General features: G+C 39.8%; 5 protein-coding genes across 7 annotated transcripts in view; 2 read left to right on the top strand and 3 right to left on the bottom strand.

Annotated features, from left to right (window-relative positions):
• The window catches only part of LOC115788608 (DEP domain-containing mTOR-interacting protein-like), a 6,755-nt gene extending 2,731 nt beyond the window's left edge, over positions 1–4,024 (top strand). The window contains exons 3-7 of one of the 2 annotated variants that reach the window (XR_004020604.1): positions 1–57; positions 2,005–2,109; positions 2,256–2,427; positions 3,500–3,552; positions 3,707–4,023. The exon at positions 1–57 is cut by the window's left edge and continues 14 nt beyond it. Coding sequence is in view for 1 of the 2 variants with exons in the window: in XM_030741713.1 (XP_030597573.1) it covers positions 1–57; positions 2,005–2,109; positions 2,256–2,384 (291 nt within the window). In the remaining variant the exon portion in view is untranslated. Of the gene's footprint in view, positions 58–2,004; positions 2,110–2,255; positions 2,428–3,499 lie in introns of both variants that reach the window. The other variant, XM_030741713.1, reaches the window with a different exon arrangement.
• Positions 4,025–12,263: 8,239 nt separating this feature from the next.
• col14a1b (collagen, type XIV, alpha 1b) lies at positions 12,264–235,264 on the top strand. Its single transcript, XM_030741811.1, is given in 49 exon segments — positions 12,264–12,331; positions 13,941–14,047; positions 22,659–22,775; positions 38,406–38,549; positions 42,173–42,256; positions 87,334–87,492; positions 87,622–87,741; positions 92,685–92,849; positions 94,205–94,366; positions 95,162–95,331; positions 96,613–96,739; positions 104,168–104,313; positions 110,192–110,321; positions 116,680–116,819; positions 117,014–117,140; positions 117,239–117,378; positions 118,471–118,603; positions 118,811–118,855; positions 119,499–119,644; positions 126,752–126,881; positions 138,328–138,450; positions 139,436–139,585; positions 147,209–147,325; positions 153,908–154,057; positions 157,639–157,713; positions 180,087–180,226; positions 183,121–183,244; positions 185,512–185,655; positions 185,861–186,025; positions 186,207–186,245; positions 187,228–187,366; positions 187,623–187,765; positions 188,021–188,130; positions 196,011–196,169; positions 200,609–200,686; positions 201,129–201,215; positions 201,718–201,771; positions 223,010–223,105; positions 223,195–223,248; positions 224,456–224,509; positions 226,022–226,037; positions 226,040–226,074; positions 226,644–226,715; positions 228,483–228,518; positions 229,224–229,290; positions 229,823–230,011; positions 230,724–230,801; positions 231,318–231,471; positions 235,135–235,264. Coding segments are annotated over 47 exon segments (5,283 nt in total). The 5' UTR covers positions 12,264–12,331; positions 13,941–13,965; the 3' UTR covers positions 231,440–231,471; positions 235,135–235,264.
• LOC115788682 (C-type lectin domain family 4 member A-like) lies at positions 202,328–205,758 on the bottom strand. Of its 2 annotated transcripts, XM_030741813.1 has the most exons (7): positions 205,603–205,758; positions 205,211–205,321; positions 204,775–204,885; positions 204,501–204,563; positions 204,324–204,389; positions 203,985–204,127; positions 202,328–203,150 (listed from the first exon to the last, which is right to left on the bottom strand). In XM_030741813.1, the coding sequence occupies exons 1-7, from the start codon at positions 205,739–205,741 to the stop codon at positions 203,103–203,105; spliced, it is 681 nt and encodes a 226-aa protein (XP_030597673.1). In that variant the 5' UTR covers positions 205,742–205,758; the 3' UTR covers positions 202,328–203,102. The 2 variants fall into 2 exon arrangements, with proteins under 2 accessions (XP_030597673.1, XP_030597674.1); XM_030741814.1 differs by lacking the exon at positions 204,501–204,563.
• Positions 217,895–221,294, bottom strand: LOC115788681 (natural killer cells antigen CD94-like). Its single transcript, XM_030741812.1, has 6 exons — positions 221,047–221,294; positions 220,447–220,566; positions 220,222–220,341; positions 219,997–220,121; positions 219,090–219,208; positions 217,895–218,218 (listed from the first exon to the last, which is right to left on the bottom strand). Exons 1-6 carry the CDS (start codon positions 221,201–221,203, stop codon positions 218,092–218,094), a joined length of 768 nt encoding a protein of 255 aa, XP_030597672.1. The 5' UTR covers positions 221,204–221,294; the 3' UTR covers positions 217,895–218,091.
• Positions 235,265–274,928: 39,664 nt separating the features above from the next.
• On the bottom strand, positions 274,929–283,276 carry LOC115788665 (CD209 antigen-like protein C). The gene is made up of 7 exons (XM_030741795.1): positions 283,114–283,276; positions 278,577–278,693; positions 276,953–277,042; positions 276,747–276,848; positions 276,353–276,492; positions 275,912–276,036; positions 274,929–275,055 (listed from the first exon to the last, which is right to left on the bottom strand). The coding sequence occupies exons 1-7, from the start codon at positions 283,274–283,276 to the stop codon at positions 274,929–274,931; spliced, it is 864 nt and encodes a 287-aa protein (XP_030597655.1).
• Positions 283,277–288,358: the final 5,082 nt, after the last annotated feature.

The raw sequence follows: 288,358 nt of genomic DNA on the forward strand, positions 1-288,358 counted from the left end.
GTGAGCACAGAGGAGCTCCAAGAACCAGGAGGACCCTACATCAAGAAAACCTTTACAGTAAATTAACAGCTTTACATATTATGTGCTGGAAAGACTTTTCCATTAAGCTTTGGAGGATATTTTGCATTGATAATTTGTGTAATAACTTTTTTCACAATACAAGAAGAAAATATAAATCATTCAGATCTGGTTTAATGCAACCTAAAAGCAATTCTACAACTTCGTACATTTGAGGATGTTTCTTTTTGACAAAACAATATTCTATTATTTTACTGTGCACATATTTCAAAAATAACAGTTTTGGGTTTTACATTATAGTTTAGTTTTATTTCATTTTAACTTTTTCTCTCTCTAATTCAGATTAGTTTTAATTAGTTTTCAGAGTTTTTATTAGTGTTCATGTTTTGTCTAATGCTTAGGTTCAGATACATTTTCATTACTATTAGTTTTTTCATACTTTATCATGTGCAAGATTCAAAGTGCAGGAGTAATTATTGTGTAATAAGAATGCAACAAAAGATACCATCCATCCGTCCATCCATCATCCATCCATCCATCCATCCATCCATCCATCCATCCATCCACTTTCAACAAACGATACCATTTAAAAAATTTTTATTCAACAACCAACTCTTATCATGATAACAGCATTATGTGCTAAATGTGTGTATTACGAAGGAGACACATGAATATCATGAGACCTTAACAGGGAAAAAAATGCTCCAAAACTCAATAAACGTTACAATTAACTCCCAATAAACGTCAGTGTCACCTCGCTGCTGGTTCTCTGTCAGAGCTGCTCAGATAGTTTGCTTGGTTAGATACTCAGTAACTTCTGCGTTGGTGCAGGGATAGGTACACAACCTACATAAGTGACCAACATTGTTGCTGCATTTATGCTTGTGTGAGCCTCATCATGTGTGTTAATTACCCTGTGGTCATGTACCAAAATATGTTGGGACTTTTTCCCCTCCTTGGTGCTCATTTTTTTATTCTTTTTTTTTTTTTTTTGGGCTGCAAACATAATTGTCCCTCTATTTTTTTTCATTCCCTCATGTCCATTCCAATAGTTTCAGCAGTCTCCTTACATAAATTTGCTGACATTTATGAGTCCTTAAATTGATGATTTGATTATTGTTTCTTATTGTTATTCTCTCAATGATAAATTCAAAAACTGCAGCAAAAAGAAGCTGGAAATACACGAGAGGACTCGGCAGTGCTGAACAGGCCAATCACAATCGCTGTGGACTGCATAGACCAAAGGCGTAATTACATTTCTCGAGAGGTGCACTTTAGGTTACGTTGTAGGTTACTGCATAGATTCAGAGGGATTTCAGTAGCCACCTTGTGTGCGCTTCTCAGGTGGACTTTGAGGCTCCTGGGTTTTTCTGCTTGAGAAGTGTTCCGCACATTTTGCCATCATCCACAACAAGACACTCGCTTTTATCTATCTCGCCATTGTACTCAAAGAAATCCCATGTGGGAGGCCGCTTTCTCCCAACTTTTTCTGTTGCCATTATTTTGCAGACTGGCACGGTGAGCACAAACGCAAACACACGCGGTGAGCTGCGGTATGGCGCTTCCAGCTAAAACAGCTATAGTGGAAAAACATGATTTCATATTAATCCACAAGGCTTTAAAAAAATTGGCAAACATGAAAACGAAGGTCATTTTATCATTTCAGTACATTTTAGTTAGTTCTGTAAACACACAAAACAGTTTTAGTTAGTTTTTTTCCTTTTATTTACAGTTTTTATTTATTTCAGTTACTGAAAATGCTTTTATCAATTTCAGTTTTCGTTATTTTGTTTGTTTTTGTTAACAATAATAAACTTGGTTCATGCTATAGAAACTGTAACAGATGTCAGGAAAGAGAAGATTCATAGGCTTCATGAATAAACACTAAATGAGAAAGATGATCCTTTTTCTCATTTTCTGTGTAATGCACTTTTTTCCATAAGACATCCACTCCATATAAATATGTAATTATCTCTGTGCCCATAGATTGTTGGTGATGCAGTGGGCTGGGGGTTTGTGGTCAGAGGAAACAAGCCATGTCATATCCAGGCGGTGGAGCCTCAGGGTCCAGCTGCTCTTGCAGGGATGAAGGTAAATAATATAAGAACATACAAAAGAAATTATATATATATATACAGTACCAGTCAAAAGCTACTCTCCCTGAGTGTGTCTAAACTTTTGACTGGTACAGGTCATGAAATACATTTGTCTTTAACTCCATCTCTTCTTACTTACAGGTGCGTCAGTTTGTGGTTTCAGTCAACGGCCTCAACGTTCTCGATCTGGACTACCGGACAGTCAGCTATCTGATCCTAACAGGACCCAGAACTGTGGTGATGGAAGTTATGGAGGAGACTGAGAAGTGAGAGAGGAATCTGAAGATGCAAAAATAAAACAGGAGAACACTTTGTAAGCGGTTCATTGGAAAATCATTTTAAATTGTTGTTGAACTGATGGTGGACATTAGTATTCAGATGTGGCTCAAAGTTTTACTTTTTGCCAAATCTGAGAAGATTCATTGGTATAATTTGTACAATCAGTTAAACTAGTAAAACATTTTTTTTCTTTTTTAATTGAAACAAATGTAGCGTTACCAAAAACATGTTCATACATCCATTCTGGACAATTTACGGAAAGTCAGGAGAGGAAATGTTCCACAGTTATTCCTCGTGTTTAGCACACGTGGCTGGAAATAGTTCAGTTCAGACAGTTTTCACTATTGAAAATAATAATGATGTTGCTTGAATGCAGTGTGTAGGAAGCAGCACACATGATGCCATCTTGCTAGTGGTAAATGTAGTATTAGCTGTACTATTTACACATCAGCACAATCCAGCATTACACAGACTTTGTACTAGGGAGTGAACAAGTTACTAGCAAGAATGCACTGGCTCTGCATTCTTACCTAGAAAGTCTAACAGAATACAAAGTTACAGCATATGTGAAAACAGCTCATGAGTGAGAAAGGCTGAGTAATTATTATTAGCAATTATTATATTTTCTTTCTCTGGAGCTATTAAGCCCTTTTATTGTGTAGCTCACTGCCGTTTCTTTGAAGCAGGATTTTTAAATAAACATATTTTGTCACAATGAGTTCTACAACCTCCTAAATTCTCAATGGACAGGAGAAAAATGTTCATGTATTTATATCAAAATGCTGAAAGTGTTTGTTTTCAGGTGTTTTGAGACACACGGTTGTTGCTGACACAACACACCAACAACTGTTTTCTTCTTACTGTGACAGTTTGGACTTTTAATGCCACGTGGCACCTCACTGCCTCATCCACACACAAACACATTACTTACATCCATCACAGGAGTGTTTACACACACCTGAACCCCCCCCCCCCCCCCCCCCCCCCCCCCTCCCCCCTCCCCACACACACACACAGAAAAAAAGCATGCCTGGAAACTCACGCCCTTCCTGCTCTTTACCCCCTGAATGTGTTTACCTTTCCATCTGCTCACGTCTGATTCCCAGAACAGAAGTGAGGAGTATGAAGAAGACGTGTGAGATGGATCAACTTGAACGTAGTGAGTGCTTAGTTGTGAAGTCTCGTTTCAGTGTCTCTTATTTTATCTTTTTTTATACCAGTTTTTATAATGTGCTTTTGCGTGAGAGAGTTTGTGGGATATTTCGCTATTAATATGTATAGTCTCTCAGCAGGCAACATTTTGCTCTCTGCAGGAGGATTCTGGAGACTCACGGGCCTCTTGCATCATTAATGCTGGTTTTCAAAAAGGCAACTGCCTGTTAGAAGAATTACTGTTGGATAGTGTTTTAAAATACCAGCAATGATTTTACTGAGAAGCTGAATTTTAAAAATGTGTTTTACTTTACTTAAAGTGCGATACACATTTTCCAGCAGAGAGATAACAATCAATATTTAAAGTACAATTTAAATTACTATTTTGTATGTATTACCCTTTGCTTAATTTTTAAAAAATTTCCTTTGAGGTAAAATAAGATGGTTTATCTCTTTTATTTCTGTATGTTTGTATTTCTGCCTGCATTTCAGTTGCTGCTGTATGTAAAGCTTCATTTTTATATGTTGGATGCAAATGAAACATTAAAAAAAATGATCATTTGTTGCATGGCTTAAAGTAATTAAAAGGTTACTAGTAAGTGTGTCAAATGAAAGCTAATATGTTGATTTTAACATCATATTGTTGTGTAACACATATTTAAAAATAAATTACAACTAATTAGTTGTAAAAATAATAATAAAAATCACACAAATCAAACAGAGTGCCTTGGTATGATTCTCAATAAACACTTAAATAACAATAGTTGTGCTATACTGGGCCTTGATTTAGCCCCTCAGTTCATCCACCCTTTAAGCCGACTATAACCTGATTGAGTGCTGCTCACTAACAGAAGGTCTGAAGAGGGGAGGTCTGATCACATTAGGGATGTCCCCATCACTGACATAATACAGAGCCAAGAGTATTAAAATTTGATGCCTGAGCATTTAGTTCACAGGGATTACTTGTACATGCACTGACTTCATTATTGTCACAGTAGATGTATGACAGAAAGAATAGAAAAATAGGTTAAATTTAAATTCATCGACACAGGAGGTCTTGTGTAAGGTGACCCTAACTGTACTCTGAACTTTGTGGAGCATTCTGGTGTTTTTATTTCTTGATCTTTAATGCAAAATCACAGACTTGGCTTTTGTGTGTTTATGAACTGCTGCTTATTTTGTTCTCCTTGACCCCTCCTTTCTTCATTAAACTTTGGCTTTTAAACTGCTATTTTATAGTGCCGTGAAAAGTAATTACCCCCATCCTGATTTCTTAGTTGTGTATTTGTCACACTTACAGATCATCCAACAAATTTTAATATTAGACAAAGACAATCCAAGTAAATACAACATGCCGTTTTAAATGGTGATTTCATTTATTACCTGACTGTTCCTCTGTGAAACAGTAACTGTCTTTTGTAACTTTTTGGAAAAGAAATTACAATCATTACAGATATTCTTATCCTCCCACTGATCAGTGGTTATTGGCCATCACACAGAGCCATTCTGTTTTAGGTCTGCATGTCCCTCCTGTGCTTGCACTTTCTTTGTCAGCTCTGCTTTCTCGTGCCATTAAAAAACACGCAGGGTTAATGCTGCCTAACAATTAACACCTAATCTCTAGAATTTCTGGGAAAGAAAAAAACAGCCAGTACATTAAAAAAAAATGGCCTTAATTGTCTCAAAGTTCAAGAATGTGCACTGCTATACCAAGAAGAAGAGAAAATAGAGTAGACCAAAAGGTGCAAAGTTTACTGCGTTTTATTTGACATTGCGGTTATGAAAAATCACCCCTTATTTTTAGCCCTTTATCCCTACATCAGCTGACGGGTGAATTTGAAAGCTTTGTTTTTCTCAGAAAGAGTTTTGCCCTTTCAGCTTCACTTTTATTCACTCCTTTGCTGTGCACGTCACTTCCACAGCCTTTACTTCAAATGCTTAGCCAGGGGAGGGTTCACACCTCACCAATGACAGATCTTTCTCTTCTGTCATAATCATATTCTTTCCCCTTGTCTCAAGAATGGCATTCCTAAAATTTTGCAGGGGTTTTTAGAAAATTCTGGGTGATTGGTTTCCAATCTATGGCTCTTGGGACACATTCAACGCAAACAAGTCTCCCAGCAGTGGAAAAAAAAAATACTGGAGGATTTATTTGCTATGTTGATTTACCAGCAACATATATTGTGACAGGGCACAGTCATGTAAAATGTCTAATATGCTATAAAAACATAATCAACTGGGCACTGAGGAAAAATCTTTGACAAACAAATCTTTGTCAAACAAACAGCTGCTGAGACTGAATCCATCGATTTAATTTAGTTTAACCTAATATACCTGTCTTCATTTTCTGTCATAGAGTTGCTGATGGATGGTGGATAGTGGCTATGCATATTAAAGATATAATACAGCTTTGGCTGTGAGCACAGAAGCCCCACCCAGTTCCCCTTTTAAACCTTCTATCTATATATATATATATATATATATATATATATATATATATATATATATATATATATATATATATATATATATATATATATATATATATATATATTAGTATCATTGTTATTAAATCCTTTATTTAAACAGGTTGTTTCTTTGACATCAAAATTTGTTTTTCAAGAGAGACCTGTGCTCAACATGTAAAGTTTAAGAGTAGACAAATTGGTAGATAAGCATACAAGAAAAACATGTTATACATGTTCACAAATGAAGAGAACCATGTACAACAGTAGCTGCAGGAACAGAAATATAATATTTTAAATTTTACAGTGAAAGATAACCTAGCTTCATAATGTTACTTGTCAAATGCTGACTAGCAGCGAGTAGATCCGAGCACCAGCGCCTTGAACAGCATTGGTCTTCGGCAGTTGCAGCTTCAAAACTCTGGGACATAGAAACAAATTAGTAACTGGATTTGTTTCTTGATTGGATGTTTCCCTTGAGTCTTAAAGCTGAGTGTAGTATCCAACATCCAATCAACAGCTTCAATTTTAAGACCAAGAATGTGGATTGTAAGAATAAGAATAACTATGATCCCAGACATAAATTCATGTCTGACAAAGTTCATCTGCTATTTGACTGAGCCTGATGGCTGTGGATTTGAATGATTTTCTGTATCTTTTGGTTGTACAGTGGGGAGAGAGGAGTCTTCCAGTATTGATGTTGCTTTGTTCCATAAAATGGAATGATGTAAGACGTGTTCTTGTCTTTTAAGCTACTGTTAACTGGTGAATCAAGCTCCCTCTGAACCAGGACTGAGATGACAGAAATGTCCAAGGAAATGTTTGGTTACTAATTTAAATAGTGATAAACTTGCATATTAGCCCTTTGTTAAAATACAGAGTCTGCAAATATGCAGCTATTTCCCATTTCAAAGGTTTAATAATTGCAGGATGCAAGGGGTTGCAGATCTCAGTTTATGTCCAGTGCAGTTTTACAATTGTATATCCTGTCTGTTGGGCCGTGACTGGCCTATAAAGTAGTTGCAATATCATAAACAACACTTGCAGTTAAAATCCTTAAATTTAAGGAGAGCTCAGCAACCACTTCCAGCAGGAAGGCTTTAATGAAAACTCAGAAGACAAGCTAGAATAGGTAAGACTTTAAGACAACAATTTAAATGTTACAACTCCACCTTTAAGTCAAATAAATGGATAAACTGTAAATATGTCATATTTTATTTACTTTTTGTTTAAGGAAGACAAAAGACGTGTTGCTTCTGCCTTTGAAGCTGTGCAGGCAGTCCTGCAGATTGTTGATCATTTTTCTTGCACTGCCTCCTACTGGAAAACCAAGGAACATAAGAAAAGGCTCTTTCGCCAATATAATTGATGTCAGTTTACCATGACTGAATATTAACTTAAAAGCTGTATGAGGAGTCTTTAAAGGCAACATAAAAAAGTGATATGTTTCAAAACCGTTTAGTTCATGACCTTAATTTTGGAAGAAGAATAAACTTTTACAATGGACTTAAGTTGCAAATCACATTTTTTATTATTATTATTATTATTATTATTATTATTATTATTATTATTATTATTATTATTATTATTATTATTATTATTATTATTATTATTATTATTCACAGGGCAATATTATCTGTCTGACTTTGTGTGGCACAGAATTTTACTGCTTTCATTCGAGTGGTTTCTTCCATTAAGTGAGAGAGAAAATTCTGCAATATGTGTAATTAGGAAAATAAATATACAGCCTAACAATACTCCATGTGTTTTATTCACTAATAAAGAATTTGCACCAGAAAATGTATTCATTTTGATAATGTGAGAAGATTTCGTGGCTAAAAAAAGACGAAAACTTCTGAAGAAACCTATAACAAATACTCTATGAGGCAACGTTTAGATGATCCTCTTTAAGGATTTGTAGAATGGAACATACAGTATAACTTAATATGCTTCACTGTCACATTGTGATAGATGGATGTCTCCCTGTCATCTTTTTAGAGCTTTGTTGTGCTGCTTCATGTAGCCCTCTGTTGCCTCAGTGTGGGAAACACACCATCATTATTTTCCTTTCAGTCACAATCAAGGCATGTTGTGAGACTGTATGTGTGACACTGCATGTGAGCAGGGTCATATTTTCAGTTTCAGCTTGAGCAGAAATATAATTTGAGTTCATTTGAATCTTGTGGCTCAGACATTTATGGCTACCCACAGGCTCCCATCCGCTGAACAGTATCCCATCACATAATGAAGCCTCGGCTGGCTAGTTCATTGGTACAGTTTATCTAACCAAGAAAAAGTTTGCTTGCACAACAGAAATGTTGGTATGAGAAATTAGTCATAATGCAACCAGATAGTCTGAGGTGAGTTATGACTTTGACAGCAAATATCTTCTTTTTCTACTCTTTAAAAAACAAAACAAACAAAAAAAAACAACAACCAGATGTTACAACAGTAAGGTGTCTAACATGTTTAGTGCCAAGGGCTAAATTATGATGGTTTTTGCTGTTATTACATGTGCCTTATTGTCTGAAAATCATGAATTAATATATAAAAGCCATATAACGTCAAAAACTGTATTTGCACTTATGTCCATTCAATCAAATTAACCTCTATTTAGATCTGTCAGTGTGAATTTAATTTGCACTGACTTGCTTTGCATCCTAAAAATACAGTTTGGACATAAACTCCTGTTGAAGAAAACTCAAGTCATCTGGGTTTTCAAGTCACTGTTTATTCAAGCTGCTGTTTGAGAGCTGTGAAACTCAACATCTGAAGGGAACAAACATTTTTCTGTTAAATATTTATGATTATGATAATACAAGAGACTTGAGAGACATCAATTTCTACTGTTAAAAGCTACATACTCACTAAACAAACCCACACACAAAAGAAAGTTAACCCTTGTCTTCAGCACACAGAAGCCCATTCAAGGCTCTGTGCTGTCTCAGAGTTAAGGAGACCTGCTCGTTCACAGCTGCAGCTTTTACATAGTTGTTACTGTTTTGTTGTAAAATCCCAAAGATGACATGTTTATTGTTGAAGCAAAGAATCACATGTTGTTTGTTTTATATTTGAGGCCATTTTAAAAACAGCTGTGACTGTCACAGTCTCTGGGTTTTGGTTCCTGGGCAATTTTGCTGTTTCTTCTGTCATATCTGAGTCTTAGTTTATGGTTGGTGTTTTACTGTTTTTGTCTCTGGGGTTTCAAATATTTGTTTGTTGAATTTTTTTACTTTAATGGACGTGTAGGTGAAGAGAACAGAGGTGTTGGGTAGTTGTGTGTTAAGGAGAGAAATGCAGAAGAATGGATTTTGCAGATCAAAATAGCTGTGGTGAGTGTGTACTTTAAAAAGAGGGAGGGACACAGGGTAACATAAGAGCAGAGAAAGGTGCACATAGGTGGGCTACATCTTATGCAGAAGGTGAAAGAGATAGAGGTGGTGTTGGATAGATGTGTTTAGGATGGCTTTGGACATCAAGAGGAGGAAGCGAGTGAAGACAGGCAAGGATTAAATGGCCAAAGTTAAAGAAGGAAGACTGTTGCTCAGAGTTTATGAAGGAGTTGAGACAGCATCTGGGTGGTAGGGAAGACCAATCAGATGACTGGAAAGGTACAGCTGAAGTGCTGAAGGAAACTGTCAACAACGTGTTTGGCGTATACTCTGGACAGATGAAAGGGGATATAGAGGTAGGTTGCAGAGAATATACAGTATAGAGAAGGTCAAGAAGAACTTCACTGTGTCTCTGTGAATCTTGAGAAAACAGATGATAGCATGCTGAGAGAGGAACTGTAGTACTGCACAAGTAAGTCAGGTGTGGCAGAGAAGTACATGAGGGTGGTGTGGGACATGTGTGAGGACAGCGAGACAGATGTAAGGTGTGCAGTAGGAGCTGACAGATGGGTGTAATGTGGGTGAAGATGTTAAGATTTTCAATGGGAGTGACCAGGATGGTCAGGATTAGAAATGAGTACAGCTCAGGTTGAGCGATTTGGACACAAAGTTAGAGAGGCAAGGCTGAGATGGTTTGGACATGTCCAGAGGAGGATATACTGGACAAAGGATGCTGAAGATGGAGCTGCCAGTCAGGAGGAAAAGAGGGAGACCACAGAAGAAGTTCATGGGTGTAGTGAAGGAGGACATGCAGAGGGTTGGTGTGACAGAGGAGGATGCCAGCGACAGGGTGAGCTGGAGTCTGATGATCTATGTGGCGACCCCTAAAATGAGCAGCCAAAAGAAGAATTGTTGTGGCTTCCCTAGTGTTCCTGTGTCTCCTTCTGTCTCTTTTTCATGTCCGTGCTTTGGTCCCTTTGTGTTTGTGTTCATGTATGTGCCATTCTCTCTCTGTCTCCTTCTTTATTTAAATTTTTACTTTGAAGCTCAGTTTTGTGTCCTGTGCTAGTTTTGCTTCCAGTCTTTCCTCCCCTGATTCTGATTGTTTTTACCTGTTGTTGTCACACCTGTGCCTCATTTTTCTAACCCCTTATCAGCCCTCAGTGTGTATATGAAGTCCTGTCTTCTCTGTGTCCTTTGTTGTATTATCTATGTTTTTCTGGGTATGTTCCTGCTGTTGCCTCGCTGTTAGTTCTTGATTCCTTACTTCTTGTGTTTTTGGATTTTCCTCACTGGACTGTACATTTTTGGATTTTGAAAACTGGCTATTAAAGGGCCTGTTTTTTTCCTTGCATGCAGGTCCACGTAGCTAAATTGTGACAGACAGGGGCAAAAACAGATGAGGAAAGTTGTCAAAAGGCTCCTTTCCCAACCTTTAAAAAAAATGAACATAATTTTCAAAACAATGATACAATTTCTCAGTTTCAACATTTGATATATTTTCTTTGCACTATATTCAGTTACGCAGGCTATAAATCATTTCATTATGTGTTCCTGTTTCTCAGCTAAAGGGGAGAAGCCCCAAAATGGAGATAATTTAATTTTTGATTTGGTAGTTAAAGCTCACTGGTGGTGTTTCTACTCACCATGCCTTCACCACCGTCTGCACTTCAGCAAAAAATGCTTCACAAAGAATGTTTCCTTTCATCTTCATTTGTCATTAATTTTAGCTTTACAGCGAGCCACCTGCCCAGAACTGAGGGAGGCATATTAAGTGGAGCATATTGGGACTATGAGAGCATTTACCCAGGGGTCACAGAAACACATATTTTGTTCCTGTCGGTGCTCAATCTGCCTGCTGCTCAAACACATTTTTCTGCTGCCTGGCCTCGCTTTAAATGAGGTAAAAGGAATGAATAGCTGCAGGCGTGGATGGTGAATGAGGCGGGAAACACCCATCAATCCACTGCAAGTCTCAACTGAAGGGAGACCTTCTACCAGAGTTAAGTTGAGTACAGAGTCCCACAGTGAGATAGGAAGTGAGGCACTTTTGCCTTCAAATTAAAACAGAAAATATGACACATAGAGCCAAGTTTCAAATATATAAACAGCTTATCTGTATAATGCTTGAGAACATTAGAGGACACTAAGTACCTGTTTAAGATATGACTTAAATTGCCAAATTTGTTAATCTTCCGCAAAATAAAAGGCAGTAAATACAGACTGAATGTGAAAAATGTGGAAAACAGTTATTAAATCAGTAGATTTATTTTTGCAATTAATCTCTTTAGATGGTAATAAACATTTTAGCTGCAACTTGATATAAAACAGTAAAACTAAAACACACAAATCCCTCAAGAGTTTTGGAAGTATACTAGAGTGTTTCTGTGAGGACTTTGTTTTAATCTTCTTTTTCATAGTTTATGGACTGTAGCACATGGTTATGGCTTGCAAAGCTTTACATCAGTTTCATGATTGAAAATATTAATGTGATTATGGATGCATTTGGGAATAGGCTCAGCAGCAGCTTGTTGGGAGTCTGGAGATGGTTTTGGTTCCTTCAGATTCTATTGAATGTAATATAAACCCATAGCCTTTGTTTGCATTATTATTTGATTGAATATTGTAAACGTGGACGTAGCAAAAACCAATTTAAGATTATATTGGAATGATTGACCAGCAGGGTATCATTTGAGGCTAAGCTGAATTTGCTGATGCGTATTGGCTACTGATATAATTCCTTTCTGTATAATGAGCAAAAGGGCAGGAAGGCTGAAATTTATTACAGCAATGTGAGCGACTATGGTTCATATGTAACTTTATTTTGAAATTTTTAGTCGGTAGTCCCGAGCAGAGTGTGTGTGGCTTGTCTCGAGGTCGAGAGTGGAGAGTTGGTGAAGAGAAGCAGAGTCGCTGTGGGGAGTGGTGAGCTTGCAACACAGCTGTCAGGAGGAGAGCTGCGGAGCCTGCAAACTTATGATCTGAGAAGGTAAAGCTGCTCTTTATTCACACACTGCACAGTTCTTGAGAAATTGAGCTTTGAAAATCTGCGATCGTTTTCTCTCCACTTCAGCGCACTGCGCGCTGTGGTGTTGCTGGTGGCGCAACGTGCGGACCTCACCTGTGCTCATTTCAATTAAGAAAAAACTTCCGCTGCTTTTATTTACTGTAAGCAAGAAGTACAAGAAAAGGACGGCAATAGTTTAGTGTCTGTTACGGTATTTGTTAGTGCTGGATGGCTGTGCACGAGCGCGCAAAAGCCGATGCCACTGTACGCACAGTACCTGACCTCCCTCGTGAGAGGTTGGTTTAACCATCACTGTATTCAAACCCCTAAACCCTTTAGCGGTGCCTTAACACGTGTTAGAAGCGGTACCACATCAGCGCTCTTACAGTACAAGTCCTTACTCTGCCATTGTTCATTACAGAAACTGGTCATTAAATGTTCGCTTTCTTTCTTTCTTTCTTTCTTTCTTTCTTTCTTTCTTTCTTTAAATTTCAAGTTTGATTTCTTTTGGCGCAATGAAGCAGGGTTGTTGTCGGTAGCTCTATAACTGTAAATTTGTTTTATGACCACAGGAACAGCTCGTCTTAATACTGATAAGGTGAAAATACCAATTTGTGATATCACTAATATTAATAAGTATCTGAAAATTGGCTGAACAGCTAGTTATTTGGCTGCAGAAATAGTTAGAAACAGACACAGCCCACAAATGTGTAGGTGCTGTAACGAACACGTAGCTACCGCCAGTTATTTCAGATGTTCTTTGATCACTATTTCATATCATTTCTTTTAATGTTTTAAATAAAAAAATGAATAAAAAAAGGACTTATGAGAGCAATTAATACAGCCACCCTCAACTATTTGCAGGAAGCCTAAAGCACCTTTGAATTCTTACAGGACTAATGTGTGTGTGACCATGACAACACAGTTTTATGAATGTTTTGAAAACAGATTATTTCTTTTAGCTCGATCCATAAGTTGTTTGCTGATGTCCCACTAGACATCAAGAAAATCGTGTATATATATATATATATATATATATATATATATATACACACGATTTTCTTGACATATCTTCACCATAGAGATTATATTTTAACTGTCATTGGATTAATAAACATGGACCAAAATTATATAATTTCAGGTACTAAGTGTCTTAATTATGATAACAGGATTAGTAGATGCCATAAAAGAGTTTTAAGCCTTATCACTGTTTAAAGCCATTCTTCTCTATCCCACTATGTCTTCATTTTTCTTTTTTTCTGTTATGGGTCCTTTTCTGACTGCCCCTTCTTTCCTCCTCTACCCCCTTTTGCTACTTTTCCTGATCATTACTTTACTCATCCTCTCTCACATCTTGGTGTCCTTTCTTCTTCCTTTCTCCTCCTTCTTTCACTATTCTCTGACCTACCTCATACCCCCACTCTCTACTCCATATTTTTCACCTTCTTCTTTGCCATCCTCGCTGGTTTGTCTCGCTTCTTTTTTCTGTTGCCCCTTACCGGTCCTTGTGTGCTCCTTCATTTCTATTTTTTCTCTTCCTTTCTTCCACTCTGTTGTCCTCCTTCTCCTCTTGTACTTCTTTGCCAATCAGGTGTATCGTGTCTGCTGATATCAGGATGCGGTTCACAGTCAGACTGAGTCTCTGCCTGCTGGGCTTCTTTCTCGTCTCTGTGTTCCCTCAATCAGCACAAGGCCAAGGTAAGTATATCCTCCTGCTGTCTACTCAAGTCAACAATCCCAGTGGGGGGTTTAACCACACTGGGCCCAAGCTGAGCTTTTTGTACACAGACTGGCAGGACTAACCATGGCATCCCCTAATGATGCCCCACAAGGAAAGTCAGAGCTTGCAAAACCAATGCTAAATTGTCAGGATTTGTATATATATAGATTTTCTTTTCTTCTATGTAGAAGAGAGAGAAATTAGGCTACCTGACGATGTTCTTAAGTGAGGACCAGTGTGGCTTTTCATTTCAAGGTTTTACAGAGCTGTATACATCCATTCTCCAGCCTGTTTCTTTATGAAAGCCATGGCCTAATGGGTATTGAACACAGTTTCATTCAAGGTCTGCCATCTTATTTGAAATCTTATCAGTCTAGTGATTGGATATTATCAGTCCCATACATATTGCCTCCTGTATGACATTACTTAATGCAGGTTGTGAGAACCCCAATAAAACTTTTCATTTAGGTGTTGGAGGAATTTTATTTGTATAGCATCCTACAAAACCAAGTTACAAAGTGCTTCACAAGACAAAATAGACATCATCAAACAGATAGTAACAAATGATTGAGAAAAGTTTAAAATTTATACAGACTCGGGGGGGGGGGGGGGGGGGGGGGCTAGCATGCAGTGAAGAAAGTGGAAAAGAGGCCAATTCAAAATATAAATAAATAAATGGATGAATAAATAAATACAAACAGATGCACCCTCTCGCATATTTAAGGCAATGTTACAAAGCCAGTTTACGGCATTTACCTTTGGAGATTGGTCTCACTCTCTGTTAACAAACTCGTAATCCAGCCAGAAGGTAGACTATTGCACTATTGCAAAGACATGCATGATAGGCTCATTGGTGATTCTGAATTGGCCATAGATCAGTGGCAGATCAAATGCCTAAATGTATAGAATAAAGCACTGTTTGAATAGTAAAATGTGGCATATAGTCTATGTCAGAACCAAGCTAAGCTATAAAAGACTAGTTTGTTGTCATGATGGTACCAAATAAAAAAGGGGTTCTGAAGGCAAGAAAGCCTTCAGAACCCTTTGTGCTTTTAGCATTCTGGTTAAGTTAATTGCTGGTGGCATAACCCTTAGTGTGGTCCTGTTCTGTAAATGTAAAGCCATTATACTTTGTATTTACAGTTTTACTCAGCAGGCTACATTTTGAATTTACATTTTGACTGTTTTGATGTGCAGCTTTGTTCTGGAAAAAAGGTTGTTTTTATTTAATTGATCCTTTTGTTTTATTTATCTATGTGTCTGTCAAACGGAAAAGCCTCTGTCAAAATCATAATGAGAAAATGTGTTTTCCTGTCACCTAGCCAGATTGGTTTGCTGTGGCAAGTTTTGTCACCTCTGTTCATCCACACACGGGTTAATCTTATTTATTACTTGCAGGAGACTGAAATTATAATGACACATGTCTGTGTAACCCTTGTTAAAAATGTGAAGCCTTCAGTAGTAATCTAAATTACATTTGCTTATGAAGTAGCTATTCATTAACTTCATAATATCAGCTGTCTTAAGACAGGAGCTGTTTGTGTGATTGTGTTTTTCTTCTTTTTTTTATGGTGCCGATCTATGTGCTGACATTGTCTTTCACCTTATTTAACTTATTTAGCAATTTACCTCATTAGTGAGAGATGACTCTCAGTTTTAACACAATTATTAACCATAAACACGATATTTTTTGAGACCCTTTGTCCAGGAATGCAAATAACTGATTGATATTCATGATCTGTCTTAAATTAGTTAAGTTGAATGAGTTTGATCTAACCACATGGATCTCAGGCAAAGTTTTGAATCTGTTTTCAGTCTTAATGTGTCAAGTGTCACATTTGGTGTGAGTGGGGAAAAACACCCTCTAACATCCTCTAACATACTAAAATTGTGATTTGCTTTGAGCACAGTCAGATACCTACACTCCATCCAAACACTTTCTGCATTGGCTAACTCTCAAAAGTTGCTGGCAATGCTGAGTATGAAGCATTACTAAACCTACTCAAAACCAAAGCTTGCTGTTCGATCAGCGCACAGAGGACTTGGGCTGATGCTGTGCTATACCATAATAGCATTTTAAGAATGTGAAAGTTCATCATGTAACTTACCAAGACTAGCTGTAATAGGCCTACCACAAGCTGTCAGACAGTGAGGGCTTACCTCTATGTGTGCTGCCCAGTGACACAGGCTTACCTTATCATGAATGGCTGAAAGAAAGCCACAGCACTGCTGCGGAGACAGTACATGAGTGTATGTATATTATATGAATCTAGCTCTAATGTCATTCTGTCATATTTTAATTAGGCTGGAAGCTTGAGAGAATTTTATTATCCAGATAATATAGTTAATCTGTTTAGCCCCCCTAACCCTAACCCTAACCCTAGCCCCCCCCGTTCTCAATTCCTATCCCTATTCACCACTCAGTCTGCAAAGAGAGTGAGCCTAGTAAACAACAGAATAACTGTTACAATAACAACAGTTGCTAGGTTCTGGCTAAAATACAAGTAAAGTGAAAGAAACCGCAGCATTCCTTAGCGAAGAGGCCATAGTGTGCTAGCCTCGGCTACAGCAGTGACCTGGGAAGAGCTAAGGTTTAACGAGCAGCTTGGACAGCTGCCACATGTGAAACTCCTCACCTCTGTGGACTGTTTCATTCCAAAGAAAACACATAAGCTGGGAGGAAACTTTAACATGAAAAGCTGAGGGATTACTGTAATATATAATAAACAGAATTCTGGTCCATTGAAATGAAAGAAAGAAGCCCTCTTCCTTTTGTTGGTTGTTTTATAGCTTTCTTTGTGCTCTAAATGGCTTTTATTAAGCAATTACTCTGTGCTAGTCTTAAATTACTCTTCAGCTCAGCACCTGTAAAAAAAGGTAAAAGGTCAAAGAATGATGTCAGAGTCCCAGTGCCAACTTTGCAGAGTCTTCTTGTGTTTTTGCTGCCTGCAGAAATAAGGAAGCGGGTGTCTAAAGCTGGAGTGAGGAATGTGGTCGAATGTCAACATTTTTCTGATGTATTTTTCAGGGTTTAATCTTTCTTTCTTTCTTTCTTTCTTTCTTTCTTTCTTTCTTTCTTTCTTTCTTTCTTTCTTTCTTTCTTTCTTTCTTTCTTTCTTTCTTTCTTTCTTTCTTTCAGTACTGAGCAAAAGTCTTGAGTCACCTGTCATTCTTTATATTTTTCATATCAAGGGATGAACAACTGAGCAAAGAACTAGTTTTAAATTGTATTTTTAGGCACTTTGTTACTAGCAGCCTGTCACACAGTCACATGATGTGTTCCCATTTCTTTAGCTGAATCTACAAAAAAAAAATGCCAAACATAACACTGTTTGACAGCCATAAAATAATATTTTTGCACCAACAAGGTGCAACCATACCAAGGAGGCACCAAGGAGCTATTAGCTGAAAACGTGGCATATCTCCACATAAATAGAGGAAACTGTAGCAGTGGAGGACAAAGGAAGAAGTAGCAGACAGCAAATGAACAGTATCTCAAATACCTGACACAGAACCTGAGAGATATATCTGGACCTTCACTGGATCTATTTACTTCATCAGAAGCTGCATCAGAAATTGTCTCAGTGCATGGGTGGCTGTCAAGGGTAAGGAAGGGAAGCAAGGAGTCCAGTTCTTGTGTTACCACAAGTAACACCAGTGGCAACAACTAAAATCAGTGGCAACAGTTCTGATGGAGTGATGAATCAAAATGTGAAATTTGTGGGTCAAATCTTTATTTGGATGTATGAAGGAGGTCAGGAGAGAGGCGATTGTCTGCAGGTATCTTTAAAACACTGTGGAGGTGTCATGGTTTGGGGTTACATTAACCCAGTGGTGTTTTGGATCTTGGGTCAAAATTAATGGATTTCTGAATGCAGAGTGCAGTAAAAGCATACCTGGAACACTATCAGTCATGGATTGGCCTCCCCAGAGCTCAGACCTTAACATTACTGAAGCAGTGTGTTATCGTCTTGAAAAAGAAAGGCATAAAAGGCAGCCAAGGTTCAAAGAAGAGCTTTCAATATCCTCCATGAAGCTTGGTGAATGATTCCTGAAGACCACTTAAAGAAATTACCAGAAAGCTTGTCCTCAGAGAGTTCAGCCAGTGTGGAAGAACAAAGGTGGTCATACCAAAGACTGACTTTCAAGCTTGTTAGAATTGTACAAACTCTGTTTTTGCTTTATACACTGTATTTCCCTGTATGATTGTGCATGTTTCAACAAATTGCTGCACCTATTTCCCATTTCCTATGGTAAAGGAATGAAAGGTGACTCAAGACTTTTGCACAGTACTGTACTCCAATATTTACTTTCCTGTACTGACCGCATACTTTGTCCTCACTGCTGCCTTCCTGTTTTGTGGTGTAAAACAACCCTATTTTCCACCTGATGCTGTGGTATCAGGTATGGAAGGGAAAAATACAGAGTGCCGTGTTTTAATTATCCTGATCTGTACAAATGATTCACTGGTGTTGAAATGTCCTGTGCACCATATTTAAGAGACTTTGCATTTGGCAGCCTTGGAGCAATTTTAAAAGTGACTTGGATTTGTGGAATAGTTCTTGTTAATGCTTCTCCCTCACAGATGAGTGAGAAGTTTTTCTCATTTTCTCTTCTCTGCTCGCTGCTGCCTCTTTGCCTAATATTGCTCCTTCAGTCTACTCTGACTGATTTAAAATGCACTCAAAACCTTGCACTTCTAACTTGCCACACAACTCATGGAGGGTGTGGTGGACCCCTTCTCAACCCTCAGCAGCAGTTGGCTCTACTGTTTGCACAAGATCGTCCATGAAAAATAAATGAGAATTAAGTTTCCATCTCTCCTGTTGAGGACTTTTGTCTTCACCAGGCTGTTGGATTGCCATCTAATATTTGTCTCTGTGTGATAATATGATCTTGCAGAGAGGATCCATGGCTTTCTGTGTGTGTGTGTGTGTGTGTGTGTGTGTGTGTGTGTGTGTGTGTGTGTGTGTGTGTGTGTGTGTGTGTGTGTGTGTGTATAAAAAGCATGTATGCACAGCGCTGCAAAGGAACCGGCAGGTTTCAAAACAGCCACCTGAGCTCCACAGAACAAAGTACTTTTTTTTTTTTTTTTTTTTTTTTTTTTTTTATGTGTAAACATCAGAAAACACTTGCTTCCAGCTGTGGACACACATAAATAATTAATGCACACATATGCAGATGTGGGCACACGGGAACACGCGACAGAGTTCAACTACACTACAAACAGATGTGTGAAATCTGCTTCTCAAATCATTTGGGATTTGAGCAGCTCTCTTCAGACGAGAGAGAGTGTCCTTTATTTTCAAGACAGAGAGCTATAAACCCAGAGCTGAAATCCCATGCAGCCCTCATTCTCATCCCCAGGTTGGTGCAATAACTGGTACCGTATTCCTTATGTGTGTTTCTATACACTATATCTGTCTGCTGTGGAATGCACCAGCCTTTTATTTTCTCCACTAAAATCTGGATTATCCTTCCTGTGCTGAACCCAAGTTTCTTTGTGTACCTACATGAGTAGTTTTCTGCAGATAATCGCATGCATAAAGAGGCAGTTCACTCAAAATGCTGCAGAGATTTGGGTGATGAGGCTTATCAGCTTGACTAAGTCCTGCATTATGTGAAAATGATATAGGAAATGGGGTAAACCATCTAAAAATCTAAAGGAAACAATTACGTTCCCTTCAAATGTGTCAGTTTCAGCACAGCTAGCTGTTTACTTTAAGCAAAAAAAAAAAAATGTTAAAATGAATATATATCAATATGTTACATCTGGAGAAAGCAAAATACATTTACTCCCAAACAGATATATAGCAGTAAAAAAAATGTCTAAAGGATGCATTTATCCAGAGTTTGTTTTTTTTGGTGAACCATTCTTATAAGCTTCTGGTTTACTCCGCTCTTGAGCTTTTGAGTTACAGCAGGCGTCAGTCTCCGTGTAGGTATTTAAAGAAGTTGGCAGCAGCAGATGGCTCACCTCATAATGAGTACACAAACACAGAGACGAGTTTGTGGGTTTCATATCTTATTTTCCACCCCCTGGCTTTTTCTTTTTTTCACAGTTAACCAAAGTAAACTGGGGAATGATACATATTTATTATCTGGGATTTGGCTCTGCTGGTGTGGAAATGATAGGGTGTTTTGGTTGTTGACTCTGGAAATGTGGTTTCTGCTGTTGCAGTGCTTTACAATACCCTTATTCCTGTGTTTTAAATTGGTGTCTATGTGAAAACACTGCGTACATGCTTAGTGAACTATGAAAACAAAGTTCCACTAATGCAGTGTTGGTGACCTTTTAGATGTTTTATGCACAGGTTGAGGCCATTGTAAAGTGTGTTTGGACATTGTGCAGCTCAGTGGATCTAAGTGCCCCTGCTGAAGCTAGGAGGAGGAATAGTACAGAGATGCTATTCTAGTACCTTTCCCTTTGATTCCCTTTGTTATTTTTCTCTTAACAGTTAAACGGAAGTCACATTCCCTCCTTTTTGTTATCCTCCTTGCACACAGACACATTTCAAAGCGCAGATGAAGAAAAAAATATAAAAAGGAAAGGAAATGAGCTCAGGACAAGCAGGAATATTTTGTACACGGCTCTGGGACAGATGAGGCGACAGTGAGAGAGTAAGTTGGAGAAAATGAATATAGGCGAAGAATGAGCAAGGGAAAAAAGAGGTGAGGTAGACCTCTAGGCGGCGGACAGGGACAACAGCTAATCAGGATGAGAGGCAGAGGTGTCGCTTTGATGCAGACAGGAGACAAGCACAATGCAGGCTCGTCAATAGAGGAGGAAGATGAGGATGAGGAAAAGGAGGAGAATGGGACTTTGTGGGCTTTATAATGTGACATCTGTGCAAGCTAATCTCTCTGATGTGTATCCTCTACTTGGATGAGATACAATTTATCCTTCAGTTTTTTTCCTCTCTTTCCTTACAGTTTAAAAACACAGACGGAACGATTGCCTGAACACCATCATAACTCTGGAGGGAGTTCAATCTAACGCAACTCAGTCACAGTTGTGTTTTGCGCTCAGCGGATGAACGGGCATGTTGAAGTAAAACAGAAGGAGAGCAGATTCTGTGAAACATGCAGACTGTAAAACTTCCTGAGTGGCGATGCTCTATGTGACTAATTAAGGGTAAACAGAATGTTTTGTTAGAAACAGTTGCATAGAAAAGCTTTTGAGATTTTCTATATTTTTGCATAAATATGAACTAAAAGAAAATCATATTTTCACAGTAATCAGTGTTTACCATGTATATGTTGACATTACTTCAGTGTACTATGCAGATAAATTAATGGCTGCCAAAGTATATTTGTCCATTCATTTGAATTTTTTTAATGATCCAAAAGAACACCAGCTTTGCTCAGTTTAAAAGTGGACAGTGTCCTTGCTCTTATTTTGAAATGTCTGCTGGCCCCAGCTTATCCTGTTTCTGGTTTTCCTATCTTGCTGTTGTGGCAATCCTCAATATCTTTCAGCTGCTTCTTCAGTGAGTCTGTCGTGTAAAGGTTGTTCAGACTCCAGCTCCACCATCTCAGAGCTGAACCAGAAAGTGCAGCAGGTGGAGAACTGCTTCATGTGCCACTACACTGAGCTGACTGTAGCAGTGGAGCAAAATAAGGATTACCAGTAGCATTGAAGGACCACGAGAGTCTACTGGAGATGAAAGGCTCATAGAGAGGCAGCTGATTATATTACTCCATCCTTTCTTGTCACAAACTGCTTGACAAATTAAAAAAAGGGAAGGGAGCACTTTGTGAACTGTATAATTTAACAATTCATTTGTAATAGCATGTCTGCACATGTTCGTTCAGATAAGAGCATGTACACTACCTCAGACAGAATCTGTATCGGTGGGAAACACTAGAAGTCTTAAAAGTGTGAGATGATCAACATTTAACTTAGTAATTTATTTGGTGATGAAATGACCTAATATTACATATTTGTGAGGGGAAAAGAGAATGAACTTAAAGGTTTAGTAGTTAAGATTAAGGTAAAATTACAAAGGTGATCTGATATTGGTTCAGGAGTTTAGGAGTCTCCATGTTCAGGAGTCTACCATCAGGAGAACAGTAATGGTGTGCAAGTCAGGGCTGCAAGAGCAAAGAAGTGCTCTCTAGATTCCTTTAATGGATTACTAAAGATCCATGTCAACAAGTCAGAAGGCATTTGGAACAGTATTTTGTGGTTGGACGATATCAAAACTGAACTTTGTGCATAAATGAGAAGCATTTTATATGATGGAACTGATGCCAATCCGATGATGTTTTAGGTCATCTTTATTTGGATATATGGAAATCTCAGAGGGCTCACAGACCTTTTCCTGCAGCTGTATAATAACATTAGCTTGACATCATGTCATGCCTTCGGACAACTGTGGCAACATTGAACTCCCTCCATTGTTATGTATTTAATCCACTAATATAAATTAATGATGACGCACTTTTTTTTCCCAATATTACAAAAAGTATCGATTTTGATGGTGCATGATTTGGAGTGTTATAACCACTCAGTCTGCATATACATACACTAAGTTTCAAAGTGACAGTTATTGTGTAAAGCTGTATTTTTTTTTTTTCTATGTCTAGTTTCATCACCAAGAAAATTTCGTACCAAAGTCCTGAGCCCCACCAAGCTCCACGTGTCTTGGAAAGAACCAAAAGGACAGTTTGAAAGCTACAAGGTCATTTACACCACACGACCAGGTAAGATCCAGTACTGATCAGGATTATGGGTCCAGACTTTCTGCATTTTAGAAATGTTGCTTTACTAGATCTTTTATTGCAACACTTTTCACCTTTTAAATAAAAGAAAATTTGTTTAGGTCTGACAGTGATAATCATATTTAGTTGTATTTAGTTTGGTGATTTGTTAAACTCCATCAGGAGACAGTATTTTGCAGGAGTGTGTGATGGAACCTAATACAGCAGGGAAATAATAATTTGATTCCCAGCTGAATTTGTAATTTTGCTCATTTACAAAGAAATGAATTTTTCACTGCTCGTGAGCCGACAACTAAAAGGACCCAAAATGCAGAACCCGAAACAGTTTTATAGTTTAAAGTTTTTATTCAATACAAGAAGGGGCAAACAGGTACTGGGTTGTGTTGGGGAGAGAGCAAGTGGAGAGTCCAGGGAACGGGAAGCCACTAGGAGGGGAGAGAGAAGGAGGTTGAAGTCCATTTCACTGTTTCCTTTTAGCACTGTAGATGGTATGAACAGAATTGTCTCTAGCTTACTTTATGTCTGGGAGGTGGTTGCTGGGAGAGGTGGAAACCAAGGTGCTGCGAGGATCATAGGGCGGGCAGGCAGGCAGGAAGGTGATGACCAGATTGTGTCCAGGTGTTGAGTAATCTGAGCTGATGAGAAAGGTTTTCCTGTAACCAGGGAAAACAACAGGTGAGCATGGGAAATTAGGCTACAGAGAGTGAGTACAGGTAGGCCTGATTATCACTGCATTAAGTAGACAATCTGGTGGAGACTGGGTGGCACTACTGGTCCTTATGTACTGGAACTGGACTGAAGTGGATTGAAAACAGTGTGCAGCTGAAGAGTGGGACCAAAACTCCACCCTGCTGGGAAGAGCCTCCCTGTGGAAAAAGGCCTTAGCCAAAAAGGACATAGAAGCATCCCATACCATTATGGGCAATTTCAACATTTTATGGCAGTTTCATTTTAATGAAGAGTGGCGGGATATCAACCAAAAAAAAAAGACATTACATAAAAGTTATAAATTGATTTGCATGTCATTGAGTGAAATAAGTATTTGATTCCCAAGCAAAACATGACTTACTACTTGGTGGAGAAACCCTTGTTGCCAAGCACAGGAGTAAGATATTTTTGTAGTTGGTCACCAGGTTTGGACACATCTCAAGAGTGATTTTTATCCCACTCCTCTTTACAGAAACTCTCTAAATCATTTAGGTTTCTTGGGTGCTGCCTGGCAACTTGAAGCTTCAGCTCCCTCTCTCCTTTGCCTTGGCAGTATGTTTTGAGTTATTGTCATGCTGGCAGACCCACCCATGGCCCATGTTCAGTGTTCTGGCTGACAGAAGGAGGTTCTCATCCAAGATTTTACTTTACATGGCCCCACCTTTTGGCCCCTCAATTCAGTGAAGTCATTCTGTACTCTTAGAAAAACAGTCCCCAAGCATAGTATTTCCACCTCTGTTCTGTTCTTGACTGTGTCATACTCAGCAATCTTCCTCCAAACTTTAATTTTAGAAACATCCTGTCTCAAAGTGGTGCTGAAGAGCTAATACATACATTTATTACTTCTAGGCTGGACTAATGTAATTATCAGGCTGTACTAAAAGCTCCCTGAAAAGCCTTCAGCTGATCCAAAATGCTGCAGCTAGAGTACTGACAGGGACTAGAAAGAGAGAGCAGATTTCTCCCATATTGGCTTCTCTTCATTGGCTTCCTGTTAAATCCAGAATTGAATTTAAAATCCTTCTTCTTACATATAAGTTCTTGAATAATCAGGCCCCACCTTATCTTAAAGACCTTATAGTATCATATCACCCCAGTAAAGCACTTTGCTCTCAGACTGCTGGCTTACTTGTGGTTCTAGGATACTTAAGAGTAGAATGGGAGGCAGAGCCTTCAGCTTTCAGGCGCCTCTTTGTGGAACCAGCTCCCAGTTTGGATTCGGGAGACAGACACCCTCTCTATTTTTAAGATTAGGCTTAAAACTTTCATTTTTGATAAAGCTTATAGTTAGGGCTGGATCAGGTGACCCTGAACCACCCCTTATTTATGCTGCCGTAGGCCTAGACTGCTGGGGTGGGTTCCCATGATGCACTGAGTGTTTCCTCTTCACTCCTCTCCTCTTTTCACTCTGTTTATACACCACTCTGCATTTAATCATTAGTTATTATTAATCTCTGGCTCTCTTCCACAGCATTTCTTTTTGTCCTGTCTCTCTCCCCTCACCCACAACCTGTCGTGACAGATGACTGCTTGCTCATAGGGTGTCGTTTTGATTGTTAGGTTTTCTCTGTAATTATTGTGTGGTCTTTATCTTACAATATAAAGTTGTCCCTTTAGAATTATAAGGTTCTATCTAACATTTTTGATAAAATTGACTTATTGTCATATTCTTATTCGTTGACTGCTAAATCAACAATATGTAAGAGATTTTTTTTTTTGGGCATTTTATTCACAAAGAAAAAAGGTTCTATCTGCAAAATCAAGCTTTAACTTGGTATTATAAGGTTCTATTTTTTAATATCATAAAACTGCGGATACAAACTTATAATTCTAAGGGGACGAAGTGCCTTGAGGCTACTGTTTGTTGTGATTTGGCACTACAGTGATCCCTCCCCTATCATGGGGGTTACGTTCCAAAGATCTCCGCGTTAGGTGAAAATCCGTGAAGTAGCGACGTTATATTTATTATATATTTATTTTATTTTTTTATATATATTTTGAGGCTTTATAAACCTTTCCCACACTCCCACACTATAAACCTTTACTACTTTCTTATTACAACTTCAGTGATGAAGATGGTGAATTATGCAGCTGTGCAGTACTGATGGCGATGAAGGTGCAGTATGTTCACCCTTGGCCAGCACTTCTATAGATATAGGCGTAACTTATTTCTTCGTCCGAGTGATGAACATAGTTATGGGGTGTTACAGAAATACCTATATACCGCAAAATCCTGCAATATATTGAAAACTCTGTGAAACAGAATTAGTAATATTTTTTTAAAAAAATCTGCCATACAGTGAAGCCGATTAGTGAACCGTGAAATAGCGAAGGATGACTGTATTTAAATAAATTGAATTGAATTGTTCCACAAAAAAATTAACGTTGGCCATAACTCGAGAACGATGTGACCTAGTATGTACAAATTCACACCATAAATGCATCGACAAAAAACTCTTGATGAGTTCCAACCTCAGCGACCTTGACCTCAAGCTAAAGGTCAGAGCTCAAGTTTTCTGAAAATCTTGTGAATGTGATAACTCAGAATGATCTCATCTACTGTAGGATGTTCAAATTCACACCATAGGTGCATAATGTTCAAGCGAGACGCATCAAACTTCACACACTTGTTCACTGACTTTACTGTCACAGCACTTTGACACAGTCCTCCCCCTTCCCTTTGTTATGAATCTAAAACAACTGAGTGTTGGCAGCCACTCAGCGGTGCTCTTGTTTTATATTTCTTCCACTTCTGAAAAATTGCACCAACAGTTGTCACCTTTTTACCAGGCTTCTTGCTGATGGTATTGTAGCCTATTCCAGACTTGTGCAGGTTTACAGTTTCATCCCTGATGTCCTTTGACAGCTCTTTGGTCTTACCCATGGTGTTGGAGAGGTTGGAATGGAAGATATTGATTTTGTGGACAGGCGTGCTTTATACACATAAGTTGAGATCAGGAGTATCTTTAATTGAGTGATTGATTATAATCTGTGTGCCATATGGGCACAAGACCAGTCTGTGGGAGCTAGAATTCTGATTGGGTTGTAGGGGATCAAATACTTATTTCACTAAATGACATGCAAATCAACTTTTTTTGACATTTTGTCTTTCACCATTTAAATTGAAACTACCATAAAAATCAGAGACTATTCATTTTTGTAAGTGAGCAACTGTACAAATTCAGCAGGGTATCAAATAATTATTTCCCTCACTGTGTAACAGCTAGGTCTGCCAAAAAGCAGTGTTTTGGCTAGCAATCTATAGCAAAGATTTGAAGCTTTGGCCACTGAGAGGGTGCTTATAAAATCACACTCAATTAATTTTACTACCATAATTTCGTCAGACAAGTTCACCATAAATGTTCTTTTAAGATAATGGCTGTGCTGTGATTTTGGTGGTATTCACTTATGAAGCAACAGAATGTGTCTTACTTTTGTGTCTCAGCTCTCATCTGTGATCTACTTGCTGAGAGAATGCTTTCCCTTTGTTGATCTCCATTGTGATGCAGTGCAGCCCATAAACTTTCCACTACACTTTTTCTGACAGAAAAGTTGCTAAGTTGGCAGGGATGAACTGAACTGACGTGTGATGATTACTGCTGTGAGAGAGCAAGATATCAGACACCCAAACTGAAATGATAGATTCTTTTTTCTACAGTTACATCTATATTTGTGCATCATCAGTTACTCATTTGTAATAATAAAGCTACAAAGTATTAGAAAATGAAAATTCTAAACCAAAACAACAAACAGAGCATTTTCTAGCTTCACTTTTGTTCAGGGCTGCTTGAGCTTTGCTATCTGCAGAAAGCTTCTAGTTTAGACTTGATTTGTCCAGGAAAATCTGACAAGGAATTCATACTCTTTTCTGTACAGTCCTGCCTGGTGTTCACACAGTGGCCCTCATTTACACCTGAAAGCTGAGCAGTACAAGCTCTGTGATGGATTGGTTGTCTCCTACTTTGCTCAAGGGTGCCTCAGCAGTGATTACTGCAAGAAAGTGTGCCGCTAAAGAACAGTCCCCATCAGTAGCTGCAGTAAAAAGCATCACCAATTTTGTTCCCATATGACACACAAAAAAAAGATTTCTTCTGAAATGAAAAACAGATGCAGATTAATGCATCTGCAGATTAATATGGTTAATGTCTTTTCATAAATCATGTTTTAACAATGTGGTGTTTGTCTTTTGCTTGTGGGACAAAAAAAATTCCAGTTATGCACAAGGGAGCACAGCAGCTGAACTTCTTCCCCTCGGGGAAAACAAACCGACCTTTTCACGCAGTTTTCACTTGCATGCCAGTTCATAATTCACTCTGCAGAGAGAGAGACACATAACCGCACTGATACTGAAGCTGTTCATGTTCCCACTGTGGAAGCCTTTGGTTGATTGCAACAGACATTTTATTGATTTATCGATTAAGGCCTCAACAAGTTTGGTTTTTATGGTCTGTAAAATCACATCCCGCTGAACACCGGTAAGGCTTAGGTCAAATGTGAAGTGTCACTGATGAGCTGGGATTTCTTTTTTGAACACACAGTATCCAGTTCATGTGGAACTGGGTGCGCATGACTGAGGACTTCTTTTCCTTGACAGCAACAATTTAACATTATAAACCTCTCAACCTCAACAGTGGCCATCTTGGCCATGTGGTGAAAGAGGGATGATTTATTTATTTATTTATTTGCAGCTAGAAGTGACAGTATTTAGTGGAGAAAGAAGAGTGCTAAGATGAAACCTCGGCAGATGCATCCATAGGTGTAGATACCTCTAATTACTACTCAGTTACAAAGAAATTCCCAGAATTTCACTCACCAAAAGCACAGACTTCTTGCACGGTCTGTTAGTACAATTAACACAGCAAGTCATGGTACAAGGAACAGCTCAAAGAGTTGAGTAACTCTGATTAGCTTAGGTGAACCCTAGCAAATAGCTCTTGGCTATAGCTGCTCGTGTTGGATAATTGACTGCATGAAAAAATGTCTTTTGAATCAGACTGTAAACATGCTGGTTTCTGCTCAGAATATAGGCATTATACAGCATTTTTGACTGCAAAAATGAAAAATATAGCTTGTCTTCTTCACAGAGAGACCAACCTTTTGCATGTACTCCAAAGAGTTCAGGAACAGCAGCTGATTTAATTTGGGTATGCTTTTTCAGGTATTTTTGTTGATTTTGGAGCAGCCAGTTAACAGGTTAACATGAGAATCTGTGGGGATAGACTCAGTTTTGGAACCAGCTTAAAGTGGCATGTCCATGTTGGTTTCAGTTTTAGTTTTGGAGGTTGATAAGTCACAGTGGTCAACCAGTAGAAGTACTGCGTAATTGTCACAATCAATATAATGCTTGCTAGCTATCTAATAGCTGCAGCTTCTTGTCAGGCATTGACATTATATGTGCTGAGGCATTGTTTGGGGTTTCTTCTTGTTAAAGACTGTTAAATCTGACAGTTAGTGTGACAGTCATGGTGAAATCCTACTTGTCTTTCCAAGTTCACCATAGTACCCTGCTGAACTCCAAACACTTTGCAGGTGAGTACATGGTGTACAACATGTGAATATACTTGGAAGTAAGAATAGAGATAGTTTGAAAGTATATACATAAATGAATTATAGTCAGTATATACAAATGGAGTTGGCAAAATTTCAGTTTGACTGAGGTTGAATCAGTGCTTCTTTGACTTTCAGTTAAGACTACAGTCATGGTAGAGGAGAGGATTTATTTAAAGGGCAAGCCTGCATACGTTTTATCCAGGTGCACCAAAATTAACTGGTAGCTGACTGTTAACTGGCACTATACTTACTCATAGGCTTGCATAAACACTGTCATCATTAAGGCAGCTACTGGTTTTAAAATGAATAGCTCTGCAGTTCTTTTGATCTGAATTCCTTACTTTGGATGCTGTTTTTATTGCTGTTACACTTTAATGGAATGAATTCTTTGTCATAGATTGACTATAATTTCAGTTATAAAGTGATGATGGTATATATAGTTGTTGTAAATAGTTCCCAAGTTACTTTGTGATTATATGCACAAGGGGTGTAGTGCAGACAACTGACAATATAATGATGCAAAGCTATGAGCCTTGAATTTGAGTCATACTATAGTTATCAAGTGTTGGAAATTCTTCAAAAGACATAAAAGTTTAGATCCCAGTAGGATAAAAGATGCTATGAATGCAGGGCTTATTTTTAGAGTTGTTCCAGGTTGTTCTATCAACAAGTGTTAAATATAAAACTGCTCGGTGGGCATTCATCTGTCTGAATGAAAAAAGTTGTTTTATTTTTATCAATATAAAAATCACTTTGATTCAAAGCTTGTACAGTCTAATTTAACACTGCTCAGTTTTCTTCAGAGTGCTGCCAAATAAATGCCAACACTTCCTTTGATTCAGGTTAATTTTAGGTGTGTCTCCTTTGGTGAGGAGGATAAAAATGGATTAAAAAATGGAGAACAGAAAGCCCTAATTAATATAGAGACACAGTGTGTTTGTGTGTGCTGAACACGGAGAACAACAGTGTTGTTTTGATACTCTTAGTATTCCCAGTTGAATTGCAAAGTTGCTGTAAAAATTGGAACAGATTAACAAACTCTTCTGTTATTTCATTGTTATGATGAAAGTGGGTGGTTGTTACAGCCAGTTTGGAATCAGCTGCTACCAAATCAGTCTGCTTGAGGAATATTTAATTGATGTACAGAGCTTAGAGACAATTTTCTTTCTTAGAATTTCTTTACTTTCATTATTTCTTATCTGTCCTCTCAATGGTTATTTTTTTCCTCTGAAGGAGATGTCAGTATAAAAAGAGGTATTCTATTACAGGGGGGGAAATGTGCAGCTGCAGGTGTTATGCTGCTTTTTAAACTGCCAATCTGTCCCATAGTCTGGTTACCATTATGATGGAAAGTTTTGGTTGGGGCTATCTCTCAAAAGCTGTAGTAAAATCCTACAAAGTTATTTTTTTCCCAAAAGAACAAACTGTCTACTGCAGTGATTCCAAAGTCAAGAGTGCTGCAGCCCCCTTAAAAACCAGAAAATCTCATATCCCAATATCTGACCCACTTGCCACTGAGACAAAAACTTCAATATAAGAGCAATAAATTTAGGTCCAAGTAATGAGTAATATCACAAACTAAACACCTTCTATTACCCATTTGAATTCAAGGTGTCTGTTAGACCCTATTCCTACTAGACTGCTCAAAGAAGTCCTTCCATTAATTAATGCTTCAATATTAAATATGATCAATCTGTCTTTATTAGTTGGCTATGTACCACAGAATTTTAAGTTGGCAGTAATTAAACCATTACTTAAAAAGCCATCACTTGACCCAGCTGTCTTTGCTAATTATAGGCCAATCTCCAACCTTCCTTTTCTCTCAAAGATTCTTGAAAGAGTAGTTGTAAAACAGCTAACTGATCATCTGCAGAGGAACGGTTTATTTGAAGAGTTTCAGTCAGGTTTCAGAATTCATCACAGTACAGAAACAGCATTAGTGAAGGTTACAAATGATCTTCTTACAGCCTCTGACAGTGGACTCATCTCTGTTCTTGTCCTGTTGGACCTCAGTGCAGCTTTGATACTGTTGACCATAACATTTTATTACAGAGATTAGAGCATGCCATAGGTATTAAAGGTACTGCACTACAGTGGTTTGAATCATATTTACTTAATAGACTCCAATTTGTTCATGTAAATGGGGAGTCTTCTTCAGACACTAAGGTTAATTATGGAGTTCCCCAGCGTTCTGTGCTAGGACCAATTCTATTTACATTATACATGCTTCTCTTAAGCAGTATTATTAGAAAGCATTGCATAAATTTTCATTGTTATGCAGATGATACTCAGCTTTATATATCCGTGAAGCCAGATGACGCACATTAATTAGTTAAACTGCAGGAATGTCTTAAAGACATAAACACCTGGATAACCTCTATTTTCCTGCTTCTAAATTCAGATAAAACTGAGTTTATTGTACTCAGCCCAGCAGGTCTTAGAGGCATGGTGTCTAGCCACATACTTACTCTGGATGGCATTGCATTGGAATCCAGTGACACTGTGAGAAATCTTGGAGTCGTTTTTGTCCAGGATATGTCTGTCAATGCAAATATGCAAATATGTAGGACTGCTTCTTTACATTTGCACAATATTTCTAAAATTAGAAACATTCTGTCTCAGAGTGATGCTGAAAAGCTAATTCACGCATTTGTTGCGTCTAGGCTGGACTATAGTAATTCATTATTATCAGGCTGTCCTTAAAGCTCCCTGAAAAGCCTTCAGCTGATCCACAATGCTGCAGCTAGAGTACTGACAGGGACTAGAAAGAGAGAGCAGATTTCTCCCATATTGGCTTCTCTTCATTGTCTCCCTTTTAGATCTTCAATTTAATTTTAAATGCTTCTTCTCACATAGAAGGTCTTGAATAATCAGGCCCCATCTTATCTTAAAGCCCTCATAGTACCATACTACCCCAATAGAACACTTCGCTCTCAGACTGCTGGCTTACATACTTGTTGAGTTTTCTTAGGACTTATTGTAGGGTCTTACAATATGAAGTGCCTTCAGGTGACTGGTGGTGTGATTTGGCACTGTATGCCTCACTGCAATCAAATCCACCATCTGGATTTTTATGTGGAGTTTCCATGTTTTCCCAAAAATCAGTTATTTAGAATCAACATCGCCTAAGTTGGATTCAAATAGCCCATGGAATTTAGCCCATGGAATTTTCATCCATCTTGTGTAAGACGGATAAAATCTTATTCTATAAAATAATAAAATAAATATCAGACAGTTTGGGGTCTAATATTGAATTTTGCGGCAATGGCTTAATGCTTCATCCCTGGATTTACTTAGGCAAATTTTATCATCTGGTATTTCTACTCGATTGCGAGTTTTTAGCTTACGCTTGCCTCCTGCGCTTGCCATGATTGTCTCCTTTGAAATGAACTGATTTGCCCAGTCCAGATGTCACATAACTGTCTAGACACTCAAGCGATCTCCAGGCGTCGTTAGTGTGTGTAGTTGTGATGAATGAGCCGATGCATGGAGTTTGCGTAGATTGTACATATTGGAAGCGGGTGTGATGATCCGACTTAGGAGATTTTTTTTTTAATGGAATTAATCTTAGCAACAATCAGGACCTGCATCTTACTAGAGCTGAAATCCAATTTGTGTGACTTCGACTTAGGTGACCTTTACTGTATTTTTGTCCATTTTTTCACCTTGAGACTTTTTCAAGTAGTAACTTTAACATTTTACCATAGATAAAAGCTTCACTGTGCTTTACCCTGTTTTCTCCATTTATCTCACTGCCAGATGCACATGTCCACTGTAGTCTGGATTTTGAAGGTTAAGTCAACCTCCACTACTTGTGTTGCTGTCAGCCACTAGCAGAGTAAACCTGTAGCTTCAGGTGTGGCTTGACTGTCTATTTGATCATAGTAATAGAGAAAAAGTCAGATAAGGTGCAGTAAGCCCAGGCAGCTATCCCCTGACACTGCAAGGTAGAATAGGATGGATGGAGGGAATGACACTGGAATACAAATGGAGCAAGATACTAGAAGGCAGGATGGAGGGTAGAGCAGGAGAGGTATGAAGAGAGAACAAATGGAAAGAGGGATGTTTGATATAAAACAAAAAGCAACCCCCCCAAAAAACCAAAAACAAAACAGAAAAATCTCTATCTGTAGCTCCTGTCAAAGAAAGAAAAAAACATGCTCATTTTGTGTTTTTCCATATTGTTTTATTGGTATTTTCAGAGAACAGCTCTGTTTTCATTTTGTGCCTAAACTCAAGGCTTGCTTAAGTGTTGGGCGTCATTTTGTTCTGAAAAACAATCCAAAATCACCTAATTGGAATACGTTTTAAGCTGTGAAAATTGGCAAGTCATAAGTCCAAAATGAAGGAGTCACCTAGCAGACTCTAAATGAACCAAACAGACAGGGGAATAATGAATGCTGTTACATGATCAGGGTGCATAACCTGTGGTGTGGTGGTGTGGATGAAAAAAAAAAATGGCAGTTGGCTGCTAAATGGCTAGCAGTCCCAGAGTGGGAGCTCTAGAATTGCTTGGTAACTCAGAAATTTGTTGTACACAGGAATAGAGACTTTGCCTTGATGTCTTAAATTAATAATAAATAACACCATATAAGCCCCATGATATGCCCTGTGACTGGCAAAAATAAATAAATAAATATAAAATAATAAGTACAATCATCAGTGAGATGAAGATAGTAGACAGAACTGGAAGCATGCAGTAAAGAGAGAGGTGGCAATGGAAAGGACTGATAGTGTGTTGTATGTCATGCTAGACAGTAAAGGTGGAGCAAAGGACTTGCACTGATTGGCTAGACAGAGATGGAAGAGAGCAGTAAGGAGGTGGAGGTGTGCTCTGGAGAGAAGAGGAATGAAAGTCAGTGGAAGCAAGAGTGAATGAGAGGGAGACGAGTGGAAAGGTGAACATGCACAGAGTAGAGATGCTAAGTATAAATACCTGAGGTCAGCCATTCAGATCAACAGACAGTGCTCAAGAGAGGTGAAGAAGAGAGTGCAGGCAGGGTGAAGTGGGTGGAGATGAGTGTCAGGGTGATTTGTGACAGAAGGAGAGCAGTAGTGAAAGGGAAGGTTTACAAGATGGTAGTGAGACCTGCTCTGATGCATGGCTTAGAAATGGTGGCACTGACAAAAAAAGGAGCCTGAGCTGGAGGTGGCAGAGTTGAAGATGTTAAGATTCTCATGAGGAGTGAGCAGGATGGACAGGATTAGAAATGAGTACATCAGAGGGACAGCTCAGATTGAGCGGTTTGGAGACAAAGTTAGAGAGGCAAAGCTGAGATGGTTTGGACATGTGCAAAGGAGCGATAGTATACTGGACAAAGGATGCTCCAAAGACGGAGCTGCCAGGCAGGAGGAGAAGAGGTATTTTTTCAAAAGGAGATTTATTTATGCAGTGAAGGAGGAGATGAAGAGCTTTGGTGTGACAGAGGAGGTTGCTAGGGATAGGGTGAGATGGTGGTGACCCCTGAAAGAAGCTGGTTCAAGGAGGCAGAACACTAAATGACAAAATGATCATCCCAAAACAGCCAACCAGTGATGGCCAACAACTGATCGTCCTCTCCACTCTTATGTACAATAACACGAAGTCTCTTTTAAATGTGGAGAGGCCTTTATATTTTTCACACATAGGACTGTAAACCTAGAATGCTTTTCAGCTGAGCAGTAATGAATATGGCAGCCTCACGTGTGATACCAAGCTTCACAGCTTTTTTCACAGTCTTCCAAATAGGTTTGACATTTTACCAGAGCATGATGCCCTTATTTCTGACATGTGCCCACACAGGCTTGCTTTGCAACATGTTGCCTCAAGAAGTGCTTAGTTTTGAATAAAAGGAGAAAAAAATTATTTTAAAATGTAACTGAAAGTGCAGGGATGACTGAGTGCCTCCTGGGCTAAGTGCAGGAAGTACAGTAAATGACGGGAACGATCATCTTCACACTGTACTGTTGGCTGCTGGTATCACTGTGAGGGTAATGAAGGTGGAAAAGCATTGACTGAGGAGCAATTCATTTTCTTAATCAGCAGGAATGTTTTTGTAGAGCTCCGCTGAATGGTTTTCACCAAGTTTATCGTTTCCTGGTTGATCTCAAGACATTTTCTGCCATAGTTTAAATAAGAAACACACGCTGTATAGATACATCCATTAAGGTGTTACTTCCAGAAAGTGAAACAAACAGTTCTTATTTCATTTAATTAAAATGTCTTCAAGGTTGAAAATGCAGTTTTTGTCAGTCAGAAGTTCAAGGAAGCAGTTGCTGTTGAAAAAGTGCCACAGCATGTTGGTTTTTGCTGTCAGTCAGTTTGCAGCAGCTGCTGCAGAAGAAATTAGATTTGGTAACTGACAGTTACAGATTTATGAATCCCAACAGGACCATTTCTTCTGCAGCAGCAGGAAAAGTACAAGAGCTGAGCAGAAGGAAAAGTGGCTAATTTTAATTAAGCCTCGTAAAAAAGGCAAAGAAAGAATAAGCACTTTTCTTACATCACAAATTCTTAAACTAATTAGCATGTGCTACTCTGATGATCTTGGACTGCTCAGTAAATATCTGATAAACTCTCTCTCAAGCCAGAAAGCAAAAACCTACACTCCACAGACAATTTGCAAACTGCTGACTTCTGCCAAAACTTTCTGCTGCTACTGCAGCAAAGGACATTTGGCAAGATCAGATGCTAAATACATATTCTTTATTTGATTTTTATTTACAGTTTATTAGATTTTTTCACATCCTTGGTTTATGCCTCTTTCCTTTTTTCAGTCTTTTTTATGTCAGTGGATTCTCAATATTCATTTTTCCTTATGAGATAGTTTTAACATATTTTGATAATGCAGCACGGTGTGTGTCAGGTGTGTAAGCTTAACACATATAATGATGATCGGGTATGGTGGTTTGAGAGATCCTGAAAGAGTTCTCTGCAGGGTCAACAGCAGTCTCCATCACACCAAGCATCTTCATCAAAAGTCGTTCGCTTGTGTGCAGCATCCTCAAACAACAGGCCCAATTCGCTCAAACATATTAAATACCCAAGATTTAAAACTGCTATCACTGAAAGGAAAACACACACAAAATGAAACAAATCAAGGTATACTTAGTGTGGTAGCATTGTTGGCCATTTGAACATTAGTGTCTTAACACGTTTAAGTGCCCTAGAGCAAGACTCTCATTGGGTGTACATGAATAAATTAAATCTATTTTATATTTTCACTAAGTAATATACCTACCTTGGTTTAAAAGCACTGGTAAGGATAAAAACATAAATCCACTTGTGTCCAATTAATATAAAGATTGTCATCAGAGGGTAAATGCAAAGCTTCCTTTATTATTTATCATTTGAAAAAAAAATTACAAATTAATAGAATTCTTGATGTTTTTAGAATATGCCAGCAGTAACTTAATTCTGCATTATAGGGACACAAGCATTAACATAGGAGTCCAAATGAACCAAAAATAGAAAAAGTGCCTTTGACCCCACAGATGCAGTTCAGAGTTCTGAACTGTCAAAGAGTTTGCTGAAGGCTCTTTTCCTGGTTAGTTGCAGTACAGCTGAAAGGAGGATTATTCATGTAGCTGCAGATATTTGTCTGCCCTATGTGTGAGTCACAGGTTAAACTCTCTTCATGGCCAAAAGGAGTACAAAAATTCTAGCACTGCGATGGTGTTGGGTGCCTAGTGCACTCACTGGTTTGTGCACTTTGGAAGTAGCCAAAAACTGGACAGCAGGAAATAATTTTGGAGTCATAATCAGAAATGTGTCAGAGCAGAAATTCATATTTATTTCTTCTGTTAACTCTCTTCTGTTCTTTCTACAAACTACATATGTTAAACAAAATTAAATTTACCTTTGAGCTTACCTTCTCATTTCATTCTTTTATCATTCAGTCATTCATATCCTCTCAGGTTCTGTATTCATGTTGGTCTTTGTGTTGTGTTACCAAGCCAGCTATGTCCACGAGCATGTCAGATGTTAGAAAGTAATTTTCTGTCAGCATAGTCAACAGCTATCTGTGTAGATGTCACTTGGAATGACATTTGCATCCTTATAACGCACATCTGGAACACACCTGCTGAAGGAAGGAAGCTCTGAAAGTTTAATTGCTCCTTCAGGGATAAAAATTTTTGATGTTCGAGACTGAAGCTCTTTGCTTGCACCGCGCAGATCTTTGTGCTCCTAAAACAGGAGATGTGAGTCCCTGTGTTGAATTTACGACATAATTACAGGGAGATTACTGAAGCTGTGTAATCCCTGCAAAGTGATTGTCACATTACGAAGGAAGCAAACGTAACCTATTCTGGCACATCTATTTTAATTGTCAGGAGAGAGTTCCAATAGGAGGAGAATGAAAGAAAATGAACCTTTTTTTTCTTTGGAGAATGAATTGTTTTGAGAATTTCAAGTTGGTAATGTGCAGACTCTGTGCAGTCCTAATAAAGACACTGAACACAACAATAAAATCCTCCTAGAATTTTTAATAATATCCTATTGTTGTGTGACCTAGACTCTCATTTAAAATAAGAAGGAAGTTTGTATTTTGACACTAAAAAGGTAAAAAAAAAAAAAAAAGTCAGATAACTCTGCAGTCTGGCTGCTGCTGTCTATCTTTGTGTGGTGATTTATTGATTTAGGCATGTTTCATCTTCACCTTTGATTTCAGCTGATTTAAACACAACCTTAAAATTCAGGTTGTGTCCTGTTTTGAAATGAGCTAAACCCTGCTTAATGAGATTGTACCCTTAGTGACTGATAACTGGACAGGCATCCTGCCCTCATGGTGTTTTTGGATGCTATCACTACTGACTACTGTTTTACTGCTCAATTTATAAACCTCTGCATACCTTTTGCTTAAATGTAATGGCAGTAATGGATTCTCCATCAAAATGATGGCCTTATACCCTGCTTTATCATCTATGCTACTCTCTATGGGACCACAAGTTTTAAAAAATGAAGGTCATGTATGAAATAAGACTTGCAACTTGCAACTGAGCTCATTAATGCATGAGTAAAATGTTTACCGATGTATTAAATTAAGTGAACCTTTGAGTCATTTTCTCATCAACCTCTATATTGTGTTGCAAACGGAGGAACTGCCCCTTTGTGGCCATTATAAAGAATGGAGTTTTAAGGTATTTAACCTGAGGCATTGGCTTCACTTGTCAGATCCAGAGACTACATCAGTGTTATTATATATCGAGTCAGTTGATTGACTGGAATACATGTGGGGAGGGTAAAATACATCACAGGAAATTAGAGAAAACAAAGCACCAGCCACACACTCAGTGAGGCTGCAGAAGGGGGTTTACGTTGCTTCCTTGTAATCATCAGTCTTAAGTGCTTGTGCTTTTCTTGCTCTGTAACAGGTGGAGAGCAGAAGGTGGTTCAGGTATCAAAACAGGAAGCAAAACTGGTCATTGAGGACTTTGAGCCTTCTAAAGGTTACAACTTTAAGATCATTGCAGTCAACGAGGGGCAGGAGAGCAAACCTCTTCAGGGCACACATGAAGGTAAGAGACATGCTCCATTGATGAGTATTACTTCAGGAATCCTTCCACTGGTTTCTGATTGGACAGTCTAATATAATCATAATTGTGAACTAAAAAGAGCTAAAATGTGCAGTCACATTGAATCACACAGAAAATTGCCTCAGAGTTGATTACTGTGTGACACCAAATTGCATTTTTGGCTCCAATCAGTGATGTCACAGCAGGTGTATCCTATCAGCTGTGACTGGCAGAATACCTGCTGTGACATCACTGATTGGGGTGTGGCCACAAGAGTGTGCTTCGGAGCAGCACAGCAGCACACTGTGTAATATTGTATTTTGAACAAAATCAAAAATTTGTGCCTCACGTCTGACCTCCTATGTTCTGCCTACCTTCTGTTTAATCTGCATTGTTGGAGGAATGAGAGAAAGCTGGGCAAAGCAGCAAAAAGAACGCAAATAGGAAAAGCAATAGTTGCCTCATGGCAGTGTTGTGGTTTTGAATACAGAACTAAGCTGAGTGTTTACTTAGTTTGAGTCATTGGCATTCAGCAACCTGCTGGTATTTACTTGTCATGCTGTGCTTTAGGAAAACAAAGCTTTTAAACATGATGCCAAATGTACATACCCACAGGTTCTGTGTTTCTATTATTCATGTCAAGCTACAAAAGCCTTTTGACTCAGCATTTAGAATATCACTCTGCTCTTTAAAGCTGAAGGAATGGCATTGTATAAGTGTGTCCTGATGTCTTGCATTTGCAGCTCTAATGTTTTGTTTTGACGCTCTGCAGAAGCACAAAAATCCAAATCTAAATGTAAACAACCAACTTTTTAATAGGCATGCACTAAGTCCTGTGTATTATTTGTCACATGTTACTTTATAAAGTAGGGCAACCAAAAACAAAAAAACAAAAACCCAAAAGATTCCCACCCTCTTCTTCCGAGTGAGGATAACAGCTTATTAATTTAACACTCATATTGGACCAGTACTCATATTAGTGGATTCCCAAAGCCAAGGTATCTGTATCTGGACTGAAAATGTTGAATAAAAAAAAATTGTCTGGCTCCACCACAGACATACAATAATGTGAAAAACAAAGGTTTCACAGGAGTCTATGCAGTCCTGTGAAAATACTATACTCCGTGATTCAGTAGCTTGTGGAAATACCTGTAGCAACAACAACTTGAAGTAATTGTTTTCTGAATTATTTTATGAGTCTTTATCAGTATTCATCACATCATTGTGGAGGAATTCTGGTCCTCTCATCTTAAAAGCGTTGTGTTAGTGAACCTTCATTTAGGCACAGCTCTCTGAAGGTCCCACCACAGCACTTCAGTCTGGACTTTGACTGGGAAGTTGCAACACCTTCATTATTTTATTTTCAGTAATTTTGTTATAGATTTGCTTCTGTGCTTGGGACCATCGTCTTGTTGTATGAACCAGTTATGGCCTTAGCTGCAGGCAGAGGTGGGATGTAACAAAGTACAAATACTTTGTTACTGTATACAAGTAGAATTTTCAGATATCTGTACTTTATTTGAATATTTATTTTTCTGACAACTTTTACTTTTTGTCCCTACATTTTTACATAAATATCTGTACTTTCTATGCCTTATATTTTCAAAACAGGCTTGATACTTTAGGTTTAGCACATTTTAGGAAAGTTTTTATTTCCCATCACTGCGCATTCAAACATCAAACTAATGTGAGCCCAAATGGAGGGAACAATAACACACAAAAGCCAGTCGTATTCACGTATCCATCCCCGGGGCTTATTGCAAAGAGACGAAAGAGGAAAAATCTTATAATTTATGCATCATTTATAGCACTGCACTCAGGGGTTACAGTGGGTCAGAACAATCTGGAACAAGGTTTTTGGTCTGTAAGTTGTGTTCACGGTACTTCAGCATCTAGTTAGCGCTACAGAAGAGGAGCGAAAATAAAGGGATTAAAGTGTTGTTGCAGGCAATTTCAGATGCAGCTTTTCTAAATGCTCAACAAACATCATTAAACAAACTGTCTGCAGTTTGTCATAGTGTGTCTGCAAGCTAAAGGTCCAGCTGCTGTATTTCCAGGGAGAGAAAAGAATGAGCGAGAAATTCAGAGATGTAAGAAAGAGGACAGGAGAGGAAGAAGAGACATTAACTGGATGTTAAGTTGTGTTTTCATCAACCATGTTGGATAAATGTATAAATGGTTCTGTCACCAATGCTCCCATGAGATTATGGAGTTTTATTTTAGTGAGTACCTTTATTTTGACTTGTGAAAATGGAATTTCCTGCAAAGCTGTTACGGTCATAGACACACATACGCTGCAGAGAACTCAACACTGGAAATTTAAAGCTTACATTTTTAAATCAGATATTGGATCTGTATATGATGTGAAGTCATGTTTTTTCATAGTGTGATGAAATGTCCTGCAGAACAGACTGAGGCACACTAACTTATTTGTTATTCAAAAGTTGCATGAAAATGCTGCAGTTTAGTGTAGGATAAACAGGTCAGCTTGCTGTACTGTAGTGAATTTACAGTGAAGCTCTGTGTTGGACTGGTGAACAGCGGCTGTGGTGTTCATGGTGAGTGGTAGGTTACATCAAGTGTACCTGAAATGAATTTGCATTTACGCTTATGATGCTAAGATTTATTCACTGAATTCCACCTTTATACCAACTGTATACTGTCTAGTATACAGACGGTATTAACAGAATGCTGTCAGTGTAGGGTATGGAAATCAGCTAAAATAGCTCGTGAAATATTAGGTTACGTCTTGTTGAATTCAGCTGTGTAAATCCACAGAGGGCAGTAAACCTCAGAACAACAGCAGCTGATCATAGCCCGCACACACAGAAAATCCCCGGGAGCTCAAATTATTGTGAGCTCTCTTTCTTTTTCTCTGCTCATGTTCTACATAACAGTGTTCAAGCTGAGGACATTTATTAGAATTTAGACTGAGATAAAGTTTGTATTCTCATAATAATATTGTATTATTATTATTATTATTACTATTATAGCATGATGTTCAGTTAGCTTTGCAGATAAATAGCTGGAAGATATATACTCCAAATAGGTACTTTTACTTTCTTACTTTGAGTACATTTCAGAGCATGTACTTTTTCACTTTTACTTGAGTAAAGAAGTTGAATCTGTACTTCAGCTTCTACCAGAGTATTTTTCAACACATGTGTCTGTACTTCTATTTAAGTACAGATTGTACTTTTGCAACCTCTGGCTGTGGAACAGATGGCCTCACATTTGACTCTAGAATACTTTGATATACAGAGGAGTTCATGGTTGACTCGGTGACTGCAGGCTGCCCAGGTCCTGTGGCTGCAAAACCAACACAAATCATCACCCTTCCACCCCCATGCTGTTGGAAGAGGCTTTCTCCTGGCACTCCTTCCACACAAGCCATACTTGTTCAGTCTTTTTATAATTGTAATCTCATGAACATTTATCATACTACCCGAGAACTGTGGAGTCTGAGATAGAGCTCTTAGGTTTTTCACAGTTTCTTTGAGCATTCCAGTCTGACCTTGGGTTGTAAAATTTTCATGTCTATACACACTTCACACTTCACTTCACGCTTCACCCATCTCCTACCGTTCATTAATGTAGGTTTTTGCATTATGTATCATTTCTTCCAGCTCAGCAATCAGCTGTCGAAATGGCTCCATCCCAAGGGAGAAAAAACAGTAGCGTCACACAGAAGAACAATGAGATCTCAGAAGGTAAGATCCTCAGCAGAGAAACAGGTGGAGATCCAGGTGAACAGACACACTGAAATGAAAAAAAATTGATACATCCATCTTTTGAAAGTCTTGGGGTGTCTGGATTCAAGACCAAATATTATGCAGAAGATGATTCACTTTGAAATGCCACCTCAGGAAGACAAGCTGCTGTTGCTGAAGGACAAGTTTGAAAGATAAAAGTTTATATATGTTTTAAATGTGTCCTGTAATGCATTCAGGATCGAGATTTTTACAAATAGTAGAAGATGGCATCCTGGACTTTTGCCTTAACAGTTCAGAGTGAAGGCACCTGCTCTTCTTCTGAGAATTTTGAATGGATTGCACACAGGAAGCTTTCAGTTTTAGTATCTGGAGATTTTAACTGAGAACAAAGAACAACAGTGACACAAAAGCAGGTGAGTGTGAAGCTGAAGAAGCCGTCTTTTTGCCACAATCTTTGTGAGCCTGATTCACCATTTAAATCTCAGACAGTTTCTCCTGATCTGGCCATCCTTTTTGAAGACTCAAGATTACTGTTCTGTGAATGCAATATCCTTGCAATTGCACAGTGATTGTCAGCAAGACTAATACTCGAGAAAATGGAGGGAAGGGAAATGAAATGGCACAAACATGGGAATTTAAGCGAGAGCCTGGAACAAACAGGAAATGAATGGAGAGATGAGTGCGGTAAAGAAGCCAATTTTTGGTGATGGTAAGTGGTACATGCTGAGTCAAACAATCAGACGCACAACCAGTTTATAAAGCAACCATCTTTAAACTTGTTTATCCTACAAAACAAAGGAAAACTGCACAATCAGTTTTGTTAGACCTGTGATTCAAATTTATAACTCAACAAAATATCTTAGGATTACTACATTGTGTTAAACTTAATTCAACTCTTTTCTCATTTTGAAGATACTCCTTGTGGTGATGTTGTATTGGGATGAAATAATGAATATTTTTCTTGATTTTTTTTCCAGTGATTGATAAACTGTGACTGTTCTTTAGAACAAGGAAGTGGACAAAATATAATAGGATTGCTAAAATGGAAAAAGTCTGCACACTAGTAGTAGCCAGTGTGACCGAAAGCTTTGATCCATGTTAATAAGGATCAAGACACTTGCTTTGTAAGAATAATTAATTTCTTTTGTTAGACACTAACAGTGTACAGACTTTTACCTTTTTTTCCCTCTACATAGTTATTGAGATCCAACACACTAAAAAAAGGTCTGGATATGTGTACACTCACACTTTTTGTAAAATAAAATAGAAGCAATAAAATCATTTTCATTTGAATTCAGTGGGCATTTTTGTTTGAATCCTGCAGGATCTTTCCCTTGCTGTGAAACCTGATATTTTGCCATGTTCCTTTGCAGCCTTTGAAAATGTGATATGAACTTCTGTGTGAATGGTTTTGTGTTTTGAAGACTTGAAGTGAAGGAAAGGTTTTAATGATGGTGCAGATGGGACTTCTGGCAGCCAGTTAGACACCAATTTAAAACCCAAATTACAGCTTTTGCTTTCAAAGTTGTAACAATGGAGAAAAATACTTCTATGTTATTTCTTTTTCTGCACAAAAAAATTGCACTTATGTATTTAATCTTTGTCATGTTTGGTTGGAGTTTAAAACATTACTGTGTACACAATAAGAAGGAAAGAAAGAAGAATACTTTTCAACAAGTAGTCACTTCATCACCTCGTCCCTTTCCATGATTCTTTGGTAGATTTTTTTTTTCTTCCCTCGGCTCTGTCAGACTGTGGCAGGAAAGGTTAGGTGAAGTGTTTTTTCTTTTTTTTCTTCCAGATAGCAGAAACTTTGCAAGCATGGTGGAATTTTTTTTCTACTTTAGCCTTAAATTTTAAAGCCAATGTTAATGCAACTCTCATTCTGAGGTCATTTTAATTTTGCCTAAGGTTTATTGCTGTTATAGGCTTTCTCACAAGGCATCTTGAACTGTAGCTAGTGTTGTTTGAATGTGAGATTACATCTTGAGAATAGATTAAACTTAATGGAGAAGTTAAATTGATGCAGCAACAAATGAAAGGATTTAAGATGTGATTTAAAAGAATGATCCTGTAGAATTATTGGGTGGCATTAACTACAAAAAAAAAAATAAAAATGAAAAAGTCATACACCTGGGGTTAGTACCACATACAGTCCCTGACAGAAGTTCTGTTGCTTCTCCATGTTGTGGAAACAAAAGCTTATAATCTGACTTTAAATTCATCCACTGGTTTTAGAAATGACTCATATGAAAGCTGAAACCCTCCCAAATGAGGTTTAATTTACGAAAATAAATTTGCTTCACTGCAGAAATATTGATCATTTAATGAACACAGAAAGGTCAGATTTTGGCAAGACAAAAGTTTTGTCGCCTTGTCATATAATGCACCCAATCCTAGTTTCCAGCCTCACCTGTGCTCACTAATTGATCAGTTAATTAGTGGGTGTGTATAAGAAGAACCCCAGCTCCCCAGACCTTCACTTGAACTGCAACTTGACTTCTGACAACATGCCGAAAATCCACCCTGCGACCAAAGCCTTGATTATCAGAGGCTGAAGACCAGATCCACTGCAGAGGTGGCTGGCACCTTTAATGTGTCTCAGCGTCAAGTACAAAGAATTAAAAAAAGATTTGAAGAGACTGGAGATGTTTTTGACAAGCCTAGGCCTGGCAGACCCCGCAAGACAACTGCTCAGGAGGAACGTTTGTTGGTTAGAAAATCCAAAGCCAGCTTCTTTTCCACTGCAGCAGAGCTCCACCAGGCCTGGTCACCTCAAGTCCCTGTGTCAACTAGAACAGTTTGTAGGATTCTGTGTCTTGAGTTTTACTGGGTCTTGAGTAAATATAGCCAGTCCTGTTATGGTTTGTTTATTGGATTTTGTTGACAAAAAGAGGAAAAGCAGACCTGATATGCCAATTTCAGTTTTATAGTTTGAGTCTTGGACTCTGCTTGCATAGCTCTGCATCATTCACAGTTCAACACAAAACTGATTTGCCTTATACAGGGCTTCCCATTTCATCTTATTTCACAAAAAAATCATTTTATAATGACACCTTCCCCTTAAACCTAACTGTCCCTTATTTTTATTTATTTATGTGTTTATTTTAATTTTTTAAGTGAGCCTGCTCTTCTCATACTGTGGGCTATGCACAGTAACTGATGTGAAAGAATGGGGGATGGCTGCTCCCTATGACATTAGACAGAGCCAAGAGTATTGTGCAGTTTAAAGGTGGCTGGGAGCAGTGACTTTACTGAATATGAGCTCTGTTTTTTCTAAATCTGTGTTGGTGTGTACATTTCATATATGTTTTATGTGTGCATATGTGTGGACTGTGAGGCGTCTTTTATAGCCATTAGATGCTGCTAATACTCCTAATATAACTGACATTTGTGTGTCGTCATGGTGAAGTGCCCTCAGTGCTGATCTTATCTAGTCTACTTTTTATCTAGCTGTATCATGAGGTGGGCAGAATCATACCATCTTATCAGCAACATATATTGCATTCTGTGATAACCACATATGTAAATTAAATGGTTTTGACCTACATGTTCAAATGGTTTCGATTTTCTGTGAATTTGAGAATAGCATTTGTTATACTATCATAGCCGGCTATAATTCAGACAGATCAGCATTTCTCAATGCCAGACAGAGTCAGCTGAGCCATCAGCTCTACATCTACCTGGCAAATCTCACTATGTTAGTTGCTTTACTCTCCTTACAATCGCTACATACTGCAAGCCCATTGGCAACCCACCTCCATGCCAGCTCCTCATTTTCATGCAATTCCTGACTTAAACAGTGTTATCAGTGACAACAGACATAATGATGCTTGGTTCTTTTTGGGTGCCTTGCTGCTGCTCGTCCTCTGACTTTGCATATATGCACGTGAACGGATGGGGGGTGGGGGGGGTGGGGGGCGGTTTCAGATGGAAGTTGAAGTCTTCTTTTGTCAACAGTGAATAAAGTATTTTATTCATTATTTGAAGTTAAAGGGCTTCAGTACACAGAGAAGAATGCAGCACTAATGGGAGAGTGAGGATGCTTTCAGAAATAATGCAGTGAATTAATTTCATTCAATGTGCACTATTTTATTTTTCAAGGTGCTTGGCAGATACGTTGTTGATCATCTTGGATTCAGTACTTCAGTGCTTCTATGGATTTAGTCTCTCAGTGTCTTCTGTATCTTGTGTAGTTCTAGACTTCTTGATGTTGCGATCAGGGCTCTGTGGGGGCCTGACCATCTGTTGCTTCTTATTCTTTTTGTCACTGCAAGTTTGCTTTCCTGCTGCAGAATAAATTAGTACCAGTCAGATGCCTCTCTGATGGTATTGTATTACAAGCAAGAATTTATATATCTAAACTGCTTAACATGTCTTGCACACCAAAGTAAAAATTCATAATTAGCCTGGTCTTATGGCATTTTGTGGAGTAGTGACAAAATGCAATGCTTGTTTGCTTACATGGACATGAATTATCCTCTTTTTGTATGTATTTGAATAATGCACAAGGTGGCCTTTACCCTTTGCCTCTTGTTGTACCTGCCACAGCGATATTTGATGCTGAGAGTTCTTTTTTAAAGAGGGGCAAGTTTTGGTGTTGGATGGGCAACAGTCTGGAGACAGCAGGGAGCTTTGTGTTTTGCATTTTGTCTGAAGTAGTTTTCACTTGCTTTGTAGTTTTGCTTTCACTCAAAACAATGATTAGTTTTAGGTATTAAATAGTACTTGGTTTAAGTTTAGGAAAAGGTGCTGTATGGGTTAAAATGTACAGCTTTCAGCATTAATGAAAAATCATGCTTACCCAATGCAGTTAAATGTGACACTAAGGGGAGCCTTTACAAAACCTGCAGTGTGTGATAAATGGACTCATTCTTATATAGTACTTTGTACAACATGTGTCATTTACTCAAGCACTTCTTTGGAGCAAATTGGGGTTCAGTATCTTGCCCAAGAATACTTTGGCACGCAGAGTGATGCAGCCAGGGATCGAACCACCAACCTTCTGATTAGTAGGTGCCCTCCTCTAACTCCTGAGCTACAGCCACCCTATCTGATAAGATGGAAGTGTTTGGAATTTCACTATTTTGAAAAGCCCGAGCCATTATGGCCCCTGGTAAGATACAAAGACTTTGACAAAACGCCAGTATTTTATGGCCTGGGAATAAGAACATGTTTACATTTAACTTCTGTACTTGGATTTATTTTGCAGAATCAATCATATGTGTTTGTGTCTCTCAGGTTTGAGTGTGTATCTAATGGGCTTTGAGCTAAACGCAACAGAAAGGGGTGTTGGGGTAGAGAAGAGCCAAGCACTGATTAAAAACACTACGCTTTTATACAACTCCAAACCACAAACAACTTCTTGACCACCTTCCTCCAAACTCTGACAAGATCCTTGAGAACTCTGCAATCATCACCTCCACCTCTCCTTTTCATTAGTGCTCCACTTTTTCTGTGCTGAGTGCTATCTCTTGTGGAGCAGTTATTTCTCTCTCATCTCTTTTTCTCATTACTCTGTTCAGTTTTTGGTCCTTTGCCATCATTTTGGCTTATTTTTTCATTCTCGTTGTCCCCTCCCTGTACTCCTTAACCACCTTGTTGTTTTCTTTATATGTGAAATGTGAGCATTACTCTTTACTGTACTTATGAAGAATGACATGAAACCAAGACCAATGCACACTTTTGCTTGTATAGGAGTATAGGTTTATTTGGAAGCAATTTCAGCAACATTCAGAAGCTCAAAATATGTAGGATTTATTTTGTGTTTCTTCATTTTTGCCCGCTGTAATCAACACCGCACAGATAGATCATATTCACTCAAAATATAAAATATTTCTCAGTGTACCTATATGGTTAATTCAATTTCTCAGACATGTCTGAAATGTGTATGAAATTTAAACCTGCTGTCCTCTTTTATTACCGTGTTTTTCTTGCTTCTTACGCTCTCTTTTCACCCATCTCGGCACCATTTTTGTTTCCTTCCACCCCTTTCCCTCTCTTTTCCTGCAGCTTCACCTCTCTCTCTTGTTGCTTTTTCATGCTCACAGCTGACGGTCTCCTCCTTGCCCACACTTGCTGAATACCTCAGCTATAGCCTCACAGGCCTGTTCTTGGGCTCCTGCCTTGCTGCTGATGAGACCTTTAACAGCTGCCTGCTTGCAAGGCTGTCAGTCTGAAGGTTTGGCTGCTTGTTCATCTGCTGGTGTTGTTTTGTAGGTCTTCTTGTCTTCACGCTTGGCTCTGCACAGGTCCCCCGGGTGGTCACAGAACATGTCTTACTTTCAAGACTGGCAGGCTCTCCATGCCTAAAGGAAATTTTAAATCTCCAGTATTACGTACTCAGCCTCGGTAGGCTTCAAAGTTTGTCTTAAAGAGTTTGTCATTTGCTCATTGACAGAAGGTGGTGTTTTTAATTAACTTCACAGCAGTTACAATTATTACAGTGGCTCTGTGGTGTAAGAAAACATTTCCTGAAGCATTACATGCTTCTCTGTTGTCCATCGAGCTTATTCAGATAATGATGATTAAAAACTAAATAAATGCTTGAGTAATACCTACATTTCTGACAGTCCCTAGGCATGATATGCAATCGAAACCTCAGCGGAAATCAAATGAATAGTTAAATGACATTCTGTGTCATAGTAATAGGATGTGTGCAATTACCTATAGAAACCCAACACTATTGCTTTATTATATTTAATTTTAGTTTTTTGGTTTTTAAACAAGACTCTAAATTTCTTTCTTTGATACTTTCTCTGTGTATCTTGCAGCTAACACAGGTTTGTATAAAAGTGGTATCTCCCTCCTGAATTTTCTTTTATGGTTGTGAGTAAAAAAAGCTGTTAACCAAATGCTGACTTTAGAGAAAGCCTCCAGCTATGCACCTTTTTAAAGACACTGAGAATCATTTACAGCGGAAAGAGGTTTTTTTTTTTTAATTTACAGTCGCTTGTCTCCAAAAAGTCTATAGGAAATAATGCACAGTGCTTTTTTTTATCTTCATGAGGTTCTACTGTAAGTAACTTCAAGCCCCATGCTAATAAAGCCTTAGAGCAGAATACAGCAGATGGTTTTCTCAAATCAGAAACAGCTATGTTGACACAGAGTCTGTTTTCATACACTTGGCCTGCTGACATTTGGCTTGCTGGGATGCAACAGAGGTGGATGTAGTTTATATCACAGCTTTTCTGTAGTGTCTGCACTTTCAGCTCATCAGAAAAACTATTTCTGTGCATTTAACTCTCCTCTCATCTGTCCTCCATCATGTGATGGATGTGGAGTGTAATCTGACACGACTGTGCTATAACTTTTCTAATCTGATGCTTTGGTGATGTTGCTCTTCTACTCTGCAATGCTGTCATATTGTTTTTCAGTCTAGTTTAACATACAATATTAAACCTTTAATGAAAAGTGATCCTGTTGCAAAAGGAAGAAGCTTGTCCACTGAGGAAATATATAATAATAATAATAATAATAATAATAATAGAAAAAATAAAATAATATTATTATTATTATTATTATTATATTTAAGGCAATTTTAGCTTTTGTCTTTATTTATTCATTGGTTTACACTGACTTATAAGCCGAGTACAACAAAAATTATTATAAATTAAAAAGTGATTAAAAATCATGCTTGTAGCATTCCACTACTGAAAATTATACCACATTTAAAACATTTTATAATAGTCTGTTTTAACTGCTGAACTTTGGGATGATATACTAGTATTCCTTGCTTGAGAACAGCCGCCTGTTCTGCTGTTGTTGCACAATATAAATAAAACGGAGTTGAATTGTTCCCAGTTATTTGACTGTAGTAATTGTGAATCAGCATCAGTGCAGCCATCCACCTTGTAGAGAAGCATTTAGGTTAATAACATTACTTAAGATATGAGTGCCACATCAGACGCTTTAAATAATTAATGAAGTCACTGTTGCTGTGTATAAATTACACATAGCCTCCGTCTGAGTTTGAAGACACATCTCCAAATGGTGTCACTGTGTGATGGCTATGTCCACTTGTTTTAGTCAGAGTGAATTTAAAGAGGAAAATAAAAAGCCAAAAATGTGATACTGTGCTGTCGCTGTATTTTTGTAAAGCTCTGCCTCTTATAATAATCCAGATGCTTTAATGAACTCAGCTCTGCTTCAGATTCTGTAATAGTTTACTTTGTGGCATCACTTACTTTTATTTTCTGTCTTTTCTTCACTTTAAAGGCTGTTTAAAAAAACAAAACAAAACAAGGAAGGTCAGTATGTGTAATTCTTTGGGAATACAGTCAAATACTATAATTTCTGATGCCTTTGAAGAAAAAAAATACTATCTGCAAGCAAATATCAATTTTTATTTAGAATATTATGCAAATGCAACAACTCAAGGAAATGCATATTTTTAAGGTTAACTTATTACTTTAGAGGTGTTATTTTGTCGTTACAGTTTGATTGTTTGCTTTCTTTGGCCATGTATGCTTGATTTTCTTTGTCACCCTTTTGTAAAGTCCACCAAACAGTGATGTGATGCTTAGGCACTTTTTTCTGAAATTCCTGTTGATAATTAAGGGTGTGTCTTAACATCTGTAATGGATGGCTCACTCTTGAAAATCGTTATGGCACGCCTCAACTTTAACTCACCTGCAACAAGTTTTTACGTTGAGGCTCGTCTGCTACAGGAGGTTAGTTACATCAGACAGTGTGACAGTGAAAACACACAGACAGTTAACCTTTAGTGTCCAAACACCATCCTGAAAATCCACAGGAACATAGAAATATGTGTACTTTTAATTCCCTTTGTTGCTCTGCATACATTTTAAAGAATCTTTGGCAAAGACGTTCAACTCCAGCACACAAGCACAAATGTCTGCAAACAGCTTTGGAGCCTGCCGTGCTTTGACATTTTATCACCAATCTAAGAATACAGTACACTTTTGAAATGCTTTGCTACCATGACTAAAGCTGAGAATTTTGGTCCAACCAAAATGTGACATTTGACAGTTACCATCATTAGTGCTGCCACTTCAGCAGCTGCCAGTAGGACACAGAACAGCAAGTTTTTTCCTTCTTTTTTTTTTTTTTTTTTATTGAACCCCACTTCACCTGAAAACGTGAAAAATGAACAGATGTCACATGCAGATAATAACATTCTATTCTGAGGCATGTCTGAGCTCTCTTTTTACTATCCAAGTTGCCAAGGCCTTTTTTATTCTCCCACAGAACAAGTAGTGGAGGCTTCACAAACACAGGTACAGACTTGACACATGCCCAGATAATTTTTATTGAAGAATGGATAAACAATATGACTCATGCCAGTTGCCAGGGCAGAATTTATTGTCTGAAGGCCCATACATTGGCTGCTGTCAGTTTTTTCTAAATCTTGACTGACACATCATTCTGGGATGGTAAAGAGCATTTGTGTTTTTATTTTAGTAAATTTCATTTCATTCACACTATGAATTCTTCAAAATGAAACAAAACTGCTTTAAATAGGGCTTTTAAATGTGCCTGTCCATTGACCTTTTTTGGTCCTTGAAGCAGCTGTCCAATGGCAGCAGGCTTGCAGATGCATGGAAGTATTTTGTACTTTGTCTTTATTATATCACCCTCATATCCTGATACACTATCTTACTCAGCTGGAATCTAAATTATTCAAAGCTATGGTTCAGTGATACAGCTGAATGAACAAACACTGCCTGGATTTGTCTCAAGACTGTCAGTCTGAGTTACATCACTTTCTTGTTGCTTTAGTCTACTCACCTGTCCACAAAATAGTGACAGGGAGGTAATTGTGTGTGTGTGTGTGTGTGTGTGTGTGTTCTTACGTTCCTTAGCCTACATACAGTTTATGAAATCTCTTCACTAGGATAGAAGTTGAACAGAAGAACAAATACTCGCTCAGTAAACCATAAATCACATCCACAATACTGTTTGCCGTTGTATAAGCAAAATAGCACCTTTGAACTTGATTTTCTTTCATGCACGCAGCCATTAGTTCAGTTTAGTTCAGTTCATTTCACTACACCAAAAATCAAAATGAACTTGCAGGGACTTGAAATGTTCTGCAGCTGGGTAATCCATCAGTCTACATTCTGTCATTTGTCAGGTTTGTATTAATGTTATGTAGAACTCTAGTTTTAAGAAGGATATTTCAGTGCATCTAAAGCTAACAGTATTCACTAGATAGCATGGTGGTGCTGTGGCTAACACGCCTCACAATAAGATGGTTCCAGGTTCAAACCTCTTGGGCATCTGTGACATTTCTATGTGGATTGTGCATGTTCTCCTTGTCCATCTTATGTTAATTGGTGATTCTAAATTAGCCACAGATGTGGAAGTACAGTAAACAAAGTGATCTATGGATGAATGTGTTAAAAGGAAAGCGTTGTTTGTAATTTAAAATATTATTGATGGATGCATTTATGAGGTACATTCAAAAGATTCAGCTAGTGCTGCTAAAAAAAGTCTAATTTATTACCTAAATTTCACTAATCTCCCCTTCAACACTGTCTCCTTGTTCTCCTCTGGACCTCTTCCAGAGCTCCAGCCTTTTTCTAGTAGCTCCCCTGAAGTAACATGCTGACCTTTTGCACTAAGTAAGTGATACAAACTGGATCTACTCCTGTGTGTTAACACGGCAGTCCTAAACCTGAGTTTTAAATCTGAGGAAAGAAGACAGGCACACAATGTATCGCAGTGCAGATTGTTTCCACTGAATTTTCTACGTAAGACTCCTCAGGCCACTAGTTTACAACAGATTTTTGACACTCTCAACCTGGGGGATGGATTCAGGATTAACATCCCCCATTTATGCAGAAAAAAAAAATAACAGCCTCCTGGTCGCACTCGTGGCCTGAGGTTTCTTTGTTTTAATACTGAAGGTCATTCGTGTAGCCAGCTACAATAGACTTTGTGCACACACCAGCAGTGCAATCTTAGTGTGCCTGTGAAGGCACTCTGCGTGCAGCTAGGGTGTCAACTATGAAATGCAAAAAAGAACACCAGACCTACTGTTCATAACTTAGTAAAAAGAAACTGTAAACTAATTTCTTGTTGAAGAAAATTCTTGGAAGTTCTTGTTTAAAGGTTAAAATAAAAGTTAACTTGAATGGTGAACCTTAAAGCAGCTCGGGATGGATGCTCAGCAGAATGTTTTGGTTCAGGACACAGAGTGGATGTTTCATGAAATGCCGTGTAATTGCTTCTGTCCTGGCTCCACATGTCAAAGTGTCCTTGAACAGGACACCCAACCTTAATGAGTCATTATGATTTGGTCAGAGCCTTGTATGGTACTGTAGCTTCTCTGAAATTGGTATGTGTGTGTGCACCAATGCAGTCGATTACATTTTAATACTGTTCATCATTTTCCCATCCAAAATGTTAATTCACTTATAATTTTCTGTCTGGCTGCATGTCACTTTTTGTAATAGCATCAGCTCTAAATGTATATTTAATGGAACCATTATATCTGTTCACCTCTACCCATATCAGTAATTTCAAATATAAGTCCAGAGTTATAAATTCACCTCTTTTCTTTTCTAACTGGACATTTAATGTTTTGATTTTGTCCCTGAGACATTACAGCAGGACAAATTTGTCCCATTTACTTAGGTGTAATTCCTGGCACATTTGTTCAGGCCTTAATAATTAAGATCCTAGTCTATACCACTACTACTACCTCCACTACTACTACTACTGATAATAATAATAATAATAATAATAATGAAAAGAGCATGTGCATAAAATCAACCATATAAAAACAGTAATGTAATTAAGTGCTCATTTATTGGATTATTTAACTTATTTACTTAAATAACTGACTGAAGTGAAGTCAGTGATGTTTTACTACAGTGCTAGTGCACTGAAGTTTCCTTTTTATGTCACTGGTTATAATCTGGATGTCATCAGTGAAATACAGAAAATATGAATGCATAACAGACATTAAACGTCTGTTTTGTAAAGATACACATAAGCAGAAGTGGGAAGTAACAAAGTACAAATCCTTCATTACTGTATACAAGTAGAATTTCCATGTATGTGTTCTAGCTTTTACATATTAACACAGATATCTGTACTTTCTACTCTTTCAGAACAAGAACGTTACTTTAAGTTTAACACATTTGAGCAAAGGTTTTAATTTCACATGACTGCTCCTTTAAACATCAAACTGATTTGAGCCTAAATGAGCAATAAATTAAAGACATTCCTATTGGTGTATCCATCACCGGGGCTTAGTGCATACAAAGAGGTGAAAGAGGGAAAAAGCATAACTTATGCATCATTTATAGCACTATAATGAGGGATTAAATTGGGCCAGAATGATCTGTAACAGCATGTTTGGTGCAGATGTCCAAAAGTTGCAGTCACACTATTTTAGCATTGCTACAGAAGAGGAGCCAGTATAGATGGAGTAATATGTTGTGGTAGGTAATTTCAAATGCAACATTTCTGACATACAAACTGCGAGCAAACTGTTTGTGTGCAGTTTGTTACACAGTGTATCTGCTTGCTAAAGGTCCAGCTGCTGCATTTCCAGGGAGAGGAAAGAGTGAGAGTGAAGAAATGGAGAAATACAGGACAGTAGAGGAAGGTTAGAGTCAAAGGTAAGGACTGCTCAGTGACATTTGATCAAATATTGGATCTGGATCTGTACATGATGTAAAGTTATGTTTTTTCATATTGTGAATCTTCCTGCAAAACTGAGGTTCACAAATTTGTGTTATTCAACACTTTAGTGCAGGATAAACAGGTCATCTTTATGGACTGTGGAGAATTTACAGTAAAGCTCTGTCTTGGACTGGTGCACAGTGGCCGTGGTGTTCATGGTCAGAGTTAGGTTATAGTACATCGAATGTAACAGAGATGAATTTGAATTTATGCTGATGATGCTTAGATTCATTCACTCAATTCAACCTTTATACCAACTGGATACTGTCTAGTATAAAGACAGTGTGAGCAGTATACTGTCAGTGAATGGAAAGAAAATACATAGTGTTGAGTTCAGATGTGTAAATTCACAAAGAAGTATACCTCAGAGCAGCAGCAGCAGGATCACAGCCTGCACACAAAGAATATCTGTGGGAGCTCACATTAGAAAATACTGTGAGTTGTGATTCTTTTCCCAACAATGAGCAACTTTTTTTTTTTTTTTTTTGAGTATAGTCCTTGGGGTTTTAGGTCTTGTACAGCACTTTGGTCAACATCATTGTTTTAAATGTGCTATAGAAATAAACTTGACTTGACCCCTGAATGTACTATTTTTTAGTGGCAAGACTGATGGGGTATTGTTGTCAACCTCCTGGGCAGGAGTGCAGCATGGACACCCAAGTTTGTAAACATAATAACTTGAGAACAAGGCAACATAGAATTTTCAAATTGATAGCATAGTTGCATCTATTAAAAATCTCAGAAATCTGAATATTGGTGGTCAAGTTTTCTGAAAATCTTGTGAATGAAAAAAAAGACACTGCTAATATACTAGTAATTTGTCTTTTAAGGTGCTAACATGTTATCGAGTTGAGTAGATTATTGTTCAAAAACCCCAATGGTCATAAATTAATGTCTAACTATAGCTCTTACCATAATGATGCCAATCACACAAAGTGACAGTATTTATTGTGATTTTAGCATTTCTTTATTCCAGGCTCCTATTTAGCCATTTGCTTTTGAATTGATAAGGTGAATAAAGTGATTGAGGCTTATATGCACCCCATTAAGAGCTACTGACAACTGTAATTATGTGCTCTAGAACTTGTACGTCCAGGGGATTTGTGCCACCTATGATTCTGCTGCCAAGAGGCTGAAGGGGAGCACTGGCAGCCAACAGTGTTTTTCTGTTTAGTTATATAGGCAAAAGGTCTGTGTGTGTGTGTGTGTGTGTGTGTGTGTGTGTGTGTGTGTGTGTGTGTGTGTGTGTGTGTGTGTGTGTGTGTGTGTATGTATGTATGTATGTGTATATATATATATATATATATATATATATATATAATTTTTTTTTATTACATGAACATAGCATTGGGTTGAGTTAACTTTGCACAAACATAGCTGTTAGAAATGTCCTTCACAGAATTAATTCTTACTTTCCTACTTCATGTCCATTTCAGAGCCTGCACATTTTCACTTTTACTTGAGTGAAGAAGTTGAATCAGTGCTTCAGCTTTTACCAGAATACGTTTTTTAACACAAGTATCTGTAATTCTACTTAAGAATGTCTGTACTTTTTTCTGTCTCTAAGTGAGTCAGAAATAAAGCTTCTAAAACAATTTAATATCAGTTTTGTTGTCCAGCCGTTTCAATGTCTAGCATGTCTTAAAGTCTCAGAATTTAGCATCCGTCTTGAATCAAAACATTTTCAATTCAATTCCATTTTATTTATGTGGCACCAAATCACAATAAACAGTAGCCTTAAGGGGTTTTTTGAGTTAAGTGAATACACTTCGGGCACTTTTTTCGCTCATGATCTAAAGTACATGAATGGAAAAATACCAAGCTTCTGCAACATTTCAGATGATACACTTGATATAATTTGTTTTTATCTGGACAAATCAATTCTCTGCATCGATGAACCATCCAAAGTGAGACAGGTGGTGTGGACGGATAGTCAAGCTTAGGTAAACAGTATGAAAAGTGAGTCATCTGTGGCATCAAACAGCTGCACATGGACTGTTTAGATATGGATTTGCACTGCTGAATATGTCAATACTTTGGCATATGTTAAAGTGGATTTGTTCATGTTTTTATTTCTTGTGGGCACAATATTATGCTACACACATTATGGAATATATTGGATGTATTTGTTTTGATGCTTTTCCAGCCATATGTTGATATGTAGAAGTGAGAGATGTGCTTATTGGTAATTTCTTTTGTATGAAGAGCTGTGTGATTAAAAAAAAAAAAAAAAAAAAAAATATATATATATATATATATATATATATATATATATATATATATATATATATATATAATCAGATTTAGAAAATGTTTCTGTGCTGTACAGTGTTTTCAGTGTTGATGAATGTGGAGCACAATCTCTGAAAGCTTATGTTGTTAGCCAAGGACCTTTGTTATCAGCAAATTGATGGGAGGGGTTAGACTGAGTTATGAAGTTGATGTGAAGGGCCCAGTGTGTTGATATTTTGAAATGGGTGGTGCTTGTTACTTTACTTGCACAATTGCTTTATTGGTTTGCCAAAAAGAAATTACAGTCAGAAATGATCAGCTTCCTGATTTAGATTAAAAAAAAAAAAAAAAAAATCAGATATAAGAATAACTAAAGCAAAACAGGTCAGAAAAAGTATGTGATGCATTTTTTTCTGCTGGCATTTATATACCCACACACTTGAAATGTGTGTGCATGAGTAGTTTTCCACATTTGCTCAAGATAATTTGTCTTTTGAAATATTGATAATAAATGTTTTAACATGATTTACCAGTTTTTACATTAGCATGCAGATGAAAGAGCTGGCTTTTTTTTGTATCGGTGTTTGTTGTAAGAAAAAAGGGAAGAAGGTCTTTAAATAAAATTATAATAATTTTGATTCATTGTTTAGCAGTAATGAGTGTTAATTGGGGTGGGCAAGCCTAAGGTCCAGTGTAGCAGTGCAGCAGGAGGAAATGACTCACTTAGAAGTGAGCTATATAATCATTTCTGTGTTTTCACTGTGCAGAGGCTGTGATGAGCTGACATGCTGCTGAGGTTTACTGATCTTTGTAGATTACTATATTCTACAATATATCAGCATGTGTTAGAATTATGGCTGCTTTGGATTATAAAGATGGAATTAGGCAAGTGAAACCAAAGAGCATCAAGTCGAATTCAAAATGATGACTGCTTCCAAAGTTCTTCTAGAAAGAAAAGAACATGGTTTTATTCCCTCTGGGAGTTATACTTCTACCACAGCCTTTAGCTGTGTCCAAATTCACGGGCTGCATCCTTCAAAGGACTGGGTCTACGTAGGCCAGGTTCTTTGAAGCCCACCTAGACCACAAAGGCCGGACGTGAGTGGCTGTGAGCTGGATGGTCTAGCCTTCATATCTGTGTGACCTGCCCTTACTGTACCTCAGTGTAGCTCCTGTCACCTTGGAACCGTAACAGTGTGAAGCATAGCAGTGGAAAAGAAGCCCTTAAGATGGAGCTCAAACTTTTGCTCCTTTTTTGCGTTTAGTTAATGTCAGCTCTTAATTCAAAATAAACTGTTACATAAGTATAACACATTTAAACATCAGAGAATAAAGGATGCATGAATGATTCATTTCCAAATATACTGACAGCTCCTAGTAAGACATTAAAGTTAGATAAAACTATCCTATTATAAAGCTTAACGTTAATCTCAGCCAAACCAATTTGCTCAGGAAATAAACCAAACCTCAACCACTGGATATCATCTGAGTGAATTATATTTGTGCTGGACTTCCATTCAGCGAGGAAAGCCAGCGGGGGTTTGAAAACGATGTGCGGGGAGTCAGGCGTTCTCTGCGGATATAGTGAGCCTCAACTGCCTGGTCAGCTGACAGCTGGCAAGGCAAGCTGCTGTTAAATCAGCAGGAATGGACATCTCGGAAAACATCAGAGCACTTTTGCAATTAAGCGATATCTTGATAAATTGTTGGTATTATTTTTAGGGGTCTCCATGTTCCTTTTGGCTGAAAATTCAAACTCAATTAAAACCAAAGTTTCCAAAAAAATCACTGGGATGAGCAGGTTTCGGTGCAGGCTGTTTATTAGACATCTTAGTTACATAAAACAGACACTAACCAAAACACAGACAGTAACATAGTTGAGACTAAGATACACACACAGAGAGAAGAAGAGAGAAACAAAGAGACAGAGAAAGATGCAGAGACACGAAGAGAAGGAGAGGACAGGCTAGGGAAGGGCAAAAGTAAGAGTGAAAGTAAAAAAGAAAGGAAGAGAAGAAGAAAAAGAAGTGTCAGACAAAGAACAAACATCTTATTTTATACCCCTAAAGATGGTAACTGCCCACTTGCCTTTGACCCCTCCTAATTTACATGAAGTGTTGTCCCCTAAAACCTGAAACAGGCCAATCACCTTTGGACTCCACTCGTTCCACTCTTCTGCGCAGGCTCAAAAACACAGTTCACTGGGGCTTCTCATAATTTACAATAGATCTAACAGTTGTCAAAATGAAGGCCTTTTCCCAGCTGAAACTACCTCCCCAAAAATACTCCCACGGACAGCTTTCTAAAACTTCCACTATGAAAAACTCCTTAGGACAGTTTCATCTAAGTATACGAATTTATTCCCACACTTTATTAGCATTGCACAGATGCAGGTGGGTCTACACAAGGGCACACATCCTAAGCAACTTGAACTTTATTACAAGGTGATACAGTGTCATGTGAAGAAAAATTTGTGCATTAGATTAAAATGAAACTCTAAATATGGGTGTGTGCTTTTTGGCAGGAGCTGAATGGGAGGCCCTGTGTTTCCATGGGAGGAAATACAACAGGCCTCAGCTTTATCCTATTTCCCAAAGCATACGGTATCCCAGTGTGTGGATATCATGATAAGTGATAAGCAATATAAAAAGTGACCATTAATCTATTGTGTGTGATTAACATAATTGGTGATATATAAAATAGTGACAGTAAAATACCAATATCAGAGTGATAAAAATCCCCAACAAAATCAAGCAGATATGTGAGGTTTACAAATCTACATTCTCACATGAAAACATCTTAAAAGTTTATTTTGTGTCACACAAACAGTTATATTTCACACTTTTTGGCCACTCTCCTCCACCATTGCCATGTTTGACTTTTGCTGCACAATGAATCATGGGATATGGTAGGCCAGGAAGGATACACTGGACCTGTCTTTCAAATCTGGGGAAAAGAAGGGCACATTCATTGGGTGCATATTGAGGTGCCTTCAACTTTGCACAGCCTTCATTGCCTCGCTGTGATGTAATTGCTCTACAAATGTGGCCTTCAAAAGATGCAGCCACTGAATTTGGACACAGCTTTTGCTGTTACAGAATACTGCCATAGATTCAAAATTCTTTCAATACCATGTCTCTCTGTCTGATAATGTCTCTGCTGCTACCCAGTACCTACCCTGGCAGTGAACATGGACACTACAGCCTGCCCTGCACCAGTCTAACATAAACATCAATACTGCAAACTACCCACTTTAGCTTGCACATTCAGTCCAGTATAACCTTTAAAAATACAATTTTTTTTAATTTCCTTTAATTTGTGACATCATAGATCAACTGTCCAATTTTTAAGAAAATCTGTAAAGAATAAAGACATTTCAAACGTCTAAAATTCCACTTTTTTAAAATGTAATTTGCTGAAAACTCCTTAACTTAATCCCCTGCCCTGTCGTCATCTTTTTCCATCTCAGAGAGTTATCATACATTAACCCTTTTTTTTCATTCGATGCCAAGACTCTTAGTGTGACAAACTGCACTGAAACATAGTAATTGCCTAAATAAATAAATAAAGGAACACAACAAATGAAAAATCATGCAGGACATCTATACTGATATGGGCTGGGTAATGTGTTAGGAATGAAAGGATGCCACATAATTTGATGGAAATGAAAATGATCAAACTACAGAGGGCTGAATTCAGTGACACCCCAAAAATCTAGTTGGGCTGGTCAATTTTACTGATAACTCATTACAGCAACTCAGAAAGGTACTCAGTAGTTTGTATGACCCCCACGTGCTTGTATGCATGCATACGACAGATGGTGTCCTGGGGATCTCCTCTCAGATTTGTACCGAGAGGACAGATGATGTCCTGGGGATCTCCTCTCAGATCTGTACTGGGGTATCACTGGCCTCCTGGACAGTCTGAGGTGCAACCTGGTGGTGTCAGATAGACAAAAACATAATATCCCAGAAGTGTTCTATTGGATTTGGGTCAGACAAGCATGGGGGCCAGTCAAAGGTATCAGTTCCTTCATCCTCAAGGAACTTGACACGTGCAACTGGACATTGTCTTTCACCAGGAGGAAACGAGGACCAATTGCACCAGTGTAGGGTCTGACAATGGGACCAAGGATTTCATCCTGATGCCTAATGGCAGTCTTGGTGCCGCTGCTTAACCTGTAGAGGTCTGTGCATCCCCTCCATAGATATGCCTCCCCAGACCATCATTGACCCACAACTAAACCAATCACGCTCAACAGTGTTACAGGCAGCATAACGTTCTCTACAGCTTCTCCAGACCCTTTCACATCTGTCACATGTGCTCAGGGTGAACCTGCTCTCATCTGTGAAAAGGACAACTTGCAAGTCTATTTGCAGGGCTCTGGCAGTGCTCAACTTGTTTTTTCTTGCACAAAGGAGCAGATACTGGTCCTGCTGATGGGTTAAGGAGCTTCTATGGCCTTGTCTAGTTCTGCTAGAGTAACTGTCTGTCTCCTGAAATCTCGTTTTTGCTCTTGAGACTGTGCTGGGAGACAGAGCAAACCTTCTGGCAATGGCATGTATTGATGTGCCATCCTGGTGGAGTTGGACTACCTGTGCAAACTCTGTAGGTTCCAGGTATCACCTCGTGCTACCAGTAGTGACACTGACCCTAGCCAAAAGCAAAACTAGGGAAAAAAACAATACTGTTTTATTTATATATATATATATATATATATATATATATATATATATATATATATATATATATACATACATATGAAGATCAAGGCAGCACAGAGGGAAGTTAGCCAGCTCTCAGAGTTGCAGAAATGTGGGATGAAGAAGAAAGCAGTGCCTAAGAAGTACAACGGGCTGTCCATACCTGAGGCCTTAGAGACTGCCAAGCAAAGACTTACAGCCTTGGCTAACCTCCTGAAGAGGTAGAAACCTCCTGAAGAGATAGAAGCCAGGAAAATAAACCAGATGTTCTCCACCGAACCATTCAAGGTATACTCTCAATGGCAGGGGAACAATATGAGAATAGCACCCCCACCAAGGCTGGAGATGGAGCAATACTGGAAGAGCATATGGGAGAAGGATGCATCACACAACACCAATGCTCAGTGGCTAGTGGATCTAAGAGCAGACCACAGCAACCTCCCAGAACAGGCCCTAGTAACCATCACAGTGGCAGACATCCAAGAAAGAGTCTCACACATGAAGAGCTGGACAGCACCAGGCCCTGATATGATTCACACCTACTGGCTAAAGAAGCTAACTGCACTCCATGAGCACTTGGCAGCATAAATGAACCAGCTGCTAGAGGCTAAGACACACCCAGAATGGCTGACTGAAGGTCGGATGGTCCTGATCCTCAAGGACCCCCAGAAGGCACCAGTCCCATCCAACTACCAGCCCGTAACCTGCCTCAGTACAACATGGAAACTCCTGTCAGGCATCATAGCAGCTAAGATGAGTAGGCATGTGGCACAATACATGAGTGAGGCCCAGAAAGGGATAGGCAGAGAGACCAGGGGAGCAAAACACCAGCTACTAGTAGATAGAGCAGTCACTCGAGACTGTAAGACCCGGCTGACCAACCTGTGCACCGCCTGGATTGACTACAAGAAAGCCTATGACTCTATGCTGCACACGTGGATCCTGGAATGCTGAGAACTGTATAAGATCAACAGGATCCTAAGAGCCTTCATCAAGAACTCAAAGGGTATGTGGAGAACAACACTAGAGGCCAACTTCAAGCCCATTGCACAAGTCAACATGAAGTGTGGGATTTACCAAGGAGATGCCCTGTCCCTACTTCTGTTCTGCATAGGCCTGAATCCCCTCGACCAGGTCATCAACAAAACTGGCTACGGATACTGACTACAGAATGGAGCAAACATCAGCCACCTCCTGTACATGGATGACATCAAGCTGTATGCTAAGAGTGAACGAGATATTGATTCGCTGATCCACACCACCAGGATCTACAGCAATGATATCGGCATGTCATTCGGACTGGAGAAGTGTAGTCAGATGGTAACTAAGAGAGGAAAAGTAGTCAGAACTGAGGGGATTACACTACCAGAAGGCAGCATTGCAGACATTGAGGACACCTTGAAATCCCACAGGCAAATGGGAACCATGACGAGGCCGCTAGGAAAGCTGCAACCTCCAAGTACCTGCAGAGAGTAAGGCAAGTCCAGAAGAGTCAGCTGAATGGAAGGAACAAGATCCAGACTATCAACACCTATGCCCTGCCAGTTGTCAGATACCCTGCTTGGATAATAAGCTGGCCAAAGGAGGAGATGGAAGCCACTGATGTTAAGACAAGAAAGCTCCTTACCATGCATGGAGGGTTTCACCCCAAATCCAGCACCCTGAGACTGTACGCTAAGCGGAAGGAAGGTGGCGGAGGACTAGTGAGTGTCAGAACCACTGTCCTAGATAAAACAATGAAGATCAATGAACACATCAGGAAGATGGCCACAAAGGATAATTTGCTTAGTGAGTACCTCAGGCAGCAGAAACCTGAGAAAGAAGAGGACGAAGAACAGGAACCATCATGGAAGAGGCTAATAGAGGCTGGGGTGTACCACACCAGGCAGGACCCCAGGTGCAGGCTATGCAGAGATGCTTCTGAGGCAATCCAGCACATAACAGCAGGGTGCAAGATGCTAGCAGGCAGGGCATACATTGAACGCCATGACCAAGTGGCCGGCATAGCATACAGGAAAATCTGTGCCGAGTATGACCTGGAAGTCTCAAGGTCAAAATGGGACACACTCCCAAGGGTGGTTGAGAACAGCAGAGCTAAGATCCTGTGGGACTTCCGGATACAGACAGATCGTAGTGGTGGACAAACAAAGGAAGAAAGTCGTGGTGATAGACGTTGCACTACCAAGTGACGGGAACATCAAGAAGAAGGAATACGAGAAGCTCGACAAATACCAAGGGCTCAGAGAGGAGCTGGAAAGGATATGGAAGATGAATGTAGCAGTGGTCCCCGTGGTAATCGGAACACTCGGGGCAGTGACCCGCACACTGGGAGAGTTTCTCCAGCAGATTCCTGGAACAACATCTGAGATCTCTGTCCAGAAGAGCGCAATAATGGGAACAGCTAAGATACTGCGCAGGACCCTCAAGCTCCCAGGCTTGAGGACCCGAGCTTGGAGGGTAAAATAGACTGCCCATAGGGGCGAGCTGGGCATAAATTATACAGTAAATCTTGAATTGTAGGCTTTAGTGACTAAAATTCATTCATTGCACATTGTTTGCCAACAGGCCCTACATGAACATGACTTCGGCATTTACCAACAGCAACTCACTGTAATGTCAATCTGCAGTGCCACAAATAAAGATGAATGATGAACCAATACATCAAATGTGGAGGACTCTGTGAAGGCCAGAGGAGAAGAAATGTTGATTTAGTGAAATTGGAAAAGGAGAGAGAGAGAGAGAGAGGAGGGTAGCAGTAATGTGGTTTCAGTGCAGATGAAGCTCCATCGCCTTCTATTTGACACTGTGACAACCTCATTTAGATCTGAAAGAGAAATGAAGGGACACAGATGGGAAGAACAGGGAGAAGGACCAGAGGACAGCTACATTATAGAGCCAGCTGCATGGAAATGCTTGGCGTCGGTTTTGACATCTGGTAGTCTGAAAGAGGAAAGGGAAAAAGGAAAAAAATCTGTGTGCACAGTATCAAAAAGCATAGATTTGCAGTAAGATGCTACAAGCTGACAAATAAACCATACAAGAAGCACTTTTTTGTTTTCCTTCACTCCATTAAAAAAAATTATTTTTAACTTTCCATTACAATTTAGGGTTGTAATGAACATTTCATTCTATTGCATAAAGGTATCACACAAAGTACTGTAATTCTTGTGCACAAACTTCCCACTTCACGAATGTGGAAGGATATCTGTCTGATGTGTTCATTTCTAATCCATCATGGTCACTCCAGATCAACATCTTAACATCACCTCTGCTGCTTCCAGCTCAGCTTCATTTTTTTCTTTTTTGTCACTGCTACCGTCACACCAGATCTCACTACCATAGTGTAAACCTTAACTTTCACTCTTGCTGATACCTGTCACCCTGACATTTGTCTCCACCCACTCCACCCTGCCTGCGCTCTCTTCATCCCCTCTCTTTTTTGCAGTGTTGCTTTGGATGGTTGACCCTAGGTACTGAAAGTCATCCACCTTCACTACCTGTAATTATTTTAGTGTTACACCTATCTCCCTCCTATTCACGTCTGTCTTACTTCTATTGACTTTCATTCCTCTTCTCTCCAGAGCATAGCTCCACCTCTTCAGGCTCTCCTCCCCCTGCTCCCTACTCTCACAACAGATCAGTGTTATCTGCAAACATCATAGTCCACAGAGACTCCTTTCTGACCTGTCAGCCTGTCCATCACCACTGCATACAAGCAGGGCCTTAGAGCTGATCTCTGATGTAATCCCACCCCCAGCTTGAACCCATCTTTCCCTCCTACTGCACACCTCACCACTTTCTTACTGTGCTCATACAGTATGTCCTGCGCCACCCTCACATACTGTTTGCCACTCCTGACTTCCTCATGCAGTACCTCAGTCCCTCTCAGTATTTCTCTGCTTTAATGTAACCCTAATCATTATCTTTTCTTCAAATTAAAGTGTTTATCATGTATTTATCGTGACTAACCCAAACCAAAACATGTGAAAACAAAATTTGGAAAACAAAACCAAACCTTTTTTAAACCTGTTAGGTCTTTTTTTGTTGTAGGCAGAACGATTCCCTCAAAATGTAACTGAAAACACAGCTAATTTGTTCAGAAATTAATTTTTGGATTGCAGGGTGGCACTTCACTTTTATTTAATTTGAGTATGAAGAATCATGAAAATCATGATGATTTGGGGTATGCTCTTGTTATACATCTAAAGAAGTCACACATCAGATTGGTGAACAATATGTAGCATAATCAGCATACAGTAAATGACAATCAGCCCAAGAACAGACAGTCTCTTAATTGTGAAAGCATACGAGGCTTGTCTTTATCACTTGTCTTGTCTTTTTTATCCATAGGCTGTATATTGATCTCTATTAATTTGTGTTTTGTATTTTTCCTAATTTAATTTCATTCAGTCTAAAATTCCCAGAAACCCCCTTTCTCCATCTTCACTTCTCCACCTTGGGAATAAGAACCGTATCTGTCGATTTCTGTAATATTTTCTCCTTTTTTTGTTTGTTTGTTTGGTTCAGTTTTTGTTTCCATGCTGTACATATCCAGTCAACATGCCTTTTTCCCTCTGGGTTTTTTGCACCAACTTTCGGTTTGTTTTTTTCCTAGATTCAAAAAGGAGAAAAGATGCTTCATCCAGTTTCTCACTTGTTTGTTCATCTTTTGTCTCGCTCTCTGACTCACTCTGTTTTTGTCTCATTAGGGTTCAAACCCTGAGGTGTAGAACCCTATTGAGTTTGTGCTGGTTTATTATTTGTTATCTTTATGGTTCATCTCAAATTTCTCTTTTCTCCTCCTTTTTCCTCTCTCATTATCACCATTTATTCACTTTTATGTCACACTGTTGCTGGCTTTAAATCTCTCTGCTCTTTTCTTTTGCCACCTATTTTCCTTCCTTCCTTCTTTTGTATCTTTCCTGAACATTTTCCTATTGTATCACCACTTCGCTTTTTATTTTTTTAATCTTTCTTGTGCTATTTTTTTCTCCAGTATTTTCTCCCTTTAGCCATCACTTTTCTTCCCATATTCTTAAATGATGAGGCTCTTCACCTTCTCTCTTTGGATCCTGTTTGTGTGGCAGACGATTCATATTCATCCTTCCATGCTTGTTTGAATAATAACGTATTTTCTCCAGTGTCTATCCACCTTTCTCAGCATCGTCTCATTGTTTTCTCCCCTTGTCTGACAAACAAGTCATCTAATTTCCCTTTTTTTTGTTGTGTTGAAAATGACATCAGTGGCCACAATTTCTCCTTAATAAAACAGGTGTAAACACATGTAAAAAAAAAAAAAAAAAAAAAAGCAAACAGCCACTGTAAGAGCTGCAAGAAGTGAGCACTCATTGAAGTTATTATTGAACTACAAACTGTGTTTGAATTTAAGTATATCTTTCCATGGGACAACACTGACAAAATGACACTTTGACACAATGAAAAGTAGTCTGTGTGCAGCTTATATAACAGTGTAAATTTATTCTTCCCTCAAAATAACTCAATATACAGCCATTAATGTCTAAACCAGCGGCAACAAAAGTGAGTACACCCCTAAGAGACTACACCCGTACATGTCCAAATTGAGCACTGCTTGTCATTTCCCCTCCAAAATGTCATGTGACTCATTAGTGTTACTAGGTCTCAGGTGTGCATAGGGAGCAGGTGTGTTCAGTTTTGTAGTACAGCTCTCACACTCTCTCATACTGGTCACTGGAAGTTCCAACATGGCAAAGAACTCTCTGAGGACCTTAAAAGACGAATTGTTGCGCTCCATGATGACTGTTATATAAGCTGCACACAGAATACTTTTCATTGTGTCAAAGTGTCATTTTGTCAGTGTTGTCCCATGAAAAGATATACTTAAATATATGCAGACATGTGAGGGGTGTACTCACTTTTGTGATGCACTATAACTAGGCCTCAGCGCCAGACCTCAGTTTGAAGCTCCCACTTTAAGGCCTTGAAATTCTGATTGGTTCCCCTTCACAAACAGAACTTTCAAACAGCTTCTGTGCTCACAGTCAGAGGTGTGAGTCTGAGGTGACCAAATAAGGACGTCCCCTATCACATAGATCTAAGGGTAGTAAAAAAAAAAAAAGCAACGGAGTTTTTGGCTCACAGAGAGTACCTGTCATACAATGACTTCTTTATTTGAAACTGTCTGTGGTCATTGTGAATATACACCAATGTCAGAATATGACAGAAAAAACACAAGAGGTCCTCTTTAACTTTACCTTAAAGGTGCTTGAGTCTGGGAGAACACATTTTTATCATGTGTGTGTGAATTCCTATGAAGACAGTTAAGGTATGAGGCTATATAATGAGCTCTTTGTTATAAAAATTGATTATCGTTTTTCTCTGAAATAATGTCTGAAATGTTTTCTATTCATAGTGTCACTGCAGGGTGTTTCCTTTTGCTCTACAAGAGGTGTGAGAAGAATTTAAATGAAAAAAAGAGGAAGAAAGAAAAGAACAAACAAAAACCACACACTGACACACATTTCTTTCTTATACATATTGGATTTAACTTGATATTGTAGCTATCAATAGAATGAATTTTGTGCAATTTTTGCTTTCTCTTTTATTTGTAGGTTAAAAAGCGGAAGTGATACTTCCGGCTTGTTGGAAAAACAGCTGCACTGAAAGCCGCAATGCTTCTCACTTTGCCTGCATGTCTCTCTCTCTGCCTGCCTGCCTGTCTCACGCTCACACACACACACACACACACACGCTCACACACACAGGCAAACTGATATGTGCAAGTGGCGCTGTACTTCTCAGTTTTGTTCTTTCTGCTGCTGCAGTCTGTGTGTGCGTCTTGATGTGTGTGTATGTGTGTAAAGCCTGTGGGACTTCCCATGGTTTCACTTTTTCTCAGTCTTGTGATGGTGCTCATTAAAGAACTTCAACTTCTTTTCTATTCTCTTCTGTCTTATTCTGTTTCTCACTTCTGTACACACAGACTGCCTTTTTTACAGCTTTGTGTGAATTCAGTCTCTGAAGGCGGCAGCATACCCGAGAAGATAATGTCAGCAATAACTCACAGCAGCACTTTGGTGACAGGTGTGTTGCCACCTGTTCAACCTGTGCACAGTGAGAAAGGTTAAATATCACCTTTTGACAAGATTAGATCACCTTTTAACAACAATGTATCTTCAGATAAAGTTGAAAATGAGCGTCCCTGCTTCTGCTGAGAAGGGTGCAAACAGCATTTGATGCATTCTTTCTCCTACTTTTCAAGTACAGTAGTTGTTTAAATGTTTCTGAAGGTTTAAACACAGATTAATGATAATTCCAGCTTTTTTTTCAGCCTGTTAATGTGGTGTTTGTAGATTTATGGGTTGTGTTTTTGGAGCTGGCCTTTTTTGTACTGCAGTTGACAAACTCTTTGTCTGAATGCTCACTTCCCTCAGTGTCTGCAGTGAACGTTGAAAGTGTGAAATTAACACAACCCACAGAGCCACAGTGCTCACACTAAGAGGATATAACACGCTGAAATAAACCAGGGTTTTCTTCTTTAACTTTGTTTGAATTTTTAATGTTTTAATTAGTGTTCATGAGGTCATAATAGGAAGACAACATGAATTTAATTTGAATAAGTGAAGCTGAGTTAATTTAATGTAGCATATGGATAAAATTGCCATTAACTGCAGCTTGGAGCTCCTGTGTCAGAATTGTAAGATAAGGAAACCCTAAGTGCAGCGGTGCAGTTTGGGTCACATAATAACTTGGTTTGTAAGCTCCAGTAAATTCTTCTTTGTGAGCAGGCTGGTATCAGCTGATCTGGGCTGCTACTCACATGTTCACTGCTCATTGTGGATTGAGCCAACTTAATTCAACAAGATATAAGTGGATGTTTCATAAACCATATGGCTGCTTTCAACCCCTGCCTACTATAAGCTAGTATAAAATGTAGAATTCAGTGAGTGAATCTAATCAGCATCAATATGAAATATGAAGTGATGTCTGCTACACATGATGTAACCTAACATGGACCACAGACACCACAGCCTGTTCAGCATTAGTCCAACATGCCCCAGCTGTGCCAAACTGTCTTATAGGACATTTTCATGCAACTTTTGAATAACTCAAATCTAGTATACTTCAATTAGTTTCGCAAGAAGTTTCACAAAAAACAGAATCAGGAACACATCATGTATAGAGCCAATATGTGATTTAAGAACTCTAAAATGAATATTCTAATTTTCCAGTTTATAAACTATCACTTGTTGAGGAGTCCTCAGCCTTGAAAAGAGTCTCTTCTCTTTCTCTCCTGTTATCTCCTTCTTGTATCCCTTTTCTCTCCCTGGGAAATACAGCAACTATACATTAGCTAGCAGACACACTGTCTGACAAACTGTGCAGAAACTGTTTGTGTGTTAGCTGATATTTTTAGACTTGTTTGAAAAGATGCACCTGAAATTACCTGCCACAAAAAAGTTACTCCATTTATGCTCGTTCCTCTTCTGTAGCGCTAGTTCGATGCTAAAGTTCTACGACTGAAACTTTATCATGTCTGCACCATGAACACATCAGAGGGATGAGAAGGAAAAAAAAGGCTATGTTGAAGGTGTAAACAGAATGTGGTATGTGATTGTTTTTTTTATTACTTAGCAAGTCTCAACATAATGTCACTGGAATGAATGCCAGACTACAGCACACAAAAAATTAATTAAAATTGACGTAATGAAGGCAATTCGAAACCAATGCACCAGTCTGAAGATGTATGAAGTTGTTGTTCATCTCCGTTTCTGTTTTAGTGCAAACTAATCTCAGCTTTTGTTAGCATTTGTTAGCATTAGGGGTGGCTGTAGCTCAGTAGGTAGAGCAGGTCACCTACTGATCGGAAGGTCAGTAGTTCAATTCCTGGCTACTGCAGGCTGCATGCCAATGTATCCTTGGGCAAGATACTTAACCCCAAGTTGCTGTGAATGTGAGTGAATGTTAAATAATTAAAGCACTTAGCTTAATTAATTGATCATGGAAGTGCTTGTATGAATGGGTGTGCATGGGTAAATGTAAAACGTGTTGTGTAAGCGCTTTGAGTGCTCATATCTGAGTAGAAAAGCGCTATATAAGAACTAGTCCATTTACCATTCCCTGAGAGTACTTGTGGAAATTGTATATTCACAATGCTTATCATTTTCGGAAATAGTAAAACCACTGCAAGAACACATTGTGCACACTAACGCTGGAGGATCTGAATCAGATTCAGATGTGTATGGTTGAACTCTAAGGTTTTGTTAGCAGCTCTGACAGGTGTGCTTCTCGATTCATCTAATCTGTGCTTCTGTAGAGAGGGCAGTGGGCAGCTGTAGGCTGTTTTAGAAGCCAGAGACACCAAAACAGGAAACAGGGTGAAACCAGGGGTATACAGTCATGGCAGAATGAATGAGGTGCTTGAGCTGAAGGCTGACAGACATTGAAATTGGGTACAATGTAAGACCTTGAACTTCTATGCTGATTTACAAAAAATAATTAAATAAATAAATAAGAAGTAATTGTTATGCACAATTTAGCTCAATCAGCCCTGACAGGTCTAATCATGGGGATTTTGTGCTTGTCTGTAGGAGGGTCTTGGTTTTAAAAAGTTCATTGATTTACTTTGATTGACTTGCTGTCAGTGTTACCTTTTCTGAAATTGGGTAGCAGCCAAGTGTTGATTCATCTTCCATTGAGCATTTAATGCTGGCCTTTTTTCACCCAAGGTGCATCAAGCTTGGAGATGTTTGAATTACAGAGAGTGAGAGTGAAAAAGAAAGAAAAGATAAAAAGGGGGATTTTATCAGACAGCAGTGCAAATGGTACTGGTCTGAGATGTTGCACCATTGAGATAATATTTATTTTGCAAGTCACAATATAACTTAATGCCCTGCAGTTTGGGATTATTTTGACCTTAAATACTCATGATTATTTTTTGATAAACAGTAAATACCAGAATATGGATTTTTACACTCTAACAAATCCATAAATTACATGTCTAATTCCTGTTGATGCATTTAAGTGCAGCCCTTTTCTTTGTTTTTTGATGGCATTTGGCCATTGTGCGTCTTGTTTACAGAGTTTGATATTTTCTGCAAAAATATTTGCTGTAAACTAAAAGGAATAATGCACTTTATGGCACAAGTTTAAAAAAAAAAGAGATGCATGATTAAAAGGCAGAAAATAGATAAGCTTCTTTTGTTTTTTAAGTGTGTCTTCAAAACACTAACACTATATTTTGGAGTTCACACTTTCAGAGTTTCTGAATTTTCTGTTGATAATAATTGATATCTTCAAAAACTAATGTATATCTTTTAACATCTTTTACCAGAAAATTTTACCAGAAAACAGGGTTTCAGATTAACTGCCATACATGCAAGCATGCTCACTGGTACATGTTAAGAAATTAATTTATCTTAATACAATTCATATGGTTTTGCTAAAAATATGAGAAAACATCCAATACCCTTTAAAACCTCATGTTTTTTTCTGAGTTATAGGGCTACTAACTGTATTTCCTCTAATGGCCTCTCGGTGCTCTAAAAGCAAGTCAGTCCCTATAGACTCCCAGTTGTTAAAAGGATTTGATTGGTTTAAAGTGGATAAAAATGTAATGTAATATTTCTAAAGGATGTTTTTTTTAGTTACAGCAACTTTAATTGAGGGCCATGAGATCACTTTATTTGGCTGTTGGATGAGGTGAGGAAGGAGCCACACCGTTTTTTGGCCTCACTTGTTAATGTGTTTTAGATATGTTGGATGCTTAATGCACAATTTTGAGAATTTTCTATACCATCATTTTTTGTTTTGCTTAAGTAAACATTTTTAAACTTTTACGAGTGGTCCTGTGGATTTCTTCTTTTATTTATCAGGATGACAATGAAGAAATTATTGAGAGTGTCAAGCCAAGCTCCATTGTGTGGAAAATGTACATTTTAGTCAAAAAAAACCTGTTCTGCATGGATTATTGGTTATTGGCACAGCCTTACTGGAAATGGGCCATGGAAGACAAAGAACTTGGGCTTCATGGTGGTTTCAGAAAGGAACAACAGCAGGCTGTAAGTTGTAACGTTCATTAAGTTAATTATGGATCATTAAATGAAGTTAGTGCTTGAGCGTACCACTGTGTCACACTAGTTGTGCTGTAAAAAATATACAGGTCACTTGGTTGCATGATGGAGTGGACAGTAACATTATGGATGAACAACAGAGTGAGAAATGAACTATAAAAATAACTGAGAAGGCTGTGGAGGAGCAGAAGACTAGACATCTGCAGGCGCGTAGGAGGAAGTTTTCCTAGCCAATGAGTTTGCAGAACCTGACTGAGCAGTTAGTGGAAGATGATGCAAATGTCGACGCTGTAAAAAATAAGTTACGTGTTGAATTTAGCGGTCTGCATCAGGAGTTATGTAACCTAAATTCTGGTCTGGAAAAATTCATGACTGAAGATAATCAGAAGAAATGGTTTGAACCTAAAAATAAATTAATACATGATTTTTTTTTTTTTTTGGAAATTTGAGGAATGGATGAAAGAGGTCATGAAATGGTCTGAACAGGCTGAAGAGTGTGATAAACAGGTAACGCCTGCAGATAGTAGATCCACAACATCCAAATCTACTGCTCAGCGCATAAGCAGACATGGATCTCAATGTGGAAAGTGTTTTGTCACCATCATCCTCAGTCAGAAGGAAGGAAGAAATGGAATGTGTAGCATTAAAGACAGGAAGTGGCTTTACAGGCAAAGCTGACAATAGAAAAGGAAGCGGCTGAGTGGAATGCTAAAAAAAAAAGATACAGGGAGGCTCAACTGCAAGCAGATGAAAAACGTTGCAAGGCAGAGTTTGAAGCACAACAAAAAAGAACAGAAGCTGCAAAAAAGGCTAGAAAGGAAATGCATGCAATGTAGACAACTCTTGCTGAATCAGATGCAAAAATGGAAGTTTTGCAAAGATATGACAACACATATGCAGACAGGAGCAGCATTGGGAGGGACAAACAGCCCATCAAAAAGGAAGGGAATATTCAATTACCACCACAGCTCATTGTTCCTTCATCTGATATTAAAACTAAGGTGCAGACAGCGCTGCTGCAAAGAGCCATGCCAGTGGTGGAATTTACTTACTTACTTTCCTTACTGCCAGATCTCACCATTCCAGTCTTCAAGGGCAACCCACTTCAATATAAATCCTTTGAACATAGCGTTGATCTGTTGAACATAGAGTTGAAGGCTGCACTAGCAACAACTATGACCGCCTACAGTTTTTGCTGCAGTACACAAGTGGACAACTGCATGAGCTGGTTAAGAGCTGAAAGTAACAGCCATTGGTCCCCCCAGAACAAAGATGGAAAATGACAAACAAGCAGCATCAAGGGCACAGCCAGCAACAGTGGGTGCCAACAACAAACCTTGTGTTTATTGCAAAGGTGAGAAACACAGCCTCACAGTATGCAGAAAACTCAAGGGCAAATCACACGAGGAAAAGATTGATTTCTTGAGAAGCAAAGGTTTGTGTTTTGCATGTTTGGAACATGGTCACATAAGTAGCAGCTGCAGACAGAAGTTTCAGACAGACTGTTCTCGATTGAATCTGGTAACAAAAGACAACATTCCCCACCAAGAGGATGTTAACTCCTGACTTCACCTAAAGGAGGTGCAACTTCCTGCTATCCAACCAGAGACTGGATTGCTTATTGGAGCGAATGTTCCCAGGGCAATGTAGTCATTACAAGTGATCAGCAGCATGCACGACAGACCATACGCCATGAGGACAATATTACGCTGGACAGTAAATGGACCACTCAGAGGGGGAAACGATATGATGGAAACCAAAAACTCAAAGGAAGTCACTGCAAAATCAAATCACAGTAGCCAGGCTAGAGGAGCTTTGGCAACAGCAGTTCAAACAAGACTTTCCTGATGCTGGACTAAATGAAGACATTGAAATGTCGAAGGATGATCACCAGTTCATTAAGATGATATCTCAATCCTCAAAACTTGTAGATGGTCATTACAATGTATGCCTTCCAGTAAAGAACAAGGCATTGTGCATGACCAACAACAGATGTTAGTCTGTTGTTGGTTATGCACAAATGCTAGTCCATATCTTTGTTGCAACATCATCACCAAGTGTAGCAACTTTTGCACTTCAGAAATGTGCAACAGATTTTGTGGAGGAGCTTGGTCCAGGACCTGCCAAGACAGTCAAAACAAATTTGTGGGTGTGGGTGACTGCCTTAAGTCAACTACGGGTGAAGACACAGCAATCACCCTTTGTGCTGATTTGAGAAACCTGTTGGCAAAAGGTGGGTTTCAGCTGACAAAATGATTAAGCAACAGCCGGAAGGTGCTCACCTCCATTCCCAAGCAGAACAGAGCCCAAGGGTTTCAGGGTCTGGATTTGGACGAACAGAGCTTGCTGACAGAAAAGGCATTGTGAATCGAATGGTATTTTGAATCAGATCAGCTCAAGTTCAAAGTCAACATCAAGGATACCCCACACCAGGAGAGGTCTACTTTATGTTTTCAGCTCCATCTTTGATCCACTGGGCTTCCTCGCTCCAGTAATACTTCCTGTTAAAAGAATGCTGAAAGATTTATGCCAGCAGAAATATAGATAGGATGAAGAGCTGCCAGACAGTGTAATTAAGAGCTGGAAAAGGTGGATATTTAGTCTAAAAAAACTTGAGAAGTTTGGAGTGAGCAGATGTGTCAAGACAAAGCAATTACATGGACCAGTCTTTGCACAGCTACATCACTTCACAGAATCTCAGCTATTCTTGGGCACTGTGAATCCTGCTGATCATGTCTCTAGAGGACAGACTGTTGAAGCTTTCTTAAAAAATGAAATATGACTTTCAGGACAAGATGTCTTGTCCTATGCACAAGACCAATGACCAAAGACTCCATATCCTGGAATGCTTGAAATCATTGACCCAGAGGTCAAAAGAGTAGCTTAAGTGCATACCGTTCAGGAGCAAGAGCCCAAAGATACAGTGGACCAGCTGATGACTCACTACTTATCCTGGATGAAGCTAAAATGTGCCGTGGCCTGCTTTCTGAGATTAAAACATTTGCTGAAGGAACTGAAAGCAAAGAGAAAGGAATCAAACTTTTTCAAGTGAAGAAAACAGAATGAATCAGTTCAAGAAGGCTTGTAAACAAGGCAGAGACAGAGATTGTGAAGTACTGTCAAAAACAAAGCTTCAAGGAAGACTTGGAAATGCTAAAGGAAGGCCAAAAAGTGAAGAAAAGTGGTTCACTCCAGAAGTTGAATCCAATGCTCCAAGACGTAGTCATAAGATCGAACAGCTCACGCTGGAAGGAGGCACATGCTGACTCAACTTCATCAATGATTCTGGATCCCTGGAGCAAATGGAGCCATCACAAATTTTTTGTCCAAGTGCATTACCTGCAAAAAACTACATGGACCTGCATGCAAGCAACTCAAGGTTGATCTACCAAGATGCAGGGTCCTGCCAGATGATCCCCCATTCACAAGAGTTGGAGTCAACTACTTTGACCAATTCCTAGTGAAGAGAGGAAGAGGACAAGTTGAGATATTGTGTCACACTTATGAGGCCATTATACACATCAGTGTAAACATCACAAAGGCTTTGTCAGACCTGAATGACTTAGAGGCCTTAACACACAACCATCTATTGTTGTCGAATTACCACAAGGGGTGTTCAACAAGGAAGACCATTATGCTGACCACAGATGGTGACAAATTCAGTACCTTGCGGACATTTTTTGGAAATGCTGGTGCAAAGAATAGCTCACACAGCTCAACAGTGGTCTACACCTAGATGAAATTTCTGTTTTGGTGACATGGTGCTGATTGTGGACGACACTTCACCCAGAAATTCATGGCAACTTGGAAGAATTGTGGACACTCTTCCTGACAAGAAGGACCTTGTTCACCAGGCGAAGGTCAAGACCAAGACCAACGAGCTTTGTCGACTAATAATAAAGCTATGTCTTCTTCGGGAATCAGAGGACAATTGATGGACTGAATCTGAAGCCGAATACCTTTTCAGGATGGACGGAAGAATAAGAACAGTTTTTTTTAAATCTAACTACCACTGTGGCATATATAGGCTTCTTTTGATGTAAGCATGTCTGGGTAATTGATTCAAAGAATTGATAACAATTGTAGTATTGTAGGAGCCTAAATGTAGTTCTGTGATATTCAGTTAAAAAAAGTTACCAATAAATAATTGAAGTTAATTTAAAAACAGTTTTAGTACACAGTAATATAAGTTAATTGATTTAGAAGGGATTGAAAGGCTTATTTGCAGGTATGTTTTAGGTTATTTGTATCTTATTGTAATAAGTTGAGCTCTTAAAAGGCATTTGGTTTAAAATGGATAAGAATATCATTTATCTAATATGGGAGCATATAAGAGTTTGATGTTTTTTTACTGCAACTTTAAATGAGGGCCATGGGGTCAGTTTATTCAGCTGTTGGGTGAGGCAAGGGTGGAGACACGGTTTTTTGACCTCTCTCGTTAATGTGTTTTAGATATGATGGATGCTTAACACAGTGTTCTGAGAATTTTCTGTACTATCTTTTTTTCTTGTTGTTGTTTAAATTTTTTAAACTTTTACGAGTGGTCCTTTGGATTTCTTCTTTTATTGATGTGAATGAAAGAGAGGGAATTATTGAGAGCGTCAAGCCAGGCTCCACTGTGTGAAAACTGACACCGTGCAAGAAAAAGTGTATTTTCATCACAGGTTTATGGAGAGAGTTTGTAGTGATGGTCTGGATGTCCTGCCACAGACTCTGTATGTCTCTGCTGTGTTGAACCAGCTTTTTGTCTCTGAAGTGTACTGGTGCTTGGCTTTTCTGATGCCCCATGACAGATTGGCCCTGGCTAGTTTCAGCAGCTCTGAAAGCAGCATTGCATGCCTTCAACAGCCCCTGGACCTCTCCAGTCAGCCATGGTTTCTGATTGGACTGAATGGTGATGGTTCTTTTTAATGTAGGCAGGGACAGTTTCTGTATATTCCTGGATGTCTATTTCATGGTTATATATGGCAGCTTGTTTAAACATGTCCCAGTCTGTGGTGTTGAAGCAATCCTGCAGTGCTGAAGTTGCACCTTCAGGCCTGAAAACTACTATACTACACACCTACTATATTGGCATGGTGTGCAGTGTCTTCTTAAAAGAAATTGAGGAAAGTGGACAAGTGGAGGACAAAAGAAGAAGTAGCCAGTCTAAAACTATCTACAGCAGATGAACAGTAGCTAAAAGTCATGTCCTTAAGAAATAGAGGAAGAAATCCAGCAAAGTCCTGACACAGGACCTGAGAGATGCATCAGCCCCTTCAGATTTAATTGCTTTTATTCTGTTCTTTATAACCTTTAAAGAAGCTTGGTTTACTGAACTGCTTGGGTTCTCTCAAGCAGAATAACACATCTTGAAAACTTTTAAGTTAATTAGAGTAATTTAATGTTGCATAGAGTTAGATGTGCAAGGTGAAAAATGCCGTCTTTGATCAAAATTGCTTCAAATTGGGGTGTCATTACCCCAACCAGTGGACCTTTCCATTCTTTTTAGACATTTACATATGAAATATGTACTGCCATGTCAGTTTCAACAACCTGAAACCTGAAAGCAAACTTTTCACTCAAGCTGAGACTCCTACTGGTACTGGTGTACTAAATGAGAATGGCAGTGAAGAAGTCATAGTAGAAGAATGGCTTGAAGCCATAGGAACTTTCAAGAAATTTTTACACTGTAATGAAGACAAATAGATTGTAGTAGCTTATTCTCAGTGCTACAATAAATTAAATTACAAATTAATATCTTTCGAGTCTTTGAGGAATATTTGATGCTGACCGGAGAATCACCTCTGAGCAGTATTTCTTCTGCACTCTACAGCCATTTGTTTTGCTCTCTAAGACATAGCTGAAATGAGCAACTTTTCATGAGCTCTCCGGTCCTTGTTTAGATTTATTGTGACAGTGATGAGGAGCATTAATCTACTGCAAGCTTGTGACTGAGGTTCATCCAGCCAGTTAATTTCTTCTCACTGCAGCTATAGACCACCCTTCCAGAGTCTCAACAGCAATAAAAATAGATCATTTATTTGGGACATAATGAGATTTCTACATCACAAATATCTGACCTAATACTGCTGAATTTATCTGAACCAGTTTTAGATTTGTAGCACTGCACCTTTTTTTTCTGGAAACTGCATACAACAGATAATTTTCCATTTATTTGTAACCTTTATTTTCCCGGGCGTCTGTTTATGCTGAGCTTGCTTGTTCCTGACACAAACCTGCTTCAAAATTATATCATCAGACATTTTAGTCTGTGAACAATATAGGAACAATCAGTAACTAAGAACCTTTGTTTGTGCAATTTGGAGATTAGTGCCTTGCTCAAGGGCTTATTAATGAAAGTAAATTGAGTGTTAAAATATCAGTTACATGAATACTGGTAATATTCAGCCACATGACATTGCCCACTAGTCAATTAAGTCTTGTTAAGCCTCAAATATTTTGACTGTGACCATCTTGGTGTTTTGAAACCAGATGGGCCATTGCAAGCTTGGGTTTGACAAGTCATTATCCAATGAGTAAAACCTGGTTTATTCTACTTTTTGACTCTAACAGTGACCATACTGTAAATTACAAAATGAACTTCATGTTTTATATAGTAAGAACTGAAACTAATGACAGTGACCATAAACTCATCAAGAAACTGTTTATTAAGGGCATAGGATGAAGGGAGCCAGAGAGTTGTTTTACCACAGTGGAGTTCCTCTTGCTGGTCATTAAAAAGAATGCAGATTTAATTTCTATATCAACTTCATATTTGAGACCTGATGGATATGTACAACTTGTCGCTTTTAAATTATTTCTGGTAAATATTAATGTTTGCTCTCCACGTGTCACATTTCCATTTAATAATTGAGAGGTGACTCTATAGAGTGAAAAAGTTCTAGATGTTTAATGTGTAAATATTTATAAATATATATAATCTCTTAAAAATCTCTTTAGTGTCATTTTGTGACAGTAATTCAAAATCAGTAATGTCATCCAGGGCTTCATCCAAACCAGCCTGCTCCCCTTTAATATTCCTGAGATAAACTTGGTATTTGTTGTTATTAGACTGAAGAGGCAATTTTCCTCTTTCTGTCTGAGAACAGGAAGACCTGGATTTGCTCTCAAGGATTCACACAAATACTGTACTTTTTTTGTTTGTGGGAAGCTATTCAAACATATATGGATCTCTCTGGAGAACGTGCAAAACAAAACATTTAAAAACTCTGTCATAAAAATCTGAAAAAATATACTTATAGATAAATATACCTGTATACTCTAACATAGTTAAACTGAAGCATTTTAATGCCTTAACAGAAAGTAAATAATGAGAAATGGTGCAAAATGATATCAAAATAGTACTTGTTTTTTGTACCTACCATTTGCTGAAGGGCATTTGTGCCATATTTAGTGAAATTAATTGATATTTTCTGCTTTGCTTTGTGCTGTATTATTAATTCAACATATTCAGATGACTTTTAACAGTCTGCAGAGCATCATGAAGACACAAACTCACCATGTGTTTAAAAAGCAGTTTTCTCTACTAGGTTGAAGTTACACAAGTCAATAGACTTTATGCATTATGCTTTCTAGATGGAAAAAATAGAAAAGTAAAATATGCAGAATATCAGAGACATTTTGTGAAAACCATGTTGACTGCTAAACTTTCCACATGGAGTTGGGAGCTGTCTTGCTTTGACAAGCTGTTGTGCATTGTGGAGCGGAGGAATCAGAGGCAGCTGACCTTTGACTTCCCGGGATGTAAATTAGCACAACTGCAGATAAACCTATCAGAGAGAGCTTTCAGGTGGGATAGATCACCTTTGACACAGCAGATATTGGCATAGCGCTGTTGCCTCAAGCGTTTTCTTTAGCACTGCTCTTGCTTTGCCACTTCCCCAGCTAAAATTACATACTGCTAAAGATACTACATTTGAAAACCAAACATATTGTACATATGTTTCAGATAAGCTCACAGATGTACTAAGCCTAATCGGAAATGGACTTAAAATTTGATAATGACTTCTTGTTATCATTAGTTACTTGTACTGTAGGTACTTCCTGAGACAGGCTGAATCCTCTGGTTTGTTGCAGCATCCTGCTTTGTTGCCAGTGTGGCTGACTTTCTGATTAAAACATGAGATTTTTTTTCTGTCAAACTTTATTCTTTCAAACCTTCATAGGATCTTCTTCTTCTTCAGTTCTGCGGATCACTGTCTTATCTAAATCCCCATTAGCAGTAGCCATACCAAGAAGCTGCAATGCCACTCAGAAGTCTTTCATCTGCATCACATACACTTCGTGGCACCTCTGGTTCCAGACAGTCTTTTTCTTTAAGCTGGAAACACCATTGAATTTGTTCACATTCACTGAAATCATAATCACATTTATTCATGCACAAAAGTGTGTGTGTGTGTGTGTGTGTGTGTGTGTACATATATATTTTTCTATATTCCAGTGATTCACAGATAAATGTAGATATTCAGTGTAAACATAGGTTTCAGAAATATTGTATTTTGGAATGATGACATTGTTGCAATAAAAGCGAGACACCACAAAAATAAAAGAACAAGTAATAATAATAGAAGCATGAACCTTGCTTGAGTCATTAGACAGTGGATGTAACTAAACCTCTAACCCCAACAATTTTATCACCTTTTTGTGGACATGGTATCCAGGCTGAGCCTGCACCCACCTGTGGGTGCTGCTTTCAGTCATGAATATGTATTACAATAAATAGAAACAGATTCATTACAATATTGTTCATACTTAGTTGACGTGGGTCACGTTCTCTGTCTGCTAGTCTCAACACTTCATGTCTCTGGGTGTCCCTCAGACCTGTGCCACCTTGACTTTCTGACCTGAGGAGAAACACTTTGCCTTCTTCCTAACGCATATCTGCTTCAAGAAACCGTCAAATAAACCTTTCTTGTTAGTTTCTATTTTTTTCTTCCCTCTTCCCAAAAGACAGTTTGCACCAATTTAGCAAAGTGAATTGGAGAACAGGCAAAGCATTTTTTTTTTCTTTTCATTGCTGAAACTCAGTTTACTCCTCTGTACTTTGATCCATGCTGGCTCACATCAGGACATCTCAGATTATAACGGGGAAGTAAACAACTACAGAAACACAGCTGCCACACAGCTGGATTGTGCCAGTGAAGGAAAATAATAATTATAGAATCAGTTTATAATCTAATCTTGAGCTTTTGATCACACAGGTGTGACATTTTGACAGTTATTACATATATTTGGATAATTTTTTGTAGTTTGGCCTACAGTGGTCTGGGACCCATCCAGAGTGTACCCCACCGCTTGCCCCATTATATTTTTTGAGGTTATTTTTCATATAGCACATAATGTATAATAATATAATAAAAATCATCATCATCATTGTTATTGTTAGCCATGCAACAGACTGGCAGTGGCTCTCATCTTAGCTTATAGCACAGCCTTCTTGACTTCCAGTCGGCAATGCTCATCTGCAAGCTGCTTTGAAACCTCCCCTCCAACCCAGCTGCCCCATCATGCTTTGGCCAACTTAATCAGTAACTGTTCTTGCTGCTCCTCTCCCTGTGTTTGGGTTCCCATGCTGTACATGCACATGGAAGGATTTAATTATTTCTCTGAAGTTTTCTGTTTCACTGTACAGTTCCTTAAATGGTGCCTCTGGTTCTTAGCAAAATTAAAACAAGTACAGTTTTTAATGTACAAATAGCACATAGGTTTATTGTTTTAGTTAACTTTTCTATACGACATTGATCTCAAATGCTGCTTTATTCATTTATAACTTTTCCTGTCACATCATTACATTCTATGCATTACATCACACACAAAACACTATCCTTAGAAAAATAATAGGTTGCCTAAACCTTTGTGATAAATTAATATTTACAGGGTTGCTTATATGATGAGGCTGTAATAAAATAAATTCACATTGTTTTCTTTTTTCAAAGACAACTATGACATGCATCCAGTCAAAGTTTTACCTCTGCAGTAAATGTTTGTAGGTCCAAGAAATGTAAGTCAGCTTTAATGAAGCTGCGATATCTTCATCTTTGGATTTTTGGTTTATTTATTTTGTTTTTTCTTCTTTTTTGTAAGCCACACTTACTTTGCAGCGTGAGCTGAGCCATCCTTTTTGCCTCTCATATAATCTCTTTGGTCCTCTTCTCTTGTTTTCCCCAAAAACAGCAAAAACAAATGCAGTCTACTTTGCAGGGTCACAAAATGTTAATCACTTGTGTAGTTACACTTATTGCTGTTGCTCAAACTTTGCTGAGCCCTGCCCTCTTTTCGCTCTCTCACGTCTCTTTTATCTTTCCATTTTTGGTTATATTTCCTCGCATTATCCAGTTTGCTTTTATCTTGTTGCTTCTTGTATGATTAGTATGTACACAGTAGTTATTAAGTGAAAATATAGATGTGTATTGCAATTACAGCATAATAAAACAGAACAGTGCTGATGATTAGCGCTGGAGGAGAATCAGTGCGGCATACTCACAGAGAATAAGAAATAAAAGAAAACAAATGCCAAGGGGCGCATTAGAAAATCAAGCAGAGAAAAACACAGCATTGGTATTCGCAGCAGACTCACTTGTGTAGTTCCATCCTTTAATATGCATCTGCCACTGCTTTTCTCAGGTCTTCCTGTTCTCTGTCTTTTGTCCTTTTTCCACCATCTGTCCAAGTGCTAGTATTTTCTCAGACGTGCTATTAAAAGAAAGGTAGTTCTTTCACCTGGTGCCCAAAACACCATTTTGCCCTTCAGTTTCACTTCCTGTGCTGACTAAGAAGAATGTGCCTTTCCCAGCCTGCTGAAATCCTTCCTCTTTAGAAGATTCATTCTTTAGTGATTGTCACCTGTTTTTCTAAGCTGATTAAAGCAAATATTTTCTAGTTTAAGCCCTTTGAAACCAATTATTTGCAGCTTTGCTCTTGTTTTCTTGAACAGGACTTTTTAAAAACTCAAACTGGCCTTGCCATTTACAGAGCCCAAGGTTTAATAAGAACTCTTGACTTGTGGAACTGTTGGTGACTGAATATCAAAAAACAAAAAAGGCTAAAAGAAATGTCAATTTTTTGCCCTTCTATCACTAATTTATATATATATATATGAAATAAAGAAGCAAACAAGAAGCTGGTGATGCAACATATGAAGCAATAGTATCATTAATTTGTTGTTTCAGTGCTTGACACGGACTGTAGACCTGTACTGGAGACCATGAGCTGATGAATTTTGAAGAATAAAAAAGTAGCTTAAAAACTGTTTAGATAGGTTATAGGCAGAGACAACAGTAACTCTGCACATTTGTGTCACATTTTTTTCTAAACTCCTAAGTTGGAAATGAAAGACCAGCCCGTCCATATCACCATACTGTAAACGTGATGGTCACACCAACATCAAAGGGCACGTTGTGCAGGTCTGAGATGACTGCAATTTGGACCAAACAGCATTTGTTGCTGTGAAAAGAAAATGAAAAAAGAACTGATGTCTGCTTTCATATGATTTATTATGTCTTCAATTTTTTCTTTGTTCCTTGTGAAATAAGTCTGTCTTCCAACTGCTTCTTTTTTCTTTTTTAAAGCTGCATCCTATAAATTATAAGTTAAAAAAAAATCAAAAGTCTTCCAACTGCTATCTCCAAAAGTGACATAGACATAGCACACAGATATACAATTACACAACAATGATAATATTCCAGAATTTTGCTTCCAAATGTTTGTGGTGCAAATGACTTTCAGTTTCTATATCGCTCACCACACTATCACCTGATAATCAACACCAAACTCGCTGCTCATTCTTTCCAGAGCAGCAGAGTAATTGTGTGTTTTATGTGTCACTGTTTTCATCTGAAGTCATGTTGAATAGCGGCTCAGAGACTCGGCTGGTAGAGTGAGGTGGAGGCTTAAATTCCGACACTGCAGAGACTTGTAAGAAGTGATACCTTAGTTAGTTCCTGTCAATGATGAATGAAATGACTGCTCAAGAATGCCCTTGCCATCCCACCAAACACATACTTACAGATACACCTCCTGAAACATGTTGCAACCTGAAAGAGATATTCTCTTATACATCTGCAGGATAAGTAATCGAGTGCCACTGGCATCAGTTATACACAGTAAATCTCATGTATAGAGACACAGCAGCACTGGGCCAAGTATGTGTCATATTTATGCTGATGCCAAAACTCAATGTTCATGTTTCTCCCTGGAAGAACAAGGTTATTCTGCTTAATCCACTGTTTAACCATTGAGGCTGTGTTTTTCTAATCATAGCTATATCATGGCTGTGTTTTTGTATGGCACTGTGTACTGATAAGCTTTATTTGTTTAAGGAAAACATGCTGGTCACGCATGCCTCTTTCTTTCTCCAGTCCCACCTTGCTGCATTTGTTTCCACATTTTAGACCTCCCAGATACCCCCTGGATAACCATTCTGGTGCTCTTAGTTTGTGATGGGTTTTGATCTGGTTAGTTGCTTAAAGGCCTATTAGTAGTAGAAAAAAATTAAATACAAAGCCACCCATTCAGCTAAAATCAATGAATATCCTTGAGCCATGTGTAACTTTTTCTGCCATTTAGTGCTTGGCAGGTGATGCATGCTGCATTCATAGAGCTTGAAACCTGCTGTTTTCAGGGGTTTTGAGTCTAAAACATTTAGTAAATGGACTACAAAATCAAGCAACTATAAAGATGCTAGGAGATTCCACAGAGCTGCACAGATGGTGGTAATTACACGTGATGAAACCACTGTGAGTGACCCCTGTCACACTGCACATTCAGCATGACACAGGGGCATGTAAGCATTTTTAATTAAGCTTTTAAAAGTGAAAGGGAGAGCCCTGGTGTCCCAGTGGGAAATGATTTTTTGTATTTAATCTTTTTGGATGGTATTCTGGGTCTCTCCTAATGATAAAGCATTGCGAAAAGAAAACAACACAAAACAGAAGTTCATTAAAGCACCATGAAACCAAACAATATTCTAAAAGGCCCATCTGTAGCCCAATTTACAGATGGGTCACAGATAAAGGGACATAAACCTGAACCTCTGACCCTTACAGTGAGGTGATCTCATGGCTCTCTTTTGATGTGGGGGTGTGGTGCACACACTTGTCCACTTACAGTAGATGAAAGGCTTACTGCTAATTAAAAAAAAGCTGTTCTGAGTTATCACTTTTATCTTACAAAGAAAACCTTCTGTCCTGATGGCAGTGGCATCCTCCATCTAAAGCACATGAGAGCTCAGTGAATAGCTTGATGAGGATGAGAATAATGTGAATTAAATTCTTGGATCTTCATATTCACCAGATTTCAGTGCAGCTGAGTACCTTTTAAGAGATCTTTCACTGATGCTGTAGACTGGGCTTTCCAGCACTATCCTCAAAACATCAGCTCAAATACTAGGCCACCTACACATTTCACCTAACGGAGCTGCTAGAAAACCATGCCATGAAGGTTCCGGTGCACAGTTTTTGTGCTGTTAGTGCCAGAAGGTTTGAAGCTCTCCTGTTATTGAGTCAGCAGAGCACTGGTATTATGTATTATGTATGATATCCTTATAATGTAATGTCAGACATAAAAGCTCCACCCACATGCTGTTCAAATCTTCTGTTTGTGATGGTCAGCCAATCCGTAAAAAGTTGACTTAAAAGGCGGGGGTGCTGAAAAGTAAACAGTTTTTTTCTGACAGAGGATGAAATGAGGGGATGCAGAAAGGAGACAGAGCTACACATGTTCCCAGTGGTGGAACTACCCAGCACAGCAGCCCTCTTCCCTTGGACCTGTTGGGAGTTTTAGCAACCTTATTCCAATGTAGTTTGGTACTATTTATTTATTTGTGTTTTTGAGGATACCTAGCAGAACAATTGTGTTTCCCGCTGAGGCCCAAACTCAGGTTTCCTTAGCTCTGAGTGAAAGATAATTGGCAGATAAAAATATGTCTGTTTCCTAATTTGCTTGGCCTTTGGCTCACTGTGTGCTGGACTGACTTTTGTAAATGAACCACTGTTTCCTCATTAGAGTCGGGTCTGTTTTATCACCCAGTAAACTGGTGAGACAAACAACAGAGGGGGCTGTTATTTTTCATCTGCTAAAACGAAGTGCCTCACTCCTCCAGGGTTTAATTATGCTGTGTTGAACTGAATTACAATTAATGAAACACTTTGTAATACTTTGGAACAGAAGCTGCACATCAAATTGTCCTACTTTTACCACTGCAGATTTATCATGTATGTGCTGTAGGCTTGTCCTTTTTTTTTAATATATGATTTATATATTAGGCAGAAAGCTAAATGTTTTGTGTTCCTGAACACAAAAACTATGCCAAAAGTACCACCATCAGTGCAGGAAACCTTCTTCTGCTATTTTAGATTTTCAAAGTTTAGAATTTTGCTTTTCAAAAAATGTTTTCACTTTTAAATTTGTGTTTACTTCCTGTCTGTCTTAGTTGCAGCGGGATTTATGTGTAAGACCCCAGCTATAGCTGACATCGTGATCCTGGTAGATGGTTCCTGGAGTATTGGACGGATCAACTTCAGACTGGTCAGGACCTTCCTGGAGAACCTGGTGAGGGCGTTCTCTGTGGAGTTTGACAAGATAAGGATAGGTAAGTAGTTTTTGGTTCCTTTTCAGGATGTTTTTTAATTTTAAATCCCTCAGCCACACTTGAATTGACTAACCCATAATTTTTTTTTTTTTTTAAGTGTAGTTTTAATTCCACTGTTTTTGCATGCAGGCCTGGCTCAGTACAGTGGAGACCCCAGGATCGAATGGCATCTAAACGCTCACACCACTAAAGAGTCTGTAATCGATGCTGTGAAAAACCTGCCATATAAAGGAGGAAACACACTGACAGGTGCGATGCCAAGTGAAACCCCAGCCTCCCACTGGTTATTATGGTCTTCTCTGCCCATCACAGTTAAGAGATAATGCTCAGAGGTGCACTTGCACCAAAGCCCGTCCTTTTGCCTGAGCATATTAAACTGAGTGGAGCTCATTTTGGATTAGTCTTCAAATGCTGGTGACCTTGCAGCCTTAAGCTGATAAGACCAGAGTGAGAATCTGAAGGTCAGCGTAGCTTTCTAAAATTTCAACAGATGGTAGACAAAAAAATAAAAAATACCAAACGTTAGCTGTTAGACAAAGACAAACTACCAAACATTCAGTAAAATTCAAGAATCACAAAAGTAGATTTATAGCAGGTGTTCACCCCAGATCAGAATTTTGTCAGAGGAATTGAACTCAGCAGTTCGCTACACTATTCCTTTTTTCCACCATATGGCTATTTATTCATATTTGATCTTACTTTAATCAATATATAATTGATATTCGCTGTATTGTTCCCCATGGCTACAGCTGCTTTTCACACATCACAGAACTGCACAGGTTCCTTAAAGAGGAAAGAGGAAGAAGGCCAGGGACAAGATTTCAGCTTCTTTCATCAGTAAACCAGGAGTTCAGCACATGTTGTTATTTGGATAAACAAAAGATAGTATCTGGGATCTTTGACTTTCAAGGTACAGGCCTAAATGGCCATCCAACCATCCATCCATCCATCCATCCATCCATCCACTTTCTTCAACTTCACCCTATCTCTAAGGGAGAGAGGCCAGCCACCCTTTGGATGAAGCTCATTTCTGCCGCTTGTATTCGCGATTTTATTCTTTAGGTCACTACCCAAAGCTCGTGACCATAGGTGAGGATAGGGATGTAGATTGACCAGTAAAATGAGAGCTTCATTTTCACGCTAGGCTCCCTCTTCACCACGACAGATCGTTGCAGCAACTACATCACTGCAGACACAGCCCCGATCCGTCTGTTGATCTCCCGTTCCTTTCTCCCGTCAATCATGAACAAGAACCTGATATACTTAAACTCCTCCACCTGGGGCAGGAACTTGTCCCTGAGCCAGAATGGGCACTCCACCCTTTTCCAGCTGAGGACCATGGCCTCAGACTTAGAGGTGCTAATTCTCAGCCAGCCGCTTCACACTCAACTGCGAACCATTCCACTGTGAGCTGGAGGCCACCACCTGATGAAGCCAACAGAACCGTATCATCCACAAAGAACAGAGACAACATTCTGAGGCCACCAAAGCAGAAGCCTTCCTCCACTTGGCTATGCCTGGAAATTCTGTCCATAAACATTATGAACAGAATCAGTGAAGAAGGGCAGCCCTGGTGAAGTCCAACACCCACAGGAAATGAGTCCGACTTATTGCCGGCTATACGGGCCAAGCTCTCATTGCAGTTGGACAGGGACTTAATGGCCCACAACAACAGGCCAGACACCCCATACTCCTGCAGGACCTCCCACAGGATACCCCGAGGGATGCGGTTGAATGCCTTCTCCAAGTCCACAAAGCACATGTAGACTGGATGGGCAAACTCCCACGCACATTCAAATATCCTCAAGAGGATAAAGAGTTGGTCCAGCTTTCCACAACCAGGATGAAAACTGCATTGTTCCTCTTGAATCCGAGGTTTGAGTAACGGATGGACCCTCCTTTCCAGCCCCCTGGCATAGACCTTACCAGGGAGGCTGAGGAGTGTGATCCCCAAAAGTTGGAGCACACCCTCCGGTCTCCCTTCTTAAAGATGGGAACCACCACCGCAGTCTGCCAGTCCAGTGGCACTGCCCCAGATCTCCATGCAATGTTGCAGAGGTGTGTCAACCAAGACAGCCCTACAACATCCAGAGCCTTCGGGAACTCAGGGTGAATCTCATCCACCCCAAGGGCCCTGCCACCAAGGAGTTGTTTAACCACCTTAGTGACCTCACCCCCAGTGATGGGCGAGTCATCCCCCTCATCCCCGGACTCTGCTTCCACTACAGAAGGCGTGTCAGTGGGATTAAGGAGGTCCTCGAAGTATTCTTTCCACTGCCTGACTATAGCTGCAGTTGAAGTCAGCAGCACTCCACCCGCACTATAGACCACGTGAGTAGAGCACCACTTTCCCCTCCTGAGTCACCTGACGGTTTGCCAGAATCGCTTCGAGGCCGTCCGAAAGTCTTCTTCCATGGCTCCACCGAGCTCCTCCCACACCCAAGTTTTTCCTTTGGTCACCGCCTGGGCCGCGTTCCGCTTGGCCTGCCTACACCACAGTAGTGCCATTTGTGCTAAAGAACTTATAATTTTATGTCCATGTTTTCAGATCCCACCAATGAATTGCACTTTATGTACATTTCCTGGACCTCTTCATCCTTGAACTCCACAGGATAAAGCTGACAGATATAAAAAAAAAAGCATTGGCATAGACAGCAGTACCCTTACAAGGAACTTTATAAGCTGTGTACCATATCTTTAAAAAATATACGACTGTGTACACTTTCTAAAGACATACAGAAAGCCGCCAACTAAAATACACGAAACAACAAAACAGACATGGCACATGGGACATATTTTCTCTATTGTAAATTGTCCTCAGTGGTGTAACACAACACAAATGTATCCAAGTTACTTATTACATATAAGGTACACATTTTTTATGTTTTTGCCATGATATAATAAGTCATTAAATTCTAATAGTTAATGCTTAGCAACAGAGTTAGGATTAATAACCATCACATTCATGCTACCTGTTCTAAATACTTTTGTCTGTTTTTCTATCATTGTAGGAAGAGGAAAAGGGAAACTGAGCTTACAGAAATTAGTTATACAAAAATGAATGCATGTGGAAAGCATCTCAAATGGAGCAGCAGGTCCTGCCTGTCCAAAAGATTAAAACACAAATGAGCAATCAGAAATATGCAGCATTTATACTAGCTATCAAATGCTGCCTGGGGTAAACTTGCAATCCCAAACTATATTTTATTGATTGATTTTATTGATTTTACTGGTTATGATTCCTGAAAATTTGGCATATTAAAACATCAACATTAATCAGACATTAGGTCATATACTGCATATTTATGAGAGAACAGCTTTCTCCTCTTCTTTTTAGAACTGGTTACCAGCAGTCAGTGTTTAATGGACTGTTACTTATATAGTGCCTTATTTTTCTTAATTTGAGCACTCAGAGAGTTTTCTACTACACACAGAAAGCCCTTTGAGTGCTTTGTACTTGTAGAAAGCATGTGCATTTTATCTGTACCCAGGCACTTTTATTTAAGATTCACACACACTTGCACTGCGACGGATACATCAAGGGCAACTTGGAGTTCAGTATCTTGCCCAAGGATACTTCGACAAATGGGCAGGAGGAGCCAGGGATTGATCAATCACCCTTCCGATTGGTAAATAACCTGCTCAGGTGGAAGTAAACATCACAAATGTTCACTAGAGGACCAAGCACTCAGTATCATCAGACGTCATTTATTTGACTTGATTAGGTGTCTTCCTTGTGCACAAACATTAGTTATGGAGTTCTACATTGTTTTGACACATTTCCATCACTATCCATATGATACCCAGTTACATTTATAAATTATGTCAGACAATGCAATTCAAACTATGTCTTAAAGATGCATAGGCCTGGATAGCCCATAATTTTGAGCTGAATTTGTCCCTAAAAATCTCAGAAACACAGTGTCTAATCAGATACTTACTCTGGATGGCATTATGCATGATTAGCCCCTCATATTACTGTGAGTAATTTTTGACTGGAACATGTCATTTAACTCTCATATTAAAAATATCTTTCATATGCACACTATTGCCAAAATTAGGAACATTCAGTCTCAGAGTGGCCCTTAAAAATCCACCCCATTGATTTGATTCTTGTAGACTGAAATTGTAATTTTGTCTTATCAAGATGTCCTGATAATTCACTGAAAAGCCTTCACTTTATCCATTATTCTGCTAACAGGGACTAAAAAGAAAATAGTTTCACTTCACTCCAACTATTTTTCACAGATGGCCACCCACCCTGAGCCTGGTTCTCTTAGTGTTTTACCAAGTCCTTGTTTGTAGGGGATCATTCTAGGGTCTTTACCTTAAAATATAAAGCACTTTGAGACAATCTGTTGCAGTTTGACCCTTATTAAATTAAATTATATTGAACGTGTTTTGTTGTTAATGATCCATTACTCAAGGGAACAGCGGGACTTAAAACAGTCTGTTCAAAGTTGAAGAAGATTGTAATGTCATTAATGGACACAGCCGAACTCAGCTGCTCAGTATGTTATCAAGCTCATTAGACCAAAACCTTGTTGAGCTAATAAGGCACTTTATAGCAATCATTTTCAAGTCTTTGATTGCGAGTCTTGAGGCTACATCTCGGCTCACAGGCATTTATCTGTCCTCTCTGCACCTTAGAGGGAAACTAAGTACAACCAAACTGTCAGCCAGGACTTAACTATTACAACAATTATTCCAGAAGTGCAAATAATAAGTGGCTCTAATTTCCTGTCACATTATCCAAAGAATGTCTGTCTATAATATGTAAGTCAACTAAATGGATTTCAGATGTGAAAATTGCATTAGTAGCAAAAGACTTATTAGAAATATTACTTTTATCTTCAAGTTCTGTGACATGTTTGTCACAGTGAATTAAAACCATTTTCTGACCGTTTAAAGGCATCAGAAATATTTTTAATATTTTATAGAAAATAATCTGCAGATTAATCGTCTGTTTTATAAAACGACGATTCTTCAGGTACAGAATGAATATTTGTGTTTTCACCGCCCACAACAAAGCATGAAACACAATGAAGGCGACACTTTCACAAGAATGCTTATTTTATTTTTAAGCAAAGGATTGCATCCACCATTCATTGTTTTGGTTTGGCTTTTCCCAGAATTGAATCAGTGTCTCCACATATTCACTGTATCTTTTTTTTTTTTTTTAATCTGTCTAGGTCTGGCTCTGACCTTCATCCTAGAGAACAGCTTCAAACCTGAGTCAGGATCCAGACCTGGTGTTCCCAAGATAGGAATCCTCATCACTGATGGGAAGTCCCAGGATGATGTGATACCCCCAGCGCAGAGCCTGAAGGATGCTGGGATAGAACTTTTTGCCATTGGTATGACCTAAGAGCACTGCATACTCCACATAACATCCACTGAGCTGTGATGCTACTCCACAGCATGTTCTGCTGATCGAGAGCATTGTGTATAGTAGAGTTGGAGTGTCATGGTCCTGGGTCTGTGACCCAGTGGTTTTGACTTTGTTGGACTATTGAAGTTTAGTTTGTATAATGTTTTTACTCTCTTCATGTGTTCCTTAGTGCATTAGTTTGTTCCTAGTTCTTTCTTGGTTTATTTCATGTTTATGTTGTTTCATGTGCTTTTTCTTTAAGTACACTTAGTGCGTTCTTAGTTCCCAGTGGCTTTAGGGTTTAGTTCTCCCTCTGCATTTCTCCCTCACTGTTCCTCCCTCTCGTGTCTCTTGTGTTAAGATTATTCATGTGTCTGTGTTTCCTTAGTGTCTGTCTTCCTGTGTGGTGTCAAGTCTGCGTTCTTGTCTCCATGTTCACTAGTTTCATGTTTTGTATTTAATATTATTTTCTTGTCTTGTTCTATGTGATTTAGTTCAGCAATGTGTTTCTCCAGCTGTCTGCTCTTCCCTTAACCACCCTTTTTTTTGTCACAGTCTCCCTTTGTCAGAGTCTCTGTTTACATTCCAGTGCTTGTACCTGTTCCTGTGCTCAAGTGTTTCCAAGGCCCAGCATTCCCAAGTGTTCCTTAGCTCCTGTGTTATTATCTTAGTATGTTCCCAGTTTAAGTTTCTAGTAGTTTAGTTTTCGGTATCCTTTGTATTTTCCCTTCACGTTTTGCATTTATGTCTCCAGCCATTAATAAAAGGTTTGCTTTTAATTTAGTTTTCTTAGTCTGTCTTAGTCCTGCATGTCTTCACTTCCTACATTCCCCACACAGTCAGCCTCCTGTGACTGTAACATGGAGCTTCTCTGCTACTGTTCTATGTTGTGGCTCTAACCCTATACTGTGTAAATATGTGATTTTTGTTTTTGACAGACTGTTTTCCTCAGCCTTGGTATCCTCATCAACACCCTAAAAAGCAAAATCCTGAACCTTGTGTTGTGCTTTGCAGTCAGTCCTTTGGAGTACCTGTTTCCACTGAGTCAGTGGATGCTACCTGAAATCTTTAGTTTGTAGTTTAAGCAATGAACACAGTCAGGAGAAAGCAATGCAAAGTTTGGAAGTTTAGAAATAAGCAAAAATTTGTTCTTCAATAAGAAATTCTATCAGAGCAAGCACATGTCAGAGTTTGTCAAATAATTTTGCTTTTATAAATTAAATCCTGTATATATATTCATGTTCTTGTTGCATCATCAAAAACCCATTTCCAACAGCTTTCATGTAACCTGTTCCTGTCAGTAGGATCACTCGATTTTTTTCTCTCCGTTTCTCTCTCCAGGTGTGAAAAATGCTGATGAGAACGAGCTGAAGGCCATTGCCTCACCTCCAGAGGAAACTCACGTCTACAACGTGGCAGACTTCAGTGTGATGAGTGACATCGTGGAAGGTCTCACCAAGACCATTTGTGACCGTGTGGAGGAGCTTGACAAGCAGATCAAAGGTCTGAACCGCAGCACGAATCAGCAGAGTCATGTGATGAGCTTGTGCCACAAAGATACTGCTGATAGTTTACACTGGGTTTGCTTTGTTCATGCCGTTGGTTATAAATATGACTATAGGAGTTCCAAAAGCAAAACCCCTTCCCCATTAAAAATAATGTAGCCTTGTTATCTATGTAATTAAATGCCCACAACTCTGTGCCACATAAACACAGATGTGGCTTTAAATAGCAGGCAAAGATTTTAGAGTTATTATTATGATTTTCAGAGTCAATTTGCACACACCATCCATCCATCCATCCATTCGCTTCCGCACATCCTGTTAAGGGTCGCGGGGGGGCTGGAGCCTATCCCAGCTGTCATAGGGCGAGAGGCAGGGTACACCCTGAACAGGTCGCCAGCCTGTTGCAGGGCCAACACAGAGTGACAGACAACCTTTCACACACTCATTCACACCTATGGGCAATTTAGATTAGCCAATTAACCTAACCCCAGTAAGTGCATGTCTTTGGAATGTGGGAGGAAACCGGAGTACCCGGAGGAAACCCACGCAAGCACGGGGAGAACATGCAAACTCCACACAGAGAGAGGGAGAGGCCTGGGCCAAGGTGGAATCGAACCCAGGCCTTCCAGATGGTATTCTAACTGTGAGGCAGCAGTGCTAACCACTGCACCACCGTGCTGCCAATTTGCACACACAATGGGATTTTTTCAGCTCTTAGAGGCTTGTTTTCCAACCATATATTTTGATACACTATGTATTAAATATGCAGTATGTGTTTATTTATTATCTGCAGGGGGAGGAGAACCTGCACCACCACCAGCTGCGGTGGCTCCACCTCGCGACCTTGTGACCTCAGAGATAACTGCTCGTAGTTTCCGGGTGACATGGACACATGCGTCAGGCCAGGTGGAGAAATACCGCGTGGTTTACTACCCCGCCAGCGGAGGGCAGCCAGAAGAAAAGGTGTTTTATAAGTTTGAATTCAGACACAATTCACACATTGCTGTAAATATAGTTTACATTTGTCACACTTCTTCCCCCTGGTTGTTACCTTTGAAACTTCCTTTATAGTGTTTCCACCACAACGAACAGTAATGCTCTTATTGTAACTGTTCAGTAAAGTGTAATTTACTTAATTACAATTGTCTGATTATTAGGTGGCTCATCTGGTTTTCTGGCTTCTTATCACTGACTGATGGGTGCGTTTCCTTCTGTCACCTTAATTAGTGGAACTTTGGTCCTGATTTGCCCGCACAGAGCAAATAAAATCCTGAGAAGCTATCTGTGATGTAATGGCAGCATTTTAATTACAGCTGCTCAGCTAATCCTTTTAAGGGTCACTTCCACAAGTTAAGCAATTTATCAAATTGATCTGCATGACAAATGCCAACAATTATGCAGAATCTGCAGTTAGGGGCTCATAAAACCAAGCACCCTCTTATGCTGTGGTAAACTATATTCTTCTGCTTTAATTTAGCAGCCTTAGCTGTAGAAGAACTACAAGATATGAAAAAATAGAAGACTGATTTCTCCTTTTAATCAGCGTCTTTAACTATGTACGTTTCATTCAGCAGTTGAAACTATGACTTATTCTATGATGTTGGTGTTTTCCCAGTTGATATAAATGCTAAACCTCTTGATAACCAGTGCAGTGAATACATTCAGACTTTGTTTCCTTACCTATATCCTCACAGACATGCAGTGCTGTAATTTTCTAAGTTTATATTTATGCTCCTGCAGTTCCTTCTTATTTTTATCCCATTTCTCTTTGATGTTTATTACAACTTGCAACTGGAACGGCCCAGTTTCCCCACAAGGAAAACTGAGGTTTCATCAAAGCTAATCTGATCTAGTTACACTCAATTTAAATCTCTTTGGAGAGAGCTGAATGCCTACAGCAACATGTGGTGCATTTTTCAACCTTGTGATATGCAGTTGCCTAATAAACAGAGGATTTTTTTTTAATATTTTAATGTCTTTTGACAAACAAAGTTCTGCTGTCTATTACAAAGAAATGAAGAGCACTAAATTAGGGCTAAATAAAATATTTTTTTTATTTCCCTGAGAACACAACTGAAATGCATGAACATGACAAACAAATGTACATTTTTTAGTATACAACTGACTTATCTCATTCCAGTATTGTAAAATCTGCGCTTAATACAGTAGCATTGGGAGATCTTTATGTTTGAGTATAAAACAGTGCTGTAATAGCCAGGCTAAAACCATGGATCTGTTTTTTAGGTTGTCCAGGGGACAGAGAACAGCGTGGAGCTGAACTACCTAAACTCTCTGACAGAGTACCAGGTGGCTGTTTTTGCCATCTACCGCAGCTCCGCAAGTGAAGCCCTGAGAGGAAGTGCTACTACATGTAAGTTTATATGTTTCCAAAGTCCCAACAGGTGCAAGCAGGTAGGACGTGTGATGGGCAGGCTGAAAAGATAGTACTAAATTTTGAAGTACAATACTGGCATCTTCATCCTAGGCTTTTTGAAGTCAAAAGTGACCATATTTGCACAAGAGGGTGGTGTTATTGCTGTTATTGCTGGCAAGCTCGGGAATTCTGCAGTCACACTAGGGAAAACAGTTGTTGGAGACCGCAGCACGACAAAATATTTGCGACTGTGTGCAATGACCATGCAGTCTCATTGCCTTTGAAATAGTCACTCTGAAGATGGGGTCCAGGTCAGTGACCACTCATGGTCCGTTGCCTTCTTCACAGCAATTTTGGTGTGTCAAGACAGTGATAAAACAGAGTCAGTCTGTCTGTAAGTTTGGTATTGACTGGGAGATTAGCACAGAAATTTACATTAAACAGAAATTCACACCACCTCACAACTAGTTACATAGTTACTGCAAGACAGTGATTTAACTGTAAAATGACATAGGTCCTAGGCATAGGAATATAACCAGAATACAACCAGTTTGGTAACCAGATGAGTCGAGTCGAGTTGCAAAGCAACGTGTCGCAGATGAGTTGCTGTCATCAGTGCAGACTGATTCAGACTGACTGCAATATGTAAGCAGTGATTATTTGCAAACATTTGTCTGCTGGTCTGAGAGTGACTGGGCTTATGTGATTCATACTGGAATTGTTTGAAGACTGATGTGTTTGATGTGATCCAAAGTAGTTGCCCAGTGGTTGAGGGTGTTGCACATTCAGTCTGTGCGTGACCAGTTGGTCACTGCAACTACTTGCAATCGATCAAATTGCTCCAAAAGCCAGCGACAACACAAACACATTAGGGAGGTCTAATTCAGTGACTATAATTAGTGGAGGACAGAGGCCTAGTGGACAGCAGTCAGCTACAGCTCTGTGGGCACCCCAGTCCTCCAGGCCCTCTTGAATTATTAAAAAAAAAAAAAAAAAAAAAATTAAAAAATATAGGCCACCTTTTTTGTAGGGTGCTGTAAACATGTTTACTTAACATGGGAGTCTGTGGGGATTGACTCAGTTTTGGAGCCAGTCTCAGGTGGGCGTTAAAGGGGCTCCTGTTTTTTGGCACTTCTTTTCCCACGTTTGAGTCCCAGGGATTTTTTTTTTATTATTATTTCTTATGTAAAGTTGGCATTTTAACATGGCAGTGGGGCTTGACTCAAAGTCCCAATGATTTTTTTATTTTTTTTCCTGTAAAACCCACCCCTTCTATTATGTATTATTGCTCTCAATCATAACTGGCAACCCCCAAAGTTAAGGTCCCCTCCAAAACCTTGTTCCTTTGGGGTCTTTCATTGTGCTGTTAACTTTCTGCATCAAAAGTGGTCCCATTTCTACTTCTGTTGAGTAGAAATTTATTTTTGCTAAGACTGTAACACACAAACAAATCTGAGTATGCCATCATACCTTCTGTGTCTTGCTAGGGATCAACAGCAGGCTAATTAATCTAACAAAATTAAACAGAAGATAAATCCAACTTTTAACCTGCAGATCTTTTATTTATTTATTAGTTTAACTTAATTTTTGCTTTGAGGAAACTGACAAGATTGAGATGAACAATCAGATGAAGCCAATTTATTACTGATGAGTTACAGCATCTGTAGTAGCGCATCAGATATATGTTGTACTACAAAGGGAAACATTGAATTTGGGCCATAAAAGCTACACAGGTGTTGCATTATTTATTTGTGCCCTGATCTTCCTCCACTGACAGAACACCTGTGGTGAGCTCTAATTCTGGTGGTATTGCCCGAGGCCTCATCCTGACATTGGTACTCTGAGCCAGACTCCGGCTCAGTTATCTGGCCTCTTTCAACCTGCCGTTTGCTGACGAATGACAGGGGCTTCCTCCCTGTTGGTTGAGGATGAATGTGAAGTCACAAGTTGGCCTTGTAGCAAAGTTAATGGGATGCGGATATTGCTATAAGCTGCCACTTCTGCCCTGCTGCACTGTCTGATTAAGACAGCAAATTAAATGTGACTACTAATACTAATTGATTTTGGGTTTGCGGAGAATGGGATGCAGAAATGGAACATTCATCAAAGCAATAAGTGAGGGCCTTGATTATACTGTTCTTTATTGTTTATTTGCTTCAAAACCAAATTTTGAAACAAAGTTGAAGAACATTATAGCTACAAAAGTTTGCAGCTTCACCTAAACCTGAAAACAACAAAGGGCTGTGTTTTAAACCTATAAATATTTTATCAAAGTGGCAAAAGCACTGAGTGTCTGAAATATATTTAGATTACATGAAACTAGACCTTTGGTTTCCCTGACATTACCGTACTTGAAATTGTTGAACTTAAACAGAAAAAACTGCATAATGTCTGAGGCTACCTGTAGACTTTGTCATCAAATGCAAAACTCAGACTTGAAAAATGTGATTGCAGCTGTCTTAAAATTACATCAAGCCTGAGCATGAACATGTTTTCCAGTTGTTACTGAAATGTGTAATGTCTGTGTATACTCTAAAATCATCTTCTCCACCAAAGCAGTCATATCAGCCTTTTTTTCCAACCATCTGAAGCAACTCTAGTCAGTGTTTCTCAAATGTCATATAGGAATACTTCTACTTCTCTGGGGCCAGCACCCTAGGCAAAGAAACACAGACCTCTTCCCAGCCACCTCCTCCAGCTTATCTGTGGGAAATGCCAAAGCGTTCTTAAGCCAGCTGATATAATCTCTCCAGTGTGTCCTGCGTGATGTGGAGGAGTAGCAGCTCTACTCTGAGCCATTCTCGAATGACTGCACTCTTCACCCTATCTCTAAGGGAGAGGCCAGTCACCCTTTGGAGAAGTCTCACTTCTATCGCTTGTATGTGCGATCGTATTCTTTCGGTCACTACCCAAAGCTCATGACCATAGGTGATTAAGATTAAGATTAAGATAGTGTTTATTTGTCACATGCACAGTTATACACAGTACAATGCACAGTGAAATGTATTTTGTACCTGCAACCATATATACACACACATATAAATAAGAAGAATAAAAATAAAAAAAAGTAATTCACACTATACACTATACTCTATATACTATACACTATACACACTTTTATAAATTATAATATTTACATTGTGCAATAATGGTCCAGTTAGGGCTCAGAGTTGAGCAGACGGATGGCTTGTGGGTAAAAACTCTTCTTCAACCTTTCAGTCTTAGTCCTCAGGCAGCGGTAACGCCGGCCTGATGGGAGCAGGGAGAAGAGAGAGTGTCCGGGGTGGCTGGGCTGTTTTAGGATCTTCATGGCCCTCAGCCTGCACTGCTTGGTGTAAATGTCCTGCAGGTGGGGGAGGGTGGTTCTGATGGTCCGTTCAGCTGAACGAACCACCCTTTTTAGAGCCATGAAGTCCTGCTTGGTGCAGTTTCCCATCCAGGTGGTGATGCTCCCACGCATGATGCTCTCGATGGTGCAGGTGTAAAAGTTCCTGAGCACCTTGAGTGGGAGCTTGAAGTCTCTCAGCCGCCTGAGGAGGTAGAGACGCTGTCTGGCCTTCTTCACAGTGATGTTTATGTGATGAGTCCAGGACAGGTCCTGTGAGATGGTCACTCCCAGGTATTTGAAAGTGTCCACTCTTTCCACCTCAGCACCACTGATGACAAGTGGATGGTAGTCCCTCTGCTGCTTCCTGCTGAAGTCCACGATCAGTTCCTTCGTTTTGCTGACATTGAGCAGGAGGTGGTTCTCCTGGCACCAGTTCTCCAGGCGGGAGACCTCTCTCCTGTAGGCTGTCTCCTCATTGTGGGAGATTAGTCCCACAACAGCAGTGTCGTCAGCAAACTTGATGATGACGTTGGACTCTGACGTGGCCTCGCAGTCATGGGTGTACAGTGAGTACAGCAGAGGGCTGAGCACACAGCCTTGGGGGGATCCAGTGTTGAGGGTGAAGGAGGATGAGGTGAGGTGACCCACTCGTACCACCTGTGGTCTGCTGGTCAGGAAGCTGTGAACCCACCTGCACAGGGATGGGCCCAGGCCCAGGTCCAGCAGCTTAGAGACCAGCCTGGAGGGAACTATGGTGTTGAATGCTGAGCTGTAATCTACAAACAGCACTCTCACATAGTTCCCCTTACCAGTGTCTATGTGTGAAAGGGTCTTGTGGAGGAGGAAGGATATGGCGTCATCTGTGCATCTGTCTGGCCGGTATGCAAACTGTAGTGGGTCGAGGGTGGTGGGCAGTGAGGAGGTGATGAATGTCTTGATGAGTCTCTCAAAACACTTCATCACCACAGAGGTGAGTGCTATGGGCCTGAAGTCATTGGGGCTGCTGGGGTGTGGTTTCTTTGGGACAGGGACTATGATGGACTTTTTAAAGCAGGTGGGAATCACACACAGTTTCAGTGAGAGGTTGAATATCAGTGTAAACACAGGTGCCAGCTGGTCAGCGCAGGTCTTAAGGACACGTCCACTAATACCGTCTGGTCCAGCCGCTTTCCTAGTGTTTACACGTCTAAACGCCCTCCTCACGTCGCGCTCCGTCACAGTGAGTGTCTCCGCCCCTCCGGCCGGGAGCGCAGCGGGCTGTCGGCTTCCCGACTCAAAGCGCGCAAAGAAGATGTTGAGTTCATCAGCCAGAGAAGCGTCGGCACTCACCTGGTGTGTGTGTGGTGCTTTGTAGTCCGTGATGGTGCGTAGTCCCTGCCACAGTCCCCTGGAGTCAGACTGTTGTAGTTGCTGTTCCAGTCTGCGGCCGTAGCGATGTTTAGCCTCTTTCACCGCTCTGCGGACGTTGTATGATGCAACCTTGTAGTCCTCCATATTCCCAGAGGCGAGGCCGGAGTTGTAGGCAACGGTGCGGGACCTCAGGGCGTCGCGGACAGATTTATCCACCCACGGCTTCTGGTTGGGAAAAGTCCTGATGGTCCTCCTAAGTGAGGTGTCATCAACAACTTTCCCAATAAATCCCACGACAGTTTCCGTAAACTCCTCGATGTCTCCGCCCGCGCTGCTGCGAAACATGTCCCAGTCGGTTGAATCCAACGCACCCTGCAGAGCGGCCTCTGTTTGATCAGACCACCGTGTCACTTCTCTCACAGCAGGGGGTTCCTGCCTGAGCCGTTTTTTGTATTTCGGCATGAGAAGGACAGCGGTGTGGTCAGACTTCCCAAAAGGCGGAAGAGGCTTTGCTTTGTAGCCATCTTTGAATGGAGAATAGCAGTGGTCTAGGGTCCTCTCTCCTCTGGTGGGGCAGTCGATGTGTTGAATCAACACCGGTATCACCTTTTTCAAGTTTGCACTGTTAAAGTCCCCGGCTACGATGAGAGCCGCATCACGCTGGTTAGCCTGATAGGTGGAAATCGCCTCATGTAGCTCGGATAGTGCAGTGTTTGTGTCCGCCTGAGGTGGAATATAGACGGCGCTGAAGATGACCAAAGTGAACTCGCGGGGCAGGTAGTGGGGACGGCATTTCAGGGTTAGGAGCTCCAGATTAGGTGAACATGATTGTTTCAGAGGGACAACATTCCTACTGTCACACCAGTTGTTATTAATCATTAGGCACACACCTCCTCCTCTTGATTTTCCAGACTCACTCGTTCTGTCCGTGCGATGAACACTGAAGAACTCCGACGGCTGTACGGCGTGGTCCGGTATGAGGGGGGTCAGCCATGTCTCCGTGAGACAGATGATGTTGCAGTCCCTTATGTCCCTCTGAAACTGTATCCTGGCCCTGAGTTCGTCCAGCTTGTTATCCAGTGACTGGACATTAGCCAACAGGATGCTCGGCAGTGGCGTTTGGTGCGCTCTGCGCCTCAGCCTCTCTCTTACGCCGGCTCTTTTCCCTCGGGGCCTTGTCCGTGACCTGGGTGCTCCGCGCCATCCTTTGTTTGAGCTGGCCCACTGGAAACGCAGTATCTCCTGGGGCCAAGCCGGGTCGGGAGCAAAAGGTGTCAGAATACAGCCAGAGTGCTGTATTCTGATATTAAAAAGAGTCTGTCTGTCATACGTGATATGACACAGAGCAGGCGGAATTATAAAGTCGAGAATTAGAGCTAAACCTAATATATACAAACAAAGCGTAGGAGCAGGTACGACGGCTGCTGACCTCACCGGCGCCATCTTGGTATGGACATAGCTCAAATGCTAAGTCAACAGTTCACTTTTACACTCAGGTCTCTCTTCACCACAACAGACTCGTACAGTGTCCACATCGTTGCAACCATGGCCCCAGTCTGTCTGTCAGTCTCCTGCTCCCCTTTTTCCTCACTTGTGAACAAGACCCTGAGATACTTAAACTCCTCCAATTGGGACAGCAATTCATCCTCGTTCTGGAATGGACACTCTATCCTTCTCCAGCTTTTTCTCATACCTGCTGCTGCACAGCCGCTTCACACTCAGGCTCCTTCCCCACCAGAGAGGTGAAGTTCCATGTCCTAGTCACTAGCCTTGGTACCAGAGGATCAACCTGCCTACCGACCACCACACAGCACTCAACCCCTACAGTGCCTCCTGCGGGTGGTGGGTCTACAGGAGGGTGGGCCCATGTCTCCTCTTTGGGTTGCACTCAGGTCCGGCCATCAGGCGCTCTCCCTCGAGCACCTTTCCCCAGCCTGACCCTACCAGGGGGCAAAAGTTCCCCAACAACATAACCCCTGGGATCTCTGGGACACACACACCTCTGCTCCATGGTAAGGTGGACAGCACTTCACACTGCAAATGGATAATGATCCAAAGCAAAGTGCAAAAGCAACCCAGAAGTTTCTCATTTAAAGAAATGGGATATTCTTCAATGACCAAGTCAGTCACGTGATCTCAACACAATAGAGCATGCTTTTTAATTACTAAAAACAAAAGTGAAGACAGAAAGACCCACAGGCAAGCAAGAATCCATCCAAGTATAAATTTCTTTTGGCTCATGGTGTTGTACCCTCTGAATAACCAGGCTGTTTGTTCTTGGTGCTGCCATTTTTTCTTTGTTTGTTTGTTTGTTTTGTCATATTTTACAATCCTGACATTACTATGCATAATAATATGTATTATTGTTTATAATACGTCAGAGAAGATTTGGATTCAATCGTGTAAAGTTGTTGCACCTGTAGATATTGTTTGAACTTACAAGGTCTAAGTTACTTCTATTGCTGCAGGAAAGCTGCAGGATAACAACCTGCTCAATTTTAGAAAAGGAAAAGTGTGCATGATTTTATTGTTTTGTTTTGTTTTGTTTTGTTTTTGGTAGCCTTGTTTATTTATTTAACCTTGTGTAGGACCTGGAATAACCAAAACAGGAGAAGGGTAGTGTCATTAATTTATAAAACTGCTAGTTTATCTTTTTACGCATGATATAATCAGCTATATTTATTTAAAAGTAAATGGGATAGAAATAAGCAAAGTCCTCATTAAAATAACTTGTTTTTGTCTGACAGTGGCCCTGCCCATGGTGAACAACCTGGAGCTGTTTGATATCACTCACAGCACTATGCGGGTCCGCTGGAAGACTGCTGCTGGGGCTTCTGGGTACATGATCTTATATGCCCCGCTGTCTGAGGGAGAAGCTTCTGATGAGAAGGAGGTAAGGACTGTGCACATGTGTGCTCATGTGTGTGGTGAGTAAATGTGAAGTGAGGCAAGAAAAGCTGCAGGATTTCAGCAGGTAAACTAATAGTCAAAATAACAACTGCACATGAGCTGTACGAGCAGGATGCTTGCTGCTAGGCTTCAGTTTTTCTTCTCAATGTTTCTTCTAGTTTTATACATCAAATGATGTTCTTCACAGGCCAACTTTGAGCATCATGTCTGATCCAAGTTAAGTATTTCCTAACAGTTTAAAACACAGAAATATGTCATGCATATCCTCATGGTTTTGTCAGATTCCATAACCAATAAGTCACTGGTAAGATGTCTGTGTAGATTCTCAGTCATCCAGGTCATAGTAGTCTCTGGAGCTTGAAAAAGGCGACTGGACTTCTTTTTGTTTCTTGAAGACGTTTCACCTCTCATCCGAAAGGCTTCTTCAGTTCTCAACCAAAAGGTGGAGAGACCCAGGTATTTAAACCCCTGTGGGCGTAGTCCCCTGGAGGTGGTTATGACCCTCTATTGATCATGTGCGTGAACACATGTGCCCAGGTGTGAAGGGGGCGTGGGTCATATTAGCCACTGGTACAGATATGTAGATGACACCTGGGTCAAAATCAAAACCCAAGAAGTAGAAGCCTTCACTCGTCACATTAACTCAGTGGATAAATACATACGTTTTACCAGGGAGGACACCAGAGATAACAAGTTACCATTCCTGGACTGTGCGGTGCTTATCGAGGAAGATGGAAGCCTCAACATTGAAGTTTACCGGAAGCCCACACACACAGACCAGTATCTCCTCTTTGACTCCCACCACCCTCTGGAACACAAACTTGGGGTGATCAGGACCCTACAACACCGTGCGGAAAGTGTTCCCTCTAAGGCAGAAGGGAAGCATAAGGAACACACACACATTGAGAAAGCCCTCAAAACATGCGGTTACCCCAACTGGGCCTTCATCAAATCAGCTAAGATGCACAGGAATGAAGGCCAAACACAAACTACAGAGAATGGGAAGGACAAGAGGAACGACATTGTCATCCCATATGTGTCAGGCTTGTCAGAGAAACTCAGAAGAATTTTCTCCAAGCATGACATCTCAGTATACTTCAAACCAAGTCACACCCTAAGACAAAAACTGGTTCATCCCAAGGACAAACCCGCCAAACACAAGATCAGCGATGTAGTGTATGCTGTTCAGTGCAGCGAAGAGTGCTCGGACCTCTACATTGGTGAAACCAAACAGCCTCTTCACAAACGAATGGCACAACATAGAAGAGCCACCTCGACAGGACAAGATTCAGCAGTACATCTGCATCTGAAGGAAAAAGGGCACTCTTTTGAGGATGCCAATGTTCACATTTTGGACAGGGAAAACAGATGGTTTGAAAGAGGAGTGAAAGAAGCCATCTATGTCCACTGTGAACAACCATCATTGAACAGAGGAGGTGGATTACGTCACCAACTTTCCCCCGCTTACAGTGCTGTCCTGAGCTCCCTTCCCAGACGTCTCAACCCCCATTCACACCTTTGTTCCAGTGACCTCAATAGGCCACAGGAAACAATGGAGCGGAGTCCAAAATTGGTTTCAACTGAAACCACTGATTAAATATGACCCACGCCCCCTTCACACCTGGGCACATGTGTTCAGGCACATGATCAATAGAGGGTCATAACCACCTCCAGGGGACTACGCCTACAGGGGTTTAAATACCTGGGTCTCTCCACCTTTTGGTTGAGAACTGAAGAAGCCTTTCGGATGAGAGGTGAAACGTCTTCAAGAAACAAAAAGAAGTCCAGTCGCCTTTTTCAAGCTCCAGAGAAGTCACTGGTAACATTCCTCTTTCTGGTCTGATGGATAGTCTTTGCTGAATTATGAGTTTGATCAGGAGAAGCTTTCATAGAGCAAAACTATTCTGAATGAAGCTCAGAAACATTAAGTTGCATCTCACAATTTGACTTTTTGACTTTGGGGGAAAATCACACAGGATTGAGTTGTTAGACGTTTGCATAACAAAGGCATTCTGCCCCTGTTGACTTTTCACTCTTTCTCTGTGGTTTGCTTGTTATTTGGTATTTTGTCTTCAACCTGATGGTCAGAGAAACTCCACTTGAAGTTGTTTTGAAATATTCTGTTAAAGATGGTGACTGTCAGACCTGACAGACTGCTAATTGGCATTCAGCTGAATAAAGCTGACCTTCTTAGATGCCTTTGTAATTGTAATTGAGTTGATTCAAAGTAAGTATCTGCTTTCATATGCTGTTTCTGTTATTTTTCTTCATATTCTGTATGTTTAACACATCTTGCTTTATACCTTTTATGAGTCAGTAAGAAAGCTAAAACAGAGAAAGGGGGATGTAAGGAAACAGAGGAAAAATAGCTAAAGAAATGCGCCAAAAATATCAGGGAACATGAGAGAAAATGGTCACAGTACAGCTTTCCAGTGGAGCCTAATAAACAGAATGGCCAATACTTAGCCACCTTTCAGTGTCCTATCATGCATTAGTCAAAAAAAGTGCAGCTATCCTCTGTGTCCTATTACTTTAGCTTGAAAAATTGTGACCAATTAGAGGACAAAACTTAAACTAAGCATCGGTTAAACCTTGAAGGACTGAATATGAAACACAAAATGAAACACACAGATAAGAATCAATAGGTAAGAAAAAAATTAAAACCAAAGAGTGGAACAGATTGAAACATTCAGATCTTTTATAAGTAAATTCAGTGGTTAAGGAAGATGAGACATTCAAGGCAGAGGAGGAGAGGTATGAAGGGCATAGCCAGCTGTCCTTATCCTTCCTTCTCCCATTAGACCTCATTATGCCTGCCGTAACATTCCCCTCCAGGCAGAAAGCAATAAAAACAATTTAGGAAGGAATTTAGAATCAGGATGGATGCTTTCCAGTGGTGAGGATAAGCCTGGCTCTGAGGCACTACTGTCAGAGCCCAGGCTTGGCTGGCTCATTCTCATGTGACTTCCACTTGTGGGCTGTGTGGGGACTTGTCTGGGCCAAAGCCAGACTCAAATCCAGCCCAGTTTGACTGGAAAAGTGCTCTTATTCAAACTGGAGTGAAACTTGTTACAGGGAACCAATGTAGTTTCACACTGATGGAACCCAAGGGAGAAAGAAAGGGAAAGCACAAATGTGAACAACAAGAGGTAGATCTTAGAACAGAATTTGACTCAAATGGTCCCCAAAACTGCTAACTGCCAACCAAAAACAGAAGTGACATGAATTTGGTGTGTGTAACAAAACGACTTTCTTGTTGAGCAAGAAATGCTTCAGCTCACGCCGATACATTGGCCCGGTTCCAATCTGGCCCTTACACCCACATTAAGTACCGTTCCAAACCTGCTAGCTTTAAGTGGAAGTGAGTTATAAAGCCTGCCAACTCAGAGTCTGCACTGATGCACACTCCTCAGAGATGCACCACCTGCTTTGAGTCAGGAATGGAGGAAACTCTAGACATATACGAATATGACTTCCATCCATACTTATCCTATTTAAAGGCAGCACTATGGAATAATGTCCTCTTTCAATATGAGCAAATGGGCAGTCCAGTGAGTGCAGTGTTTCTCATAAACCAACCACGCTGGTTGGATACTAGTAACTACTGGAGGTATAGCAGGTATGACCAGGAGAATGATGTTAAACCAAACCAAAAAAGTGAATGTATATGATTTTTGAAGAGAAAATAAATTAATAATTAATATATATTTATATATATTTAAGTAAAATTCAATGTGGATCCATTTTTATTGTTAATAGTTGATTGCTAATAGTTGTGGGTCATGAACTATTTACGGCTTTTGAAATGGGGCACTTTGTGGACTCCTGCAGGAAACACTGCGTCTGTTTCCTGCCTCTGCACCAGAGGCAGGAAACAGAGTTAAGATACTTCTTCTGTGTGCCCCGCTACTCAGGAAAATTATGATCCGTAGATCTTAACGTGTTTATCACAGAAAATACAGAAGAAAATGCAATTTGACAAACTCCAACTAATAAATTAACAAGTTTTTAAATAGGTTGCATTCTAGCAAAATCACAAATGCTTTATTTTATCATATATGTACTGTAATGATGCTTGATGCTCATGTTAAACAGGGCCAAATTTTCAAGTAGTAAGGTATGTACACGTAAAAGCTTTGTCTTCAGATGGCAGAAGCTGGGCTTAAAGGAAGCCACACAGCTTGTTTTAGAATGAGTTAGAGATTTAATGAACTGAAGGACTGCCCCAATGCCAAGTAAAAGAATAAGGATTATTTTGATGCATACAAAGCCACTTTAATAGAGTCTGAGGTGCCGTTTACACGAGACCGTTTTCATTTTGAAACGGTGTCGTTTTGATGCGTTTCGGCCTTGCGTTTACACGACAACGGTGTCGTTTTGATGCGTTTCGCCCTTCTGTTTACACGACAACAGAGTGAAAACGATGTGTTTCAGAAACGGGGTCCAGAGTGGAGCGTTTCAGAAACGCACCGGCTTGCGTTTTCGTGTAAACACTTGAAACCGGGGTGATTTGAAAACGCTCGACTCGCACATGCGCACTATGGTTGCGACGGCCAGTTTTTCGCGCACGCGCAAACTGATAAACAGTACTCGCGGATTCACGAGTGCTTCTTATGCTTTTCCTGTGTTTTTACCGTTTTGTAATTCAGCGTTGTGTGCAGCAGCGATCCAACCTCATCATCGGTCCACACAAAACCTCTCACATTGGCCGTTTTGTAAGTAATGAACAATTTGCCGCACTACCTACTGTGTCACTCCACGCATGCGCGTCTTGCGTAAACAAACTGCAAAGAGAAAACCAACGCCAACTTGTGGCCTGGCATGGGAACTACATCGTTTTCATCGTTTCACATGTCCTCGTGTAAACGCGGATCGTTTCTGAAACGCCATCGTGTAAACGAAAGGCTGAAACGCATCAAAACGACACCGTTTCCAGTGAAAACGGCTTCGTGTAAACGGCACCTGAGAATACAATTTTGAAGGTAGAAACAAGCAAAATAGGTCCTCTTTAAGCCATGGCAGTATAAATCACCTCCGATTCTGAATGAAATGCCTACTTCAGTCTGAGAGAGGCAAAGGAGTTCCAAAGATTGCCAGTGTATTTCTACACTGCGGCCAGATTTAAATTGATTAAGTCAATTATTATAACTGTTCAGAAATCTATTCATAAAATTCAAATCCAAACCTTTTGACATATTTTTCCTGTTTTAGTTGTAATTTTCTAATGCTTTAAGACAAATTTCATTGAGAACACATAAAGGGCAGATGGAAAAAGAAACAAACAAAAAAATTGTCATATTTATTTGGCCATTTTTTTTACATTTCATTTAATTTTTATCATTATTATTTTCACATCCAATTTGTCTTTGACAGAATGAGTGATGGTAAAGCTGAACATTTGCGGGCACACTGTGTAAACAGCTGCAGAATAGTTGAGTTTTGTATTGGCAATAAACACGAAGCAAATCAGCCTGTGGGGCCAGAAAGGCCTGTTTCAGCTTCGTAAACAAGCTACAGCTGCAGAGCAAAACAACTAACTCTGATGAAAATTCTACAGTTTTAAAACCAACCATTGAGATCCTCCAGACACCTGGAGTTTCATCATCTCTACCTTTGTTATGAATTACAGCTCAGAAGATGTAGAACATACTATAAGAGCCTGATTGGTCCATCCTGCTTAATGTAAAAAGATGTCCACATTCAGAATTGATCTTATGCAATCACAGCTTAATCATCTTGCCTGGACATAATAGGACAAATAAATAGATGCATGAATGAGATACATTGACAAGGCAGAGATGTAAAGGATCTGCTAGAAAATTTTTGGGTTTTTCACAGGCATTCCTGCTGTTTGTTTGCAGGTGAAGGTAGATGACTCTGTGACTGAGGTGGAGCTTGAAGGATTGACTCCAGCTACTGAGTACACAGTGACAGTTTACGCCATGTATGGAGAGGAGGCCAGTGACCCCATGACCAGTCAGCAGACCACATGTAAGTATGGCCCATTCACAACACTTCCACTCTCAAATGACTTTCAAATATCCCATAGATTTTTTTTTTTTTTATTAGCAGCAAACCAATACCTGAAAAATGCATCTAATGCACAAGTGCGAAAATCTGCAGTGGCCACTAAAGGCTGGCTTCAAAAACATTCAGTCAGTCAGACTGTCATGTTAATATTCCCAACTTTATTACAGAAATAAACATGCTGGAACAAGAAACAGTGTTGGTCTCTATAACTACTTTCTTTCTTAATAACAACTGTTCATACAAAATATATTAAGGCTTAAAGTTTTGCATCATTACAGGCCTGACGTCTTTGAGTTACAGGTGGATGCTGCCTAGTCCACTATCTGTCTGCTAGATTCCACCTTAGCTAATAGAAGTCACTAAATTGGACCTCATGGCCACTGTTTGTATTTTTGGTGCCATTTGTCGCTTTTTTTTTTCCTTTTTTCTTTTTTTTAGTGTAATCATCTGAAAAATAACATGGCTGCTGTATGGCCAGTTGGTGTATTAGAACTTTTGTTGTTGTTGGTGTTTTTTTTTTTGTTGTTTTTTTTTTGTTACTTAGCAGTGATTAGTCAGTAATTAGCACATATAATTATAATCAACCAAGCTTGCTAGCAGATTCTAGCAGTTGCCAATAACTCGTTTCTGGCTTCAAAAAGCAAAAATGTTAACAGCTGTAAAGCTTAATTTGAGCATTCAAAGTGTGTGTCCACAAACCAGTGGGTGATGGCATGGTGGCTACATTTATCTTTTATATACAGTCTATGGTTACTCCACAGTCTGGCTGGTCTTGTCCTGTTGGCACTCATCAAATTTTGAACTACATGGATACACTTCAAACATCGGCTGTTAGAACACAATCATTTTACCATCAATATGTTAAAATTAATTGTTGCTATTATTACTGGGGTTATTTCTTGACAATGTGGACATCATCCGGGTCATAAAAATGGCAGCATTATAGTTTTAGGTGTAAAGAAGTTGAGTCCTGGCTGCATAAATCATCCATCCATTTTCATCCACTCATCTTTCCGCTGGAGCCTATCCCAGCTGACATAGAGCGAGAGGTAGGGTACACACTGTACAGGTCACCAGCCTATTCCAGGGCTAACACAGAGAGACAGACAACCATTTACACCTACGGGCAATTTAAAATCACCACTTAACCTAACCCCACTAACTGCATGTCTTTGGGTTGTGGGAGGAAACCGGAGTACCCGGAGAAAACTCACACAGACACAGGGAGAACATGGAAACTCCACACAGAAAGGCCCGGGCCAAGGTGGGTTCAAACCCAGACCTTCTAGCTGTGAGGCAACAGTGCTAACCACCACACCACCGTGCTGCCTTGCATAAATTATTTAAATTAAATATAATTTTACTGAAGCATCTTCTCACATAAAAGGTCTTGAATAATCAGGCCCCATCTCATCTTAAAGACCTCATATTACCATATCACCCCAACAGAGCACTTTGCTCTCAGACTGCTGGCTTATTTGTGGTTCCTAGGATACTTAAGAGTAGAGTGGGAGGCAGAGCCTTCAGCTTTCAGTCCCCTCTTCTTCTCCCAGCTTGGATTCAGGAGACAGACACCCCCTCTATTTTTAAGATTAGGCTTAAGACTTTCCTTTATGATAAAGCTTATAGTTAGGGCTGGATCAAGTGACCCTAAACCATCCCTTAGTTACGTTGCAATAGACCTAGGCTGCCGGGGGGGGGTTCCCATGATGTATGGAGTGTTTCTTCTTCACTCACCTCTTTTCACTCTGCTTATACTCCACTCTGCATTTAAACATTAGTTATTATTAATCTCTGGCTCTCTTCCACAGCATGGCTTTTGTCCTGTCTCCCTCCCCTCACCCGCAACCGAACGTGGCAGATGGCTGCCCCTCCCTGAGCCGGATTCTGCCGGAGGTTTTTTCCTCTTAAAAGGGAGCTTTTCCTTCCCCCTGCTGCCAAGTGCTTGTTCCTACCGTCGCTCATAGTGGGTTGTCTGAGTGTTGGGTTTTCTCTATATTATTGTATGGTCTTTACTTTACGCTATAAAGCATCTTGAGGTAACTGTTTTTGGGATTTAAAACTATATAAATAAAATTGAACTGAATTGATTATTAAAGCATGGAAATCATTATTTAAAAAATGCATAAAAAATATTCTGAGGGCTTTGCTTTCCTATACATGCTGTAACTTTATACAATCTTAAAGAGCCCTTTGAAAAACGAAAGCCAGGCACAAAGTTTTCACAAAGTGTCCTCGTTTTTCTTTTAATGTCCTTGGAGTTGAGCTGTGAAAGAAAGTCAAACTGGTCCTCACAGAAATGGAAATATGAGCGCGCTCATCAATATGCTTTACAAACTGTTGGTGAAATTCAATTTCATTAAATCCCTGGCAGATTCTGTGACCCTTTGAACTCAAGTCACTGATATTCTCATCTCTGAAAGCAGGCAGCACATTTTTTGTTTTTCCTCAGGACGTTAACTCTGAGCTGTCTGATGCACCATGAGAAGAAAACTACATTACCAAATACTTAAACGTACATCTTCTATGTACTCAGTAAACCCTGCACCAGCTAATTTCTTTGATTATCTTTTTTTCTAATCAGAGGGATCAGCTGCTGCAGTTATGTTTACTTTTCATTTGCAGAGTGTTTGCTCATAGTTTCTTCCAAGACAGCTGCAGCATGCAGAAGTCCTGTCCCAACATGCATTCTGTCCCTGACAAAAAGTAGCAGCTAGCAATGCCAAACTCTCTGCATGGTGCCAACTTTCAGGTTCCCCTATTTCAGCTATTTTCTGTGCCTCACTGTCATTCTTTAGAGTTTTGGTGAGAGTAACTCTCTGCTCCGCCCACCCTAAATCCCCACCATGCTCACTAATTAACGTTTTATGAAGTCTCCTTTAAGGTTTGAGGCCTGCGGCTTAAAGTCAGGGTATGTTTATGTCTTTATGATGTGTGTAAGGCTTTGGATGCAGGTCAGAAGAGGATGCCAGCAACTGTTGGAAAGCAGCAGTGGTAGGTTTTTTTTTTTTTTCATGGGTGGGGGATTAGGATCCCTGTCAAATTATTTTTCATAATAAAATAACTTTCACTGTTCCATGCAGACAGGACTTAATGCCCTTGAATGAAGATGGGACACATTATGTTTTGGTCATTTTCTTTGTATCAGGCAGCTATTCCCTGAAATATTCCATCTGCATTATAAAAACGAGGTTTCTCGTTAACTGCACACCACATGATGCAGAAGATGGTTGTGATGAGCTTTTCACTCAGCGAGCTTCCTCATATTCATTCAGACTGCCTCTCTGTGTCATCAGAGGCCTCTCATCCTTCATTTCCTCTTGTCATTTAACTGCCGTTACTTCTATTGTTGAGACAAAATGTGCTTTAATGATCACTGCAGTGAAACGAGGCCACTGCACATGCAAATGGAATTTTCTTTTTTTTTTTTTTAAATAGCATGATGGAGATTAAAGATAAAGATTATTCAACAAAATCAGACTCCAAAGAGTTTTACAGATCTTTGCACTTTGTGGTTTTTTACGGCTAAAAGCAGATCATGAGAACACAGTATACAGGTAGGAGTTTGAGGCTGGTGCCTATCCCTACTATCACAGGGTGAGAGGCAGGCTACATCCTGTACAGATGGCCAGTCTGTCGCAGGGCTAACACAGAGAGACAGACAACCATCCACACTCACATTCACATCATCACCAATTGACCCCCACTAAGTGCATGTTATTGGGCTGTGGGAGGAGTGGCAATTAAGCCCTTTTATGTACAAAAGTATTCCACAAGGACATTTTCTTTTTTTTAAATTTTCAAATTTAAAAAAAGTTGAATATTCTTCTGTGGAAATAGTATACCCTTAGACACAAGAATTGCCCTCTTAAGCAGAAATAACTGATTGTTGCTGACATTTTTTTACCACTCTTGCATGTAGAAGTTTGATATTTGATATTAACTTATCAGTGGCATGCAAATGCCTAGTTTGAGTTGACCATTCTGTAACCCTCCATTTGTTATTTTCTTCTTTTTTTACTCTTTTTTTTTGTTTGTTTGTTTTGTCTTAGCCATTCTTTGATAGATTTTCATTGAAATCATAATGAAAGGCCAACTTCAGCTCTAAAAACTTTCTCTTCAAGCCTTCTTTAGTATGATGTGCTCAGCCTGACAGAGGTGGAGTGCCCACTCCAGGTCGGGGAAGAGCTGCTGTCCCAAGTGGAGGAGTTTTAGTATCTCAGGGTCTCGTTCATGAGTGGGGGGAGAGTGGAGTGAGAGATTGACAGACAGATTGGCGCAGTATCAAAAATGATGCAGCTGGGCTTGAAATTAAAGCTGTTGATTAATCAGTCAACCTAAGTTCCTAACCTGACCTGTGACCACAAGTTCAGGGTAGTGACTGGAAGAATTAACTCATGATACAAGCGGCTGAATTGAGCTTCTTCTAAAGGCTGCCAGGGATGTCCTTTAGAAATGTGGTGAGACGCAGGTCAGATCAGGTCAGGTGTTCAGAGCAGGGCCGCTACTCTTCCACATCGAAAGGAGTCAGTTGAGGAGGTTCAGGCATAAGGGCAGGATGCCTCCTGGATGCCTGCTAGGTTTGTCGGGCATGTCCTACTTGGTGGAGGCCTCAGAGTAGACCCAGGATACATTGAAGAGATTACATCTCTAAATGTCACACTGTGGTTTAAATAAGATGGTTCCAGTGCACTTTTTCTGCACAGATATTATTGGTGTTGAAATACTGTGCAAAGCTCTGATTGGCTGGGAATGATCAATTAGTCTGGAATGCTGCATTCAGCAATGCTTTTATTAAATAATAAAAAAAAAATGCAATAAAGAAGTTGTATCTGTAAAAAATAAATAAATGGGGAAACATGTTGGGTAAAGCTGCCAGCTGCAGTAACATTTGGAGAACCCCTGAGCTGGAGCATCACCTAAATGGCTCTTGTAATACTTATATGGCAATATTTAAAAAATTTTAGAGACTTACCTATCTTTAAACTTTGTAATTTCCTTTTTGCTCATTTCTGTTCCGACCCTGGGATAACCTGTAAAAACAGTGGCAGTATCTCCCTCACTTTCACCCTCAATATAATTGAGGTGAATCAATGGTGGGTACAATCAGAATTTTTTTTTCTTTTGCTTTTTTTTTTGTTTTTGTCCCTAAAAAAACAGATCAGTTAGTCTAAACATAAACACCTCAGTTCAGAGTAAGTCAGATTCTCTGGCTGAATTGTTAAAATGAGGGCAGGGTTTTCTTTAGACCTCTGAGACAGCAAGAAGAAATGAGAAAGAGGAAGTTTAGGCAGAGCCTGAGGGAGTACAAGTGATGTAATGAGCTTCTGTCCACTTTATAATTAAAAGTAGTGGAGTCCAATAACCCGTGTACAAACCCCCATGAGTGTAAATGTGAATTAGACCTGCTGTTATCAGGGGTCATGATTTCAGGACTCTCATGAAGGCACAGCTGTGTTTGTGTGTTCATGTTCTTGTGTTTCTTTCTTTCTTTCTGTAAATTTCATCTCGTTTTATTTACATTTCATTTTTTTCTTTTCTTTTTACAAGATATCAATTCAGTTTATATAGTTTTTTAGAAAAAAAATAATTCTGTTCTGTGACAGACTGTGCAGAGTGTACCCTGCCTCTTGCCCTATGGTAGCTGGGTGGGATAACTGGCGTGAAATTACTCAATTGAGAAGATTACAAATGCTATAGATTAGAAAGTCTTTACAATTGGAGCGTTCCTAGATGTCAAAAAAGCATTTGATACAATCAATCATGAAATAATAATCAATAAACTGCAATGGGATGGGATTGGGGGGGAGGGGGGGGGGGGTGCACTGATTTTTGAAGTGACGTGAAACAATTTGTGTGTTGGGAGAATATTCCTCATGTTTGGACATGGCTCAGAGAAGAGCTGGAAAGGATGTGGAAGATGAAGGTAACAGTGGTCCCTGTCATAATCGGAACACTCGGGGCAGTGACCCCCGAGCTGGGGGAGTGGCTCCAGCAAATCATTTATATATTTATATATATATATTATTTTATATATAAAAATGTTAAAGAAAAAGGGAAAAATATGAAAATCTACAAATGACTGGATGTAATAAAAATAACTAAAAGGTCATAAGGAATGGTAAATCAGTAGGTGAATTAATTCAATAAATCAGTGAATACAGAATGATCATAATATCAACCCACCTTATATGTCCAAAAATAATCTTAATTTATTTCTTTAGGCAGATTCAATCCTCATTAGCAGCAGGAACTTATGCTCAGTCTATAGCTGCTTCTTTCCAGGTAATGGGATTAAGGTTTGCTTTCTGTTCCTCAGTACTGCTGACCCCGGCGAGGAACCTTCGTTTCTCAGATGTGGATCACAGCTCTGCCCGACTTTCATGGGACTCTGCCTCCAGGAAGGTTAAAGGCTACCGCGTCATGTACGTCAAAACTAATGGAGTCCAGACCAATGAGGTGAGAGAACCCTGCAGGTTTCAGATACTGAGGGCACTGGTTATCACACGTGTCAAAACTTGTTAGAGAGGGAGTAGTTTAGTGTTCAGAGACGATTGTGGCTAATGGTGCCCAATACTGCTAACTTTAGCATGAAGAACAAACCAAATCACTGAGAGGAAAAAAAAAATTGTTGTTTGGCCCTGTGTCTTCAGGTGGATGTTGGCCGGGTGACAACCTGGCTGCTAAAAAATCTGACGGCACTGACAGAGTACACGGTCGGTGTCTTTGCCGTCTATGATGAAGGACAAGCTGAGGTTGTGACGGACAGCTTCACCACAAGTATGAACTATAATCACTGTAAACAGACAGTTACTATCAAAAATATTGAACTTAATATAACATTTCTGAAATGGTTTTAACTGTTGGTGTTTGTTTAGCTGTTGTCCCGGACCCACTGGATCTGAGGAGTAGTGACATCTCCACAGACAGCTTCAGGGTGTCCTGGGATCACCCAGCATCTGATGTGGTGCTTTATCGACTCACCTGGACACCCACCGAAGGAGAAGAGAGCAATGATGTGTGTGTGTGTGTGTGTGTGTGTGTATGTGTGTGTTGGGGGGGTAGTAGTATAAGTTTCTTTTAAGCCTGCACAATTCAAGATAATCCCTTGTAGTTTTGTACTGGAAACTTTTAATTTCCTGGGAGGTTTTCTGAAGCGCCATCCCTTAGGACTGAATGCGGTGATTTGACAACAATAACTTTCCTTATTCCTTATATACAGTTATAATGGTCAATGCTAAAATTAAGCATGACCAAAGTTTCAAATAATAGAATTTTGGCAGTATTTCATATGGCCAAATCATGACTGTGGGCCAAAGGCTTAGGCTTCAGACTGCTCTAAATATTATGTTTTTTCTACTCTTGGCTCTGTGTCATAGAGAGGGGATATCCTTATATGATCATATCACATAAGTCTGGCTAGGAGCACCGAAGCTCTAACCACCTTCTGTTCTTCAATGGCTGAAACAAGGGTGGCTAAAATTGCCTCATCCAGACAGTGGACAGACTGAGGGGCTGCACCAGGCCCCTCAGTCTGTGTGAGTGTAAGGATTATTTTGCAGTGTGCAAAGCTATTCCAGCATCTTTCTTCATCAAAATATGGAACTAGAAATGAGCAGCTCAGATCCTTTTAAACACTAACGAAGGTCCTGCTTCCAGCACAAGCATGTTTAATAACCGTGTGCTGTCTTTGTTATCGTCGTTGATTGACAGTCATTTTAAACAAGATTTGATAAGCATGAATCAAATGATTTCATTAAGATATGAAGTGAAGCAGAAGTGAAAAAAAGATTAAAAAGTCGGCTGTCTGATGTCTCTCACTTTGTCACACCAGTGAATCTCTCTGGGAGATAATCTCTGAGATACTAATGCCCAAACAGGACATGCTTTCAGTTCCTTCACCTCTCCATTCTTCATTTGCTGGCTTTTGTATGTCTTTTGATCTTTGTCTAAACTGACTGTGACTTCAATTTTGTGTACTTTGTAGAAAGAGGTTTATTGGAAACTCTCTTATAGTTGCATGTTTTTAAAACTGTTTCTTTTTCTATAAATGTATTTCAGATATACGTGTGGCTATTTAAATCAGATTTGTTGTGTCCTTCTGTTTCAGGTTTTGGTGGATGGGAAGATTAATACCTATCTGATAAAAGGACTCACCCCCTCCACAGAGTACGAAATCCTCCTGGCTGCCATTTATGGGAATGAGTTTGAGAGTGATGAGGTGATCCTCGTGGAATCCACTGGTAAATTCACACTTTCAAGTATGTTGCTTTGGCTGCTTTGTTGTGTTCATTACTGAGACTGTTTGTCTTCTGCCTGCTTTTATTCTCTGATTTTCATCTGTAAACCAATCAGAGGCATCAGAGTAAACAAAGATCAAAGGATCCTTTAAACTTTGTGAATTAATTAATTAGTCAGATCAGATAAATATTTTTGCATTTGATTTTCAGCTGAAAGAACGACCACCATCGCTACGACAACCACCACTATAGCAGGTAATTAATCTAAACGGCTCTGATGAATTGAAGTAGTGGTTCCATGCTGGTGAAAAAATTGTAATAGATGATCTGTAACCTGCACGGAAAGGGGGATTGTGGTCAATCAGCACCCCTGTAGATGGATGTGGAAGTGCAGAAACTGTCAAGCACTGATTTGGAATTTGTATCCATATAATGACAGCTGCTTTATAGTGAAATGTGTGACCATAACAACGAGGCTTTGGATTTCTACACTCATGTACATTTCAAAGCTGGAACAAACAGAATGGCAGTTGTAGAAAAAAAATGTTTCAAGAATTTAAGTTATGCTATAAATGTATACCAACATTATAAGAGGAAGATTAGGAAACTGTTCTGAAAATCAGATTACAAGTTTGCTCGTGCTATTTCACTGATAGCATTCGTAAATCTGTTCCTATATCATCAGAAGGAAGGTGCTCTGATATACTTTTCTGGGGAAAAGTTTTGATATTCAGAAGATGCTGATGTGATATGAATATCAGAGCAAATTAAATGCCAAAATGGTGACATTTTGATACCATAATTTTTGTGATATGCTGTGACAGTTTTATGCTTCAGTAAGTTGATCTTTGAGTCAGGGATCTGCAGTGTGAGTCTCACCCTGTCTCTGATCCTTCAGCTCCTCGTTACGGTGTGAGAAATATGAAGATCAATGAAGAAACTACCTTCAGCATGCGGGTGTCCTGGCAGCCCGTTGACCCTGGAAATATTCGACATTATCGACTGAGCTACGTTAGCGCGAAGGGAGACCGAGCAGAAGAGACGGTAAGGCAGACAAAGAGAGAGATTTTGCTTAATAATCACCTTAAAAATTAAGGGACATTTGAACGGCCTGCAACTGTGTGTCTATCCTCAACGCCCGTTTTCTCTTCCCAGCATCAACACTGAGCAGCACGTTACTAACGTCAACCAACAATCAGCTCCCAGAACACGAACACCATCTAAAAAACAATTAAAAACTGATGTGTAAAGAGAGTGATGTGCTTCTCATCCACCCACAACAATTATGCACTTGTTATGATAACACCTCCCCCTCTCATTTAAAATATATATATACATCTCTAGTGGCAACCATCACAATCACACCAGGTGTAAAATAAGCCATTCTTTATTCGTTTATTTATTTGTTTTTGGCAAAAAATTCAGCTCAGTATGGAGTACATTTCCTGCTGCAAACCATAGTAAGCCACATTTGCGTTATTCATTTAAATAGAAAAACTACAAATACATGCAGTATTTAATAAGACCAGCCACAACAATATTTGTGTCCACATCACTAAACCAATACTGGTAAATATCAACAGTTGCTTTTTAATGCCAAAAGAGGCCTTTAGGTTGTGTAGAAGACTTTTAGATGACGCAAGAGAAGTTTAAACCCCAGAGCACATTTATTAGATAATTTAGTTTTTAATTCAGGTCTGGCACAGATTGTGGAAGTTATAATAAATGTTCATGAATCTATGTGCACATCATTTGTTCACTGCAGCAATATGGAGGTAGAGATATGAAAGAGATGTGGAAGGTGTTTGGGGAGCAATGGGATGGACAAAAGAGTGTCAGTCTTCAACAGAAGGAGGGAGGGAGATTATTGATGAAGACAATGGCAGGCCCTCAGATTAGAAGTCCTCCGTGGAGAAAAAGACAGTGCTACTGAAGTTGATGGCATGCCTTCAGAGTCTAGTTAAGGGGAAGGGAAGAGAGCAGGAGGAGGTAATGATGATGAAAACAGTGGCAGACCTTCAAAGAGGTTTTTTTTTTTTCCTTTTCTGGAGTGAGGTGCAGAGAGTCTGGCAGGTTCTGCAGTAATGAGCAGAGAGTGAAATAAAGTGAGTGAGGGTGGAAGGTAAAGACAATGAAGAGTTTTATAGAAAGCAATTGCCATGCTCGACAGGCATACATTAAAATAAATAAATAATGGAGGTAAAATCATTATCTGAAGTGCCAAAAATGTCTAAAGGAAACTAAATATTATTTTTAATAACTTTCCAAAATTCACTTCCAAAATATAATAAGAAAGTTTACTCAGTTTCTTACTCTGTTTCTAACAGAACCCCAGCACCTGTGGTTTTGTTTGTAGAACATGCTTTTATGGTCATGGTGTATGGCTCAAATAACTGGTCAGGATTTTGAGCATAAGCACAAAATCCCAGTTTGGTTTTTGTCCAATCCCAGTTCAGCAATAATTTAATTAAAGGGGAAAAGGGGCGTTGATACTTTCCACAATCCTGAAACACAGGATGGAAGCAGGAACTGGACGGTGCAGTAAAACTGTAAGACTACTGTTTACCAACAAGAGGAAACCTGAATGTGGAACTCCTCAAGGTTTTCAGACAAATATTTAAGATATGCCAGAAATCCATCTGATTGCTCATGACTTAGTCCTTAACCCCTCAACCTACTACACAACAGACTAATCTGGGTGGGGGAATCCACTTTGAAAGATAGCTGCAGTCAAACAGTAATCAAGGTGAATCTTTATGGAGTCTGCTCGGCAACTGATAATAAGTTCCTCTCAAATCTCTAATTTCTAATAAAAGAAGCTTCATCTGCATTTCAGTGACGTAAACATTTTTGACAAGAAAGCTCCTGTTAGAAGGTAGACACGCTTACAATGGAATTAGTTTTCACAATAAAAGACAGAGAATCATAGTTCCAGATAAACTCCCAGATTCCCTTTCTTTAAAATCCAGGATTGCCTCACACATTCCTAAATCAATTACAGAAGTTAAGAAAGGAAAATACACACATACTATTAAATACAGCTTATATGGTTTTGTCTCTGCTCACTGTCTGATATGAAGTTTAATTAATTAATTAAATATTAGTTTGTGATAAATGCCTCTTTGGTATTAATAAATGTACAGTATGACTTCAAATGTGCTTTTCTGTGTTCTGTTGTGTTTTGCCAGGTTAACAAGTGTCAAATAGCTCAAAAACTGTCCCATTTTTTGAGACTTTTGTGTTCACTGGTGTGTCTTTTTGTGTGTTGGTTGTGCTGTCACCACACCTGAGGCTGACTCTGGACACAGGTCCTGCCTCAGCCTTTTCATCCTGACAATAAAGAGCCACCAGCTGCTCACACCAGCAACTTGTTAAATGAGATCTCTTATCAAAGCGCGAACAGCTGTGGCCTCTGTTTGGCAATCCAGTCAGGTTATGAATCATCAAGTGCTGTGCTCAATAGCTACTATTTAGATGTCTATCTGCTGTGGTGGTGGTTGGGGGGCAATTGCAGGCTTCCTCACCTGTTCTGTTCAAAGTTTCACAATGTGGTTCTTGGCTGCAAGGCAGAACAAACGAGACATGTCTCACTTACATGTTTTTGAAATGTGTTATTATCCCACTTCATCTTCACTGATGGAATCTAGTCTTAAAGTAATGATCAACTGCATGTTAGAACAAATATGAGGCTAATTAAATTGTGGATTTTAGTCACAATTTTATGCAAAGTGCCTTTCAAACAGACAGTTCTGCATCACAGATACATGCAGAAAAAAAGAGAATTATGCTGTTAAAGACTTTCCTTGGCTTTTTTTTTTTTTTAGCAACTTTTGAACCTTCCAGCTAGAAAAAAGAATCATATATAAATACCATAACAGGATTAAATAATCATCAACAAGTTTGTGTGTGTAATCGCCATTTTGGCCTTTTTAGTTTTTAAATACTGTGGATGGAAAATTTACCCAAGATGTGTAGATTTACAGTATTCTGGTTTGTAAATGACAGAGGAAAGGACTGACTAAGAACAAATCATCTAATCTTGCTTGTCAACATTTTAATCATCAAGTGTTTGTCTTATGCTGTGCTGACTGTCACTCTTCTGCGACTGATGGATATAGCTGCAGAGTAAGGATTTCCATTGTTATTACCAAGTGCCAACCTCCTGGGCAGAAACATGAAGCCACTGCAGAAGTACTAAAAACTGCAATTCCTCTTCAGACTGGCACCACAAGTCAGTCAGTCCCCAATGACTCCCATTTCAAAATGCCAAATTTCCTGACATGGGGAACTGTAGCCAATCAGTGACTGCTGCACCGTGACTTCACTGAGTTGGTGCTGTTGGTACCTTTTTGAAGCATTTAAAATCACATTCTCTGACAAATGCTATGTGACCTGCTGTGAGGCACAGACCATTCAAGAAATTTGTGCTTCATTTTTAGTGAGTGAAATTCTAGTGTTTTATTGGTCTGTTACTTAGTTGTTATCAGTGTTTTTGTGGTGCACCCACGCATTTTACGAATGCATCTTAACACCAAGCTTGCTAGCCTTAGCTGATAACGCTGGTGTGCTGGATGCATCAAATAAGCTGTTTTTTGTGTTACCCAGAACAACTTTATAAGGTTATAACTTGGTCGGATTCCTTCCCTCTCTTTGGATCTGTAGTGAGAATTAATGCAAAGGTCTCTACAAGCTTATAAATTTAAAAGTTAATGGTTCAGTCCATTCAGATAGTTCTGTCACTGCTGTACCATATGATGGTGTCTACACCATAGCCGTAGGGTGACTGAACTCTGAAGCCATCTGTCCACAGACAGCTGTGATGCTGAACTCATTGAAGCTCCATTATTTCCCTGTACCGCTTCATTCAGCGTGCAATAAACCAAAGCTGCCGGGCATCAAGAGCAATTCCACTCTGTGTAGGGTTTTGGTTATTTGGTCCAGCAGGTAAAAACTTAGCCACAGGGGGCTGAAAGGTTTTAGGGATCATGTTTTCATTTTCTTAATCTTTACACTGTGTGCTAAAAAGCCAGCTCTTATCTTTGAGTTATCATCACTTTATATAAAACATAAAAAGACATAAAAAAACAAGAAGACTGATGTGATTTTTCTTAATGAATTTGAATTGTCTTTGTGTGATAATCTTAGCCATTAGAAAATAATAAATGCAGTGTTTTGCACTGAACCTTTAAGCCATATCATAATGTTTTCTTTTTTTTTTTTTTTTTTGATCTTTGATTCATGTCTCAATTGCAAGTTTTAGCTAATGGGAGCTGTTTAGATTTAAACACCATGAGTGTGGTTTCATGAGGGAGAAATCAAACACCATTTCTTTTTAAATGTGGACTTTGGCATTCAGTAGAAATGTTCTCCTTTTCCAGCTGTGCACTAACTGCTCATTTATGTCCTCTGATGAACTTCAAGTTTTTTATTTTATTTATTTTTTTTGTTAAGACTGGTCTCTTTCTGCTGTTCATTGGTCTTTTGACCAATGCCTTTCACTCATTTCCACATTTGGTCTCACACAGTCTCCAGTTTCATGTCTTCAGGAGCTATCAGCAGAGAACCTGTGGTGAAGGCTCCTTGTGACTTCACTTGAGCTTGAAGTTCAGATCAAAGACTATTTTAAAGATGAACATAACCTCAGTGATGTCAACCATTGCTGTAAAGTTGGGCATTTTAACATAGGAGTGTATGAGGAGTGTTCCTCCAGTGGCTACTTGATAGCTCCTTCTCTGCTTCATTTTCAGCCTGGAGATTGCCGCTTGATTGACAACATAAGGAAAGCCTCCCCACTGGGCAGTTATTTGGTTTTTCATTGTTGCGTTGACTTCCAAAAATTATTAAAACAAGGTTACTGAGAATTAAACATTATTCATTAGTTGTGCCACATTGTTTGGTAGTGACACAATGCACCCCCTTTTTTCACTCCTCGACTGGCTGTGGTGTGTTTAGCTCAGTTCACATTTATATATTTATATTCAGCTGCACTATAATCCACTGTTAAAAAGATATGTTTTAGAGGAAAATGTTAAATCAATGTATATTTTGTCTACAGTCAACAAATAATTGTTCTGTAATTTCAATACTGACCAAAATATTTGTCTTTATGCCTTCATAGGGCGAGAGGCAGGATATCTCCTGTACAGGTCGACAGCCTGTCGCAGGGCCAACACGCTTTTCCTTTCTGGTTTGACTATTTTTGGGGAACATGGCTTTACAGTTTAGCACTTGTCTACCTTAAACTGACTCCTGTCGGCTGTGTAATTGACTGTCTGCCCTGCAGTTTCCCTTCAAACCTTGTCGTTCCAGCAAAGGTAGCTCAAACTTAATATTCTAGACCTGCATGGAGCCTCTGTCAAAACAAGATTGTGTTTATGGATCGCATCAATACTTTATGAGACCACGTTTGCATTTACAAAGAGGTTGGAGTAAGAAAAGGAGTGCAGCTGCAGTTGGTTTATTCTGACTGTGTGACACTGTGACAGTTTAGAGACTTGCTGCCTTTTTCATCAGACTGGGCTAAAATTGATTTGTCAAGGCCCACAGTGTTGGTCTGACTGACATGTATAAGATTTTTTTTATTTATTTATTTTTTTAGAAAGTGGAAGATTTGCGGATGGAGTCAAGCTAGACTGTACATGCTCAGAATGCAAACTGGCCCAGCAGACAGACAGACAGATGGAAATAGACGGGCAGACAGAAAGACGGTGGTGGAGCGAGTCTCAGGAATCTGAAAAGAGCTTAACCTTTAAAGATTTCTCCTACGCACAATATAACAATAGCATTGCTTACCTGGAGCAAAATGAGCTCTGTGTTCAGTCATATGTAAAATACTTCTAAACATTTTTCTTTATAGGTCTGCATAAAACATTAAAAGCATGCTTTAAGCTGATCAAATGACAGAGGAATCTCTCTTTACTGTATCATAAGGCTTGGCTGAAATAATATGTACTGTATACTGAGAGGTTATTTGGCAACAGCAGAGATTTAGCTCTACAGCTTTCACTGAAGTAGCTGTTCTGTTGCTCTGACTATTATAAAAAAAAAAAAGATTGTGAAAAGCCACTTTATTTGTCAAGATTTTCTTTCATTGCCACAACCACACAGTATCATCCTTTTTAGTTTTTCTATAAATTGTGCCCCAATTGGATTTTGTGCAAAATTACTGTCATCATACATAATATAGATAGGTGCCATACAGTTTAATAAAAGAAAGAGTGAAAAACAGGGTGATATTTTGAGATGAGCGTGAGGAAATGAGCCAGAGGTTGTACAGACTAAAAATTAAGCGAGCGAGCTCCACTGGGTTTCTAATTCAAAGGAAGAAAACAAAAATAAATAATATAAAAGTCACCAGATAAGTATAATTTATGAACAACAGATGTGGAAAGACAAACAAAGGTGGAGAAATAAACAGAGAGAAGCAGAGATGAAGACAGAGAGAGGAAAAGATGCCCACAGGGTAAAAAACTAGATTAGATTGTCTTCACTGTGGAGCTCGGTTTGTGCGCAGGTGAAGAGGACACCTGGACACAATTAACCTCTGCAGCACTTGAAACCTCAGAGTCCACTGCAGCGACTCTCTCTTGTTCACCTCTATTAAAAGGCTAATACCATTTTTTTGGTACTTGGTGCTTTACAAATCTTAATTCTCTTTGTTAGCTCATTTTTGAATCCAGCCCTCTGAGGCTGATGGCTCAGAGGGACCCAACATATTGGATACCACATAGCTGCAGGAGTTCAACGAAAGGAGTATGAAGAAAAAAAAAGATATGAAAATAAGCATTTGGACGGGAGCCTCAGCAAAAACAGTTGAGACATTATTTGATCTAACAGGGAGCATATGTGGTGTAACATAAATGAGAACCAGCTACAAAAATGCGTAGATCAACACAAGTTTAATATTACAAAGCAAAACAGGAAAATTTTAACCACAAGCTGTGGAAAAAGTTTCTTATTCTCTTGCGCTTCAGGAGATTAAATAAACAAAGTCCAGTTCACATGTTTGACTGACAGGTGAACTTTGGGAAGTGAAATACAGCATCAGTGCAGTGAGGCTGAAGATGGGGAAATGTCTAAATACTTAAGACCAAAAGGAAGACATCAACACCTTTGGTTGTCTTTCAAACTCTTATATTTTTGTGCTTACAGAGGACAGTGCCCACTGGTCAGAACAGTCTCATTCTGCAGCCTCTGCTGTCAGATACACAGTACAAAGTCTCCATCACTCCTGTTTACCCTGAGGGAGACGGACCGACAGTTGCCGAAATGGGACGAACGCGTAAGTCATGTTGATGTTGACTTTGTTTGCTTTTTGTTTTATTCATTTTTTACCCTTCCTTCTTTTTAAGTTGTTTCGTGTATCATGTTTAATCATTAAAGTGTGATCAGGACCTCAGAGTTCAGCTAAAATTCCACTCCACAGCACCTAATCTGCTGTCAGTCACAGACTGTGGAATCGACCTGCTGGATTTCACCTTCACGGTGAAAACATACAAATTAGGCCAAAGGGGAAAAAAAACCAACTCTAAAACAATAAAGACAAAGACAGTTTTGATTCAGTAAATGATACATATACAAGGTGAAAATACAAATTTTTAACTTATGCAGCTCTGGTCATCAAAATCAAAAGCCAAACCTAATTCAGATTTGGTCCTTCAAGGCCATTTCCTCGTGCACCTCTGCGCTCTTTTCAGGTTTCGTGGTTGTTGTTAAGCATCCTTTTCCGGAAGTCCTGTTCTGACCACTCACATGTGTGACAGTCGGACCCTGGAGAACAAATTCACAGCACACAACCCAAACTAACAAGCAGCAGTGGCACTCATGATCTGATGCCCGGCCTGGAAACCGAACTTTCCTGTTTGGTCTCTGGGTCATAGATGGAGAACCAACTCTCCTTGTTTTCCTCGAGTTAGTTTAACACAGAAATTGATGTTTGCTAATTCTCAAAGATGCAAGACAGCAGCCAGTGGTCAGACTTAATAACAAAATAACAAAATCTGTTCAAGTTTTTATTGTTTTTGCTCCCTTATTCATTCAGTTATTATCATGTCTGATTGTATCAAACCTTTTTCTACATATAATTAATTGTAAGTCAGTGTGGCTCAGATTTTTCTGCTTCTAATGTCCAAAATAGTATAGAAAAAAAAGAAACATCTAGAGGAAAAACATGATGGTCTCCTCCCAGCTGACTGCAGGAGTAGTTTGTTATAGTTGGACAAATAACCCCGGCTGGGATTTAAAAGTAGAGCTGAGAAGCTGCTGTGGATCAGAGTGCCATACTTCTGACCCTCTGATGCACTCTGACATCTTTTTGCTCTGATCTCCAGTAGATTTGTGCTGCTGTAGACAGACTAAAGTATTATTGGAATTGTGCTGGGAAAATCCTGTCATGAGGGTAAAATGACAGGACAGACAGAAAGCAGGATGGAAGTGAAAAAAGGAACAAAGGCAAGAACGGCATGAAGAAAGGTCTGAAATGTATTTTGAAATGTTTTCAAAATACTTCTTACCTCATCATTTCCCCCTTTAATGCTATTTACTCCTCACATAATATATTCATTGGCATGCTGTGTTTTTTCTTACTGTGGGCCAGCACTGATATTTTAACAGTGGCTGGACAATAAAAAATAAACAGGTCAGTGACCATTCAAGAGAACAAAAAGGTTGCATTGACTTTTATCTTAAAGTACCATAGCTATTAAAATAGCAAGTGTAACAGAAAAGTGTAACAGAATTTCTTGCAACAAAGGGCCCAATACTATCTACTATATAATTCATTAAGAATAACTCGAAATAGGTAATGTGTTGATGCTAAAATCAACCACAAGCTTCTTAAACAAAGGATTAATTCAACATAATGTAAACCAAAAAGCTAAAAGCATTCTGGGAAATAACCAGCATAAAAAAAAGACTCCTGAGTAGGTGAGGCCAGTTCTTTGAGACAGGAGGTGCTAGAGAGGACTAGCAGAGGAGAGCAGGAGATGGGCCGAAATAAAGCAATACTTTTGTATGCACTTAAAAAGCTGCTGGAATGCCAACACGAGGGGAAAAAAGATAGAACATCAGTGATTTGGAAAGGTTTTGTAATCAGCCTATAATGAGGTGCTGTGTGCATCTACACACATCAGGCATGTTTGTGCATCTTTTTACCTGCTAAGAGGGAGAATCTGTTGTGGGTGACATGAGGATGAAAGAGGCATTTCTGCCCACATTGGCTGTCACTTTCTTAAAGTCTCATTACTGTGAAACAAACACAACAATTTAAGAGAAGTGTTTAACGCTCATCTTGTTTAGGATGTCTTGTTTGCTCAAGAAACTGTTGCCAGAGGGTGAGTGGAAAAAAAGGCCCAATGGAAAAAAAAAAAAGATTGATTTATATTTTAAAGTTTAAATTCCTGGACAAGATATGTTGATTGGCTGAATAAACAATGTAAAAATAGTAATGTCCTTGTCAATGTATCTTAGATAAAAGTTAGTTATCCATTATTTTATATTATTGGATTGGAATATTGAAGCTGATGCTTTATTGCAAATAATCAGCTTTTTATTAATATTTATAGCAATATCTCCATTAATGAGTATTTAAATACAACTGTAAAAAATAGAAACCACAGGTTTGCATACTTTCTACCTAAACCAACCTGTAGATCTCAGCAGCTCATTACACCTGAGACAGTTTCAGGTGAGCAAAAAGAGATAGCATCCACTCCATTTCCTTTCCTGTGGAGCTGAAGACAGAAATATGCGGGAAGCTTTTTTTTTTCCTCTTTTGTTAAATATGACAGAGCGCTGCTGTGAGTGCACCAGCGGAGGCTAATGATTTTCTCTACTGCCAAGTGAATTACAGAACAAACACTCGATTTTTAGTGTGGAGGAAACTCTAAATTTAAGGCATTCATCTTTCCACTCTGTCCCATCATGTATCCCCCGTGCAACACATTACACACATTAGCAGACGCTAACGACGGTCTCCATTTTTTAAGTGGCAAGCCCCCGACACCTGCTGATGATGAATGGATCCTGTTAGCTACTGAGGGATGAGATGATCGCCCAGGGAAGAATGATGGGGAATGCAGAGAGAGAGGGGGATGATTGCATTTTTTTAAAGTGAAGATAGATGATGTGACAAATGGACCCTGTGTAATCTTGGGATTTGAACCTATGAGAGATGGAGTGAATGTGGAGGGATGCATGACAGGGAATGCAGGGAGGATGATTGGGTTTTCAGCCTCAAGCTGAAGATAGATAATGTGACAGAAGAGGCAGATTAAGCTGAGCGTTTGATCCACTGAAGGATGGGGTGATCAGTGAAAGACACATTGGGGTAATAAGAGAGGGTGGTGGTGGAGAAACCAAAGATAATGTGATAGAAAAGTCAGTAACAACTTGAACGCAAAGAGGTTTAAGACAGAGAATTAGAAGATAATTGATTTTCGTAGCCTCAGTGTGGCATATATTGTGACAAGGAAGAAGAAGAAGAAGAAGAAGAAGAAGAAACAGCCTTTATTGTCCCACAGAGGGGAAATTTGGGTGTAACAGCAGCCGCAGTTATTATAAATATAAGTAAAAATATAATAATTCACACTAAGAAAAGAATATAAATATATATAAAATCAACAAACAATATTAACCTTAATACTACTAATAATAACACTATATACAATGTACATGATGTGCCTGTGTGTTGAACCTTAACAGGCCGGACTATTTACAGTATATTATATATTATCCTACATTGTGTAGGTTATTGTGGTTTTTGTTGGGAGCAGTGATGATTATAAAGTCTTACAGCTGCTGGGAGGAAGGATCTACGGTAACGCTCCTTTGTGCATTTAGGATGCAGCAGTCTGTCACTGAAGGAGCTCTCCAGCTCAGCAACAGTTTCATGCATGGGATGGGAGACCTTGTCCATCAGTGATGTTATTTTGGTCAGAGTCCTTCTGTCTCCCACCACCTGCACTGAGTCGAGAGGACATCCTAGGACAGAGCTGGCTTTCCTGATGAGCTTGTCTATCTTCTTCCTCTCAGCTGTAGATAAGCTGCTGCTCCAACATACTGCTGCATAGAAGATGGCTGATGCCACCACAGAGTCATAGAAGGTCTTCAGGAGTGTCCCCTGCACTCCAAAAGACCTCAGCCTTCTCAGCAGGTAGAGTCTGCTCTGACCCTTCCTGTAGAGCGCATCAGTGTTATGAGTCCAGTCCAGTTTATTGTTTAGGTGAACACCCAGGTACTTATAAGAGTCCACTATCTCAATGTCCACTCCCTGGATGTTCACCGGTGTCCGTGTGGTGGGTCTGCGCCTGCGGAAATCCACCACCAGCTCCTTGGTTTTAGCGGCGTTGATCAGGAGGTGGTTCCGCTGGCACCAGTCCACAAAGTCCTGAGTCCACTGTCTGTACTCTGAGTCATCCTCACCTGTGATGAGGCCAACTATGGCAGAGTCGTCAGAGAACTTCTGCAGATGGCAGCGTGGGGAGTTGATGGAGAAGTCTGCAGTGTAGAGGGTGAAGAGGAACGGTGCCAGCACAGTTCCCTGTGGGGCCCCCGTACTGCAGACCAGCCTGTCAGAGACACAGCCCTGTGTCCTCACATACTGTGGGCGGTCAGTGAGGTAGTCCAGTATCCACTCGGAGATGTGGTGGTCCACTCCTGACAGTTCCAGCTTGTCTCTCAGAAGTCCTGGCTGGATGGTGTTAAAAGCACTGGAGAAATCAAAGAACATGATCCTCACAGTGCTTCCAGGCTTCTCCAGGTGGGTCAGAGCTCGGTGCAGGAGGTAGATGATGGCGTCATCCACCCCGATGCCAGGCCGGTAGGCGAACTGCAGCGGGTCCAACGAAGACGACACCATGAGGCGTAGATGGTTGAGGACCAGCCTCTCGAGGGTCTTCATTAGATGCGATGTCAGGGCTACCGGCCTGTAGCTGCTAAGATCCTTTGGATGTTTGGTCTTTGGTACCGGTACCACACAGGAGGTCTTCCACAGTTGTGGTACTTTCCCCAGCTTCAAGCTCAGGTTGAACATGTATCCCATGATGCCACACAGCTGATCTGCGCAGCACCTCAGGAGCCTGGAGCTGATGCCGTCTGGACCAGCAGCCTTTCGCACCTTGATCTTACGTAGCTCCTTCCTCACATGATGAGTTGAGAGGGACAAGATGGAGGTGGGGGGTGGGGGTTGTGAGATGGAGTCCTCAGAAGTGAAGGGGGTGGGTGATGGCTGAGAGCTGAGAGGTGTGAGGTCCCAAGAAGAAGAAAGGTTGGCAGTCATTAAAGATGGTGGGGCTGACAGCAGGGGGGACTGGGCTGGGGGAGGGGTGGGTGGCTGGTCAAACCTGTTAAAGAACTGGTTCAGGTTGTTAACCCACTCTAAGTCTCCCACAATCCTAGGGCTTGGTTTGTGGCCTGAAATTGAGTTCAAACTCCTCCAAACCCCACTGATGTTGCTCTGCTGTAGCTGGTCCTCCATCTTCTTCCTGTAGATGTTTTTTCCATCCCTGATTTTCCTTCTCAGATCCTTCTGCACGGCTCTCAGCTCCTCCTTATTTCCTGATCTAAAGGCTCTCTTCTTCTCCTTCAGGAGAGCCTTTATTTCGGAGTTGATCCAGGGTTTGTTGTTTGAAAAACACCGTACCCTCCTGGTGGGCACAGTGTTTTCCACGCAGAAATTTATGTACTCAGTGATGCAGTCCGTGATGCTGTCGATGTCCTCCCCATGAGGGGCACAAAGCTCTTCCCACACAGTGGAGCTAAAGCAGTCTCTCAGAGCTTCTTCAGTCTCCTCAGACCATTTCTTCACTGTGTGTGTCACAACTGGTTCTCTGTGTACCAAGGGTTTGTACACAGGCTGGAGATGAACCAGGTTGTGATCTGAGCCCCCCAGGGGAGGCAGAGGTGATGAGCTGTATGCCTCCTTGATGTTGGCATACAGTAGATCCAGTGTGTTGGTATTCCTGGTGTGGCAGGTGACATACTGGGTGAAGGTGGGGAGAGTGGAGGACAGGGAGACGTGGTTAAAGTCCCCTGAGATCAGAAAGAGGGCCTGTGGGTGCTGTGTTTGGAGTCTGCTGGTAGTAGCATGGAGGACATCGCAGGCTGCAGCAGCGTTAGCAGAGGGCGGCACATACACAGTTATCACAATAACATGTGAAAACTCCCGAGGAAGATAGTACGGCCTCAAGCTAACAGCGAGCAGTTCAATGTCCTTACTGCAGAGCGTCTCTTTGATGGTTAGATGTCTGGAGTTGCACCATCTATCGTTCACAAACACAGCCAGACCCCCGCCCCTCTTCTTACCACTCTCCTTGGTTCTGTCGGCACGGATCAAATGAAAGCCGTCCATGTTTATGTGTGAGTCCGGGGTTAGCTCGGTTAGCCACGTCTCCGTCAGGCACATGAGGCTGCTCTCCCGGTAGCTCCTTTGATGTCGCGTTAGCGCCGCCAGCTCGTCCACTTTGTTGGGAAGAGATCTCACGTTTCCCATGATGATGGACGGGATGACGGGCCTGTACCTTCTCCTCTGGCAACGACGACCTATGCCCGCACGTCTCCCGCGTCTCTTCCTTCTCAGTTCGCGGGGAATATCGAGTCGTTCAGCAGGAGTAGGCACAGCGGAGCACCCGATGGAGAACAGCTGGTCCCGAGAGTAAACAATAGGAGTGTGGCCACTCTCGCAGTCTCCAAACATAAACACCATAAAAAGGGTAAAAATCAAAAACAAAGTTTTCCAGAAAAAAGTCTGCTCCATCATGGGGAAAAAGAGCAGAAGATACAGAAACACAAAAACACATCTAATACTAAACAAAATGAGAAAAAACACGAAATGAGTGCGGAGCTGCTGAAACTGGCTGCCTGCTCGCGCGGCGCCGGAAGCGGAACTCGGAAGGAAAATGAATAAGGAACGATTTTAAGAGACAGAAGGACGATTTAATTTGGGTGATTTTGATTTTCATAGAGGAGAAGCAGCTTTGAATCTGTGAGGAGAATGTAAGAAAGATTTGACGATAGAAATCATAGAGCTGTATAATTAAAGTTTGTAGATTTGAGTCCATAAAATTCATTTTATTTGGTGAGACACTTTTAGGTATAAAGAATTCACTCAGATGTTTGAGTTTATTAGAAATCACCCCTACAGGATAGAAAATCACTGTCATTTCACTCTCTGAGGATCTTAAAAGACGAATTGTTGCTCTAAATGAAGACTGTTATATAAGCTGCACACAGACTACTTTTCATTGTGTCAAAGTGTCATTTTTGTCAGTGTTGTCCCATGAAAAGATATACTTAAATATCTGCAGAAATGGGAGGGGTGTACTCACTTTTGTTATACACTGTACGTCAGCCAAATTGTCTTTCTCCTCTTTAGTCCAGAGGACACAGCATCCATACTCTCTAAAGAGAATTTCAAATTTCGATTCATGGACCACAGAATAGTTTTCCACTTTGGCTCTGAGAAGACGGCTGTGTTTCTGGATTATGTTCATGTATGGCTTTTTCTTTGCAAGATGCAGTTTTAACCTGCATTTGTGGATGGCAAACTGAACTGTGTTCACAGACACTGACTTCTGGAAGTGTTACTGATCTCATGCAGTGATTTCCATGACAGAATCAGGCCTGTTTTTAATGCAGTGCCACCTGACAGCCCGAGATCACAAGCATATTGTTTTTTGACCTTGTCCTTTGCACACAGATATTTGTCAAGATTTCAGGAATCTTTTGATAATATTTTGTATCATAGATGATGAGCTACTCAAAGTCTTCACAATTTTTCATGGAAGAACTTTACTCTGAATCTGTTCCACAATTTGTAAATGCAGTTTTTTGTAGGTTGTTAAACATCTGTCGATGTTTGCTCCTCAGAAACTCTGCCTTTCTAAGATGCTCTTTTTATACCCAATCATGTCACGGACCTGTTGCCAGTTAACCTAATTAGTTGCAAAATATTCAGCTATTTCCTTTTATTATTACTTACTTTTTGAGATTTTGTGTCCCTGTCCCAACTTTTTCTGTGACATGTTGCTGCCATCAAATTCAAAATGAGGTAGTTCAAACATTTTTTTCATTGTTTTCTCTGTTCTATTGTGAACAGAATACGGGATTATGAGATTTGGAACTCATTGTATTTTCTTTACAATGATGCTGTGAAAAAATGTATTACTCACATTTTACACAGCATCCCAACTTTTTCAGATTTGAGTTTATAGATCATTTTCCTCCTTTTCTAAGGAGAACTCAATTAAATTGTTGGCTGTTGTCTCAGAAGACCTAAAACCTCTGCTGTGTAAAAATTCTTTAATTTCCCATAGGAACTAAAAAAAAGTGGGCAGCAGCTTGGGGACTCAGTGTCATCTCAACAACTGTTAGATGATAGATGCACTGAATACATTCGAGGAACAAGAACAGAGTGTGCAAGTAGAATTAGTACCCTAGTTCCTAAAAAAAAAAAAAAAATGCTGCTCAGCTCCCAAAAAATCTTCTTTACTCAGAAAGTTTCATTAAATCTCCAGATTCTCATTACCCTTAGGCCTGAAGGGCGAAGACGTAGTGGGAGGAAATGCAGAGGGAGTTCAGAGGATGATGGTAATTTTCTCAGGACCAGGAAGGGTGCACAGTGAAGATAGATAATACAACCGAAGAGGCGGGTATAACAGAGGGATTTGAACATATGAGGATGCAGCAAATACTAAGGGTGTGGGGGGAGTATGGCTTTTTGCAGGGAGCATGATTAGCTTTTTAATGGTGAACGACCGGGGAAGGTGAAGAGGGAAAATCAGGCAGAAGAGCCCGCATAATTTGGAGGTTTCAGTTGCAGTAATGGTGAGAAGGCTGCAGCTCAGGGAGGAATGATGGAACACGAAGAGAATGATGTGAGGGTTTTAGCATTTTAAATGTGCAACTCAACAGCCAGCAGATTCACTCTGGGATTTGGACCTGAAAAGTCTCACGGTTTCCCATTAACCATAGTGATCTTGAATCTATCATGGTTCTGGGAGAGCAGAAGGGACTGAACTGAGGTTATAAATGTATATGAATGTACAGATGGCTTGGGATGCACACATTCCTCCAAGAAACCACTTTATTTTAAGATACCATATAACTACCATTCAGCCATTTCAAAAGCGCTGTCCCAGCTGTCATGCAAGTGATAAGTCCTCTGGTTTTAATATCACTCTGACAGATTAATTCAACTGTACACTCAGTAACAGTGGGGAGACTTTACTTTTCTGCTGTGCCCACAGTTGAAATTTAATTTTAAGTGTTATCAAACTTTTAGGCTTTTTTGACTCTTCATTATCTTTTTTTTTTTTTTTTTTTTTTTTTTTGCCAACTCAGTATCTGTCCTTGCACTTTCTCTCTGTACTTTCCTCTCTTTGTGTTAAGATATTTTTCATTATTAAAGCTCATTCCAAAACTGAGAAATACTTTTAATAGTTTTGGGTCTGTGGGATTTATATTTGATTTAAAGTGTGGATTTGGGTTTTTGGTATACAGTTCAGTTCTCTCACTTTGTCTCTTCTCCCTCCCCCTTCTTATTTTGTTCTCTTTTCTTTTTTTGTTAAAGATTTTTCTGTAAACTGTTCTGTATGCTTCATGATCTATGTCTGCCTCTGTCTCTTTCATCTTTTCCTTCCTGTTTTGACTCCAGACACTGCATAAAAACAGTATGCCCAAATATTTGCCTATATAGATCACAGGGTATATTATTAATTCAATTCAATTCAATTTTATTTATATAGCGCCAAATCACAACAAACTGTCGCCTCAAGGCGCTTTGTATTGTGGGTAAAGACCCTACAATAATACAGAGAAAACCCAACAGTCAAAACGACAAAACGACTGACTATTATTATCATATTATTATTATTACTCCTTAATCCCACTGGCACACCTTCTGTAGCAGAAGCAGATTCTAAGGATGAGGAGGATAACTCACCTATCACTGGGGGTGAGGTCACTGAGGTGGTTAAACAACTGCTTGGTGGCAGGGCCCCTCGGGTGGATGAGATTCACCCTGAGTTCCTGAAGGCTCTGGATGTTTTAGGGCTGTCTTGGTTGACACACCTCTGCAACATCGCGTCGAGATCTGGGATGGAGCCACTGGATTGGCAGACTTGGGTGGCGGTCCCCATCTTTAAGAAGGGAGACCGGAGGGGTATCACACTCCTCAGCTTCCCCGGTAAGGTCTATGCCAGGGAAAGAAGGGTCTGTCTGTTAGTTGAACCTCAGATTCCAGAGGAACAATGTGGTCACGGAGCGCTAGACCAGCTCTTCATCCTTACAAGGATATTTGCGTGTGTGTGGGAGTTTGCCCATCCAAGCTACATGTGTTTTGTGGACTTAAAGAAGGCATTCGACTGTGTCCCTCAGGGTATCCTGTGGCGGAAGGCTTCCGCCATGGTGGCCTCAGAATCTCATCTCTGCTCTTTGCAGATGATGTGATCCTGTTGGTGGCCTTCACCAGGTGGTGGCCTCCAGCTCTCAGTGGAATGGTTTACATCCGAGTGTGAAGCAGCTGGTATGAGAATTAGCACCTTTAAGTCTGAGGCCATGGTCCTCAGCTGGAAAAGTGTGGAGTGCCCACTCTGGCTCAGGGGTCTTGTTCACGAGTGACGGGAGAAGAGAGCAGGAGATTGACAGACGGATTGTGGCTGCATCTGCAATGATGTGGATGCTGCACCCGTCTGTCATGGTGAAGAGGGAACTGAGCATAAGTAAGTAAAGTAAAATTTTATTTATATAGCTCCTCTCAAGATGCAAATAACAAAGTGATTCATAACAGTAGAACAAAAGAGAAAAAAAAAACCTAACCAAATGCAAGTCTAAAAAGATGGGTTTTAAGCTGTTTTTTTAAAAGACACCACCAAATCCACAGCTTTTCAGTTCCAGAGTTGGGGAGCTACTGTAGCAAAAGCTCTGTCTTCTTTAGTTTCCAGCCTTGTATGATGTATGGCCAGCAGGCCCTGATCACATGATCTCAGAGACCTGGTGGGGATGTGTGGATGTAAAAGTTCATCGATGTAAGTTGGTGCTTGTCCATGAAGAGCTCTATAAGTAAGGACCAGAATCTTAAACTGGACTCTGAAGCTAGTGCACCTGGATCAGTAAAGGTGTGACATGAAAATACTTGGAATACTTTGTCAGAAGCCTCACAGCAGCATTCTGAAATGGCATTCGCTGAAATGGCATTTGCTTTTTGTAAAAGTGAAGCTGTTGATTTACCAGACAATCTATGTCCCTACCCTCACCTATTGTTATGAGCTCTGGGTAGTGACTGGAAGAATAAGATCATGAATACAAGTGGCAGAACCGAGATTCCTTTAAAGGGTGGTATCCTCAATATTGAAAGGAAACAGTTGAGTTGGTTCTGGCATCTGAATAGGATGCTTCCTGGGCGCCTCTTGGGTGAGGTGTTCCAGGCATGTCCTACCAGGAGGAGGCACCAGGGCAGACCCAGGACATGCTGGAGAGATTATCTCTCGGCTGGCCTGGGAATGCCTTGGGGTCCCCCTGGATGAGCTGGTGGAGGTGGCTGAGGAGAGGGAGGCCTGGGCTTCTCTCTTTAGGCTTCTGTACCTGCAACCTGGCCCAGGAAAAGCAGAAGAGGATGGATGGATGGATGGATGGATGGATGGATGGATGGATGGATGGATTGATTGATTATTACTCTTTATTAACACTTTATTAGCAGACGTATAATCTGTCTTTCTTTCTCCCCTTCTCAGTTCCTCTTTCAGCTCCTAGGAACTTACGAGTCTCAGAGGAATGGTACAACCGCTTCAAGATCAGCTGGGATGTTCCACCTTCACCCACAATGGGGTACAGGGTCATCTACCAGCCTCTAACTGGTAATTTAAACATATGCACACAAATTATTTCCGCGTACCTTTTTTTCTATACAGATTTCAAATATTGCAGTTTAAAAATCATGTCAGGTCCATAAATTTTTAAGAAACTTTGCATACCTTAATCTGGGAATTTTGTCAGTATCATAATTATGTGGATTAAAAACTAAAAGAGAAATGTTGATGGATGGGGCATTGTCATAATGAGCACTGATACATAGAATTTTCTTATTCTAACCAACCGCCAAGGATAAAAAATAAAATCCAGTGCTGAAATGGCAAATTCCACACGTTTTAATTGGCCGCTTAAAACTGTCAATCCTCATAGACCTTGATAATAAAATACCAAGCTTTACCTTAGAAGATGCATCAAAAAAAGGTTTGTGTCTTACTCACCAAAACTGGAGGACAGATTTCTTGGGACTGGTCTTCATTACAGTTAACCACACAGCAAGCCAAATGATTTTTGCATTAAAATCCTTCAGAAAGCTCCAAAACCACAATATGGTCAAGAGGCTGATTTCAGTGAATGAGATTAATAAAGGCGAAGCAAGCAGACGTGTGCTGTAGCTTTCACTTAGAAGAGCCACAGCCCTAGCCATCTACACTGTAAGCCTTAGCGCAGTTTAAAATGTGAGTTACATAAAATTTCACCCTCATGTATTCTATAGGAAGAAAATAGATATATAGACCAAAACCATTTTTATAGCAGGCTGTAAGCATGTTTATTCTGCTGTGAAATTGAAAAATGGGAGTCTATCAGGATTGACTCACCACCTCAAGTGGACATTAGAGAAACTGCAGTTTTTGGCACTTTTACGCTGGCTTCATGTGTCAGCTCATGAGATGCGTGCTTGTGTTTCATAGAAAGGCTGATTTTCTTTAGCTAATGATCACCTCTGAGGTTGCTCCTCTGTTCTCCTTCCGCTTCACTGGCCGTTTTCTCATCCTTGACGAGTCTCCTGAATTATCCCACTCGTCTCTGTAGCCCCTGGACAAGCTCTGGAGACCTTCGTGGGGGAGGATGTGAACACCATGCTGATCGTCAACCTGCTGAGTGGTACAGAATACAGCGTAAAGGTCATCGCTTCATACACGACTGGATCCAGCGAAGCTCTAACAGGGAGGGCCAAAACCTGTAAGTACATCATTCATTTCTTAATTTTAATGTGACAGCTTTGATCTGAAGATGACTCACGCTGAATTTAATACAAATGTGCTCTGTAAGAGTGTCTTTTTGAGTTTTTAAAGTAACAGCACAACTAAGAAAGCCTGAAGAATATCAAATAATATTAGAGAGCGTTGTAGCACAGGCCTTGTATAGCCTCCAGCTAAGCTCATTAGGTATGTTTCATCTGAACCCAGAAAAAGCATAATGAATGAATAAACATACACCTTATAGCTTAAGGCAATGCACACTGCCTCAGCTGTCATACATCAGAACCTTTCAAATGTATTTTTTTAAAACAAATGTTTCAGTCATTGAGAAGGATATATATTCATGAACTGATAACATTGATACACATTTTGTTCTTAACATACTCCAGATAGAGCTGAGCTTTTTCCCTGTAATGGAGCATGCCTGCAATTTTTACATGACTATATCCTGTAAAAACTCAATTGTTCTGCAAAACAAAGCGTCAGCTTTTACTTATTTCAAATTGAATTTTACCTGTATCTAATAAAACTACTCTTGCAGACTTGTACATGTAAATGTTTTACCTGCAACAGCAATTCAATTTACCAGCTTTATTACATTGCCCCAAACAAATGTTTAATCTACACTTGCTTCTGAGTATTATAGCCACCACCACCCCTTGTCTTATTTATTTTTGAACATTGCCTTCAGCCTTTATAAAGATTTCTGGACTGGACTTTCAAGACTGTGCCAGCTGTAGGTGAGGAAAAATTTGTAATGCAGCTACAGTCTTTTAGTTTATTTTTTAATTTTTTTACCAATTACAGCCGACAGTCAAACACTGCACATGTTAATTCCTGATACCCATGTGATGCTCTTAGCAGCAGTTGCAAACTGATTATGGGATATGGTCTTCTGTCCATCTCTGCTGTAACCAGAACCATTGATTAAAAGAACTGGATGGAGGAGTCTTCAGCTGTTGCCCCATAGGCTCCAAAATTCAACCCTTTAGAACAGAGGAAGTGGTTTGTGTTTTCATTAGAATATTTACAGTATGTTTCATCACCCCACAATGTCCATACAGCAGTTTGGGGTTCATATTTTTTTCAGTTGTTGCAAATTGTCAGAATGTAATGCCATAATAATTGGCCCCTTTCTGCACTAAAATCAATTAAAAACAAAAACAAAAAACAGAACAAACTGTTGGACCTGGAGTATGAAGGATGTTTATGTGTTTTGCATTTTTTTCTTAACCTTCATTACCATCGAAAAAGATTCCAATGCCAATGTAATTTTTAAATGGCTTTCGTTGTTTTCAGTTCCCTTTGGTGCACTCTCAATACTTGCTCAGTGGGGTAATCCATCATAATAAAATCTGTCCATTGTTACATATTGATCTCTGAATCCTTCCTAATGATGCTTTTATATGCTGAAGTAAATGGTAAATGGACTAGTTCTTATATAGCGCTTTTCTACTCAGTCAGAGCACTCAAAGCGCTTATACAACACGTTTTTTTTACATTCACCCATGCACTCCCATTCATACAAGCACTTACATGTTTTTACTAAGCTAAGTGCTTTTAATTAACTAACATTCACACACATTCATACTCCGACGGAACGGTCGGAGAGCAACTTGGGATTAAGTATCTTGCCCAAGGATACATTGGCACATAGCCTGGAGTAGACAGGAATCGAACCGCTGACCTTCCAATCAGTAGGTGACCTGCTCTACCTACAGTAGAGCAGAATTGTGAACACAGAGCTTGTCCATTTGAGGAAGACCTCTAAAGAGCAGAAAATATAAACTGCAAATAAGAGATGAACAAGCCTTGGACATTTTGAAGATTTGCACTAAGAACCAGCACCTTGTTTTTCTGATACCAGGCATCATGAACAAGGGATGATTCTGCATGCTCAAACAGTGACAAACTTGTCAATCACAAGGTAGCCTTACCCAAAGTAGATCTTGATTTATTGTCAAGGGGATCATACTTTTCAAAATAAATGTTTTATTCAACAATTCTTGAAACTAAGGCCAGAACTTCATGAGGTAAGTGTAAGAAGATTGGTGATTATCTCATGGACCAAATTATTACACTCTCATCTCATACTAGCCTTTGGAACAAATGCACATTTAAAGCACCTATGCAGTTAACCTTTCAGACCAGGAAATGTCTTCCATCTTGTTATAATACTTTCCAGCTGGTTTTATGACCTATAGTTTTAATTTTAAGGTAATCAATTTGCAGGTGTGATAGCAAGTGCCTGTAACACAAGCATTTTGGCAGTGCTGGTCTAATTGTAACCCATAAAAGCATTGGACGCTTGCTGACCATTCAGCTGCTTGTTCATGCAAATGTCTAAATAGCCAATCACGCAGCAAAGCATTTAGGCATGTAGACATGATGGAAAGATGAACGGTGATTTAAGTGACTTTGAACGTTTCAGAAAGTGCTGATCTACTTTGTGAGCAGATGATCATTATTTTTAGCTTAAACAACTACTAAAGAAATACAAGACTGGTTTATTTTAGGTTTTGAAAGTAAATCAGCTTGAGAGAAATAACCTGTTACTTTCATAATACTTGTGGCACTTGCTTGAAAGTAGAAGTTTTGAAAACAGACATTTGAAAGCCCCATTATTTGCTCAGTATTGTACATTTTGAGGAAAAAACATGTTCAAAATGTATTAAAAATAAGCATGAACACAATTATAAACTTTGACTATAAAGTATACCTTTCCCTCATCATAATGACCTTCCAGCAGACCAGTACTTCTTTGGTCTGCTTGCTCTTAATTGTTCTGTTGGCATTTTCTACCAAGGAACATTTATTTATATATCTTGTTATTGGTTTTCTCAGCCCATTCTACCTCTTTGAGTACAAGTGAATAAACAATATCATCTAATCTAATCAGAGAGCAGTCAGAGTCCTGCAGGCGTCAATATCTTGATTTCCATCTGACACCTTTAATGGTGACTTCACCTAATTACATCCCAGTGCTGGAATCAACTGTAGATGCAATGGATTTAAGTTATCTCACTTGTAATGCGGACACTTCCTGAGGCTCCGTGAGTGTTTGGCCTGGTTCAATCAATCACTTGCTTCTCAAGTACAATCATTAGAGTAGGAGCCTGGATCCTCTCCTGCATGATAATTAATCACTTCACTGCAGACTGGTCTGTCGGTGAAACAGCCTTTTTTTTTTGAAAATGTTAGGTCTCTGGTTTGATCTCCATGACAGCCAAAGCATGAAAACTATGTGTCCTTTTGAAGTGTCCTTGAGCAGGACACTGAACCCCTACCCTTTCATCTGCTCTTATTGCTCTTTGCATCAGAGCTCTCAATGCAAGTACCAGCTAAATGCCTGAACATGTAGCTTTAAATGGAGCATGTCACTTTGCATTGGAGCCACAGTTTCCGCTGCCTGCATGACAATTAAGCACTTCTTGGTTGAATCCAAGGGCAAGTTTGGAAGGAAAAAGAAGAAAAAAGAAGGGGATGAACTCTGACAAAGATGGAGAGATGGGTTGAGTCAAAAAGCGAGCAAGATGATGAGGCCAGTGGGATCCCAGGAGGTGAATGGAGCATCTGTCATATTGCTCAGCAGCATGTTAATGAAGCCAATGGACCAGCAGAGCTTAGTGGGCTGATGAATCAATGTCACGCAGAGGACGAGTATCACGGACAAAAAGAATGACTCTCCAGGTCATACCTCATTACTGTACAGGTTTATGAAAAAACTGTTGTATATGACATACCTTGCTGATGGCATTGATTTCATATGGCCAAAGGTTACATGTTGTGAAATACTCAAAGTTTAAGTTCCAAAAATCAAATGTCAAAGAGTAAAAAACTAAACAAGAAACAAGTTTTTTCATAGCAGATGCTGCCCCCCCCAAAAAAAATAAATAAAAATAAAACAAACAAAACAAAAAACTCACTGTTTTATCAAGGGTTCAACATCTTAAATCAACACATTCTGAAATCCATAGTCATATTTTTATTCTTCTCTTCTAGAGTAGCTTTGCATGATTCTTATTTATTTAAGACCCCCTCTGACTGGCTATGTCTTGCAAACAGGAGGTTTTAACAACTGATGGTTGGGGCTGCTGTGCTCACAGTCAGAGCTGTGTGCCAGATATGATGTTATTAGGGATATGTGCTATCACTGACATAATCTAAAACCAAGAATTAAGAGCAGTCTGAAGCCTGAGTGTCCACCGTTGTGAGAGAATATACACTACATTGCCAAAAGTATTCACTTGTCTGCCTTCACACACATATGAACTTGAGTGACATCTCATTCTTGATCAATATGGTTTAATTTGATGTCGCCCACCCCTTGCAGCTATAACAGCTTCAGCTCTTCTGGGAAGGCTTTAGGAGTGTGTTTATGGGAATGTTTGACCACTCTTCCAGAAGTGCATTTGTAAGGTCAGACACTGATGGATGAGAAAGCCTGGCTTGCAGTCTCCGCTCCAGTTGATCCCAAAGGTTTTCTGTTGGGTTGAAGTCAGGACTCTGTGCAGGCCAGTCAAGTTCTTCCAAACTCACTCATCCATATCTTTATGAACCTTACTTTGTGCTAGAGTTTCTTGTTTAGTTTTTTTGAGTTATTGGTGTTGGAACAGGAAGGGACCATACCCAAACTGTTCCCACAAAATTGGGATCATGAAATTGTCCAAAATGTCTTGGTATGCTGATGCATTAAGAGTTCCTTTCACTGGAACTAAGAAGCCAAGCCCAACTGCTGAAAAACACCCCGACACCATAATCCCCCCTTCACCAAAGTTTACACTTGACACAATGAAGTCAGACAAGTACCGTTCTCCTGGAAACCATCAAACCCAGACTCGTCCATCAGATTGCCAGATGGAGAATTATGATTTGTCACTCTAGACAACATGTCACCACTGCTCCAGAGTCCAGTGGCGGTGTGCTTTACACCACTGCATTCGATCTTTTGCATTGCACTGCACTTGGTGATGTCAGGCTTGGAAGCAGCTGTTCGGCCATGGAAACCCATTCCATGAAGCTCTGTTCCTGAGCTAATTTGAAGGCTGCACGAAGCTTTGAAGTCTGTAGTGACTGACTCTGTAGAAAGTTGACAACTTCTGCACACTATGCGCCTCAGTGTCCGCTGATTTATGTGGCCTACCACTTTGTGGCTGAGTTGCTGTCATTCCCAGTTGCTTCCACTTTGTTATAATCCCACTAACAGCTGACTGTTGAATCTTTAGTAGTGAGGAAATTTTATGACTGGACTTGGCACAGGTGGTATCCCATCATGGTACCACACTGGAATTCACTGAGCTCCTGAGAGCGACCCATTCTTTCACAAGTGTTTGTTGAAGCAGTCTGCATGCCTGTGTGCTTGGTTTTATACACCTCTGGTCATGGTGAATGCGTTTGGCTATATATATATATATATATATGGCAGAAAATGTAAAAATGCATAATAGGAAAAAGAGTATTGACTGAGCAACACCTCTCGGCCCATTCCAATCCCAGCACACAATGCAGAGTGATGCACATGTTCTGAAATAGGCTGCATGTTCACTGCTGACGTGGGCATAGATTGTTTTTTTTTTTGTGCTATAATCAGCTGCTCTGAAAACAAGCCTTTTCACAATGGAAATAAATCTTACTTTAATAATTCTTCATTAAATATCAATGTTATGATCACATTCTCAGTGACTTGATATCAAGGGGACAACCAGAAGCATACAAAGCATCTATGGTATATAAGTTTCCAGAACACCCTCAGAGTAATCCTTACAAGACAAAGAAACAGCTGCCTTACATCCATCTGAGCTCCTCACTTTATCTCTCAGGGAGTCTGACCATCTTTTCCCAATGGCACAGTGTGAAGCAGCATGGAAGTCTGAGGTTACTCTACTGGTAAATGGTGGATTTCTCTTTTGGGGTTCAGAGTGAGTAACTGCCCAAATGAATAAGCATCATGGGTTTTTGTTAACGAGTGTGGGTGAGATGGAGTGAGAGTTTGAATGTGCCGCATCAGCAGGAATAGAAATGCTGTGCTGGATTATTGTGGTGAAGTGGAACCAGTGAATCAAAGTTACCACTGATGATGCTCAGAGTTCTCCTCTATGAGAATTTCATAGAGTTCTATGTGAATGCCAATAATTACTTTAAAATATTGTCAGATTATCAATAATAGTACACTCAGACTGCTGGGGTGTTTTGTCTCCCACTGTCTTCACTGTGTAGAGATATATGTAGAGATGCAGAATTAAGAATCCCTTTGCGTCTCCTCATTAAATCACTTGCTGAGACTTATGCAGAAATATTATGCAGGGATACATTATGCATTTGTATGAAGTTCAAAATAATGCAGATTAGATATTTGGCTCAACTGGAAATGCTCTGTTTTGTCAGAGGAAATGTAAAAGATACTGTTCTGTACAGGCCATTACCAGCTCACAGAAACATGCATGCTAATGTTTTTCAACTGAGAACAAGAGCTGCTTTCAAAAGTCGACCGATAAAAGTGCATACATACCATTTGCATAAGCAGAGTGTGTGTGGGTTTGCTTGGGCATGTGTGCATAAGCCACACTTCTGGAGCAAAGACATTGCAGCTATATTTGTCTGTGTGTCTGTAAATAACTTCATGAAAGTGCACTTTGGTGTCCTTGAAACCAACTGGCCAGAAATTTTTGTATCTGTCATGTGGAAACATGATAGTGTGTGGTTTCTCGGATGTGAACTGAGTGTAGTTTACACACACACACACACACACACACACACACACACACACACACACACACACACACAAAAACACAGTGGTATGGAGAAGAATGCCTACAAGTCTATAATGCACATTTTTAGAGCTCCAGAATGGTTTGGTTTTATGTCTTAATGCTGCTTTTGTTAGTGTTCCAGAATAACAACAGCAGCATTTGGAGCATCTACACTGTAATAGACATGAAGCAAAAGCTTGTGAGAGCTCATGAGATTGTCCTCAATAAATGGGAGTAAATGGAGCTAAATGACTAAAGCAACAATTTGTTTCTTGACAAAAAAAAAAAGCCAATTTTTGTTTTTTGAAATGTTGTATAATGTTTTGGCTGAATTTTGATATAATAGTAATACAAGTCATACTCCCTTTGTAACAAATATAGGACATTTTACAGCAGGTATGTACATAAAAATAGAAACCTCCACAGGTAGCTGGGGGCTTCTGGTATCAGGAAGCTGCTGCTAGAAATTCACTGCTACTTGTCTGATAGGTGAAATTAAATTAAAGGCTTGTGGTGCTGTGATATCAGTATTACTTACAGTATGATGAAATATGAAAACAATTGGTAGGAACGTTTACTTCAGAAACCTTACATTCTTGAACTACAGGTGCATAGTGATCAGTTCACTCAGGACTGTCTTGCAAGAGCCCTCATTGAACTGAAAGTCCAAGGAGTGAGAGTTCTTGAGCATAAGTTATTTTTTTAAACTCAAACAGTGTTGCGAGTTAAGCAAGAGAATCCAAGAATTACATTTCCAAGTAACTTTTGGATTTAAAAAGGAGTCAAAAATATAAACTGCCAGAATTTCGCTATTCAAGTGAAAACATTCATATGTTTCCCTTTCTTTCCTGCAGTGTACCTGGGTGTGACGAACCTGAGTAAATATCAGGTGAGGATGAATGGTTTGTGTGTCCAGTGGCAGCCTCACCGACACGCCAGCACCTACAGAGTGGCCGCTGAGTCGCTGGTTGGTGAGTACAGTAATGGCAGCATGATCTTTGATGGTGTAAGATATTCCTTCTGTTTGCTTAAACCCTGCACTCTATACTGTACCCACCATCTATACTGTGCAGTGTAAGTCGAACAAGGTCAACCTGGGACATTTGTTGGACCAGTATTTCTGGGATATTTTGATTGAAAAAGCCCACTGTAGGTCATGCTACATCATCTCAGTTGTGTTAATGTCATGATTCTGACCTTTCCAAAACATGAACTTTCTTCTTTGTTTAGTCATTCTTGTTGTTGATTTATTTATTTCAGGTCATGGACTGGTTCCCTGACATGCTCCTGCAAAATGTCTTGATACAAAAAGGAAATATCTAGAATAATACTTAATATATGAGGATAACATTTCACATCACTTATTCTATATGGTCAAATTGTGGACCATAAAATATTTATGCAAATTGGAAATGATCAAGCAGAAAACATTCTAAAAATTTCACTTTTAAATATAATAACTAGTTACCCCAGCTTAAAGGCAAAACACATGCCAGTGCTTCTCGGTATTTACATTTTAAATCCTAGTGAGTGAACTCAAAACTAATTAATCTGTTCTTAAAATGTAGGTTGTGTGGTTATTAGATCATGGTTTGGGGCTTATTTGGCACCTTGGGGCCTGGACACTTTCCATTGAGTGGGGGAGCAATAAATTCAAAGATGTATCAAGAAAAATTGCAGGAGAATATCAGGGAACCAGTCCATGATCTGAAGCAAATAAATGAACAATGAAATGATAAAAAAAGAAGAGAGTTCATGTTTTGGAAAGGTCAGAACCATGACATTAATCCAACTGAGATGATGGAGCATGACCTTAAGTGGGCTTTTTCAATGAAAACACCCCAGAAATACTGATGAACTGAAAGAGTTTTATAGGAGTTTCTCCCATTGTTGTTCAAGCTTCATGAGGCACTAAAACAAATGTCTGGTGGCTGTTGCTACTAGAAGGGTCGAAGAGTTCCTAAAATCAAGGAGCTTTAAATGTGCTAAGAGAAGTGGCCTCTTAGCCTCTGAAGTGGCTTCGTTCATCTGCTTGAGATCCTGCATGTAGTCATTGAATCAAATAAAACTATTAGGAAAATGGTTCCTAAATTGTTTCCACTTAAATGTATACTGAATACACAAAATGCAAAATGTTTCACTGTGTGAATTCACAAACTTTTTTGCTACTGTAGGTTAACAGATGTTTGCAAATACAGGCATCATGCATGCATGCAAATTTAAACTAATCTTTCATCACATTGCTGGCTCTTAACTAAGTTGAGAAGTTAAATGTGACAGTGCATCACTGCTGCTGTATCATCTACAAAACACTGTATGTGCAACTGTAATTCTCCTCCTCAGCTTTTTGAGCACCTACGCTGCATATCTGAAGGGGGGGGGGGCTAATTCATGCTCACATGCTTTCATCAGTAGGAGTTTCAGTATGTAACACAGACAGAGAGTCCAATTTTCTGAATCCCTAAGCAGCCAGCGATGACAGAGATATTGTTGTACCCCATCTGAGACATGCTGACACTTTAAAGGTTTAGCTGTACAATCAGACACTGTGCCGCTCTGTGGAAAAGGAAGGCTCATGGATCACAGCACGGGTGACATTTACATTTGCTGCGCGAGGTAAAATAGAGGGAACAAAAGACAAAAGGTCGGGATTATGGCTGCCGAGTAAGGAGAAGTGCTTGTTACGAGAGTGACAGTAATTATGCCTTGTTGTGTTTATTCTCAAAGGTAAACTTTAAGGAGAAAAAAGTACAGTTATTTTCCTCTTATGAAGTTTTCTCTGTGAAAAGTCTTCATTGCACCTGCAGGTTTTTCTCAGACTGTGTGAATATATTTTTGAAACAATAAAAACTGAACTGCTTCTATTTAGAGTTCGTTATGAGTGGGAGTGTGAAAAAGAAGGGAAACGAAGGCTGCCATCTGCATGAGTCACTGCACATGTAAACGACAATCAAACCCAATCTGAATGTTACATTTGAAGTGTTTTCTGCTGAGACTCCCAACTGCTCTGGTAAATTCAACAAATACATCTTAGAAACATGTTTTTCTTTATAGCCCACCAGTGACTTTCTAGAGACTCTTTTAACTAGACTGTCAAGTAATTAACTACTGTATAGCGTCATGCTAAATTATGTCTGCATCATTAAAATGTCTGCAGATATCGCTCATTCCTTCTCATATTAAGTTCCATTTTTGTAACTTAGTCAAAATGTATTTTTTTCCTGATTTAAACCATTTAATAATAATTAGTATAAGCATACTAGAAGATTTACAAAAGCTCCTCATCTCATCATTTTTGTCAGAAATGTCATCTTTTGTTAAAAAATATAAACCTGATATGTGCTCAAATTTAGGAAAAAATATAATTCATTAATTGTTAGCATCTCAAGAATGAGCTTCTAGTTATAGACGAATTGTGGTTCACACATTTGTCTAGCAAGTCAACACTCCCTGGTTTGATCCTGGGAGCAGACACAAATCCTTTGGAGGGTTTCATCCCGTGTAAAACTCTGTCAAATCAAAAATGCAGAGCTACCTGCTGTGGAGTTCCCTTATGAATGAGCGCGCAGCCACAAGTACCTTATTTATAATCTTCCTGTGAGTAATATAGATTGCCTTGTTTTTACTGCTGTATTATATTTTCAGGCCAACTGCAGTAGGGAAAGCACCTTGTCAGGTTCTGGTATAGCTTTATCCAGATAAGATAAGAGGTGGAGTTTTTGGTGCCCTGTTATTTTAATACCGTTTTCATGTCATTTTCACTTTGGCAGTAGAATGGATTGCTAAATGTAAAAAATAAATAAAAAAAAAACAAATTTAAAAAACATGCTCTACAAATGTTTATGTAATCTAGCCCACCATATTTGTCTTTCTACACTTTGTTATAAAACTTTAATCCCTTGAACTCCTGCTTTCTTTTTTTGTTAATGTTTTCAAATTATGCGTGAGCTTCTATCCTGCAATATCATAATCACTGTTGATTAGGATCATCATTGGAACTGACCAATCACATTTTTTTGCAATGGCACAACACAACTGTAACTGGGATCTATGCAGAAGAAAAAGCCCAAATTGGATATTTAGATTTACGGCCTGACATCTTCTCTCAGTGGCAGTGTCTACAGTCTACATAAGTAAATGTCAGATCTGAAGAGAAACTACGAGAAACTTGAATATGTGTATGAGAAGCAGCTACTTACATCACACCCCAAATCAAAATTGAGGAAAGTAGTTTGTGGTGCCCACAGAAATGTATTTCACCGACTTAAAACCCATTAAAAAGGAATCTAAAAACCAATCTACGGTATATCTGTTGCCTAGAGCAGTTCTATCAAAAACATGATCAAGTTTCCCACAATATGAAACTAGAAGTCCAGAGGGTGGGTGTTTTGAGTAACTGTAGATGTTCTGTGATTGGATATATGCATTTTTTTGAGCTTGTGGATTTCTGCCTAAAAGCCAATCAAGGAAGTTTTTTGTTTGTATTTTTTTTGTTTGTTTTAAATACATACATACATGGTTTATGGTCTATTTTCACACAAACTATGATTTAAACATAACCAAGTAGTTTTAGTGCCTAACTCTCGCTGACATTTCTTTTTCTTTTTTCTTCATAATTAGAAATGTTAACTCCACCAAGTCTAAGAATAATAATTTCCACATTTACTTTTGCTTTCACACTAAGATCCTGCATTTGATTCTTTCTTCCCGCACACGCAAATCTCAATGTAGAATTCTACTGTCGCTCTACATTTCCTCCTCTGCAGAAATAGTTCAAGCGGCAAAGCCTCATTGTAGCATTATGATTGGTCATTATCAATGATGGCCCCTTACCAACATGATCAAGGAAAAACTTCCACATGGTGACACCAGATACACTTTTAAATTACCTCCGGAGTCTGTTAAGCTCATGTAAAGCTCTTTGGTTAATTTATTTTTTAACTGATGAACTTTAATGTATTCATACAGAACACTGCACTAAAGCCAGCTCTCTAAAGCAACCTTGTGCTTATGAAAGTCATTTTCTCAGTTATGATTCTCTGCAGCCACCAACAAAAACAATTGTGTGTTTTCCCTTTTGTGTGACACTTATAACACACGCTAACATGCCAAAATAACATCAAACAACAGATGGTCTGGCCCTGAATCGATTTCAAACATCCACCATTCAGTCAGCACCTCAAAGGTAAGACTAAGTTTTAATACAGTCATCATCCTCCAAATAGGAAAGTAATGGCTGTTATTCATCACCTTTAGGCATCTAGCAATAACATCGCCATCATTAACGTCACATAAAAGGCACAGATTGCCCCGTGTCTCCTCAGGGAGATCCAAGGTATTGGTTCTCTCAACACACAATGGAGCTAAATAATAACTGATGTGAGAACAGCTGGTAAATAATTATCAGAAAGACACACCTGCTGCAGAGAATGAGCAAAATGTGAGGTTATCTTGTTTTATTTTTGAAGGTTTTAGAATTAAAAGGGGTGGAGGGAGTTACATTTAGAGAATAGGTGTAGGAAGAAAAGACAGAGTGTAAAGTGTACTTTACCTGATGACTCCCTCACAGCTTGAGCTTCCAACCATCAATCTGATACCACAGATTTATCATTCTGATTAAATGATACCACAGCTTGTACAATATTGAACATAGCGTTACTTTAGGCATGACTTTTTTTGGAATTGAATTCTGTTTTATGGGATCTTACCAATTAGAGAAGCCTGAGAAAAGTGTTATTTTCATTGGAGCATTTGAGGCTTCAGAGTTGATGTTATGCAGAGTTTATGAAACTGTGCATAAGATTAAAACTTCAGAATTGAATGACCACCCATTCTTTTTTTTTTTTTTTTGGAAGATAAAGTAATTTTTTATACCATTCATCACCTTAGCAGTTAACTTGCATGAATGCAAGCCAAACACCATGTCAGCTCAGTATAGCCTCTGTTCCACTAGCACCTACTTGGCTCGACTCGACTTGAATCTGCTCGGTTTCAATCAGTCCTGTGATGTCTGAGCAGGCATCAGACATCACAGGACTCAACATTTATATAAATATATATAAAGCTCAACATTTTTTAATATATATATATATATATATATATATATATATATATATATATATATATGGCTACACATCTGTAAGCAAACCACCTGATGGGATGAGTTTATTTTGTAAAGGTTTATTCTCAGTAAACTCATATTTTTCCTGTTTGAAGTGGCTGTGGTAGAGCAGGTCTACTTATCAGAAGGTTGGTGGTTCAGTTCCTGGCTGCTCCAGTCTGCATGAGAAAGTATCTTTGGGCAAGATACTGAATGCCAAATTGCTCCTGATGCCTTCATCTGAGTGTGACTGTGTGTGCGAATGATAGATAGGAAACACTTAGATGACGAAAGTGCTCATATGAATGGGTGAATGAGACATGCTGTATAAAATGCTTTGAGTGCTCATGTAGACTAGAAAAGTGCCATGTACAGTGTATCACAAAACTGAGTACACCCCTCACGTCTGCATTTATTTAAGTATATCTTTTCATGTGACAACACTGACAAAATGACTCTTTGCGCAACAATTCGTCTTTTAAGGTCCTCAGAGAGTTCTTTGCCATGTTGGAACTTCCAGTGACCAGTATGAGAGAGTGTGAGAGCTGTACTACAAAATTGAACACACCTGCTCCCTATGCACACCTGAGACCTAGTAACACTAATGAGTCACATGACATTTTGGACGGGAAATGACAAGCAGTGCTCAATTTGGACATGTACGGGTGTAGTCTCTTAGGGGTGTACTCACTTTTGTTGCAGCTGTTTAGACATTAATGGCTGTATATTGAGTTATTTTGAGGGAAGAATAAATTTACATTGTTATATAAGCTGCACACAGACTACTTTTCATTGTGTCAAAGTGTCATTTTGTCAGTGTTGTCCTATGAAAAGATATACTTAAATATCTGCAGAAATGTGAGGGGTGTACTCACTTTTGTGATACACTGTAAGTCCATTTACCATTGTTGTATATTTCACCTGTGTAGTCTACATTTATTTGGATTGGCAGTTTCATGATGAACTATAGCAATTATAATTATCTTGGCAGTGAGTACATTTCTTTAACTCATTAAAATGTTCCACCTGTTTCCTGTAATGAAACTGCAGAAGTGAATGATTGGTGTTTTATGGGTAACAAGTCTTTCTTGAAAAAATATTTGAAATGTTACCAAGAGACCCTGACTGCCAGGATGGAGTGAACAAAAACAACAAAGACATGTTGATTACTTCAGTAATTGGATTTGGTTCATCAATTATTAACAAACCAAACAAACATCCTAATGACAAAAAAGTGAAAAAATAAATGCTTTGAAATTTTGGTAAATACCTGGTGTAGGAACATCTTTGATTTCTCTCTCACACACACACACACACACACACACACACACACACACACACACACACACACACTCCCTTCTATAATCAAATCTAGCATCTGATTATGTGACAAATACAAGATTGCATTTGCATTCCAGAAAGATTCCAAATATTCTTTGTACTTTTATTGCAGGTAGTCAGAGACAGGAGACAAGACTGAGTGGAGGAGCCAGCAGACACTGTTTCAACAACCTGAAGCCCAACACGCAGTATAAGATCAGTGTATATGCTCAGTTGCAGGACGAGACTGAAGGGCCTGCAGTCACCACTACTGAGAAGACACGTAAGGACAAACACAAAGTCTAACAAACCCATCAGCTTTAAACACATACAGATAACAGAAGTGTTTCACTTTGATTTTTTTTAGAATAAGATTTCGTTATGAGGTGCATCCACAAAGTTCCATCACTCCACCTTTAAAAATCATAAGCCACATTTAATTTTAGTTTTGTGGTCCTTATTTTGAGATCACGCCATAGAAGCCTTGTTCTGGCTGTTTGCATTTGTGAATCTCGACATATGCTGGGATCGCTTCCAGTGTTTCAAAATGGGGATGCTTTTATACAGTGCATGTCATTGCACAAGATCTTGATTTTGAATGCCAGTGACCAGTGTTTATCTTTTGCCAGCTCCTCCATTTATCACTGGCTAAATATTCAAAGACAGTGTAATTAGGAGATAAAAGGCTTTAAATAAAAATAAATTTCCTTCTGGGATCAATAAAGTATTTCTGAAATAGTGCCGTCATTTTTTTTTGCAACATGAATCTGTTGAGTTACTGCAGACCCTCAAAAAGTCTTGAAATGAATGCTTCAGTTAGGATTAAATGCTTTAGTTATTCTTTAAAAAGCCTTTGGAAGCAGAATGTAATGAATGCTCTTTTCTGATGTTGAAACTTAAAATCTGAATCGTGGTGACCAGGTTGCTGAAAGCTTAGACACACTGTACAAGTTAATGAATATTGGCTATTTAACCAAGTGCTGTGATGTATGAGCAATGGATGTTTTGGGCAGAAGGTTTTTCAGACTTGACATTAACATTATGGGACTTTAGGCAGTGGCAGCCAACACATGCTTCAGTTCAATCAGTTCCAACAAGGCAGACTACATCAACAGCCTGCATAGGCTGACTTGATGCAGATGCAGACACATTAAATATCTTTAATCTGAGACTAGAACCTCAAACAAACCACACAAATCAAACAACTTGTGTAGGAGACACATAAGAAGGATCATGTAGTTTATGTAATTTTCTTGTTTAGTTTTAGTTGTTCTTAAGTTGGTCATTCAACGAGTCTTACATATGAATTCTGGTGACACAAAAGGAGAATAAATAGAAAAAGAAAATTCAAAAAAAAAAAAAACATTATCAGTATTAGTATTAACCATAATCAATGCATCTCTATAGTAGAGAGAGTTGACCTTGATGTGGAGATTCGCCAGTTTAAATCATGAATTATTATTATTATTATTATTATTATTATTATTATTTATGTTTGACAAGTAGAGTTGCAGAAGTTTATTATCCCATTTAGTCACTTATGGCAAATTAATTTTTCAGAGCAGCCACCCTGTTCGTTTTTTTTTTTTTTTAATTCTTATTCAGCTGTCTAAGAGCCAACTATCAATCATCTATTGTAATGCCTACAATCATTCTCAGGCTCATTTATTTAGACCACAAATAGAGGACTGAAAACTATGGCTGGCCTTTGAGATTGTCAGATCTGCAGCCAATTTACAGCTGAAAAACTGTGAAACCCTGCAAACTGCTTTTTGATGTGCAGTGTTTTGCACAAACCCACTCATGCGCTCACCACTGACACATCCAGAAGTACCTCCTCCATTCGATCTGACAAACTCCCATTTTAAAAGCGTCCTTACATGTGTCATAATAACAATATAGCAGAAGCACACACTGGGGAAACACACACAATTATACGCAAACTGCTGTCAGCTGTCATCACGTAAGAAGAAGCCCGGTACAGGCTGGGAGGACGATCACGTCATTTTCAACATAAAACATCTTTTATCCTTGCTGGAGTGATGAGTGCTGCATCCTCTTCCTTTTTTTTTTTTAAAATGAGCCTTTTGTTCTGCAGCAGCAGCCCCAAACACTAATCAAGACCCACTGTCTGGAGACGGAGGGGGGGGCGGGGGGCTTTTTTGTTGTTTTATTTTCAATGAGCTCCATGTGCTGTGAATTCAGTACTCAGTTTAGTTGTTTTAAGCTATATTCAACATTTTAATCACCAGCTTCACTGCAGAGATGAAGAACCAGCACATTTTAATCAACGGCTTTGACACTGAATATACGTCTGCATGCCTGAAATGTCTCTTATAATATCCACTGTGTGTTTAAGAAGCACACTAGATCACAGAGAAAACAGAAGAAGCTCAGTAACATTTAATGGACAGCTTTAATACTGAGTCATAAAAATAACTTGATGTTATAGAGTTGGTTTTCAGTTAGCACAATATGTACTTGCTGTTTTGCAATTTAGAAATTCAACCCTTTTCTGTCTTTTTATATTGCAGTAATAGTAGTATTTATTTAGAAATGGCACAATTATTAAAATCAGTTGAGGACTTATTATTGGACAAAAAAAACTGAGAAATTTTTTTTGGCAATGCAGCCAAAATTAATTTCTCATCTCACGGGGTGCATTAACCTATCATGGGTTAATCCAAGAATCCCATCTCCCTGCCCATAAGGATGTGTCCAGAAGATCGCTGATGTGCCCACTTGGATGTGTACATCTGCAGTGTCATCACAGGCCTCAGACCCAGATACAAAAAAGATACAAAAAGTTTTCAAATATCCAAGCATGAAAATGAGGCATCAATATCTTCTTCATTCTTGACACATGCGGTATATTTTTTTTCCCAAACTATTTATTTATTTATTTTTTTATTATTATTATTAAGCAAGAATTAAGCAAACTGTTTCCTTTGTGAAATTTCTGCTTTGTACTGAACTTTGTGTCAGTGTTTCTGGATGATACTTGAAGGCTTTAATTGATTTGTAATGTCTGCGCTGCATTGCCACATAATTATAATGGAACCATAGTGGTATGTTAATCAGAATGGAATGTTGAGGATCTGCAAGTTAATTTCTGTGGCAAACTAAAATTAGTGATGTGAGAATGAAGAGCAGGAGTGGCAAAAGAAATGAAATGATGGTAGGGGAGAAAGGTATAGTTCTGGGAGGCGTAGAGACAAAAGACTGAAGCATTGAAAACAAGACAAAGACATAGCCACAGAGATAGAAGAAAGAATGTTCCTTTCCTACAGCAAAGCAGATATTTGTTTGCTTGAAGCTGCTCCTCTTCACACTGCAGCTCTGTAGAGAGCCTCCACAATGATTTATTGCTTTGTTTTGATGCAAATGAAAACCAGAGCCTTTCCTCCAAATGACTATCCCCATCGCTGCAGGCAGCCACTACTGAATGCTCCCTATCTGCCATCACAAGTAATTCCCAGCCTCAGGTAGCTGATTTACTGCCTAAACAGCACTGAGTGCATAAATGCACAAAGACAAATGCAGAATACAGGTAGGAAGTTGAAAGCGGACACAGTGGGAGTGTGCTTTAGACCACAGCTGACACTGTGATCAATCTACCAAATTATACAGGGGCTGAAATCACAGAGCTGAATGTAGTTATTTTACACATTCTTGATGGTGCATATGTGACTGCTTGCGTGCTCTGAGGTTTGGTTCTCTCTTCAGCTCTCTGTTCAGTTTTAATGCTGCTTTCAGAGCAAGCATTTAATTCGGAGTCATGTAGCACATGAGGATTGTTTTTGTGGTGAATGTGGTTATAATTACAGACTGTCACATCCTCGTGTGTTTGTTCTTTCTGTGCAGTACCCGTCCCGACGCCGGCACCAACAAATCCCCCCACCACCACCCCACTGCCCACAATCCCTGCTGCCAAGGAAGGTAGGAGTGCATTTTGGAACATTGTTATTGATTGTCTACCACATGTCAATTTCCTTAAGTTTATGTATTGATTTTTTTTGTTTATTTTTTTCTGGGTGTGTATATTGTGTTTTTTTAATAAAAATAAATTGGAAAATATAATAAAAAAACAGTTATTTTCAAAAAGTATAAGAATTCAACAGTGATTTCCAAAAATAAGCTATTCAGAATAACTTTGTTAGATAAAAAAGGTCCTCAAATCTGTTCTATTTTGTTTTTTGCTTGTTACCTCCACAGGATTGCTCTGTCTTAAAACACAACAGCTCGAAAACTTTCAAATTAATTCTGATAAAACTTTGTAGGGGTGTGGAGTGGGCTCGTGATAGGTTCAGATCATTTTAAAAACTCAGAGGACAAACACACAACTCTTTTGAACTTGCGCAAGGAGGAGAGATCCGTTCCTTGAACTCAGCTCTCAGCTGAGCGGAAGTTATCTGTCCTGGCGAACTGCTTCCTGCGCAGCGCTTTTATTCGGATTTTCACAATAAGATCACGTGGGTTACATCAAACACAGTTTACAGCATGTAATAAACAACATTCTTGGGTTTTTCCTTACCATATATGGTCGTAAGCATACTGTGACATGTGCGCATGTAACATGGCGTATACGAGACACGTATCCTATATGTGTTCTCTGCAGGCTGAGAGCAGCCTGCAGATAACTACAACTTCCTTTGTAAGAAATACCACCACGTGTTCCCATTTCAAACATAAAAACAACAGTATCATATGCACATAAAACAACTTATAGAAAATATACAAACAGAAGATATGATAATTTATAATAAACAGAATGGAATTTATACCATAACTCCAACATTTCCCCCCTGTTTATCATAACTTCACTGGCATCTTTTTTCCACGCCACACCACTTGCTTGCACATTTTCAGTGTGGGTTTCATTCATTGCCAAATATATACATATTTACAAAATATCCTGAGGCATTTCAGCGTCTTGGTCGACCATCTGAAGCTGCAAATATGACACAACATAACCAGTAAAAATCTTTGTTATCATGGATCTGATGCAGGGCAGAATACACATTGTAAACACACAAATCAACACTAACACACACAAAACAGGAGTCAGGCATTTCAACAATACCTGCCACCAAGTTCCCGCATTTAGCCAGGAAAACCAATCACTCTGGCTTTCCTGAGTGTGCTGTTGTACATATTTCTGTAATTCAGTCAGTCTGTCGAGTGCCTCCCTTATGGCTCCACCAGCATCATCTTCATCTGGGATGTAAGTACAACATGTCTTACCAATAATCTTACACACGCCACCCTGGGACGCTGTCAAAAGATCTAATACTATCCTGTTTTGCATCACCATTGCTCTGAGTGAACTTAACTCTTTTAAAGTTCCTTGTCCTAGAGCTATGGTTGTATTTACCAGACGTAATATTACATAGCGATTTATTTCCACTTGGTCACGCACAAATCCCAGTCCAATTCCTGGAAAGATAGACTGGGCAATCTTCGCTCCGACTCCCCAAATCCGGAGCTCCTCTGGGACTTCTGAATGGCTCGTGAGCCACTCTCCAACCTGTCGCTTCGTCTTGTGATGTGTATGACTGGCCTGGTACTGCATGAAAAAGACATGATCTGACACATATGCAACACTACACAGGCCTCCCCAATCTGGGGGAAGGGACACGTATGCTTTGTGACCACAGATGAAATACCAATCCGCTAACACTCTTGTTCCCTTGGGTCCTGGTGCTACTCGTGAGCACTGACTCAGCTCTCCAGTGTCCATCTGTATTCTGTAGGCCAGGTCAGACTGACATTCTTTCCTCCGTACAGTTAGATTATTATAACAAGCAATATTTTTGAGGCAGGTCAGGCATTGTCTCTCATCTGTTGGTGGACAGTACGAATAGGTAGCATTACAGAGAGTGGCTGGTAATCTACCCACCTTGATGGTTCCATTTGCTATAACACATGCTGGAAAAGCTTTCTCTGGCAAATGAGTCAACATCAGTACCTCAGGAAGGGGGTTAGCTAACTGGGGCCAAGTGAGCAAATCTGTTAACATAGAACAGTTTCTATTAATGGGAGAACTTATCCCCTTTACGTTAAGAATTGAGGTAAAATTTGCTTCACTCCATTTAGCTCTTCTCCCTGGATGTGTAGCCAACCCATAGAGACACCATGAGTGCTCCCAGCTAACATTGTAAGGCCTCAGTCCAGTATTGTGTCCTGCCACTGGCATATGTGCACACACATAACAATTTGTCCAATTATTAACATGAGCTGTGACGTTCATTAACTGCCACCATTCATTGGTTGCATATTCATGTGGGTATTGGGTGTAATTTAATGAAGATGTTGCTCCTAAAATTAGCAGTGTGCTCACGCTGAAAATAATTATGAGGCTGCAGAAGGGCGCCATTCTAAAGGAGTAGGGATCAGTTGTTGTCTTCACTGGGTTGAGACGAAAAAACCACTATAAGGAATTTCCCCCTTTGTAACCAGACTTCCACCTTTACTCCGAAGTAAGTGGCTCCACCTTCTTGCAGTGACTCAGATGAATCCACGTAGATCTTTCAGCGATTTTCACTGCTGTTGGTGTGGTCAGTAGAACTTGATATGGACCGTCCCACCTCGGGTTTGACCAGCACTTCCGTTTGATGACCTTGACCAGCACCCAGTCTCCTGGCTGTATCAGTGGCACCTGTGAAGAGAAAGAAGATGCTTCTGGCAGTTTACTAGCATCAATTACTTGTTTACTTTGTAAAAATTTCCTCATCCAGTCACTCAAATCACAGCTCTCTTCTGCCTTTTCTTCCTCCGTATATACAGGCAGCCTGAATGGTCTGCCATATAATATTTCATACGGAGTAAGTCCTAATTCTGATGGTGTTATGCGCATGTACATTTTCACTAGGTCTATACAGTCCACCCAAGGTCTCCCCGTTTCTGCCATGCTTTTCCTCAACCTATTTTTTATCGTCCCATTTGTTCTTTCCACTAACCCTGCACTCTGCGGGTGGTATGCACAATGGTTCTTCAGTTCAATGCCTAAATTTTGAGACACCTTAGATACTATCTCATTTACAAAGTGTGGTCCATTATCACTCCACAGCTTCTCTGGAATGCCATAATTAGGAATTATGGTCTTACATAAGGCTTTTGCAACCGTCAGTGCATCCGCTTTTGCCGATGGAATAATTTCAACCCATTTTGTAAAAGGATCTACAAGTACTAAACAGTACTTGTAAGTCCTACATTGATTCAGTTCTATGAAATCCATGTGAAGGAACTGAAAAGGATAACAAGGTGTTGGAAATCTACCCCTTCTTGGTCTCAGATTACCCTGTGGATTATTTTTACAGCAAGTTAAACATGCTCTACAAAAATTTTTTGAATAGTTATTAAAGCCTTTTGCATAAAAGTATTTACTTATTGTCTGTACCATCCCTCCTGTTGAGACATGGCAAGGCCCATGACTCAATAATGCTGCAGTTTTGAACAGGGCTTTAGGGAGTACCGGTTTATCATTAATATGATAAATGTTATCCTTCAATGTCGCACCATCCCTAAGCCACTGCTCTATTTCTGCTTTCGGGGCTTGTGTTTGCATGTCCTGTAAAACCTCCTGGCTTATTGGCTCTTGTATATGTAAGTATATGTCGCTGTGGCCATAAAGGCCCTGTGCCGCTTCCTTAGCTATCTTATCTGCAAAGGCATTTCCTAAGGTGACAGAATCTTTGCCCGCAGTGTGGGCTGCACATTTACAGATAGCTATGTTTTTGGGTTTCATAATAGCTAAGAGCAACTGTTTTAATAATGTAGCATGTTTCACTGGCTGACCTGTAGACGTCTGCATTCCCCTTCTTGCCCACTGGGCTGCAAAAAGATGCACTGTTGAAAATGCATATTGGCTATCTGTATAAATTGTCACAGTCTTATCCTTATAAAATAAGCAGGCTTCTATGAGAGCTATAAGTTCCGCTGCTTGGGCTGAAAGATGAGATGGTAGTTGTTCTGCCTTAATGATTTGTTTATCAGTTACTACTGCATACCCCGTTTCTGTAATACCTCTGTCATTTTTCCTGCTTGACCCATCTATATACACCACATCGCCTTCTGTTAATGGCGTATCTAACAAATCCTCCCTTGGTTTGCTATTTTGCTCTGTTATAGCTTTACAATCATGTGGTTCTCCATCTTCTGGAGTAGGAAGCAATGTAGCAGGATTCAAGGAAGTACAGCGCTCAATTGTAATATGCGGCTGAGATAGTAGCAGAGCAATACAGCTTAAATGTCTCGCTGGTGAAAGGAAAGTCATCTTACTTTGTAATAACAGAACTGAGACCGCGTGTGGTACTTTCAATGTCAGTGGATGAAACAAAACTAACTCACTCGAAGATTCCACTGACATTGCTGCTGCACATACCGCTTGCACACAAGGTGGGAGTGCTCTTGACACTGCATCTAAACGTTTAGAATAATAAGCAATGGGTCGCAGTTTGTCACCAAAGGGTTGCAACAAGGCTGAAGTCATAAAACCATTTTTACAATCTACAGTTTGAACAAACTGTTTAGAATAATCTGGTAAGGGCAGAATTATTTCTGTAGTTAAAGCTTGCTTAACGTCAGTAAATGCCTGTTCAGCTTCTAGAGTCCATTTTACATTTTCAGACATTGCCATGGGCACATCATGTATAACTGATAACAATGGTTGTGTCATTTGTGCGTAGTTTGGAACCCAGGCTCTACAGTAATTGCATAAGCCTAAAAATGCCAACATCTGTTTCTTTGTCTGTGGTTTGGGTGCCTGCATGATGGCTGTTTTCCGAGACTCCAGAAGCTTTCGCCCTTGCTGTGAAAGAATGTGTCCCAAATACCTTACTTCCCTTTGCACCCACTGCAGTTTCTCCAAACTGACTTTGTTTCCTGTTTTTGCCAGGTGTTGTAACACTTCTAATGACTGCGTTCTACAATGCTCCTCTGTGTCTGATGCTATGAGAATGTCATCCACATAAGTCAATACTTGGGAATTTTTTGCTATTGACAGCTGCGACATGCAATTTGCAATAGCTTGTGAAAAAATTGTGGGGCTATCCGTGAACCCTTGAGCCATACGCGTGTAACAGAATTTTTTTCCCTTGTAGGTAAAGGCAAACCAGTCCTGTGAATCCTCATGTAAAGGAATCGAGAAAAAAGCATTACTGAGATCCACAACCGTAAACCATTTTTTGTCAGGGGTCAACTGATTTAGCAGTGTATGTGGGTCTGGAACACAGGGTGCTCTAGTTTGTACAGCTTGATTCACAGCTCTTAAATCCTGCACTAGACGCCATTTATCTGTACCTTGTTTCCTTACTGGGAATATAGGGGTATTACAACGAGCATCAGGTTTTTCAATCAGTATGCCTGCCTTCAGCATCTCCATGATTACTGGCTCTATCCCTGCCTGTGCGTCTTGTTTAAGTGGATATTGACGTACATAAGGTCTGTAATCAGATTTTGGTTTAATAATTACTGGGTCAGCGGTACTTAATAATCCTACGTCTGCTGCTCCCTTTGACCACAAACTATCAGGAAGTATTTGTAATTCTGGGAAATTTTCTATGTTTACCATAGATCAGGCTGATGTAGAGCTATTTGTGTGTTCATGGACTTTAGTCATGACTGTCCACTGCAGTTCGATTTTCTGTACCTGGCCATCAGAGGATTCCCACCAACCTTGACCCATGTCCCTCCAGTCTGTAAGTTTTCCAGCATCGCACAGAAGCTGGCCCACATCTTCCCATTTAGCTGTAGGAGGTTTTGACAGCGACACATGAGGTACTGATAAAAATGGATTAAAGGAATACAGACCTTGGGCTTCAGGAGTCAAAGTTACAATGACACCACTATACTCTCGTTTTAACACATAGAGAGTATGCAAGTTCAGTTTTTGAGTCTGCAGCTTCCTAACCTTTTCTGCATAGGTTTGGTCTGGGCCTGGAGTCTGCTTGTACCTGAGAGTGCAGTGCATAGTTTCGGGAGGCTGCAAATCACTCCCTGATTTTAGGTAAGAAGCTATTAGATTTAATAGCTGTCTACCCGTTTGAGCAAGATCTGATTTTGGAAAATCCAGGCTCCAGTAGTAATAAGTCTGAGGTAGTTCTTCTACTTCATGAACCTGATTTACCACTGTAGCCTGCATTCCCATTGGAGTGGGAACTATAGCAATTCCCAGAGCTTGAAGCATGTCTCGCCCTAGCAAATTCACTGGACACTCTGAACTTAACACCACAGGGCCCTGACTGTAAATTCCTGTGTCTGGGTCACTAATTATCACTGGAGCTGAAAGGGGTAAGGCACTTAATTGCCCATTAGCTGATTTTACAAAAACTCTCTTCTTAGATTCTTTTAATTTTGGGATGTGTTCCTTCACCACTGTTCTATCTGCACCTGAGTCACACAGGAATTCAGTTGTTTTGCCATTTACCAAGAGAGTTATTAAAGGTTTCTGACCTGGTGTGGAGATTACAGCTAATATTAGCTTCAGATCAACACTGGTAACCTCAATGTCATCTGAAACTTCACCTAGTCATGTAGAGCTGTTGTAAACTGGATTGTATGGAGGATCCCTAAACCTCCTGTCCCTGCAGTCTCTGGATATGTGTCCCTGTTTTCCACACAGCCAACAGCCGTCTCCCCTGGGGACAGGTCTGTTATACTGACCACGGCCTCTTCCCCGGCCTCTGCCTCTACCTCCTGATTTAAATTCTACTCTTTGAGGCCTTTGATCTCCCACCAAAAACACTTGAGTTGCAGAGCCATCCGTTTGGCTGTCATGATTATAAAAAACTTGCACTGGTTTCTTATCCTTTTTTGATTTTATCACCTCCTCTGCATGATGAGCCCAATTCATAGTGTCCATGAGGTTTCCTGTGGCATGATTTACATTATGTTTGCGTATGAAATCAGAATATTTTGGGTGGAAACCAGACATCAATGCTTGTTTTAGTTGTCTTTGATAAGGACCATTTGGGTCTTGGTCCTCTGGTATGCCACTGTGTGCTTTAAACACTTCCTCTAATCTTTCCCTGAATTCAAAAACACCCTCTCCGTCTTTCTGTTTGCAGTGATAGATTTTATCATAATTTGGGGGTGGAATCAGTGTGTTTCTAGTCCGCAACACTACTCCCTGAATTCCCTGCCGTAGAGCAACTGAATCATGAGGCAGTGTTACTCCTCCCGCATCTTTCCCAGTGAAATCTCCTCTCACTCTTCCCCAATCGTGCTTAAAATGGTTTCTGTATTCAGAAACCATTTCATCACCATTCAAATTAAACGAGGCTTGTAATCCTACAACCTCTGTTGCCCACAAGTTTACATTAGTTTTATGAGATGTCAGACCTTTAACTGCCTCTAACATTTCTACATTTGTCCACGGCCTAAAAACTAAGATTGTTTGTGCATTATCGTTACCAACACCCCTATGTGGATTAGCTACTTCCACCATAGGAAATGTGTTTACTGCCGGCCGTAAAGAGTCTGAATGTCTCACAGAACAATCACAACTCTCAGCCCCCGAGCAATGTTTCACACCATATTTACACAGGAGGGGCTCTAAATCTGGATAACCTCCTTGTACCAGGGCAACCACATTCCCTGTTTGTTTGTTCTTATCATGACTTCTAAGGACCATCCTTCCTGCCGTTAAATTTAATTGCTGCACTAAATCCCCCTCCTCCTCAACCTGTAAATTACCATCTGCCCTCTGTAACTGCGGGGGAGATGCTTGGGCTGAAAGAGGTGGCTGAGCTGGGGGAGGTGGTTGAGGTGGGGGTTGCACCCTACAAGGCCTAACTGTCTCATCCTCTGGCCTTAACAATGCAGCATGCACATTACAGGAGGTTTGTTTTCCCTTCTTTTGTTCTCTGCCCGTGGCCCTTTTCTGTGCTTGTTCCAACCACGTTTTTGCTACCATTAACTGTCTTTCTTTTTCAACTTTACACTTCCCTTCTTGTGTTGCCACACTGATTTTTAAATTTCTTACCAAATCTTCACATCCCCTTAACTCTAACTTTCCACTAAAACCATACTTTTTCTTCCATTTATTGCAGAACGTTGTGCTGCCCGGAGAGTATCTCTCCATATATTTTAAATCCCCCTCTAGGGCAGGCTTACTCAGTTTACTGTTCATAATCCCCATTTTACTTCCCGTGCTTTTGTCCCGATCGGACCACGTGTCCTTCTGGGACCTAATAACAAATCCGCCCGTCACTGTGTACTTCAACAGGCCGTAAAGTTCGTTGGCACCCGTAGGGTATCCCTTCACGCTGCTGCTTCCACGTCAAAAGGCGGCGTTCAAGCTCTCATTCACTCACATTCACACACACATACGCGTATTTTCGGCGCCTATTTTAAATCTCTAAAATCCGAATTTGGGAAACCTCTCTTCCTGGCGAGAGTTGCCTATTTACTTTCTTTTTATTACCAAAAGTAAACCCCACAGTACCGTCTTCTCAGCGTGTGCAGCCTGCCATTCCCAATGCAGCGTAACCACTGAGGATAACCAATTTTCTCCAGCCCGAAGCAGACCTATACCTCACTGGTCCAGAAATCTGGACCAAGGTTCAGAAGTATAGCGGTAACCACTGGAGTTCTTTTTTTACGTTCTTCCAACCTGAGCAGACCTGTGCGTTTCTGAACCGAAAACCACAGCGGTAACTATCGGATAAAACGGACTCCTTTCGGCGAGCCTACCTAATTTATAACGCGCGGCTTTCACATACCTGTTACAGTTGGTGTTACGTCCCCTCGGACTCCGGGAGAGCGATGAACGGCGCTGGAGGAGCGAAGCTAATCACCGGCCTGAAGACGAATTCACGGTTCAGGACTTCTCTTCAGGTCAACTGATGATCCTGGCTGTCAGACAGTCTTCGGTGTTCGTCTCCTCCAGCGTCAGTCAGCAACTGTCCCGCTCCGGCTCTCGAAGGACCAAAAAATGATAGGTTCAGATCATTTTAAAAACTCAGAGGACAAACACACAACTCTTTTGAACTTGCGCAAGGAGGAGAGATCCGTTCCTTGAACTCAGCTCTCAGCTGAGCGGAAGTTATCTGTCCTGGCGAACTGCTTCCTGCGCAGCGCTTTTATTCGGATTTTCACAATAAGATCACGTGGGTTACATCAAACACAGTTTACAGCATGTAATAAACAACATTCTTGGGTTTTTCCTTACCATATATGGTCGTAAGCATACTGTGACATGTGCGCATGTAACATGGCGTATACGAGACACGTATCCTATATGTGTTCTCTGCAGGCTGAGAGCAGCCTGCAGATAACTACAACTTCCTTTGTAAGAAATACCACCACGTGTTCCCATTTCAAACATAAAAACAACAGTATCATATGCACATAAAACAACTTATAGAAAATATACAAACAGAAGATATGATAATTTATAATAAACAGAATGGAATTTATACCATAACTCCAACAGCTCGTGTTAACACTTCATTAAAATTTGGCTTACATCCACCAATGTCTTCAATGTCTTCATGATTTATTGGTCAGAAACTGGCAAAAATAAACAAAAAAAACTCATAACTTAGAAATTATGATTCTTACAAGTGTGGTGTGTACTGTCAACACATAGAAAGTACCTTATAAAGATTTAAATTATCGGGTCATATTTGACCTTTGATCTCTCCGTCAAGGTCAATAGATTGATCTGAAGGTCAAAGTGATAATAATGCTATCAAGAGTTATTTAAAACTATGTTTCTTACTGCCATTGTTTGTGTTGACAGCATATAGACATATAGGCAATTCTATATGAATTATAGGGATTCTAAATATCACCTTACTTTAACCTCTTCAAGGTCAAATAATATCAAAGTTTCATAAAATGTGTCTTATCTTTAAAACTCTGCTTAAAACTCTGCCTTTGTTTGTATTTGCAGCTTTTAGGAAATGATACTGGTATATGGGGATTCTAAATACCACGTTATAGTTTACATCCAAATATCGTGTCACACTTGACCTCTGAGCTTGCTTTTACATTTAACATCTTCCTTTCTCTCAATTTGGTGAAAAGTTTGACATGGTTTTGTTATCCTGATTTCAGCATTTGGTCTTTTGCTTTTGCTTTGGGGGACAGTTTGGAGGTGTACACCTTGCCAGATCCACATTGGCTGAGATTTGCACTATGAGAATATTTTTCTCCATTAACTGCTGACATTACTGAAGTGCTTGCTTTCTTTAATTTGTGTTATAAATTGATAAATGGAAGAAAATGTATGGATAGAAAATCGTACATGAGCATTTTATGTGTGGCCATATATCAAAGTTAGATGTGGCCTATAACTCTGGAAAGTGAAGCCAATCTGAAAGAGGCTTGACGAGTCTTTTTGGGGGAACCTCATGGCATTTAGGCTGTGCCCACAGACGGCTGTTTTGGAGTTGGCTGTGCTTCAGACTCCTGCTACACTCACAGTAGTTTACATAATAAGTTCATGAGCCTTTTCCTTATCTGACAGCCATAGTTACTAGTTAGCTTTATAGTCTTATGATAATATTAAAATGTGAACAATGGCTTTGTTTTTTTTGAGATTTTCATTTGTTAAGGATTTTTTGCACCTCATGATATTTCTAGTTAAGTTGAATATATCTCTCTGTCTAATGCATTCATGGAGAGTGTTAAATGATGCACTGAATTTTCAAGTTAAGGCCAACTGGCACCCTTTTCATTCATTCTTGATTTATTTTTTGTGACTAACAGTGAATTGTTCTTCACTTCATGGGAGCGCCATCAAAATAATAGTGCTGGGTGAATGTGAATGAATGTCAAAGGTGTAATCAAGAATATTCTCTACAAGTCTAAATGATGACTGCAGTTAGCACAGAACTGCACATCCACAGGACACTAGAGCCATTAAAGAATTGTAAAGTACTATATAATCTGTAAGAGAGTTTCCGTGTGCAGCATAGCTTTGAACATTAGTAAGGGAAGTATAATTCTAGCTTGGAAAAGTCTTAATATCAGATGGGGCTGAAAGGTCAGTTTTCCTGATTAACTCAAAGTAGGTGGGAAAATCTGAGACTATCTCAGGTAAAAATCTGACCTGAGATAATCATAACTTAAATCTTATGTAAATTTCAGGAACACCACTGTTCCACTGGAAAACTTGCATTACAATGATATCATTATATTCAGAAATCAGACTTATCCCTTCCTGTGGTTTTTATATAACTAAAGTATGGAAAAAACACCTTATTGTGGTGGAGGGGTTTGTGTGTCCTTGTGATTCCAGGCTTGCCCCCTGGTAGGATCTGCAATGGCAAATTGGTCCTAGGTGAGGGGCCAGACAAAGAGTGATTCCAACAACCCCCATGGAAGCTAGATCAAGGGAACTGTTTACCCTGCCAGGGACAGGGTTACTGGGGCCCCACCCTTGATAAAGGCCTAGGGAGGGAGATCAAGGGAGAGCATCTGGTGGCTGGGCATTAGCCTGTGATGCCAAGCCCCAAGAGGAGACATGGCCCCTTCTCCTGAAGGCCCACCACCCACAGGAGGCGTCATAGTGCAGTGTGTGTCGGGCGGAGGCACTGTCGGGGGTTGAGTGATACCGGCTAGATATAATCAGGCTCACCTCAACGTGTGGCATGGGCTCTGGAACCAGTCTCCTGGAGAAGGACTGGACGCTATTCCAGTTTGGAGTTGCCTTTGGTGAGAGGTGGGTATTTTTGTGCTGACTGTACATTGGAGTTTTGACCGATGGACGAGTGGGTTGCTTCCCTGTGCCTTTTGGCTGGGAAATGGGTCCTGACTGTTGTATGTACTGGTGGTGAGTTAAATCAGGTGTTGGGGGAGGATGCTGGAAATACCTAGTGCACCTAAATGTATAGTGAGTGTGTGCTGGGAATGCCTGGCAGAGGCCCCAGTCTGCGAGATCTTCAACTCCCACCTCTAGCAGAACTTTGACAGCAGCGAGGCGTCCTAATGGACCATGTTCTGCACCTCCATTGTTGAGGCTGCTGCTCAAAGCTTCAGCTGCAAAGTGGTTGGTGCCTGTCATGGTGGCATATCCCTGAACCAGTTAGTGGTCACTGAAATTGAAGGGGGCCAACAAGTTGAAGAAAGACTCCTATCGGGCTTGATTGGCCTGTGGGAGATCTGGGGTGGTGCCACTGGATTGGCAGACCGGGTTTGTGGCCCCCATCTTTAAGACGGGGGACCAAAGGGTATGCTCCAACTATTGGGCGATCACACTCCTCAGCCTCCCAAGTAAGGTCTATGCCAGGGTGCTGGAAAGGAGGGTCCATCCATTAGTCGAACCTCAGATTCAAGAGGAATGATGTGGTTTTCTTCTTGCTGGGGAACTCTGGACCAACTCTTTAAACACTCGAGGATGTTCAAGTGTGCGTGGGAGTTTGCCCATCCAGTCTATATGTGTTTTGTGGACTTGGGGAAAATATTCAACCATGTGGCTTAGGGTATCCTTTGGAGTTGGTGCGGGAGTATGCGGTGTCTGGTCCGTTGTTTCAGGCCACTCAGTCCCTGAACAACTGCAGTGAGAGCTCGGTCTGTATTAGCAGCAATAAGTCGAACTAGTTTCCTGTGGGTGTTGGACTTTGCCAGGGCTACCCTTTATCACCAATTCTGTTCATATTTTTTATGGAGAGAATTGCTAGGCATAGCCAAGTGGTGGAAGGCCTCAGAATCTCATCTCTTTTTTTTTGCAGATTATGTGGACCTGTTGGCTTCGTCAGGTGGTTCGCAGCCAAGTAGAGTGTGAAGTGGCTGGCATGAGAATTAGCACCTCTAAAGCTGAGGCCAAGCTCCTCAAATGGAGAAGTGTGGAGTACCCAATCAGGGACAAGTTGCTGCTCCAGGTGGAGGAGTTCAAGTATCATGGGTCTTGGTCACGAGTGATGGGAGAAGGGAGCGGGAGACTGACAGATGGATTGGGTCTATGTCTGCAGTTATGCATATGCTGCACCGGTCTGTCGTGGTGAAGAGGGAGTTGAGTGTGAAAGTGAAGCTCTTTATTTACTAGTCAATCTACGTCCCTACCCTCACCTATGGTCATGACCTTTAGGAAGTGACCAAAAAAACGAGATTGCAAATACAAGCGGCAGAAAGTAGCTTCCTTCCAAAGGTGGCTGGAAGGAAATAATATGATATATATATACAGAAATATTAACTAAATCTTCTGCTGCAACAGGCCAACACTTACAAATTAATACATAAATAAATAAACACTTCTGTACATTTTCCAAATTTTATCCTGGTACAGATAAAATTCCATTTTGTCCACTTATAAGATTCTATAAATCAAAATATAAAATGCTCCTTATTAAAGAGAAAAATTATGATCTGCTCAGACTAAACAGAAAGCAAAATTGCAGCACAATTTGCAAAGTCTAAAGCTGTGTTCATATAATGAATTCAACTTGGTGACAAAGTTGCCTCACACTCTCAGCTGAGTCTTCTCTAGACTTCTGATTCTCCTGACATCACAGACAATCAGAAATGGAAGAAAAGCTAATGGATGCTTATTTGTAGACCAAAGCGAAATGGTTCAACTTCACTTTTGAATGCAGTTTTATCAGTTCAGTTCAGAACTTTTATACAGATAGAGAACAAAAAGAAGAGGGAATGGAGAAAATTAAGCAAAACTGTGGAATACTATTACTTTCTTAAAATATGATATGATAATTCCAGCTACTAGCTGTACTTTTGAAAAAAGTAGGACAGCACATATTTGGAATATATAGGCTGTAGCTTAACTTGTCAGAAATACTAACATATGCACATGCAGGTCTGACAGGAGAATTTAAGCTTCATATATATTGTGAACAAATAGGAACAATGATTTTCAGTTCCAATAATCACTCACAAAGTAACATATAACACACTGGATATGTACAGAGAAATATTCAACACAAGATAAAAAGATGTTTTAAACTGAAGGTCTTCAGTCTAATGTAGTGAGTGCTGGATCTGTTACACTTCAGCAAACATGTCATTTATATTCTTCTCATGTCTGTCACCACAGAATCAGCAGTTTACTGATGTTACCTCTCTGTCTTTGAAAAATGTTTGAGTTTAGCATTTCAGTCATCCATTTTGAGAACTGTTTTTAATAAAGTGTAAATTAGAAGTTTTTTAATGAAGGTGAAGCTGCCGGGTAGACAGAGAGACAAAGACAACAGTCTCATTGGGCATTAAGTCTAAAATTTTAATTTCATCATTTTTTTTTAAACCTTCATAAAAAAACAACAAACAAAATCTTTCTTCCAAACTGGGTTTGAGTTCAGTACTACAGTAAACACTATCAAACAAACTTTTCCCCACTTTTGTTCACAGCAAAACAGTTTTTCATAAAGCTACAAAAAATACAAGGTGTAAAGGTTCATGTAAACCCTATCACTTATGATTTCAGAACAAACTAAAACTTTCAGTGTGACAGCAGAACAGAAAAGGCATTTTCCCATTAGAAACTACTGACAAATACCCATCTAAAGTGGACTTATTCTGTCTTTTATAGTCTTCCAATGGTGGATGCTCAAATTAAACAAGGCCAAGGTTTGAAATAAGCATATATACAACTAATCCCTGTGAACCAAAAACTTATCTTCACACTGCTCTAAATTCTCTGATTAGGGCAATGTCTTCTTGTCTTTCCTCTATAATGATGTCATAAAAGAGGGATATCCCTAATGTGGTCATCTCAGGTGCATTGATCTGGCTGTGAACACAAATGCCCCACCCACCTGTTCACCTATTCAAACCTTCTGCTTGTGAAAGGCAGCCAATCAGAAGAGAGGTGACTTAAAGGGTGTCTTTAAAGGGAGATAAACTAAAACTGCTTATTTCAGACAGATGATGAAGTCCAACATAAGTTCAGCATCATTCCTGGATTTAAATTCCAAAAAACTGAAATTAAAAAAAAAAAAAAACTGTCCGTTGTGGAACATGATTATGGACGTCTGCATCCAAAAAGACCTGTGGAAAGACTGAACCTTTATGTCTTCATTAGTTTTCAAAAGAGAAATGTGATTCCTGACCTGAATAAACCTGAGATTAATTACACCTGCTCTGAAAAATTGATCCCAATAGACCCAAAACACAATGAGAGAACACAAACATCAACAGCAGCATGAGCTCCCTGTTTTGTTTGTTTGTTTGTTTGTTTGTTTGTTTGTTTTTCAGTCCATTAACAAGCACTCTTCATTGGACAGAGTGGGAATGTAATAAGAATGCACCAACATATAGTCAATATGCTTTGAAGACAAATTTATGGAACAAAAAACAAAGACGGATTAAACAGTGCATACACTGTGCTGTTTGCATGCACGGTGCATGCACAAATTTATACACAAACCAAGACCTGTGGTGATTAAAAAAAACACACACACTTACAATAATAAATAAACAAACACAAGAATATTTCCATGTATTGCACATGTTGGTATCAGAAGTGTAACACAATAATGTATTAATGCATTTTCTGCAAAAATGTTATCTGTGGGAATTCAGTGATTTCAGAGAAATTATCAGAGTAAGGAAGGACTCAAAAAATTCTGACTGAGATCTAAGGGAGAATTGTGTATCATTGTCCCACCTCTGTCCTCAGGAGGGGAGTGGATGTTTCCATGTCATTGGTTTGAAAGTTTGAGTTCCTCTTGCGATCCAATTTAGCAGATATGCTGCAGGAGGCAGCTGTGATCTCTGTTGATGATTCAGTGCAAAACAGATCTGCCTTTGTGGCTCCAGTTAGGACTGCAAGAGTTCAATTTCTGAGATCAATTTAGGAAAGACTTTCAAGTCTCACGTGTCCTAACACATTAAGAATGTCCCAAAAAATGGGATAAATAATGTAACTGTCATCTCAAACTTTTAATAGATAAATGTTAAACCTCCAATAATATTATGAATGAATAGTTAGGTTAGTAAGATATCATGTATAGTACCAGTCAAATGTTTGGCTTTCATCTGAATGGGTGAGTGTGTCCAAACTTTTGACTGCTGGCCAGCTGGGGCTTTTCTGTGTGGAGTTTGCTTGTTCTCCTGAGCCTGCCTGGGCTCTGTCCTAGTATTCTGTCTTCCTCTAACATTCAAAAGACTTGCTTGTTAGCTTCCATGGTGGTTCTAAGTTGCCCATAGGTGTGAATGTGAGTGTGAATGGTTGTCTGTTTCTGTGACCCTAAACTATCAATAAATGGAATGGATTCTTTTGACTTTTTTCTACATTTTTCATTCAGTCTTCACCAAATTTGATGAATTGTCATTGGATGACTTATAATATTTGAAATGTCATGTTTAATTTTTTTCAGCAACTGAGTGGAAACAATAAAGCACACACTTTTGTGGGTGGAGTCAATTAAATTCAAACTGCTGTAGCTCTGTTCACAAGGGGGCACTATATTGAAAAGCAAGAAAGCTGCTTAATTGAAATCACACCCTAAAAGCTAGAAACACGATTCCACCTTTAAAGCTTGCTCACGTTTGACAAAATCATATTAGTGTGTCAAAAAATTTAATCATAGCATCACTGTGTTGATTTATAGAACTACAATTCTAAAACTTTAACCTTGTTAGCGTTCCCTGCTTTCAGCTGGCAATCACCCTACAACTTTGATACCAGTATACCAGACTGGAATTACAAAGAACGGGAACAATTCTATTAGTCAAGTTATATCACATCTGAGTCAAATAGGAATTTAATTTCAACAGTGTCACAGAATTTTATTCTCTTTCTCCCAAATGTATATACATCTATATTCACACTGAATAAAGTCTGTTTTATCCTACCTGTGATTTTAATTCTTAAATGTTTGCAGTAAACAAAGAGTAGATGAGAGAACTGAAGCTGTCTGCAGATCAATGTGGCATCAGCTGATCCTTAAATGGAGCTTTATTAGAGGAGAGACAAAACTGATTGCTGCTTTTCGACAGTCATTCCAGAGCCATCTTTGTGTTTTGCATTTAATGAGTTGAACACAGTTTCAATCGTTTACAAGTCTAAACCTCTTTGAGTGTAATTAATCAAAGACTTGCTTCACTCAGAAGTTGTTTTTTATTCATCTATTTTCAAAATGAAGTTATAAGTTTATTTGTACAGCAATAAAAAGAAAGAGTCACCAGGCTAGACCCCCCCATGCTTCTCAAAGCCTACTTCAGAATATGAAGGATACATAACTGAAGCCATACAGCTCATACATCACCCAGATTAACAAGGTACGCGTCAGGTGTTGACAAACCAGGGCATGCTGATGATAAGTGGGCTACTGAAAGGATACAGATGGATACAGCATAAATGGACACGAGATGAGAAATGGGAATAACTGGAATGCTACTACATATGAAATCCTAGTGAAAGGGGTTACATAAAGAGGATGCGGGACCTATGGATTCTTCAAAACCCAACATCCAGACTGACATTGAAACATCTCATAGCTCACTATTCCAACATTCGCAAGAAACAACTACTATCACAACTAGAGATTGACAAGGTACAACACAAATGGTGGCTGTAGCTCAGTAGGTAGAGCAGGTCACCTACTGATCGGAAGGTCAGTGGTTCAATTCCTGGCTACTGCTGGCTGCATACCAATGTATCCTTCGGCAAGATACTTAACCCCAAGTTGCTCTCCGACCGTTCTGTCGGAGTATGAATGTGAGTGAATGTTACATAATTAAAGCACTTAGCTTAATTAATTAATCATGGAAGTGCTTGTATGAATGGGTGTGCATGGGTAAATGTAAAAACTTGTTGTGTAAGCGCTTTGAGTGCTCATATCTGAGTAGAAAAGCGCTATATAAGAACTAGTCCATTTACAAATGATACAGCAAGGTGGAGCCAGGTTGACAGGTCATATCATCCCAACACTCTGAGATTTTGTACCAAACCCCAATAATAACAACTAGTATGCTGAATACCAGATGGTTGATGTTGATGGTAGCAGTGATCCTTGAGATGCTTGGCTATAAGATGAACAGCCACAAGTGAGTACACCCCTCACATGTCTGCATATATTTAAGTACCGTATTTTTCGGACTATACGTCGCTCCGGAGTATAGGTCGCACCAGCCAAAAAATGCATAATAAAGAAGAAAAAAACATATATAGGTCGCACTGGACTATAAGTCGCACTTTTTTTGGGGGGGGGGTTGATAGAATCCAAGACCCAGAGCAGAAATTCCATCTTGAACGGCAATTTAAAATAATAATGGATTAAAGAACAGGACGAACACGGTTACGCCTACGTTATGCTAACGTAGCACATTCAGCTACATGACGCACAACGAACACGTGTTCGGTATGTTAACGTAACATTAAGTTATTCAGATAACCATAGCATAAAGAACATACTAACAAGTTAACCAAACCATCAATCCATTGAATTCTTCATCCTCGGTGTCACTTCTAAACAATTCCGTACACTCCGTAGACAAAGCGCCGCTTCCTCTTCTGTGTCGCGTTAGTCAGACTCGTCGTCAGCTGCAGTTCCAATTATTCCAGCCTTTCTGAATCCCAACAGGATGGTTTGTCACTGAAGCCCATGTTTTCTTGATCCATCCAATGACTTCCAGGAAAGTTGGGTGGCGCATTCTCCCAGTTGCCGTTAAGCTGTGCTCTCCATCCATCATCCACTGCGCCCACAGGTTACGCAAGACTGCCTTAAAGCTGCAGTTCACGGAGATGTCAAGTGGCTGGAGTATTTTGGTTCATGTGTTATAAATGTCACATATACGTCGCTCCGGAGTATAGGTCGCACCCCCAGCCAAACTATGAAAAAAAGTGCGACTTATACTCCGGAAAATACGGTATATCTTTTCATGGGACAACACTGACAAAATGACACTTTGACACAATGAAACATAGTCTGTGTGCAGCTTATATAACAGTCTTCATGTAGAGCAACAATTCGTCTTTTAAGATCCTCAGAGAGTTCTTTGCCATGAGGTGCCATGTTGGAACTTCCAGTGACCAGTATGAGAGAGTGTGAGAGCTGTACTACAAAATTGAACACACCTGCTCCCTATGCACACCTGAGACCTAGTAACACACATGACATTTTGGAGGGGAAATGACAAGCACTGCTCAATTTGGACATTTACGGGTGTAGTCTCTTAGGGGTGTCCTCACTTTTGTTGTCGCTGGTTTAGACATGAATGGCTGTATATTGAGTTATTTTGAGGGAAGAATAAATTTACACTGTTATATAAGCTGCACACAGACTACTTTTCATTGTGTCAAAGTGTCATTTTGTCAGTGTTGTCCCATGAAAAGATATATTTAAATATCTGCAGAAATGTGAGGGGTGTACTCACTTTTGTGATACACTGTAACAGCAGGGTGCAAGATGCTAGCACGGAGGGCATACATGGAATGCCATAACCAAGTGGCTGCCATAGTATACAGAAACATCTGTGGACCTGGAAGTCCCGAGGTCAAAATGGGATACGCCCCCAGGGGTGGGCGAGAATGACTTAGCTAAGATCCTGTGGGACTTCCAGATACAGACAGACAAACTTGTGATGGCTGACCAACCAGACATCGTAGTGATAGCTGTAGTGATAGACGTTGCAATGCCAAGTGATGGCAGCATTAAGAAGAAAGAACATGAGAAGCTCAATAAATACTAAGGGCTCAGAGAAGAGTTAGAGAGGATGTGGAAGGTGAAGGTAACAGTGGTCCTCATGGTAATTGGAACACTTGGGGCAGTGACCCCCAAAGTGGGAGAATGGCTCCAGCAGATTCCAAGAATGACATCTGAGATCTCTGTCCAGAAGAGTGAAGTCCTGGAAACAACTAAGATACTGTGCAGGACCGCCAAGCTCCCGGGCCACTGGTAGAGGACCTGCGCTTGGAAGACAAAGACTGATTTTTTTTTTCTTTCAGTTTTCTGCCTGTGCATGCTGCACCACTGAGGTACCTGTCAGATTTTTTTTTCTCTGCGGCCCTTAAAAAAAAAAAAAATTAAACATTTTAACAAAGGAAGACAAAGACTGGCCAAAGGGCGAGTGGGGAATTTTTTTTAAATTTATTTTCAGGTTGAATTATCCTTCAGCAATGCAAGTAAAGGAAAGTCAGTCAAAAATTATAACAATATTAATAATTGTTCCAATAAAGCCCCATAATAGGCAGTTTTAAATTTGGAATCTGAATAATCTGCCAGTACACTAAAATCATAGAGCCTTTTAACATCAGCCTAACAATGAAACCATTTATTAAGGGCTTTATCAACCAGCCTGTTGCCAGACAGTGAAAAACATCACATTTTATCTCTGTGTTAAAAGCATAGATGTTATTAAGCCCAGTCAACGAAGAGGTCAGGGAAAAGAGAGATCCACGATAGATTTTTCCTGTTTTAAAAGTTTATATACAAAGGACTGAAGACTTTTTTCTTCAACTTTAATGTAGTTACTGTTGTTACTAAATATCTTAAGTTTGTTCTTTTATAACGATTTGTATATTTTATGCGCATAGGTGGTGGAAATATCACAAATATCACAAATGATTATCTGGTTTAAATGATGATAAATAGTCAATCCAAGGTTCCCAAAATTTACAAACTTGTCCTCTTCCTATCTTAAAGTAAACGTCAGCTTCTCCATCACATCAGTGTCATGAATATGAATTACATTAGTCCGCCCCTCAACTGAAAAACACGTCACCCTTTATTTATTTATTTTTTTGTAGTAGCTTTCTTACTTGCTATCAATAACATTCATTTTTGAAGACTTTCAATATGTCAAGTCTCAAACCTAAATAAAAAAATCAGTTGTTATATTGATTATCTTTATTTTTCACTATTTTTATAATGTTTTTCCTATTTTTCCCATATTTACAAAGTTTTTTTTTAAGTTCTCCCATTATAGAAGTCACTGTATTTTACCAGATCAAATTCCTTCCATTTTTTAAAAAAATGTACAGTTTGTTTGTTTGTTTGTTTTTTTCGGAAATAAAGTTTGAATGATAAACAATTCATTGTATTAATCAAAAGGCTTGTTGGTGTTGTTGTTTCAGACCAGGGTTATAATAGTTTGGGATTTTACATTATAATTTAGTTTTATTTCATTTTAACTTTTTTTTCTCTAATTCAGTTAGCTTTCATTACTTTTTAGAGTGGTTTTGCTCAGTTTTATTAGTTTTTAGTTTTTATTGGACTGCCCAGCACTTGATGCAGGTACAGCTTCAGTGCAATGGACAAACATTAGCTTGCATTCAGTGTACATTAGAAACATTAGAAACAAGAACAAACTGAACTCTGAGCATTTGAAGGAATCAAAGCTCAAATACAGCTTTTCAAGATTGTGTGTTTGTATTTGTGTGTGTCACACAGTAGTGTGAATATGCCAGTCTCAATAAACCCATTTACCAGTGCACCCTCCCACTCGCAGCGTTCCTGTGTAGCCAGCAGTTATTTTTTTCCCTGAAAATGGTCCATTATGGCTGTCACTGTCCTACACGGCCGTGATGCTAGTTCTCTGTTGGAGCTACTCAGAGAGTTAACTTGGTTAGATACTCACTAATTACACTTCTGTGCTGGGTCTTTGCAGTTGCATTAATTATCTTGTGGTCATGTGCTGGTGTTTTATCTGCGGTCCTGGCCAACAGAAGCAAAAATGCTTGGACTTTTTTCCCTCCTGGGTCCTCGCTCTTTGTAGTCATTTTTTTTTTTTCTGCTGCAGACGTAATATTCCCTAAAACTGCGAAAGCAGAAAAAGTGATTTCACATCAATTGACGAGACTTTTAAATAAACTGACAAACATGGGCATTTTATCTATCATTTCAGTTTGTTTTTTTTTCATTTCATTTTTCCATTTAATTATTATTTCTGTTTATTTAAGTTAACAAAAATGTTTTCTCCATTTCAGCTTTGTTTTTGTTAACTGTAATAACCTTGTTTCAGTCAACATGAAACCATGAATTAGTGTTGCTTAGGTTTTTAGTCTTGACACTGTCACTGTTAGAGCTTATAGTGAAATATCACTTGATAGGTGACATTCTCTGTCCTTCCATTGTGCTGTGAAGGATGGATTACACAAACTAAAACTGAGGTGTTGCTTTTAAATAGTTGTGGCTATTTGGCCGGGATAGACCACCCCCTTCTTTGGCCAGATGTAAGGTCTTGTGCCTAATTCTAGGGTTCTTTCCCTGCCAAATAAATCTAGAAATTACATTATCTAGTTATACCTAGCCCATCCTTATAGGTGGCTCATTTTTGCATTTGTATATTGTTGCATGCTTTTTCACCTCTAAGTCCATCCCATTTACAGAATTATCTGTGATGTCAGTCATATGTTAGTCAATCACTGCATTTCTGTAAGTTTCGACATCTTCCTCTTTCTCCTTGTTCAGTCTGTAAAGCAGCTAAAGCCGACTTGGTCTTCCTGGTTGATGGTTCCTGGAGTATTGGTGATGAAAACTTCTTGAAGATCATCCGTTTCCTGTATAGCACCAGTGGAGCTCTGGACCGGATCGGGCCAGATGGCACACAGGTACCACAAAGGGGGTCATATTTAACATTCTTGAAACACTCAAATTTAAGTAGCTCGTGAAAGCTTTGGCATCTGTTGTTCTGAACTCTGTTTCTGGTAGCTCTCCAACTCCACAGTTTGATTGGCAGGTTATTGACAGACAAGCACAGTGCAAAAATACCACAAAAACTGAGCAATGAAACGTACTGACTTGACTTGTCTTATGGAAGCATGGCAACATCTGCACTTTGCCTGAGGCAGAGTAGGCTCCTCGTCTTTATCGTGGATGGTGGAGGCATGCCTTTGGCAGGAGAGAAGAAGTAATGAAAGAGATCATCAGTGGCAATCAGCTGAGTACTGTAGTGGTGTGTCAGGATTGATTATGATTTGATCCATCTACAACCCACTGCACATACCACACCTCACACAAAACCTTATGTATTGTTGTTTCACATGAATAAAGGCATTGTTATTATTAAAACATTTATTAAACAAATTTAAATTTAAGTTTGAAGATGTTGCCACAATTCTCATCATTTGTTACTACTTTTGTTTTGTTGTGATCCAGATGGTTGTTTTAGCTGGCTTGAGGTCAGATGATTGTAGATATGTTGGAGATCTCTCTGCTTCTTGGTCACAGAGACTTTAAAGAATCTTGCTGTGTGTTTTGTCCTCTTCATAGTGCAACAATTATCCCACTAAGCTCAAAGCAGTTGGAGAGTGGATGCGTTTTTTTTCCTGTTTGTTGAATTCTGAATAAACAGCAGTTACACCAGCAAAGCCTCCCCCTCTCCATCATAGCTCCTCCTCCACCCTGCACAGTGTTACCACACATGTGGATATTATCCTCTCATCTTCTCCATCTCAGAAAGACACCACAGCTGCAATCATGATTTTCACATTTGGACCAAAATCCAGATTTTCACTGGTCTAATGCTTCTCTGGTCTTCTTTTTTCTTGAACTTCCTAAGAAGTGATTATTTGTAGCTGTTCTACCACAAAGGCCTGATTCATACACTCTCTAATAGTCTCTAATGATAATCTCTAATAGTTAATGTTGAGATGTGTCTTCTTCTTAAATTCTGTAAAAGCACCAATTTATGCTCTAAGCTACTGCTAATCTGTTACATGGTGAGCTCTAAAGGTGGTAACTCTTAGGATCCTGAGATTTACATTAGCTTCAGTGCTGTCATCTGTAACACCATCTGGCCTCTTGCAGCGCTGATATGCAGGAGATGCCAGAAAAATGAACTTTCTAGGACAAAGTAGTGAAAGAGCACAAACTATGTTATGCTAATGGCAACTCAGTCTTGGTTTTCCCAGTTGGATGAGCTCTCTTTTCACTTCTTTGTTTAGATTCTTGCTCTACCATAGCAGCGTGTTGCACCAAGCTCCCACTAAGCTGCTCTCATTTAGATATTTTCTTATTATTTTCAAAAAAAAAAAAGAAGAATCCTGTGTGGTCTCCCAGGTGGCCACAACCCAGTTCACTGATGAAACAACTCATTTTCCTGCCCCGTATTAGGGAGCTTTTCACAGCTGTCGGTGTGTCCTTAGTTTATTTGTGCTTTTATCAGTGTTCCTCTTTCCTCCCCCGGTGATGAAGCTCCATTCAGTCACAATGCCATGAAGTTTAAGCTTAGTTTGTCCGCCCTGCCATACAAGTGTTTTTAAGGCTTATACATACGTGGCTAAATAAACAAAGCATTCCAGGTGAAAAAAGACTAAGAGAAGGTACAATCAGAATTTAAGCACTATTTTATTAATCTGTTTAAATTAAAAAATGCCACTGTTGAATAAAAACCCAGTCACTGATCAAAGCAAAAATATAACTGAAGAAATCACTGAAGAAACACTGCCAAACTGGTCCACTGGTACTGGCCAGTTCCTTGCTGAGTGCTCTAGCCAACTCATTGATTCCACAGGAAGAAGGAAAGTACTTACGGCAGGGTAGAGTCAGCAACACCACACAGCCAACCACAGCAGGCCTTCCAGGGCTGTGGAAGTGCTGCACACAGCTGAAGGCAGGGACAAAACAAAGCTGAAGCAAACAAAAAAATGAATTCTTACCATATACCTGTTTACAATTGTGGGGGATATGTACCTAATTATAAATGAGTTTTCCACCTTCTTTTAAAGTAACCTTGCAGTTATTGCATCTAACAGCTTCTGACTGTTAGCCCATAGTATTCTTTAAAGACTATGGGCTAACAGTCAGAAGCTGTTTTATTACCAATCATGTTGACATTTGGTTTCTAGTAGAAGGTGGAGGCTCTGATTGGACTGGGAACCCTCTTGTAGATTATATCTATCAGTTTTATGTGCATCAACATTATCCTTCTCCCCTGTTGGAAGTTGTTATAATTGCTCTTTACCAACACACGTTGTGATGCCTACATTCATCATCATTTTCAGTCTTTTTCTCTGTGTGCTACCCATAAGGATTCTCTGGAGTTATGGACTCCTGTTAAAGGGTTGTCATTTGACCCAAATTACAAAACCTCTCACTTACCATCTCACAGAATTTTGGGTAATGTTCATTTCAAAATCAAATTCAGGCGATGCAGAATGAGATGCTTGATGCTGCTAGATATTTTTTTCTGGCATGTGACTTTTCAGAGGTTGAAAAAGGTTCATTTTATTAAGTGAGATATGCTTTTCTGTGTGGTTGACAGTCTCTATTGTATTATGGTGCAGTGTGGCATCACATCAGCCTTTTATATGCAGTCTATAGTTTTCTCCCAGAGACAAGAGGTTAATCGTAATATCTTGTCTCTGGTTTTCTGCTGGTTGTCCACCCAACTCTCATACTCCACACATTTCAGTGACCTAATGTTGGAGCTTTCTCAGCTAAATTGTGGTTAACTGTGGTTTCTCTTTTGGTTGAAGAGTCTCTTTCCTGTGTTTTGTGGCAGGTGGCTATCGCTCAGTTCAGTGATGATGCGCGGACTGAGTTTAAGCTGAACTCATATAGTGACAAGGAGCGTCTGCTGGACGCCATCAACAAGATCTCCTACAAGGGAGGAAACACCAAGACAGGTGAGGACATGCACAACATGCAGGCTGCTGCTTTTCTGTGGCAGAACTGCGCATGAATCATTGCGTGGTGAATAGATTTATTACTGGAGTCTGGTAGAGTTTCAGGATGACAGATATCGGTGTGTGTGCTTGAAACCAGTGTACAAATGTTTGCAAGGTATATGACTGCAGCAGATAAAATCCATCTTTCCCCAGCAGAAATAATCTGAGAAAGGCACCTGGTCGAGACAAATCCACAGTCCATGTGTACACACTCAGCCACAGCTTCCTAATGACATTATCAATACTAGTGAGCAGAAGGCAACTGCAAACAGAAAATTAAATCTCTTTAAAAAAAAGTATGTTGTGTTCTTTGCTTTACGTCAACATAGGTGTGTGCAAGTCAAACATTTTCCTTTCATCGTATATAATCTTATACGTGGATAAGTGCATGGAAGGCTAGATTTCCTGCGTGTGTGTGTGTGTGTGTGTGTGTGTGTGTGTGTGTGTGTGTGCGCGTGCGCGTGCGCAGTGAGAGGTCTGTAGGGAAGCAGCGAGGTGTCGTCATTAATCGGTGTTTACAAAGCAGCGCAGGCGGTTTCGTCCTACAGGGATGAGACTGAAGAGAATAGATTTGTAACAGCTGCACTGCTGGGGAGGAATTCTCCCACTGCTAATGTCACACTGTAAAACACTAATCCTCAGTTTCTCTCAGGAAGCCACAGTTACTGGGCTCTCCAGATTGCAATTAACAATGTTTTTTTCTGCTGTTCCCAGAAGCCTAAAAAAATATCGTATCCATTCAGTGTTTTTTTTTTTCCTTTTTTTGAACAAACCACCATGCAGCAGTCATATCCAAAGAGGTTAAAATGGTTCTGTTGACAGTAAGTGTATCAGTTTTAAGTTGTTGTTCTGAATTAAAATATAGAAATAATAAATGTAGTTTAATAGATTAATAAATGACTTAAGTTATTATTTGAATTTTTAAAGTCACCTCAATTGATTTTTCCATTTTTGATTAAGTAATGAAAAAAGTACAGGAGCATGTATAAGTTAAAAAATAAAGCAGAAAAAGATCAGATGAAAATCAAAACATTCAGAATGGATAGTAATATATGGTAGTAAGTGTTGGTAGTAATGTGCAAAATCTGATCATAGTCCAAGAGTTAAAGTAAGTCGGGGTTGCCGGTGTCTTCTCATTTCCTGAACCCTACACACAGTGCCTCTGTAGTTCAGTAAGTGTAGCACTAGCCTTAGATGTGGAGCTGCTGTGGAAACACGGATTCTCCTCACACATTCACTGAAACTTGTGATGTGATTTCGCTGGTGGGACGCTCTGATGTAACACTCTCTGATGTTCATGTACATCAGCATGTCATGCATCAATAATCATGTTCTTTCATCACAGTTAATGCTACAATTTGGAATTAAGTCTTCATCCTGCAGGGATTAATAATTAGCATGAAATTTTAAATAAAGCTTTCTCGAAGGTTTTGGTCATTAAGCATCTTTGCTTTTATGTGTTTTAATACATAGTAGATGAGGACCCTCTGAGTTTTTCCTTTATTTCATAAAGCAAACAGTAGGTGCCAATAGGAGAATCATCCTTGGAAGGAAACCCAACAGCAGCAGTAGCACCAACAGTGACTTCATGTTCCCAAGCTGACTACAAAGGCTACTGCCACAAGGATTTCAGACACAGCAATTTAACATGGCACCAAATTAAAATCGTACCACCTCAGTGAAGTATCAGCATGTGGAGAGGCTTCAACTTCCAGCAAAAATTAAAGAGGATAAAGCTCTTTGATTCAATTTCATTTTTCAATTCACTTTGTCTCTGATGTAGACTAGTAACATTTTTAATTACATTCTAACACCCAGAGAAATGTTGTGTATTGCTGGTAGTAAAGCAGCATTTTGTTGTCTGATTTAACAGTCCATAGCATTTCTCTCAGAGTTTCTCTCAGAATAATCTCTGATACACCTGAGAATGCAGCTGAAATTGGATTAATTTTTGATTTCCCATCACTGCAAAGTCTGCTGTGACAGACTTGCAGCTTCGCTAATGACTTTTTTAACCAGAACAGATGGTGTGAAGTAAAATCAGCATAATAAAAAAGATCCTCTGGTAATAGACATGTTGTTTTAAATAACTCAGCTCTTCTGGTGCATATCTCTCTTCTGCTGCTGTTTCTCAAAAACCGAGAATACTAATTTACATATATAACTAATAAGAATTACAATATTCTAACAATTATTTAAAAAGATTCTTCTCTCTGCTCAATCAGGACGAGCCATCCAGCATGTGAAGAAAAGCATCTTCACAGAAGAGGCAGGAGCAAGGCGAGGAATCCCCAAGGTCCTCGTGGTGCTTACTGATGGTCGATCTCAGGACGACGTCAACAAAGTCTCCAAAGAAATGCAGATGGAAGGTCAAAATTGTTTTTATCCAAAGTTTTGGAGAAAGCCCACAACTGTGGTTTATGTTACATGCACATTAAGTAATACAGAAATGCAAAACTTTCACATGTTCTGCAGCCTTTAAAATGTGCAGTTAAGAGTCCTCATTCATATTCCTCCTCCAGTTATTCTACTGTTGAAGGCAAACTTTTTCCCCTCTCTCTGTTTCCATTAAAGGTTACATTGTGTTTGCAATTGGCTTTGCTGATGCCGACTACGGGGAGCTGGTGAGCATCGCCAGTAAACCCAGTGATAGGCATGTCTTCTTTGTGGATGACCTGGACGCCTTCAAGAAGATCGAAGAGAAGCTAATGACCTTTGTGTGCGAAGCTGCAACTGCCAGTGAGTCACTGCTTTGGTTTTAGAATAAAGTTAAATGTTATCCTTAAATAGATTACCTGCACTGGACACTACACTCAAAATTCATATAGTGTGTGATGTATTTTAATTGCATTAATGGAAGTGTTTGAATGTGTTGGTTTTCAAGGCTGTCGTAATTAGACACACTGTTTGTCTTTCACAGCTTGTCCGGCTGTACCAATGAGTGGCAGCACAATGCCAGGTAAAAGTCCAAGCATGCTTTAATGCAGCCAGTCTGTTGTGTCATTGTGTCATGCTTTGAATAATGAATATGTATAGAAAACAGCAAAATGACTCTTTGACACAATGAAACATAGTCTGTGTGCAGCTTCTATAACAGTCTTCATGGAGCGCAACAATTCGTCTTTTAAGGTCCTCAGAGAGTTCTTTGCCATGAGGTGCCATGTTGGAACTTTCAGTGACCAGTGTGAGAGAGTGTGAGAGCTGTACTACAAAACTGAACACACCTGCTCCCTATGCACACCTGAGACCTAGTAACACTAACGAGTCACATGACATTTTGGAGGGGAAATGACAAGCAGTGCTCAATTTGGACATGTATGGGTGTAGTCTCTTAGGGGTGTACTCACTTTTGTTGCCACTGGTTTAGACATGAATGGCTGTATATTGAGTTATTTTGAGGGAAGAATAAATTTACATTGTTATATAAGCTGCACACAGACTACTTTTCATTGTGTCAAAGTGTCATTTTGTCAGTGTTGTCCTATGAAAAGATATACTTAAATATCTGCAGAAATGGGAGGGGTGTACTCACTTTTGTGATACACTGTATGTCCTTCAGTGCACATATTAACCAAATATGTAGAACTGCTTTTGTGCAGTTGCACAATATCTCAAAAATTCCTGTCTCAGAGTGATGCTGAAAAGCTAATTCATGCATTTATTACTTCTAGGTTGTACTATTGTAATTTATTACTATCAGGCTGTCCTAAAAGCTCTCTGAAAAGCCTTCAGCTGATCCAAAATGCTGCAGCTAGAGTGTTGACAGGGACTAGAAAGAGAGAGCAGATTTCTCCCATATTGGCTTCTCTTCATTTGTTCTCTGTTAAAAGCACCTTGTGGCGACTGTTGTGCTTTGGTGCTATGTAAATAAAATTTAATTTAATTTAATTAACCAAAATGAAATAGTTATAACAGGTTTTAATTCTACCATGTGTCAACAGGTTTCCGTATGATGGAGCTGTTCGGGCTCGTCGAGAGTCGGTACAGCAGCATCTCTGGCGTTTCCATGGTACCTGGCACCTTCAACACTTTCTCCTCTTTCCACCTGCACAGCAACGCTCTGCTGGCACAGCCAACCAGGTACACAAGCGTTCAATAAATAATGCCTTACTTACTGAATGCTTTATTGTTGCACCTCACTGGAACAGACATCATAGTGTGTTTTTCAAAGACAGATGAAAGTGCAGCAAATAGCTTCTGGAAAAGAAGCAAGCTTTGATATCACCAGCTGAGTATTGACTGCATCCAAAACCCATAGACCACACTGTTTGACCTAAAAAAAGAGACCACCAATGAGGACGTTTACCTGGCTCTGATGTTTTCATTCTGGCTTCAGGTACATCCATCCAGAGGGGCTGCCTTCTGACTACACCATCACCCTGCTGTTCAGACTGCTGGCTGACACTCCTGAGGAGCCGTTTGCCCTCTGGGAGATTCTCGACAAGAACAACAATCCGTTAGTGGGAGTCATCCTGGACAGTGAGTTGAGCAACACATTTATCTCTTCCACTTGATTACAAACCTATCAAAATAAATCAGTGAATACAAAATATTCAACTGCTAATGCAAAGGAAAGTCAGATACAATGTGTTATGTTCTTCTATTATAAAATTCAGTACATTGGGAAAATGATTTGGTAAAGTCAAATTTGAGTGTTGCTTGCAATAAAGAATGTATGCTTTATTTATTTATGTATTTAATTTGCATATTTTACATGTATGGTTCTTCCTGCAGATGGTGGAAAAACTCTGACATTCTTCAACAATGACTATAAAGGAGAGTTTCAGACAGTCACCTTTGAAGGGCCGGAAATAAAGAAACTCTTCTTTGGGAACTTCCATAAGGTCAGAATCACTCTGGTCCTCTGGTCTGCTGTTTGTTTAAATGATTCCTGGCATACAGGCTGATTGACCATCTGTCAGAGTGGCTCACAGACTTAATTAATTAATTTGAATTTTAACACTAATATTTTTACCAAGATGTTGTCGAGCATAATCGTTGTACAGTCAGCAGAAATCCCACAGCCATCAAGCAAAATCCAATAAATAGGCATTAAATATACAAAAAAACAACATTAAGAATACAATGAATTATTCAAAAGACCGATGACAGTTGCAACAAATGGGTTTTTGAGTCTGTTTGTCCTGCACGTTAGCATACAGTATCAGTGGCCCGACAGAAGCAAATTAAACTCCTTTGATAAGGGGTGGCTCAAAGTCCTAACCTTATACAGGTGAGGAAGGTCATTCACAGTCACACCTGTAATTTTGCTGCACACTGTAAATACCTGTAAACTCTTCTTGCTTTTTGACATGTGATCCGTTCCAGCTGACAATTCAATAAGGAGAGATCATTGGGGGAAACTGAAAAAGATTTATTAATACTACAAATAGCTGTTTTGCCATTAGACTTCAATGGCCCAGTGAAGCTGAAGGGTTTGTGTATTTTGGTGTCTGAGTCAGTAGTGGCAGTGCAAATGTGTTCAGTTCCTTCCTGATGTCTGTGTTGTTTGGTTTTGTCCGTATTTAGTACTGAGTTTATCAGGTCTTCTTAGTTCTTGTTATCTGGGTTTATACTCTTGGCGTTTACTTTGTTTCAGTTATCAGAGTTCACCTGTGTTCCAGGTGTCTTGTCGACTTTTTGTCTATTTGTGATTCTGTGTTTTTTTTACTTCCTGTGTTATCTTGTTAGTCTTGCGTCTTGTGAGCAGTGTTTAGTTTTGTTTCATTGTCTTGTTTTCCCTGCTTGGTTTCAACTGTGTATCCTTGTGTTTCTCATTTCCCTGTTATCTCAGTGCGTATTTAAACCCTGAGTTTTCGCTCTGTTCTTTGTCATGTCGTCCCTCTTAGGTAGTATGTTTTCTTGTTCTGTGTTTTCCTGAGAGTCAAACTCTGTTGGATTATTTGCTCCTGTTGAGCTTTTCCATGTTTCCTTATATTTCATGAGTACTCAGCAATAAAGCTGAGTATCTTTGAGTTCACGTTCAGCCTCCGAGTGCTGCATTGGGTCCTGCCTTGCATGCCACACTGCCTAACCATGACAGGTAGTCAAAGAACACACAGTGTAAATTTTTTTTTTTTTTTTAAATGGAGCGCTCATATTTTACTTGCAGAAGTCACAAAATTCATTGTTGCTACAGGGCCCAAAGTTCTGCCCCTACTGGATGTTCAGCAATATTTTTAGATTCAGAAGTAGAAAATGGTAGTTTTTGTTATTGCTCATATTTTGTAACTATTGCACTATTTGTAAAGAAGACCTATTGTATGTATATGCTTTTTCTGATCAGTAACTTAGTACATTTTTCTACTTTAATACTTTAGATAAAAAACTATTATGCCCATCGTTTTTATGTATTTATTTATGTTTTAGACTCATTTGGCACTTATTTGACAGCAGTAGGTTTGTTATGCCACACACTAAAGCACCACAGATGAATAAGAATTAAAGTCTGAATAATCTTATTTGGTATTTTTTATTTATTTAGGGTTGGACTTTAATAAATCTACTGGACTATGGTTTCCAACACCAACAGGGACCTTGCAGGTTGACTTTAACACTTACTTTTAGAAATTATAAGAATTTTTTTCTAAAATGGATCAAGAGTTGTCCTCGATCCAGGGATGCACCAATCAAACTTATTCCACTTCTAGTCATGCTCAGCTAATTCTTTAAAATAAAACTAACAAATGAATACATCCAAGAACAAAAAAAAAATTGCAATTTATTATTAAAATAATAAGTGACAGCGATAGGATAGTTTTTAAAGTGTCTTATTTATTGGGGATAAGTCCTACCTTTGTCCCCCTGATAAAAACACAAAATAAGTAGAAGTGCTTCCTATAGAAAAACCACTATAACTTTATGGAGACATATTAGTTCCTTCTAAAGTGTCCTTTTTGTTTTTTGTTCGTTGTTGATGTTATATTAGCTAGCATCTCTGACTCTCATCTCCATTCCTGTAAATGCAGACATTTTTTTATTTTTAGTGTTGTTGTTTGCTAGCTTGTTAGCTAATATTAAAGTAATATTGTTTGTTTTTTTAAAGATTTTAAGTAAATTTTTTGAATGTGAAGAAAGTTTTGAAAATGAGCAAAAATGTTGCTGAAGCATTTTTGAACTATTAAAGTCTAGGAGTTAAATGGAGAAATTAGCTTGTCAGAGCTGGAGCAGAAACTTTCTGTTCTTTAAGCCCCATCGATATGCTCATGCAATTTAACACCTGACCTACAGAGAAGGATGTTGGGTGCTGGGTTACTACACTGCTCAAAAAAATAAAGGGAACACTCAAATAACACATCCTAGATCTGAATGAATGAAATATTCTCTTTGAATACTTTGTTCTGTACAAAGTTGAATGTGCTGATAACAAAGTCACACAAAAATCATCAATAGAAATCAAATTTATTAACCAATGGAGGCCTGGATTTGGAGTCACACACAAAATTAAAGTGGAAAAACACACTACAGGCTGATCCAACTTTGATGTAATGTCCTTAAAACAAGTCAAAATGAGGCTCAGTATTGTGTGTGGCCTCCACGTGCCTGTACGACCTCCCTACAATGCCTGGGCATGCTCCTAATGAGGTGGCTGATGGTCTCCTGAGGGATCTCCTCCCAGACCTGGACTAAAGCATCCACCAACTCCTGGACAGTCTGTGGTGCAAGACATGGTGGATGGAGCGAGACATGATGTCCCAGATGTGCTCAATCTGATTCAGGTCTGGGGAACAGGCGGGCCAGTCCATAGCTTCAATGCCTTCATCTTGCAGGAACTGCTGACACACTCCAGCCACATGAGGTCTAGCATTGTCCTGCATTAGGAGGAACCCAGGGCCAACCACACCAGCATATGGTCTCACAAGGGGTCTGAGGATCTCATCTCGGTACCTAATGGCAGTCATGCTACCTCTGGCGAGCACATGGAGGGCTGTGCGGCCCTCCAAAACAATGCCACCCCACACCATTACTGACCCATTGCCAAACCGGTCATGCGGAAGGATGTTGCAGGCAGCAGATCGCTCTCCACGGTGTCTCCAGACTCTGTCACGTCTGTCACATGTGCTCAGTGTGAACCTGCTCTCATCTGTGAAGAACACAGGGCACCAGTGGCGAATTTGCCAATCCTGGTGTTCTCTGGCAAATGCCAAGCATCCTGCACGGTGTTGGGCTGTGAGCACAACCCCCCATCTGTGGATGTCGGGCCCTCATACCATCCTCATGGAGTCAGTTTCTAACCGTTTGTGCAGACACATGAACATTTGTGGCCTGCTGGAGGTCATTTTGCAGGGCTCTGGCAGTGCTCCTCCTGTTCCTCCTTGCACAAAGGCAGAGGTAGCGGTCCTGCTGCTGGGTTGTGGCCCTCCTACGGCCTCCTCCACGTCTCCTGGTGTACTGGCCTGTCTCCTGGTGGTGCCTCCAGCCTCTGGACACTACGCTGACAGACACAGCAAACCTTCTTGCCACAGCTCGCATTGATGTGCCATCCTGGATGAGCTGCACTACCTGAGCCACTTGTGTGGGTTGTAGAGTCCGTCTCATGCTACCACGAGTGTGAAAGCACCACCAACATTCAAAAGTGACCAAAACATCAGCCAGAAAGCATAGGTACTGAGAAGTGGTCTGTGGTCCCCACCTCCTTTATTGAGTGTGCCTTACTAATTGCCAATAATTTCCACCTGTTTTCTATTCCGTTTGCACAACAGCATGTGAAATTGATTGTCAATCAGTGTTGCTTCCTAAGTGGACAGTTTGATTTCACAGAAGTTTGAATTACTTGGAGTTATATTGTGTTGTTTAAGTGTTCCCTTTATTTTTTTGAGCAGTGTATATGGAAAGCAAAATTGTTACCAGAGAAGCAAATAGAAATACACGTGCCTCCAATTAAACCTCTGTGTGAATGACCAACAGCTGCCACATACAAATTAGCAACAGGTTCCTTTTTTTACCTTCACTGACTTATTGACTGACAGTTTCATTGAAGTTTCTATTCACAAAATATCTTTTGGCCCAGTTGCTCTCCTTATCTTCCCTCCTTTCTTGCACTCATTCTTCTGCTATGTGAAGCCTTGTTGAACAATGCGACAGTAGTTGAAGTTCTGACAGGCTGACTGTAGTTGAGTCATGCCCTGAGCCTGAACCTGCTTGCAGTCGTGTTGTGTTTTTGTCAGAATGTCAGTGCTGAGGGACTCGCTGACTGATCTGCTGTCTGCATGCTGTCAGCAGAGCTTATCCTCCTTACCTTTTCACCTTTTGTTCTGCTTGCTCTGCGCACGTGTGTGTGTGTGCATGTGTGTGTGCGTGCGCGCGTGTGTGTGTGTGTGTGTGTGTGTGTGGTGCTGCATACATTGTGGATTTTTACATCCTAGACCAGCATTTGCAGCACCTACCTGACAAGTCTGTGACATTTGTATAGGTATATGTGATTATGGATCAGAGGACATGAATAATTTGATAGTCAGCTCAGTTCAGCAATTACCCTGCTTTAAAGTACTTTAGAGATTAAAATTATAAGTTACATAAGTTCACTTTTTCTTTAACTTTTGTAACTTTTTCTCAGTTATTTGAAAAGCTCAAATATCTGATCTGTTTTAGTTGCTGAAAAGCTAACATTTGTAAATAAGACAAGCCTGGAAATTTCCAGAGCAAACTTTAAAGGTCATTAAGGCATGCTTAACAAGATTTACTGTATTTTATCATTCTGCAGTGCTAATCCAAGTATAGGAGAATTTCTGATATACCATGCACACACTTACTGAAGCACACACAAGTGGGCATCCACAGTTTTAAACCTGGCTTATATTATTGGCTTATATTCTGGATGAATGTTACTGACATCAGCCCAACAGAAAGCAGAGAGGTTGGAACCTTCCAAAGTCTGAGTATTGAAACCTGGGCGCATGAGCATCCATTATTCTGATGCTAGGCCTATGACAAAAACTAAGGAAAAGCATAGTCATTCAGCTTTAAACGTGATGTAAATGTGAGCCTCAATTTCACTGTGGAGAGAGCTTTTTAATCACAGCCAGTCTTTTTTTAAGATTGTCAGATTAGATTGTCAGTCTCTTTATCTACGGTGTGTAACAGCACGGAATAAGATTCTTTAGAAAAGTAGCCACCCTGAAACGTTCAAGGTACCAAAAGGGCATTCCTTCCTCAGCTGAATTATGTTCATCTCACATTGCCTGAAAAATCACCCTGGCAGTTTTCATTGCAGCACTGAACTGAAGTGACTGACCAAACACCAAATCTCCTGCCGCAGATGAAGAGTCTAATCACAAATCCTGTCCTGAATACAGCTGCTGAACCTCAGCTCTTCTTAAATGTGCACGTGGACTAAACTTTGCTTTTATGAGCTGGCCTCGAAGAAAGATAACAATATAAGAGAAATATGAACTATGGAAACTTTTCACTAGATTTAGCCACTTTTTATATTTCTTCAGTGGATTTTTCTAAGGAATAAGAAAAATTGAAAGTCAATATCCTCCATCCTCTCTTTCTTTCTTTTTCAGTTTCTGTGTTTGTTCTTTGGTTGAACACAGCAACATGATGCTGCTGTATAGTACTGTGCCACACTTTACATCCATAACATACAACTTTGATTGATAGCTTGACTGTTTTACTTTGAACATTTAAGTATAAATGAAATAAAACAAAACAGATTATATTGTAGTGCTTAAAGTGCTTTATTCTCGTAGTATCATCAACAAATGAAAACATCACTACTACTAATACTTCTTGTGTATTAATACTGTTGTTGAAGTAGAATTGAAATTAATATAAATTCATTTTTCCTTTACTACAGCCTACTTATTGTTATTATTAGGAAATGGGGGATATGTAGAAGTTCAATTTACCTTACAAATATAAAAGTAATGTTTCCTTTAATGTAACTCCTGTATATTTTCAGTTGGTTACACCTTAACTCCACTGACTTCTCTTTCACTTTTCCTCCATATGGACATTAAATTTAATGTTCAATTCCAAATGCAACACAACATTAAGCTAAGCGGACATCAAACTGTCAAAGAACCACAGATTGATTACTGCAATGGAAATTAATCTTACTTCTGCAGAGTGTTAGTAGTCTGAATTATAAAGCGGTGAGAAAAGTATTTCATTCAAAATGAAATCACACCTAAAAGTAAAATGCTGTATTTATCTCCTCTGATCCAAGTTATTATAAGAGCTTTAAAGGCTTCACAAACTGGAAAATGGATACTTTCCCCTTCAGCTGTCAAAGAAAATAGAAACATTTCTCTGCCCGCTTCAGCCATGGGTATGTGTCACAATTTCATGTAGGTATACAGAACTCAAATTACAGAGCAGACCTTTTTAGGTTTACGGCCTGTTTTCTTTTTAACAGCATGTGTATGTTTTGCATTTTGAATGTTCTCTTTGCCAGGATAAACATAGACCATTTTAACAGTTTAATTTGCACTTTTCAAAAGTAGAGAAACATGCACAAACAACCCGATATTCCAAAAACAGCTCACGCAATTAGGTTTCTTTTTGTCTCCACTTCTCTGTGAACCAAATCACTTTTACAAACACACAGAGGTGTTCTTAGAGATGAAGTTTAATGTGTGTGTGTGTGCATTTGTGTGTGCAGCTGCCATGAAGCCAGTAAAGCAGAGTTGCTGACAGCAGCTGGTTGTGTGATACATTTTTGAGAGGGGAGGTTTAATGGTGTTGAGGAGCCACTCAGAATAGACAGGCGGTGTTTTATCCACCTCGCAGTTCAGCACTCGACTGTCCGTGATGGTGACAGTAATACCTGTATGTGTACTTATAAATAGCGGTGTCATTCACTGAGATAATTTTAGTTTCAGTGTCATGTTCTCTGCTGAATTGTGTCCCAGTTCCAATGCATGCTGTACAGCTAAAAACCTGCTTTACTGTAATACTGTAAAGGCATTTGGTTAAAACACTGTTTATATCACAAGGTAACAGGTTGAATAAGCTGCAACAACACACACATCTTTTATTTGGTATTTTTTAAAGATTTTTTTTTATTGGAATAATGCAAATATGTGAATGTGGGTTGTATTTCTGTAAAAATAAAAAACTTAAACAATGTGCTTTGAAATAACTCATTGCATTAATAACTCAAATTTTTTGTGAAATATGCTTCAGACTTTTTCTACACCATATTAAAACAATTTATTAGCTGCTATGGTGACAAGCATGAAGCATAAACTGATACAATTAAAACTAAAATATAGTTTGCATACTGTAGACCCCTGTGGTGTTCTGTTGTCCCATGAGTGTGTATGACTCCATTCTACAGAGTTTATGTTGTTCCGTTTTATTTATTTAAATTGTTTATATGGGTCCAAAACACAACAACGATCCTCCTACTGCATGGTGCTGTATATTGGGAGATAAAGATGCCACAAGATTATAGATAGAAGCTCAAATCCACCAATAAACACTTGGTAAATGTATTGAAATGAAGATGACATAACTGCTAAGTTATTTTACAGCTTCACACAGGAAGGGGGAGCTGTTCTCCCACCTTTTGTAGACATAAAAGTCTGCAGGGTGTCTGTAGACTGCTGATGTGTGAGGAGTGATACCATGATATTCATCCAAGATATTAGTAATAATAACATCTTGATTAGCAGCTAACTAAATTCTTTCTTATTTATCTTAACTTTTGCATTTTTTGCATTAATATCCGGTGCACTAAAATCCAGTGAAACCAATTTTTTTTTTTTCTCTGCAGCTTCACATTGCAATCAGTAAGACGAGTGCCAAAGTGTTCATTGACTGCAAAATGGTGTCTGAGTCGACCATTAACGCAGCAGGAAACATCAGCATCGATGGACTGGAAGTTCTTGGTAGGATGGTCCGCTCCAGAGGAAACAAGGACAACTCTGCGCCGGTGAGAAAAGCGTGCATGTGTCCAAAGGAGAGTTTGTGTCATACAAAAGCACTTTGAATACTCAAATGTATGTACCACTGTCTGCAAGCTGCATATATATACCCACACACTCAGATCATTACAGACACAAAGGTACTTTCAGCTGCTCTGTACGATTGTAGATTAGTCTGATGCCTGTTGGACACTTTCTGAAAACAAAGACTGAGTAAATTTGACGGCTTACCTCCAGGCTAACTAGCCCTGAGATCTAATTTTAACCATTATACAATCATTGGTCACAAATACCCAAAACAAAGAAGAGAGAGAAAAATCCTGTTTCATTATTTTGCTCTAAAAATTAAATACCAAAAGCACTAGTATATTAATAAAGCCCACTTTGTGTCTTTAGGCTTTTCAAATGATCCTACATGTCAGAGTAAGTGCCAAATCACAACAGCAGCCACCTCAAGGCACTTTATATTGTAAGGTAAAGACTCTGCAATAGGAGAGAGAAAACCCCGACAATCAGACAACACCACCACCACCACCCTGATAAAAAAGTTTGCAACAGTGGGAAGGAAAAACTCCCCTTTAACAGGAAGAAACCTCCAGCAGAACCAGACTCAGGGAGGGGTAACCACAACCAGTTGGGGGTGAGGGGAAAGAGAAGAGAGCAGAGGAAGAAAAGACACACTATGGCAGAGAGACAGAATTTAGGATTGATTACTAATGATTAAATGCAAGGCAGCGCAGTGGCACTGTGGTTAGCACTGTTGCCTCAGAGCAAGAATCCACCTTTGCCGGGACCTTTCTGTGTGGAGTTTGCATGTTCTCTGTGTGTTTGGGTGGGTTTCCTCCCACAATCCAGAGATGAGCTGTTAGTGTGGGTTAGGTTAACTGGTGATTCTAAATTGCCCATAGGTGTTATTGTAAGTGACTCTCTCTCTGTATGTTAGAAAGGCTGGCGACCTGTCCAGGTTATACCTTGCCTTATGCCATATGACAGCTGACACACACACACACACACACACACACACACACCAACACCACCACCCAACCCCACTGAAAAGGATAAATGGATGTATTTATGGATTCATGGATGGATGGTTAAATGCAATTGAGCTGCAAAAAAAATCAAAACTACATTAACTAAATTAATAACAATGTACCACAGTCCTGCTTAAAATAGCCAACAATGACAGTGTGTTTATGCAATGGAGGAATTTAGACTGAGTCCAGATAGTTGTCTAAGTAATCAGAATCAAAGTACTTTTGTCAAACATCTGTAAGATGCCCTGGGAATGAGAATAGGCTCCATATACCAAATGACAGTCATTTTCTTCTGGCCCAGTCAGACCCATGCTGCTTATCATGCTCTCCTCAATCCCCCTCATCTACATCTGCCACTATCAGCTCTTCCTATGATTGGTTTAATGCTCAGAAAAGGTTTTCTGTGCTACGTGAATTTAACATTCAGTGTTTCATCATGTGCATGCTGCTCTGGTTTCGCTGTGTGATGTTTTTCATCAAAGCTGAGCTATTTCCTTAAGCAGCTGTATGAATGCAAACAAATCAATTTCTGGCCACTCTTCTCCAGAAATCGCAGAGGCAGAGAGGCAGACCCTGTGTCTGATTGGTTTGATCTTCCTTTGAAGAGAAAACCCTCAACGCTAACTTTGCTCTGAAGCTGCAAAATTCAACCTTATGTGTCAAATAAGCAGTGTAATTTTTTTCTTTCAAAATTTCCTCACCAGCCATAGTGTCATTGCCCAAAACTAAGCATTTAAATATGGAACTATTTTTGTGTCAAAACTGCATGCGAGATAAGATGCAGGTATCCATCACCATTTGTTCAATTAAACTTGTCATGCATAAATTCAACCACGTAGAACTCAGCAGCCAAACACACAAAAAAGCTACAGTCAGGAAAGTGAAGTTTGGAGAATATTAAAGCAAGCTCTGAAGCCTCTGCATTCCTGTCCCATGAGTCTGTTGTACAGTATCACATATCTTGTGATATTTATACATGACAAAAAAAGTTGCCCAGTCTGCAGCAAACACGTGTAAGTGCATATTCTGTGACTGGATGAGAGTGCTACTGATAAATCAATGTGTCCACTTGTACACAGTAGAAATAACAATTAATATTCAAATTGGAATGTTTCACTTTGCAAAAAGTCCACAAATCCTCAAGAACAGCAATTTTTGATTTATTCATAAAAAGATCAACTAAAATCAATTATATTTTAAAGGCAAATGTTTCACGTTGTACTTAGTTTAAAGCTTTCATTACTAAATTATTTAGCAGAATTAGATTAATATGAAATATAAATCAACCAATAAATTATGGTGTGATTTTAGTTACAGTGAAGTAGCTCCAGCTCCACAGCTGCCCTAGAAGCCAGTACCCACAGTATTTTCTTTCTTCACTAAAAGTGTATTTGTGCATGCACAAATACATAATGATTAAAAAGAAATACTACAGTATATGCGCATATACTGTAGTATTTCTACTTTCATAAAAGTCTAAGATTAAGATTTTTAAATAAACGAAATAAAAACGTATCAAGCCAAAATAAAAAAAATTGTTAAAGAAAACTGTCAGCAGTAACAGCATACAACAGATGGGTAGTGTTGTGTGGTGTCGTCTGCAGGTTCAGGGCAGGAGACCGGAGTGATGGTTAATCAGCAGGCTGTGCAGAGACAACTGCAAACAATAAAAACTTAATTCAGAGATAACCATGGTAGCATCCCTGGCATGCAGCAACTAGAAAAACGTGTGTCATATAAAGTAGTTATGTGATAATTTAGATTTTCAAATATGACAAATGACAAACAAAACAAAGAGAGCCTGTCTTGTCCTCTTCTCCCATCCACTCCGCAGAGTGTTCACCGATCCTGTGATATTATCTGATGAACTACTAAAGTGGAGCCCGAACCTACAGTGAGTGGAACTCTGCAGCCACATGTGTGTTTCACTGAATTACATTAATTTTGGAAAATAAATTGAAAATAAAATCAAATAACTGCTTAATAGATGCTAAAAGGTGTTTTCCTTTTTCATTTTTCAAACCTATTATATATGTGATACTGTACAACAGGCTAATACAGACAGGAATACAGACGATTCAGACCTTGCCTTAGATTTCTTCAGCATTAAAATAATGCAGTGATAGTTGTTTTCACTGCTTCCCAGCAAAAAATAACTGTGGATGGTTAATTCTGCAAACTTCATTTCCCAAATTGTACACAAATATTGTATAAACAGCACTTATGTTACTGACACAGTCTAACTCATTTTAACAGGGGAAGTTGAATCTGACAATCACAGTTGTGGCAAGATAATTTTGAAAGTGACCAATCACATCAGGGCTCTTCTTCCTTCGAGCTCTGCGCTGCAAACTGTCATAAGTCAGACTGACCTGAGTGAGCTGAGTGAGCGTGAATGTGTTGCAGTCCTGGGCAAACAGACAACCAGATCATGTGCTCAATGGCTTCTCTGTGTGCTTGGGTGCTGAGTTCTACGCAGTTGGATTTACGCATGATGAATTTAATTGCAATCTGGAATTATCTTGAACAATTACAAATTCAACTGCTTAGTTTTGGGCCTTTAAGAAATTGTTATCCCAGCTCACAGTTCAGCTAGAAAAAAAAAAGGTGTTACTTGGTACTTTGGTATTTTGATTTTTTTTTTTTTCCACAATCCAAGACAAGTTGTAGAAGCTGCTATTGTGCTTAAAAGAACATGAATCATAGATGGACCTAATTAATTCCCTAATTTTACTCCTCCAAACTCACCATGCCTAATCAGATTCAAAGAAAGGTGGAAACCCAGGGTGAGCTTTTTCATCATGGGTATAACACAGGATTATGGTGAAAATTTGCATTTGCACAGCAGCAGAATATTTCAAGACATTCACTGATTTTATAGCAGTTGATCAGCACTTTTGATCTTGCCATGTAAAATAAAAAATACCAGTTCAAATTGTCATCACAGTGCTCCCTGCTGAGTGCTGTCACCTGATCATGTTATGATTGTGACATGAGTAGGCCTACTTGTAGCAAGTTGTGAGTGTGTCACTATTCAGTGTAAAACTATCCCTGTGTTAAGTTTGGATACTTGCAGACACTTGTTTGTGGTGCAGTGGTTAGCACTGTTGCCTCACAGGAATAAGGCCCTGGATCTGAAACCACCGGTGAGATGGCGCCCTTCTGTGTGGAGTTTGCATGTTCGCCCCGGACCTGTGTGGGTTCTGTAGCTTCCTCCCACTGTCCTGAGACATGCAAGTTAGGTGACTCCAAATTATTAGTAGGTGTGAACGGTTGTGTGTCTCGCCGTGTTTGCCCCTGTTACAGACTGGTGACCTTTACAAGATGTACTTGCTCTGTGACAGCTTATAGGCTGTTGTTAATACTGTACATATGCATTTTATATTGATTGTTTCCTCTGTCCTCTGCAGTTCCAGCTCCAGAACTTTGACATTGTCTGCAGCACTTCATGGGCCAACAGAGACAAGTGCTGTGAACTTCCCAGTCTGGTGAGGTCAAAGTCTGATTTACTCTTTTCCCCAGTTTACTTCTGCCTTTGTAAAAAAGTCAGTGTTCAGTGCTGAAGACTTGTCTAAAGCAGGAGGAGAAGACCTGGGAGATGTTAAGTGCTGATCTTACATGACAGTGCACATGTGGAGGTGGCCATTTTGAATTTAAACTGAAATCTACACAGAACACACAGGGTCAAAGCCTTGGGTTTACTGTTGTCCACCTAGGACCCAAGGTTTTCAAATAGAGCATTGCCTTGTGACAGGATGAATGAATGGTCTTCCATTCACCTGTCAGTGGTTTTAATGTTGGGACTGATCAGATAAGTCATATTTCCACTTTGCTTGATTCATTTTATCCCATTTCATTGTCTTTTTGTTTTGTTTTGTGTTGCTTGTGTTCTTTTCTTTGTGTCACCCTCATCATGCTGTGGTCACCCAGAGGAAGGAGGTAGACTGCCCAGCCTTGCCCAAAGCCTGCACCTGCACCCAGGACAGCAAAGGCCCCCCTGGCCCTGCTGGACCACCAGTGAGACACACACACACACACACACATACATACATATATGCATATATAGACAAATTCTTGTTTACAGTATGTGACATGTTATCACTCCTCATAACGTACAGTCATAGCTTTGGAAGTGGCACCACTGACAAAAATTTTGGCCTTGGCTGTAATTTACCAGATTATATTTATATAGCATGTATTTTCATTTTGCACCAGCAGAGAGCAACAGTGGGACATTTTTGATGACTACAGTTTCCACACACTAAACACACAAACTGTACGACACGCTCATTCAACATCTTTCATGTTCAGGTTGTTACTTTAGTTCAAGTACCTTTTTTTCATTCTTTCACTTTTAATACAGCGATTAAAACTCTTTTTTTCTCACACACCGGCTCATTTGTCAGCTTTGTGGTTGTAAAGTTGTTATCATCCTGTTCAAACACCAGCAGCATGACACAGTAGTAAGTGCATTAATTGTGTGTCTATAAAGACCTCCGGCTGTTTGTGTTTCTAACAGGGAGGCCCAGGAATCAGAGGAGCCAGAGGAGAACGTGGAGAGCCAGGCCCGGTGGTGAGTTGTGGTTCTAACCTATCAAAAGCCACTGCTGAGCCTTCCTGTGTAATGTCAGAAAAATATGTTCTGCTCTGAATTTGTGGGCCCGTCTTCAGCAAGTTGCTGAATTGTGGTAATATTTTGTCAGATGATATTACAACAAACTTCATCTGTCTTTGTTCAGGTAGACGCACCAGTTACACTCACATTCATTCCCACCTTAAAGAGACAGAGCCTGAATAACACTGCCAGCCCGTAGTGCTAGTTCAGGGCACAGAGCAGACCCATACATTCAAATTCTTTACACTCACATGTACAGAAAAAAACAAAACAATGATAAAAAAAAAAAATTCTAATTAATTAAATAACCAGGAAAATTTTACAGATTGAAGTAACAGAATTACAGATAAAGATACATCAAACTGAAACATTTCATGAATTAGGAAAAACAGAAGTAGAAACGCATGGAAAACTGACAAAAAACACTTTTATTGTTTAAAAAAAATGTTTCATAAAGCAATGTTGTTATTAAATCCATAATTTAAACACTGAGATCAGCTTCTTTTTCCACAAAGATTGTTCCACAAACAAAGTATAGAAAAATAAACAAATAATTTTCACTTATCAATACACATTTTTAAAATCTTCTATTGAAAGAGCTCATGTTTAATTTTTATATATTAATATTTTACAACAAAAGAGAAATCAAACACAAATTTCAAATGAAATAAAACACTGAATGAAATGTGATAATACAAAAAGATGACACGGAAACACTAAATTTACCTCAGGAAGGAGTAGCTGGATTTCTACAGTATATTGATTGTATTTGTATAAACTGAACTATCAGTCAGTTAAATTAGAAAATAAAATTAACTGACACTGAACATAGTGATGATTTCTTTACAATCATTAAACTGCTAAAATTCTGCTTACACTGCAATACACTTAATCGTGTATAATATTACACAACAGTATTTCGTAATGATTAAAAAGGTTAAGAAAACTCTTATTAGAAAGAAAATCTCAAAATATTTGTGAAATATAAGAGCTAAGCTAAAATTACAAAGATCCTCCAACAATGTGTCACAGATCAGACGTGAGTGATGCTGTCGTTGCTCTCTGAAATGATCTGACACAACACCAAAAATGATGCAACACTTTCAAAAAAGGTTTTCATTGTTATATTATTATAGTATTCTTTAATAGATATCAAAAATGTTAATGTGTTAAGCTTTCATTAACACCACAGCGATCCTGTGTGTATTCTCCATGAACTCATGAAAAGCACGAGTACTGTTTTCTGTTTCGACACGATAGCTCGGGCTTTATGAAGTCCTGGTGGAAGCTCAGCCACACTGCAGAGCTTCTTCAGGTGTTTTGCCTTCAAGTATTCTCTGTATATAGAAAAAAATGACAGGTTTTAAAAGAAGGAAAAAAAATACACATTTAGGCTGCTTGTTCCCTCAGACCAATACTGCACAGTCTGTTGTTAAAGCTTTTTTTTTTTTTTTTGGCTGATTGGAGGCTTGTGGTCTATTGTTAGTCTGTTTCTCATGAAGCTTTTTTCCTATCTCTCAGTGAGCCAAGCTGGATGCGTTGAGTTTATATATAGCATGCTCATTTTGGTGTACCTCATTGTGGTTTAGATCTTAGAAGTTTGCACTCTGATAGAGCTCAGTTTGGCCAAGAGGAAGCCCCTCTCTGCTCAAAATAATTATCTCTGTTTTTTGTGTTTGTTTTTTTACTCTTTCAGTTAGTTCTGATGCTGTGTCCCACTATCACAGTGCTGCTTAGTCATTAATGATGTGCAAAAAGTTGCTTCACAGCCATATTATAATAGTAAGCTGTAAATTGACAGCTTTGCAGTAATGTCTCACAGACTTTAGGCTTTTCATTTCACAGTATTGTGTTAAAAGCAGTGCTGATATTTTTTCTTTACTGCTGTTAAACAGTCAGGGCTATCATGCGTACATGTTTGTAAAGATCTGCATATCTGAAAATCTCTTCTGCGTTTTCTTCCGTTGGTTAAAAACCAGTTGCTGCACACCCTAGTCTCACTTCCTTCCTGGTTAAGCATCTTATTCTCTGGTTCACTGCACACACACACACACGAGCACATTTTGAAGACAGTTTTTATGTGGTCATATTTCATTTTGCAGATTTAAACTTCTTAATTAGTTTTTGTTTTCACATTTAAAAGTCACACAGATTAATACAAACACACTCACCTGTTTCTCTGTGCTATTTACAAGCAGCAGGGTTCCTCCTCTCCTCTGGCAGGTTGCATTGCTGTCCTGCAAACTTGTCGTCACACTGAATTCATAGTAACAGTTGCATCCCACACTCAGCCATCCTGTTGGACAGGTGTTCCCTGAAAGTTAAATGTTGCCCTTTAGTTTCATAAAGCATTGCAATACCCTCCTACTGCAGTCTCCTGTAACTTCTCATTGCTCAATTAAAATGTCCTGAGTACCACAGAAAACACCAAAAATCAAATAGGTATCTTTAAATTACACATTAAAAGATTCTTGCTCTCAAAATGGCAGGTATAGAACAAACTGTGAAACCTCTCTCAGTCGCATTTGAAGTTTTGTTCAGTCCAACTTCTGAGTGACTGTTGCTTGTTGAAAGACCTTAAAAAGACAAAAAATGTTGACATCAAATACTTTAACTGCTTAAAACAACAGGTAAACATTGTGGTTTAAATTACTGAGCAAAAAGAAGAAAAAAAAAAGCTTTTGAACCCTTTTCACCATCTGGAAAATTAAAGTGGGTGGTAAGTGGGTTGTCTGTCACTGCAATATTTGCTGAAATGCATCGAGAACCAAAGAAAATACAACTTATTAAATAATCCTACTTAAACAGTTTTTTTTGACCCTGTGACCTCTAAACCTCTGTCACTGGCCATGAGTGGATCATTTTTACAGCAACAAAGTCAAAAAGACAAGTCAACATTCTCAAATCATTCTGATTTAAAGAACATTATTAAGATTTTAATTTATTATAGAAATCTCTTACCTTCGCATTGTTTCATCAGCTCATTGTACTTTTTATTCAGGTTGTAATTTTGTTCTTTCAGCTCATTATATGAAGTTTGGAGCTGATCTCTCTGCAAAGTTACTGAGATATCTGAGAAATAACATACAGTACACTTGTTACAGTTTAACAAAGGTATTTGTGTGTTTACTCAGATTTAAACAAGTTTTTATTGAACTTTACAAAGTATTTTTATCTCACTGATAAAGATAAAAAAAAATAGAAAATCCTACAGCTGAAGTGTTTTATTTTTGCATTTGAATGTCAGCCTTCTTATAATTTCTCATAATTCCATTTGCCAAACACAGTTTCTGCTAGACATTAAACATTCATCATAAAACATAGTGGCCTCTGTTAATGAAATACACAATCATTTACCCATACATATAAGATATGAAATTAAAGCTTCAGCCCTCACAGCGTATGCCAGTTGAAATCAATATCAATAGAAAAAATGTTGCCAGAACTGCTGCAATGGCCCTAAAGTGGCTTCTTTTGGCAGCCGAACATTTCTTTTTAGTACATCGACCTGTAGAGATGACACAGAAATGACGCAGTTTTATTTGTTATATTAATATACTTCATTCAGCATTTGTACTTTTAATTGAGTTCATCTTCTCAGTGTTCATTTTTCAGTGGTTCCATTTTAGAAATATACCTTAATCTGCATTACAGGGAAATAAGGCTTCACTCGAGCCTTTAAGTCAGTTATAAAAAAATCAAATTTTGTGCATTTTGTTTGTAGACTATGTATTTATTTACTTATTATTTATTTCCTTTATTTATTTAATTAAAAGTTTTTATACTTACTTTTTTTCTGTAATGCAGTATTGATGGACTGGTCTTCATGGTTTAGGATCTCCATCTCGTTTTCCTCGTTTTCTCCGCGCTCCGCTCGGACTCCTCCGCTGTATCTCACATGTGGTGCGGCTTGAAAACCTGTAGACATTTTGGCAGAGCGAAAAGCCTCTGCTGTCTGCTTCCTTCTTTGTCAGGCAGCTGTTTTAAGAGGTGAACATGAAGGAAGTAGCAGCCAACCACAAAAACAACCATGCACCAAACATAAGCTCTACTAAATGTATTTATGGACACTCAATGAATTTATTAGAAGATATACATCTTATTTTTGGAGGCCTCTTCACTTTTGCTGGCTTTAAAGCTTTGTGTGCCACAGTCTCACTGAAACGTAGATGTTGTAAACAAATATAAACGGCCTCATGTGAACTGGGCCTTACACTGGGCCGGCCTCAGGACTCAGACACTTAAACACACAGCAGCCATAAAGAGAGAAAATATTTGTTACAGAAAGCTCCAACATTGAATCAGGAAAATCTTAAGGATTTCCAGCAGGGTGGCTTGCTGTGGTGGGAGGGTGTCATTGTGGCAGTGTGGGGGCTCCATTTTTTGCATCTGTGGGCGGGGTGGGGGTGTTGTGGGAATCCTGTGGATTTGGTCATCCTGTGCTGCTGGGGCTGTGCCTGGGTGCCTTGGTTGTGCTGGCTGATGTCCTTCCCGGACTTTGGGTCTTTTCGCTGTTCCTCAGCTTGTGCGGGCTCCTCTTTCTGGGTGCCCGTGCTGCCTCGGTGGGACTGGATTGTGCTCTCAGCTTCTGTTGGGGCTTGGCGAGGGCCCTGGGCACTGGTGGAGGCCTTCCTGCATGTTTCTGCCTTGGCACGCAGGTGTCCACTACTTCTTGGCCTTTGATGTAGGGTTGCAGCCACTTGGACTCTTTTCACCATCCTGTGTGGTGAAGTTTGGACTTTCATGAGAGTGGAGGTGCCATCAAAATCACCACACTGCCTGGTTTGGTTTCTGCTAGTCTCTTTATCCTCGTTCAGGTGTCTGGATGCCGACTTTTTCTAAAATATTTTCTCTCATTATGAGTCAAGTTCATCACTTTTGATCTGGGAAAGATCACATGCATGTCCTCAAATCTGCATGGATACAGGCACCTATACACACACACACACACACACACACACACACACACACACACACACACACACACACACACACACACACACACACACACACACACAAACAAAAGGGGGCTAATGATATATCAAAAGAATACCAGGTGACAGGTATCTCAACCTGTAGCTGATTGCACATATGGTATTTCGGTTTCCTACCTATTCCAGCTACATGATCGGGGTACCTGTCAGTATTTTTAGAAGAAAAAAAATCCTAAGGATTGCTATCAAAATGACTGTTTAGTATTTTATTATGTAAAATTAATGTGAAAGGCGCCTGCTGTGTAGGATTCTGGTTTTAGAGAAATGACTCCAAAAGCTCAGCTCATCTGAGGCTAGCTGGTGAACATCAGAGCCAGATATTTCCCTTCGTCAGTGAAGCCCACAAACAGAAGCAGAGCAGAGTGACTATCAGGCTGTGTTTGGTGATATGGAAAAACGATTTTGCGGTAATATTGTGTTTTGTTATGGAAATCCTGTGAAACCAGGTTTTCTCTTACGCAGGTTACCTTTCAGGAGACAGAGATGCAAGTTATAAAATATTGATGTTTATTATAAATATTGTTGATATCAAGGAGAACAGGGATGACCACAACTGTTTAGAGCAGGTATGCCAGATAAGGGAAGACCCTCTCTATTAAACTGTCTTTTAAATTAGATAAAAGTTGTCTCGTTGGTTCCGAGGCCTCCACTGAAATAGAAGATGCCCAAGCAGAGACCTCAGGGTCCGTTGCAGACTTAGATTAGTCAGCATCAGAAAAAAACCCACTGAGTATCATCCATTAAAGCAAATTCTTTGCAATTCTCATAATAAGATTTCTTTTGAAAAACAACGTGGAAAGCATGGGAAGTAAATAATCTTTTTTTCACAGATCCATTTGTTAGATTCATAATGTCTTTTTTGTGTCCATTTTCCTCTCTGACTGCAGCATTCTGTGTATTGGTACCAGGTCTTCTCAGAGTGTCCTGTCTCCCAGAACCTGCAATGCAAATAACAAACAGGTTTCAGTTTCCATTAATCTGATTTTCTTTGTTTTCTTTAGTTTTTTTTGTTTAACTTTTGTATTAAGATGAAATTAGTAGAGTGGGGGTTGTATTTTTCTTGTTTGCCGTGTGCCACACATCCTGGAAAGTCAGTGTCAGTCTGGAATATAAAGCAATACCAGAGAACAGGAAACAGACTCTCCTAAAAAGGAACTAATTGTAGTCAGAATTTGCAAAATGTACACAAAACTTCCACCACCAGGTGACAGTGTTTAGCTGGTAATTTGATTGGTGATTTCCGGTATTTTCAGAAAAAATAAATAAAAAATAAATTATTGCTGGTATTTATATTATTGTAAATGACGTGTTGACATAAAATCTGCCGAGCATATCTCAAACATGATCTCTCATGAATAATATCAATTCCTTTTGAGTCATTAAGAACATGGTAGCATGGTGCAATCAATTTTTGGAAACATTGGCAGTCAACTTAGTGACTCTGTTGCCACTTTTCAGACTTTTCCAGTTCACCACGTCTTACTCTCCTGCTGCATTTCCTCTTCCTCTCCTGTCAGACTGGACACTCTACTGTCTTGCTATCCCATCTTGTGGCACAAATTGGTATTACACATCAGAATCAGAATCAGAATCAGAATCAGAAGGTTTTATTGCCATATGGGTGAACAGGTTCACAGCATTAGGAAATTGCTGCGGTACTTCGTGCTTACAGAAAAAAACAAATAAGTATAAAAACTATAAGACAATATACAAGTATACAAATTGCAAATATACAGAGATATTAGAGCTATAACTATAGCACAATATTACAAAATTACAAAATATACAGTGCAGAGACTAATTAAAAGATAAAAGAATGTAGACTATATTCCACTAATATGTACATCAGTGCAGTCAGACAGGTGCATAGACATAGGGTCATCAGCGTTTGTGGAGGGTGGTGGTAACAGTCTTAGGGTAATTGTTCATGAGTCCAACAGCAGAGGGGAAGAAACTGTTCTTATGGCGGGAGGTTCTGGTCCGTATGGACCGTAGCCTCCTGCCTGAGGGGAGAGGCTCAAAAAGTCTGTGCCCAGGGTGAGAGTGGTCGGCTGTGATCCGACCTGCACGCCCCAGTGTCCTGGAGGTGTACAGGTCCTGGAGAGATGGGAGGTTACAGCCAATCACCTTCTCAGCAGAGTGCACAACGCGCTGTAGTCTCTGTTTGTCCCTAGTGGTGGCTCCAGCGTACCACACAGTGATGGAGGAGGTAAGGATGGACTCAATGATGGCAGTACAGAACTGCACCATGGTCCTTGCTGGCAAGTTGAATTTCTTCAACTGCCGCAGGAAGTACATCCTCTGCTGGGCCTTTTTGACAACAGAGGTGATGGTGGGCTCCCACTTGAGGTCCTGGGTGATGGTAGTTCCCAGGAAGCGAAAAGAGTCCACTGTGGTGATGGGGGTGTCAGTCAGGATGATGGAGGGTAGAGGGGCTGTGTGCTTCCTAAAGTCCACTATAATCTCCACTGTCTTCTGGGCGTTCAGTACCAGGTTATTGTGGCTGCACCAGGACACCAGACGTTTGACCTCCATCCTGTAGGCCGACTCGTCCCCGTCTGAGATGAGTCCGATGAGAGTCATGACGTCTGCAAACTTAATAAGCTTGACAGACTGGTGGTCAGAGGTGCAGCAGTTGGTATACAGGGAGAAGAGCAGAGGAGAGAGGACACAGCCCTGAGGAGTGCCAGTGCTGATGGTCCGGGAGTCCGAGACATTCTTCCCCAGCCTCACGTGCTGCTTCCTGTTCATCAGGAAGTCAGTGATCCACCTGCAGATGGGATCTGGCACGTTCATCTGGGACAGCTTTTCTTGGAGGAGATCAGGGATGATGGTGTTGAAGGCAGAGCTGAAGTCCACAAACAGGATCCTGGCGTAGGTTCCCTGGGAGTCCAGATGCTGTAGGATGAAGTGCAGAGTCAGGTTGATGGCGTCGTCCACAGACCTGTTGGCTCTGTAGGCAAACTGCAGGGGGTCCAGAAGGGGGGCTGTGAGGGACTTGAGGTGGGACAGCACCAGACGCTCAAATGACTTCATGACCACAGAAGTCAGTGCCACAGGTCTGTAGTCATTTAGTCCAGTGATCCTTGGCTTCTTGGGGACAGGAACAATGGTAGCGGTTTTAAAGCAGACAGGCACGTGGCAAGCCTCCAGTGAGGAGTTGAAGATGTTCGTGAACAATGGGGCAAGCTCGTTAGCACAGTGTCTCAGTGTGGCAGGTGAGACACCATCTGGACCTGGAGCTTTGCGAGCTTTGACACTCCTGAACTGCTTTAGCACCTGGTCCTCCTGAATACAAAAGACTGTGGGGGTGGGGGAGGAGGGGGACTCTGGGGTGGGAGTCCTTGATGATGTGGGCTTCTCTGAGGTGTGGGGAGTGGGGGAGGTTGGGGGGTGAATATTTGTGTTGGCTGTATTGTAGTTGGGACTGGTGGAGGTGTGAAGGCTGCTGAACTGACCATCAAAACGACAATAGAACTCGTTCAGTCTATTTGCAGTTTGTAGGTCGTCTGTGGAGTGGGGGGTTTTAGGCTTGTAGTTGGTAATCTGCCTAAAGCTTTTCCATACAGAGGCCGCGTCGTTCTCTGAGATCTGCTGCTGTATATTCTCAGAGTGATGTGATCTAGCAGTGGCCACTTCCTTGCTAAACCTGTACTTGGCCTCTTTGTAGCAGTCTTTGTCCCCACTTTTAAAAGCCTCCCTCTTCTCTATCCACAGCTGCTTCAGTTTGGGAGTAAACCAGGGTTTGTCACTGTTATAACTCACCCTGGTGCGTGATGGCACAATGCTGTCCTCGCAGAAGTGGATATACGAGGTTACAGTGTCCGTGTAGTCATCCAGACTGTCACAGGCAGCCCTCATCGAGTCCCAGTCTGTAGTTTCGAAGCATGTGCGGAGCTCCTCCACAGCCTCACGGGTCCACTGCTTTGTTGTCCTCACCACAGGTTTTGAGAGCTTCAGCCTCTGTCTGTACGCGGGGATCAGGTGGATCATGTCGTGGTCAGAGAGGCCGAGTGCAGCGCGGGGCACTGCGTGATAAGCCCCGCTTATCGTGCTGTAGCAGTGGTCTAATGTCTTCTCCTCTCTGGTCGGACATGTGATATATTGTTTATATTTGGGAAGTTCCTGTCTCAGGCTGGCTTTATTAAAGTCCCCAAGTACGATGATAAGAGAGTCCGGGTATGTCCGCTCCATGCACAGAATCTGCTCTGTGAGCGCGCACTGGGCCTCGTGCACGTCCGCGTCCGGCGGGATGTAAACAGCAGCCAGTATGAATGAAGCGAACTCCCGCGGAGAGTAGAACGGTTTACAGTGAATGAAAAGATATTCCAGTGAGGGAGAGCAGTGCTTAGCAATCTCTGTCACATCCGTACACCAGCCACTGTTTATGTAGAAGCAGACTCCTCCACCTGTAGCCTTGCCGGAAAGCGCAGCTTGCCGGTCTGCGCGGAGGAGATGAAATCCCTCCAACTGGAGCGCGCAGTCCGGTATCTCCTCACACAGCCATGACTCCGTGAAGCATAACACACAGGATTTGGAAAAGTCTCTATTCATGCTCCTCATCAGTGTCAGTTCGTCCATTTTGTTCCTAAGTGAACGCACGTTGGAGAGGAAAATCCCAGGTAAGGCTGTGCGTAATCCACGTCTCCTTAGCCTCACAAGCACGCCAGCGCGCTTCCCTCTCTTTCGGCGTCTCACTTTCTGGGCCAGAGTGTGTAATAAATCCGCCGCAGATGCGACAAAAACAGGAAATAAATCCGAAGGTGTTGTGGACCTAATGTTGAAAAGCTCTTCTCTGGTGTAAGAATACCCAGAAGAGTGTCCAGACACAGAAATAACGCACAAAAACAAACAAAACAGAGCGCACCGAAGTACCAGGGCATCCATTCGCGGCGCCATCTTGGTATGGATCATTGCACCATTATGCCACCATTACCAACCTGAGCCATTGATACAAGACAGAATGGATCCATGTTTTTCATCATTGAGTTTCATCAGACCAGGCTGCATGTTTTCATTCTGTTTTCCAATTTTGTAACAGTTTCCTGTTCTTAGCTGACAGGAGGGGCACCCACTGTGGTACTGCAAGGTTCGATGTGTTGTCCATACAGCGATGCTCTTGTGCATACCTTGGTTGTAATGAATGATTTCTGGAGTTTCTGTAGCCTTCCTATCAGCTTGACCCACTCTGGCCATTCTCCTCTGACCTCTGACATCAGGATGGCATTTTCGCCAAGAGAACTGGCATTTATTGGATATTTTCTCTGGTTTCAGACCGTTCTCTTTAAACCCTAGAGATGGCTACAGTATGTGGTAGATACTCAGACCAGCCTGTTTGGCACCAACAACTGTGGTGCATTCAAAGTCACTTAAATCACCTTTCTTCCCCATTCTGATGCTCAAGTTGGACTTCAGCGGGTCTTCTTGACCATATCTTAATGCTTGTATATACTGAGTTGCTGCCAAATGACAGACTTCTTCATTTTTGGGTTAAGGAGCAGCTGAACAAGTCCTTCTTTACATTCTATAAAGAGCAGTAGTTAACATTGGAAGTCTGAAAAGTATTTTATTTTACAATTAGTACTTTCAATGGTCAACTATTAACACAAAGTAATGCATATTTGTGTATGGGGTAGTTATGTAACATGATGTGAACCAACACCACACGTATTTATACTCTGCCAGTATTTTACTGCCAGTGACTATAAAATACATCAAACTCAGCATTGCATAACTAAGGGACAGTGCAAAACACACTCAACAATTAATACACACAGTTTGGCCTACAGTAGCAACAAAGAAGACAGAGCAACTCAAATCACCACACTGACTGAAAACTGACTGACAGTCTCATACAATAAAGCACAAGTTGCATCAATGTCAACATCACTGAACACTTTTTTTATAAAATGTTTTCAGTCTACAAAGAAGACTGCCTTGTATGAAGATTTTTTTTGTACATTTGAATTCATAAATAAACAGATTCATATTTTAAAGCCTAATATGTAAAATGTCTTACTTAACTGTCAGTGGTGATCCATCTACCCATTCCCACTTTGGTTCCCATCCTGTTGACTTGTGGATGAATTCGGCCTTTAAACCAATCCACGAGGCTCCAGCTTCATTCAAGTCTCTGACAAACTCCTTTTAATTTGAAAAAAGAAAATATTTGGTCAACTGAGATTTTAGAGGATACATTTTATTCATGTATATACATTTTTTGACAAAGATAAAAACAAAATACCCCAAGACATTTACAATCACATATAAATTAACAAAAAAGCTCACCTGTTCATTTTCGCTGTCAATGACCACGAGGTCCGATTCTCTGTTCAGACATTCTGTTCGGCTCTCATCCCATTTTTTCCTCTCAGTCGATTTATAGTAGCAGCTGCATTCAAATCTTATCCATCCTTCAGGACAGCACATCCCTGAGTGTTAGTTATATTTATGTCATTTGGTGTTATGGTTGTTACATTAGTTCATATTTAAACAACAGGCAGTTCATCAGTGTTGCCTTGAAGCTGCTGTAACATCATGCATGAACTACTGACTGTGGTCCCTGGAATAATTTAGTTTAAGAAGCAAATATTAATAATAATTTCTTCTCAAATCATTTATTTAGTGGAGGCTGTCTTCTTTAGAGGTGTCCTGAGGGTCATTGACCCACTATTGATCTTATCAGTCATTGCATGAGACGAGGTGTGACAAAACAGCTATGACAAAAAATGTATACCTCTATGGTCCGCATGGACTCGAGACAGTAGGATAGGGTTTAATAGTCTCTTTAGTCGTCTACCAGCACACATATAACACATTGTCATGCTTGTTTTAAAGAGCATGAAGAGCTGCAAATGTGGCTCTTTGTTGAGGAACAGCAGTTGATTCAGTTTTTGTAGCACCTTTTCAGTCGTTTATGCTCTTTGTTGGGTTAAACTTCATATACAGTAACTCAGCTTTCAAAGGTTAGTTGGTGATTTTACTTTTTCTTTACCTGCAACTTTTTCCTGGAGCTGCTTTAATGTGCTCTGTAGCTGACTGTGATTGCTGTGCAGGTTCTCATATTTTCTTTGAAGCTGATCTTTTTCCAAAGTGGAAAAGACATCTGTTAAAAAACACACACACACAAAAGCTGGAGCATCTGGAGAGAACCCACACAGGCAGGGGGAGATCATGCAAACTTCACACAAATTTTACACATGGATTTAAGTGAGCACAAAAGGTTAGGACCTTTAACTGAATAATTACTGCAGTGACTACCTGCTGTGGCGACCCCTTATTGAAGGAAGCAGCTCAAAATAGCTTTAGAAGACACATCCATCCAAAGAAAACAAAACAAGGAGATTGCTGAAACTACTAACTCTGCAAATAAATCTTAAAATCTCTTTGCTGAAACACAGCAGTGTGAAATTCTGAGAGCCAGAAGGTGAATTATAATGGCAGACAGTAATACCAATCAGTTTTGACATTGTGTTTTTTGTCACTCTCATCATTTATCGTTTACGTCTGCTGGAACAAACAGATTTAAAATGCATAAAAACATTATACATTGACAATATTGCATTGATGGCATTTCAGTTTATAAAATCTCTCTCTTGGCACCTTTGAAGCAGTGCTTAGCTCGATGTCGGCAGACTCCCAAAATGCCTCATACGTGAATATAAGTATATGTTTACCAAGATTAAAAAAGACTTCCGTACAGCGCATGAGGATCACAGCCAGTGTCAGAAGATACATCACTGCCAGAGTAGCTGCAGCAGCCTTCAGACACCTTCTTCTGTCAGCTGCAGAACATGTTTGAGTGCGTGTTCCTGTAGAAGAGAAGATTACTTTAACCTGCTTGTTTGAAACCAGCTGTTCCAGCTGTGGAACATTTGTTACCTATTTTTGTTTTAATCAAATGAAGGAGATCATCACATCACACTTGTCATAGCAGCAGATATTAAACCCTTGTATGGTTATATTAACTGATGAAAGGTGACTTATGAAGTACTCCATATTTGATATGGATGCACAAAACTAGACAACAATCTGCATACAGTACTTACAGTATTTAACATTTCATACTTACTGGCTTTTTGTGACTCAGGATTTGCATAAAACTCTTCATCTTTGAAGATTTCCTCTTCTTTTTCTTCCCCTCTTCTGTTCTCTTGGATTTTTCTTGTGTATTTAGCACTCAAGGTCATCTTTGGTGTAGCAGTTATATGTGTAGACATTTGAGTAGCCAGTTTTTGACCAGGTTTTGCTTTCTTTTGTCTTTTCTGGCCTTTTTTCCCCTTTAGTGAGAGTGAAGAGCAACGTGTTCCACTCAACAGCAAACCTCTTTTCACAGAAATGCTTTTGAACATAACTGTCACTGTTTCTTTCTCTCGGCCCTTCAGCACAGGAAGTGGCAGCAGGACAAACCCCAACCACAGATGCACAGCTGAACACGTGATGAAAAATAGTTTACTGGTTTTAAATTTAAGCATGTAAAGCTTCAAACAGTGAGCATAAAGAACCATTCTGGTAATGCAAAAATAGATTGGAAGCTAATAATATTTTTTCCTTTGATCCTTAAACTTTGCTTTATTCTCATTGAAAGCAACAAGTGGTCCACTCTACAGCACGAGTGTTTTCACAAGCATGCGTCTGTGCACAGCTTCATTCAGTACCAGTATGGTTTTCAGTGGTTCTTCAATGCAGGAAATGAGAGCAACACATACCACAAACACATCTAAACACATCAGAAGACAGGCACAAGTTCACAGTTGACCACAACTGTGTGCAGACAGACATTTGAAACAGGTTAACATGTTAAATATAAACATTATTACCATGGCACCCCAGTCCTGAACTGGAGTACAGTTCAAATTTCAGATTGTGGTTGTGTTTAGTTGCCTGACTGCTACAGTATAAGACTGAACAAGAGAAGGCTCAATCAAAGGAGATTACATAAACTCCCCTACTGGCCAATCCAAGCATGCTTATGGAAAAATCTGGTTTATGACAACTTCTTTCTTATTGTAACTGATCTTTAGTTGCTTTAGTTTTGAAGCTCTAAGTATTCTTGTACTGCTAAAGAGATGCCAGTCCTAACCTTTGACTAAGGATCTGAAATTTTATTTTGCATCAGTCAGTCATTATATTTTAAGAAAAGTATAGGATGAATAAAAATATGAACCTGTAACCTGATGGAAAAATGTACATCATAATCAGAAATCAAACATTTCTGAAAAAAATTTAAGTTGTCATAATCCCCCTGCAGTGTTTCATATATATATATATATATATATATATATATATATATATATATATATATATATATATATATATATATATATATATATATATATATATATATATATATATATATATATATATGAAATTGGAGGTACAGTATTGGAGGTCATGTATATGACTGGGGGTGGAAACTACATGAAATATGACAAATCACGTGTTAACAAGATTGTTTGGAAAGCAGATCAATAATACCAAAGGTAATTGTCCTTTAGTGGAACATCCTCTGAAAACACTTAGTCAGTGGCATCTAGCTGCCTGTGTATATGCTGGAAGTAATGCTGCAGACTTGGGATATGTGCCTGTTTTAAAGATCAACCGAAGAAGCTGCTTCCTCTAGGGGTCACCACAGTGTGCCATTTTCCTCCATCTCACCGTATACTGAGCCTTATCCTCTGTCAGACAATACTCTGCAGGTCTTCCTATTTTCTTCCTGCCTGGCAGCTCCATCTTCAACATCTTTTGTTCAGTATATCCACTCTCCCTCCTCTGCACATGTCCAAATCATCTGAGCCTCGGGTCTCTAACTTTGTCTCAAAAACTGCTCAGCCTGAGCATTCTGCTCACTCCCAATGAAAATCTTAGCATCTTCAGCTCAGGCTCCTGTCTTTGTGTCAGTGCAGCCGTCTCCATTCTATACATCATAGCAGGTCTCGTTGCCTAATTGTAAACCTTCCCTTTCACTCTTGCTGCTGTCACAAATCACCTCTGACTCTTGTCTCCACCCCTTCTGCACTTTCTTCTCCACCTGCCTTTTGCACTGTTGCTTTGGATGTTTGACCCTGGGTATTTAATCTCATATACCTTCAAGGACATCTGGAAAGTACTGAGATAGCTTCAAACTGCTTTTGCAGTGATGCACTCATAACTCTGCAGTTTGAATTCAAGAGGATTACATGCTGTGCTGATGCTAGCGGTGGTGTTTTTGACCCGCCTACTGGTTTCACAAAGGAAGGAACTCTGAGGTAGCAGCAATCAAAAAAGAAAAGCTATCAACTCCCCCTTGTGGACTGCAAGTACATAGGTTATATTGTATATAAATTATCTATCTACCTATCCATCCATAAATCCATCCATCCATTCCATATATATTGATATTGGTATTATATATATATATATATATATATATATATATATATATATATATATATATATATATATATATATATATATATATATATATATATATATATATATATGCAAACTGTATAATACCAATATCAATCTCCAATTTCTATCTCTAAAATCTAAAATAGAAAAGAATCTGAAAATAAAAGAAGTAAAGATTGGCTAGAGGAGCCTATTTTTTTTTAAAGATCCTCTTGGCAAAGCAAATGTGTCTGGCTCAACACAGCATGCAGACAATAGTTTTGCTTGCTTAAGCTGCCAGAAAGGACAGGTTTAAAAAGAAGAAAAAGAAGTCTTTCTGATGCTGCAACTAAGTTCAAGGATATAATTCTGTTATTATCATGCTCTTTAATACCACGTGCAGCACAGTGCAGAGCAGCTACCTAAACATTACACCCACAGAGATAGATCACCTCGTTAGCAGTTTCACATCATCACTGCATGAAACTGTGAATACTGTGGCTCATCATTTACCCCTGTTTTGGATGTATATTTGGACAATGACACACTATTTTGTAATTTTGCCTCTGTACACCACCACAGTGGATTTTTGAATAAAACAGGCAGGATGTGCTTGAAGTGCAGACTTTCAGCTTTAATTCAAGGGGTTTAACAAAATTAAATATTTAAGAATTACAGACACTTTTATGCATTAGTCACCAATTTTCAGAGGTCAGTCAGGCAATGATTTCATGAGAATACGTTTTGCTTTCCTTTTGACTACAAGCAAAAACAAGGTCATAATATCAGTTTATATATTTGTCCTGTGTGAGTGATGCAATTCAGTTTGCACATAAATGTCATTGATAAGATTCAAATCTGATACAGTGCAGTTACATGTTCCGCATGTTAGACTGAGAGGTCACCAGGAAACTCAAGAGATGTCCCTCTCACAGATCCAGTGTTTGGATCCACTGTTGGTGTGCATCCATGTTCCTTCTGCATCCATGTATGCTTTGAAACCCCTCTCAGGATCTGAATTCACACCTGTCTTCCAGGCACTGTTGAACAAGTAGAATGTTGTTACAGGTAAAATCCTGAAAACACAGCAGATTATTTTGCAGGGAGTTCTTAGGCATGCTCAGAAACATGGATCAAAATATTCTCTACTTAACTATTTAACTTCCATATATCCTGCCTCATAATTACCAGTTATGCCATTTTCACACATGTACTGTAGCGCTAAACTTTTCTAGACAAAAGCCGTAGATGCGAGAGCCATACACTGTATATAAAAGATGGATGTTGCCACTGTGACATCACCCATTAGTTTACAAAGCTGTTTTTAAAGCCTCAGGCTGAGCATTTCTGTGCAACGGTGGCTCCGACTTTGAAAGGGACATCACGTACTCACAAGAGCCCTTCACACTGAAGCATAGCCTTCTTTATCGTCCATTTTGATGAGACCATGAACTCATTAGAAAAATGTTTCCTGAGGACATGGATCAGTGCAGTTGAAGGCGCATTTTCCCACAGACCTCTATACAAGCTTACCTCATTATGCAACCACAGGAAGATGCCCCCTGCTGGCTATTAGAAAGATTTAACATCTACATTATCTTCACTTTTTCATCTGTTGGTATACAACCCATGGTGAGAACCCAAATGTCCAGTGTGGTCAGAGCAGACCTGAAATGATCTTTAACCAGCAGGTAACTTTCTGATCATTCTGAGCAAGTGGTTGTCATGCATCCTGCCTCCTGCACACTCTCTACAGACAGCAGCAACTCCTAAACCAAAAAGTATGCTTTAGAAACTATCATGTATATACATTTTTTGATTGGCCTGACATTGCTCAGAGCTCATGTGAAAACACCCAAACACTAAACAGGGGACAAAACTCAAATATCATGATTTTAAAAACTTTCTCACCCAAATATTAGTGATGATCCATCCATCCATTTCCATTCCTTTTGGACTGACCAGCCCTTTGTCTTGTTCTTGCTCTCCAGACCGATCCAGAACTCCACATTCAGCTCTTTGAAAAAATCCTGATAATTAAAAAAAAAAAGAGCAGCTTATTATTTTTCTGGTCTTATACCAGTTTCCATAGTAATAGATTCACACTTCAAGTTTTGGCCATTTTGCTGCTTAAGACAAAAAGGCACAAGCATGTACTGTAGATCATGGTTATAAGTATTAATTTGGAAATTGTAATTTTAGACACCATGAAGGATATCGAGTGAGACATAGCACAAAAAGAACAGATGTACAGCAGCACATGATTAAATCATTTATGGGTTATTGAGATTTGACAACATCACATATAGAATGCATATTAGATCTTTGAAATTCACTTGTTAAAGTGTACCAAAGTTTGACATGACCACGGCCCTGATGGTTGACATCAGGGGTCATCAACTAGGGATGGAATTTTTCTCGGCAGACACTGTGAGGGCCACATGGCCAAGGCGAGAGTCCCTATGACACTCAGTACAGGTCGCCGCTTGTCGCAGGGCCAACTCAGAGAGACAGACAACGATTCACACTCATGTTCACCTATGGGCAATTTAGAATCAACAATAACCTAACCCCACTAACTACACATCTTTGGACTGTGGTAGGAAACCCGAAGTACTCGGAGAAAACCCACACAAACACGGGCAGAACATGCAAACTCCACACAGAAAGGGCTGGGTCGAGGTGGATTCAAACCCAGACCTTCTTGCTGTGAGGTACAGTAACAGTGCTACTACTGTGCCACCGTGCTGCCATGGACATATCTTTATATTCCCAATAATTATAATTTGCCTTATGTTATCAATTATTTCACACTTACATGCTTCGTTTTGGTTTTTAGCATGACCAGATCCGCTCCGCTCTTCTTGCAGTCTTTCCTGCTCTCTGTCCAGTTTTTCTTCTCAGTAGAAATGTAGTAACAAGTGCACTTGAATCTTTTCCATTCTTTAGGAAATAAATCATCATCAATCAGTTTTAAGTAGCTAATCATTTAATAACAGTTTCATTAGTCAGTTTGAGAGCTTTCTTTTCCAATATTTCTCACCTGTGGTGTTCCCCTGTGTTTGGTTTGCTTTTCCTAGCTGGCAATTTATCCTTTCAAGTTTAGATGTCAGATTCTTATTCTTTATGTGGAGTTGCTCCTCTTTCCAAACACTTGTCATATCTAATGAAAAGATAAATAAGACACCAAGCAGTGATGTAAACACAAACATGCTGCTGAAGGTTTTAACTGAATCATATATTATTTAAATGAAAGGGAGGTCCTCACAGAATATGCAAAGCACTGCAAGCACCGCTCCCAAGAGGAGACACAGTAGACCCAGAATTAGGGCGAGAGCTCTGAGCCAGTTTCTTTGAACTGGTAGGAGATGTTTCTGAGCATGTGGTTCTAAAAAGCAGGGGACACAGTTGGATTAAACATGTCTGAAGCAGCCTTTACTTCATCTGAACAGATACGATAAAAGACATTCCACAGTGAAAACGCCGTCTCGCCTGCTGTAGGAAATGACAAAAAACAGTTTCATTTAAAGAGAGTTATGGTTAGCTGTTAGCTAGCTGCTCCAGTTCATGACAAACTGAGCAGATCTACTGAAGGGAAGAGAAGGCTAATTGTATTTTACACTATACGGTTGGCAGAATATGATACTGCCCTACAACAAACAGACTTCATGCCAATATTGGACTATGTTTCCAAAGTTTGAAGTTCAGTGAAATGCAAGCTGTGCCAAACGCAATGCATAAACACATAAACAACCTGAGCATGCATTTAAAAAAAGAAAAAAGACGTGGCACTGTGTACTGTGTACTGTGTATTTTTTTATAAATAGCATTAATGTTTTACATGGAGTCCACCATAATTGATTGTTACCTCTATTGTGTGTTGAGAGATCCACCTGCTGGTCTGTGCACATGTCCAGAGTCTCGTAGATGTCGACCACTCTCTCCAGCCTCTCCCTTCTGTCCTCTCCTCTGCTATATTTAATATTCATAGTCAAATCTGGATCATCATAAATGTTGGAAGACATTATAAGGTTTTCAGTATACCAGTGCTATTGTGTGATACTCTGGTTTGTAGTCCTAAATCATCAGTAAATGTTTCTCTTCTGTATTCTGCTGTCAGCACAGTCTCTCTGTTTCTGTGTCAGCTGGAAGGGTTTAAACAGGATGTGGAAAGGAAGTTATGACAGGAAAGAGTACGCAGGGGTTTTTTTTTTACTTAAGTACATTTGATTTAATGATTTGGGTTTATGAAACCTTTTTCGTAAGCATTTGTTTTTGGATTCTATCGGATGGTGAAAATTAAGGCAAACAAAGTGGAGAGAGAACAAGTGTGCTTGTAAGCAGCAAAAAGGCCTGGGGGGGGGCTCAGACTCAGTCCCATTTGGTCCTTTTTTTTAAACTGGTGGTAGTTTTTCTGTACTGACAGATGCAATGATATGATCTGTGGTTTGTGATGTGCTGCAGCACATGAAGGTGTTTTCAGACTTCAGAGTAATCACTATTATCAGACGTTACAGCCCAGATAAAAGATGGAGCTGACGAAGGACCAATAAAAGACAGTTTGAAGGTCACATGTCACATACCGAGCAGAGCAGACTCAAAATGGAGTAACTAGTTGTATGAATTGGAAGCTGTGACTTCATGAGTTAGTTACTCTTCACAATCTTGTATTTAACTGAAATGTACAAACACAGACTTCTACACATGAAAAGGAAGACGTACTGGATGCTTTACAGTCAGCAGATGAGACTCCAACAAGATATTGCTGAGTGTAACACTAGAAGAAGTGCAGTGATAACCTCAAATCCAAATTAATAATGAATTTACTAATTGTGAAAAAGAGCATTTTTAATAACTTTAAAAATGGATCGCTTTGCTTAGCTTTTTTGAAAATCAGTTTTAGATATTCTATATATGAATATTAATTCACCAAGCCTGATGATGGACAGACCCCAGTAGGACATCTTTTTAGTGACCTCCTTATGAAAAATTCACACATTATCATGACTGACCAGAGTGCTGTCACTTCAACAAAGAGACGGCCAAGGTTAAACAACAAATCACAAAATGCTGAGCCCAGGAGCCCAGAGTGAAGCTATCCAAATCCAACCTCAGCCCCAAATCAGTTTCCCACTACTATAAAAGCCAGTTTCAAAGTTAAAGCATTATGATTTGCTTCGGAGCTGAGCAAATAATAATGCCCAAAACAACGAATGAAAGATCATATTTTCCTGACAAGAAAGCACATAAATCTCCGACCTAAATGATTAAACCAAAGGAAAAAATAAGGAAGGAATAAGGAAAAAAAATAATAATCCTAATCATAATGGCCAATGTTGTTTTACTTTGCTTCTGTGTATTTTGACTCTCACCAAATTATTTTTCTCCTTTGAATAATAAATTATAATATTTTTTATGAAAATAATATGAAAGATCCCATTTTGTACAATTATGACATAAATGGTCACACTGATTGGATGTCAAACTACATAAATTTGTATAGTTTTCACTTTACTCTCTGAAATCTGATCAGAGTTGTGGTAAATTTGTGCCTGCAACATACTATCACATAGCAGATCATTAAAACCACTTCCTTCTTCATGAAGAAGTAAACATCAGCTAATTTCCTCCCTGAATGAACATTACAACCTCAAGTGTTGATGTGCAGACCTGCTGAATTGTTACCTAATTATATATAAATAATGTCCCACATGACCAGTCGAAGCCGCACACCTCACACTCACACTATACAAAGCTAAAAATTTGCCTACATCACAATGTGATTGTAACATTATCTAATTTTTTCTCTTTTTCTGTCCTTCTCTTTTTAGGGTCCAACTGGTCCTGTTGGAGATACAGGTCTGCCGGGTCCTCAGGGACCCCCAGGACGACAAGGACCCAGTGGACGCTCCATTATTGGACCTCCGGTGGGTTACATGGTCTCCAAGAATCTTTCACTCACTTTTTGTTATCTTTTTCTTAATCTTAGGTTTAATCTGTGTCATTGTGGCTACAGGGTCCCCCTGGAGAGACTGGTCAGAAAGGTGACATTGGCCAACAAGGAGCACAGGTAAAACGTGATCACCAAATATAGCACTGGTTCCGTTTTATGCACTTACAAGTAACTGTCATTGCACTGTTAATAAGACACCAAAACTCAGCATTGTAATAATTAATTTATTTACATTAAATAATCGTTAAAAACTGCCATCTTCCTTTTTTGTTTAATTGTTTTAGTCTTTAGTAAAAGATAAAAGATCATTTAATGTTAATAGAGACTGAACTTTGATCAGCAAAGATCTGTTGCCTCCCCCTGTAACTACTGTGCTGTTATAATTTAAACATATACTGATGCCAACAGATCACAGTCAAATTAATTCTGTTTTCTTAACTCTCCCAAACCAAATGCATAATCCTAGCTATGGTGGCTGGACAAACCCAAGTGTCTGAGTTAAATAACTGTAACTTTCTCTTATGAAAATTTGTGAAGTGGAATATTAAGAGGTGAAATCTGCTTTTTTCTTTTTTTGTCTCAAAAAACGAACTTTCTAATGGTACTGTAAGGCTATCAGTAAAACTAGCTGTAGCATTATGCCCATGACTGTGCTTTAGTCAGCTAAGAGAGATCAAAGACTGAATTTAGACAGGCAACTTAAAACAAAGGCTTCGTATCTTGAGTCTGAATGTTCAGGCATGAATTCAAATTTACCTCCACGACAAACAAACGCCTGCGAGTTCTCTTCTCCTCCTTCTTTGGGTACTGTGTATGTGGCCGGCCTCTAACAACATACATAAAATACAATTAACTGGCATCCATCTCTATTTTGAAGATGGTGGTTAACACAAACTGGTGTCTCCAGATTGTGTTTTTTTAATGGATTTATTCTGACTTTATGAAAATGTATGAATTTGTTGGAAAATTGAATTGCACAGTAACCACTGTATATTTATGGGTACAATATCATTCTTTTTTAATAAATAACCTTAAAATGATCCAAGTCAGTTTGTGTCCCTGAGTTTGTGCCACCTGAGCAAGCACCAGTCATAATGTGTTTCTAACAACACAGTTTATAACAAGAATAAAATACAAAATCAGTTCTATTTTATGTGTTAGACAAAGTGGGGAGACACAGAAAGTAAAAGCCCAGTGCTCCATCACAGGACCGCTCACCAGTAATGAGTTAGAGTCTTTTGTGTTATCAAATAAATGTGTGTTGAGATTAAGGGCTGTGTGAGTGTGACCTGCAGTGACCTCTGCTCTCCTCTTGCTGTTTCAGGGGGTGCCTGGAAGACCTGGAGGACCAGGGAGAGAAGGACCTCCAGGACCCAGAGTGAGTCATAGCATAACATGGCCACAAGTTTGACAATACAAATATAAATACTGTCAATAAAATAACTACTGAGGTGTCATTTGATCCTCAGCCCTTCATTCTTACAGAAACACAATAAAATTACTACGGCAAATACTATAATGGTTAATGTTACTCTTAATGTAGATACTTTTACGACATCTCCAACTCCAGTACTATTTGTACTAGTACTACTATAGTGATAATATTATATCTGCCAACTATGGCTACTGTCATTAGTAATGTATATTATATTAAATTGTATAAGATCTGATTACAATTCAATAAATTCTTTAGCAAATCATTTTAAACATACATTCGAATTAGAACTAAAAAAATTAACACATGTTGAAATTGAGGAATTGCATTGCTTTTAAATATATGATAACTTGAGACAGGAAGAAAGCTGGGACAGAAGCAACAAAAAGCTACAAGAGGTACGATGCAAAAAAAAAAAAAAAAGCCCCATTAATGCAGCACATGCTGCTGTTCAGATTACATCTTTGTACAGAAAGTCTTATTTCCGAAAGATGAGGCCGCACCACGTTATCTATCTGTTAGCATGGATCCAGAGAAAGAATGAGGAAAAAATAAAATAAGTTCCAGATGCTACACTGGCCTGTGTTTGGACCGGTCACCCACTGACAATGTTATATATATGACACTGTTATAGTCCCCAAAAAGTCCAGGGATTGTGTAATTAATCCAAAGGAGGCTGAGCCGCTGTCACCATCCAAAGAGTACAAGAGAGAACATGAGAACAGTTGCAGGACAACACAGCCACAGACTCTGGCCTGAGTCTGAGTTTTTGTCAGGAAACTTCATCCTTGCCTTCTGTTCTTATTCATAGCCAGGAAATTGAGGTGGTGGAGAAATACAAATATTTGGGCACTATACTGGATAACAAACTGTCATTTGATGCAATTACAGATGCCATTTGTGCAAAGGCTCATCAGCGAATTCATTTGTAATTATTGTAGAGGCTATACCTTACAGTATAAAGAGCCTTGCTGTGACTGTTGTGATTTGGCACTATATAAATAAAACTGAATTGAATTGAATTCAATTTGTATTGTAAACTTAGGGGTTTTAATCTGTATATATATATATTTTTTTTTTTTAATGTTTTACTCTTGTTCTCTTGAGTCCGTTTAACTTTTCTTTAATCTGGTGGTTTGGATCTCTTAAGAACAAAATGAGGTTGGAGAATATTGTAAAACTGTGCAGCTATAAAGCTTAATGATCCTGCCCTCCTGTACAGAGTTAGGGCTGCCACAAAGGCAGAAGGATTCGGGGTGATTGCACTCACCCCCTGTCTTCAGAGTGTCAGTGCTGCCTTCAGGATGTACACTCTGCCTCATTGCAGAACAAACTGATTTAAATTCTCACTTGTTCCTACCGCTATAACCTTTTTGGACTCTGTTAGGTCATTGTTTGTATGTGTTGTATGGATATTAAATTCTGAATTGTATTTTGAATTGAATTTATTCACAGGGACTGATAGGCAAGGATGGCCCCCAGGCAGACAGGGCCCCCCAGGAACCATTGTAAGTGATTATGAAACTTTGTGCTATTTATGTGAATGTTTTGAACAATAACCTGGAGAATGGTGATGCATGTGCTTCCCCTTTTGGGTACTTAAATGGGTACTTGGGTACTTTTGATTGAAAATGTGACTGCGGATCTTCAGTGTTTCCTCTCAGCAGCTATTTGGTTTCACCCACTCCTGTTTTTGAAATCAGGAATAAGCAGTGTTTTTATAAATAATTAAAATGTGCTTTGCATGTATGTGTATATTGATGTATTGCTGAGAATTGTCTGTGGTGTTTTTAGGAAATGTTCAATTTTTTCTAATAATTAGCCCCTTTAGAAATACACAGTGGGTATGTGTTCCACCCTCCTGTAATATTCAGTCTAACATACTTAATCAACCCTCAGTTTGGCCTGTTTATAGAATAGATGCTTATCCATTCCCCTAACTCCTTTCCTGTATATTCATTCACGTCTTTTTGTTTAGCATTGTTCACCACATACTACTTATTCATTATACCTGTAAAATACACACTGAGTGCTATTCGCCATTGAAGTCTTCCTTTTCATATATTTGTCTATTCAGGGAACTCCAGGAGCCCCAGGAGCCCCAGGAAGTGCAGGCCCTCCGGGAAAACAGGGAGAGCTGGGACCACCGGTGAGTGTGTCAGTCAGTGGGATGTTACAGTGGAGCTGCCGCTCCCCATTTGCCAAACCTAGCTGGGTTGGCTTTTTACCTCTCAGAAAGAGCACCTTTTTTTGTGAGTTTCCATCACCTTTCTGGCACAAGCTGCTGCATCTGAAGACTCTTTGCAAAGATCCAGCAAGGTGGACTGAAGTGTTGTCAGTCACTCTGTGGAGTCCTGTCAGTTCAATAAAGAGAGCTTGTCTGTCAGAGGGGTTAACAGCTTCCTGCCCATTCTGAAGGGCTTGTTTGACACACACTGATATGTGGAGCAGAGTGCCTTGCATTTATGATGACACCCGAGGAGACCAGAGAAGGAAAATTCCTGTTTGAGGGTTCACCTTTTACAGTTTTTCAAATGACCAACACAAATTCTTACGTTCTTTCTAGAAGAAGCAGTCAGTGTCATTATCCTTCTGAGTAAACTCTTAAATGAATAGTGAAAACTGCCTTCAGCCATAACAGATTGATCACAGAATTCTGAGGGCTCCTCTATTTATATGTTGCTCCGATCTGCTGATCAAATTATTTTACATAGCTGTGACAAAATGTTGAGGAGCATGTAATTACAGATGCGTGGGTGGACTGCAGAAAGCCCTCATCAGCTATTACTACACTTGGGTAATTGCAGGTCTTAATGAGAAACTTAGTGCAGTAAAATATACAGTAATTCAAGCTTTGGGATAATACCACTGCTTGCATAAATGTTGTTTTTAATGAAAACAGTTTGAACAATTCTGGGCACTTCTTACTGTTTTGCGTACTCTCTGATCTGGAAAACCATAATTCACTGGATACATGTTTAATATTAAAAGGAGGCCCAAGGTCACAGCAGCCTTCACTGAAATTTGGTTTTATTAGTCCAGATAACAACAGATATTTTTTCCCTACTGAAAGATGCATAAAGGGGGGAAAAATAACTTAATTCATGAATAAATTAATAAAATACCAGGTTACAGTTACACAGAATAATTTGTATTGTCCATCCTGCATTTATATCCCACACACAAGCTGTTAGCACTGTAGTCCCATTTCAGTTACTGCTGCCCACTATCATACATTAGCATAAAGTAAAATTAAGTAACTGTTAAATAGATATACTAACATGTCCTCTTCTTTCTTCATTCACTCATCTTTATGAGAATACCTCATGCTGCTGTTCTGAATTTTTTGCATTATTAGCTTGTGAATGTGTTTCAGTATGATAAAACTTTAAAGTCTCCACAATAAGCATGTTTCTGTTTTGTTTTTTAAGCTTTAATGATTGTTCCATGTAGCTCTGTCCCTGTCACTGAGAGGGGATGTTAAATTACATCACAAGAAAAATAAAAGCTGTGACATCACAGTGCCTCAGGTCAGTGACTTCCCTCTGCTCTGCAGATATCTGTCTGCACACATTTCTAAAACGAATTCAGCATCCTCGATTCAGGACATGTATGATTTCAACACTGAAAATGTAAAGGTTGGAAGTTTTATATATTTTATTATAAATATGGAAAAAAAAATATTCCAGGGTCTTGAATTAACCAAGTGGCTGAAGGAATACCAACATGAAAGGAAAAAAATAAGCAGGAATTTAAAGAGGTCTGAAGACAGAGAGAGGATCAAAATGGGGTCCTGACAGAGAATTGCCCACTTTATCATTTCATTCTGATTTATGTTTTTGATTGTGGAATGCACTGTCCATGAAATCTAAAAGTGGGCTTTCTTCTTCCTCTTTATGAATTATTTTCCTTGCAGGGTCCTCCTGGAAGTAAGGGGGAGAAAGGTGAAAGGGTACGTTATCATTTTCTCTTCCTCTCAGTCAAAAGTGTTGCTGCATGTTGGGATATATTATTGTATCACACTGCTAAATTAAAAAAAAAATTAAGCAGTTTGAAGCAAAATATCCTCTTAAAAGGAAAAAGAAGAATTTCATAAACAACAGACGACAGTCAGCAGAGCTTTTTCTTTTTCTTTTTACAAATTTGAAAGCTTCATGAATTGAGTTTCTGTGGCCAAGCAGCTGCATCCAAGCCTTTCATCACTGAGCACAATGCAAAGTGTCAAAAGACCTTCACTCCTTATGCTGAAGCACATTTTCTGAACTTCATGAAATGAACAACTGTATATTTGACACCAGCAGCGGCTGGAAAACAGCTCTTCTTTTGTTTTTTCCTCTCTCGTTAGCTCAGGTAATAACACTTCTATTTATTCCTGTAGGAATTATCAAACATGATTTCAGTCATTGTTTCACTGAAATCTGCAGTCTTAGATGTAAATTTCAGCCCTTACTTAACTAGAATTGAGTCCTACCTACAAACACCTACAAATGCATCATGTAGACTTAAATAACTGTGACACTGTGGTCATAACATCAGCAGTAAGAAGGAAGTGAGCTGGCAGCGGCTCTGAACACAGTGCATAAAACAACAAATTTGACACATTCCCAGATAACTAAATGCAGTTTATCTGAACAGTCTCATGGTTGTGTGTCTTCAGGGTGATCTCCAATCAACGACATCAGTTCAGGCCATTGCCAGGCAGGTCTGTGAGCAACTGATCCAAAGTGAGTACCATTTGAGTCTGTACCTCGAATGTTAATAATAGTAAAAAATATGATAATAACAGTTAAGACATGCTTTTAGGATAAACAATAAGAGAGAATGTAACATCAGCAGACGTACATAAATAAGTGTTTATTGCCAGATTTTGTAATATGATCTAAATCAGGGGTCATCAAAGGGAACATCTTTTAATACAGATTTTTCCCTTTTCAAAGTTGCTCAGGTCTTTATATCTGGCTCTGAATAATTATTTGTTCTCTACCTGGTTACAATGTCATAATATTGTCAATCCCTGATGCACATTCAGGCCAACTTTATGCCAATTTTGGATACAAAGTATGATCAAAACTTCTAGAACGCCACCCATTAAAACAAAAAATCAAACTACAAATTACATTTTTTTCATTTGTATGAGTGAAGTTGTGGATCACAATGTATGACCTCCATTTATGGGGCTTATGAATTTGGATTTTTCACTACTTAAATTACTTAAAGTTCTTCTGGGTTGGCTTAAATTGTGTGAATTGTTTTCAGGCCACATGGCGCGCTACAACAGTATCCTGAACCATGTGCCCAGTCCTCCGGTGTCAATCCGCACAGTGCCCGGACCACCAGGGGAGCCTGGTCGACAGGGACCCCCAGGCCCCCAGGGAGAACAGGGACCTCCAGGCAGACCAGGCTTCCCAGGACAAAATGGACAGAATGGGCAACCAGGAGAAAGAGGTAAGAAAGTAAACTAGACCAGCAGAGGAAATGCAGTGTAAGACTATTAAACTATTAACTGACATGCTGAATATGCAGTCAGTTACATAAAGTGTGTTAGTTAGATTTCTAGACTGGGTGTAGATAGTTTTTAATGGAGCAAGACTGTTGAACAAGAAAAGACCCCACACACTGGACATGAGTAAGATAAAAAATGACCCTAGAAAATGTGCAAATATCTGTTTGTGGGGGTCCAACCTGAGGAGGAAATATTAAAAAAAGTAAAAGAAATCTAGCAGCAGTCTGTTACTGTTTGAAAATGTAAAGTTGAGCTGTTAGGCCTTCCCTTATTGTCTGTCATAGTTTAATTCTTGGATGCTTATATTAAATATGCAGTTTGGATTCGGGAGACAGACACCCTCTCTATTTATTAGATTAGACTTAACTTTCCTTTATGATCAAGCTTATAGTTAGGGCTGGATCAGGTGACCCTGAACCATCTGTTAGTTATGCTGCAATAGTAGGCCTAGGCTGCTGGGGTTCCTATGATACACTGAGTGTTTCTTTTCATTTGCCTCTTTTTACTCTTACACCTCTTTTTAAGTCCAAGAGCAAAAATGATTAAGACAGAAAAGGTCCACCTTAATAAAGTCTTTCCCTACATTGCAGTTGTTCCTCTCAGAAATTACAGTAGCAAGTTTAAACACTGCTTTATTTCTGTCTGTGTGTCCAGGACAACCAGGAGAGAAAGGCGATAAGGGATCTGCAGGAGTTGGTGTCCAAGGACCCAGAGGACCTTCAGGGCCTCCTGGTAAACTTTTTCTTTACCAAGCCATAATATACCATTCCATTAATGTGGTGGAGAAACATTTCTTTGCCTGATTAGTACGGAAAAGCAGTTTGTCCTCATTCAGGTTTCCTATAGAATCTTAAATTTTTTTCAAAAGCAAAGAAAAAACAGACTATAATTGACATTAAAAATGTCTGAATATAGGAGACACTGAAAGTCTTATAGTCATTTGTATTTGTTTTAATGTCCAACTGGAGCCTCAATTGAACAACAAAAATGTATCTATCTGGAAAGTACCTTGGCTACCCTACTTTTTCATAGAAAAATGAAAGCACTTCAAAAAAAGAATTCATACTTTTTTTAATGGCACTAGTTGGAAAGTTTTATATTTTGTCAAAATGTGGTAGAACAATTTCAAAAAGAAACAAGTAATCTATTCTTTCAATTATCCTCAGAGAGTGAAGAGCCCTGTAATTCTTACATCTGGTTTTGTTTTCTATAAACACAAATGTACTTCTAAAATCATCTTCCTCCAGGGTCCCCAGGGACAGGGCAGACCAGGCAGCCCTGGTCCTCAGGCCGACCTGGAAATCCAGGAGTACCCGTCGGCCCGGAGTCCCCGGACCCATCGGCCCTCCAGGTCCTCCGGGATATTGTGATCAGAACTCCTGTGTGGGCTACAATGTTGGAGGTACATAGTCTCTGAAATATCATTTAAATATAATCCACTGGTGTTATCAAGACTTACTTATTGTGGTAGTTTTTAACTGTGTCCTTCTTGTGAGTTTTAAAGAAAAATACTGAGGCAGTGAGTGTTACTGTCAACCATATGATTAGAGCAGCAGCCTCCACTGTGGCTGCTGTGTGATTACAGCCACAGACCGATGAGCCTGTAATAAGACTTACAGAAAACTTTCATGTTTGTTCAAATGTGTGAATATGGAAACTTTATAACTGAGCATGAAAACATTTCACTACTGATTGTATCTTTTGGACTGAAGTGAAATCTTCAACTCATGTGGTTACTTTTCACGCTGAAAAGCTGCCGCTGAGTTAAACAGAGCGCATGCCGCTTAAGTCACCCAGTTCACACTCAGTGTATCTGAAGGGGAAATACCTTCAAATACACTCACAGTTAGGATGCTGAATTTGATTTCACAAACAGCAGTCTTTGAGTTTAAGTTATTAACAGCTACACACACAGTGCACACACTGATGATGAATGCACTGTGTGTGTAACAGTTACACCACAAGTGCATTCATCATCAGTGTGTGTGATTCTGAAATTTTGCATAATTTCAAATATCATGCGACACACTGGGCTTTGTTTGGATTAGACTGTAAACATCCAAAAAAGAAGACATAATGGAAAATTAGCACCTTCAGCAATTCGCCCTTGAAGTGGCCTTACTATGGCCTTAAGGCTCTTTCACACAAAACAAACTTGAGCCATCATTTGTTGGAACTGTTTCTTTCACTTTTCCAACAGTGAGTTACAACTTTCATTTTGTAACAGTTTTTCAGCTAAGATTAGATGTTGAGTAAAGACAGTGATGATCTGGCTGTACAGCATCAAAATGTTTCCCAGGAAATAATAACAGAATACTTTGTCAGGATAAAAAATATGTTAAGTTGACGAGTCTTTGAACATGAGCTCTTTTGTTTTGAGCAAAATAAAATCACCTCTATTCTGTTAAAGTAGAAGAACAGAAAAAAAAATTGAACATAGTTACTGAAAAGTGAAAATAAATCAAATCTTATAATAAATTATCTAAACTGGCCCTTATTCTTATCATTGTTGAGTTTCTCACTGCTGTTTGAAACAACATGTTTTATTCTGTGCATTTAAACTAAATCACCACATGAACTCTGCATCTTAACGTCTCTCAGCTGGTGTTTAATCACTCAGCACAGTGAGTGGTGGGTTTCATCTGTTACTGGAAGATGCTCCGTGAAGGGTTTTCCTATACATGCATTACTAATTAAATATCCATCCTATGAAAATTCAACAAATCACTTAGAAAATTCAAATGAAAGTTGCAGCTGTTACCTTCCTGCATCCAAACTCTTCAGTCTGTTTTCTCAGGAGACTTTATATTTTAACGCTTCACAGCTGATCGCTCACATGCATCTTCAGCAGTCACCATTCAAATATCAGCATGTTTTTAAGACAAAAGAAAACCCTACAGGAGTTATCTTCAGTATGTTTTGTGCATGTTGGTGCTACATCTTTGATGTGTGTTGAGGTTAAGGTCACACAGCAGCCTAAATGAGCTGTGCAGCTTGCAGCCTGCAGGGTTGTCATGTGAGTAACGTCTGCATGTTGTAATCGCTGTTCTGTCTCTCTGTTTGTGTCTGTACATCTCTGTCCTCATCTGCCTTTATCTGCTATAATAACCCACAGCAAAATATACTGAGCCATGTTCACAATACTCCACAATACAAAAAAAAAAAACTTAATCCCTGACAGGCCAAGATGATGGGAAGAGTTTAATCTACTAGAATAATAAAAACCAATAATATTAATTAAAAAAAATTCAGCTGTGTGGAAACATTTTGGCTGTGGAGTCTGACAATAAGAGTTTTGTTCATTTTATTTTGTTTAATTTAAATCTCAGCAAGTGCATGAGGTTTCAGAAGGTCAAGTTATCGTGATAAATAATCGTGACAGAAATAATTATGATTGTGATTTTTACTATAATTAAGCAGACAATCAACAATCAACACCACATATAATATTACATGTGATGGGAGCTTTGACAGCAGCCTAAACCTCGACTCTCTTTCCACATTATGAAAAGCATGAAACCACATAAATGCTAATGTCACATACACAACGGTGTAATGATTGGTCTGTCAAAATAAAAATTCATAATTTGACCCAATTTTTAAGCAAAAATGACAAATATTTTCAGATTGTACCTGCATATAAGTTAGTATTCAGAATATCATTACTTTGGACCATAAACAATGAAAGGCTTCATAAACTGAGGGAAAATATGAGACCACAAATTTATTTTATTAAATAATCTGCTGATTAATTGATAATGAAAACAGCTCTTAGTGCATAATTAAAAAATGCAGTAATATCTGAAAGGTACAGTGTTGGCATTAATAGTGCTCTTGGATGAAATACTGTGCTCAGCTACAGAGAAAGAAAAAAGAAATAAATTACCACCTTAAAATTATTTTTCTTAATTTTCTTGTCTGCAAATCCCAGAAAAAGATTTCTGCTAGTATATATAGTAATCTGTCTGTGGCTCTTGACTCCGAGCCCACTGACTGTAATCATAGCATATGTTGTGGGAGATCCATTACCCCAGCATTAAACAGTAATGTACTGAATATTTTGGGGACAACATGCAACCATACACCATCCTCTGAGATAATAATTAGTAAAGGTAACCTTAACCACAACCCAACAAATGACTATTATTATTAATACTTATTGCACTCCTAGTATACCAGGTCCAACTAAATGTTGACAACAGTGTAGCCATATAACTGACTGCAGACAGTATTGCTCTGTGTTATATTCATTGCCTGTTTTAGTCTTTTTGTTGAAAAAATCGGAGTATCCATAGGTTGAAAAAGACGTACTATGAACTTACACTGACACAGTCGTCCTCTCCTTACTTTTTCTTCTAGATTATGATCACCCAGTTCCTCTTTTTTAATTCCCAGACTTATTGCAATCTCCTGTAACACAAAACACTTTGCACAGGTCCTAAACACTCATCTGCACGACAGCTTTGAATAAAATGTCAGCTAATAGATGACTGATCTTATACTTCCCTGATAATACTTAGACATTTGTATAAAACCTCTCACTAAAACTTTTGATGATGCTTATTCTAACTTATTTAAAGCTTTTTTGTTCTAAACTTGCTTCTAACTGAATATCAGTATTGTCAAATGTAGTTCTGACTTACTTAATAACCCTGACTCACAAAGCCTGACTTTATATTCCTGACTCACAAATCCTGACTTAATAATCCTGATTCACAAATCCTGACTTTGTTAGCCAACTCATAATCCTGACTTGATAAGTCTGACTTAATAACCCTGACTGGTAACCTTGACAGCAATAAACCTGACTTGGTAACTTTTGGTAACTCTTGTCTCTGTGTCTCTTGCTTCTTCCTTCTTACCCATCCCCCTTTTTTCGCTAACCCAAACAAAACCCTACAAATTGCTCCATAACACTGCTTCCTGTGGTGGCGGGGTTGGCCATCTTTGTTTTGGGGTTTCACTGACTATCTGCCTATCTGCCGGGCTGCTGGTTGGCTCATTGCCTGGTTGGTCGGCAACGCAGAAGGCGAGGATGTCACTGACGGCGGCGCTGTCCCCGCAGTCCAACTACCGCCCAACATCTTCCAGAACTATGGTGAGGTTGAGGAAGATGATCCGTACCGCTACTACCAGCCCAACTACCCGGCTCCTCGACCAGTGGCGCCTGATGACCCTGCACTCGCCCTTGATAACATGAGCTGAGGTCTCCTGGTGTGTACCGCAGCTCTCGGAGTGTGAAGGAGGAGGAAGAGAAAGATGGGTCAAGGAGACGACTAAAGAGAGGAGCTGCCTGGACTAAGTGAGAGGAGTTGATTCTGATTGTGCGGCTTGGAGCTGCTATGGACTAATCAACAAGTGCCTGATGCAAAGGATTTCTTATGGACATTGTAGAAAGGAAAGGAAGGGATATCAGTTGGGACTATTTTAACTCATCTATGCTACATTATGAAAACAGTTTTTTTGTTTATTTGTTTGTTTGTTTAAATTTTTGTTTCTTTGTTTTGGGTCTTTTATTTTTTCATCTGTCATGAATAGGTTTAGAAATAGGCTGATCTGAAAGAGGGTTTATATTTCACAGGTCAACTGTTCTCATATACTGTAAAAGGTAAAAATGTTGCTGTAGCCACCATGATGTCACCTGCTGTTTTCACAAGTTCTGCATTTGGCTCCCACCATTTGGTTTACTGATACTGTTTAGACAGGAAGGGATCCATCTGGCTGAGAAACCAATGGCAACAATAAAATATCTCATTACAGCCACAAGAGAGGAAACCAACACAACAAAAGAACAGGTATTTCAACATAAGCTTGATTTGTATGCCCCCCAAAAAATGGTTAAGTGATCATTAGATGCCCTACTCATTATTCAGTCAATATAAATTTTAATTTAATGTCTTCACACTAAATTGAAGCAGTTTGATTCTCTGCAGTCTTTACCACACAGCTGCTGGATTATCCTAGGCTTAATTGTCAAACGTTATATTTAAAACGATATTTAAAAAGAAATCTACAGTTCTACAAGTATGTAATAATTAGTCAGGTGTCATCTTTTATTTTAAAGTGAAAAATCATGCACTGCTCATTCCTCAAAACAGCAGTTGTGTTTGTGAACCCTGAGCCTAGACACACCTGTGTGTAGGCTATTTTTTACTGGTATTGGACCAATATTCAAAATAAAAACCCAACTGTATTAATAAAACTTAAAACAAATTTTGACCCTAAACTCAAAAAGTTTTCCCTTTCCTCAATCTGTTTGCTTATGTCACAGATCTACATACATGTGAGTCTGGCTCTTTTCCCAGAGACTTCTTTTTGTAAAAAGTCGCCACCTTCTGACCATCTGCAAGAATTCAGGGTTTAGTGCTTTTCAGACCTAGAAGCTGCATCCTTCTTTTATATACACCTGTGGTCAGAATCCAAAACAGTTCTTAATCAGAGACTTGGCTGTGATTTTCTTTTCTTTCTTTTTTAACCTGGTTGGTTAAGTGCCTCCGAATGGACCCACAACTTATATTTGTTACTCAAACTGTCTCCTTGAAGTTTTCACAGTAAAATCATATTTTTTTCTTTAAAGGCTATTAGCTTTGAAAGATTTAATTTACTCTCACTTTTCTGACAGAAAAAAAAATGTCTAAAAGGATTTGATTTCTATTGCAGGAACTGTTTTATTAAAATTATCTACGTAATCTGTTAGTAAGTCGGTCCTGTTTTGCATCGTCTGATTATTACCCTGATTTCCTTTGTTTTTAAAGCCTCCCAAACTTTCCCACCAGTTTACAGCTTCTGATCTAATATTTTGTAAAGTTTTGCATGTTTTGTTTCATTTATCATGTCTAATCATAGAGCCATAGAAACGTTTTGTTGTTACATATTCATATTATTTTGTTGAATTGAGTTTGAGTGCAGGTATTGTCACAGTATTAAGCTCAAACTGGTCTCTGTGTTTGAGAAGGCTGATAAAACTATAAGTTGTAAAAACAGAGATTTTTATTTCTGTAGGGTGTATTTTGGTTCTGTTTGATTTCTTGGTTCAGTCTGTCAACCCTCCACGAATTTTACTCAGTGAAGTAAATTTAACAAAGGTTAGTTGGAAAAAATATTTCTCAGAATGACATCTGTTTCATACTTAGTGTTTTTTTAATTATTTTATAATTTTGTTTGCCTTTAAATTTGGTCTTTAATGCATTTAGTCTCCATTGTCTGAAAAAGAACTCCAGTTATGTGGAGGACTGTGCATTTATTCAACCTTGTGTTTGATGTTTTCACTCTCAGCGTGAAGTTGGCCCAAAGTTGAGCTCTCTTTGAACGTTCCTTCTGAGTTTAGTGTTTTTGAAGCCTTCCGGTCTGTGAGGAGAGCAGTTCCCTCTACACCTCTGACCAGAATGCTAAAATAAAAAATAAAAAATCAAGGAATTAATTTATTTTTTACTTGTATTGATTTTCTGAGAACAATAAAACTGAAGTACAACCATTAGTGTGCTCTCTGTGTGTGCATGCATTGGTTGGTAAATGTGTTGCAGTCCCTCAGCAGGTCTCGTGACTGAACTTTGAAATCTAAATAAACTTGAAGAGAACAGGAAGCCTTCTGATAAACACTGAAGCATTTTGGAGCTGCAGGCAGCAGGAAGCTGACTGGAAACTTAAACTTAAAACTGAAACTTAAAACTTTCCAGCTCCACCTCTCCCTCCTGAGCTTAAGACCACCATCACCACCACAGACACCACTTATGTTATCCTAGCACATCAGAACAGAGGTCCAGTTCAGCCTTCCCTTTACAGTGGTGTGATTAGCTCACTTGACAACTTAACAGTGCAGGACTTTAATTAATATATGAAAGACTGAGACACTGGAGATTTATCCTGCACACACAATCAGTATTTTTACATCACTGGGTACTGGAACTTTAAATAAACCATTGAGTCAAACCTCATTAGATTAACTATGGGTTATAAGATGTAATTATGGCTTAAATGAATACTTGAATATTTAGCGAATGGTTATAAGTGCAAAAACAAACAAAAAAAAATGAACTATCCATTAATCTTATCAATCTCTGGATTAATCTTTTCTGTTCTACTCACAACCTTGTGGGCTCCAAACATTTCAAAATATTTATTCACTATTTTTCTTTTTCTTTTTTTTTTTGTTTGGAAGTCTCATAAAGGAGGAAAAAAGGCTTTTCTGCAGAGGTCAGGGAGATTAGCAGTGTCCTGAAGTATGCAGAAGTATTTCAGACCCCTGCTGGTAGCTGCATGTCAGGCTGCTCACCCCCAGGCAGCAGTCCCCAGACAAAAATAAATCACCACTCTGTCCTTCAGGCTCAGTCTCTTAGTAGTTAACAAACCCAGAGTTTCTACTGTCCCTAAACAGCTCACATTTGAGTTACCAATGACCTCACTGTATAATGTGCTTTTAATGCTCAAAGTAGAAAAGCACCATATAGGAACCAGTCCATTTAAACACTTCTCTGATGAGTTTATGAGCTGAGCTGCAGTGTCAGGTGTTACTGAATATAAAAAGGAATGATTTATTATGTAAATAATGATCCCAGTTAAAAAATAAAAGGAAGATAAAAGAGTATGCTTTTGTATATTAAACAGTCAACAATAAAATATTATGAAATTATATTTTTCCAGCTGTCATAGGGCGAGAGGCAGGGTACACCCTGAACAGGTCCTCAGACTGTTGCAGGGTTAACACAGAGAGACAGACAACCATTCACGCTCACATTCACAGCTATGAGCAATTTAGAATCACCAATTAACCTAACCCCAGTATCCTTCTATCTTTATTATCCCCACTTTTTAGCACATTTTTTAAAAGCCTGTCCTGTCTAGCAGCTTAAAGATCCTCCTGTCTTGCCTGGAAAACATGGTGTTGTATTAGATTGGTTTCGATCCTACTTATCAGAGAGAAGCTTTTGTGTCCGTATTGGAGCTGTTGAATCTTGTGTAGCATTTATTACATGTGGAGTGCCTCAATGTTCTCTTCTCTTCTCTTTTCTCTCTCTTCTCTTCTCTTCTTGTCTCTTCTCACTGTACCTACTTACAATGGGATCAATTCATAGAACACATGACATTTCACTTTTATGCTCATGAGTGTCAAATTTATATGCCACTAAAGAAGGAAAATTTTTTACAGTGTATTGGGGATATCAAGGCATGGCTGTCCACAAACCTTTTGCACCTGAACAATAAAAAGACTGAGGTCATGTGTTTTGGGCCCAGTTACGCCTCCAAAATTAATGTTGATTTGGGTCCTTTGAGTAAATATCTGACACAAATAGCAACAAACCTGGGTGTAAAACTGAACAGTGATCATTAAATGAGATTAAATGAGTGGTCAAGTCCAGCTTTATCAATTAAGACAACTGGCCAAGATGAAGCCAATTTTTCTCAGCATCACTTAATCCATGCTTTTATCACAACTCATTAGACTAATGCAATGCACTCTATGTTTGGCTGAACCAGACACTACTTACCCGACTAGAGAAGGTACAGAATGCTGCTGCTAGACTGTCAAAAACATGGCCACATTATACTAATTTGAGCATCACTTCATTGGCTCCTGGTTTATTTTACATCCCTCTGTCAGGGACAGCAGGACATTAATTTCTCATTTTCTATTGTTGTCATAGCACCATGCATAGTAAACCAAACTGCCATCCAGCCTTCCTGGTGCCCAGAACCTGTCAGACAGATAAAATATGATATTAAACTGGGAGAAACCCATAAATATGGCTCTGTTTATGAATATTTCCTGTATTTCCCTTCCAGGTTTCTAGCCCACTCTGAATTTGTCAAATGTTGATTTTATCTTCCAGTGGTTTAATAATAGTTGCCATTTCCTTCTTGACAGACTCTTATATTAACGTTTCAAACTTCGTAAAAATCTCAGACCGTAGGTCGTCCATCATTACCTTGATACTGCTCAGCAACTTGTCATTGGGGTCCAAACTTTCAGGGGAGTCAGGGCTTGAGGTCCAGGCCTGGGGTCTACTACGGCTTGGTTTAGCAGACTCACCCTTCGGACGTAAATTCACCATTAGTTTATACACAACTCCAACAATAGTCAGAAACTAAAAGTGAGTCAAATATGGCAGTTTGGCGTACAGTTTGTAAGAAAAAAGGAGAAAAAAAAAATTGTGAAGAATATTTTATCGGCACAATCCCTCAGAGCCCACGCCAAACACGTCCTACATCTAACCGGAAGTCATCGGGGTCGTTTTGACTGTTGGGTTTTCTCTGTATTATTGTTGGGTCTTTACCTACAATACAAAGCGCCTTGAAGCGACTGTTTGTTGTGATTTGGCGCTAAACAAATAAAAGTTAATTGAATTGAACTAACTATAAGCTTGAGCAAAAAGGAACTTTTTAAGCTTAATCTTAGAAATAAAGAGGGTCTCTTGAATCCAAACTGGGAACCGGTTCCACAGAAGAGAGGCCTGAAACCTGAAGGCTTTCCATCCCATTCTACTCTTAAGTATCCTAAGAAACATAAGCCAGCAGTCCGAGAGTGAAGTGCTGTGATATGATGGGCCATGTTGTGCAAACACAGGGGTCTTCCCTTTGGGTCTAGTGGCTCTCTGGGGAGGGTGATGGTAGTAGGAGGGCTGTGGTGGGCATTGTGTGGGTCTGGTGCCTTGGTTGTGCTGACGGGTGTCCTCCCTGGGATTTGGATCTGCTTGCTCCTCTTTCTGGGTGCCTGTGCTACCTGTTTTTTACCTGTCTGGTTTCTGGGTCTTGATGAGGGCCCCGGGCATTGGTGGAGACCTTCCTGCATGTTTCTGCCTCAGCATGCAGGTGTTCACTAGGGTTGTAATAGTTTTGGATGTTACATCATAGTTTAGTTTATTTCCTTTTTTTTTTTTTCCAATTCAGTTATTTTTAATTAGTTTTTAGAGTGGTTTGTCAGTGACTGATCTTTAGGCCTGATTTTACTGAGGTGTTAGATAAACTCAAAATGTAATTAGCTTTGAAAACAGTGAGTCAAACTGTTTTCTGTGGTTATTTGTGCCCTGCTAGCAAGACTTCCTGGAGTTTGTTTTTAAACTGCTTCCTGCAGCACTATAGCGCTCCTGCTGGGTAAGCCATTACGGTCATGCATTAATTCCCTTTTTTTTTTTTTGTAAAGTTTTGAAGACTGAATCAATCTTAAGTGCATCTTAATCTTAAGTGTATCAACACTTTGAATAACCTCCCCTTTTTAAATATTCAGCCCTTTCTACTTACCAGCTTTTTGTAACCAACATCAGGATGCCGTTCTCCATTGTCAAACATACGCACCTTGCTGTGTTCTCTCGTCCAGCACTGTGGACCCTTCAGCTTTATTTCACTCTAAAATCTGTTGCAGCTTGAACTGGGCAGCTTTGAATAGACATAAACAAGAAGTAGCAGCAGACCAAACCACAACCACAGAGTGGCCAACTTCATTTGTGCTTCACATTGTGGTTAGGAGACCTTTTACTGAGGGTACATTTCAAATAAAACTAAAAAGCTTTTAGTAGGTGTTTACTTTTTGCTGGCTGTCATAACATAGAAAAAGTCAGCAGCAATAATCTGGAGAAAATGTCTTTGTCAAAGGCTGCTTTCATGAGTCTGCGTATCATAACTACATAGAAGCACGTAAGTGTTGCAGTTTTTTTCACACAGGAAATATGATCGGCACTGTGGCACGAGACACAGTCACTTTTGGGTTTTCTTCAGTAGAGAATGGCCAATACAGATTCTTCACTTCACACTATTTTCCAGCACATAGATGAAATGTTGTATGATTGTCTTTTTAATGATATTTGGGAATCTACCATTGCAGATTTTTAGTAAAACAGTCCCACCCTCTGGTTTTTTTTGTGAGTCGCACCCTGGCTGTAAGTGTAGTAATTTATTAATTTTGAGTCTGGAAACAAGCGGTTCACTCTGGGGCTGTCTTAAAGACAAACAATCAATATTTTTACATGATTGGTTGCTGGCTCTTTAAAGAAACATTTGAGTCAGACCTCATAAGAATGAAAGCTTTATTTAAGGCAAGCTAAAGACAATATTCAGTTCAATCACAACAAACAGTTGCCTCAAGGTACTGTTAAGTTAAAAACCCAACAACATTAGCAATAAAACCCCAATAAATGACTCCCTATGAGCAAGCACTTAATGACAGTGGGAAGGAAAAAAATCCTTTCAACATAAAGAAACATCAAGAAGACGGAAGAATAAAAATTAATTATTAAATGAAGAACTGTGTATAAACACCGAGAATGAAAAAAGCTAAGTGAAAAAGTTTAACTAAGGGAGGGTTCAGGGTCACCTGGGCATGCTGTTGCTTTCTTTTCAGCCCACACTCCTTGTGCCACCACACCATACCCCACAGTATTTACTTTGTAGGGCTTGAACTTGGTCCAGAGGGCCATGCAGGAATATCACCCGGAAGATAATAGGAAATTACAGTTGAAGATTATTTTGCTCAGCAAGCCAGTTGTATGCACTACAGAAGTTGGCTGCACAGGTCAACTGAAGCATAAAATATTTCTAACTAATCTAGTACCATCAAACAGAAACCTTGCAGGGTTGTCCCTCCTAAGCTGAAGGAGTTCATTGAGGACATGGTACTTGATGATGTAATTGAGCCCTCCTGTTTTGCTCAGGCTTCCCCTATAATCCTTGTTTCCAGGAAAGTTGGAAAACCAAGATTTTGTGTGGATTTCAAGAAAGTAATCAACAACACCATGGCAGAATGGCATCTGACACCCTATTCCCACAATCCTAGAAATACTACATAAACTGGCCAGGGCAGCTGTATTTTTTATTTATTTTTTTGCTGGACATGATTAGTGGTTATTGGCAGGATGAAGAATGAGAGATTACTGCTGCCCTCTGGGTCTCTGATGGAAAGAGCTCTGGGAGAATTAAATGGCATCATCAGTTAGGTATATGTGGATGAGAACTTCATTTTCTCCAGCTGCTGGGAACAGCACTTCCATGATGTCCAAGCTGTTTTGGACAAACTCAGAGAGGCTGGCTTGACGGTGAATATGAGGAAGAGCAAGCTGTTGGAATGTTTTGCTGTGATATGGGCTATGAAAAAGTGGAGGATCTATTTGGAAGACTGCTTATTCACGGTGGTAACAGATCATGCCTCTCTCCTATGGGTGTTCAGAACCACCAAGCCTAGCACCTGACTCCTTAGGTGGGCACTCAGGCTACAAGAATTCACATTCACAGTGGAATACAAGAAAGGCAAATGCAACATGGTGCCAGATGCGCTTTCACAAGCACCAACAGAAGACCAAGCACCCATGTCAGAATGTGATGTATGCATCCACACTGCCCCCAAAGGAGCTTCCCATTACAATTGAGGCTATACGGAAGGCACAGCAGGAAGACACAGAGTGTCAGACCTTGTATCAGAAAATCATGTAAACAGGAGACTACAGTATAACGTCAATTCCACCACGTCATTCAAAATCATCGAACACCTCATCTATCGCGTTATCAAGCTTCCCTACAAAACCATATACCAACTTTAGATACCTAAGAGTTTCCTGGAGCAACTCTTGAAGTATTTCCACCACAATCCTTTCTCCGGACATCTAGGAAGACACAAAACCTACAGACAATTGCAGAATTTAGTTTACTGGCCAAAACTGTACTGGGATGTCCAGGAGCTTGTGCAAAACTGTCATGTGTGCCACTCATACAAGCCTGAAAACCGGAAACCAACTGAGTGTGGAGTTTTGTTTTGTTTTTTATTGTATGGTGTTAATAACTTGTGTTTGGAAAATTGGCAGGGTTCACGTATCAATGTGAGGCATGAGTCTTTTGTAGGGTTTGATACGAGCAAAAAATATATACATAATATCAGGTTAACTTTACATATTTGTACCGTTTGAGTGATGCAATTCAGTTTGCACATAAATGTCATTGATAAGAGTCAAATCTGATACAGTGCAGTTACATGTTCCACATGTTAGACTGAGAGGTCACCAGGAAACTCAATAGATGTCCCTCTCACAGATCCAGTGTTTGGATCCACTGTTGGTGGAAATCCATGTTCCTTCTGCATCCATGTATGCTTTGAAACCCCTCTCAGGATCTGAATTCACAGTTGTCTTCCAGGCACTGTTGAACAAGTAGAATGTTGTTACAGGTAAAATCCTGAAAACACAGCAGATTATTTTGCAGGAAGTTCTTTGGATCACTCAGAGTCATAGATCAAAATATTCTCCTACTTAATTATTTAACTTCCATATGTCCTGCCTCATAATTACCAGTTATGCCATTTTCACACATGTACTGTAGCGCTAAACTTTTCTAGACAAAAGCCGTAGATGTGAGAGCCATACACTGTATATAAAAGATGGACGTTGCCACTGTGACATCATTCTGTCATGGCCACCTTAGTCTGTGTTACTCACTGAGCAAGGGTGGATCCGACTTTGAAATCAAGGGACATCACATATCGGTCACAAGAGACCCTCACACTAAAGCATGGCCTGTTTTATCATCCATTTTGTACACTAAATGAATATCACTGTATCCAGCAAGCTTTAAACTGAGACCATGAACTCATTACACTCTAAAAAGCCCAACTTCATATTTGTTACTCTAACTTATTTTTAAAAGCTGAGAGAACAAATACACTGTTTAAAAGTTGAGCCAACTGAAAATTTTAAGTTTACCTCTAAGTAGTGCAACCTACTTAAAGTTTTAGTTTGAACAAACTTCAGATAGTAATTTGGGGATCTGCTGTAGTAACAAACATGGGCATGCGTCATGCTGTGCACTACTGCGCATGTGCATTTGACACCACCTTAGGGAAGCAGTATGACCTGTACGTTAAATCAGCGACAAACAAACCAGGTAAGACTTTATGTTATTTTTCCTTCTAGTTTTTTTATATGTTAAGCTAAGGGTTTTAGTCAGTAGTTGATCGCCTGGCGCTGCATTTCGGCTGAGAATTTCAGCTGATAGCTATCGAAAACGATCGCTTTATTTACAGGAATGGCAGTTCGGTAAAGTGATCGACCACAAATCCCGCCTTTTTCAAGTTTGCATTTATGTAACATGTTTTGTGTGGTGAAAGTAATTTGCACATATATAATGTCTGCTTTAAAGCTAATACTTTCCGTACAAGGGTACAACTTTAGTCTAGCAGGGTTGGTCTGTTTTGGTTAGCCAGCTAGTTAGCATGTTGCTACACTTTTCTCCACCATAGTTCACATTAGTGGTGGTGAACCTTGGATTCAGTGATGTAACAGGTTACTTTGCAGGTAATGAAAAAACATAAAGCAACAGTCTGTTTTGTACATCATGCACCTATGTTTTTAATTCCATAATGATTTAACCCAAAAGTAATGCGCAGTGTTTTTTTTTTTTTTTGTTTTTTTGCATAGGTGGAGTGGGTTGCATTGAGGTAATTCTTCAATTTTGTGTCTTACGTTAAAAACACGTTCATGCCTTACCTTAGTTAAGGTAAAAACCTTGAGGTGTGTGTGATAATCACTGAAATCTGCTTTCAAATTCTATTTTTGGCAAGTTAGTTTCATTACAAATCCTGCTACTTATTTATACTTTGCATTAGGGCTGCAATGATTCCGCGAGTAACTCGAATATTTCGACTATAAAAAAAATCCTCAACACAAATTTGTTGCTTCAATGCTTCGTTCAAACTCTGCAGCTCAGGTGTCTCTGTAAGCAGAGCGTTTCACCCACATTAGCAGCATTAAAGTTCTCTGTTGAGATTTCCATCATTTGGAAAGAACAACCTTTTAACACGAGTGGATCATTGCTGACACGTTTTCCCACATCTGCACTGCTCTCTGCTATGTGTGTTGTGCTCGCTGTGATGTAAATTTCAGCTGTTATTTTTTTCTTTACTTCAGCTGTTACCTCCCAGAACAGGGATATGCATTTTACATAAACACATATAATACTTTGTACATGTGTTCACACTGCTTTGTCTTTCCTGCATCTCTGCTGCCACACTGTTACAGCCAGTTCTGTCTTAATACTTTTAGTTTTAGTTTAGTTAATGCCCCTTAATGGCAGGTAGTTTTGTGAGAGCATCAGAAAAAATTTATCTTCATGTCTGTGCCATTCAGAAAAAGCTCAGACATTAAAACTATGGTGAAAGTTGTTAATCTTTTTGATGGAACAATGTCAATATCACATCAGCATTCTTTGTCATGAACCTTTGATGGGAAGGTGAAAAACAGGTGATATTGAATAAATTTCTAGGTGATTCACTGCAAGACAGGAGACAAGACACCCATTTGTCTTACTCTGAATGCTCTAATCTGTTAACAGGTTCCAGAATGAAACCCAGCATGTTCTACTTCTGCCAAGCCAATGCAGCCAGTTGAACCAAGCATTAGATTTTTGAAAATTACTCACATTATTAGCACTTGTACTTTTTTTTTTTTTTTTTGTCCTCCTTGCTTCATATGATTTGGATGTGGTGCAAAGAGTGCAAGTGTCCCCACCCCAGTCAAGATGTGCTCTTAAAGCATTACAGACTGCAACATTACAGAGAAAATTCTGCTCACTTCTGTGCCTGTATACAGACTGCATTTGCACTTTCAGGACAACTGGTGTGTTAAAATCCCACCTTTTAAGAGTCTATAAACAGACTGGTAAACAAGTCACATTTTTTTGGTAATTGTCTGACTTTAAAGACCTGTGTGCCAGCAAAATACATAGCATAATTTTTGATTCAGTTTGAGGACCCTGATTTTGGAAATGAACTTTGTAATTTAACAGGCATTCAAGAGCTTCCTCAAGAAAGAGCTGTACTGAGGATTCTGCAGAAATCATCAGGTCAGCCTGAAGAAACAGCTTGTAAGTCTTCATTCTCTTCCATCTCAGTATATCTTCATCTCCATCCACCAGTACAAACCAAGGTTCATCAGTACAACTTATGCAGTGTGAGAATGCAGAGCAGTGGCCATCAAGTCATGAAGAAGTGGCCAGGGTTGTTTTTTGAAGAACAGGTTGGTATTTACAAATTTGTTACCTACATATTTTGTTAAATGTGAGGCTTGAATCAATTCTTCATATTCTTTTTGCCACAGCATTGTGCATGAATCACCTCTTTTACATATTTGCAGAGTTCTTCAGAATTACTTGAGCAGAACTGAAGAAGACTTTCCTGTCATCACTGGATGCACACTCATCACAGCTTGTCAAGCTATACTGATCACGCTGTGGAACACTCAGAAAGGACATCAGGATCCTAGACAAATTTGATCAACAGGTAATCGTTAAGTAGGGGATAAATGTGGTATAGCCGGGGTCCTCTATTACATTAGATCTGCAACTACAGACTTGTATGGGAGAGACTAGGATAGTGTATTCTAACAAATGCAATTCAATTTTTATTTATATAGTGCCAAATCACAACAGTCGCCTGAAGGCACTTTATTTTGTAATGTAAAGACCCTACAATAATACAGAGAAAACCCAACAGTCAAAATGACCCCCTATGAGCAGCACTTGGTGACAGTGGGAAGGAAAAACTCCCTTTAACAGGAAGAAACCTCCAGCAGAACCAGGCTCAGGGAGGGGGGGTCATCTGCTGAGGGGGGAGAGACAGGACAAAAGACACACTGTAGAAGAGAGCCAGAGATTAATAATAACTAATGATTAAATACAGAGTGGGGTATAAACAGAGTGAAAAGAAACACTCACTGCATTATGGGAACCCCCCCAGCAGCCTAGGCCTATAGCAGCATAACTAAAGGAGGGTTCAGGGTCACCTGATCCAGCCCTAACTATAAGCTTGATTATAAAGGAAAGTTTTAAGCCTAATCTTAAAAATAGAGAGGGTGTCTGTCTCCTGAATCCAAGCTGGAAGCTGGTTCCACAGAAGAGGGGCCTGAAAGCTGAAGGCTCTGCCTCCCATTCTACTCTTAAGTATCCGAGGAACCACAAGTAAGCCAGCAGTCTGAGAGCGAAGTGCTCTGTTGGGGTGATATGGTACTATGAGGTCTTTGAGATAAGATGGGGCCTGATTATTCAAGACCTTGTAGGTGAGAAGAAGGATTTTAAATTCTATTCTAGATTTAACAGGGAGCCAATGAAGAGAAGCCAATATGGGAGAAATCTGCTCTCTCTTTCTAGTCCCTGTCAGTACTCTAGCTGCAGCATTTTGGATCAGCTGAAGGCTTTTCAGGGAGCTTTTAGGACAGCCTGATAATAATGAATTACAATAGTCCAGCCTAGAAGTAGCTGATGTTGGGTTCTTCCCTGCCCTGTGGTACATTTTTCCACTAAGTTTAATTTTTGTGATTGAAAGACAAAACAATATGAAACTTCCCTGGAGGTATTACTACATGCAGTTTTGATATTTTATTTGCATTTTAAATAAATAAATAAATAGTGATAATGTAGTGTTTAATGCATTGAATAAGGTTAAATGAATTTATTAATATGATGGTCATAAAAATTACACTTACACTCTTGAACTAAATATTTAAGGCTTCATGATGATTTACTGGAGCCAGTTTATAACCATACACAAAATAAATTTCAAATGCACTGCAGTTAAGCAAATAACCATTAGTGATTGACATTTCAGATTGGTGTTCTCAGTGGCTTCTCTTTTCAAACACAGCTTTGGAGTGTAAAATGTGAAAGGTGGCAATGTTTAAAATCACCAAAAAACAGTGATTTATGGATTAACCTGGGTTAATTCACTTTCAACCTCAAATACATGCTATCAGGAGGAGAGTATTGGAAAATTTTGTTTATAGATTTGAGATAATCTGAAATTTTAAAATTTTATGCTATTTTTTTTGTCTTGATTTTGTATGTTTAAGACAGATGACATGTTGGCCCGCAGAAGTCCCATCTCTGCAATGTCTGCCTTTTATTCCTGAGGGAGAAATTGGACAGGTTTCTGAGGACATGTCTGGTAAGGCCAATTCTGTTAATTGCTTTAAGCTGGAGCACTAAACAAAACTAGTGCAAATTTGCAGCAAACCCTCATTTTTGTACTTTACTGCTTTTAATATATCCATTTTGTGCATCCATTGTGTGTGTGTGTGTGTGTGTGTGTGTGTGTGTGTGTGTGTGTGTGTGTGTGTGTGTGTGTGTGTGTGTGTGTGTGTGTGTATATACACACATACACACACACACATACATACCATGGATATCATGGATTTTTCTACATGAATTCTTCAGAATGACTGAACATAAAAAGTTGAATTGGACTGTATTGGTCATTATTCAGTGATAGTGTTGAGACTTCATACACAGTGTATTCACAAATAATTAGACCCCCATACAAATCATGCATATACATTTTTTTTCTTTTTTAAGTTAGTTTTAAATTGTGAAAATCTATTCAAAATTTTTGATTTTTGGTAAAGAGATCTTTACCAAAAAGATCTCTTTACCTAATGAGCTGTAGCTCAGTAGGTAGAGCAGGTCACCTACTGATCGGAAGGTCAGCAGTTCGAATCCTGGCTACCAATGCCAATGTATCCTTGGGCAAGATACTTAACCCCAAGTTGCTCTCCGACCGTTCTGTCGGAGTATGAATGCGTGTGAATGTTAGGTAATTAAAAGCACTTAGCTTCGTAAAAATGGAAGTGCTTGTATGAATGGGAGTGCATGGGTGAATGCAAGCAGGTTGTATAAGCGCTTTGAGTGCTCATACTGAGTAGAAAAGCGCTATATAAGAACTAGTCCATTTACCATTTTCAAGAAAACAAAATTTTAAAAGCTCTCAGTATTAGTTTACAATATACCCAAAGCCTGAAGATTAAAAATGCTCACATGTTGTAATACTAATATGAAGCAGAGTGATCAATCTGGTATGCAAGTTACACGTTTTATCTTTTGGCTTTCTGGACAAAAACTGCTGACCAAAAAAAATTGTGTTGTTTAACTTTGAAATTGTATTTTATTACATAATGGGAAGAAAAAAAGAACCTCAAATAGAGAGTAAATATTTGTTATAGTCTCTGTATGTTTTCTCTAGGATATGGAACCTGAAGAAATGTGCATCAAGGGCATTGACTTCAGGATGCTCAGTTGATGATGTTGAGACCATCTGTTCAAGTCCAGCTATAAGAAGCATTGCCCTGGTTATTGAAGAGCAAGTTGACCTGGACGATGTCTGTGACTTACCAACTTCATTTGCCCTTCTGTTTGGACTCATTTTGTGCACTTAAACTGGACTATCTAAAGGACTTAAGGTACACTTTTAAAGTAATTAAAGGGGGGGGGTGGGGGTTATCCCAGCTGTTACAGAGCAAGAGGCAGGGTACACCTGTACAGGACACCAATATGTCACAGGGCTGACACAGAGAGAACGACAACCATTCACATTCACACCTGTGGGAAGCTGAGAATCACCAATTAACCTGATTTTCTTTAGTGACCAAATTTTGCATTAAGTCATTGATGTACTTACAAAGTATTTTGAAAAGTTTCAGTTATTATTTTTTTTTAACCTCATTGCTTGATTAAAATACAGCTGAATTATCTAGTGCTGATCCTGCACTTGTGATGTATTATAATTTTTTTTTAATCTACCTTTTATTACTACTACATAGTGTCTTACCTTTTCATATGGTATGAAAGAAGTTACTTTTTTCCTATTCACTTTATATAGCAGAACCTTAGTGAATGATGCTGGATTGGATGGCTAAAAAATTGATTATAAGGATGTATACTGACCCTGTGCTGTCTACCATTTTAATGTTTGTTTTAATAGACCTTATAGAGATGGTAATTTTGTTTTACAGAAAATGCTTTCAAATTTTGATATTAAAAAGTCTCTGTTTGAAAACGTCTTTGCTGTCTTTTGATTTCAAGTTTACAAGACTGCACAGTTTTTAGTTGATTAAAAAGGAGGCAACATTGCAAAATATTTTTGAGTATACTCAACTAATGAACAGTTAAGCTGAACTAACTAAACATTTTAAGTTAAAAGGAAGTAACTCTCAACTAAAAATATGCACTGCTGTCACTATATGTTTTCAATTTAAATGAAGTTTGCAGTTTGGTCAGATGTAGAAATTTAAATATATTTGACCTAAGTACATGAGTATCTCTGAATAGCAATCTTAAGTTTGAAAAACGCAAGATAACACAATGACTGAACTCCACAACTTAAGTTGTGAAGTTCAGTCAACTTAAAAAAGTAAAGCAACCAGCTGCAAAGCTTTTTTGAGTTTACTCAACTAAGGGCTAATGAGTTGTGTCAACTTAAGTTGAGAAGTTCACTCAACTTGACTGAACCTCTCAACTCAAGTTGAGTGAACTTCTCAACTTAAGTTGACACAACTCATTAGCCCTTAGTTGAGTAAACTCAAAAAGCTTTGCAGCTGGTTGCTTTACTTTTTTAAGTTGACTGAACTTTTCTTTTTTTACAGTGTATAGAAAAGTGTTACCTGAGGACATGGATCTGTGCAGTTGAAGGGGCATTTTTCCACAGACTTCTATACAAGCTTACCTCATTATGCAACCACAGGAAGATGCCCCCTGCTGGCTATTAGAAAGATTTAACATCAGCATTAGCATCATTTTTGAGAGCCAGAGGTTTACATCTGTTGGCATACAACCCATGATGAGAACAGTGCACTGTTAGCCCGGACTTTGTATCTACTTAAATAATTTAATTACAATTCACTAAAAAAATTTAAGTTTTTGAAATTTTAGCGGTATTACTCAAAAATTCTATGTGCATTCTACTCATTTGCTGATGAATTCAAGCTTACTAATAATTTTAAGTTAAATAGATTTAAAAGAGTAAGTTTTAGTCACGACCACGCCTCCTTAGTCATCTTGGCCTGTTGGCCAGAAAGGAAACCATTTGGGTAAACCGTTTGTTCCTTTATTGCGTATTGATTAGCTGCAAGGCTGGACATCTTCACGGATACCCCAGACGATTTACACCTGCAATCGCTGCTGTACTTTCATCGAATCCTACACCAAGGTAAGAGGCTGCAAGCCAGCTAAGTCTTTTTTTAATCATTGTAATAAGTGCTAACTGTTAATGGGTCTTGTTGGAAGGGTGCCCGGAGTGGAAGACGCTTAAATTGTGTGACGTTAGCAATTCGCGCTTTTTTTAAACTTAGCTAATGGCGTGTAGCATCATACTTCTGCCACGCAGCTCGCTCTTTGTTAGCAGTTAAAAATGTCATTTTAAAACTGGTTTAGATAAAACCTAGCTCCCTGTTAGCCACCTGTTAAGCTGTTTATACTTGTGTTTGGCGGACAGTGCCTGACGGTGAACAGTCGACTGGGTTTTTGGTGGTCCAGAAGGCGGGCAGCGCGCTAGAGGACAGAGAAAGGCAGCGGTTTGGTTGTTGATGCCTCCGGCTTTACTGCAGCAGGTGAGTGTTCTGCAGTCCATTTACCATTTTATTAACATAGGCTTCGGTGACTGTAATAAACTAAAAGTCTAGCCAAAAAATATGTTACAAAAAATCACGACAATGTAACCTCATGTAATATGGGTTACCATTTTGGCTTTTATTGTGCTAGCTAATTGGTAAGGAAACATTTATCCCGAGCCATTAATTTACGCTTAGAAATTAATCGGTCTCAAAATATATGGTTAATACAATGCTTTGGAAGTGTAAATACTGTTCACTCAGCTGTGAAAAGCGAGCACAGTTGTTTAAACATTACAGACTGAAGCATGGGGGCTATGCAAGAACTCAACCATTTCCTTGTTTACATCAGGAATGTCCATGTACATTTAAATCACTGAATGCACTGAAAGTGCATTTATCCCGCATACACGTCAAACCACCAGATCAGCCACCAAGTGCAGATGTAGCAGTTAAATTTAGTTGTCTATCATGTGGCTTTGGTGAGTGCTGTTCTGAGACTGACTTCTTTACTCACCTGCATGCTGCTCATCTAAAAGTACACCATAAAGTCAAGTGCCCATATAAAGACTGCAACTTTGAAAGCAGTGTTTACTCCACTTTCAAAGCTCACAAGAGTAAGGTACACAAGGAACAGCACTGGAATGGGTTTATGGTGGAAATCATTGGTGACGTCTTTGTTAGCCATGACAGTGATGCTGCACAAGAGCAAATGTCAGATGAACATGATATGGAAGACTTAGAAGAGGTGACTGAGAGCGATCTTCATGATTTAGAAAAACAGCTTGAGCACAACTTAGCATCTCTTCTGTTAAAGATGCAGACTGTTCTGCATATACCAGAGAGTGCTGTCCAAGATGTGATACAACAGCTGTATCAAATCAATGAGTTGTCACAGCCACTTCTACAAGCCCGAGTCAGGGGTGTTCTCAAGAAACATTATGTTGATGTTGATGAAAAAGTTGTGAAAGAAGTTACTAGTGCTGTGTCAGAAAATAGCATGACAACATATTGCGCCAAAGATGGACCTTTAGGAACTACTAAAAAGAGGGCAGCCTATGTACGCAGAGAGTTTCCGCTTGTAAGCCCTATAGAATATGTTGTGGAAAAAAGACAAAAAACTCTTGCGTTCCAATCATTCCCATGCTACAGAAGCTTCTTAACAGAAATGACATTTTAGACAAAGCTATGTCAGAAAAAGTCCATGTACCACAGGAGTACAGATCATATGCAGATGGGCAGTATTTTATTGAAAATTCCCTTCTTGCAAGTGATGAGTTCACAATTGCTCTTGGACTTTACATTGACGATTTTGAAGTAGCCAATCCTTTAGGAACATCAAAGCTGAAGCACAAAATATGTTCAGTATACTGGGTAATAGCCAACATACCACCAAAACATAGGTCAAATCTCAGCTCAATCAACCTAGCTGTACTCTGCAATACTTCCACAGTTAAAGAGTGTGGTTATGCAAACATTTTGCAACCTCTTATCTATGACCTGAAGTTATTGGAGCAAAATGGAGTTTACCTGGAGCAACTAGGTGCAAGTGTGAAAGGTACAGTCTTGTATGTGTCATGGTCCTGGGCCGTCTGCCCAGCGTTTTGTGTTTTTTAGTTTATTTTCCTTAAGTGTTTAATTCCCAGTGTGTTTTGATGATCTTGTTCCCTTTGTCTCTGTCTCCCCTGCTCCATGGTCTTGTCTGTTTTGTCCTGATGTCTTATCCCTGACCTCCTGTGTTTTCATGTTGAGTTATTCCTAGTGTTGTGACTAGTCTGCGTCTCTGCCCCGTGTCTGTGTGCCAGTTCCCTGTATGTAGTCTGCATGCACCTTGGTTAGTCACTTCCTGTATTATTTTGACAGTCTTGTGTTCCCTGTGCTTTGTGTCTAGTTTTGCTTCCCCTGTTATTAGTTTCATTTGCTTCACCAGTTGCTCCCTGCTGTTTCCTCTTGCCCTGATTACCTGCTGTGTATTTAAGCCCTCAGTGTTCATCTGTTTCTTGTCGCGTCGTCTTCAGTGTTCCCTCGTTGTGTATGTTCCTTCTCTGTAGTTACTTTAGTTTAGTTTTGGCATCTGTCCAGCCCCTGCCTAGCTGTGTTCTGGTTCCTGTTATGTTTTCCCAATAAATCCTCTAAGTCCTGTTTTGTGAGTCTGCATCCTGGGGTCCAATCCTGCCTGCCACACACACGCCATGACAGAACGACGGGACCATTATAAAGACCCCGCGGACTCAGATCTGTGGGAACGGCAGCAAGTGGTACAAGCTTACCTGCAGAAAGAAGCGAGGTGGAAGCCGTGGCTCACCCCAGAGCGCGAGTCACGGTTCCAGGGCACTCGTCTCGCCCTGGGGGGTCCTGGCTGGGGAAAGGAACCCCAGCGTCAGCGCTCGCCACGCTCTCCTCCCCTGCAGCCTCAGCTCTGCCCGCTAGCCTCGCCACAGCAGCTGTGCGATGCGACAGCAGCACAGCAGCCACCCGAGCCTTGGGGGATTCGGCTCGGTGGCTTTTCGACATCACCAGACCCACCACCTTCTGCTGCGTCTCTTGCCAGCTCCGCTCCCCATTCCAAACCCGCAGTGGGGGCGCGAAGGCGGAGCTCTCGGCGCCATAAACACCGAGCAGAGCCAACAGCCGGTGTTAAAATTACGACGGCTTCTTCTCCTCTGCAGTCGTCAGCCACATTGGACTCAACCCCTGAATCTGTCCCTCCTTTCCCTGGCTCATCAAACACGGCTAACCACACTGCTCCACCGTCCTTGACAGCAAGGTCAGACATTTGTGACAAGTTTTCCAAGCTCTGTATCCTGTGGTTTCGGCTACCCGGTGAGGAACTGGGGCACACCATCGCTAACAGAATACAGGACATATTTGCTGAATACCCCTGGCTTAGGGACTCCTTGCCCCCGTTAACCCAGAGTTATGCCAAGGAGATACTTCATTCTGCAGCCCTCACTTTCCCCTCTGTGCCTCATGCTATGGCACCTGTTTCTGTTCCGCGGGTGGGAGCACCTCAGCCTCAGCAGTTCACGCCACCTGCAGCAGAGCCTCCTCAACCACGGTCTCAGTCAGCTGTAGCTCCAGCTCCTCCCCAGTCATTCCCGTCTCAAACAGCCCCTGTATTTTCCTCTCAGCCATCAGCAGCTCTAGCCCCCATCGTTCCAGCCCCTGTTCAGCCAGCAGCAGCTTCAGCCCCCTTGTCCTCAATCACCTCAGTCCCCTCATCCTCCTCAGCTTCAGCCCCCTCGTCCTCAGTCACCTCAGTCCCCTCATCCTCCTCAGCTTCAGCCACCTCGTCCTCAGTCACTTCAGTCCCCTCATCCTCCTCAGCTTCAGCCCCCTCGTCCTCAGTCACTTCAGTCCCTCAGGTCCCCGTAGTCCCTCAGGTCCCCGTAGTCCCTCACTCTACTCCCACTTCTGGTCCCTCAGTCCCTTCGGTCTCTGTCCCTTCAGCTGTCCCTAGCGCCCGGCCTGCTTCCACGCAGCCGGCTCTCCCTAGCGCCCGGCCTGCTTCCACGCAGCCGGCTCTCCCTAGCGCCTGGCCTGCTTCCACGCGGCCCCTAGTGCCAGCTCCCTTAGCTTCAGTCCCTTCAGTTTTGGTCCCCTTAGTCTCCCCGGTCCCTCAGGTTCCCTTTGTTCCCTCCTCTGGTCCCTCAGCTCCTTTAGTTGTGGTTCCCCCTGCAGCCTCAGTCCCAGTCTCCTCTGCTCCTGCTCCCCCGACTCCGGTTTCCCCGCAGTTAGCTTCGGTCCCCTTACCTCTCCCGCAGTCAGCTTCCCCAGTGTCAGCTTCCCCGTCCTCAGCTTCCACGCTCCTAGCTCCCTCCGTGTCAGCTCCCCCAGTGTCAGCCTTAGTTCCCCCAGCTCCCTTAGTCTCTCAGGTCCCCTTAGTCTCCTTAGTTCCCTCCTGTACTTCCATTCCTGGTCCCTCGGTCCCCCTAGTTCCCTCAGCTTCCCTGCAGTCAGAGTCCATAGTGTCAGCTCCCTCGCCCTCCCCAGTGTCAGCTTCCACGCACCCACCATCACATGCACCTGGACCATCCCCCAAGCAGCCCCAGCTGCTCAGTGAAGCAGCTGTGTGCCCTGCACCGCAGACCCAGCCTGCACATTCGGAGCCTCGCCTTGTAGGCCCCGTTCAGCCCAAGGGTCCGGCTCAGTCGGAGCCGCGTTTGAAGCCCGAGGGTCACGCTCAGTCGGAGCGTCTGGCTCAGTTCGAGCCTCCTGCCTCGTCCGGCCGCCGCCTGGAGCGTGGTCGGCCCCCTGCCTCGACTCCTCGTCGCCGCCGCTGGTGCCGCGGTCGGCCCCCTGCCTCGACTCCTCGTCGCCGCCGCTGGTGCCGCGGTCGGCCCCCTGCCTCGACTCCTCGTCGCCGCCGCTGGTGCCGCGGTCGGCCCCCTGCCTCGACTCCTCGTCGCCGCCGCTGGTGCCGCGGTCCCCTGGCCGTTGCTCTTTTTGTTTTTGTTTTGTCATAGCTCCTGCACTGTTCCTTGTTTTGACCCCCTGTTTTGGACATTGGAGCTCTCCGGCCTTGTGCCGTCGCTTTTTGTTTCATCCAGTTTCTTGTTTCTCATCCCCGTGTTTTGTTCTGTTTTTGGACTTTGTCCCGGCCTTGTGCCCCTGCTGTTTTTGTTCTGACCTTATGAATTTTGATGTTTTGCTCCCTGCCTTTGTTGCTCCCTGCCTGGTTTTGATTTTGTTCCGGTCCCTCCGTCCTGGTCCCCCGCCTCCCTCCCTGGTCTAGTTTTATTTCCTGTTTTGGCCGTCGGGTGCCGGCCTTTGAGGGGGGGGTGCTGTCATGGTCCTGGGCTGTCTGCCCAGCGTTTTGTGTTTTTTAGTTTATTTTCCTTAAGTGTTTAATTCCCAGTGTGTTTTGATGATCTTGTTCCCTTTGTCTCTGTCTCCCCTGCTCCATGGTCTTGTCTGTTTTGTCCTGATGTCTTGTCCCTGACCTCCTGTGTTTTCATGTTGAGTTATTCCTAGTGTTGTGACTAGTCTGCGTCTCTGCCCCGTGTCTGTGTGCCAGTTCCCTGTATGTAGTCTGCGTGCACCTTGGTTAGTCACTTCCTGTATTATTTTGACTGTCTTGTGTTCCCTGTGCTTTGTGTCTAGTTTTGCTTCCCCTGTTATTAGTTTCATTTGCTTCACCTGTTGCTCCCTGCTGTTTCCTCTTGCCCTGATTACCTGCTGTGTATTTAAGCCCTCAGTGTTCATCTGTTTCTTGTCGTGTCGTCTTCAGTGTTCCCTCGTTGTGTATGTTCCTTCTCTGTAGTTACTTTAGTTTAGTTTTGGCATCTGTCCAGCCCCTGCCTAGCTGTGTTCTGGTTCCTGTTATGTTTTCCCAATAAATCCTCTAAGTCCTGTTTTGTGAGTCTGCATCCTGGGGTCCAATCCTGCCTGCCACACACACGCCATGACAGTATGTTGCAGCCGATAATCTTGGTGCTCACTCTCTTGCAGGATTTTTCGAGAGCTTTGCTGTTGACAAGTTTTGCAGATTCTGTTTGGCCAGCAGTAGTGACGCTCAAGAGCAGGAGGTAAGCTGTGGTTCCTTTCAACTCCGAGACAAAGAAACCCATGATAGGCATGTGCAGGAGGTGAGAAAGGATCCAGGATTGAGTCGGATGTATGGTGTGAAAGGAGCATGTCCTTTAACTGAAAATCTTGAGTACTTTCATGCAGTCAGTGGGTACCCTCCTGACATTTTGCATGATATCTTGGAAGGCATTGTTCCAACCGAGTTGTGTCTGTGTCTTACAGACCTGATAGGCAAGAAGTATTTCTCACTAGATAGGCTAAATCAAGCCATCAGGCAATTCGATTACACTTTTACTGACAAAACCAACCGACCTCAAACCGTTGGAAAGGGATTTTCAACCAAAGGGACCATTGGTGGAAATGCGCATGAGAATTGGTGTCTCATGAGGCTGCTTCCATTTTTCATTGGTGATTGTGTCCCTGAGGGTGACAACACTTGGGAAATTCTCATGCTTCTGAAAGACATTGTTGAACTGGTTGTGGCACCCAGGCATACTGAAGAAACATTGCATTTCCTAGAATTTAAGATAACAGAGCACAGACGCTTGTTGCAGTCAGCATTTCCGAGTTTTCGTTTGAAGCCAAAGCATCATTATCTGGAGCATTACCCTTAACTTGTGAGGAAATTTGGTCCTCTGTCTCAGGTTTGGACAATGCGCTTTGAGGGGAAGCACAAGTTCTTCAAGAGGGCATTCCGGGATGCTCAAAACTTCAAAAATGTTGCCATGACACTTGCTACCAAACATCAGAAAGCAGTCAGTTACCAACTTGACTGTAGCTCATTTTTCAGACCATCGATTGAGATGTCAAAGGTTATGCCAATTTTACTTACTTCCTTCCCAATGAACATTCAGACTGAACTAACTCAAAACATGACAACTCCAAGGTCAGTTCTTGATGTGTCATCTGTCTGTGTAGATGGAATCAAATATCAACCTGGCATGATCCTCTCTGCTGGATCATGCTCAGGTCTCTCTAAATTTGTTCAGATTGAAAAGATTGTTGCAGTTAATGTAGAAATTCGGTTTGTCTGCCATAAAATGACAGCCTGGTATTGTGAACATTTAAGATCTTGTGAGCTTCACTGTGATGATCTGACCCCTATGTGTGTGGTCAAGATTTCAGAGTTAAATGATGTCTTTCCATTGTCAGTGTACAGAGTACAAGGAAAACGTATGGTAACACTGAGACAATTTGTAATTTGCTAAATACATGTCCTTAATTTCTCCCCAGATGGCTGCACATCAGAAATTGACCATGAGGGTCATTTTCTCCGAGGGAGATATCAGAAAGATGACAATGACAACACAACCATATACAGTTGATGATTTGAGTGGCTGGCTCAGAAACAACCTCCAGACGAACTACAGCTTCACCTTACAATACCAAGATCCTGATTTTAACAACGAATTATGTAACCTCACAGATCTCTCTGAGCTTCCAGAGAAACCAACCATCAAAATCATCCCAGTGATTGAGCTTTTACCAGTCACTGCACAACCTGATTTATGTAGTGACACAAGCAGCCTGGCAGACACTGAGATTCTGTCCAGCTCCTCTTCAGAAAGAAGTTCTCAGTGGCCAGAGGAGTTTGAAATTCCCAAATTTCCAGTAGATGTTGAATACAGACTCCGCCAAGGTAACTTGCTGTATTTCAAGGATGGTACCTTTCTGAAAGTGACAAAAGAGCTGAAACATGATGTCCTTGAGAAATTGGCAGAGACCATGTATGGATTTAAAGCATACCCAACAAAGGAAGATTTTGAAGCTGTTGCAAAAGCCTTAGTGCAGACTCATCCATGTCTTAAAGAACCAGGGTCATCCTCCAGCTGAGATGGATGGAAGAACAGTCTGAAGTTCAAAATGGGTAATTATAGAACCAGAATGCGCCAGCTGGGTCGACTTGATGTTACTGTCAATGCTGGTAAACGTGGAAGGCATTCCACAAATGGCGACCCTCCCAATAAAGACATCAAAAAGCCAAGGAAAGGGGAAATAAATTTCCTGCCCGACTATCCTGAGGGGATGGATGATCACAACCTTGAGGGAGCTCGTCAGGTTTTGGTCAATGAAATGATGAAGACAAAGCCAAATGCATCCCTGGTTAAGAAAGAAATGGATACAACTTTTGCTCTTCGCAGAAAGGAAGTTGTCGTAAACAAGCCTGCCATTAGCCAGATGATACATCGCTGGCCTGCTCTTTTCACAGAAAGTCAGGTTTGTATGAATATTGTTTTGACTATTAACTGCTACAGATTTCATGACTTTGTATGTTGTAAATGAATGAGGAAATTAATTCTGTGGACGGCTTCTGCTACTTTACTCCAATTTTAAATTTGTTTGCTGTTTTTAATGTTTCAGGTGTATCATGAGTTCAGCAGAGTGGTAGGAAAAAATCTTAAAGAAGACTTCTTTGATGCATTTGACTGGATTTCTCCAAGCCTGATGGACCTGTTCAGGAAGAAGAAAGGTCTTACTGGCCAGCTGTTGGCACAGCTTTTACATGAGACAAAGGTGAGTTGATTTGTGAACATCAGTCTCCTCCCTTTCTTCCCATGATGTATTTCTCATTTCTGTTCCACTAATCTTCAGTCTTATTTGCTCATCCTATTTTTTGTCTTGTCTTCTGTTTGGATGAATGAAAGGATAAATTTTCTTTGTTCTCTTTTGTTCTTTTCAATTTAGAAAACCTGCAGTTTATGACACATTAAACTGTGGAGGAATTTGAGAGAATGTCTGATAACTACATGTGAATGTTTGCTATCTGTGTCTGTCTGCTTTCATCCAGACCACTCAGCCGACAGACATAAGATCCCTTTGTCTTCGTGGACTGCCAGTCATCTTGGGTGATGATCCTTCTGCCTTCTTCAAAACTGATGCTGTAAGTAAATTAATTTGTTTCAGATGTAGCAGATGCATGGTTTTGAGGACTTGCACTGCTCTGACAGAAAGCATGTATTCTCTGGTTGTGTGTTTATTTTTGGTTGGTTTTGTATTACAGATTTTGGTGTGGTGGTGGTGGTGATATACTGCTTGGTATACTGTAGAATTTAGTTTACAGTCTCCTGAATTACTGCCACTGTCTGTAATAGAAGCATGTCGCAACTAAAACTACATAAAACCCCCCACAGTCTGTAATATTAACTAACTCAAACTTTAATTCACAAAAGTTGACTGTTGCAAGGTTACAAAAACTTTGCATTGCAAAGATTTGTGTGAGCCTTTTTCAACATCTTTCCCCCACAGCAGCAACTGAAAGTTGATAAACTGTCCTCAGCTACCGAGTTTCCCCAAATGCATTTCATTTGCAGTTTTACAGAAATGTTCAAGTACAAAAATGACAGTGGATTTAAGTCTGGTCTTAGCTGTCCTTTCATAATTACTGTCATTGCACAGTTTATTTTCTATGAGGCTTTTAATTCTAAAGACCTGAAGGTACTGTTGGTGACCATTAGCATGATTTAACAGGCATGGTTTTGTTCTCTCCTTGTTTCTTTCTCTGTTAGGATGGAACTGACAAGGATTCATTCAGCCACACTGCAGTGGGAATCCTCCGCCATGATCAAAGTCATCAGCGAAACCTGTCAAGAGTGGCGATCATCTTGGAAGGGAGTGTGGTCATGGATGAGTTAGCCAACCTTCCTCAGGCCTTCTGTGTCCTTTTTGGACTGATTTATGCCTTACACCTGGACTACCCCAAGTACATGAAGAATAGCTTCCACTTTGTCCAGCAGGTCATACTCAACCTGGGTACGGGTAGGCTTTCACCAAAAATTCAGACTCTGAAAAATCAGCTTGCCGAGTAGGAATCCTACTGTTCCAGATATCAAGTGCTTTGTTTTTAATGTTGGACTTTTAGGAAAAAACATGTTCGTCCTTTTTGCAATTTGGTATTGGCACTTATATCTTGTTATTTTCATCTGGATTCAGTCAGATGTTTTTGATGTGATTTATTTGTTACAGAACTTTACATGTTAAAGCATCAGAACTGCTGTTATACAGCTGAGAAAAAGAAGTTGAAAAAGAAGTTGCAAGACTTATGTTCAAGGCTGTTGGATCTCAAACAGCACAATATATGCAACCTTTAAGGGAACTGTTAAACAATTACTTCATTTTCATTTTTATTTAACTTTTGTGTTTGAAGTTAAAAACTTTAAAAATAAAATTAAAAAAATGTAATTTTGTAATTTTTCTTGTTTATTAATGCATTTGAAATTACACATGCTTAAGGCTTTAAGTTAAATTAACTCAAGTTTTCAGTTTACATTACTTAATTTTTTAAGGCAACCGGTTTCCTCAAATTTTTCAAGTAAACTCAACTTGATGGTGCTCACAGAAAAAAAAATAAACAATTGAATGCAATGAACTTAAGTTTTTAAGTTAAATCAACTTGGCATTCATTGTAATAAACTTAAAATAATAAGTTTAATGGTTGTACATAAGAGTTGATACAGCATAAGATTTTAAGTTAAATCAATTTGACATTTAGTGTGTTATACTTAAACATTTAAGTTGAATTCACTCAAGTTTTCAGTTTACATTACTTAAATTTTTTAAGGCAACCGGTTTCCTCGAATTTTTTAAGTAAACTCAACTTAGCGGGGCTTACAGTGTGTGGTCAGAGCAGACCTGAAATGATCTTTAACCAGCAGGTAACTTTCTGATAATTCTGAGCAAGTGGGTGTCATGCATCCTGCCTCCTGCACACTCTCTACAGACAGCAGCAACTCCTAAACCAAAAAGTATCTCCAGCTGTGAGAATGTTTCTAAAGCAAACTATCTCCTGTTTCTTTACTACATGTAAATTTTGTCAGTGTCACATCCTGTTTGGCCTGACATTGCTCAGAACTCATGTGAAAACACCCGAACACTAAACAAGGGACAAAACTCAAATATCATGATTTTAAAAACTTTCTCACGTAAATGTTAGTGATGATCCATCCACCCATTTCCATTCCTTTTGGTTTGACCAGCCCTTTGTCTTGTTCTTGCTCTCCAGACCGATCCAGAACTCCACATTCAGCTCTTTGAAAAAATCCTGATAATTTGTCAAAAAAAAGAGCAGCTTATTATTTTTCTGGTCTATACCAGTTTCCATAGATCATGCTTAAGTATTAATTTGGAAATTGTAATTTTAGACAACATAAAGGACATTATAGAGTGAGATGTGGCACAAAAAACAGATGTACAGCAGCACATGATTAAATCATTTATGGGTTATTGTGATTTGACAACATCACATACAGAATGCATATTAGATCTTTGAAATTCACTTGTCAAAGTTTGACATGACCACGGCCCTGATGGTCAATATCAGGGGTCATCAACTACATTTGTCCAAGGGCCAGAATTTTTCTGGGCAGACACTGTGAGGGCCAGATGCTCTCATAAAGTAAAATAAAATTAATGTTGTATCCTAAATAATATATCATTTGATATAGTAATTTTTCTTTCAAATGTATACTATTTTTAATGATGTTTGTCCAGCTGTCCTAGAGTAACTGCCTGTCTCCTGGAGTCTCCTCCATGCTCTGAGACTGTGCTGGAGACACAGCAAACCTTCTGGCAATGGTACATATTGATGTGCCATCCTGGAGAACTTGGACTACCTGTGCAACCTCTGTAGGTTTTGGATATGGCCTCATGCTACCAGTAGTGACACTGATCCTAGCCAAATGCAGAATTAGTGAAAAACAGACAGAAAACATGAGGAGGGAAAAATGTGAGTGTCCTCCACCTGTAAAACCATTCCTGTTTTGGGGTGTCTCATTGTTGCCCCTCTAGTGCACCTGTTGGTAATTTCATTAACACCAAAGCAGCTGAAACTGATTAACAACCCCCTCTGATGGTTAACTGACCAGAGCAATATCCCAGAAGTTTAACTGGCTTGATGCTAAACTCTCATTAAATGTTCCTTCCAAGTTTTTGAGCATTGTATTAAGTTAATGTACAGTAACACAGAACTAGAAAAAACACGACCATAAAGGTACACACACTCAGCACAGCTTTATACCCCTAAGAACATCAGGCATGTCTTTAAATCCCAAATAGTTCTGACTAAAACATCAAAGGTTGATGATTAATGGTCATTAAGTTGTCAATTATTTCACACTTACATGTTTCGTTTTGGTTTTTATCATTACCAGATCCGCTCCGCTCTTCTTGCAGTCGTTCCTGCTCTCTGTCCAGTTTTTCTTCTCAGTAGAAATGTAGTAACAAGTGCACTGAAATCTTTTCCATTCTTTAAGAAATAATTCATCATCAGGCAGATTCTAGTGAATCATTTAATAACAGTTTCATTAGAGTCAGTTTGAGAGCTTTCTTTTCCAATATTTCTCACCTGTGGTGTTCCCCTGTGTTTGGTTTGCTTTTCCTAGCTGGCAATGTAGCCTTTCAAGTTCAGATGTCAGACTCTTATATTTTATGTGGAGTTGCTCCTCTTTGAAAACCATAAAAGGAGACAGAGCAGTAATGTAAAAAGAAAAACAGCTGTTTAAGATTTTAAATGACTCATTTTATGGTGTTAAGCAAACAAATGAGGTCCTCACAGCATCTGTACAGAACTGAAACCCCCACTAACAGCAGGAGACCCAGAATTAGTCCAATAACTCTCAAAGGGATTCTTCGGACTGCTGGGAGAAGATTCTCATTGTGTAGTCCTGCAAAGTCAAACAGAAATCACAGTTGGATTAAACATGTGTAAAGCCTTTCTTCCTTTCAGCAGACACTTGGTGAGAACAGAGTCCCACTGCAGGAAGCAACCTCAAAAAAGCACAAGATTCTGATAGAAGCTCCTCTCAGTTCATTCTGGAGCCTTTCTAAGGCTCTGATCTAGACGCATTTATCTCTGCTTGAAAAGCAGCAGTGGTCTTCCTTCTGACTCAAGTACTTAAAATCTTGAGGTGCTTTGTTTTCTGCCTCTTTCTTGGCACATTTTGTAAGTACCAGTCTCAGCAATCAACTCCAGAGCCCACTCTTGACCACACTCTGAGAACAGTGTATGACCACTGAGATTCACAAAGTGCTTTAATGCAGAGTCTTTCTTTTGCAGTGAACAGGAGTGAAGAATTTCATGTGTTTATACCCAAATTGCACATTGGACTTCCCCAAGTATTTGTCCTGTTCAGTAATTAAAGTTTGGGCCTTAATTAAGAAAACAATCAGGTGCTCTACTATTTTTTCTGCTTTGTGAGATTAAAAATGTGAAAATTCATGGATAACCACCACTGACTCAAATCTGACTACTTTTTTTGGTAACAAGTAATCTAACGCGTGACTATTTGCAGTCCAGTAATCAGATTAAAGTGACTTATCCAAGTCACTGTGTGTTACTATTTTTGTCATTTTCCTCAGTACAAAGATAGATTTTTGCCTTCTTCTTGCATCTCGGGGAGTGACGTCTCGCCGATGTGACAACGAAGTCCCGTTTTCAGCATGAGGCCAATGATAGCACACGGCGACACAAACATAAACAGCTGAAATACAGGCACTATTGTGAGTTTGTGTCAGCTAAAGATGACAACATCAAGGTTAGTTGTGCTTTCTGTGCTGGCGACAAAGTGCTATCTAGCTTCAAAAACACTACGTCAGATGTGAAGAAACATTTGGTTGCTGCTGTTGTGCCAAAAAGTGACTCCGATGATTCTGTGTGCTTTTATGTGTAATGTCTTTGCTCATATTTGTAAACAGAGTGCAGTCAACATGATTTATGAGGGGCTTATATATGAAATGAAGAAATAATCTGTTTTTCAAGAATCTGTAGCAGTCTGTGTTATTGTAGATACATTATAATAAATCCAGTGTTTTTTGGCCACTTAAAATATCTTTATAGATCTGTGATGTTATATTTGTTGTGATTTTTTCAGCCATCAGAGGCAGATTTCTGTTTAAAATGACATTTTTAATGTCAATGACAGTTTTTACCTTCATAAAAAAAAACAAATATATAAAAGTCAATTTGCCAAAAACTGATTGCAGCTTCTACCTTGTGATAGAAATGCTGCTTCTCACTCAAAATGACCTGATATCATTCATGAGAGATATGTTTGACACATGTTTCACAGATTATAGGTCAACAAGTCATTTACAGCTGTTTAAATACAGGCAATCATTTTTTGGCAAATACCAGAAATCACTGTTTGACAAATGATCACTTTTTGGCACAACACCAGCAGCTGTTGAATGTAACTAATAAAGTAACTTGTAATCTAACTTAGTTTCTTCTAAAATTAAGTAATCAGTAAAGTAACTAAGTTACTTTTTTGTAACTGTACCATCACTGACAACCACAATAATTATATTTGAGCATTAAAAATATAATTTCAAGTCAACAGAGTGCACACAGTGGTGCTTCAATTATTATTGAAGTATGAAATATACCGTTGTACTGGTATTACTGTTGTATTGTAGCTGTGGCATAAACCTTACACTGGGTGGAGGTTTAATAAGTTTGTCATGTACTCTAATTAACAAGGGTAAAAAATATATTTCCAGACATATTCATATTAAAATATAATACATATTTTACTTTCATAGAAATATAAAACCTTACACAGACTCTTGTGTAAACTATGATGAGAGCAGAGACTGCATATTTCCACCAGGGCTTATAATTTCCTCCACACAATGAGTAAACTGAGTCCCTGGATCCAAAAACATATATGGATCCACAATGTTTTTATTGACAACACTGAAACGATCTCTCCTAATTCCTAATTCCACAGTATTTTATACTCACCTCCATCCTGTGTTGAAAGATGGACCGGATGGTCTCTGTTGGCAACGTTCTCATAGAGGTTGTCCAGCCCCTCCAGACTCTCTTGTCTGTCCTCTGCTGTACTGGATCTCACATTCATCATCAAATCTGGGTCCTCATAAACAGTGGAAGACATTTTAAGACATGCAGTTTTCAGTGGTATCAGTTTTCTATAGTGATGCTGATGCTGATGCTCTGGCTGTTTGTCCTCTGTATTCTGATGCTGCTGTCAGTATAATTTCTCTGTCTTTCTGTTTCTGTCTGAGCTGAGCAGGTTTGAGTAGGATGTACCAAGGAAGTTATAACAGGAAAGTGTACAACCACACCCCACCATTTTTTTCCCATAGTACAATTAAAACTGCTTTTCTGTCTTTTTATTTTATATATTCATTTATTTGTGATTTGAGTTTATGAATCCTACTTTTTCTTGGTATTTCTTTGTTCCCTTTTTTGGACAGTGACAATTAAAACAGACAAAGTGGGGGGACAGCAAAGAGCCTGGGCCAAGCGCAAACCTGAGCTACTACAGATGAGATGATATAATCTGTGGTTTGCAGCATGAAGGTGTTTGTGCACTTTAGGTTGGTTACGGAAAATGTCAGACCTGCTTTTGCTTTTATAGATTAAAGAAAAAATAGAATATATAGTGTGTGACACAGCTGCTGTTTATATTATAGCCAAGTCAAATTACAGAACATCAGTAGCACAAATTTAAAGGAAAATATTGGCAGGGTTTGTGTAAATATTGTGGGGTTTTTTTTCCTATCTGATCTGAAACTCGTGTATACATGTTACAACATATAATGTGCCACACGTTGCCGTTTCCTCATTTCTGTCATCAGATATTATAGCCCAGACAAAATGGAGCTCAAGAAACAGACCAATAAGAAACCATTTGAAGGTCACATGTTGAACAACAGTTAAGACTTTATGGCTCAGTGTCCCAGGCATTGATTAAGACTAGAACTGAATTTCCCTGTCAGTTTGTCAAATGAACTGATGCTACAGCACATCAAAAATCAGACCCAAGTGCTTTTTCTGCACTTGTAATCTGTCCAGCAAATAAGTATTTGACGTTTTTCCAGTTAATCTCTGAGAACTGATCAGAGGCTTGTATTAAACTTGTGACCGGAACGTATCACACAGCTGATCACAGAAACCACTTCCTCACAGTGCACAGCAACTAACTTCCTCCATAATATCTGACACAAACATCAGAGACAACAGGACTCATGCAGGCAGTGGGTGTAGTTAAATGTGTTGTGTTAAAGCACTGAAACTGATGCACATCACTGTTTCGACTGTTTGTGAATCTGCCATTGAATATAGTGGGAGCTACTGTAACTCCCCAGAGATATCACAGTGTTAATGAGAGTGATTCCTGTTGGCTTCACAGCCTCACTCTGATGTGCTGAAGATTACAGATTATTATGGCATTAATAATACAATGATGCACAAATGGTAATGAACCACAAGCCTTGACTAAACTATTTAAAATGAAATACTTAATAGAAATATCTTCTACTTCTTTTCAGTACACACTGACCTCATATATCTGCCACTCGTCTGTTTGAGACCATGTTGGAACACATTTGTGAGAGCTGTTGTATTGAAGGTGTACACGGCTGGGACAGGCTCCAGCCTCCGCACAATCCTGACTTGGATCAGTGATAGAATAGAATAGAATAGAATAGAATAGAATAGAATAGAATAGAATAGAATGCCTTTCTTTGCCATTATATGGAATGTACAGTGAGATTGGAGGGCCACTCCTGTTCCGGTGTTACACTGTAGAAATTCACACATAAATATATGAAATAAAATAGAATATATAATAAAATAAAATAGATACATACTGTTAGAATGGCCAAAGCCGCTAAATTAAAATAGGAGGCTTGAGGTGGAGGTGAAGTGCTGACCCACAGGTGTTTTATTCACCAACATTTACACAAAACCAAAAACATAACAAAAATGAAAACAGTGCAGCTGGATGGTGGTGCAGAGTTCCAGCAGCCCCTAAGATCTTAGCTGGCAGCCTTTTATAGACTGCTGCTAATTTACCACTAAGCCAAACCATTCTCTGGGGTACACACAAAAGAAAAACACACTAACAAACTAAACGCACAATTTAACTAATCAGCTTTATTAACAATAATACAATACTGCAAAACACAAAATTTATTAAATAAAATATTTCCCCACTAGGCCTGCCATCAAACTCTTTATTTCTCGTTTTTACAAACCAGTTCCAAAAACATATTGGGACACTAAATGCAGATCTCATGAACCCATATTTTATTTAATAAAAATGTTAAAATTGAAAAAATGTACAATTTTAATTATGGTAAATGATCTGGTTCTCATGCCTCATTCACCCACGCACTGTTTATGCCTTAGTACTGTCCATCTAACATTCATACTTCAACTGATGCATCAGAGAGCAACTTGGTGTTCAGCATCTTCCCCAAGGGTACTTTGGCAAGAAAACTGGAACAGCCAGGGATTAAACCACCAACCTTTTGATTCGTAGATGACCTGCTCTACCTCCTGAGCTACAGCCACCTCAAGGAAAATGTTTTAAGAAAAATATTAGCTCATTTTGAATTTACTAGACATCTGGGAACTGAGAGCAGCTGCTGGACTCCTGGAAAAGAAATGTTGTCCCATTCTTGTCTGATCAATTCTAGCTGCTTTATATCCTGGGTCTTCTTTGTCATATTTTTGGTTTCATGATACATGCAGAAATGTCTTCAGTTGGTGAAAGGTCTGGACTGCAGCCAGTCCAGTTCAGCACCCAGAGGCTTCTATTCAACAAGTCTTCCAATCGAATAAAACATTAAACCTGCTCACAAGGATTTGAAAACATACACTGGAGGACATTTATCTCTCAAGCTTCATATAAAACCCAACTCTATGCCAAAGAACTGTAGCCTACATTGTTTTAAAACATCTAATGCTTATACTGTTCTTTTTGTTTGTTTCTGTACTTGCCTGTCTTTCATATTTTAAACATGTTTATACATTTTATGTATGCTAAAGAAAATGACTTTTATGGTCTTCATCTGCTCAGACTGTTGAGATGAGACAGAGCTGTTTGTTCTCAGTCTCCTGCATCATTTATTTACATTTTGTTTAACAATGTCACCTTTTTTTTTTCCACAGGGAGAGTCTAGGAGTAGATGTAGGTTGCAGACCTGTCAATGCCTCATAATTAATTCTTAAAGTCATTTTTCAGTGCACAGGATAATTTGTAGATATTATCCAAATGAAGTGTATGTTCAAACAATAGACTGTATATAAAAGAGACACAGCCATCATGACATCCCCCATTTGTTTGCTAAATAATATCCTACTTTCTCATAATTTTTTTTACTGTAATGGGACTCTAACTCATCATTAAGAACAACTTCAAAAAATGAAAAATTGAGGGCATGGATCAAAGGAGCTGAGGACCATTTCCTCATAGGCATCTATCCGTTTAGGAGCTGCCCTCTGCTGGTTATTAGAAAGAATGCAGGTTTGGTTTTTCTCTTCAAACTTGGACTTAATGTCCAACTATACACGGTTGATCATGATAAGCCAAATGCCTTATGCAGAAACTGAAGAATCTTTAGCCTCGAGCTCTATTGAACAAAGTCCATGTGATGCCCGCTAGCGGTGATGTAAAGGTGTAGCAGATAAATTTGGAGCATCATGTTTACTGCCTTCTGCACACTAACTGGATTATTTCCAGTAGTGAGAATATGTCTAAAGCAGATTCTCTTCTTGGCCGCGTTCTCTAAAAATGATCTTACATAAAGAGTAAGTGCACACAAACTTAGATTCATGAAATGTGTACACTAAATTTGTTCTACCACTATCAAGTACTTTTCATGACAAATGCACATACGTGCTCTCGCACATTTCACACACACACAAATGCCACAGCAAGATTTTATGCTTCTTTTTCTCTTTCAGGTGCCGGTAGTTTTTTGAATGCATTTGGCAAAACAAATGTGTTTGGCACAACAGAGCATTCACACTACAATTCAGTTTAAGCTGCTGGACACCACAGGTTTAAAATATTCACATATACCAACACATGTGGGCTGGTTTTCCTACTCTGTTTTCCACACCCATCCTGGGACAGGGTCTGGCTGGTGGTTTGGGGGCCAGGCTGGCTGCACCCCGAGGTTCCTGCTGCCTCTGGCGGACATTCAATCAACCTTGTCAGAATGTCACTGTGTGGCTGGCAGGGTTGGACACAAATGCAGGACATACGAAAACTGAGCTGAACTCAACAACAGCTTTATTGCGGGAGGCCCACATACAAAGTCAAAAACACAAAATACAAAACACTAAATCCCTAAGCCACAGCAGAGCTGGAGGGTGCAACTCAATGCCAAAAACTAGTGATGTTACATATGATACTAAAGGCCTGTGTCAAGCAAATCGGATGTGTACAAATGAAGTCTGTGTCGAGGCCCGTTTCCTTTTTTTAGAATATCACCTTGACAAAAGCCAAACGAGGCCCCATTTTCTGAAATCACCTGACTGCCTCATTATGTGATTTGAGTTCCTGAAAAACTCTCCTATAGGCCTACCACCTGCAGGAGGTGTTGTAGGGGTCGGGTGCAGTGTGTGTCAGGTGGAGGCCCTGGTGGACCGATCCCCAGCTATCAAGACTGGCTATTGGAACATGGAATGTCACCTCTCTGATGGGTAAGGAGCCTGATCTAGTGCGTGAGGTAGAGCGATACCAGCTAGATATGGTTGGCCTCACCTCAATGCATGGCCTGGGCTCTGGAACCAGTCTCCTGGAGAGGGGCTGGACTCTGTTCCAGTCTGGACTTGCCCTCGGTGAGAGGCTGGAGCTGGGGTGGGTATTTTCATATCCCCCCGGCTTGCTGCCTGTATGTCGGAGTTTTCACCGGTGGACGAGAGGGTTGTTTGACTCTGCCTTCAGGCCAGGGAACGGGTCCTGACTGTTGTTTGCGCTTGTGCACAAAATGACAATCCAGAGTACCCACCCTTTTTGGAGTCACTGGGAGGAGTGCTCCAGGGTGCTCCATCCAGTGACTCCATCGTTTTGCTGGGAGACCTCAACACTTGGTGACAGTGAGACCTGGAGGGGAGTGATTGGGAGGAACGGCCTGCCCGATCTGAACCCGAATAGTGTCTTGTTATTGGACTTCTGTGCAAACCACAGTTTGTCCATGATGAACACCATGTTCGAACATGACGATGCCCATAAGTGCATGTGGCACCAGGACACACTAGGGAGCAGGTCGATGATCGATTTTATCGTATCACCAGATCTGCAGCCGTATGTTCTGGACACCTGGGTGAAGAGAGGAGCTGATCTGTCAACTGATCACCAGCTTGTGGTGAGTTGGATGAGGTGGCAAGGGAAGAAGCTGGACAGACCTGGTGCACCTAAACACGTTGTGAGGGTGCGCTGGGAATGCCAGGCAGAAGCCCCAGTCCACGAGATCTTCAACTCCCACTTCTGGCAGAACTTTGGCAGCATTCCAAGGGAGGCTGTGGACATTGAGTCTGAGTGGACCACCTCCATTGTTGAGGCTGCTGGTCAGAGCTATGGCTGCAAGGTGGTTGGTGCCTGTCGGGATGGTAACCCCCGAACCAGACGATGGTCACCGGAGGTGAAGGGAGCCATCAAGCTGAAGAAAGAGTCCTATCAGGCTTGGTTAGCCAGTGGGACTCCGGAGGCAGCTGACAGGTATCGGCAGGGCAAGCGGAATGCAGCTCGGGTGGTGGCCGAATCAAAAACTAGGGTGTGGGAGGAGTTCGGTGAGGCTATGGAAAAAGACTTTCAGACGGCATCGAAGCAATTCTGGCAAACCATCAGATGACTCAGGAGGGGAAAGCAGTGCTCCACTCACATGGTTTATAGTACAGGTGGGGTGCTGCTGACTTCAACTGAGGCTATAGTCGGACGGTGGAAGGAATACTTTGAGGACCTCCTGAATCCCACTGACACGCCTTCTGTAGTGGAAGCAGAGTCTGGGGATGAGGGAGATGACTTGAACATCACTGGGGGTGAGGTCACTGAGGTAGTTAAACAACTCCTTGGTGGCAGAGCCCCTGGGGTGGACGAGATTCGCCCTGAGTTCTTGAAGGCTCTGGATGTTGTAGGGCTGTCTTGGTTGACATGCCTCTGCAACATTGCGTGGAGATCTGGGGCAGTGCCATTGGATTGGATTGGATTGGTGGTCCCCATTTTTAAGAAGGGAGCCCGTAGGGTGTGCTCCAACTTTCGGGGGATCACACTCCTCAGCCTCCCCGGAAATGTCTATGCCAGGGTGCTGGAAAGGAGGGTCCGTCTGTTAGTCGAACCTCCGATCCAGGAGGAACAATGTGGTTTTCATCCTGGTCGCGGAACGCTGGACCAGCTCTTTATCCTCTCGAGGATATTCGAGTGTGCGTGGGAGTTTGCCCAACCAGTCTACATGTGCTTTGTAGACTTGGAGAAGGCATTCGACCGTGTCCCTCGGGGTATCCTTTGGGAGGTCCTGCGGGAGTATGGGGTGTCTGGCCTGTTGTTGCGGGCCCTTCAATCTCTGTACAACCACAGTGAGAGCTTGGTCCGTATAGCCGGTAATAAGTCAGATTTGTTTCCTGTGGGTGTTGGACTTCATCAGGGCTGCCCTTTGTCACTGATTCTGTTCATAATTTTATGGACAGAATTTCTAGGCGTAGCCAGGTGGTAGAAGGCTTCTTCCTTGGTGGCCTCAGAGTCTCATCTCTGCTCTTTGCAGATGATGCAGTCCTGTTGGCTTCATCAGGGGGGGGCCTCCAGCTCGCAGTGGAACAGTTCGCAGCCAAGTTTGAAGTGGCCGGCATGAGAATCAGCACCTCTAAGTCTGAGGCCATGGTCCTCAGCCAGAAAACGTGTGGAGTGCCCTCTCCGGCTCAGGAACGAATTCTTGCCCCAAGTGGAGGAGTTCAAGTATCTCAGGGTCTTGTTCACGAGTGATGGGAGAAGGGAGCGGGAGATCAACAGACGGATCAGTGATGCGGACGCTGCGCCGGTCTGTCGTGGTTAAGAGGGAGCTGTAAAAGCAAAGCTCTCAATTTACTGGTCGATCTACGTTCCTACCCTCACCTATGGTCACGAGCTTTGGGTAGTGACCGAAAGAATAAGATTGCGAATACAAGCGGCAGAAATGAGTTTCCTTCGAAGGGTGGCTGGCCTCTCCCTTAGAGATAAGGTGAGGAGTGCGGCCATCCGGGAGGGGCTCAGAGTAGAGCCGCTGCTCCTCCACATCGAATGGAGCCAGTTGAGGTGGCTCGGGCATCTGATTAGGATGCCTCCTGGCCGCCTCTTGGGTGAGGTGTTCTGGGCATGTCCCACCGGGAGGAGGCCCCGTGGTAGATCCAGGACACGCTGGAGAGATTATATCTCTCGGCTGACCTGGGAACGCCTTGGGGTCCCTCCGGATGAGCTGGAGGAGGTGGCTGGGGAGAGGGAAGCCTGGGCTTCTCTGCTTAGGCTCCTGTCCCCGCAACCGGCCCCGGATAAGTGGAAGAGAATGGATGGATGGGTGGATAGATGGATGGACAAAGTTGATTTTGGACATTTCTTTTGAGCATAGTCTGCTTCCTGCAATTGAGCCCTCACCCCACAATACCCCCGTCCCCCGTGACAGGGACGTCTTAGACAGTAAGTGAAATAGAAGTATAAATGAAGTATTGTCCTTCCTCAGATGTCTGAGGAAGGGCAGTTGCCCGTTTGAGGTAAATAATTGCATTTTTTTTAAGGAGCTCTTCAGGTGTGTGGACTTCAGTCTTTGTTCCACTATTGTTTTTTGTCCAGTACCCTTTTTTAACTCTTTTGAAGATCTCTGTACTTTTTCTTGTTCTAAGAAACAAGAACATTCATGAATGTCAGAAAAAGACTGAAAAGTTATTTTCATTGTGGTTTTAGGAATAAAAGTTTCTGTAACTCATCAGAGTAAACCAAGTAAACCAAAGCAAGGACAACCTGCAGTTTGACTTTATTAGAACAATTTGCTGGAACTACAGAGTAATTAAGTACTTCAAGTTTTTGTGTGGATGGCTTCCAACCTTACTGTACAGCACAGAGCACAGAGGGAGTATATGTAATCAATATATGATGTAAGCTGAGTCTGAGGCTCCTGCAGGACGTTTCATAGTGAGGTGTCTTTGGATGGATTATTCAAACATTTAAATCTCATATTTCACATCCCTCTGTCATTAATCAGGGCACGGCATTCATTTCTCACAGATCCAGGTCTTATCAACATGACTATATTCAGGTGAGTGTGTCCACCTCCCATGATCATCACAGCATACTCCACGGGAATCTGAACTGGGATTCCCAAATCCTGGTGCCCAGAACCTGTCAGACAGATAAAATATGATATTAAACTGGACTAAACTCATAATTATTGTCACATTCATATAAATATGACTTTCTTTATGAATATTTATGAATATTTTCAGAGCTTTTTTTCCAGGTTTCTAGCCCACTTTTCTTCTTTAAGACTTTTCTGCAAAAATCATCACACACACTAAACCAGCTTACAAGTTTTTATGAATATGAACTCTTCATGCTCTAATAATTCAGAATCATAAGAAGTAAGAGCTTTAACACAAAAAACAGCTACCCTCACAGTTTCCTGTAGGAACAAATTTTTTGTGTGTGATGCTTATTTTTCTAACTGGTAGAATCTCTAACCTCATCTAAAAAGTGGAACTTTAATGATTTTTAACTGACTGATTTTCTGCTGTTTGAAAGTGTTTTGTCAGCTGTTTACAGACATCAGTCTGATGTGTGTGTCTGTGAGGTCATATTTCCTGACATTCATATGTTCTTAAGTTTCAGAAGCAGCAAAGAAGAAGAGACGGGGATTCTCTGAGACAGTTTTTGTTTTGTGACAAAAGAAACATCACAGCACAAAAACACGAAGAGAAACTGAACAACGTGAAATGTGTCGTCGGTGGTTTGAACATTTTTTTATTCCTGATTTCTTCAGATTGAGTTGTTGTAACTGTTGTAACTGAGTTGTAACTGAAAGTCGTCACAGATGAAGAGAGTTCAAGCACAGCTGCTCATTCAAAGAAGGATTTCTGCTTTTCTTTACATGCAGTTTGTGGGGCTGCTGGAAAATATCTGAACTGTTGCTGATCTAGCTTCCAAAACATGAATGACTTCTAAATAATAACTCTGCAATGGAAACAAACTAATGTCTTACATTTCTGTCAGCGCTGATCCATCCACCCATTCCCATTCCCATTTATATTTCCAGCCTGATTGTTGATAATTGGCCTCCAGACCAATCCAGGACTCTCCTCTCAGGTTCAGTTCACTGATAAATTCCTAGTTGAGAAGAGACAAAAATATTTTCTCAAGTCATAATTCAGTACTTCTGTTGTAGTAACACTTTTTTCAATTTCAAACTGTTGCTCCGTAATTACTTTACTAAAAAGTAATTACTTTACTTTTTGCTTTGAATTTGTCAAATGTTCACAAACGTTACATTTGAATGTGAATGTCTGTAACAAAGATGGAGAATCAGAGAACTCCATCAGAGTGGAGACAGGAAGCAGGTCACAGACTGACAGCAGGTCAGAAACACAGTAACAGATTGCTGGCTGTTCCATCAAAGATCACACAGACACACAAACACACACACCTGTTCCTCTTTGCTGTTTATGATCACCAGATCAGCTCCTCTCTTCAGACAGTCTCTCCTGCTCTCAGACCAAGTTTTTATCTCATTGATTTTAAAGTAGCAGCTGCCTCTGAATCTTGTCCATCGATCAGGACACTTCTCTTCATGTCACACACAAATTTTAAACAGATTTTGTGTCATTTTTATCACATTAATAAGATCTCTAATTTCAGTATTTCATCAAAAATCTTTGGTCCTTCATTTAAACTCAGGTTTTCTCTCTGCTTCATAATTAACTGAAAATTGCATTTATACAGAAATCATAAAGCATTTAGAATTAAAAATAAATAAAGGCAGAACCAGGTTATGACTGTGTAATACTGATGTTTTCTATCAGTTATTCAAACTTTCTTACCTTCCATCTTCTTCTGCTTCTTCATTTTTTTCCAAAGCTGACTGTGGTTTTCACTCAGTCTATCATAACTGCTCTGTAGATGACTGATATTGTTTCTTGTTTCTTGTAAAGAAAAATAAAGGTTAAAAAAATTTAAATATTCTGAAACTGTTTAGGTGTGACACTTGACTCCAGTATTTACTTGCTTATTTTCAAACCTGTCTTACCTCGAAGTTCATCCTGAAGCTGGCTGTAGCTGTTGTTCAGTGTGTTGTATTTTGCCTGAAGTTTGCTGTTTTTGCGCTTGTTCAGAGCAACTGGAATATTTTAGTGGGAACCAAAATCAAATAAAATATGGCAAAGATGAATCAAATTCTCAACAGAAATAATCTTCTTCGTCTGCATCATCAAATATACCACTAACAGTTAGAAATGTGTGTAGCCATTGTTCTTTAGCATGTCCTGTAGATGGAGGTGTTAGAACTGCAGGAAATATGATTTGCTATATTGCCAAAAGTATTCACTCATCTGCTTTCACACACATATGAACTTCAATGACTTCCCATTCTTAATAGGGTTTAATTTGATGTCAAACCACCTTTTGCAGCTATAACAGCGTCAACTCTTCTGTGAAGGCTTTTTTATAAGCTTTAGGAATGTTTATTGGAAGTTTTGACCATTCTTTCTGTAGCTCATTTGTGAGCTCAGATATTGATGTTGGACAAGAAGGCCTGGCTCACAGTCTCCACTCGAATTATCCCAAAAATGTTTTATCACATTGAGGTCAGGACTCTGTGCAGGCCAGTCAAGTTCTTCCACACCAAACTGGCTCATCCATGTCTTTACGGACTTGTTTTATTCACTGGTGTGCAGTCATGTTGGAACAGGAAGGGGCCATCCCCACACCATTCCAACAAAGTTAGGAGCTTGAAACTGTCCAAAATCTCTTGGTACACTCAAGCGTTAAGAGTTCCTGTCTCTGGAAATAAGGGGCTGGGCCAGCTAAGGCTTGGATGCAGCTGCTCGGCCATGGAAACCCGTACCATGAAGCTCTCTTTGCATTGCTCTTAATCTGAAGGTCACATGAAGTGTGGAGGTCTGTAGCAATTGATTCTGCAGAAAGTTGGTGACATCTCCACATCATGTGCCTCAGCGTCTACTGATCCTGCTCTATTTTATGCGGCCTAGCACTTTGTCGCTGAGTTGTTGTCGTTCCCAATCACTTCCACTTTGTTTTAATACCACTAACAGCTGACTGTGGAATATTTAGTAGTGAGGAATTTCACAACTGGACTTGTTGCAGAGGTGGCATCCTATCACGGTACCACACTGGAATTTACTGAGAATTTACCCATTCTTTCACAAATGTTTGTAGAATCAGTCTGCATGCCTAGGTGCTTGGTTTTATACACCTGTGGCCATGGAAGTGACTTGAACACCTGAATTAAATGATTTGGATGAGTGAGTGAATAATTTTGCCAATATAATATAACAAAAGTGAACAAAAAAAAAAACACTGACAAAATTAAAGATAATTGTGATTCAGTATGGTGGAAGAAGTGAAAAATCAAACAGCATTTTTAGACCTGCAGTCAGAGATGTTGACTCATGCGACATGTGCTTGTTCTCACTGAAAATAAATATTTATAAATTCAGTAAAAGCTGCTTTGAGGCTTCAACAGTCCCTCATATCAAAGGTGTTTCCATGTTATTTCCATGTTTCCTTCCTTGACTTGCTGTGGCAAAAAGACACATTCTGGTTCTGAAGCTGCATGTTTGTTGGCTGCTGGGATTCAGTAACAGTAATACATTCAATTCCAGGAGAAGTTCAGAGGTCGTAGTTTATCTTACAGTATATGGACAGGATGATGATCCCAGCTAACATCAAGAGGTACAGCACTCCTAGACCCAGTGTAGCACATCTGAAAGCCCCCTTCTGGACTGATGGAGGGTTCTGAGCCTGTGGTCCTGTTAGAAAGCAGGGTGGATGTTGTTTTTTTGCTTATTTCCTGTAACTAAGCTTTTAAAAGACCTGTGGTTGCATTAGCTAAACTTCACAAAATGGTCAAATGCTAAAAGCAAGGAAATATTACCGTTACATTTACTGCTTTAATGACTTTTCTGTGCATAGAGCTCTGTATTCAAAAGTAAATTAAAAAAGAGGGGGGGAATTGCAAATTGTTTATACATTTGTTGATAAATTGTTTATACACTACTCTCACCACTCATTAGTTATTATTAATTTCCTTCTGTCTTCCATGAATTCAATTTTATTTTATTAATATAGTGGCAAATCAAAACAACAGTCACCTCAAAGGGTTTTTTTTATTGTATAAAGAAAACCCAACAGTCAAACACCCCCGATGACCATGCATTTGGCAACAGTGGGAAGGAAAATCTCCCTTTTAACAGGAATAAACCTCCAGTAGAACCAGGGTCCGTGTACTTGCTCATTATTCTTTTTCCATTTTGAAAACAAATATAGAAAAACTAAAAATTGATAATTTTTTAAATTTTCATTTTATTCTCCAAATCCATACAATGGAAACCAAATTATATTTCTTTTTTCCCATGTGAAATCAAAACATAAACCAGGCTCAACAAGGGGCAGACCGGAATGGGGTGAGTGTAGGGAGGTAGGACAAAAGAGATGCCATGGAAGAGAGCCAGAAATGAATAATAACTAATGATTAGATGCAGAGTAAACGAGGTGAATGAAAAAGAAATACTCAGTGCATTATGGGAAGCCCCCAGCAGCCAAGGCCTATTGCAGCATAACTATGAGATGCTTCAGCATCACCTGATCCAACCCCAAATATTCTTTATCAAAAAGGAAAGTTTTAAGCGTAAGCTTAATCTTAAAAGTAGAGAGGGTGTCCATCTACCAAATCCAAACTGAAAGCTGAAGGCTGAAGGCTCTGCTTCCCAACCTGCACTTACGTATCCTAGGAACCAACAGTAAGCCTACAGTCTGAGAGCTAAGTGCTCTATTGAGATAATATGGTACTATGATATCTTTAAAAGTAAGGTGTGGCCTTATTATTCAAGGCCTTATGTGTAAGAAGGAAGATTTTAAAGGGCAGCATGGTGGTGTTGTGGTTAACACTACTGCCTGACAGTTACACTGATATCGAGAAGGTCTGGTTTCGATTTTACCTTGGCCCAGGCCTCTCTGTGTCCAGTTTACATATTCTCCCCCTGTGTGTGTGGGTTTCCTCCTGCAGTCCAAAGACATGCAGTTACTGGGCTTAGGTTAATTGGTCACTCTAAATTGCCTGTGAGTGTGAATGGTTGTCTGTATTGGCCCTGTGACAGGCTGGTGACCTGTACAGGCTGGTGTACCCTGCCTCTTGCCTACTCTAGCTGCAGCATTTTAGATCAGCTGAAGGCTTTTCAGGGAACTTTTAGGATGACCTGATAGCACTGAATTACAATTCTCCAGCCTAGAAGTAATAAATGCGTGAGCTACTTTTTCAGCATCAGTCCAAGGCAGGATGTTTCTAATTTTAGAAATATTGTGCAAATGCAAAAAAGCAGTCCTACATAATTGTTTAATATGTGCATTGAAGGACATATCCTAGTCAAAAATGACTCTCCACAGTGTTTCTGGAGGCCAAGGTAATGCCATCCATAAGTATCTGGGTAGACAATGTGTTTCTAAGATTATTAGGGCTAAGTAGGGTTAAGGCGTTTATGTCTTATGACTTTCCAGCAGTTTGACTAATTGGTGTGTATCTTGGTGTCTATTAGATAAATATGATTCAAACCACAGCAGCACAGTACCTTTAATACCTACGGCATGCTCTATTCTCTGTAAAAAAAAAAAAAAAATTTCCTAAATGGCATTCCATTATATATATATATATATATATATATATATATATATATATATATATATATATATATATATATATATATATATAATGGAATGCCATCTAGGAAATTGTTATATATATGTATATTAAAATAAGAGTCTGAATATATTGAATGAAACATGAATATATACAATGAACTCTGAATATATACAATGAAATATATTCAAAGTTCATTGTATATATTCAAAGTTCATTGTATATATTCAGATTTTCATTCAATATATTCTGACTTTCATTCAATATATTCAGAGTTCATTGTATATATTCAGACCTTCATTCAATATATTCAAGTTTCATTCCATATATTCAGACTCTCATTTTAATATATATATATATATATATATTAGGGGTGGGACTTTAACGCGTTAATTTCGATTAATTAATTATGGGGAAATTAACGCGTTAAAATTTTTAACGCATTTTAATCGCACTTTGCACCGTGGAACGTTTCTCAGTGCGCGAGTTCCCGGCATACAGATTATATCGACGCACAATGTCCAAATTAGGGGCCGCATCCTGCGAAGGACCCGGCCCACGTCTTTCGCAGCCCACGAACACCACAAAGGCCGGAAGTGAGCAGCTAGCCTTCATATCAGCTGCCGTCACCTCTGCGTAGCTCATGTCACCTAGCAACCGTGAGTGTGAAGCACAGCTGTGTAAAAGCAGCTGTTAAACGGAGAACGAACTTTTTCTCCTTTTTGTGGTTTAATTTTAAGTCTTTAATTCAAAATAAGCTGTTAAAACAAGCATAACACATTTCAACATCAAGGAATACAGCTGAGCGAATGATTAATTTCCAACTATAACAAGTGAGACATTAATGTTGAATAAAACTATCCAGTTATGATGCTTAACTTTAATTTCAGGAGTTTGCCCTAATATATATATATATATATATATATATATATATATATATATATATATATATATATATATATATATATATATATATATATATATAATGCTCAATAGCATCAACAGCACAGAGATGAGTCCACTGTTAGAGGACATAAGAAGATTATTTGTAACCTTCACTAATGCTGACTGAAACTATTCAATTAAACCATTCCTTTGCAGATGATTAGTTAGCTGTTTTACAACTACTTTTTGAAGAATTCTTGAGATAAGACTGCTGATCATGGCTAATGATAATGGCTAATCGAGATAGATTGATCATATTTAATATTGAAGCATTAATTAATGGCAAGACTTGTTTGAGCAGTCTTAGAGGAATGGGGTCTAATAGACACATTGATGGTTTGGAGGAACTAACTACTGAAGTTCAGATGAATTGAAGATAATTAGTCTAAAAAAATATCAGCAGTACTGAAAGTAACCATGCACAATGATGCAACTGCAAGATGGTTATTAATATTTTTTCCTCTAATGGTTAAATTTTTATTTGTGAAGAAATTCATGAAGTCATTACAAGTTAAAGGAATACTCAGCTCAACAGAGCTCTGACTCGTTGTCAGCCAGGCTCCAGTGCTCAAAAGAAACCTGTGGTATTTCTTATTTCTTCAATCAGTCATGAATAGTAAGATGTCCTAGCTTTACAGTGGGCTTTTTTTTTTTTTTTTTGTTAGAGCAATAAAGTCTTTTTTCAGGCTAAATGAAGGTCTTCTAAATTAGAGAGAGACTATTTCCTCTTCAGCTTATGGGTTATCTGCTTTAAGCTGTGCATTTGTGAGTTATACCAGGGAGACAGGCACTTCTGATTTGAATCTTTCTTTTTCAGAAGAGCTACAGTGCACTGCACACAGTGAGGATATAACACGACTGATAAGATCATTGTTGTGATCACTGTGCCATATGTCAGAACAAGATCCAAAGTGTGGAGGGTAGGCTCATTTACATTTTGAGAGAAGCCAAATGAACCTATTAATAGTTGAGGCTGTCTTTTTTACCATCTACATGGATGTCACTATAATTTTTTTTATCTCAAGTGAGCACTAAATCAGATAAAAGGTCAGAGAAATCAGACAGGAACCAGGTCTGTAAGGGCCAGGTGGACAATAGATGACAAAGCTAAGAGTCAGGCTTTCAAATTAATTAAAACTCTGTCTGGGTCTATGGTTGAGTAATGAGATGGAGTGGAAGGTTGCTGCTACTCCTCCTCCTCGGCCTATGCTTCAAGCATTCTGACAGTTAGTATGACTGTGAGTGTTTATCTAAACATATCCATCCTGTTGTAACCAGGTTTCTGTAAGGCAGAATAAATCACTATGTTGATCAAATGTGGAATGGATGCCGTCTCTCCTAACAAGACCAGGTTTTCCCCAGAATGTTTACCGATTATCTATAAAGCCCACATAATGCTTTAGACTCCACTCGCCCAGCCAGCAATTTAAATGCTAGCTAAAATTGTCACTCCTTGTCTGATAAGGGGAGGGGCCCAGGGAAAACAACAGAGTTGTACATGGAGAATAAGATGTTTAATGGACTGCAGTTAATTGGCATTAAAAGCTGACTGTAACAAACTGCAAGTAAATTTATTTTTACAATTTACTTACCTCCTCCCCGTGACTGAAAATGAATATAACTATCTCCGACATCATCTGTACTCTCGTAGATATCCACCTCCCTCTGCTCCCAATCTGCTATGTCTTCCTGCTCCTTTCTGCTGAATCTCACCTTCACTGACAGATCTGATTTGGCATAAATATCTGAGGACATCTTGAAAGGACTGAGACAGCTGAACAGGAGCAGTACTTACAGAGTTTAAACTGTACTTTAATAGTTATGCAGTACTAAGCCTGGTAGATATGGTGCTATTCTGTACTGTATGGAAATGAGCTTTCTCTGAGGGGTGGGTGGTAGTCAGTGTTTGTGGTTTGACCTTCTTTCTGTATTAAGACAGGAAGAAACTTTGAGCAAGTGATAGCATGCGAACAACCACTGACCCAAAAATTCATCTGAATCAAAGACATAAAAACTTCCTGTGTGCTAAATACAAAGATGAAGGATTTCATTGTCTTTATATCTGTAAAGCCACTGAGAAAAACTATCAATTCATTTGCATGAAACAAGAATAAATGCATTTGTCTATCTTCAATAAAAGACACACTTATTGTGAAAAAAAGATAAACACACCTCATGCTAACAGTGTCTTCATGTGATAAATGAAATGTATATTTATTACCTTTATCTTTTATCTTTACATTTTTTCTCTTGCCTCATAGAGAAACAAACTGCTAAACTGTTTAAAACCTGCCAGTAACCAAATTGTTGCTAAAGTACTGCTAAAGTATAAACTGTTTAGACCATTTCTCAGTCCATGAGTTAACACTGATATGTTTTAACTACTGTATGTCAGAGTGTCATTAGCATGATGATAGTGACACCCAAAGCACTTTTTTCTTCTGTCTTTTGGTCATTCTCTGACCTTTCAGTATCAAGTCTTATTGACTAGAACATTAAGTTGGTTTTGTAAATTATGGATGTTCCTTAGAACCTAAGATGACCCAGTGTATTCTCATTGGCTAATTGCTTGTGATTGACAAGTCATTAGCTAATTACCATGTCCTGTGCTCAATGTCTCAGTCAGATCCATCCCACATGTGGTTTCAAAACACCAACATGGCCGATGCTTGGCTTGAGGTTTCAGAATAGGATTTCAACCAATATATCCATCTTGTACTGTCCATGAAAACATCACAAAATAATGGCAGTTTAGCCTATTCACACCTGCGCACTTTTTGCACTTTTGATTGAAGCACTTCATTCATTTTATTTATTTTTGTCACGTTTTCCAAAACAAATCAAACCAAATAAATAAAAACATGAAAAAAATAAATATTGGGATTTTCTTCTGTTTTTTGGGGGGGTTTTTTAGGGAAGCCTTCTGGAAATTGCCACCTTATTGTAGTGGACTGGTTTATGTGTGCCAGTGATCACAGGTGCTATGTTGCCCAGGGGCTTTTGTCCCCTGTTAGGGTCTCCCAAGGAAAATTGGTCCTGGGTAAGTGGCCAGACCTGGTGCACCTAAATATAGTGTGCTGGGTACACCTGGTAGAGGCCCACATATGCAAAATCTTCAAACTCCCACCACTGGCAGAACTTCAACAGCATTCATAGAGAGGCCGAGGACACTGAGCACAAATGGACCATGTTCTGCACCTTCATTGTTGGGGCTACTGTACAAAGCTGCAGCTGCAAGGTGGTTGGTGTCTGTCATGGTGAAAATCCCCAAACCAGATTGTGGACACAGGAGGTGAAGGGAGCCACTAAGCTGAAGGAGTTCTATCAGGTTTGCTTAGCCTATGGGACTTCTCAGGCATCTGATGTGTACCAGAAGGCCAAAGAGTGGCTTAGGCAGTGGGTGAAGCAAAAAACTCGGGCTGGGAAGAGTTCAGTGAGACCAGGGAACAAGCTCTTCAGAGTGCCTCGAAGGATTTCTGGAAAACTGTCAGGCAACTCAGGAGAGGAAAGAGGTGCTCCACTCACATAGTGTGAGTAGGGAGCTGCTGACTTCAACTGGCAAGATAGTCAGGTGATGGATGAGATATTTTGAAGACCTCCTTAATCTCACCGACATGCCTTCTGTAGAGGAAGTGGAATCTGGGGATGAAGGCGATGACTTGCCAGTCACCTGGGTAAGGTCACTGAGGTAGTTAAACAACTCCTTGGTGACAGGGCCTCTGGGGTGGATGAGATTAACATTGAATTCCTGAAGGCTCTAGGTGCTATGTGGCCATCTTGGTTGACACGCTTCTGCAATGTTGCGTGGAGATCTGGGGCAGTGCCATTAGATTAGCAGACTGAGTGGGTGGTTCCCATCTTCAAGAAGGGGGACTGGAGGGTGTGTTTCAACTATTACTGGACCACGCTCCTCAGACTCCCTGATAAGGTCTATGCCAATGTGCTGGAATGGAGAATTTGTCTGCTAATTGAACCTTGCATTCAAGAAGAACAGTGCAGTCCTGGTCCTTGTTGGATAAATTGGGGTGGCTGTAGCTCAGGAGGTATAGCAGGTCACCTACTGACTGGAAGGTTGGTGGTTCGATTCCTGGCTCCAGGCTGCATGCCAAAGTATCCTTGGGCAAGATACCAAACGCCAAGTTGCTCTCCGACGCAAGCATCGGAGTGTGAATGTTAGACAGTAAGCGCTTAGTTTAGTTACTCATGGAAGTGCTTGTATGAATGGGTAAATGGAAAACATGTCGTATAAGCGCTTTGAGTGCTCAGACAGAGTAGAAAAGTGCTATATAAGAACTAGTACATTTACCATTCTAAAATTATCAAAAGACCAGGTGCACACAATCAGTCCGGTGTAAAAAAAAAAAGGTTCATTCTTGCAAGAAGAAAGACGGTTACAGTTTTCTGGGGCAATCGTAAGTGAATGACTCTCTAAGCTCCATATTTATATGCACAAAAAGCACATGGTAAACAGAGGAGCAGGAAGAGGAAGTAACTGAAACACTTTGACGTCTGTATAGTTCTGCCTTGGTGCATGCAGACAAATAATTGTCATGGAACAGCGGTGTGGCAGGCAGGAAGTGGACCCCAACGCAGACGAGGTAGGTGAATAAAAAGTCTTTATTTGGGGGAGTGCAGAACGGAACCAGGAAGATAACCAGAACTGAAAACCAAGACTACAGGGAACTACAGAGAACAACAGAAGGGACACGACAGGGGAGCGAATGACGAGGATAAGACGATGATGCGACAACAGGCTAAAAAAACACCAGACCTAAATACACAAGGATAACGAGGGGAGTGGGAACAGCTGGGAAACACAGGAAATACTAATCTAATGACAAGACCAAGGGAAGCAAACTGAACATGACAGACAGAGACCAAATGACTATCAAAATAAAACCGGAAGTCAAACAGGGAAACAAGGATGCAGACCTGACACATGGAAACACAAGGAACTAGAAATAACAAACTGAGGACAAATACCAAAGACAACAAAAAACACTGGGCCACCGGCCCAGGACCATGACAATAATGAACCCAGACATGGGAAGAGGATGAAAATCAGACACACTCTTAACACCTTTTACCAATTCTCACTAACAAGGTAGACAATATGAAACTCAGATAAAGGTCAGAGAGTGACATTAGGACTGTGGTTAACTTTTGACTTAACACACTCATTCTCTATAAGGTTTAGTGAGGTCATAGAAAGTTTTCTTCTCCTTCATGTAGGCATCTCTCTGTTCATAACTAATGCTATTCATACAAGTAATACGGATGAACATGATTATTATAACTCATACCTTACATTTCCTAACAGTCCTGGTCACGAGACGCTAGTCCACTTCTTTATCCTCTCGAGGATATTCAGTTATCCCTAGAAGATATTCAAATTTTGGGTAGTGACTGAAAGAACCACAGATTAAAGCAGTGTAAATAAGATACCTCCAAAGGATGGCTGGCTTCTCCCTTAGCCAGGTCCACTCCAGACATCTACTCCAGTCCATGTCTCACCGAAACAGTGATCCTCGATTAGAACGATGATAACAACCTTTTTGCCAGCTAGGAGGTGGAGACGGCCCCTCCTGGCCCTTAACTATGGGTCTGATAATCATTGATAACGTGCCTTTAATGGACTGATAACATTCGAATCAGCTGTAAAGAAACATAAAACTATCAAAATGCAACCAGACCAGCTCTTGTGTGGTGTAGTTTATTGGATTGGATGATTGAAGTCTGAGGAAACAAGACATATTGGCAATTTAACAGTTTATTCATTTAACAAACTGGGGCCTCAGCAACATGCTGAAAACCCATACATAGCCACAACAGCCTGGCACCTCCTTGGTCACCCACTGCTCTGGGATAGCATCCCATTCTTCAACCAGCAATCTTCCAATCAAATAAAGGAGCCCAAACAAGATTCAATAGCAGAATAAGCTGTTTGGCCTTGGCAGAGAAGATTTGGCAAGTTTTTCATGGGCTCAACCTGCATACTGAACTCTGCTACTCAGCCCACAAATGTATTTTCCTTATACATGTGGCACCATTTAAGGGGAAATGAACACTTTCCAACATTATCAAATTTATGCCAAGAAGCATTGTTACAACAAAGAAATAATCAGCCAAACACAAATTTCCTTACTTTTTGTGCTAAGTTTAGTTAAAATGACAGTAAAGGTTTTGACCAACAGGGTCAGGTGTGTGCACATGAAGAATTGAAACTTTTTTTTTAACTAACTGGATGGAAACCTTCAAGGCTTCCTGGGGCTTCATCTGGCCATCACTAAATGAGTGCTGATTTTAGTGCAAGTGTATTTATGGTCTCATAATCACTCATCCCCTTTGTCTTCTCCAGAGTGTTTTTGCAAATGTGACCCAGGGGTCTGAATGCTATTTACAGGTTATTGGAAAGACCAAGGATAAAGCTGAGTGAGCTGCTTGGTGCCTATTTTTGGATTGGGTTACATGGTTTTAATGTAAATATTGTGTTTATGGATGCTGTTGGTGATAGTTTTAATGAAAAATTATGATATACAAATAGTTACATAGCTTAACTCCCTGGCATATTATGAGCAAAGTGTGGCAACAAAAACAGCATAAAGGGTTGCCAATTACCCATTTAGTGCTTTTTCTGCTGGTACAGGTCACAAGAGCTTCACAGACCTGCCATGTATAGCTTTGTAAATTACAGTAACAAAGCTCGGTCCGTAATAAATCCATGTGATGGTCAAAGTGAGGCTTTGTGAAACCCTGAAACGTTGGAGGCATTTGTGCCTGAATGGCATCAATCCTTCAAATCAATCTGAAACCATTTCCACAGTGACACCTGCTGGC

Source organism: Archocentrus centrarchus, chromosome 11 (genome assembly GCF_007364275.1).
Source record: "Archocentrus centrarchus isolate MPI-CPG fArcCen1 chromosome 11, fArcCen1, whole genome shotgun sequence".
Classification (NCBI taxonomy): Eukaryota; Metazoa; Chordata; class Actinopteri; order Cichliformes; family Cichlidae; genus Archocentrus; species Archocentrus centrarchus.

Excerpts from the sequence above, each read along its gene's own strand:
- LOC115788665 (XM_030741795.1), bottom strand. The coding sequence starts at position 283,276 with ATGTCCTCAGATATTTATGCCAAATCAGATCTGTCAGTGAAGGTGAGA. Across the intron at positions 276,849-276,952 it reads GCTTCAGGATGAACTTCGAG|AAACAAGAAACAATATCAGT; the intron begins GTAAGACAGGTT and ends TTTCTTTACAAG. Across the intron at positions 275,056-275,911 it reads GGATCAGCGCTGACAGAAAT|GTTCTGGGCACCAGGATTTG; the intron begins GTAAGACATTAG and ends TCTGTCTGACAG.
- LOC115788682 (XM_030741813.1), bottom strand. The coding sequence starts at position 205,741 with ATGTCTACAGGTTTTCAAGCCGCACCACATGTGAGATACAGCGGAGGA. Across the intron at positions 204,390-204,500 it reads TTTTCCAGATGGTGAAAAGG|GTCTTTCAACAAGCAACAGT; the intron begins GTTCAAAAGCTT and ends TGTCTTTTTAAG. Across the intron at positions 203,151-203,984 it reads TAAATAGCACAGAGAAACAG|AGAATACTTGAAGGCAAAAC; the intron begins GTGAGTGTGTTT and ends TTCTATATACAG.
- LOC115788681 (XM_030741812.1), bottom strand. The coding sequence starts at position 221,203 with ATGTCTTCCAACATTTATGATGATCCAGATTTGACTATGAATATTAAA. Across the intron at positions 220,567-221,046 it reads TCTCTCAACACACAATAGAG|AACCACATGCTCAGAAACAT; the intron begins GTAACAATCAAT and ends CCTGCTTTTTAG. Across the intron at positions 220,342-220,446 it reads TGCAGTGCTTTGCATATTCT|ATATGACAAGTGTTTGGAAA; the intron begins GTGAGGACCTCC and ends TCTTTTCATTAG.